Source organism: Mustela putorius, unplaced genomic scaffold, assembly GCF_011764305.1.
Source record: "Mustela putorius furo isolate JIRA1106 unplaced genomic scaffold, ASM1176430v1.1 tig00000759_pilon_pilon_pilon, whole genome shotgun sequence".
In the NCBI taxonomy this organism is placed as follows: Eukaryota; Metazoa; Chordata; class Mammalia; order Carnivora; family Mustelidae; genus Mustela; species Mustela putorius.
The window spans coordinates 2,901,985-3,190,342 of NW_025421467.1; the positions used below are offsets into that span (position 1 = coordinate 2,901,985).

General features: G+C 35.4%; 1 protein-coding gene across 5 annotated transcripts; it reads right to left on the minus strand.

Annotated features, from left to right (window-relative positions):
- Positions 1-59,735: 59,735 nt before the first annotated feature.
- On the minus strand, positions 59,736-231,794 carry EPHA7 (EPH receptor A7). 5 transcript variants are annotated; one of them, XM_045084229.1, is made up of 17 exons: positions 231,452-231,794; positions 226,952-227,016; positions 222,626-223,295; positions 170,461-170,616; positions 169,270-169,605; positions 90,764-90,888; positions 87,981-88,149; positions 82,989-83,097; positions 82,233-82,288; positions 78,220-78,333; positions 77,178-77,363; positions 76,507-76,568; positions 74,461-74,670; positions 73,598-73,747; positions 66,003-66,196; positions 64,796-64,951; positions 59,736-62,746 (listed from the first exon to the last, which is right to left on the minus strand). In XM_045084229.1, the coding sequence occupies exons 1-17, from the start codon at positions 231,546-231,548 to the stop codon at positions 62,632-62,634; spliced, it is 2,970 nt and encodes a 989-aa protein (XP_044940164.1). In that variant the 5' UTR covers positions 231,549-231,794; the 3' UTR covers positions 59,736-62,631. The 5 variants fall into 5 exon arrangements, with proteins under 5 accessions (XP_044940164.1, XP_004766946.1, XP_004766945.1 ...); XM_004766889.3 differs by having other exon boundaries at positions 78,220-78,345; positions 231,452-231,793; XM_004766888.3 differs by having other exon boundaries at positions 87,966-88,149; positions 231,452-231,793.
- Between the last annotated feature and the right edge of the window lie 56,564 nt (positions 231,795-288,358).

Consider the following 288,358-nt stretch of genomic DNA (forward strand, 5'->3'; position numbering starts at 1 on the left):
TTTGACCTTGGGTAATTTACTTAACTGTTCTGTGCTTCGACTTCCTAAATAATTAGGTGATAATACAGTACTTAACTTCTAAGGTTATTGTGAAGAGTAAAGGACACAATGATTCTAAAGTGTTTAACCTGCATGTCATAGTACTGCATAATCTCTATCCATTTTGTCATATTTATTATTATTAGTTATTAAATCCATTCATGTGTAACTTCATAAATTCACTGATAACTATATTCAAGTATATGCAAATTATTTACAAGGAAAATAGCGTTTTGTATAACTACTTACTCTGATTGATAATCAGCTGCAATTTAATTTTATTTAATTTATTTAAATAAATATTTATATTTAAACAAATGCCAATAACAAAAGCCCAAAAGTAAACTATCTCGACCTAAGATTACCATCCCTCTTCCATGACACAGACCAGTGCTTCTCAAATTAGGCATGGTAAAGCATCAGCTTTTATTTTTTTCCTCCAGTCTCTTAGACCAATATAATTCAGCTGCTCAAACTACAAGTGCCTCACAGAGAAGTTAAACAAAATAGGAACTGATCAATCCCTTGGTCAATGAGATGAGTCCTCTGATTTTGTGTGTGTGTGTCATCAGCAATACCAACTGGTCACGAAAGTTTCTAAACTCTCACTCTCAATTTTTGTAACTCTTTCACCAGTCATTAGGGCTCTGCTATTCATCGATCACAATTTGAGTAACCCTGAAATAGGTAATAAGGACAGCTGACCTCCTATGAAAAGGCTTTCTATCTTTTCCATAATGTTAACTAACACACACACTCAGGTAGAAACACTTAGCTCTCATTCAAAATTATGTAAAAATGAATAAATCCTTAAAATTAATAACATAGTATTTATTGCCTGAATATTTTAATTAATTAATTGATTGATTGATTTTAGAGAGGAAGAGAGAAGGGTGGGGGGAGGGAGAGAGAGAGACCCTTAAGCAGGCTCCATGCCCAGCACCAAGTCTGACGTGGGGTCTGATTTCGCGACCCTGCGATCATGACCCCAGCCAAAATCAAGAGTTGGAGGCTCAACCAAATGAGCCACCCAAGTGTTCCTAATGAGTATTTTGTTACCAAAATACTTGTTAACTATTAAAATGAATTCTCTCTTAGTCTTTGAATATCAGTATCCCAGTGTGGTATGAAGTACTAGGTTAAGGAAATTAAGACAGATGACTTTGGGACACTTGCAATCCAAAGCAACAAGTAAACTGAACAATAGTGAATATTTGAGGACTGTGAGCAATGACGTTTTTTATTAAACTAAATGAAGGTTCTTCATGTTCTCACCGTCCATGGCTTGACAGTTCAATTTTGAAGTATTCATTTCATGTGTGTGGATGTGTGTGTGTGTGTGTGTCTGTGTGTGTGTGTACTTCAAAATCTTTTCCAGCTTTTTTGAGATATAATTGCCATATGATACTATGTAAGATGAAGGTGTACAAGGTGATAATTTGAGATATATAAGCTGTGAACAGATTACCACAATAAAATTAGTTAACCCTTTTATTAACTCATATAATTATTCTTTTGGGTGTGTGGTGAGAAGATTTAAGATCTACTCTCAGCAACTTTTAAGGATGTGATACAGTATTAACTATAGTCCCCATTCATCCTATAACTGGAAGTTTATGTTCTTTGATTAACATTTCCTCATTTTCCCCATCCTCTAATTCCTGGTAACTACTAGTCTACTCTGTTTCTTTGAGTTTGGCCTTTATGGATTCTGCATACAGTGAGATGATAGAGTGTTTCTCTATCCCTGACTTATTTCATTCAGAATAATGCCCTCAAATTCTATGCATGTTGTCACAAATTGCAGGAGTTCCTTCTTTTTGGAATGTTCATACTTTAAGATTTTTAAAAATATCTTCTTTAAATTTGTCTTGAAAATTTTAATGTGTATATGGTAAAGCCAGTTTCAAATGAAAAAACATTCAGCATATCTATAATGTCAAGTTATAATTATCAAGTATAATTAACTTATAAGCTATAATAAAGAGCATTTTTTATTTTATTGATACTTATCAATTATATTGTGTTGTAAATTCATATAGTCATAATAAATAATTTCATAAAATGATGGTTTGCATTTATAATTTAAAATGAGAGACCGAATTCTGTGTAGCCACTGAGGCTAGTAATTCTGGCAACAGTGTGCCTACTTATTTGGCAAAGGATGACAAGAGGAATGTGATTAGTGGCCTCAGTACTTTCCACAAATATAGATCTTCAGAATTCTTCGAACAGTCACTGGAGTTCTATGCCAAACACTGTAGGGGTAGTTCCTTACTGTAAGCCCATCATTGACTATTTGCCACTTTCCAAACATTTTAAATGAATGACAACATTTATAAAGCTTAGACCTCTGGGGTGCCTGGGTGGCTCAGTGGGTTAAGCCTCTGCCTTAGGCTCAGGTCATGATCTCAGGATCCTGGGATCGAGCCCCACATGGCTCTCTGCTCGGCAGGGAACCTACTCCCCACACCCCCTCCCGCCGTCTACTTGTGATCTCTCACTCTCTGTCAAATCAATAAAGTCTTAAAAAAAAAAAAAAAAAAAAGCTTAGACCACTGTATTCACTAATTTAAAAAAAAAAAAAAAAGGTAGCTTCCGTACCCCCACCCATCAGGTCCTTTATATACTCTTTGGTTTTAAAGTTTATATCCCTAGGTATAATAATCTGAGTACGAGTAAGAGAGCCCAAGTGAAAAATTGTTTCTTTGTTTAAAAAAATCATCCAAGGAGAGATAGTAACCCTGTGCTGTCATGATACCACAGTATCACTCTATAATACTATGTTCTTAAGAGTTCACTGGACTTATTCACCAGCATATGTACTTGAATTAAATTTATTATATCATTAAAATTATGATTTTCTGTACCTTATAACTTTTAATGATAGCATTTATCCCTAAAATAGTGTATATGTAGATGACCGTTTTTCCCTAATTGAATGAACTTTATCTCTGTTAATTTTGATAAATTAAATTTTCCTAATTCATGAGCACAATTGCCTTGAGTTTAAAACTCTTTCTCTAGTCTTTCAAGATGTGTTTGCTTTCAGATTCTTCTCCTTTCTTTTTCTTCCCTTGTTCATTGAGATGATCTAATTTACCAGGACTTTGTTTTGTCCTGGCATCAGGAGACAACAGTCTTGTCTGGGAGCCACAATATGGCCTTGCCCTTTGATGGCTGGATAAATCAATCAAAATAGATGAGATAATACTGACAGCCCAAAATCTCACTGCTTAAACAGCAGAACTTTCTTTCTTTCTCACATTACATGATCAAAGTGGGTCAACAGATGGCTTTGCCCAAGTGTCTTGCCACTAACTTTATCCCTTAATGACCTAGGTTGATGAAGACTCCATCACCTTATGATGGTGACATTTAAACATGTTTCTGCAACTGCCACAGTAGGGAAGAGAGAGAAGGATTCACACACACTAGCAATAAATGCTTCTTCCATGGTGACACGTATTATCAATTGTTACCTTTCACTGGCTAAAGAGAGCCAACTGCCATGCTTAACTTCAAAATACAGTTTTTTCCAGTGGTCCGAAAGGGGTAGAGATCCAAATATCAGCGAATGATGGGGATGTCTGGCACAAGTGTCTACTGGAGTTGCAGGAGTCATTTCCTTGTCAGCCTTGGCTGAAGCAGAAGCATGTCCCAGCACACGCTGCTGCCCTACACTACACTCTCACCCAGCACTCCTGGGAACTCTCCACATTGTCCCAGAACCCATCTCCCACAAGCTCTGCTACTCTGTCACTTAATCACCTCGTTGGACTTGTCCATGATTTAGTAGTAAGAAGGCTAGATGCATGGGAGCCAAAGAGCAGCTCTTCAGGTTGCCCAAATTTCCCTGGGGTATATGAAATTTCAGTGGACATCATTGGAATTTCAACCCCCAGAGAAAGCAGAATAGGGCCCTCCCAGCACCTATGCTCTATCTTAAAACTTATGTCTCTTCCTCTTTGACTCTACTGTTAGTTGTTCCAAAATGTATTCTTTCTTTTCGCCCTCAATCCTTTTTTCACTTCCTCACAGAACGTTAGTGAAAGGAAGAATACATTAACTTCTCTCCCTCTTCTCTGATTCTTTCCCCTGTCCCCCAGCAAGACCACGAGAATGTCTTCAACCTCTCTTCTCTCACTCATACCCACTTCCAACCCTTAGGTTTTGCCAGAATAATTCTACGATTATTGGAATTGTTTTTGCATTACATCCCTTAAGTTTTAAAAGTCCTCATGTCTTCATTTACTGAATTCACATAATTTAAGTTCATTGTTCACCACTACATCTGCTTCCTACATTCTGTGTTTTCTCTTTTGTCTAATGATTATCTTTTACTATGGTCTTTTCTCAAGTATTTTCCTTTGATAGCATGCTTACGTGGAAAACTGAGTTTTTATATTTACCAGAAAACTAAGTAGGATTCTTTACATGCAGTTTTTTTTTCCTTTTGAAAGTACTAAATAATCTCCTATTGTCTATTAACTTCTGATATCAAAGAATAAGGCCTATGCCTTATTATTGGTTATTTTTCCTTTTTTGGTAACTTGTTCTCTTAAGTTAGAAACATACCTTACTTTTCTTTATCCTTGGAGCTCGCATATTTTGCCAATTATTTACCAAGCTATGTATTTCTTCTTGTTAAATTATCCTGGAGCTTAGTCAGCCCTTTTAATTTCTAGATTCAAATCTTCTCTCAGTTCAGGAAAATTTATTTCTAGAAGGTGTATGGTAATTACTTCACTCCCATCCACTACTTTTCCCTCCTTCCAAATCATCTTTGATTTTGTTGTTTAAAGGCTATTCTCACAATTTCTCTTTTCATTGTGATTTCTCTATCACTTTTTTTTTCTGTAGTTTGAAGAATTTCTTCTCCTTGGATCATCTATTCTCAATAATCACCATTGTCCCCTTTCATTGTATGTTTAATTTTTTAGTTCCCAAATTAGGAATTTGGAGTGTGTGTGTGTGTGTGTGTGTGTGTGTTGTATTTGTGTTTCAACGCTTCCTTCCTTCTCTCCTTTCTTCCTTCTTTCTTTTCCTTAATTTTTTTTTTTAATTTGGTTGTTAATTTGTTCATATGTCACTGATGTATATTCAGTATTTCACCCCGATCCTCTTCTCTCTGGCTGCTATGGCCCCTTAATTGGGCCATATTCGGTTATTTCTCAAGCAGCTCACTGAAGCTCAGTTCTGGGGACTGAATTGTATGTGGGGCAGGGATTCTCTACAGGTTAAAATGACCAAGAGTTTTCTTTTTCCTTTCTTTTTTATCTTCTTGTGTCTTCAATGGAAGGCTCTCAGCCTCTTCCAGAGACACCCAAAGTGACCTGTTTTCTGCTTTCCTTGCATTTCCACAGGTATAGGATCAGGAAAAACCAGCCAAAACTCTAGTTCTGATCTTTGGGTTTCATTTGACCAGGGTCACATAAACCTTTTCTGGTGATAGAGTGCACACATTCCCAAACACTGACATCTTTCATCTGCTGCTCACCTTGCCCACTCCTCTGGGCTTTGATGCCATTCTTTAGTCAACCAAGTAGCCCACATGAGAAGGACCCAAACAGAGCCAGGAATCTAGCTACCCCTGGTCATATATAAGTCTCAGTAACTACCAGACTCACAATGACAAACTGCTTGCCATTGAGAGCAGGAGGAAAGGTGGGGGGTGAGGGGTGGTCTCTCGGTGGCTTCTTTGTTGTTAGTGTTTGACCTGAGGAGATATGAGCTAGTAAATACTACTCTGCAAAATAGTGTATTAAATACAGATAGAACAAGATAGACTAGCGGACACTAGTGATTGTTTGCTCAAGAGGCATCACTTCTTCTTATTGGGGCCAAAGCCCCTAATTTTCTCAAATGATATTCCTCTTATAGGCTCAGCCTAGCAGACCCTTCCTCTTCCAGGATGAAGCACAACCAATATACAGGCTAGTCAAGGTGGTGTCAATCCCTTTGCCAGTGACTGGTTGAGGCTTGCCAATGTGAATCTAGTTGTAGGGGAGGAAATTTTTTTGGTGGCTTCTAGAAGTTCTTCTTATTGATCAAAATAGATTTGAATCTATGAGAAATGGATTGGAATGAGAAATATCCCTCTTACTTGTTAGATATCATTGTGTCTCTAGCAACTGCTTCCTGAATTTATCAGTTTTGGTTTTACTCTTCTTTTGTGAATTATCTGCTGATCATTTGAACATTTGTATGGATCTTCTGACCTTTGAAGATAAAAACAATCTCTCTAACACATATTGTAAAAAAAAATATATATATATGGACTTAGTGTCAGATGTAAATGGATATTCTGCAATGTATTTAATCACATCGTCTGCTCTTTCATTAGTGATTTACCTATTTCATTGGTTTGTTTTAAAGTTACATTTGATAGTTTACATAAAATCTCTACACATTAAATATTACCATCTGGTCACCCAGAGGGGTGACAGGACCAACTCTTCTAATATTTTGTTCAGATATTGAAAGAGATGACACCAAGCATGGACAAAGAAGGTATGAAAATGTTCATTACTCATGCAACGAGAAGTACAGGTGGCTCCGATGCAAGTTCAAAAATGTCTTGAGAGAGGGAGGAGAAGCAATCAACTTGGGGATTGTGTTCTGAGAGCAGGTCTGGGGTGAGGGTTCCCAGGCACCAGCAGGTGGGGTAGTTTGGGAGCTTGAATTTCCTTCCCACTAGCACAAGATATAGAGCTCCAGAGCCTTCTGAGTGACTTTACCAGAAGTGAGACAAGAAAAGGACATACCAAAAATGGAGTCAGAATCCATTAAAAATGTTCATTTAATCCTCCTGCATTGTCATTTGCAGTGACCCATCATGAAACAATGCTTAGGGGATTTGTTTTAGAAAGATAGATTAAATGGGCTCATGATAAGAAAAATAACATATATCCCCATTATTGTAGGTACTTTTTTTTTTTCTTTAAGGAACAGAAAACATATGAACTCGTTTTACACATCTCTAAACACTGATGTTAGACTCCTAACAGATCTCGTTTTAGAATAAGATCTAACATGTGGGCCCTCAAATAGATAGATGAATAAACGAATGAGGGACTGAGTAAATGCTTTCCTGGTTCCATGTAGCTTCTGTGTTTTATTTCTAACCATTTCAAATTATGTTAGGCAAATGTTAAAAGAAAACCCTCCTTTTCATGATGTGCTCTCATTTGAGAACTGTTGAGGCTTCCTCCATATTGATAGCTAACCATAATCTTTTGCAAAATTAAGACTCAAACCCAAACCAAAAAAGAAAACAAACACCAGCATGTTAAGAGTGCTGGTGTTTCCTTCTGCTGTGGGCAAGTTTATCTGGTTACGTGGCAGCTGGACTTGCGGGCTTCCAGCTGACAATGCCACACAGCAGGAACCATGTCCTTGTTGCTGGAGTTCTCACAGAGGCAAGGAGAGACAGCTCTCGTTTGCACATTCCTCTCCATTTGCTTTAAAGATCAAAAAGAAGCAAGCAGCAACATTGTTCATTAATGGCACAGAGATGAGTGATTATGAGCTTTTGGCTTTCTCTTGCCTTTGAGACCACACACCTTAGGTAGTCAATGTTTAAAATATTGGTGACACAATCAGCTATCAGTCCCTCAGTTCAGAAGAGGGGGTGAATCCTCATTATAGCATTCCATCTCTTCCGAAGTTGACTAGGCATGCTGTGCAAAGACTATACTGCATGCTTCCTTCCCCCAGTGATCACACAACCTTGTCAGTGCAATTTTTTATACGTTCTCTGTTTCTTTTCAGTTCATTGCCATGAGCTTTTAGAATACAAAAGCATGTGGAGCCAGCCTATCCAATGCACTATGCTCTTTTTTAAAAAATTAATTTGTTTATTTTCAGCGTAACAGTATTCATTATTTTTTCACCACGCCCAGTGCTCCATGCAATCCGTGCCCTCTATAATACCCACCACCTGGTACCCCAACCTCCCACCCCCCCCACCGCCGCTTCAAACCCCTCAGATTGTTTTTCAGAGTCCATAGTCTCTCATGGTTCACCTCCCCTTCCAATTTACCCCAACTCCCATCTCCTCTCTAACTCCCCATGTCCTCCATGCGATTTGTTATGCTCCACAAATAAGTGAATCCATATGATAATTGACTCTCTCTGCTTGACTTATTTCACTCAGCATAATCTCTTCGAGTCCCATCCATGTTGCTACAAAAGTTGGGTATTGTCTTCCACTATGCTCTTGATCTCAGGCAGGTCTTGGCTGCCAACAAACCCCTCCCCACCCGCACCCCCTAGCCCAGTGCTTTCCCTTGGCTACCTCAAAAACAGATCTAAACACCTGCTCACTGGTCAGGAACAATACACGCACCCACTATAAGGCTATTTACACAACACAACATAGTCTGTTTTCTATTTCATTAGGGATGAACAAACATTAGTTTACTTTCCAAGCCAATCTGCCGTTGCTCAATCGGTTATAAATATTCCATATTTAGCTTGGTAGCCTGTGTTTTTTTTAGGTTATAATAAATTACGGGACTTGACCATTGGGCTGGAGATTTGTCCTCAGCAGTGACAAGAAAAGGCAAAGCTCAGGTTGCTGACAGCAAACATTTTAAAAGCAGAGAAGATGGTCAAACTGTGTGACTTCTCCTCTCCCTCACAATTCACTTGCAGCAGGAAAGACTATTTGATTTGGGGGAAAGGCTTAGAAGTAGGAAATAGGGAAAGGAGATCCAGATCCCTGTCTGCCACTAATTGATTACTTGTGTGAGTATGTTTAAGTTACTTACAGCCTTTGGACCTTGATTTCTTTAGTTGTAGAATCAGGGTATCAGATTTTTAAAGTCCTTTTCCACTCCAACCTACAATCAAGGTAGCAGCATCTTCCTCACCCCATTTTTTCCCTGGTTGCCCCTTGAGCTTCAGAGTCTTTTTTTATCCTTGCTTCCATTCAAGGTTGCTCTTTAACTTGATATCTCCTGCAAATAAACATGGGAGAGATTGGAAAAGGGAACCAGAATCTCCAGAGAAACAGCCCTGTCTCCATACCAGTGTACCAAACACTAATGGGAGATACAAAGAAATGTCTTTGCCTTTGAGATTTCCCTGTTGAAAAACAGGAGGAAAAAAAAAATAAATAAACACAAGCACTTTCACCTTTGCTCTAGAGAACTCTAATATTTTTCACAGATTTAGAGAGGCTTGCAAGATTTACAAAAGGTTTGGACTTCTCTCCTCCAAAAAAAGAATCTAATAAAATCCTAAAGCCAATATTTTTTTTCTCAGCATGCTTTCATAAAACAGAGTCAACACCTCAGATGAATACACGTGCATAAACCAGGGAACAAACTGCAAGTTTACATAGATATCCAGTGATTTCCATGTTTTCCTTAGTTGTTTACTTAGCTCAAACCACAACATGTGGTCATTTGGTTTTGTTTGGCTTTATGATTATTGCAACTCTATAGAACTAGGTATAAACACTTATGACAAAAATCCTCACTCTCTGTAGTCAATGCCAAAATTGTTTTTCTCATTCTTCTTGGTCTAAATATAGTTTTAAAGATCCCTACTCTAATAGTTATGTATTTTTGCATAACACAAAACAGAACTATATCAAATTGCCAAAAATACCTATGGAGAAATACTAAAAATGTGTCTAAGCAGAATTCTTTGTATGATCTCAGGTATCTGTGGCAGCTGGCTTAAATTGGGTAGGCTACAGAAGAAACTATGTATCCTAAACAATTCCACAGTGTCTTTCCAACTACAGCTGTGTAGTCACTTGACCTCTCAGAAAAATAAAAGTTTATGCTTCTTAGGGCCATCTCCTTCAAAGTCCTCTTGTGAACATATGTCATTCTTGAACCCAAGCCCTCAGAGGGTCTCATGGAGCCTACCTTTGGGTAGCTGGCCACTGATCATCAGCTATGATCTCTATCTCAGTACATCTCCAAATATACACTGAGAGCCAGTATCTATGGGCCACACTCTTATATCTCAGTGCTAAGATGATATCAAAGAATAAGGAGACATTTCTACTCTCAAGGAAATCAGAATCTGTTTGGGAAGATAAAATTTACATATATGGGACAACTAAAGACTGATACAAGATAATTTATAGCCAAGTCCTAAATCACGTAGTCTGGACAATAAATATGTTAAGAATTTGGAGGAGTGACAGATCAATAAAAAGCCTTTAATAGTCTTCTCGCTGATCCTGAGGGACCCCAGCTTGAGGTAGAGAAAAATGGCAATGTCAGTAGTTGTGTGTATGATTTGATGGTAACTTCTTTTTTGACTAACCCATTTAGGTCTTGAGGAATAGAATATTCAAATCCTGCAGTTTCCTTTACAGACCCGTCTCTTCTCTTCACCTCTCCTCTCCTTCTCCTCCTCTTCCGTTTTCTCTCCACTTCTCTCTCCCTTCCTCTCTCTCTCTCTCTTCCACATTCTATCAGCAGACAGAGATTTGCCTAAGCGCATTTCCCTGAACTTGGCTAGGTTGAGTCATAAGGATAGCACATTTTTTCAGAAAAATAATTTTAAAACTTTAAATGCTTAATGTTTCTCATATTAAGGTCAGAAGTGTTCTTTCATTTACTTAAGGCTTTACTATCACAGAGACAAATTTCATAGTAAAATCATTTGAGGTGTCACTACTGTGAGGACCATGTGTAAAATGTTAAGCAAACAGCACAGTATCTGAGAACAGGAAGAAGGCAGGGGAATGGTATCAAAAGGAAAACAAAGGTTTTAGATGAGTAGAAAACTCAAAGAAGAGCTCTTTCAGTAGCAGAGTAAGAAAGTTTATGCCAAAAGAACCTAGACTTCTCTTAGAGAAAAGAATCAGAGGAGAGCAAAGCTGGTGATGGAGAGTATAGGTAATACAGGAGAACTATCATTTCAAAACAAATAGACTAATAAAATTGAAGACCATCTCCCAAGTTGCACAAAATAGGACTTTATTGCTCCTTTATGCTTAATTAATTTTATCATATTGTTTTCCATTCCTGTAAAAAAAATATTATCACTAGCAAGCAGGCAAATTATTGTTTTCATTTGTTTACTTTGTATTTTGTTTGGGTTTTGTTTTGTTCTATATTCAGTGAAGGACATTCTATCCACCAGGACTCCGTGACACATGAGATTACTGGTTTTTGTAATAGTAGGAGAAAATTGAATAGATTGAAATGAATAAACACAAACAGACGCACACACACACTTCTTAATGTTACTTAATTTCTGATTTTTGCACATCAAAGCCAAATAAGGCAGCAGACATGGTTATTTCTAAATTCACACTAATACCGACTTCCTGTTCACAACATGATTTATTTGTGGCATTACATAAAGAATGCTTTCACTCTTAGAAAACGTCATTCCATGTATACAGAAGCAAACAATTTGGCAACTTTGCAATGAGTTTGATTACCATAGACCTGGATACAAGTAAAACAAGGGTGAAGGTTCATAGTAGAGTCTGTTGGAACCTCAGGAATTTGAAATCGATATCCAAAAACATGGTTAAATGGAATGAAATAAACAAAATAAAACAGAAACGACAATTTGAAAAAATAATGTGCTCACTGATAAATCCAGAACAAATCACTTGGCTAGTGACTTAATATTTAACTTCAAGGTATATGCTAATAAGTTAGATCTTGCCTAAAATTCAATTTTAAGTAGTTCCTGGAATGGCATGGGTTTTACTAATCCAGATTTTATAAAAATTGTGATCCTTTAGGGGAAGTTAGGAAAGTTTTCTAAATTCACCTTTAGAATACCGTGTAGAAACAAGTCCTTTAAGAGAGGCAGCTTTTATATATGAGGGAATATGATCATTTCATTCTCAACTTAAAATACAGACACCTACCTTACATTTCCATAAAAAAACCAAGGATCCATTTGAGAAGCCACCTACATAAATGCTATACACTGAAATATACCCAGAGGAAAAAGAATTGCAGAAGTTATAAAGTCAGATATTTTTCTTTTCCATCATTTCTGCCATCAGCAATAGCTTAGGGAGAAAGCCTTTAACTAGGATTAAAAATATCAAATGTTCTATTAGGTGACATTAAGTGTAATGGAATCTCAAGGTTGAATTAATTTTGTAGCTTCCCTTATCACTCCAAAGATTACTATCTCAAAAACTGGCATCAACAGTCAACACAAGAAGACTTGAATAATTGGTGATCAATCATGACAATCGGATGGCCTCGTCCTTCCCAACCTTAAAACCTTAGAAACCTTGTTTAGAAACAATAAATAGAAAAACGGCTACAGTTAGGTGTGAGTTTAATTTGCCTGTTTGAAAGCACAGTCTAACCTTGCATTTCCAATTTTCATTATACTATGCTAATAAGCACATGAGAATTTTATGGGTTTGGTAGTTACTCATTTAGGAATGTTTCATATCATGGAAAGTAATACATTTAACTACTAGTCAAACAACCTCATAAAATTCTCAGAGATAAGATTTCATAAAACTTGGACAGCAGTAAGGGATGAAAAAAATTTCATCATAATGAAATTCCAAGACAGGCATCATATTTCTATGTGAAATAGTTCCACAGAGAAGACACTTTACATGGAAGAATCTAAATTAGGATGAGTGCATCTTGGAGCAGAAGCCCACCATTGAGAGGGGTTTCAACAAATTCTCTTCTCAAGACCAGCCCTCTATGAAAATAAAAATATTTACACATCTATTTAGTCAGTGACAAACAGAGAGGAAACCATCTGGCCATTTGAATCAGTGCAAATTGCCCAACCGCTCTTGTGAAAAGAGGAAGCTCGTCAAATTAAATGCTTATTTTGTTTTGGAGCTAAACAATTGTCCTAAACTGTAATCATAAAATCCACATTGGCAGTATCAAATAAACAAAAGCAAATCAGTGAAGAAAACTTGTTTTTGTGTCGTAATTGGCAGGAGGATTAGCATTTCAGTGGATCCGATTTCCTAAACCTCCTCTGTTCCTGATAACAGCTTCAGCCGTGAGGTGACACAGCAAAAAGCATAAATTATCTAAAGCTGGAGATAAGCAGAGGCCATTTGGGGGTTCTGAGTGCAACGTAAATAGATGCAAAACAGTAGGAGAACCAGCCCATCCAAAACCTCTGAAGGATTAGCTGTGTGAGCTCTGACTTCTCTGCTGTTGTTAGCTGTGATTTATCATCAGACAGTAACGGAGACTCGGCCTTATCTGTGATAATTCAATGGCTTAATGGCAGTACCTTTATCTGGAGGTCATAATTAAGCTTGTTTGATCAGGCTGAGAACAAGCACCTATGCTGTGCTGAGCCCTATTGCTTTTGGAGTCAGGGGTATAGCACAATAAGAACAGCACTGGAAATGGCATTAGTAATTTTGTTCAAGGGCTGTGGTGAGTTGTTACTTACCTATCAAGCAGAACCCGCAAACTGGGATGGAAGAGCAATGCGTTCCAAATTTAGAGACTTCTGTATCATTCAGGGTTTAAGAACATAGGAAGCTTTGGTCTCAGGTGCTTGGACTTAAAACCAATTTGAATATAAAACTCAAAAGGAAGAAATATTGTAGCATGAACTTCAGCTAATAAAAGCAAATGCTTATTAAAACGAAAATGAATGTTTATCACATCCTACAACTGGAAGGTCTTAACAAACTCTCGTATCTCTTCAAAAATAATGGGAATTAGAGGCATTGATTCAAATAGACATAATAAAACTTCATTAATCCAAAATTACTGGACAGAAGTTTCGTTTGATTTTGAGAAATATCTGAACTATTAAATATTTTAAACGAGCTATATTTTATTACTTTAAAGTACTTAGAGTAATTTGAGCTAGCTGTTACATATTTCTAAAAGGAGATCATGTCAGGTCTAAATTTAATGGGATGCCCTGAATTTAGCTGTGCCATTTGGTCACAAAGAATGACTGTGTTAAAACATGCAGTAAGAGTTTATTTTTAACTGTGTTAAAAAATACCACTTGTGGTAATTTTGTAAACAATGTTCTTCTCTTAAAAACATGCGCAGGTAGGTTTCATCTAGCTCAGGTATTAATTAATCACAAAGTCTGAATTAAAGCATTATAAATCAATGATGCTTTTCAGCATTTGACTGCAGTTTTATATCACTGCTGAGTTTTATAAAAATTAAGTAAAAACTCCTTTATAAAGTATTTTCGTAAAAACTGAACTGATTTAATGGATACCTGGTCCTATCTCTGTTTATATGTAACATGGGATTTTGTTTTGTTTTCTAATATAGGGTTTTTTATAAAGTCCTCTCCTTCCAATGTTTAAGAAGTTCCCATAGACTAATATACCATGGGCAAAGTCAAATGCACTGGGTTCAAGTCACAGTTCTGCTACACACTGTGTGCTCCTAGAAAAATGATTTAATCTAAGTTTCATTTTGTCCCATGCAAAAGAATGCTAATAGTTATGCCTGAAGAAGACTCCAGTAAAACCATTCTTGTGAAGTATTTTGCACAATGCCCACCACACCCTAACCACACTGAATGCTACCCCTCCAATCAGTGCTCCTTCTCATCTTTGCCCATTCAAGAACTTGAAGGTAATTTCCTTAAAAATGAGGATACAGAGAATTTAAGAAATCTGGATATTAAGAGCAATCAAATAGATGAGGAACTCAAGATGCCAGACTGCAAGTCAAAGTTTCAGTATATAAGTACAGAGAATTTAGTCACTTTTGTTCTTAATAAGCAATTGCAGCATTGAAATCAGGGCTTTTTAAGCTCCATAGTTCTAAACCTCAGGTCCTGTACAAGGATATGCTCCAAAATTCCTGACCCTCTAGACAGTGAAGTGATCACCATAAGCCTGATGTCTGAAGCAGGAGCCCATTAAAATCCACAAAGGTGAAGGAAAATTCCCATGCTCTTCTAAGGTGGGAAATATTTTGTTAAATGTACCATGAGAGGTCTGAGACTCCTATTCTCCATCATGTTCTCTAATTAGAGGGACCAAAAAAAAAAGGACAAAAATGGAAAAGAAACAAACACATAGGAACACAAGAGTTGAGAATGAACAACCACACCTTCTGGGTTATGTCTCCCTCCTAGGGAAAAAACACTTAAGTCAGGAATTCTTGGAGGCAAAAAGAAAAAAAAAAAAAAAAAAAAAAAGGAGGGGGGATGATTCAGGTTGGACTATAACCAGTTTTTCTAGTATCACATTTTTATAGGTCATTTTAAGGTCATTTACTCTATCTATCAATCTCTTTCAACAAGCAGCTTTCCATCTCATAAAATAGATCCTCCTTTCTTTGGAAACTATTACTATAAGTTATTCTAATGCTCTACAACTTCCATCTATTAGTACTTATTCTTCTCATTAGATTCACATTAGTCAATCTCATCTAGGATGTGACATCCCTTAGAATATTTGAAATTAAATAGCACATCCCACATGATATTTCTATGAGACTACATCCTAGGGATGGTTTTGAAAGTCTATATCAAATGGTGTGGTTGTCAGGCAGGAGAACTTTCTAACTAACCTCCCACCGCCAAACACCACCACCACTACTACCACTGAGACGACTCTGATGTGTAGCCATGATTGGGAATCAGTGCCCTGTAGCCCTTGCTCTTAACACATTCATAATGCCAAAATTTATATTTTTTGTGGCTCTGAGATGGGGAAATAGTATTCTGCTGGTGTTTCTAAAATGATATCTCTAATTACTGGTGCAGTTGACCACCGTTTCCTATGCTTATTGGTTATTCTAATGCTGTCCTCTGTGATTACCTCTTCATAGCTCTTGATTGGCTATAATTCTAATGGGTTCCTTTCTCTTACTGATGCATTAGAAATTTCATATTTTGTTGATACTGAGTCTTCTTATTACCTATCTGTATTACAAATTTTTCCTAGCTGTCACTGACCTTTAGATTTTTACTTCATTTTTACCTTTTCAAATATTTTATTTTTAGTTTATCTCTACACTCAACATGGGGCTCAAACTCACAATACTGAGATCAGAAGTCTCATGCTCCACAGACTGAGGTAGTCAAATGCTCCTAGAGTTTTACTTTAAATAGGGCATCTTGTGTGGTGTTGTAAAATAATGCAGATTTTTCATTGCTGGTACTCTTGTGGCTTGTTTTAAAAAGCCTTCCATATTTCCCAAGAAAATTCACTTCTTCCTGATGTTATATTGGCCAATTTACAAACAAAATGTAAATATCCACTTATTCAGAACTTACATGGTATGTTTTAATAGACTTTTGTTAGATTAACTCTCACATATTTATTGTATGCTCTCTGTTATCTTATCTTCTGGGTTCTTGCTGGTGCAGGGGGATGCGGCTAACTTTGGCTACTTTTTTAATCCAACAATCTTGCTGAAGTCGTTCCTTGGTTTTAATAGATTTTCTGGGGCTTTTTTTTTTTCCCTTTGGTTTCTAGGTAAATTATGAAATTATTCATAAATAATGACTTCTTTGTTTTTTTTTTAAATTCCATACAGTTTTTCATACTCCCTTTTCCAGGACCTTCCATAATATATTGTACAATAGAAGTAATACCAAAAATCCATGTTTCCTTCTAAACCTTGAAAATAATATTCTTATAATTCCTTGTCCATTTGTTTTGGGTTTTTGGAAAACAGCCTTTATCAGGTTAGGGAATTTCTTAACTGTTCATGCTTTCTATAAGCCTTTATAGTAAGTGCTGAAATTTCTGAAATGATTTTCTGCATGTATGAAAAAGTATGTGATCCCCCCGTTAATGTGGTGGAAAATACAGGGAGATACTCAGCTATTTAACTACCCTTGCATTTCCAGGATAAAATCTACTCAATTATAATGTATCATTCTGTTGCTATCCTGCTCTTTTTTGACCTGCTAATGTTAATTTAGAATTTTACATCTATATTTGTTTGAGATTTGTCTATAATTCTGTTTTCTTAGATAGTTTTATTTCTAAGTATTACTTTATGTAAGTTACACTTACATAATTAAATTAATTGGACACTTTTCCCAACTTAATATATGGATTTAATTTGCTGAAACATATTGAGAAAGAGAAATACAATCTGTTCATTGACATTCTGATAGTATTTACTTGTAATATTCTCTAGGTCTAGAACTTGAAGAGCATGCCTGTTTATTGCATTCTTATTTCTTTATTGGTTATCAATCTATTCACATTTGTCATCTTTTTTTTTCACCAATTTGAGCATTTTTCTTATTTACCCAAAGTTTATCCATATTTTCAAGTTTATTGACATGTAGCTGTATATAACATTCTTTGTTTTGTATATCTAGTTCACTTAAGGTTATTTCTCTCTTTTATTTCATATTTGGTCTATTAAGTCTGTTTTATAAGGTGCTTAGCATATTAACTCTATTTCATGGGGCATTCCATGGAATTTTTATTGTCTTTTTCATGATATTGACCTTCTTTGTGAAGCTGATGATTCTTCATTATGGGCTAACGTTCTGCAACAGCATTACCTTATCCTGGCCTTTGGCCTACACATAAATGATATACCCATTTTCTAGACTCCCGGAGTTCCTTTGCTCTCATAGTTTTTAGGAAACCTGCAGAAAGTGCTTTATTTGTGGTGCCTCAAATGCCTTTAGAGTACCAGACTGGGACTTGACTTGGTATAGAAGATGTCATTCTGCCCTCCTCAGCAGGGTTTAAGGTGCCACTTATCAAAGCTTGGAGCCACTGACTGACCAGTAGACATGAGGTGTTACATCTCCTCTCCCTCCTTTAATGGCTTCCATAGTCAGAAGAAATTGAGGATGGAAGTCCTTGTATATGGTCAGGAAAAACTTGAGAGCAGAATGGAACTTGATCCAGACCCTGTCGAAACTATTAGAGGTCAACAGAACTAGATTATCTGGTATAAGCATATGGCCTCTGGACCACAGTTTCTAACCTCCAAAAAGTATAGGAACCTTATTAATATTTGTTCTTAATCTTAATTTTCTGAATTTTTTTCTAGGCAATTATTTTGTTTTTGATATGCTCAAAATTATCTTACAATGCAAAATTATTCATCCACAATCATTACATTGTTACCTATTTTATGAGCCCTGTCACTAAGTCTCTACTGCTCAGGTCATATTTAAATATGTGGGAAAGCTTAACATATTTGCTTTGCTGCAGCATCCCTAAAATGCTTACTAACTTCCATATATATCTTTCTGATGTCACGAGGTTCACTTTCAGAATACAGCTTCTATTTCCAAGTTTTATATATATATATATATATATATATATATATATATATGTATGTTTTTTTCCCAAAGGTTCATCATTCCCATTACAGAATTATCCTAACCCAAGTCCTTAGCTGAGATGAAAACCTCAGAGTGTTGGCCCAGGCAATGAGGATGTTTATCTATAATAAACCTCTGACAACATTATCATGTAACATTCCAGAGTCTCCATATAGCTTTCAAGAGGAATTTTGAGTCTGAATTATGGGCCCTAGATTGCTTCACCTGCCACTCCTTTTGGGGGGTACTTCAGGAACAAAAGGAAAGTTTGTTGCAAAATTCTAAAGAGTCTCTATTCAGCCATATTCTTACTACACTATATATGTCCAAGTATTTTAAGACATTTCCTATTCATGTCTGTCCTTATTAGAATCATTATATTTTCAAAATCCATGAGTTCTGACAGTCCGCTGTTATCTCTGCCTTGTGAGTCTTGGGACAATCACAGCCAGTGTCCAGGGATAATAATTGGATTTTAGCAAAACTACGCAGTCAAAGAAGATTGTTAGCAAACTTGATCCCAACGTGTAGCAGGTTGATCCTAAGTCCACAGTCATGTGTATGCACTGGAGTGTCTGCCTCCCCAGGTCGAAGATTTTTTTCTGTTTTCCCTTCAGCTCTGCTCCCAAGCCCTTGAACAGTGCTTAGGACAGAGGAGATACTCAGTAAGTATTTGTTGAATGAATAAAGCATCACTTTATTTTCTGTAACTCCACCTAAATTCTGATTTCAAATGGGATGGCTGAAAATTTAAACTCAGTCATGGTTAGCATTTCTTATTTACTGAGTTGGTGTCAGGGGACCAGAATCCACGCTGATTCAAGGCAGATCTATGCTGAGCCGAGGAATGTTATTTGTTTGTGTTTGTTTTGCTCAACCAAGATAAGAAAACAATTTAGACCCACACATATTCACAATGAGGCTCAGTTACAGATGCATACTTGTCAAGCTCTAAAACTAGACCATTTCTCTTTCCTCTCTTCTGTGTTCATAGAAAAAGTGTTGCAGACTAAGAACACTGGTGGAAGTCTTGTTCCTATCCTTATCCAGTGGGACAGAGAGGCCATCTCCCTGTAGATTGGCATGGATGGCTAGCCAATGACTGTACCAGAATGGGCTCTCCAACCAAACAAATGGTTACAAATGTTTTTTTTTATATTTGTCTATTTCTTTATTATAGGCAGGACAAAATAATCTTTGTGGTAGTAACTGTCTTTTGGAGCTGAAGGATACAGTTCCAACCCAGAGAAAGTCAAAGAAGGTGATTTATGACAGCTCTTTCTCTCCATGGCAAAATTTAGAAGGGAATAAGAACAAAGGGCTCTGACACCTCTGAGAGAATAAAACACCCGCAATTTACAAAATAAGTGCTTTAAATAACCTATGACCAATCTGACAGCCTCTTTAAAAGCAGATATAACTTGCCAAGATAGACAGAAAAGCTATGACCTGTGCAGAAGGATACAGGTCTCTAGCAGGAGGGGATGACATTTTTGACATCAGCAACATCAAAGGCATTGCCCTACGAAAAGACCAATTAGTTCTCTGGAACATATCTAAATTCAAGTGGGATGATTGATTGGCATTGGAACTTTTATTTTATACCCAGCAGTCGCTGAAATCTTAGGGGTCAAAAGTGGAAAAAAGCAAAGGTCAGACTATGTGGTTGAGGTACTGCTGGGAAGACTGAGCTTGAAAACGATCTCTCCAAAGATTTCCTTGAGAAAAATATTTAGAAATATTTTTATTGATGTTGGTTCAACAAATTCCATTTGTTATATTCTGATCTGGTAACTCAATGAGCAAAAGAAGTGCCATTTGACGAGGAAGGAGTAGACAGAGAAGCAGGAGGAAGTAGAAGGAGAGGAAGAGAAGAGAAAATAGGAAAAAGAAGAGCAGCAGGAGGGGGAGGAGGAGAGCATCACAATCACAATCCATGTCAGAGCCTGCATCCCTTTTGTGATTTTCAAAATGGAAAATGCGCTCTTACTCCATTTGGGGGTCAACCTGGACAAGTTAATTAAAATGAAAATATAAAATAAAATCTAGTAAATGAACCTCCCTCTTATATTGTTGGTTTAGGTCTTTTCATGTAATGATTGCAAAAAAGAAAGTATGGTAATTTTATTTGCTTTTATTATTTAGAGAAGACTAATTGCAAATGGAGAAATTGCTTCTTTGTATAACAAATTAGACTTTTAAAGAAAACTGTAATCATGAGAATATTATTTTACTTTTCTATTTAAACAAATAAATCACAGTTTGGATTTGAGACCTTAATTTTTCTCCTGTGCTGTTTGAGAGACAGCTTAAAGAAGAATTCTTCTCTTGACCAATAATTCTGAGCACTTATCAATATTTTACTTTGAATTTAAAAATATGCATGCATTTTTGTCTAAAAGATTTGATCAATATGGAAGTAACAAAAACAAAATATAAATGTCCCATTCACGTTTTCTGTACTGATTCCCTTTTCTTTCATCAAAAGTCACCACTATCAGAGATTAAGTATCATCTTCTAGGGTGTATTCCTATGTATTCACACACACACACACACACACACACACACACACACACATCTTTTGTCCTTTGGCTTGTTATACTATTGAAAATATACTGTATAGTTTCAAGACTTCATTGTTTCTTAATTTTCTTGAAGTCTTTCCATGTCATTATTTATAGGTCTACTTCCTTATCATTTATTGTTGCATATAATTCCACTGTAGAGATGTACTATAACTTACGTGACCACTCCCCTAAAGGCACAATTTTATTTTATTTTTCCAATTTCAAATAATGCTGCGAAAAGCATGCTTATGCATTTATCTTTATGAGGCTGTCATTCAACTGTTAACATTCACAGTAAAGACAAACCAAGGATGTACATTATATTAAGAAAATGGTTAAGTATGCTTTCCATTTTCCTTTTATAAGAAAATGTGCATATTTACGAGGGTGAATTTTTATGTATTCTCAACTCTTATTAAAAAGCACAAATATTAATTATTAAATGTTTCTAGGTTCTTTCTTTTAAGTTTTTATCAAACATTTAAGTGCAAAATCTTGTTTGAATCATAGCATGCATATATTTTCTTTTAGTAATGGTGATATTTAAACATATCACCAGGAATGGGATGAAAAGTAAACTTTATGTTTTGAGCCAAGGAGCAAGGGGTCAGAGTGATATTTACAGAGTTTATTATGTGGCAAGCAAGTGAAGTCATAATCTTGCATAAATTTTATGAGGTAGATGTTTTTATTTCACTTTTTACCTGTGCTTATGGTTCACAATTAAATGTTCTGCTTATTTTTTTTTTCTTTTTGTCAAGAGTCTCTGTTATATTACAGGAAAGCATATTTCTATCAGTTGAAATTCTAAGTCTCCTTCCAACTTGGTATCAATCCATTGAATCTAGAGTCTCAGAGTGTTTATTCAGCCTGCCCATACCCTTCAAACCAACCCTCAACGTGATATGGAGCCGCTATGAAATGTCTTGCTGAAATCGAGATGTGCTGTGTGCATAGAGCTCTCCTGACTTCCCCATCTGATTAAACAATCACAGAGCAAAGAGAAGCTGTTCACATGACAGCGTACTCGGGCACACGGAAGTTCCTTTTCCTTGGGTTAAGGATTCAAATCCGTTCTGTAATCTTACCCAACAATGTCAATGACAGAGTTTCTAAATTCTGTTTCTGTCCTTTCCTTTGAACACGAAAACTAGGAATTTGGCATTCCCTGTCATCTGACACTTTCCTGTTCCCTATGACATTTCACAGAGTGGTGATAACACCTTTGCAATCGCAGTTACAAATCAAAGCTCTTTGAGGACAGGATCTTTTTTTTTTCCCTGCTGCACGAGCGTATACTGGGAATGTAACGGCACTTGGTAGGCACTCACTATTTACTGAATCAATGAAGGAATTGATCCTGAGCTGGGGTTTCATTTGTTTCTGCCTAAAGACATGAATTTAAAATAGTTAATTGCTATCTTACTATCATGCACAATATTTTCTTTTTCCTCTTCTGAATCTAAATTCATGCTTAACACTCTTCTGTTTTGCAGAAGACTTGACACAGATATGAAGACAAGATGAAATCATGTGAGAGGGCTTCCAGGATGACAACCCGTTTGCCTTCCCAGGTGCTCCTCTCAGGAAAAGCTCTCAGCTCCACAGCCACAGGGGATTGCTTATTCGAAGTAGACTTTTATGCCTTCTGAGGTCAGTGTCAGGGACCACGTCAGGGCCATTCATTTCACAGGCTGTCAGGAAAGTGCAGAGTTAAACTGCCCTTCTGACTTTTGTCTTACCTGTAGAGGGTGATGGTGGCTGTGAGCACAGGTGCACCTCTCCCAGGTAAGGATCCTAGGGGCAAATATACAGTGGTCCTTCAGGATCCCTGCCTTCCTCTCATGCCACACAGCAGTACTCTCTGTCACTCAGGTTTTCAATCCCTTAAAAAATGCCTTCAGAACCGCTCAGAAAGATTGGAAGTCATCCAATCTAGGAGGATTCATAAATTTTTTAAAGCTGAAAAAGATCTTAACAGTCAGAAAACTAGGAACGGACACATATGTGATTTGTCTAATTATAAGAGTGATTAATTCAGCCTTTTGCTTTTCTAAGCTTAAGGTATGTGACAAATGCAAAAGAAAAATTAGACGATATATATTCCTAACCCTTCTCTCATACACACAGACGCAAACACAGACCACTTTGTCAAGAGGTTTCCGTTTTTACCTCTCTGGAAGTCAAGCCTTAATCTAAGAGATGGGTAGAAAAGGATTTGAAAGAGGATTGGAAAGTTTGCATTGATCTACATTAGAAAGGCAGATACAAGAAACAATATAGGAGGTCAGAGAAAGAAACACTCCTACTCAGGCTTGGTCAGGAAAGCCTTTCTGGGCAGAATCAGTGCTCAGTTTTGGGGGTCTGGCTAGACTGAAGAAGGGGGATCCTTGGAAGATGGAATGAATGGAATTTTTGTCTGGTACCTCCCCTGTCTTCTGTAGAATGCTCAAAATGGTTTTAAATTCTCTTTTAAACACTGGATGATTTTTAGGTTTATATTTGTTTGCTTTCTTAATCTAAAACAGATGAATGACACTGCCTAAATTAGATAGGAATAGTTGCTATATTCTAATATATAAAGGAAGAAGTTAAGGTTTCCACTATTGACCAAAATAGAACAACAGAGAACAAACTTGTGTTCCTATTGAAGCAAACAAAATAAATGAAAAAAAAAATATATATATATATATAAAGCAATGGACTTCAAGAGTCTGGACAGTGATCTCTGAGGGACAGGGAAGCTATCATGTGAACATACAATTGCTCCAGCTTTCCTCTTTAGAAATTTCCCAGGTTGCAGTTCAGATCAGGGGACCCAGATGGAACATGGTATCCCAGATTCTATGAGTTCAAGAGACAAAGCTGAGAGTCTGGGGAGATCAAGGTGTTAGACTTTGTAGAACAGAGTATTAAATAAGTGAGTGTTGCACAGTGAGAAGATCTAAAGAGAGTCCTTCTTGATTATTCAGCATAGTGTTGATTAGCACGTCAGAGGAAGGAAATTACCCAATGGGGGGGGTCGCTTGAGAAGATTAGAGAGAACAGTACCCAGTACTTATACATACAAGGACAGTATCTGCCTCTATCAACCATACCAGAAATCCTCATTATTCATGGGATGTTGGGTATAGTGCTCAGAAGGGTTATGCTTCAGGAATAGGAAGAGTTTAGACCTGGATCAAATGCAGCCCCAGTCCCTCTAATCAAAACTTAATCGACTATTTCCAAGTAACATATTTTGTCCCAGAACAAAGCTCAGAAATATTAAAATAGAAAAGTACAAAATAGAAATACCAATATACTGAATTAGAAAAGGCATTAAAGATACTGGAATAGGAGTTTTCTACATCTTCTCCAACATACATGCACATGCATTGATTTTGATAATCACTCACAGATAAGAATATCTTGTCTAGGAGTCCAGAAAAAAAGTTCCAACACATGTGGGAGAAGGGGAAAAAAAAAGATCAGGTGCAGTGAAGATGATAAAGGAACAGTTTTACTTTATCCACCTCTCCTCTCCCCCAAGACAGTACACCCCAGTGCCAAGAGAGACTCTCTCAGCCGGTGATTTTCCTACAGAGAAGGTAAGTGTGCCTGAGTGAGTGCTTGACTTCCCCAGCCTTCGCTAACTCTGAGAGATGCTACAAAAAAGGCCCATTTTTTCCCATCCCATCCAGAATACTAAGATGTGCTGCTGAAGTAGGGATGGGAGAGGTTGGGCTCTCAGGAAGCATCAAAGGGATACAGATTCTACTGTCTGCTCTGTAGACTCCCTCAGGAAGCCCACCCAAGAGCCACCTGAGAAACCCAACTTGGTATCAACTTAAGGCTGTTACACTGTTAGCAATAGAGATTGTTATGTGTAAAACTCATGGTACCAACAAAGCAAAAACCTATAGTAAATACACAAAAATAGAGAAAGGAATATAAGTATACTGCAAAAGAAAGTCATGAAATCGTAAAAGAAGAGAAGAAGAGAAGAAAGGAACTGAGAGGAACTACAATTACTGCCAGAAAATAATCAACAAAATGGTAATATGCACATACCTATCAAGAATTACTTTAAATGTAAATGGACTACATTCTCTAATCAAAAAATATAGAGTGGTTGAATGGGAAAAAACAAAAAGGCTGCCTACAAAAGACTCACTTTAATTCCAAAGACACACAGACTGAAAGTGAAGCTGATGGAAAGTTATGTTTCCTGTAAATGGAAACCAAAAGGAAGTTGAAATAGCTATAATTACATAAGAAAAAAATAGACTTAAAAAAAAAAGGCTATGATAGGAGACAAAGAAAGGTGTTACATAAAAATAAAGGAATCAATCTAATGAGAAGATATGACATTTGTAAATATTTATGAACCAAACATAGGAGCACCTTAACAAATAAAGCAAATATTAACAAACCCAAAGAGAGAAATAGACAGCAATATAGTAATAATAGAGAACTTTAATACCCACTTGATCAGTGGATAAATCTTCAAGATAGAAAAATCAATAAGGAAATATTGGCCTTAAATGACACATTAGAACCAAATGGATTTAACAGACGTTTATAGAACATTTCATTCAGAGGCAACCAAATGCTTATTCTTCTCAAGTGCACATGGAACAGTTCCCAAGATAGATTATATATTAGGCTACAAAGCAAGTCAATAAGTTTAAGAGCATTGAAATCATATCAAGCTTCTTTTCCAACCACAATGAAAAGCAGTGTATACTACTTAGACATCAGGGCAAGTATAAATGAATCTTAATCAATGGGCAAAAGACAAAAGCTTGAACACATTTTCTTTAATTCTTTGGTTGCTGTAAAATGTTATCAAAATATTATCATTTAAACAGAGGAAAGTGTTAGCTTATTTGTGTCCATTTCATAGTAACATCTTCTTTAAACCCAAAATTGTGTTTTGTTTCTATGGCAAGTTTATATCATTGTTTTAAAAAAAATATTCTTAAAATCACAAGTTGAGAGAAATTAAAAACCATGATGTGAAGTTACAATAATATATGTAGATATATGCTGAATACTGTGCATTTCACAGATTACTTGGCAATCTTCTGATTGTTAAAGTTTCTTCAGAAATAAATGCAGATGGCCAAATTTTATCAAAGAATTTGTGCATTTCTCTTTTCATACAGAAGTTTGTAAATACTGCTTTAAATCTCACAATAATACTGTATACACTGAAGGCCCGGGAAGACCTAAACTCAGTTCATTTCACCTGATCATCCTTGTGCTATCCTAATGTTTCATCATATTTGGGAGGAATTACAGATAATCAAGTATAGAGTACAGAGCCTCATTTTAACATCTAAGTTTTATTCTTAAAAATTTTAAGTACAATAAAATGTCAATTTGACTTTAAAAGCTAATTTTTATGTTCACTGGGGTAAAACAACATCAGTTTTTCAGCATGGCATTGTGTGGGGCAGACATGTGGGAGGATGTGACCATGAAGTCTATGGAGTGAAAGTTTTGGCAGAAAGATCAAAGAAAGAGTCGCAAACTGTATGTTTGGTTCAGACATGCTCATAACTCTACCGACTGACCCATATGCTCTTCTGCAATGACTCCAGGACATTCCCCCTCAAAAAGTAGAATTTATTTCTCCATTTCATAGAACTTGGTGGATCCTGTGACTTCTTGGGTAAATAGAAATAACCACAGAAATAGCACTGTGCCAGTTCCAAGCTCTCATCTTCTCTGCCCTGGGAGCTTCTACTGCCTTCCCCTTTGAAGCCATATGCTACGTCATAAGTGGCTCTACCAGAAAGCACCATGCTGTAAAAAGCCTGAGTCAGGTAGAGAGGACCTGAAGGGTGAGAAACCGTGTGAGAGAAACAAAGAAGCCAATGAGCATAGAGATACCAGATCTGTGAGTGAAGAAACCATCTTGGAAGTGCATCTTTAATCCCAACTGTCCTGGGTAATATCACAAAGATCAGAGACAAACCTCCCAACCAAGTTATTTCCAAGTTCCTGGAACACAAAATGATGCTAAGTAACATGGTTGTTATAAGCCACTAAGCTTTGTAGCAATGTTTTTTTTTCTTTTTCTCAGCAATAAATAATTGAAAAGAAGCTATATCATTAGATTACATCCTGCTACAGCAAAAACCTGAAACAAAAACATTTGCTTTAGAGCTAGAAGGCAGGTGGAACCTAAAGAAGCCTTGAGAAGACCATTAAGAAAGAAGGAGAATATTGTTATTGGAGCTAAAGAGACACCTTCTGTTATGTTATAAGGGAACATTTGTCAACACTGTCACTTATGATAACGTGGAAGATAGAATGTACCTACCTTGTGTGTTTCACTAAGGAGACCTTTGCGCAGAATGGCGAAAATGACATCTTTTTTTAGTGGCATGGTAAAAAGAAAGAAACAAGTTCAAAATGGACTTACAGAGGGCCTGAGGGTCTGAGACAGTTTTTCCAGCCAAGGAAAAGTTTCTCAAAGTAACAAATGACCTCAGGGTAAAGATTAAGTCAAGGATACAATGATTAGATCTTTCGTTGAGAACTGGGAAAGATTTAAGGGTCTGATCAAAGATCCTAAGAATAAAAGAATGAGACTTCTAAGAATCTTGAAGATATGCCATTTAGATACTTGGCTAGATAAAAGGATATTTATGGATCCTAAGAATGTTATCCTACAGCCATCTTGACTCTCAGAATAGGAGAACCTGTATCTATGAGATCAACGTACTTGGCTTTTGCCTAATAGACTGGACCCCCAATATGATTTATTAAAAACTCATAAAGTTTGTAAGAAAATTTTACTTGCTAGCTTGGATTGAAAAAGACAAAGAGTTCAAAATGAAAAAAAAAAAAAAAAAAGTCCTCTGGACCCCCAATCTTCTGGGGCTGGAAGTAGGCTGGGAAAGATTCCCAACTACATACATAGATCAAAGGTCAAAGCCCAGAGCACAGGGCCTAAATCCACAGAGAATCACTCCCAAGGGAGCAGAATCAGGGTCTGTTTCAAGGAAAAGGCAACATGTGCCTGGCTAGACTTCAAAAATGCCTTTTATCAGTGACTGTTAGATACATCCCATTTTACTATCTCTGCTTTGGGTAGTGGACCAATTCTTACATTGCCCAGTTCTTGGAACAGCATTATATGCTCGATGTGCGGGAGACAGTTCACTCTCAGTCTCAGGGAGACAGTTGTCTCTCAGTTCACAGGTCTCAGATTGAGAATAATTATATTTGAGAAACCTCAGTCATACCTGGACCTTGTTTTGATAGTGAGCTCCTGGACTTTCAGTTAATATCATACTGAAATGAGAACATGAAGGTCTCGAGATGCGACTGAGTGTATTTTGCATGTGGGAGAATAGTCCATCGTAATGGCCAGAGGCAGACTCACAAACTGTCCTGTTCTCTAAACACACACAACTTCTCATATTAAGAAGTAGAATCTAATGTCTTCTCTTTGTGAATATGATAGACTAATCCCAGTGGTTTAACTGACTCCTGAGTTAGGGACTCCTGAGGCTAAATCATAAGAAGGCTTTCAGCTTCAACTTGAGTCTCTTGGAATATGTTTCATAAGACATCATGTGGATAAGAGACAAACCTCCCAACAAAGTTCTTCCCAAGTTCCCAATGCACAAAGTAGTGAGCAAAGCAAAATAGTTGTTATAATATGTTGTATAAAACATGGAATATATAATAACACAATATAGAATATATTAATATAATATAATTATACTACATGTATAGTATATATTTCATTATATATGATGTGATACATTATATATCATATATTATAACTATATGTTATCTAAGGGCTGTTATGATCCCTCTCAAACCTAGGTGCCATGCTGTTGAAAGCTCAACTGTCATATCCAAAGTCTATACATGTGTGTTCCAGTCAACAACCCCAGAACAACTCTCAGCCAACAGCCAGTCCGAATAGCCGGTCATGTGAGTGAGCCATCTTGGATATTCTGTCCAGTTTGAACCTCCCATGGCTCCCGACCATCTGCCTCCAACATGAGAGACTCTAAGTGAGAGGTAAGAATAACTTGTAGTTTTAAACTGTGAAGTTTGGGACGCCTGGGTGGCTCAGGGGGTTGAGCCTCTGCCTTCAGCTCAGGTCATGATCTCAGAGTCCTGGGATCAAGCCCCACATTGGGCTCTCTTCTCGGCGGGGAGCCTGCTTCCCTTTCTCTCTCTCTCTGCCTGCCCTTCTGCCTGCTTGTGATCTCTCTCTGTGTCAAATAAATTTTAAAAAATCTTAAAAATATTAACTTTGAGGTTTGAGATATGTTGTTACACAACAGTAGATGACCTATAACCTATACAAAAGGCTCCTGTTTAGAAGGAAGAAAGGAATTGTTACTTTAGTGATGTTACTTCAGTTGAAACATGTCCATATGTCAAATTGTAACAGACCCAACAGATTACTCTGCATTCCTCCATTTCCTTTGCTAAACATCATTCATTAAGGAGCCAAATCCCTTGCAGTGTGGAGGATAACACCCTCTCCAGTAGCCAAAAAAGAAAAAAAAAAAGAGAGAGAGAGAGAGAAAGAAAAATTGTAAATTTTTCACATGACTTGTGATCTGGGATGTGCAAATATGTGTATACTTAATAGTTCTAAAAATAGCAATAATATATTTTCAGGTGACCTTCCTTGATTTTATTTTAAAGTGAGATATGTATGGAAAACACATGGGGAAAACATTCTCAGTATAATTGTCGGAAGGGCAAATATTTTAATGCACACATTTTAAAAGAAACATTTTCCATTATCTCTTTTTGAAATATGATAGATAAAAGGTTTTAGAATCTGTCCCACTGGATATTTCCAGAATATGAGAACTCTCCCAAGATGATTACACTTCTTTAGGAGTGAACCAATCCAGCCTGAGGTAAAGCATTATTTTTGGTCTTCGGGATTCTTTGCAATCCTCTCGCTCCTTACACCCCTGCTGTATCAGCAGTGCTCACATACACCTCGCATCCCATTATCTTTCCCAGTATTAGTCTTGTGGGCCTGACTATAGTGCTCTTCCTGCAGGCCAATGAATGGTGAGGAACCTGCTTTTTTGTATTCCTCCCAGAACCTGGCCTGGTGATATGCTCAAAATAGCTGCTCAGATAGCTGCTGAACGAGAGCGTATCTTCAAAGTGCAGAGAATGGAAAGCCACGCTGCATTTCATTTCTACCCTGGGCAAGGGTTCTTTAGCTGTGCTCACCATAGACTCTGTTCCCAGAGAAGCATTTCACATTAGCACGCATCATTACTTGGGAAAAAAAAAAAAAAAAATCTGCCATGTTCGTGACATAGTCCCACCTAAAAAACACACATGAAGGTTAGGGAAGGAGACACGACAGGAAGATGGTTGTTTGAGAGAAAGATTGGTTTGATCACTGAACTTTAAAGTCGTGATGTGTCATGGAACGGCTTGGGAGGCCCTGGAGAGTGAAGATCCTGGGAACTCACGTCGGATTATTAGGGAATGGGCAGCCCTGAGACATTAGAGAGAGCAGGAAGCCAGAACCTGTAGAGTGAGCCAGAGCTAGAGGAGACAGCGAACCAATCATGGTGGACAAGGAGAAGCCAGCAAGGGAACTGGCCAGGCAGGCCATGAAAGCCAGGTGAGTGATCACCTTGGTAGGCCTGGAGGCACTCTATTGGGTGAGTAACACAGTCACATAGCTAATTCAAAGAAAAGGCTTTTCTTTCAGCCCATCACTCATCAACTGTCTATGATGAACTCAGGGCCAGGGTGCTGGGGATGTAGACATATAAACACAGACCCATTTGTTCCTTTCAGAGAACTTATGTATTAGAGCAGAAGTACTTAGCCCAGTGCATATCACCAACCCCACTAGCATTACACAAACCCTAGAGGGTGAGCAGAGGGAGTTCTTTTGAGACAGTGATGTATTTCTCACCTCCCTCCCCCTCCCTGATACAGGGGCAGGGGGTCATCCCACCTGTCTTTGTCCTGTCTGGAAATGATTCCAATGGATGGCACTGGAGGCCTCACTCACTTGGCAAGAACATACTGAGGAGCCAGTGGAGTCCAACCAAGGAAGGCTGCTCCATGAGAGCTCTCACTGCACAGCTTTGGGAAGTCACACACATCTCAGCACAAGAGGGTCCTCAACCCCTGGCGGGGAGTCACTTCTGCCCTGGGTTCTGCCAACTAATGAATGCTGGGCCGGTTTTAGATGGCTGTTCTTATTAGGGTGTCAAAGCAGAACCTGCCCCAGGAATTTCTGAACATGGAGCAGGAACATGAACATGGCAATGCTGAGTAATTTTGCCAAGAACAAAGAGAGCAAAGCTTGTTGCCCTCTGTGAAAGGTCAACTATGCCCCCACCTGATTCAGAGGCTCATTCTGTGGACCTGGCACGCTTCCTAAATCTCTTTTAAGCTCTCTGCTCTGGTTCCAACCCACCCAGACACTACCATTGCTCTCGGCATGTTACCATGCAGGCAGAGGCTGCTTCTAAATGATTCCCTTGTTTAAAAAAAAAAAAAAAGACAATAAAAGAAAAGAAAGAAAAGCCTATGAGCAACCAGCATTGACTGGCATTTCTCATAAGCTCAGTTTATAATGACAGCCTTGCCTCCTTCATGTGCATTGTTTGGTAGCTTCCTCTCATTGTCACCTGAATACTAATGAGAAACCTGTTCTCAATATCACAGCAAAAGAGAGTTTTTGAAATATAAATAGGCATAGGAAGGGTAGCTGCCCAAAAGAAACAAGATCTAAAGTGATGAGGAAGAAACAAATCATGAAACAAAGAAAAATAAATGCATATAGCCTCATATTATACTTGAGCCAATAGTGATACTCTTCTTTCTAATTTTTTAAACAGTAATTTAGTGAGCCGTGTAAGTTCTCATTCTGAGAAATCATTAGTGGTTAGAATTTGAAATTTGGAATCAGACCTAGATTTGAATCTCAACTCTGCCACATTCCAGCTGTGTGATTTTGAGTGAGGTATTTGATCACTTATTATGTCTCAATATTACCATCTACAAAATAAAAGAAATAATCTTATTACTCCACAGTCCAAAAAAATAGATAAGAAGCCTCGTGACATATGTTAAGCTCTCAAAAATGATAGTTAAGGGGCCATAGGAAAAGCCACTGGGGCTCGTGTTACAGCCGACTGGGCTGTGGGAATTGTTCCTCATATTAGCAGTTGGCAGGGGTGGTAAGCAAAATCCCTCACAGAATTTTGCCTCCAGAAGGCCTCCAGACCTGTTCACGTCCTTATGCATGATGTCCTCATTGCTCAGAGATGTCAGCGTGTCATAGATTGTTTCTACTCTCCAAATGGGCTTGAATAGATGACTATAAATAAGACAAATATAAAGAAATTCATCTTCACTGATATTAATAGAGACCTAAGCTGGCCCTTTCACTCCACAAGTGAGGAACAACCACAAAGATGGAGATGCTTTGAGAAGGTGGGAAGGAGTAATGGGACCCTAACTGTTCCATTAGCTTTTACCAATTTTCAGTGTTCCCAGTTTACTTGTGGCTAATGGCATGATTTCTTAAATTTAACAAAATCCACACTCACAAAATAGACAGGGGCTTAGAAAGATTTCTACCAAGTAAGTCTGGCTCTTGATAAAACGAATAATACTAACAGAGAATAGGTAGAAGGAGGAGGAAAGTTCAAATGTTTGTTCCCTGGACAGGCACCCACATTGTGAGCACTTCTTTTGTGAGACAGGTAGGTATGAGGTGCCCCTCTCTGAACTTCCACAGAGAAAGAGATTGGGGGGGGGAGGGGGGCGGTTGCAAGGAATAGTTAGCTGGCAGCCTCTGGGTACTCCGGCTGTATCCTTTGTTTCTGTCTACCCTGGCACCCCCCAGCAATGACTGAGCCCTGGGGGAGGGGAGAGCCTGGCCATTTCTTCCCCCTGAAGGACTGCTCTCAGGCCTTCCTTGCCCTAGAGCTTCCTGTTGACGAGTGGTGGAGACACTGTCTGATCTGCAACTCCATCAGAGGCTTTCCCTGTCACCTCCTGCTCCTTCTTACTTCTGTCCTCCAGCCCTGCCCTCCTATCAGCCCTTCTGCCTTGCAGTCTGAAGGCTTTCTTCACTGTCTGGTTTCATTCTTTTTTTTTTTTTTTTTTTTTTAAGATTTTATTTATTTATTTGACAGACAGAGATCACAAGTAGGCAGGGAGGCAGGCAGAGATAGAGGAGGAGGGGAAGCAGGCTCCCTGCTGAGCAGAGCCCGATGAGGGGCTCGATCCCAGGACCCTGAGATCATGACCTGAGCCGAAGGCAGCGGCTTAACCCACTGAGCCACCCAGGCGCCCTGTCTGGTTTCATTCTTATTCTACCCAACAAAACTCTTGGACTAGCCTCTCAGCCTCCCTTCCCAGAGAACCTAAATGACACAGGGAATCAAAAAATTCCCTCTGACCCTGCAATTGCACTCCTGGGTATTTACCCCAAAGATACAGATGTCGTGAAAAGAAGGGCCATCTGTACCCCAATGTTTATTGCAGCAATGGCCATGGTCGCCAAACTGTGGAAAGAACCAAGATGCCCTTCAACAGACGAATGGATAAGGAAGATGTGGTCCATATACTCTATGGAGTATTATGCCTCCATCAGAACGGATGAATACCCAACTTTTGTAGCAACATGGATGGGACTGGACGAGATTATGCTGAGTGAAATAAGTCAAGCAGAGAGAGCCAATTATCATATGGTTTCACTTATTTGTGGAGCATAACAAATAACAGAAAATGTTTAATAACAGAAACTTGGGACCTGGAAATTGGGTTCCCACAGAAAGTGAATTAATAGGAAGTTGTTTCCCTTTTCTTTTGCTTATTCTACTTTGTTTTCTTGTACCTATAATAATCAACATTTCACTCACAATTTTCAGCATATCTCACATTGCTTATATTGGATTTGTTTTCACATCATCGTTCACATGGAGTCTTGGCAGATTTGTTATTAAAACACATTTTCCCACTGCATTTTTACAATTCTCCGTTAACTTACCACCAAACTAATTTTTCAAAAGGCAAGGAATTTTGCAATGAATTAATAAGAGATGTATTGCATTTTTGTGCCAGGCACTGCTGAAGAACTGAGGTAGCAGTAGTTAGCCTGACAGCCAAGATTCTGCATTTGTGTCACCTGATAGAGGCCTTCAGGGGACATTCCAACTCAAATAGCATTTTCCCTTGGTCTTGCTGACTATTTCTTCCTTGTCTGCTTGCTGTATAGACTGTGGTTATTTGTTGATCTCTTTAGGTGTTTTCCCCAGTAGAAGACAATCCTTTTGAAGCCAGGCAAGCTCCGTGAAGCCAGAGCCTTTGTCCAGATCCCCAATTATCTGAGCTCCTCTTCAACCACATAGAGAGGTAAAAACAATGACAGTGTGACTAGAAGTTGCTCCCCTTAAAATTAAATAAACAAGGACACTGCTCCTGAGAAATTAGGTAACGGTATGAAGCTACGACAAAAACAAAACTTTTAAAATGTTCCATCTTCAGGTCATTCTGTAGACTGTCCACATTTGTGTATGTTGTAGATGTCCCAGTTTATAGATAAATAAATGTGTAAATATCGTGGGTATGTATTAAAAATAATTTTTTAAATAAGAAATACACTCAAATACAGTTGATAACCACTGCCCTAGATATGAGTTTTAAATTGTTTAATGTCATAGAAAATGTTATAGCTCAATTGTGCCCCACTCCTCAAATTCTTATCCTGAAGTCTTAACCCTAGTACTTAAGAATGTGACTGTATTTGGAGAAGACATACAGTCTTAAAGAGATAAGTAAGTGAAAATAAGGTCACTAGTGTGGGCCACATCTAGTATGACTGGTGTCCTTTTAAAAAGAAGGAATTTGGACACAGAGAGACACAGAAAAACCCGCCTGAAGACACAGGAAAAAGACAGCTATCCATCCAAGGAAAGAGACAGAAGAAACCAACACTACCAACACCTCGATGGCAGATTTTTAGCCTCTAGGACTGTGAGGAAATCAATTTCTGTTGTTTAAGTCACCAGTCTATGGTATTTGCCTTAGTAGTCATAGAAAACTAATACAAGAGATGATACGTATCTCTCTCTCTCTCTCTTTTTAAGTAGGCTCCATGCACAGCACAGTTGTCAAACTCAAGACCCTGAGATCAAGAGTTGCGTGCTCTACCAACTGAGCCTGCCAGGTGTCCTGAAAATGATATAGATTTCTATAATATTCTACATAAATTTGTCCTTACTCTTTCCCAGTCAGTATTCAGGGGTTTCTTTTTTAATACACATAAGTGTGCTAGTTATAGATATTTAAAATCTGATATTTTAAAATTATTATTCCACATGAATGATACAACCATTTAAATTGCCTATGCCTGCATCTAGAAATCCCCAGAAAGAAATAACAGTTATCATATAGTCTGAGATGACTCTCTCTCTCTCTCTCTCTATATATATATATGTATATACATACATATATATGTCTATGCATGTATATCTATGTTAAGATCCTTATAATTTATAAATTTGTCTATTCTTATTAATTATTCTAAGTGGAAAAATTCAATGCTCAAATGGAATGTTTTAGTAGGAAAAAAATAAATACTCTTCCCCAAATTGCAGGGGATTTGTGTATGTTATTGAAATCCATCTGTTTTTACTGAAGTTGAAACTGAGTAGATTGCTAGGAACCCATTGCCTATAAGAGCCAACCTTTTTTGGTCTGTCTGGTGATACACTGAGCTTGGGATTATGAATGTGTGTTATCAGAAACACTCAACAGTGTCTCAGCCTCTGCCATGACCCAGTATCAGGCATCTAGTAGATGCTATTGAAATACCACCACTGCCAGATGAAACTCTTATCCAGAAACAAAGAAAAAGATTGAGTTTGTTCTACTTTTATGACAAATCAGTCACAAAAATCTGTAAAACAATGCAACTCCAGAACTGATGGATTCCAGACAGAATTTTAAAAGAAACACACACACACACACACACACACACACGTGGTTAGAAATGCTCCAGCTAAAGTATTTGCAAATTCCTGGGTAAAAAGCAATTTACTACAGACATTCAGATGAGCCAAACTGCACTAATACTAAAGAAAAATAAACCAGCTAAGGAATGTTCTTTTTTACCCACTAATATCCCTAGGATCCTGTCCAAGGTACTGGTTGACATTTTGGCTCACAGACTAGAAGGTTATTTAATGGTGTGAATCAAAGAGTAGATTCTCATTCAAAAGGATAACATTATTAATAATTTTATTGCATGCCATACATCTCAATCATCACAGTGGACAAAAAGGCACAGATGTTTTATTAGACGTTAAGAAGGAATTTATTAAATTAATTGCCCTGTAAGTTTTACATTTAGTAAAATGTCTAATAGCAAGTAAATCTTTCCAAAAGATTAAGATATAAACTCCAAGGGGGAAGCTTAATGTCAGTACTCACAATCTTGAACTTCTCTTCCCTCATTCTCCCTCAAAAGGACTCCAGTGAATATTTTGTCCCAGGACTCTGCAAACACTGCTATTATGAAGGTCACCCTGGGTCGGTATCCAGTCCCCATTTTATTTGATTCACCTGTGACATTTGACAGAGTTGTGACCACTCCTTCCTGAGTGAGGCCCTCTTTCCCCTTTCTCCAAGGATAACACTCTTTTCTGGGTTTCTTCCTTTCTCCTTTCTCTCCTTTGGTAGTTCCTTTTCTCCTCTCTGGCCACAAGAGTGTCCCAGATTTGTCCTTGGCCTACTTCTCTATCTACACTCATTCCTGATGATCTCATCCTGTTTCACAGTTTTCCTTGCCATCCACATGCTAATGACTTCTGAATTTATACCCCAGGTTCATGCCTACCCTAAAGCCAGACCTTCTTGTCAAACTACTGTTCACCACCTCCACTTCTTTACCCAATAGACTCTGCTCCAAATCAATACTTCCAAAACCAAACTCATTTCTACTAGCTTCAAATAGACTCTTCTTCCAGGACCCTCATCTGCCTTACTCTTTTTCAGTTGTTCAGTCCTTCCAGTAACCTTTTACTGCTTTGCTTCTTTAGCCCACACCTTACCTTTGATCAGTGTTGATTTGCTCACACCCTCAAAATAGATCCACAGTCTAATTTTTCTTACCAGCTCCAGGTCACAATCTCTCTCCTGGATATTGCTTCATCAAGTGGTCAGGCTGTGTCACAGACTAAAACATGGATGTAACCAAGGTCAAAAGACAGGCAAGTATCACACAGGGAGGAGACCCAAGTATGCCTTGAGGTCACCAAGACAAACAGCATGCACACCAGACCCAAGTGGTACAGCAAGAGAAGAGAGAGCAGACACACAATCCAGCCCCTTCAATATGTTGGTCCCCCATGGTCAGTGGATGCATTTCCCAGCTGAGGTGGGCATGAATTCCAGTTTATAGTGGAAGGACCTCAACCCTGATCCAGTGAGGTCTGAGATACAGAGAGCTGGGAACATGTCTAAGGGTTATTGACATGGGGCCATTGACATGGGCATAGCCAAGGAAAGTCTGCATTCATCCGATCTGTGGAAATAGGGATGTCCTGACTGTGCTCTACACTCTTTGCTTGCAATGTAATATGATTGTGAGCTTGCCAGCTCCTCCTGTAAAAAAACACAAGGTTCTTCTCAGGAACAGAGGTAGGCATTACCTGTTCTAGGATCCTTCCCTCACACTACTCTTGGTGCGCTCTTCTCTGGATTCTGTTCTCCATGAAGTAGCTGGAATAATCCTAAAACAGTAAGCCAGAACATACTTCTCTGTCAAAACTTCCCAGTGTCTTGCTATCTCACTCAAAATGAAAGCTGAAACTGTCCAGAAGGTTCTGCATATTTTCTGCCCCTTATTACCTTTCAGATTTCCTATTACTTTTTAGCATTCCTCAAATTTTCCCAACTTTTTTCTACCCCAGAGCTTTGCACTTGCTCTTCCTGGAATCCCTCTCCCTGTATGTTCTGGCTTCTTCATTAAGAGTGTTTAAACCATGCCTTCTTCCTGGGCCTTCAGCAAAGCCTACGGTCCTTTGCCTCTTTTTGAGGATATTTTTCTTCATAGCATTATCAACATCTAACAATGTATTTTACTTAATCATTTTGTTTGTTCATTACCTTTTTAGAGACTCGAATGTGAAGTATTTAAGTTCCTGTGGACTTTTATTCTCTGCTATAACCCAGACTAGAGGAGTGCTTTCTTGCATACAGTAGGCTTTCAGAAAGTAGGTGTTGAATAAATGTAAATAGTGAGTATAACTATTATTGTACCTAATTCCATCAGATGGAAATTTAGGTTATCCAAAGCCCTCTGTAATATTTTTAAGCTTATTTACCACTACATATATTCCAAGAACATTCTAAGTTATTTATATAAATTAACTCACTTCATTCTTACAAAAGCCCATGAAGACTGGTGCCATTATCATCCCATTTTACAGAGGAGGAGACAGATAACTTGAGTGTGCTAAGTTTCCAAATTACTAAATGACATACACAGGATATCTGAATAATCTAGTTTAGGGTTTATGCTCTTAGACAGTACAACTTATTAACTGTCCTCAGTTAATGATGTTAATGATTGAGAACTCATTTCTAGTAACAGAAATACAAGCCAAATTAGTTTATGGATCAAAACGAACTTACTGCCATGTTTTACCAAAATAGACCTGGTCTTAGTGACTTAAGGTACTCACATTTTATCTTTAGGACTTTCCTTTTTTTTATATAACTTTTGCTTTTCTTTTTTTTTTTTTTAAGATTTTATTTATTTATTTGACAGAAAGAGCACAAGTAGCAGAGAGGCAGGCAGAGAGGAAGGAAGCAGGCTCCCCGCTGAGCAGAAAGCCCGATGTGGGGCTCGATCCCAGGACCCCAGGATCATGACCGGAGCTGAAGGCAGTCGCTTAACTGACTGAGCCACTCAGGTGCCCCAACTTTTGCTTTTCTTAGCACATTTCCTTTCCTTTTTTGTTTTGACCTTTTGTTTGCTTGTTTAGTTTTAGTTTTTTGTTTTTTTCAGATAAATATTCTTCACAAGATTGAAGGCGAGAGGAGATTGGCAAAAGTGTATAAGACCTCCTAAAATCCTCATTTAGCAAATCCTGACACAGGAGAACCTCCCCATCTCTCAGCATTAGTGTGCAACATTCTGATTGTCTCTCTTTGGTGAGATAGCCATCCTTGGCCCACTCACAGCAGCCAAGTGGTTTTCCATGATTGATCAGGCCTGGCATACCCATCCTGTGGCTAGTTAGAGTCTTTGCATTGGCAGACCACCAGAATCGTATGAAGCAGGGAGAGGTGGTTCCCCAGAGAAGGGTTGTGGACAGTGAGGAAAACAAAAACCATTTGTCCATTAGAACCTATTTTAGAAGATGGTCAGAGTATAATACCTCTCTTTATTTGACCTTTAATGAAACCAATACAAGTAATAACAATCAATATTATAACAATATCATAGCTAAACCTTTGAGATGTCAAGTCCATGTGTTCTTATTACAATGTTAAATTCACTATTTAATAAATTAAATAAATATAACAAAGTGGGCCAGGTTTAAACCAGCAAAATAAGTGCATCAGAAGTCAAGGATCATTAATCCAAACTGCATACCGAAAGTTCAAATAATAAAACTAAATTACAAAGTTTCACTCTGTAGGGCCTCAGTCTTGGATATAGAGTAAAAGGAGGATGAAGCAGTGAATGGCCATTCAACAAATACTGACAAATACTTACAATAGCAGCATAGTGTCAAGTGTTCCTCACTAGGGAAAGCACTTATGGATAAAACCTGATGTGTGCTAATGTTGGACACTCCTACCTCCTTGCTCCAAGCCTGCTTATAATCTGTGTCACCTTGCTGTCACCCTGTGCCATCTCTCTGTGAAAAGCTGCTCAGAGAGAGGTCTAATACGAGCCGTAATATGTTTGTGCTTGTTAACTCAATGTTTCACCTTCCCCAAAGTGCTTGGACTCATAACTTTATTTAAAGTTTTAGACTGATTATCTCTACTCTCTTAAGTGAAATGTAAGAAAACTCACAAAAGTATGGGAGGGGGGGTTTTTTAGATGTGGATTTTTTTTCTTAGCACTGTAAAAATTATTTTAAAAACATACATATGTACACATACATGTACACATGTGAGTAGACTTACCTTTTGGCATATATTATTGACTAAAATGTATGAAAATTCTTTAGTCCTTTCTAGAATTTGAGGGGAATCTGAAAAAGTTTTAAAATAGAAGATTCACTCTATTTAGAATTGACATTCTCTACAGCAACCTTTACAATCAAGCCATATAGTGTTTTTTTATAACAAAAAATCTATTTACTGTGCTCTATGCAGATATTTACAAATTTTAACTTTAATTTTAATTTTTGTTTCTCTCAACAATTATGAAGCAGTTGTTATTATCTCCTGTTTTTTTTTTTTTTTTTTTTTTTCCTGAGACGGCTTTGACTCGGAGGGTTAAATAATCTCCCAAAGTTGTAGTGAACAGTAGAGTTGATATTTGAACTGTTCAACTCCACAAACATTATTTAAATGCTTGTAAGAAAAGAACAAAATGGAAGGGGATCTTCACAGGAGGAAGAGAGATGTCCGGGTAAGAAGTAGCATTTGCAGGACCAGAGTGTGCAGGATGCATGTGACGGACATTGAGGAAAGGTTAGAGTCCTGAGGGCTCTTTGCGGTAAACATGGCTACCTGAAGTGTTGGCTGGTTGTGTATCAACGCCACATTGAGCCTGATTGTAGAGGATTTACATCACAAGCCAGTTTATATATCTAATTTGATAATCATGGCAACTTACTGAACACTTTTGCCATACCAGGCAATTAGTGTTTTCTCATGTGATGATAATCTGATGGGACTATATTCTGATACTCAGCAACATGAGTAGAACTGTCGTTGGTCTTGGTTCTTTGCTATTTGTGCCACTATACACAGCTCAGGACGTACTTGTAATTTAGGAACATTTAAAGACCTCTTTCAGGCTTTATCTAAGTGTCTGCAATGACTGTCAATCATATAATTCTTTTATCTTTTCATTATTTATTATAACATTATTTACAATAAGGAGTTATACTAAATAGCCCAGAATGGACAATTTATGACCAAGTCGAGATGAAAAACCCTGGATAACAAACTGTAAGAATGAAGGTCCGAGCTGGTGCTCAGGAGCCACTCTAGAGTTCAGAAATGTCAAATCCAGTACAAGGAGAACATGAAGACTGGCTGGCCAAACAAGGCTTTATTCCTCTCTGACTTCTGGGGTGGAGGGCGCACTTCACCGCTCAGCCTTAATGAGTTGGCCAGCTCAGGATTCAAGACCAGCTGCCTCAGGATGCTGGGAAATAAGAAAAACTCTTGCTCTGCTAAGAATGTGTGTTAATTACACCTGTGTTTTCTATGTACAGAAGACATGGTCTAAATCCAAACACCGATACATTGTGTGGATTGAGCATAAAAGGGATAAAAGGCCATGCAATCTTTTCCTATCAACCTATATAGATGGAAAACTACTTTGGATCTGCTGTGAGGAAACTGACTAAGTCATCCAGAGCCCCGTAGCTGTTATGAAAGAATAGCCCTGTTGGGATAGGAATTTGCCCTTGGATTCCTCCTCACGCTCTGCAAACAATTCTCTGCCAGGCATTGCAGTCACAGCTGGGTGGCAGGAGAGCGCCTGAGAAATCATATAAACTTGACCCAGTCTCATGACTGCTAAAGAGCTCTTGTTGAACTTGTCTCTTTGAAAGGAAAGAAACAAAAAAGCCAAAACCCAGTATGGAACTGATATTTATACCCAGAACTCATATCAAAGCTGATGCATCAGATACACATACAAACTACTATACTGGGCTGTGATAATAATTATTCTGACCATTAGTATCATTGTGCTCACAATATAACCCAGAAAAATTGCACCTTGAGGTTGTCGTGTTGATTCAGATTTGAATCTATTCATGTCTAGAGCATATAGAGATACCAAAATAATTTCAAAATCTTTCCTCTGTGGAAGATATGATATCAGGCACATCTCTATAAAGCAAGATTGAACTAAAGCATAATTTAGTGACCAAGGAGGTAAAAAAAAATTTTGAATTAAACACAGCTTTTTTTTTTTTTAAACTAGCAAGCTTCGGAGGAAGTTAATTCCTCTGTCTTCATATATTATTATTCACATTAATAAGAACAGCAGACAAAAGAAAATTTGTTAGATATCTTACAGGTTTCATTCTCCTAAAACGATGCCAGAAAATACTAATGCCTATCTATGCTTAACCATCCAGCATAAGGATATGGTTGTTCTATTCTTCATGTAATAAAAATGTGAAAAGGCCCATATTACAATATTGTTGGAGGAGAAATTTTTTTGAAATCTTCACACAGAAAAAATCAGAATGCTAGACCCAGGATGGACCTTAGCTGGCATCTAATTCAGTCACTCTCAAAGTGTGTTCCCTCGGCCGGCAGCATCAGCATCATTCAGGAAATTATTAGACATGTAAATTCACCCACCAGACCTCAAAGCCAAAGAATCAGAAACTCTGGGTAAGTGCACTGATGAGGGAACAGAGGCTCAGATGGGTTGCCAGATTCATTATTTTGGGCAAAGTGAGATTAGAAACCAAGTTTCTTTTGCTGGTGCTATTGGTTCTTTCCATAGTTAAGCACTTGCTTACATTTTGAACTTGAGTTATGAATTAACTAATTACTTCCTTTAAAGAAAAGCCATGAGAACTCAGAGGTGAAGAAGTCTGCAAGGTAGAAGCAAGGAAGCAGAACCAAGTGGCAGGATCGTGTGTTTTCTGAGGATTTCAGTCTTGAATTATTAGCAGAGACCCAAGATTCTGCTACAACTTAGGGCACTAGTGTCATTAATTTTAGGTGTTCGTCATTAATGATTCTAGAGTTGCTATAGTCTTTTCTGCTGTTTCCTTTTTAAGTTGCTTAGATTTTTTTCTCATATTTTATGCCACTTTTTCTTCTCCAAATAACATAAATCATCATTCCTCCCAGCACCTGAAAGACTAGGTTTAGGCTTTTTCCAGAATCTACCAGGAAGATGGAGTCATTTTTGTTGATTATTCAGTTTTCAAAATGTTTTCCTGTTGCCTGTTAAAGTTTATTAAAGTATTTCTTTCAACATTTTAAAACCATACTTCTAATTTAGAATCCTCAAGATATCAAATTTTGTTATGCTTCTAATTGGAAATTATTTGAAAGACTAAACCTATCACTAAACAAGTCTGAAATAAAGATCATTTTTAAAAATATTTTATTTATTTATTTGAAACAGAGAGAGAGAGAGATCACAAGTAGGCAGAGAGGCAGGCAAAGTGGGGAGGGGGAAGCAGGCTCCCCGCTGAGCTAAGAGCCTGATGCAGGGCCCCATCCCAAATCCCAGGACCTGAGATCATGACCTGACCAGAAGGTAGAGGCTCAGAGGCTCACTGAGCCACCCAGTTGCCCCAATAAAAAACATTTTTAGTAAAAGCATTTCTTGATTTACATTTTTTGATCATTTAATGGAGAGTGTAAGATATTTACATTCTATGGTTCTTGAAAACTTTTGTGACAAAATTCGAGGGATATATACCTGTATTTCTCTCGTGCTCAGCATGGAAAGCAGACAAAAAATAGTAATTTAAGTTACTGTGGGATGTAGGGAAGAGCACGATGTTTCAGAGACAAATATAGCTATCAAGGCTATTGGATCCCAAATATGTTGCCTAATTGCTCTAGAACAATTTGTGGCCTGAGAATGGTGATAGTACCTGTCTCAGGGAATAATGATAAATAAAAAATGCCAACATATTGAGTCTAACAATGCACTCCCCTACAGATGGCTCTGATGTAATGATGTCAGCCATAAATGCCCATCAACGTTTAATTATTAGATTTATATGCCTCTTTATTCTCTCATCAAGAGACTACATAATCCTACCTGTTCTGAATATGTATGAGTGTGTGTGTGTGTGTGTGTGTGTGTGTGTGTGTGTTTTCAGCAGCCTTTACCACCCCAGCATTATGGATCTCTGAATTACGGATAATTTTTGTTCTTGCAACTCTGTTTATGTTTATCACTACTTCTGATATCATTTTTCTTTTTTTTTTAAAGATTTTATTTATTTATTTGATAGAGATCACAAGTAGGCGGAGAGGCAGGCAGAGAGAGAGGAGGAAGCAGGCTCCCTGCTGAGCAGAGAGCCGACTGTGGGACTCGATCCCAGGACCCTGAGATCATAACCTGAGCCGAAGGCAGAGGCTTGACCCACTGAGCCACCCAGGCGCCCCTGATATCAGTTTTCAATCCATATCCAAAATGAAATGAATTCTTTTTTTTTTTAAAGATTTTATTTATTTGACAGAGAGAGATCACAAGTAGGCAGAGAGGCAGGCAGAGAGAGAGAGGGAAGCAGGCTCCCTGCTGAGCAGAGAGCCGGATGCGGGACTCGATCCCAGGACCCTGAGATCATGACCTGAGCCGAAGGCAGCGGCTAAACCCACTGAGCCACCCAGGCGCCCTAAAATGAATTCATTTTTAAATGGTAACTCTTTTTTTTTTAGAATTTATAGACAATTAGCATATTAGACATTCCATCTAAAATGTATGCCAATTTCTAGTTGCAATTATAGAATGGCAATAATATACAAGAGCAACTGTTGAATTCTAGGCATTGTCTTAGCACATCAGAACACATATCACCTTGTGAATGTACCTACAAGAAAAATCTAACATTGTTTGGCTTTTTTTTAATTGAAAGTCTTTGAAAGTGATCAGTTATGGGTTAAGCTGTTTGAGTTTGATGTTCTAAAGAGCTTGGCCCCTGATAAACTTTGATTGTCAGGTAATAAGAGGGAGAAGGGGGGATGTGAGGTTTAGACCCAAAATGGGCAACAAGTATTCTTCTATTTAATGTATAAGTTTTTGTTTTTTGAATTTCACTAATATATATCCAGATGCTGACTATTCACATAGTGTTTAGTATTTAAAATGTATATGTATTTATTCTGAAAAAAAAAAAACTTTTGGATTTTGTTAGCTATCAATCCATTTATATAAAAATAAAGACCACATGTAAGTGATAGCAAATATTTGATTAAAAAATAAAATCCATGTATATTCATATTTCTAAATATCTGAACAACATATCACTGGGCCAATAAATAGTGACTAGCTTTTAAGTTTTCCATCAGGATGTTTAGATGTTTACACATTTCCTTAAGCTCTTGTGTTAATTGTATTATGTTACAGTGAGCATGGATTCTGGAGTAATTTACCTAGGTTTGAATCCTGGCTCCTATGGTTATTCTGTGTATAACTAGGGAACATCACTTAATCTCCCTAATCTTATTTCCACATCTAGGAAGTAGAGATAATAAAATTCATGCTTTTCTGAACTTTAGAAGACATAATTGAAATAATTTATGTACCATGTTTAGCATATTCCTGGCAAAATGTTAACTATTATTATTGTTAATAGACCACTAACCATTATTATTTTTATTACTGATTATTTAAATATATTTGGAAACTATGCTTGGTTAATACTAGTTAATCCTACTTAAGAAAAGAAGGAAAACATGTAAGCTCCAGAGCTCCTGATATAGTTACTAAATTAAATTTGCCAGAGGGAAGGAGGGAGCAGGATGGGTAAAATGGGTGAAGGAGAAGAGGAGACACAAGGTTCCAATTAAGACAGGAATAAAAAGCACAGCAGAAGGATTAAAGTCTATGATACTGTAACAGCGTTGTATGGTGAACACATGGTAGTCACACTTGTGGTGGGCACAGCATAACGTAGAGAGTTGTTGAATCACTATGTTATACACCTGAAACTAATGTAGCATTGTGTGTCAACTCTACTCAAGTAAATAAATAAAAACAAAAGTTTTAGAGACTGAAAAAAATTTGTCCTATTGATTATATATAGCTAAAGAACACTTCTAATATTTAAAATATCAGAAATCACAAACTAATATCAGTACTATGAAATCTATGGAAATATCTTTGTCATTTTTAGTCCTTCTAAAATTGTTCTAAAGGCATATTTACCTTAAGTGTCTAATAAAAATCAGACAAACTTTATGAGTACTTCTGCATTTTGTAAAGCTATTACAAAGCCCTATTATTACATATCTGAAATTTACCATTTATTTGAAAATTCCACTGATGAGATAGAGCTGAAAATATTTTCCATGAAGAGGCAAAAATCATGATGACTACTATAGAGTTAAATTAGCGTACTTATAGAAAATCACTTAGGATTCTGAAATAATAACATTGGGAATCTTTTCTTTTCTTTTTTTGGTCATAGCCTTTGGTATTCTACATGGTATAGAATGACCCACAGGGAAATACAGTGCTATTTCGTGAATCTTTTACAAACTTGAAGGATGTATTCAAATTGCCTCCAAACAATTTTATGGCAATGATAAACACATTTCTGCTGAACCAGAGGGATGATCTCAACTTCCCATTTCTTGGCTAAGGAGGATTAACATAAATAAGATGAATATCGTTCCCTGTACATTCCCCCATTGTAGACATGTCTAAAGCTTTATGAAAAATCACGAGACAGAGGCAACTGTTTCGTTTTCCCTGAGGTTATGAGGGGTGGGAATGGAAAGGAAACTTGCAAACAATCATCATTTATAGGATTTCTTTTAAGTGAGGAAAGAGCTGAGAGTGCTATTCTGGTCCATCCCAGAGCCTGTAAATCCACATTCCACATCAGCGGTTCCCAAACTTTGCTGCATAATAAAATCACCTGAATCAAAATTAAAAATAATAATAATAATAATAGTAAAAATCCCCATATGTAGATTGCACCCCCAACAAATTATATCAAAATGCTGCTGGTGGGAGCTAGGCACCGATATTTTTAAAAGACCCCCAGGGAATTCTTCTGTGTGTCCAAATTTGGAAATTATGAGCTTTAATGTGAACTGGGAGAACTCAGTCCTAGGCTCTGCTCTCCTTTGATATGTAACACCAGTTTGCAAACTAAAGTTATTCATACTCAAGCAGACATTTAGGTTAAATTATTTGGGGTTGCCTTCTGACTATGAGTTTCGGCATTTGTTTGAAGTAATATCCAAGTGAAGTGGCAAATCAAAATTTAAAATTAAGATATTTCTATCAGGCAAGATTTCAAACTGTGTGAGCAACAGAACCAAGCCTGCTACAGAAGGCATGACTGGGTGCAAGCAGTTATGAGACTGGCAAGAGAATTAGAATGCTTGGGTTTAGGTAATCATAGAAAATATTTAATGCATGGCTTATTAAGCAATGGGAACTCTGTTTCTAAATATAAATGAGAAGGCTATTCTCCTACACTTTTTAAAAGTAAAATTAATTGTTTTTTTTTCTTTGTTTTGTTTTGGTTTGTTCTAATTCCAGGATCCCTCAAGGTTTATGATAAATGATTCCCAATCTGGTGATGGTGTGAGAAGTGCTAGTTATTGGAAGGGCTTTGATCAGTTGTGCTTCATCTCTAAAGACAGTTAAGCAATGTGTAAATGTTTCCTGATAGTTTTATGAAAATTACATGAGGTAAACACAGAAATTGTACTTCTGTCAAGATGATCTTAGGTAACCTAATACCATGTAATTTATTTGTTTACGTGATTATTTTTGGTTATTTAAAAAATAAGGCCAGGAGCACCTAGGTGGCTTAGTCAGTAACGTCTGCCTTCTGCTCAGGTCATGAGATCGAGCCCCACATGGGGCTCCCTGTTCAGCAGGGAGTCTGCTTCTCCCTCTCTCACTCCCCCTGCTTGTGGTCCCTCTCTCAAATAAATAAAATCTTTTTAAAAAATAAAAAATAAGGCCAACTCTGTGTCCTTCTCCTTCTTTAAGAGCCCCACAAGTAAGTTCACAAGGCTTTTCCCTCAGAAATAGTTAAGACACTGAAAGTTTTAAAAAATAAATTATTTCAAGCAAGCCTCAACTACTGTCCGGCAGATGAAAGAAAGAAATTAGAAAACATTCTACACCAAAAAACTTGATAAATAGGTGGAAATGCTTCCAAAAATGCAGGACTTCACCATTGGATTCCTACAATATAGAAATCACGACAACACTTTGATTCATATTTTTGAAGAAAAGCAGAAAAGTTAAAGTACTGAAAGCATTTTTTTAAAAAACTTTTCCCAATATTTCAAATGTAGATTATGTCCACTACCACATTAGCCTGGCCAGAACTTTAAGTTTGATCACCCCCTGCCATCCAACTAGAGGTTTACATGCTCCCATTTTGAAACATTCCTAGAAAGATGAGGTGTAGATACTTTCTTGACTTACATTTTATTGCTTAGCTGAAGCTCTTTGCATAGTTATTCAAATAGATTACCTTTTATATGCTGAACTGTGCATGAAGGCAAGATATTATTTTTCCTGCTGGTGACACAGTATAGAATGCATATCAAGATAAAGTAGAGGGAGATTGTGTTTTTCTGTAATTTTCATGATTCTGCCTACAGCTATTTAGAAAATAGGAAAGAAATGGGTTTTGTAAACCTATGCAGTTTTAGAAAGGCAGGCTGTTGCTATACTTTCTTGAAAATTAACTTTCAATAGGTAGTAGTAGTATTAAAAGGAAAGGGAATTTGGGCAAAAGGGGACATTAAATATAAAAATAGTAATTAAGCACTTCACATTCTTTGCCTTACATTTCATCACCATTAATATCAAGTCCTGATAGAGAATTAAACTCTTATCCACACAACCAGCGGTATTGGATTGCATTATACACACCAGCTTATCCTATGTACTCACAAACACCCTATTCAATGAGCTGATTTCTGTGTGGGTGTGTGCGTGTGTGCATTGCAGCAATATACCTCTGCTTCCACAAATAATTGGCTTTTAATTTCTTTCACCTTGACTTTTTCTCCCCTCTGTGATGTTAGGTGAATTTTAGAAAATGCTAAGCATCAATTCAGAGTAATTAAAATATTTTGCTATCTCGTTAAAAATTGGTAACCTGATTATATTTTTTATGTAAATTGTTTTATTAATTTATTCATCAGAGAGAGAAAGAGCAAGCACAAGCAGGAGGAGAGGCAGGCAGAGGAAGGCGGACTCCCCACTGGGCAAGGAGCCCATCATGGGGCTTGATCCCAGGACTCAAATAGTTTGAGGGGATTCCTCAAAATCACAGTGAGTGAGTGGCCAAGTCCATACCATAAACAAAGTGTGTCTTGCTCCAATATCCTTGCAATTGTCTCATCTGCAACTGATTAGGAAGAGGTTTAAGAAATCTTCAGTTCACATTGTTTACCCTAAGGTAGTGCCTAAACAGGTTTTCTTCCAAAAGTTTAGCTTGACTCTAGAAATCTACATACTCAGGTATAGATCCTTCTTTGAAAAGTTCTCTACAGCTACTTTCTGGGTTCTCTACATCTTTTGTCATTAACTCTTCCATAGACAGAGGGCTATGAGGCCTAATGAAATGCTTACCATTTAAGTTGCTTTCAAAGAAACTTTCTGGATATTTAAAATGTGGCAAACCATCCTCGGATGGATTCCTGTCCCTTAACTTATAAATAATGAAGGGTCTTTAATCACAAAGCTTAATGATTAAAATAGTAACCTCCAGGCATGCTTCTAAGGTCTTCACATACATTCATTTATTTAATTTTAGGAGCAAATTTATAAAACAGGTGTTATTTATCATTTTTATTTTAACAGAAAAGAAAATGAGCCAAATCATGATTCTGTAACCAGCCCAAGGTCACATCACCGTTAGTGGACAGGACCTGAAAGAAGAAACAAAAGAGTTTTTTACCTTCTTCAGTCACAAACAGTACTCACCTTTTCCTCCAGCCAAGTGCAAGTAAGTGCGGGTGTCTACCTTGCTCAGACTTGTTATAATTTGACTGAGAACAGAAGAGACTTAATTGTCCTGTCTTGGAATCCCAGGAAGGTAACAATTTCATACATCTACTTTGGAAACACAAGCAGGGACTACTGCCCCCTTTTGCCATCAGATTCTGAGATGTTAAATTGAGAGAAAGATGCTGCACACTTGATAACCAAAGGTGTGAGTTTTGAGAAACAGAATTGCAGGCAATTTTTAGGAAACTGCAAAATGCAAATCAAGACACAATATGCCATATATTATAAAAAAGTATATGGATCTGCCCATGATAATAATTATAATTTTATAGTCAAAGATGGAGAAACTACCAAGTAAACCGGAGCTTACCTCAATAATTCTTTGAAATGTATTTCTTCGGTCTCAATAACATTTATGGATTCACTTATTCAGTCCAATAGTCTTGAAATGGTTAGCTTTAAAACATTGCTATTTATACCCATGCACACACATTTCTACCTGTCTGAAATACATTAAAATAAAAAAAGCAGCAGTGCAATGTATTTTATTTTAAATAGAATGAGCCGTTTGAAAATTCAAAGAGTAACCAGAAACAAAACAAAGCAAAAAGCAGTCCCCCAAATACCAGTAATCTTCTTACTTGACTTTGAGATCACCTGAAACACAGTGAGAAGGGCCTGAAAAGGCCTGCCATGATGGAGTTCGATGTGCATATTTACATCCAAGTTATGAATCTCGAAAATGAAACAGAACATAGGAGCAATGTTGACCCAACCATAGTCATATGGTTTCAACTCTAGATGTTTGGTTCTAGTCCTGTGGCTGACAGTTCAGGTCGAGCAAACCCGAGATAATAACATTATCTAACATTATCCACACAGTGCTAAGCCAACAAAATTAAAATAGAGAAATCAAAATTTACTATACCCCGGAGCACTGCTGAACAAGGAAACATCCTTTACTCCTGCCAAAGTTACAGTTGTTCAAGTTAGGCAGCTTACATGTGTGTGGGTCCCATAACCTAGGGGCCAACATACAGAATTCTTGATGACTGAGAAACTCCAGGTGGGCTGTAAGCACAGAAAAATGGTATGTAGTTTGGAGAGTAGAGGGTGTGATTTAGAGTTTATGGGATTAGGATACCTTTTAGGTAACATGCTGCAAGATTGTAGGGAGCTTTAGAAGCTACAAAACGAAAAACAGGAAAACACCTTGGATTTGATCCTTTGTTTGACAGGAAGCCACAAAGTGAAAGCAAAGTGGAGGGATTCTTAGATAATGTCCAAGTCAGGACACTTGAAAAGTCATGAGGATATTAGGAACTACCAATCCAGATCAGAAGAAAATATACCAAAATCATGAGTAAATAAGAAACTATCAATATCTTTTGCCATGCACATTTATTTAGAACTTGCTAGGCTAACCGAAAATTGTACAGAAGTTGGCAAGATGATAGCATCTCCAATTCAACTCAAAAAAATAAAATCATCATAATTGGAATTTAAAACTTGCTTTATATTATTTAAATCTCATTTGTCTGCCTAATTTTATATGGTCTTCATAAAACTGCTATTATGGAAAAAGAAGGCAGATATATCCAGTCTGACGAATAAGAAGACGGAGTTTCATAGATTTGAATTGTTCTGTGAAAGTTAAGGAATCAGTAAATGATGAAACCGGGGCTAATATTTCTACAAATGAGAGCTTCTCAATTTCCCCTCCAAACTGGTTCTCAATTTGTCCTCTCCAAGTGTGAAGATTCTCTGTTGATATTACATTTATATGAAGTTACCCATAATAGTAGTTAAAACTTAGTCAAAATTGAGATACTATCAAGCAGGTAAAAGATTGTATTTCAGTTAAACTTCAAATGTATTTTTTTTTTTAGCCCCAATGGCAACTACATCGTTGTTCATTTAGTCAAAATTATTGATTAGTACCTACCATGTGCAAACACTATTTATTCAGCCTCTAGGCAATGCGAGGGAAATATATGGGAAGGAAGCTCCCTTGCAGAAACTCCAGGGCAACAGCTCACACATAGAGAAAATTCGCACCACTATAATAGTAAATTAAGTCTCTATTTATAAAAGAAGGAAAGAAAATAAGAAACGCAATAATATATTAACTCTTAAACGATGGCCAAAGCATGTAATTGAATGCACCTTTCTAGTAGCAGATTTCAGCTCTTATCATTAACGTACTGAATGTGTAAAGGCATCAGATGCAAAGACGTATCAGCCTTCTTCCCAGACTCATGGCTTGGGCAGGTAACAGGGTCTACTGCTGCAGTGGGAGCAGATAACAAAGATAGAGTAAGAATCCTAGAAGCACAGATTTAGCCTATTTAACTGGATTTACACAAACAAGTGATAAAGCATGAAGGTATGCATTTTAAGATTATTAAAGTCAAGAGAACAGGCTAAATACTGAGCATGATATTGTTTTGTGCAAAGGCCACACAGACCTCTTGCTAAGAGAAAGAAGCTATAAGGCCAGGAAAATACGAAAGTGGTTGATTATTTGGTAAAGGATGGGTAGAAAAAATATACAGAAGTTATGGCATTTGCCATATTTTCACTAGCCGGGATGATGATTTGAAATGTTGAAGTTAAAATTGCATATCTGTTTCCCAAGAAAAAAGTTTGTGATCAGTTAATTAAATATAAATATGATGCTTTATCAAATCCAAAATTAAGTGACCCTCCACTGCTGATTTCATTCGGAATTAAGTGTTGGTACAAAGTGTGTGATACTGTGCTCTGGAGGCTCCTGATGGGATTATACATAGTTTTAAGGTCAATAATGATGAAATAAGGTCAATAAAGATGTGTGAGGAATGGCACAGGGCAGCCTCTGGGAAATCTCTGTGACATTGAAAAGAGATACACTTTTGTAGAATGAGAGTGATTAAGGGGCTCAGGTCAGACGATTGGTCTTCATGCCTTAGGTTGGAACCAACTGCTGGAGCATCAGAGCCCCTGGATTGAGGGTCACATGACTTTCAATCACTCAACACAAACGTCTTAACAATCTGAGATGCTGGGGACTGTGCCACGCTTTGCAATAGAAATGTGAGTTGGATAAACTTTCTACTTCCTGTCTGTGAGGAAACATAATTGACAGATAAAGGAACAATGTAAAATACTATATAATATAACTGTGTAAAGAAAAATTAGAGAAGGTTTCCTTTTTCTATTTTTAAGATTCTTTTTTTTTAAGATTTTATTTATTTATTTGACAAAGAGAGATCATAAGCAGACAGAGAGGCAGTCAGAGAGAGAGGAGGAAGCAGGCTCCTTGCTGAGCAGAGAGCCTGATGCAGGGCTCGATCCCAGGACTCTGAGATCATGACCTGAGCCGAAGGCAGCGGCTTAACCCACTGAACCACCCAGTCTCCCCTATTTTTAAGATTCTATTTATTTATTTTCGAGAGAGAGTGAGAGTGAGTGAGCCCAAGCAGGGGGAAGAGGGATAGAAGGTAAAGTAGACTCCCTACTGAGCAGGGAGTCACACTCAGGATTCAGTCCCAGGACCCTGGGATCATGGCCTGATCCAACAGCAGACGGTTAGCCAACTGAGCCACCCGGGTGCCCTAGAGGTGATTTCCAATTCCAGACACGATGGTGGAGCAAAGCCATGCAGGAATCTACCCACAGTTTCTTCAATAAATAGAAGTCAAAGAAAAATTTTTAAATGTATGTTTAGATGAAAGAATATGTAAATGAGCATGTAAACATATAGATATCATCTTCTACTATACCTCAGAATGCAATGTTTATTAACTAAATGATCTGTTTTGTGTTATAGTTTCCAGAGGGGTATTTAAGTCAGTGAAGATGCATAAAAAGTGGAAAAAATGATATCTTGATATCAATTATAAATTGAGGGGGATTATGTGTTTTTCCTCAAACTTAAATTTTTGTTCAGTATTTGTTATTTATTTATTTATTTATTTATTTGTCAGAGAGAGAGAGCATGAGCACAGGCAGACAGAGTGGCAGGCAGAGTCAGAGGGAGAAGCAGGCTCCCTGCGGAGCAAGGAGCCCGATGTGGGACTCGATCCCAGGATGCTGGGATCATGACCTGAGCCAAAGGCAGCTGCTCAACCAACTGAGTCACCCAGGCATCCCTCAGTATTTGTTTTAAAGGCAATTACATATTCTTGCTTTAAGGTATAGGAATAGGAACTATTTTGGCCTGTATATCTGTGTTGGGTTCAGTAGGTACTAGGAGGAATAAGAGATTCACTTTCCCTCCTCAGAAAACTCATAATGACAAGGGCGTGGTAAAGAACTTGGTATGCCAAAGACACAAATTGTTCAGTCCAGCAGGAGGTGATAATGTGAAGATCACACAGGCATGATCCCAACTGATGATGATATGTTACATAATTGAATGCAATTCTCCAATTAGTGAGGGGCCATTAAAGTCTTTTAAACTGGGAGAAAACATGATCAGACACGTGTTAGAGAAATGACTCTGAAAGTTGTAATTAAGAAGGATTAGAGGAAGAGAAACAGAGTAGAGGATGTGACATTAGTCTAGGTGAGAGGTGATGAAAACCTAATTTAGGGCAGTGGCTGGGAGAATGGTGGTAGATTCCAGAAATATCAAAGAGTTAAAATCCGTTGGATGTAGTGAAGGATTGTTTATGGCCAGATGAGTGAAGTTTGACTCTTTCAGTACTGACTTAAGAGATATGGTTAATGAAGATTTAAAGAAGAAAAAACTGAGAAAAGGATAAGGACAAAATTTGGGAAGAAAACATAAAATTTATATTCTAAAATACATTTGTCTTTTAGGTCAGAACTCACAAAAATGTGATAAGTGTTTGTTAGACAGATAATTCGAAAAACAGACAAAAATATCTCCCAAAGAAATGATAAGAGCTTACACGTATTGAGTACTTACTGTATAAGTACTTTCCAAGTATCAATTAACAAATTTAACAACTTTTTTTAAAAGATTTTATTTATTTATTTGACAGACAGAGATCACAAGTAGGCAGAGAGGCAGGCTGAGAGAGGCGGGGGAAAGAGGCGGGGGAAAGAACAGAGAGCCAGATGCTGGACTTGATCCCTGGACCCTAAAATCATGACCTGAGCAGAAGGCAGAGGCTTAGCCCACTGAGCCACCCAGGCGCCCCCAACAACTCTTAGAGTGGGTACTCTTTATATCTATTTTGCAGGTAAGATAGGAAGAGGGAAACAGAGAAATTAACTCATTCACCCTTGTTACACCTGTCGTGACAAGAATTAGTCCCATGTGGTCTGTCTTCCAACCCTCTGCTGTCGCCTACCATGGCTGCCTCTTCATAACGTAAATGGTAAGAAGACTTCCAGGCTGGCTTACGAAGGTCCACTTTATAATATATTTACTTAACTCTAGATTTACGGACGCTGTCTTGAGTTTGAGAGCTGGAGTAAGGGGTGCTTTCATTATAGAAGAAGAAAAATACTCTTTTCTCTTGTCTAAGCCTGATTTTGAATTAGTCATAATCACATCTCATTTATTTTTGCAGATTACTGTTCCTTAACTTTTTTTTTTTTTTTTTTTTTTTTTGGCCATGCCTTTGCCTCATCAAATAAGATATTGGTAAATAGCCTTTCATTGTTTCTCTCATCAAGTCCAATTTCTTGTGCTTGATTTCAAGTCCCTCTTTACTCTTGCTCTGTTATTTATAACCAGTGATACCTCCTCCTTTCCAACAGCGGGAAGAGCCTGCCTTGGGTACCTCCTGGTCTTGCTTACTAATCAGCTTCTTCCGCTCCCCTTCCTCACACGGGTCTGTGTCTCCGTGCTCCTCTGCGGGGTCCCTTGGGCTGTCCCTGCTGCCCTAGCCTATCACAGGAGCAGCCATCCATGCTCTGAAATTAGTTTTCTCCCTCAGCACCTGGTTTACTACCACCTCCACTGCACCCCATTCATCCTTCGGAGCACCTGATCCTCACTACCTTTTAAGAAGAAACCAATTTGAATTAATTTGCACTTCAAGGATTCTAAAATATTTATAGAGTGTCTACTGAGTGCCAGAAACGGCTCAGTCCCAAAGGACGTAAAACAAAGATTTCCATTTGGCTTCTGCCCTCCACGAGTACTTGATCTAGTGGGAGAGACACACATACAAATAATCTGACAGAGCGCAGTGGGAGAACCACAGCACAACAGCATAAGCAAAGCACCAGGAAGGATGATTCTGGCTCCTTGGTGTCAGGAAGTGAAGACCTGGAGAAAGGAACTTTTGAGATGCGTCTTGAAGAGAGGAATATCCCCCACTTGGAAAAGTAAGAGGGAACGTGAAAAAGGAGTAAAGATATGGAGGCAGAGAGGACAGTCTATGGCTCTGATCCAGAAATAAAGAGGAATTAATTCGTAGGTCAGGCACCCCTGCCAGACTGTGGCCCCTCAGACTTCATTTCCACCACATCCTTTTTCTGGTCAGAATTGCCAAGAGCTCTGCATTGCCTCTCCCATCAAACTCCGCTTCTCCTGTCTGCCCCTCGGTTTCCTGTAACTTATCCCTGCCTTTGATACACACTTCCAAATCTGAAGACTAGCATTATAGGGTGTTTGTTGGCTTTGTTGTGTTAGTAGATCAGGGGAGATTTAGTTGCTCCTTGTTTGGCTGGCCCCACACCACACCTGACCTAACAGGTGGCACTTTTTTTTTTGGAAGATTGCTGTCATTGAACTGGCAGAACAGCCCCTGTGGTAATTCCCTTCCTTTGGTCAGGTAGCGCTCACCAGGCCTGTCTGTGGCATCAGGTTCCTGCCAATTTTTTCTGTTAAGTTGAGTTCTGGTGAATACACAAGAAGCTTGGTGGGCAACTCACAAAGATCTAGTGAAAACACAGAATTACAGTAATGCGTGGCCCCAGATGCCATGCCCAGTAGAGACTTGAAAACACTTGTGCAAATGCCAGAGCTGAGGAAATGTGTGGGTCTCTTTCCTTTGGAAAGAACACGTTTTAGCCTCATATTCTGTCCAGTTTTCATTGTTAGCCGTGTGTGCCTCTATGGCAAATTGACAGAGAGACATCAGGTTAAACTTACGACTTTCTCTTTTAATTTTCTTCAGAATCTATCCGAGCAGTGTAGTAAGAGTCTGCAAATTCATATCACTTTTAAAAAGCATTGTGTTTTTTAAAAGATTTTGTTTATTTATTTGACAGAAAGAGAGAGAGCATAAGCAGGGGGAGCGGCAGGTAGAGGCAGAGGGAGAAGCAGGCTCTCTGCTGAGCAGGGAGCCCAACATGGGGCTGGATTCCAGGTCCCTGGGATCATGATTTGAGGCAAAGGCAGGCACTTAACCCACTGAGCCACCCAGGTGCCCCTTAAAAAGCATCCCTGAGTTGTTTGCCTCATTTCTATGCATTGAAAAATATTTTTAAACGCATGTGACTTATCTGAACTCTCATTCTACATATATAGTCTAATTTTCTCCATTTGTTTTACTAGAGTTTGTTGTTCAGTCATGGTCTTTAATTAGCTTTGGTTACATAGCAGAATGGTGAGATTTGAACTGTATAGGTTAGTTCTTTACTAAGCTAGACTCAACATTACTTAAAAAACAAAGGTGCACATGAGTACATTAAATTAAAATCCATGACTAGCCACTCATTTAAAAAATATATATTGTGCATTCTTTATTTTGATATAAAATTCACAAATATACTTAATTAAAGGCTGTGAATTTCAAAAGGGAAACAAGGATAATTTTCAGCAGTAGAAACCCGGGAAATCTGAAATGATGATATACATATCGCAGGTTATATTTGATTGAGCTTTATTTGCTATTTATGGAGACTAGACGACATCTCATTTGCTACTATCTCCAAATCATCAAATGCTGGAAATTTAGAAACCCCTACTACTTTTATGCATGTCAAGAATTCCTCGTGCTGTTACATACCTACAGAACACTACAGCTACTTACTGCTACCTACCAAACTTTGTGCAATAGGTCCAATTAAATTAGATCAATTAATTAAATTTATTTTAACCTCAAGGTCAATCAGAAGAGGTCTTTTATTGTTTAATTATAGATTTAATTACATTCAATCACTGAACTTGAAAAAAATATCCCCTTTACAGCACTTAAATCTGATGAGACTCACAGAAGCACTCCTGTTGAAATATTATATTCTTCTGCCCATATTCTTTAAGCTGAGATGTACTAGCCAGAGCGAAAAGAGGAGGGAGGTAAGCAGTATTGAGGGGACATTAATAATAAACCGAGAGGATGGTGTTCCCCTCAGGGCAGCTTGGATCTTTGCCAGTCACCATGCACTGCCTTTTCTCATTTGTTAGTATCAGGAGTTAGTTAAAGATCTCTTGCACTTAAGAATTTGACCACCTTTTTGCTTTACATGTCTTCTTTCCAGAAGCCTTCCTCAAAACTGAGACTGAGTTTTCATGCAGCTAATAATGTAAAACAAACGGTAAGAGTAGGAGTTAAAACTGTTTCAACAACGAAATTGTTACTGATGATCACCATGAGTTTCAAATCTATTTCTTACCTAGTGATAGACCTTGTGTGTATCTTTAATAGCTTTACACTTGTGCAGGGAAACGCGTGCTGGCAGGATAGAGTATCTTTGTACGGCTTACAAATCCAGTCCTTTAAGAGACCACATGTGACTGCCCATCAGTGTTTTGAGCTACGTAATTATCTCCGTGTGAACTTCACAAGAGCTTTGCCTGTAGACTAGTTAGGGGTAGCCGAGACTTCAAGATTAAACCTTGTGTTTCAGCTCAGCCTAGCCTGAGTACCAGCATCACAAGTAATAAGCAGTGACAGTATCTCAGCTGGTCTTAGTCTATTCTCATTTTTGAAAACATGTTAAAATATTTGTGAAACATTGAAGAGCTTAAGACAGCGATGCTGCAAAATAGGGAGCACTTCATTCTCTGTGTTGCAGGGGCAAGTCAGAAGGATCACTGTCAGGGTCGATGGCAAGCAACCCAATAGGACCACCGGGTTTATCACCTTTTCCATTTGCTCTGGATCCCCTGTTCACACCCTGCAACATCCTAAATGCCAAAACTCCCCAGGCTTCCATTTTATATTAGATGTCTAAAATGTCAGGGTCTGATGACAAAATATTTACTTTCACATACAGATATCCTTATTAGTACCATGTAGTTGCAGTTTCAATGAAAAAAAAAAAAAAGAAGAACAATAAAGGTTTTAACTAAAATGTCTGATAGTAGGGCTCTTTGAAGATACAGTCTTAACTTGTTATTCTATAATAATTAGAGTGGAATTAAGTCACTGTGCAAAAGGATGAAGGGAATCAGTGGCTATTAATTTTCTTCATATTCTAATTGGTCCACTGAAATATTTCAATGAAACCTTTACTCTAGACATCTCCTTTCATGATATTGTGTAAGAAAATAAATGAGTAAGGGACATAAAGGAACCCACCAATGATTGGAGACAGGATTTTCTTTCCATTGTCTAATAGACTTGTTTATTATTTTAAGCTGGTAAAAAGAGACTTATGATTCGTGTTGAAGAAAGAGTTATTTGTGCTTGATACATTGAAGACACTGTTTAAAAGCAGTTTGTCCTTATAAAAGGATGACCCCTGTAGTAATTGTTAGGCAAGGAGGGACAAATTCAACCAACAAAGAGCACATCTCGCCCCAAGTTCCCCATGATTTCTCCACATAGAGCAAAAAAATACACATCAATAATTTATTTGAACATGCACATCAGCGAGTAGCACCGTTCTGGCCACTCAGGAAACGAAAGGGAGAATATCAGCATTACCTAAATTTAAGAAAGAAAAAAAAAAAAGAAAGAAAGAAAAAAAAAGAGGTGAATTACACCATTTTAATTGTCTTAAAAACACGGATAAGAAGAGCAATTAAAATATAGTCCTAAATAGTGCTAGCTAATGTAGATTACATAAGTATACAATATGATTCAACTAATAGTGCTCTGACAAGCATAAACCACCAGTTCGCGTAAACAAGGCCCAGGTCGATTGCTGAGAAAATGTTAGATTCAGATGTAATAAAAGTTACTTTTATTTCAGTCCTGAATGCAAAACACAAGTCAAGTGTGAAGACAGCATTCTAAAAAAGGTGGCTCTGTTAAAGCAAGGAGGCCATTTCCTTTTGCATTTTTATAATTTTTGAGTTCTATTTTTGACGTTCGCTTTCTGTACCTTTCCTCCCCTGAGCACTAATTTATCAAAAAAAAAGATTTCAAGGTGCAAGGTGTACATTCTTATCGTTATACCATGTCATCTCTTTCTGGAAGAGAGTATTACAATCAGCATTACAATGTTAGTTCTTCTTCTCTGAATGTTTGTTTCACATACATGTATTTCAAAATCATAACGTTGATTGGGAAAAGAAACCTACGAACGAGAGAGTGATGTATTCATACACTTCCTATTGTGCTGTGTGTCTTTTCCCATCCCTTCTCCCCTTTCCCTGTAAAGAGCTGTAAAAAATTTAAGGCAGATGAGGTATATTGCTGAAGAAAAAGTTATTTTTGAAAAAAAACTCAAAAAAACTTTTATTCTGCCCTTCTACTCAAGAAAGACTAATCAACTATAAATCTAGTGCTAGAAAAAAGCAGGAAAGACACTGTTTGCATGTACCATACTATGTCTTCTATTTCTAGAATGGCTTTTTGTTAATTTAATTTTAATAGAAAAAATAAGCACCTTAAGCTATGAACAGGAAAAGAACTTCATTATTAGTGAGTTTAGAATCCAAACGGAATTAGGAACACTCACTCAAACTCTTTCACTCATTCTCTCAAAGGCCAATGCTACTGATTAGAATTGTAAAGTGCTGTACTTAGTATAAACACTTGTATACACTGCAGACACTGAAAAATAACCCTCAAGCACATTGTGTTATAGTTCCAAAAATATATTTACAGTCTATTACAAAGATTACAAATGGAAGTGTCTAGGTGACTGTATTATGCTAATTAAAAGTATTTTACAGATTATTTTTCCTTAGGGACAAAAAACATTTTAGTGAAATTAAAATGATTTTTCTAGTCAATCAAAAAATAAATTAAAATATCAAATAACACTGTACAGTGATTTAAAAGAAAAAAAAAAGGGTGGGGAGGGGTTTGGGAAGCAATCCATTTGAGTTTTTCTATAGCCATCTTTGGTCCTAAATGTGGGAAAACACATTATGTAGCACTGAAAATACCTGTTCTTTTGTGATGCTCTGCAAGTAAAATAGAAAAATATAGTGCATTTTCAATGTATTCAGAGCCCACTACAGAGAAATGTGTGTACAAAACAAGACAGTATAAATAAAATTTACAAGTTTTACAAAGGAACATTTACAGGTTTTTGTTTCTGTTATTTGTTTGTTTGTGGATGCCCACATTATCAAACAAGACCAATTATGACCGATCCCTGGGATCTTTCTCTATTAAAATCATTATAAACAGCCCAATTCTCTTTGGAAGTACAACAGTTCAATTCTGGGGTAGTTCATGATTTTCGTAACTTCGAAAGCATTACTCATAATATGCATACATTCCTGAAATATCTATAAAGACACATTTAATTATTGCTTATGAAATTCTAACACAGTAATCAAATAATATGGTTTAATAAATAAAGCTTAAAAAAAAAAAAAAAGCCAGATCCTTCACCTCTTCCTTACTCGGTAAAAAGAGCTCTTTCATTTAATAAGCTTCTGACATCAGTGTTCACAAATAAAAGGCTTTTTAAAAACTGCAGTGGTGATATCCTGTGCAGCCGATTTGTTTCTGAAAGGTGAAAATGTGAACTGCCCCTTTTCTCCTGCTTCAGAGTTCTAATATAAAACTTACTTCTTTCTATTCGTGTTTGGACTGCATTAAACAGAATAGGATATAAAATATACATCAACTATTTCTCCTAAATTTCCTAATGTCTCAATATTGAAAAAAACCTCGATGTGCTCGGATTAAATTTTAGGTAACACTGGATAGTTCTTGCTCTCAGACACTTGCCTTCACCAACACTCTTTAGATGAAGTGCCTCAATTTTTTATAGTCATAAACCTACAATTTGCGTTTTTTTTTAATTAAATTCTGTCTAGTAAAATCACTCTATAAACAATCTGTTAAAAGTGCCTTATAGTATTTATGGATCATTATTGCTTTTTTCATTGAAAAGATAGTGTGTTGTTTGATCTTTACAAAAAAATTTCTTTTTAAAAAATACCAGAACTCTTGGCAACTTACATTTTTGTGATTACCTGCCAATTACCAAATGATATCAAAACAGCACTGATTAAACAAAATAAAATGGCACAAAAAGGATACCAATGTTCTGACAGAGATATATCTTCAATCATGCTATGTGGTTGTTTTTTTGTTTCTTTCTTTTTTTTTTTTTTTTAATTTGAGATTCTTTCAAAGGTACCCAGTGTAGCAATGTGTCATAGATTAACACTAAAAAGGTCCAAAGCTATAAACAACTTTCTAAAACAAAGTCCTTATGAAGAATAAACACAAATGATTTTAAAAAGGAATCGTCTGAAATCACATATTTAAGGAAAATATTTCATTGATTTTAACAATAAGATCATGATTTTATTTGACAAATATATTCTTTCTTAAATTCTTTATGTACATTTTAAAAAGTCTATACGATAAAAAGGAGGTTAGAGAGCTCAAGGTGTTTGGATGTTTTCAGGTAGTACTTTGTTTATTGTCACTGCTGTTTTCCTGGCCACCAGTGGTGGATCCTAAATTCCCTTTTTATATATTCTGGTGGCACTTAGGAGTTCAAGTCTATAGGTGCTTCTTAAATCTTCTCTTCACTGTAGGAAGGACCCAGGACATCAACTGTCTTCTAGCAGCATTCTTATGCATATACCGAAGGCCAGTACTGTTCTCTCTCAATCCATAATCTCCCTGATAAGGGAGAAATGCTTATCACACTTGGATGCCAGTTCCGTGTAAATGTAGCATTTGTGCTCTCATAGTCTGAACGCTGCTCATAATTTTCTTCTGATGGCCAACCAGTGTGATCCCTAAACTCATCACATCTCTGGAAAAGACAAATGCATTTTGTTAGTTATCTTACAAAGAATGTACTTGGTACTCAACTGTCATCAGCTCTTTAATTCAATCTTCTGTTTATCTGAGGCAAACGGATCTTATCTAAGTGGTCTTGGGTATTATGATCACATTCCTACAGTGGGTCAGACTGGCGAGCTGCATCAGCGTGCTCCTTCCCAAGAACCTAACTGCTCAGGCTCTCAATCTGCCGTAAGTTCTTTTTAAACTGATCTGAAATTTTGCAGACAAAAATTAATCAAAGTCTTAAAAGTATTCTTAACTTAAGGTAAGATCAGGAAATGTTATTTGCATGGTATTCTTGAACCTAAGTGAAGTTTAAAATTTTTTTTAATTTAAATTTTTTCCAATGTTCCAAAATTCATTGTTTATGCACTACAACCAGTGCTCCATGCAATATGTGCCCTCCTTAATACCCACCACCAGGCTCACCCAAACCCCCACCTTCCTCTCCCCCAAAACCCTCAGTTTGTTTCTCAGAGTAGAGTCTCTCATGGTCCGTCTGCCTCTCCGATTTCCCCCCACCCACTTCTCTTCATCTTCCAATGTCCTCTGTGTTATTCCTTATGTTCCACAAGTAAGTGAAACCATATGATAATGGTTATAAGGGGAAGTGGTGCAAATGTAAGCATTTGGGGTTCTAGTAAATCAAGAATCTTCGATGATCACCAAAAGATCTATATTGAGTTTCATTATTGTAGGGTAATTCTGAGCACATTATTCGTTGTATACTTGACTCCAATTCAGTTCGATCATTTCACTACATTTTAGAAAAAAAATTACTTTCTAAAATGTGCAATACCTATGTTTAATAGCTTAAATGTGACATCGACTAACTGTGTCTGTATATGTAGTTTTACTTTTCCTAATAGCCAGGAAGATTGAGCTTAGGTATTTGCAAGTGATTAAAAGATGGCAACAGTACAGTAGCGTAGTATTTCATAGTCATGGTCTAAAAAGACTTTGAGGATCCTAGTTTTTCAGTGAAGTAGATTGCTTTGGAGAGATGGGGTATACTTATGCCAGCTCTCCCATGTGGTAACTAGAAGGAAACCAAACAAGACAGCACACACACACTTAAGTTCACATAGATGCTACTTCCTGACATGCCAGGAGAGAGAAGCTGATTTCTGGCTCTCTCAGCTGAAACATGTGAAACCCTTCGCACAACAGTACATAAGATGGATCTGCTCATAGAACCTTGAAGACTGTTTCCCATTTTCAAACACACTGATCGAGAGGAGCTTCATTGCCCGTGAGTTATGTTGCAGCCAAAGAAGCTGATGTTCAGAGATGATAAGTGGATTTCCTAAGATCACATAATCATTGAGGGAGCCAGAGATGAAAATTTAGTTCTTTTGACTTCCAGTTCACAGCAAACTTCAAAAGTTGTTTTAGGAGGTCATTCATCAGGTTAAAAAATAATAATAATGGGTCAATCACACACCTTCCAAAACATAAGCTAAACTCTCAGTTACAGTTAATTGAATTAAGCTGCCTTGGATCTCTTCAGAAAGTAATCCTATTGGATGTCAAAATGCATTTGGTATTGGGAAGGAAGCTTTGAGTTTTTAATGTCATAAAAAAACGTGGTGAGAGAAATCCTCCTTTGCAATGGAGAAAGTTTCTTTCTTTACTGCATAGGCACCCAGATGATACAGTGGTTAAGGAAAGAGGAAGGCTCATGGTGTGGTGTTTAGAACACCGTCTATAGAGACAAACGGATTACCACTTACTAGTTGAGTCAGTTTGGAAAAACATTTACATTCTCTGAGCCTGCGCCTCATTGTGTATAACACTATTGACTTAAAATTATTGCTATGAGAGTTTAAAAATGGACTACAACTTCAAAGGTCTATTTAGCACAATGCCTGGCACATAATAAGCACTTATTAAAGAGATGCTTTTCTCCCTGATTTTGTGGTTTACTTCTCTTTAATATATGGCAGATGACCTGATGTATAAAGCTCAGATTGTACATAATATATGCTTAAATAGAATTCTGAGAGCTTCAACTTACTCGATAGTCATCCTGGCCACTGATTCAAGGGAGTTGTAGCCAGCAGCTGTGAAGTTATCTTTATACCTTTCCATCTTAATAGCTTGTAGCCATTCTCCAACTGAACAAAAGGTAGTGAAGTCGGGAGTGTTTTGATCCAAAAGAGGACTTATTGGCCTAGATACGAATGAAAACAGAAAAGCACATTATTTTTCTTTTCATGAACCAAAAAAGAATGTCTTTGCCTAAACAAACAAAAAAAAAGCTATAAAGAATAAAATTACATATTCCAATGGGTGTTGTAGTAATGGATAAACAGACAAGTTAATACAAATCTAAAGGCTGCCCGGGAACTACAAACTCTGAAATTGACATTGTATTTAGATTTTACGACCTCCGGAAGCATCTTCCACACATTTCTAAAATTCCAGCCAACAGTATTTGTAATCAGTCCATATTTATTTGTTCACTTGCTTCACCAAAAGCAGCTGTGAGGGAAGGAAGCACGTTTGACTGTGGACTAACTCGTTCTATGTGGTGCTACTGAGAACTCCGTGCCTTCGCTGTACTGATGGCACCCTTGAGAGCGCCTAGTGAGTTCCTACGACCTACGCAAGGGCACACTGAGCATCAGGTTCACCTAGTGGCTGGAGCAGAATGATTTCTAGCGCGCCTCACAAAGGGCGGGTGGGGGGGCAAGTGCAGAGAACGGATGCAGTGTTTTGGACTCCTTTTGACGGGTAAGCCCCTTTCATCACTCACTGAGCTACTGTCATAAACTTTAACGTCACAGAGTATTACTAATAATAAATAAATAATAAGTAATAAAATGAAACTAGTTTTAGTTTTACTAAAAGACTCAAAGCAAAGCAAATTGCCTCATGCAAAAAAGTAAGGCGATAGTAATAAAGACCCACGTAACCGGAGTACTGACTTGAAAATGTGAAATGCCCCCTAATCACAAAATTCCAGTTGGAAAGTCTTCTAAAACAGATAGCCAGTGATAGCTCCCATAACTTTTAAGAAAACCAAAAGGCAATAATAATAGGTCTCATTAAACACTAATTTAATTAAGGTAAGCCATCTGAAAAGAAAAACACAATAAATTTCACACCGGTTCTAGTTTAACCCAGGTGTCAGCTTGCCACTGGGTTAGGACTGAGGAGATAAATGGATCAGGTGAATATTCGAATGTCTCCCAGATTCCATCCACTTAGGTATTTCTTACCTACTACAAGTTCCCAGGGGTGTTTTCAGACTATTTGGGTTTCGAATCATTTTGTCTAGAATTCCAACTATCTGCTCAAACTTCGGCCTTTCTGCACGTTCCTTTTGCCAACAGTCCAGCATCAATTGGTGAAGACCAGCTGGGCAGTCCATGGGTGCTGGCAAACGATAACCTTCTTCTATTGCTTTTATAACCTAATAGCCAAAGGGACATTAAAAATATTACTGATTGAGGTTCAGTTATAATAACATGCATTGTCTAGCAGGCGAAGAGATTTATTGAGATAAGACTGAAGCGCCCTTCAAAGCTTTGCAAAAAAACTTTGTTTTTGTTTTCCTGAACACCCATAAACATTCAATGTGTTATTAAGGAGTGTATGAAGAGCACGATATCATGACCCTTCTAGCTGATTTAGGAATTAGGAGCAGCGATTAAGTTCAACCAGGTGCAATAGACAAAAAATTTTCATGTCATCCCAGAGGTTTTTAAAAGGGAATATGTTATGGAAATATTTTACATGTATCTGGCTGTACATGTACATACTTGCCTATGGATGTATGAATTCTTCAAGTTGTAAGAGGAAGATCTGAGTTACCCAGAATCACCCCCTGCAAAGTTTCAGGGTTCAAATGACATTTTCAAACTAAATCTCAAAATATGTGAATGTGCTATGATAGAAAATATTACCAAGCACACTATTACTTTAAATAATATAGAGCCTACCTACTTAGGAAATGTATAAGGTTATAATATAGAGTGGGGTGTTGAACGAGGAGTATACAGGTGGTTCCTGAAGGTGACTGTACCACATTCCAAGTTTAGTGACCTCACACTGGCAGACTGAATGAAATCAGCCTTGCAAAGGGGCAAGGGAATGGATTACACCAGGAAATTGGGAAAAGTTAGAAATTAGGACTTTCCCACTCCAGAGTGCTGGTTGTTCAAGTTTTATCAGCACATCGCTTTCTATTTATATCTAATAACAGCCTGAAACACTGCATCAAGCTTTGAATGTTCATGAAAAATAAGTCTCCAAAGACACAGGTACATAGCAATAAAAAAGTCTGAAAACTACTTATACAGACTTGTTTCTTTTTGTTTATATGGAAAGCAAAAATAGATCTTAAACATTAGAAATTGTTAGAAATTGGAGCAGCACAAGAAAATACTTAAGAAGGCAAGCAACACAAATAAGGACTCGTAAAACATTAACATCATGTCAAGGGGGATTAACAAATCCTTTTTGATACTGACTGACATAATGGCAGTAGAAATGTTTAAAAAAAAAAAAAAAAAGATGGGAAAAAAACCAGAGGTAGCCTTGGGTTTTTGAAGAAAATAAAGCCATAGGTAGGCAGACAGAAAGCTGGTTTTAAGAAATGTTGATTAACTTAATATTTGTAGGGAAACATATCCCTGATGCTTGTTGACATTCAAGAATAGCACATTAAGGGACGCCTGGGTGGCTCAGTTGGTTAAGCAGCTGCCTTCGGCTCAGGTCATGATCCCAGAGTCCTGGGATCGAGTCCCACATCGGGCTCCTTGCTCAGCAGGGAGCCTGCTTCTCCCTCTGCCTCTGCCTGCCATTCTGTCTGCCTGTGCTCGCTCGCTCTCCCTCTCTGACAAATAAATAAAATCTTAAAAAAAAAAAAAAAAAAAAAAAAAAGAATAGCACATTAAAATATAAAAAGTCGCCCTTTGGGATAAATGAAGTAGCTGGCATCAACAGTTGTTTCATAAAGTCCTTCATATAAAAAAGAAAAAAGGAACGTTAAGAAAAATCTATATATGTAAATTGATAAAATTTAAAAGGTAAATAGATTAACTTAATTATAGTGATTTTTGAAAAGTACTGTAAGACAAATCCTCAGCTAAAATTCTTTCCTGATTACTACATTGTACGTCCTGCACATCCGTTTACTTGTACTTTGGAAAGCTAGGTTACGTTATTTAAACAGTGACTAAGTTGTAAATAAGTAAATTGACAACTTCTAATAATTTATATATTCAAAATGAACAATAATGAACAATCAGGAGACATTTTTTTTTTTTCCTAATTGGGAAAAGAATGACTTTCCTTACGTCGGAGGTTGCTTGTATTTGAACCTAAGAAATATCTTCCTGATTTAACAGGACCCCACTCCTATGCTTATAACATTGGGGCAGCCCTTACTATTTTGAATCATCTTCTAACCAATGTCCCTGCTTGTGCAATGCATGTAGAGTGATCTTTCCATTTTTTTTTTTTTGCCTTGAGAATAATCTTTAAAAATGCAAATCTAGGGGTGGCTGGTTGGCTCACTTGGTGGAGCATAAGACTCTTGATCTCAGGGTTGTAAATTCGGGCCCCATGTTGGGTGTAGCAATTACTTAAAAATTAAAATAAAAAATAATAAAATGTTAATCTAAAACTTATCATGATTCTCCAGACATTAATATTTTTCAGCAGCTCTCCAAGCCTTCATAAAAACATTTAGAATTCTTCATCACTGAACCCAATATATTCTTAAGTCTTTGTGCCAATGAACATAGTACCATTAAATGACTCTTACAGGAATGAGTTAATGAACCCTCTGTGGTTTCTCCTATTGCAATATAGGAATTTCATGATTCTTATTATTACAGCAGGGAAACATTAATTTCAGCACAAAATGAAACTTCCGGCTTTCAAAGATACAGTGTTTTACAAATTTTTAAAGGAACAGCAGCTAAGGACAGCACTTAAAATAAGAGATTCTCTGGATTGGGAATGGACTTTGGAACCTTAAGTTTCCCATTAGGACACAGGCACCTATCTCTAGGAGCACTACAGAAAATTGCAGGGAAACTTCAGCTTCAGGGCGCACACATTGGCATAATCCAAGATATATATAACCTTTGAGGGGAAACCTGCTGATGGGGGATGATTCAGGCACAAACTGAATCTAAAGGTTCTACAGTTTTTATTTGGTTAACTGCATTTTATTCCCAGTTGGAAGAGTAAAAGGTACTTTCTGCAAATAGTTATACATTCTTGGAAACAATAAGGCACACAGGTAAAATGGTTGAACCTACGTTTCTTAGAGCATTATGTAATTATTCACAAAATTCATTTAAGACATCTTCTTAAAACGACCAGAAACCTGTTGGACAGGGATTCTCCTGTCCAACAGATGCTTTTCTCCCTGATTTTGTGGTTTACAGGTAGATCTAGCCTTAATATTCTAATAGAAGTCCAAGAAAACAGAAAAATATTAAGCAATTTCTAATTCTAGATAGGTCCGAGATTAATAGGAAGTGACTTTGGTAAATGACATGTATATAGGGAGCACTTCTTTGGTATATACTGTAAAGAAATACTTAGAAATAAAAACAAAAGTTTCTTGCTATAAAGTGTTTCAGTATTATTACAGTATGGTCATTGTAATTAGGAGAAAAAGGAATACAGAAAGACCCTATGATACTGGGCTTGTAATAACTCAAAACGGGATCTAACATGATTGATTTCTGCTCTTTGCTCATGCTCGTTTCCATTCCATTAACTTCACAATAATATATGACCCACATTTTATGCAATTAAATATTCTGGACCACACATATGGGATGCTGGCAAAGTTTTACCAAAAAAGATCAAAATTTTGTTTCTATCATAATATGAAAAATAAAAAGTCATAAATCAGTGGTGACTTTTAAAAGGAAAAGAAAAAAAAAACAGGGCTCACAATTTAACGAGAGTAAGTTTAAAGTGTATTATATTTTTGAAATTCTTAAAAAACGTCTTCTGAGCCTGGGTGGCTCAGTGGGTTAAAGCCTCTTCCTTCAGCTCAGGTCATGATCCCAGAGTCCTGGAATCTAGCCCTGCATTGGGCTCTCTGCTCAGGGGGGAGCCTACTTCCTCCTCTCTCTGCCTACTTGTGATCTCTTGTCTGTCAAATAAATAAATAAAATCTTTAAAAAAAGTAAAAAGTCTTCTAATGAACCATTTTAATAATTTATGGACATGTAATTATTTTTATCATCTTATGACTAACTGCTAGTTAAACTAACAATTTATTGGTTTAACTTAAAGCAAGAAGAAATGACTTTGTTGAGTACTATAAACAGAAAATATGTAATCTATATAATATAATCTATATATATAAAATATAATCTATATGAAGAATTTCAGAATTTCAAAATTTGAGGGTAAAAGTTTTATTTGAACTAATTAACACACATATAATTAAAAATAGCTACTGTGAATGCTAAGAGTATTTTCAATTTCTGTAATATTTATTATCTTTGACTGAATTTACACACAGAAAGATCTTTCTTTGAAAGGCCATTACAGAAAGGGCCAAACATCTTTTTAAGAAAAAAAAAAAAAAGAAATAAAACTAGAAATTTATTTGGGAAGCTCACTCTCAAATTTAATAGCAAATAACTAAATTCTAACTGTTCCCATTGCAGTGAAAATTCAAGAAAATTATAAATACATGAACATACAATAAGAATCCGTTCAAGTGTTAATCAAACAATAACCTGTTTGGATGTGGTCATCATCAAACACATGCATATTATCTTTTACCAAGTTTTTCTTACTCACTGCCCTGCCCAGCATGCAAATAAACCTTTTTGGATACTACCTTACTGACTTCTACAGTACTCCTGGATCAGAGTGATCACAGAAACCTATTTTTATTCAGCATTCAGCCTGGAATTTTGTGGACTTGCTTACAAACATAACCATCAATTGACATATTGTTTCTCACGGTGTCAAAAGTCTTAAATCCAAATTTGAAGTCTTTCTAAAATCCCTGATAAATTCCTGTCAACTAAATTTGAACAATGTAAAGATAATGAATTCATTTGATAAAACAATATAAACTAATTAAAAATAATAATATTTGGTTAGAAAGTAAACTTCCCAGAAAACACAATCTATTTGCAAATACACAAGATTTCCATATGCATCGGTGGTTGTCAGATCTCTTAAGTCTCTCCATGAACTCCTACCGGAGACTTAAAATAAAAAAAATTTTATCTAGAGAATTTTTTGCCAGAATGAGGTTCATTATTTTGATTACTCATTTTTTTTACCATTTGCATTTTGAAACTTATATTTTTTAAAGATTTTATTTATTTATTTGAGAGAGAGAGAGAGAGAGCATGAGATGGGGGAGGGTCAAAGGGAGAAGTAGTCTCCCTGCCAAGCAGAGAGCCCAATGCGGGACTCAATCTCGGGCCTCCAGGATCATGACCCAACCCAAAGGCGGTCACTTAACCAACTGAGCCACCCAGGTGCCCCTGCATTTTGAAACTTAAACATGTAATTGCTCAAATAGCACTTCAACAACGTAAGTATAAATAATGAGCATTATCCTATAAGAGAAATATTAATATAAATTTTACTATAAAAACAACTGTGTAGGTAATCTCTTACTATTATAGAAACATGTGTCTGAATTTAAACTTCAGACTTTCATAATTACAAAAAAAGAAGAAAGGTAGTGCTAAATGTTCTAGGTCAGAAGTAAATGTCCCTGTAGACATAATTTCATTTGATCAGTAAAAATATTTGTTAATTCTTGATACACTAATTATATATTCTTGAAATTTCATTTTTAGGAAAAAAACAAAGAACATTTAAGGAATTCTAAAAATTAAAATTGAAGATTTTTTTTTCTTCTTAACCATTTCTCTTATTTGTTTTTTGGAAGTTAAGTGAACTTTGAATTTAAGTCATCTTCTATTCCTGTCATTCTTTTATGTTTGAATCTAGTATAGAAGGAAGGTGTCAAAAGAAATGAAACTCCACCGAATGTCTAGGGAATGTAAATATTTCTCTTTCTCTGCCCCAAGGATTTGTTTGCCCACATTTTGACAGTCCATGAAATCTTTGACACTGAGTCCTGTCAAATATTAACAACTTTGCCTCTGCCAAACGGACTCATCATTTAGACTTTTATCTTTAAAAAACAGAAACCAAAACCAAAAAAACAAAGAAGTTTCATGTCCTCTCTCAGTTCAAAACACCAAAACATCTAGATGATTTAAAAGTTCCACCTCTTCAGGCTGTGAGCTTTTCAGTTAATTCAGAAACTACTTCAAACTTACCAACAAATGATCTGACTTTATTTGTCAAAAAAGAACCATTTAGAAGTTTTAGGAATTTGACACAGTAAATTCTAAAAATAACCCCCCCAATACTGATTTGATATAACAATGTTTGAGACCTCTTTATGAAAAATAACTCAATTTTATCTTTAGTCAGCTTCTGTTGCTGTCCATGTCTATAATACTTCAAGAATTCACTACTCCAGTTTGCTAGTCACATCCTTCTTTTAAATGGCAATACAGACTTTCCTCAAGCACCACTTACTTCTTTACTCATTGAGAACATGTATTTTTTTTTTAAAGATTTCATTTATTTATTTGACAGACAGAAATCACAGGTAGGCAGAGAGGCAAACAGAGAGGAAGGGAAGCAGGCTTCCTGCTGAGCAGAGAGCCTGATGCGGGCTTGATCCCAGGACCCTAGGATCACAACCTGAGCCTAAGGCAGAGGCTTTAACCCACTGAGCCACTCCTTCATAAAGTCTTTCACCAATTTGCCCCAAGTTAATCTGCATATCAAGTCACTACCAATGTGCACATCTCTGTTCAAGGGTAGGGAGTCTATTTGGTTCATCTCTGCACACTTTGCTAAGCTTTTGATTCTGGTCTATTCAGTACACCTTCTTGGAAAATTCTCTCATTAGCTATGAACCAAAGTCTTCTCAGATTTCCAGTTCAAATCCTAGATTTTACACTTGCTCTACTTCTATCCAAATTTCACTCACATTTTCAGTAAGTTGAACTGTATGAATCTGCTAGTATTTGAACATTTCTGACTTATGTGAATACCAATTTCATAAAATCCAACCTAACAGAAGCAAATATTCATTTGCACTTATGCTATATTATTTTATAAATGGTTTCTTGGTGTGAGATGTATGCCCCCAAGAACTCCATCACCTTCTTTTGTCAAAGGATAACAGCATGTTTTATGCCTTAGTGTATATCACGATGCATATTTAGTTAAGTGCTAGCTTGTTAGGAATTTCCAAGAGCACTCCCATTGTGATTACATTCTAAAATATCACTACGAAACACTTACCAATACTGATCATAACATCGAGTTTGTCTCATGAAATTAAAATTTAATCAGATCAACCAACAATAGATAATTTAAACCCGTTTTCTCAAGACTTTAACAGAAAAAGAAAGATAAGCTTCAAAGACAAAATAAAGCACTGTCTTCCTTCCCCTCCTCTCTGCAAATGATTCTTCCACTCGTGTGACTTTCCCACTAGAGATGGGCAAGCACAGCATCATTATCTTTATTAGGACAACATATCTTTTGTATGCTTCTACTACGGCGAGAGATTTAAAAAAAAAAAAGAAGCAATTCTTCAGAATGAAATTAACTGAACCATTAATTTATGGTAATCTTTATGGAAATAACTGTGACAACTCAGCAATCATATTTTTCTAATTCTATAAAAGTTTCTTCTTAGGAGCCATGACCTACATGTTCCAATAACAATGGACATTAATGTATGAAATCTTTCTCATTTAACGAGTGTAACACCTACATCTTGATTTGACATGTCCCAGTAAGGTCTTTCTCCATAAGACATAACTTCCCACATGACTATTCCATAGCTCCATACATCACTGGCTGATGTGAATTTCCGGTATTGGATGGCTTCGGGTGCTGTCCACCTTACTGGAATTTTTCCACCCTGTTATAAAAAGAAATTGAAATTTTAAATATGCATAATAACTTATAAATCATTTATAGCAGAACTATAAAGCTGCAGTTAAACACTTGTATATTTGGTTAGCAATTCAGCAACATCTCATCTATCCGTCTTGATTCTCTCTAAGTGTATTTAAACGTACTAATCTGTTTTTAAAATGTCATTACAAGTTTTCATTTTTAAGGCAACTCAATTTAATGGCCCCTTAGGCTGTCTTAGGGCAAGAGTCTAGTCAAAGGACAATGACAAATTAGGCAACATAACTATGAAAAGGGAATGAAATATAAGGAATTTAACTAAATCTTCATTTCTTTTCTTTTTTTCCTGATCTCACGAAAGTTGTAAGAATTAGTAGCATATTTAATATTCTTTTAAAATCTTTATTTCAAATAGGATTATATTTCTCTGCTACAATTACAAGAGCTAGCAACTAGATGTTTTTGTATAAAACTGTATATTATGTTCATGAACACCCTGATTATAAGACAAGCATGTTGCCATTCTGATCTTACTTCTCTTAGTCTACATGTAGAGTGGAAAAGCAGCAGTGATTCTTCTAAAAGGAGAAAACAGCATCAACAAAAATCTGAGATAAATTTGCCTCTTTTCTACTGTTGAGTTTCATATTACATCCTGCTTTCTCGGTCGGAAAACCTTAGGAAGACAAAGAAGTGCGGAAAGAGACTTTTTCTTACAGTTGTTGTATAGACAGCTTCTGGATCATCCTCTATAACCCGGGACAGGCCGAAATCGGACACTTTACAAACAAGATTGCTGTTGACAAGAATATTGCGAGCTGCCAGGTCCCTGTGAACGTATCCCATATCGGCCAAATATCTCATTCCAGCAGCAATTCCTCTCAGCATTCCTACTAACTGAATGACGGTAAATTGCCCATCGTGTTTCTACAGGAAGACAAGAATAAAAGTCCTTTACTTTCAAAGGAGGACAATTGTTGTGAAAACTGCATTCTAGTCATTTACTACAGCATAATAGGAATTATTAACCAATTTTCTACATAATACAGACATCTGTGAAAAATAAAGTGGTTGTTGATTCAACTGACCTTCAGATAATACAAAAAAATCTTTGGTAATCGTTTAGTGATTTAATAATCGTTTAGTTACTCTTACTGATTAAAAATAGTTTCAGGTTGTGCAGATCCAAAAGTATACACTGATTTTTGAGTCAAAGTTAGGGAATGGAATATCTGAAAATATTATCCCTGACAAGTAATTATTTTTTGTTATCTGCTAAAAATTATGTAAATAATCTAGAAATACATAAAGCGATGAAGACACATATATTGAGATATGTTTTTCTCCAAATAGTAAAAAAGGGAAAGGAGAAAGTTTTTGATTAAAGATGAAGAAAAACTAAGAAGTAGAAAGTGGTTATGCTGGCTGACTTTGTTTTCATTCTATATTTTTCCTTATTTTGCTGTTGGTGGGAACACTACTTGGAACAAAGATTCTCTAAAACAGATGCACTAGCAAATGGATTTGAGAGCTCTACTGCAACCAGACTGGCCACCATCTATTTCTAAGCCATTATTTTAAGATTTTATTTATTTATTTGACAAAGAGAGAGGGAGGCAGAAAGAGAGGGAGAAGCAGGCTCCCTGCTGAGCAGAGGGCCCTATATGGGGCCAGATCCCAGAACCAGCCCAAGGCAGACACTTAACCAACTGAGCCACCCAGGCACTCCTCCAAGCCTTTTTTAATTCACAGATTTCTCCAACTGAGTTGTAAATATGTTGCATGAGGATATTGGTTTGAGTTGATAAATTTGCTAGGTGATGCTTTATTCCAAAGAAGTGATAGTTATGCATATCATAATGATGCAGAAATAAAAATTTCTCTAAATCTTCAGATTGTTTACAATTTAAGTTGAATGTATCATTCCAGATTATGTATGATAAAACTGCATGTTCTCTTATTCTTTAGACTATTTTCTCCTCGCCATTTAGAAAAATGTTAACATGTGTTTATTCTTAGGTGAAAAGTCTCAAAGCAAAATTGTGTATGTTTATATATTTAGAATTTATTACAAAATAATCACATATTATTAATTTTCAAAATGTTAGTAATTCTATCTTCTACATTCAGTGTTCATATAGCAATAAGATAGAAATGGTTCCGGGACGCCTGGGTGGCTCAGTTGGTTAAGCAGCTGCCTTCGGCTCAGGTCATGATCCCAGCGTCCTGGGATCGAGTCCCACATCGGGCTCCTTGCCCTCCGCAGGGAGCCTGCTTCTCCCTCTGACTCTGCCTTCCACTCTGTCTGCCTATGCTCGCTCTCGCTCACTCTCTCTCTGACAAATAAATAAAAAAAAAAAAAAAAAAAAAAAAAAGATAGAAATGGTTCCACGCAGCAGAACTGGGATCATCGTGCTAATAATGAATGCTCTTCTCTGTATTATCTCTTCCTACTAAAAAAGTAAAATGTTACTCTAGAACATGTATTCAAATTAAAGGGCTTCTGGTAGGTAACCTCTGTACTTGACGGAATGTGTTAATAAGTGCTATTGTTTAAATCACAATGTAGCAATTCCTGGCTCAAAAGGATTCTAGTTCAAACCAGACTAGGATTCTGATTTTTAATCTCATCTGTTTTTCTAAAAGCAATTTTCTGATCTGTTAAAGTTTATAATGTTTATTTTTATACTGTAAAAAAATCAAGTTATTATAGTGGTAGTATGTATAGTATATTTAGAATGAGAGGATAATTTTGGTACCTACCCTGAGAAATGCATCAAGGGCTCCATTTTCCATGAATTCTATTACTATCATGACTGGTTTCCCTAAAATTAAAAAAAAATGCACACACACATATATATACATATATATATATATATCTATAAGAAAAAAAAAAAAAAGCATTGCTTCAGGAACCATAACCTAAACTTCAGGCTTATTCCCATTCTCACCCTTGATAAAAAATGTGGTGCTCTTCTGAAAGGCTGAATGGGTGAGCTGTGAGTGTTTCTAACGTTCCCAGTGCTGCTGTTAAACTCAGAGTCTGGAAGTTTGTTTGGAAGACGGTTATGATTCACAATTAAACAACAAAGTCAGTGTGTTCTTCTGACTTCTGCTCTCTGAACAAAACTCAGAAAAAATGACACGATATAAAATGTAAACACTAAAACGTATCACTTTAATGGCTACTGAAGCTGAATGAAAATATCAGTCACTCCGTCTATCAGATTTATTCTTTAATTCTCATTCTGCTTCATTTAATCCTGAATTTTTTCAGAGGTAGTCACATAAAAGAAGAAGTTAGTCCATAATATACCAAGAAAAAAAATTCATTTAGAATATGCAATATATTCATGACTTGCTTTTTGATTAGGTACAAAATAACACTTTTTTTCTGACAGTCAGGGTGATAAATGAAAGATATCAATATCTACCTCTTGTAACCACCCCTTCCAAATGGACAACATTTGGGTGGTCAAACTGCCCCATGATGCTTGCTTCACATAAAAAGTCTCTCCTTTGTTTTTCTGTGTAACCAACTTTGAGGGTTTTTATGGCTACTGCAACATCTCTTTTCCCTGGAAGTTTCAAACGACCACTGCAGACTTCTCCAAATTCTCCTGAAGTAATAGAACAGGCAAGTGTATTTTAATCTCAAAAATATTTCTTCTAGCAAAGTAAATGCATAATTCTAAAAACACTTTTAAGCTCCCTAAACTATCTGTTATACAAACTGTTTTTTTAACTGGATCAAGGCAAACTTTTTAAGGAAAAAAACACAGATTTGAAATAGTATATTTAATGTACACTGATGATTAAAGCATAAGGGCACATTTGCAAATTCTGAACATTGCTATTTCTTTTGCTGTTTGAAAAGCAAATATTTTTTAAAGATTTAAAAGTCTGGAACTCATATGCACCATGACTGCTAAATCTAAGGGAGTTGGATCCAATACACATAATTACTCTGAAAATATGTTGTATATGTAGGAAATAATATCCCTTTTAAATAATTTATACAAATTAATTTTCTGCATGGAATTAAACAGCTAACTGATAACCTACAAATACATGAAAAAAGAGATAAAAATGAAAGCCCGGCAGGAAGACGGTTGATCAAGTAAGAGGAAATGTATATTCCACCAAAATTCAGGAACATTCTAATTAAAAAAAAAAAAATACTGAGGCATTCCCTAAACAACAGGCCAGAACTATTATGCAGTAGCTTTCAGTAGAACAGTATCTTAAAAATTCAACAGAAGGTAAAAGATACAGAGATTCTCTGTGGCATATGCTTCTTTTTCACTTTTTTTTTCTTGAGCTCTCATAAACAAGTACAGCCTCATTGCTTCCAACAGTTCAGGTAAATGCAAAAGTTCTATACTTGAGGTATAATTATTTGCCTGTCATTATGATATATGACTTTCGATCCTGGCTAAATGGAACAGCTGAACAAGGAAGCTACAACAGCCTTACCTGCACCAATCACACGCTCAATTTTAATACAGGAGGCATCTAGCTCCTTGGCGAATTGATGGACAGCTCTATTTGGATCCTCATAGGTTTCAGGGTCAATGTAGGTTTTGGTGCCTGGAAATTTAACTGTAATGATGTAAGAAAGCATGACTGTGATGAAGCAAAGCACTTATTGTGCAGTCAGCCCAGGAATTTCATTATGCAGAGTGCTCCTTGGAACAGTGAACTTGCTTCCACATCACCTGAGTCACAGCAGTTTCAACAGACTACTTCAGTCTGTTGGCGTATAGGTATTATCTGCAAGCTTCTATAGGTAACATAGGATCCAGCTCATAGGTTACGAACTGAATTGCTTTTCCAGTAAATCAACAAAAGACATCACCAAAATTCTCTGACATGACTCTTATCAGACTGGAGGTTTAATTAAATTCACTGCTATCATGGCATAGTTCAAGCCATATTGAGGTTTGTAATGGACTTGGCAACACATTTGTAAATCTATCAGTCAGTCAATCAATCAAATTAATACACTGGGAAAAGAAGACATTTCATTTACAGGTAGCCTACTACACTGACAGCAATATTAAAAACATTTAGACATCTTACTTATTCTTTTGATTTATTTTCTTAAAGACCAGCCACTGTTGACATATACATAAAATTAGTACAAGATATGAGGGACCGCTATCACAGAATCAGAGAGAAATCTACTAAAGACACAGTTTCATCTTCACCTTGAAGGGCAGTAGAGGCCAGATGTACAAAATGCAGAGTAAAGTTAGAAAATTTACAATATTCCTGGGATCTGCTAACCATGTATGACAGCAATTTGAAAGAGGAATGGTTTATATGAACTTTCAATTATAAGGCTCTGGAAGGAGGTAGCCAATATGCCTCAGAAAAGGTAGTCAAAATTCAAACAACATAGAATCATCTTAAAAGTTAAAATCTTCTTAAAATGCACCCAGAAGCATGCAGGTAACAGATAATGCTAAGTCAACTTTAAATGAAATTCAATTACAATAATGTATTCCAAATCTAATCATTTGGTTAAAGACAAAGATAAGATAGATAGGCATATATTTGGTTATATTAATGCAATAAAAAGAATTACACTATATCCTCAAAAAAACTTTATTGTTTTTAACAAAGCCACTGAACAATCTTTTCATTAAATCTTACTATTTTGAGAACAATATATTTCTTTATGTATTACACTACAGCCTAACTGTGCTTATGTCATCACATTAAATTAAAAGTATATTTTAAAAATAAACACATAACAAACAAAAAGAAGCAGAATGTCTAAAGAAAATGGGTTTAAAAAATCTTGATTTATTCTGCTGTAGTTGATTGTTTATCCAAAATTGATTGTCTTAAACAATTATTGTTGCAGTTTATAAAACTGACAGATGCTCATTTGTTACTAAAGCTGAACATGAAAAAAAAAAACAACACAAGAAGAAAAGAGAGAGGGTATAGAAAGAGAAAAGAGAGAAGAAGGAGTACAGGGAAGAGGGGGGGAAGAGAAAAAGAGAGAAGGGAAGAAAACAATAGGTTAACCTCCTAGATTGGCAGGCACATAGAGAATGAGCCATCTTCTCCCTTTTTATTCTCTTTCTTTCTTTCTTTCTTTGTTTTTTTGGTTTTGTTTTGTGATAAGGGAGCTAGATTGGAGGTAACCTTCTGCATCTCAAATGGGTCTCTGATGGTTCTTTATTCAAGCTGTCATAAAACATTTTGACAGGCCAGAGCAATTTTGGCATAAAAACATGAAATACTGCCCAGCTTGGATTCAAAGACATTGTTAGAAGAAATGGTAGGAGGAAACAAAATGTAAATTGGAATTGCTTCACTAAACTTCTCCATTGTGTTTATGTCTTTAAATGTAGCACTTGGGGCCATGGAGAGTTGAGGGCGCCTGATACAAATGACTGGACATTCTATTAAATTCAGTGCTCTAAAAGCTAGTTAAATGGTTGCTTTCATGTTTCTGTAAAAATTCAATCTGGTGTCTTAGCACCTAAGAAAATTGTCTGTATACTAACGAAATAAAAGGACACCAACTTGTAAATAGCTGGTGACCATAGTTTTGTACTTTACGTATTTAAGATACAGCTATAAAATCAGATAAAATGCCTGGTACTCATCAAATGACAAAAAAAGATATCCTGTAAAAAAGGTGACTAGAAAATATCAAGCATTTACCAGGATAGGATATTGTTAAGTGCACTTTAGTTTTTCATTATTCATTTAAAAATGGATGTTTTAAGAAAAACATTAACATAATTTCTGAATAGGTTGGTTTGTTGTTTCTCTCAATTTAAGTGTATGAGCTTTTTTGTTTTAATATCTCATTTCCATTTCTCATGAGTGTTAAATATCTTAAAACCACCATTGACATTTTGTTCTGGGGATGAAAACTGTTTTTATATATCATTTATCTCATCTATATCAGCAAGGAAGACATGCAGCTCTATTTTTGTCTGATTACAAACTTGATGTCAAATGTAAAAAAAGCAAATGGCATCAAAATATTAAAACTGAGTGATGACAATTTAGCATAAGGCTATACAACATGTTTTAGATAAGCCATGTTTCAATTTACCTTCTGCATTAACCTGAAAGCTAAAAGCAAATAAGCTACAATGTATTTGATAATTTGGGGATGTGTCAGATATATTGAGTAAAGGAAAGAAAAGTGACATACTGATGAAGGTAAAATTAAATGATTCAGCTATCAAATTATTCACAAAATGGGTAGAATTGGGCATTGTAGGAATTATAAGTTACTCTTCTAGATACATATTAAACTAGATATAAAAGTTCAGGCATTCAAGTTTTGATTTACTTTTTCCCCTGGGGGAAGATATTCTCTCATGTTGGGAAAAACAAAAAAATGTAACCTCCATTTTTTCTGTGTATCTCTATAAACTGCCGATGGCAAACTCATCATTGGTAATAATAGTAACGGTAATAACAATGCTCACAATTTATGACTTTAAACCACACATTTTCTTGATTGATGTTTATACATTTTTGTGACCTTAGGATGGGTACACAACAATATCTTCTTAGATACTGACAAAGTAATTTGATAAATAACAAAATGATTGATATAATTCTTAGGCCAGTTAGGAAATTCATCTATTCATGAGAAATTTTAGTAAATATTATGCTACCAAGAAAAATAATAAATACAATTGTCTTTTAATATTTTCAAGGATTAACAATAAAAGAGTGGGTTTGGATAAGAACATCATTAAGTGTCCGAACTCAAATCATAGGACCATGAGATCTTTACTTTGGCTACGTGAAGTAATAATATTTATTTGCATAGCTCTCATTTTTTCCCTGGTCATCCACATTGCAACAGGAATAAGATTAATGCAGAGGGGCATCTACTTCCTTTGGTTTCCAAAGATCTCTTCTAAATATGACTTCTAAAATCAATTTTTAAAAATCAGGTAACCCAAGGCCCCAGAAAAACAGTGGAAGATTGAATCCTATTATTATGAAATTGATATCAAGGGAAATATCTACACAACAGACAATGTATAGTAGCTGAAGAAAAAGAGGCTCCATAGCTTGGCCTTTCATGGTAGCATCGCTCATTGAGTGGGAAAACAAGGTTCTGCCTTTCTACTTCTAAATGAATTCCTTAGCTAGAATACAGGCCATGCAACTTGTAATGGATTCTTGTTAGAATGGTATGAAACACTTGGGCAAAATTTGCAAAACGAAAAATCGTGACATAAAAGCAGCTAAATATCTTGCAGTAATATTAAAATTTCTTGTGAGAGATTATATTTCTCAAGCTATTCCATGTTTTTAAAATTCACATCATATGATTTTCATTCTAAATATCCTGTTCAAATGCTTTAAAGCAACATTTTGAGCTCATTATGTACTTTCAAGCATGAGACATTAGGAATTTTTTTCATGCCAATGCTAACAACCAGGTGTCTGTATTAATTGGGGTACATAATAATAAAGAAAAACCAAACACTTACAATGAAAGTAAAGCTCTTCATCCCCTTCTTGGTCAGCTTTGCTATAACCACAGTGCCTAGAAAAAAATCAGATTTTTGATGATCTCAGCCAATAATCTTACTTTATATATTTAAAATTCAGTACAACTGCTTTAATTCTTTGACAACATGCTAGTTAGAGCAATAAACAAAATACAAAAAAAAATCTTGTCCATAGTTTGAACTCATTGATAATAATATAGTAACTCATATGATTAAAAGAAGTACAAAATATGAAGTACTTGTGTGAGATAATGTAGAGAGAATATACTTTATAAATTTAAATTTATCAGTGAGTGAATATTTGCTTATACTTTTTTCTGAAAAACAATAGCGATAACAAAAGATTTTAAATGGTCTCCACTGACCCAGGAACTAAATGTGTACATCTTTCCTCAGCTATCTCCTATATTTATGGTGAAAACCTAACTAAAAGTAACCAATAAAAACACACCCAATAGAAATTACAATGCTCATTGCACTTAAACTAAAGGCAATGAATGATTAAGCTCATACTGTATTTGACCTTGGGAGAAGGGAATTTATTGACCTTTAATATTTCGTATTTACTTTCAAAGTTCTAATACAAAGTTACTTACTTACCTACAAAGTTACTTACTTATAAAGTTCTAGTATTTCATATATATTTCAATTTGTACACTAAATACTAATAGGCTGACATAATTCTGAAAAGTCAATAAATTTTGTGTTAAAGATTAGAACAAATTTGTGTTCTACCTTCTTCCAATGATGAAGCCAAAGACCATGAACACCAAAATGATGGTCCCTGCTACTGCGACCACGGCAATTATAATAACAGGATTCTGTTCACTGGAGACGGCTGTCGCTGGAAAGAGAGGAAAATAGGCTCAGAAATACTCAACACCATGTAAGAACTTGAGAGGGTAAACAAAATCTTATGAATAAGAGATATCTATGTCTTTTAATTCACCTCTAATTTTAAATAAATGCATTATGTTGTAATAATATTAACTTAAATAAATGCTGTTTTGTGGGGTTTTTCTTTTGCATTTTAAAGGCGTGGTAAGGACAATACTTTCATCTATTTTATATTACTCAGCTATAAAAGATGCCTATAAAATGCCTTATTGAATGGCTAACTCCTGCTTAGTTGCTGAAAACTTAGTTATGAATCAACAGAGAGAAGTCTTTGATCTATAATCATTATTAAAATCTCCATTTTCCATCCCAACAAGGTATGCGATCTTTGTGACTCTTTTTTTGATATATGAAAAAAGAAACAAAACACATACTCTGCATTTTTTCAAAGCATCTTAAGTGGTCTCTCATATTATTAATATAAAATAAAAACCATCATGGAATTATAGTAAATCATCCTGATTTTATAATGTACCATAATTCAGGAAAAAGATGAGTGGAAGTATTTGTACTAATTTGACAAAGTATGCTACACACACATTTGAGAGTTTAAGATTACAGAGGAGGTAGGCTCTTTACAAAAAGAGCAAACTTTTTGGAGGTACTTTAAAGAAACATTTTAGCATTATCTAATTGCAGATACTTCCTGTACAAGCCTAAGTGATTCTTCTATGCTTATTAAGACAAGTCCAGCTGGACCTTCCTGAGAGTCTCCTTGGGAGCAGTGTGTGTTTATGTGTTCTTTAAAGCAAGCCCTGATTCCGATTCCTCATCAAGTCACATGGCCTTCTCACTTCCATTTTTCCAAATTAGTGAAGTTCTACTTATATGATAATTCATAATTGTCATATTTTCCCCAGAGTATTATATTTTCGATGTCAGTACAGACTTCATAAAATAATCAAAGGAGTGTAAAAACAATGAGAAGATGTATTCCAACAAATGATCCAGTTGCAAATATCATTTCATATATAATGTCAAACTAATATAGTTTGTTTATTGCTGAAACAGTCAACAGCTGTAATCTTTAATATAAAGCAGGATGGAAAATACTACTCCTTCTTGGTGGTGGCAAGGGACTGGGTCTCCAGGGCGGTAAATTATACGTAGGAAGAGTATGTCTTGCATAAAGTTTTTCTGATTGACCCTTCTCTATTTATTTATGTTCTCCTCTTGACAACACATTTCTTAATTGTGTATACCTATGCTAAGCTAACTATAGATAGATCTTATATCAAAAAATAGTGAAGTAGCGCCTGTGTAATAGACAGTTTCTGAACAAAGGCATACACACTCTCCCTAATTCAACCCCTGCTGATTTGCTCCCTGAGGGAATTATACAAGGGAGGGAGGCTGAGAAAAAGGAAACTTTTAGGCTTCAATTTCTGAATTACAGCCTATTATTATTCAACAACAAAAAAGATTTCAAATATATTTGTTTTTTTGGCTTAGTTAGATTATTTTAAATTTTCATCTGTCTTTATGTGTGTATATATATGCATAAATCTCTTTCTATATATATTTCTCTCTCTCTCTCTATATATATATACATATATATATATATGTATATATTAGATATCGAGAGAGACAAAAAAGAACAGAGTAGTTTTTTTCCTGAGGGAGGAAAAATTATACACATATGTGTAGAAATTGTTTCCATTCAATCACTGTGTCCCATGGGTCTAATTCTTTGCTTGTCTTAGGCTCAGTTCTGCCTTAGCCTCAAAAACAGAACTGCAGTGAAAAACTGAATTCAGGTGAATGATGATTAGAATTTGTGAATATTTATACATTTTTATAGGTACTCAGGGTCACACTTTAATCTTTCCACAGTCAAATTTATAGTTAATATTTTCATCTCCTTCATGGGTAATGCATTTTAAAAGTAATTTGTAAGTGCCATAATCGTCACATTATGATTTCAAAATTGTAAAACCAGTAGTATTGATTCTGAAGAGATGGGGATTTTAGGATACATGTGCAATGGAATAATCTGTTTAATTTCCCTTTTCAAACACTGCTTAGGGGACCTCTCTTGGGTGGCATGTTCACTTTTTCCCTTCCTCCAAGAGCAGTGAATCATTGTTTCCTGACACTCTGATAGCATTGGGTCATGCACTCCAATGCTTAATTGTACGACAGAATTTGTGTACAAGTCTCTCTCCTTTAAACAGCATAATTGTGTCATGTGTCTCTCCACATCCCTAATTCTTAGCGCAGTACTTTGTGCTAAGCCAGCAGTTCTCAAAGGGTGGACTGGAAACCCAAGGGTCCCTCAAGAACTTTCCAGGTTATCTGCAGGGTCAAAACTATTTAATATGATGTGATGTTATTTGCCTTTTTCACTCTCATATGCTCACAGGTGCACAGCTGAGTTTTCTAGAAGTTACATGACATGTGAAAACACCATTACTCTAATGGCTAATGAAATGTGTGTTTGTGTGTTTTATTTTTTTTTAGTTTTACTTTCTAATAGTGAATATTGATAGATATAATCCAAATAATCAAAATCTCTTTGGATAGCCCTAGCATTTTTTAATAGAACAAAAGCTTGGGGATGGCTATGCTAAATAATAAGTAAAAGCTGACTTGAGACTTTCTGTGTGTACTCCATGTACATTAACTTAGGTAATATTTAGAATACCATTGACTTAGATACTGCTATGCTAGTAATTAAGGTACATGAGGTCATGCAAAGTCTCACAACTAGACATGGAAAACTGAGATGTGAAACCAGAATATGTCTCCTGGCACTGATTGATAGTGGTAATCTGTTCTATGTTGATGACTGTGAGGTCTTCATTCCTTGCTTATTTATTGAGTGCCTTCTATGTGTCAAGCACTGATGGTAGGAACTGGCAAGACAATAGCAAGGAAAAGATAAATGGATTGTTCCTTCATCAACTTGACATTCCCATGGGAGAGAATATTCAGTTGCTAAAACCATAAATTATTTTTAATACAAAAATCTAGTTTTAACATCACTTCATGTGATCTTTTGGGTTTACTACTACATCTTATTCTCTTTGAATATCAGTTGTTTAATTTTTTAAATAATGAAAATAACATCTACGGATCTCAGGAATCAATAAAAAATAGTTTGGCCCAATGTTCTCAATACAAAGTCAGAACAATGCGCAGATTCATTTTTAAAGTTTTCAAACTCAGAGGTTTAACTGATAAGGAATGATTAGGTAATGTGAGATAACTAAGGTATCTAACAAGTTTAAGAAATTCATTATCATATGATAAATCATTCCTTAAGGTGTTTTATTATATGAGAAATCACAAAGTAATATCATGAGATCAGTCTAAATTGAAAACTACTAGAACATATCTGATACAAGGCCACTGAAATCTTCACATGTTGATATCTTAATGTAAAACACTTTAAAATTTTTGTGGCCACTGAATATATTTGAGGTTCTGAGAGTTACTGCTTAACTTAAAAACACAGCAAACCTTACAAGCATTTGCTGATCAAAGAGTATTTGTCAATTTGTCTTTTAAAAGACCTATAAAAATATTTTTCTGAAGTCAAAATAACTGATAAAAATTATACTGATTTAAATTACTTACAAATTTTAATTAAAAATTGAGGAAAGAAGATCACATAATATATTTTTTAATTCATCTGTTTAGAATTTTGTGGGAGGACTATACTGGCAAGATAATGAGGTAGCAGCTGGGTAAACCTCGTGCCTAGCAGTAACATCTGAAGAAATCAAGAACTCCGAAATACAGAAACACACACTGATTCCTCAGGTAATGGAAGAAAAACCAGCATGGCACTCAAGCTGTCCTGAACTTAAGCTCTGACAGTAAACTGGGACATGCATTCCCACATACTTCTGCTTATTTGTGGTACCCTACAGACACATGCATTTTTGTTACGTTCTGTGGAACTATAGAACAACAACAAAAAAATGATAAAGGGGATTCAAGATACTGGGGGTGTTCAATTAATTAATTTAAATATTTTATTTAGTTTTTGACAGAGAGATGGAGAGAGAGCACAAGTAGGCAGTGCTGTAGGCAGAGGGAGAGGGAAAAGTGGGCTCCCCACTGAGCAGGGAGCCTGATGCGGGGCTTGATCCCAGAACCGTGGGATCATGACCTGAGCTGAAGGCAGACGCTTAACATACTGAGCTAGAGCTAGTCACCCCAGTGACTAGCTCAGTCACCCCATGTTGTTCAATGTTTAGGCTGAGTGGTTGATACAGAGATATTCATTTAATTATTATTCTTAATATTTCATGTATACTTTAAATATATTCTCTGGTACGTTTGAAATATTTTATAAAAGAAGAAAATGGGTGATAAAAATAAATATAACTTTTAAGATCTCTCTGAACTGCAATTTTGGAAATCATGGCTAAAAATCAAGAGACTTAAATTAACACAGATTTTTATAGATCATCTTTCCCTGGCCCATCCTGTGTATATCCTGGCTTCATTTTGGGGTTTCCACCTTTGATGGACACAACCGGAGTAATATTGTTTTGGATTCTATAAAAACAGCCTGTGTCAATATACAATTGAATAAGTCCCGTTTCTGTTTCTGACTTCATCTTTTCCAGAAAATCCCCAGTGCATATTAAAAAGACATATAAATTACGAGATTTTAACATTGAAAAACAAAACAGCAAATTTTAAATTGTTATTCTGTATAACAAATACAAAGTACATATTTATGCATATATATTCACCTTTAAATATAAAAATAATCTTGAACCAAATCATCACCCTCAATATTGGGGGGGGGAAATGTGACAGTTATAGAGAATAAGAATCCAAAGCAGAGGTGGTAATTACCTTCAAACATTTTACCTGTAGCTTCCTCTAGTGTAGCAACATCAAGTCTGGGACTGTAATTTCCATACCCAGCAGCAGTAAAAGCCCGAATCTGGAAAACATACACTGTTCCTGGCTTCAGGTTATTAATGGAAGCTGAAGTGGACTTGGTTTTTACTGTCGAATAGGTCCGTTCCCTTTGATCCTAGAAACAATATATTCAGGGAATATTTAATTGTAATTGCAACCAGGCAATCTGACAGCCAATTCTTGCAATTTATTTCAATTTGCTGCATTGTTTTTTATAAAGGGCTACATTGTACCCTGTGGAATATTGTAACATTGAGTTGTTTCTAAGATAATATAAAATGGAAATGTGAACACATGCCTTTGTTCTATAAATTTCAAAGAGAAATAATTTTGTTAAACCATTTATATGTTTTGAGCTTTTGCTTTGTTGGTAGAGGGCACAGTGGCAAGAACTATTTAGCCATAAATATAATCAAATGTCCTGTTAACCAAAACCTGGGTATGCTTGTAAAATCTATGGTTTAATAGAGGTCTTCCCTTCATAATGTAGTCTTTTAATACTTTTCCTGAATGTTATTCAGCAAGCAAAAGGCCATATGCGAAAAATGAGGAAAGGTATTAAATCAAGAAATTTAGCTAATACCACCACCATACTGACATATCAATTGCTTTCATTAAAAACCACATTTCTCACAGAATAGAACCACTTTTACAAAACAATATTTAATGGAATATTTTAAATTAAAACTATCAATATAAAAGTTAAAGCACTGTATAATTTGGCAATATTTTAAACATTGCTTGGTTCAATTTTCCTCATTTTTCATGAAAACTGAGGCCTGTAGAGTTTAAAAATGCATTTATCATAAATGATAAGACTAAGAATGAAATAATTATAAAAACCCAAGAATATAAAAAACCCCATCAAAACAATATCCAAATGAATAAATATTTAAAGCTTAATTGGAATGACTCAAATGGCTTTTTATTTAAAAAGCTATAAAAACTACATATCAAAATATACAATTTTAGATAGTTTCTTACTTGTTCTATAATAAATAATGGTGCTCAACTATGTCTGACAATAAAACTATTCATTGAAATCTGAAAATGTCAGTTGGGTTGTTTGATCTGCCTTCATGCTATTTGCAAAAGTCTGAATAAATTTGTGCTTAAACTGTATTTAGTGAAGTTGATATTTGATTGTCTTAATTATAATCATTCATAAAAATGATTGTTGGTATTATAAATATATATTTATCTCAATATAAGAAGTAGGCATAACTGATATTAGATGACATAATGATATATAGAGACCACATGCTTTCATATGTTAGAATGCAATATATTATTCTAATAATTGCCAACTTTGTAAGTTCAGCAAATGTAGATACATTCTTTTTTGTCATACAAAATAGAAAAGAAACTATCTGAACAAATTTATTCCAGACTAAGGATGTGCAAAATATTTCCTTGCACTGTGAGAAACTATACTGTCATTTACTACTTAACACATTTTTAAAATGTATTTCATTGCTTTAGAAATCTGATGAAATTTCAGAAGGGACCAACTATAAACTCTTAGAGCTCACTGGAAAACAGACATAACAAAACCAATAGTAAAAACAAAGATTCCTCAGAAACACAGTTGACAGGGCAAGAACTGTATTTCCTGGTACACAAATAAGGTATTTAAAATGTAACTTTGGCCATGAAAGTCATGAATTAGTAATGAAAATAGTATGTAAAAATATTATAAATTTAATCTGAACATTGAAACTAATCTTAAACTGTTTTTTCTTCAAAGGGAAAAATGTATTTATTGCCAATGCACTGCATACATTTAAATTGTTCAGTCAAGTAAATTCTGCCCCCAAGATTTTCCAAAGCTTGGGTCCTATTTTGAAATTCTGTCTACATGATTAAAGGCTATGCATATTATAGAACTTCAGCTAACATACTGAAGTCAGTAAGTAACACTTGTATTAATAATAACATTAATATCAATTACCAATATTCATATTAGTAATACTAATCATTTCTGTGTTTCAAACCTTGAACCAAATCTTTCTGTGAAGTGGAGCCTATATAATAATTTGTGAACAGGGTGTCCACGCCCCTCCAAATAGGTCAGAAGTAAACGCACTCATACACTCAATTATATCACTATTTACTAAAACTCAGCCATTATGAAGACTAAAGGGCAGCACTTGGGTTTTAGCCATCCTATTTTTCATGGAGAAAGAAGTGTGAAGAAGTGCTAGATATGATTATTATGCCATATGTAGAACAAATTTGGAGGAATTTAAAGGAGCGGTACCTCATCATCTGATTCTGAATTTTGGAGGAACTACACTATTTATCATGGAAAATGTTTTTATTTGTTCAAATGACTAAACTACTTGAGGCCACCATCATCATTAATGAAACCACATAAATAAAAGAAATCATTAAGGGCCCAAGCAGAGATCCTAAAAGAATCATTCTTCAAAAACGCATTGAGCTGCATGGCTCTACGGTACCAAAAAATCCTACATCTAATTATTATATCAAAAATTGAACAAATATACCCACTAATGGAATAGTCTCCTTTGTATAACCCAGAAACTTAATACACAGAAATCATGATTATAATGATGAACCTGAGATGGTTATTAAAAAGGGCTAAAATTAACTATGAATTTCAAAATAGCTCCAAATAGCTGGCATCATGACCAAGTTTAGTCTACAGTGCAGGAGGATGACACGAGACACCTAGGCTGCACATTTCAGCTGTTCTTAGCACTTACTTTCTCGTAATACTTGATTTCATATTCGGTGATGACTCCATTGGGATGCTCTGGTTCCTGCCAGGAAAGCTCGACACTCCGCTGCAGCACCCTCTCCTTCATCACTCCGCTCACTTGCGAGGGAGCTGTTTGGACAAGACATGTCAATAAACAATGAGAAAATTCACTGGATGCCTCAAATCAAATGTCACAACTGATCAGTCCCATGCTGTGCCAGTTTCATTAAGGTAAAAGAAAGCACCTTTTCATAGCTCACAATTCAGAAGCTAATGAATATTCAAACAGGACCTTATTACTGTTCATAAACCTTAATAGAAATTTAAATTAAAGTGCAAACAGCAGAAGATAGCATTGTTCAAGTTAGTGAAAAATGGAAATGATGGGGCTGAGAATGACAATTAAGCAAATGAATGCTAATTAAGGCTACAAAATATGATTTCAGATTAATCTCCAGTGATAAACTAAGTCCAAATATTTACTTCACATGCGGTGGAGATATACTTTTTAAAAGAAAAAAAACAGTTTAATGCTGTGCAAGAATAAAATATATGGAATGGCTACTTTAGTCTTCAATTAAAGGGAACACACTTTTTAAAAATGTTTTTATGTTTTAACTGTGTGTGTGTGTGTGTGTGCTTGTGTGTGTGTGTGTGTGTGTTTGTATGTATTCGCACACACATAAGTGGTGGCTGCTTTAGCATTCTCGCATCTTGACCTAATGAAGTGTAAAAACTTTTTCCCAAGGTTAATTGGAATTCTTTGAGAATACACACACACACACACACACACACAGCTAGGCTCTTGCACATGTAATTTCTGTCTACGTAACCTAGGTTTCAAGCTTTGATAGAAGCAATTCAAGCTACAATTTTGCTCTCTCTTTCTATATAGATAATAATATGCTCAGAGTCCTTTCATCCTAATTAGTGGCATATACTCTTTTTGGTAGCTAAGACTGTGGAATGTAGCAAACTAATTTGCTCTGTCTAATTTGCTCCGTGATGATTAACTAGTTGTCTTCTCTGTCTAAATGAGTAGCTGCACTGGTTTGGCTGAATTTCAGTGGGGTCATTATGTTTCATGTATCATGCTCTATCTCATTCTGCAAAATATTTTCAGGCTGTTAATTTAATTTTCAGATGTCCAAAATTGTTAATAATCCTGCTGACAGAAAAGCAATTATATGGGGCGAAAGCTGTTTAAGCAAGCTTCTGATGTTTATACCTTTGACTTTATTTTGTTACTTCTACTTCTTAATATTTTCTAGTATCAATGTCTAGGAAAAACATTTTTCGCTGCTTTCTGGCTTGGCGATTTTGCGGGAAGGACATGGAAGATGCATGATTCCCATATTTCCTCTCAGATTACTAACAGAAGCGTAACTAGGGCAGATTAAGTGGAACAACTTTCCCTTTAGGGGGATGCAGCTGAAGTACTCAGCAGACTGTGTTTACAGACTAAATGTGTTTCTGATATGTTTCCAATGAAACAAATTTCTAATAAGAAATCTTATTTTGCCATGACTTTTAAAACCTGAATCTATGCAGCGAAGAAGAATTTGTTTCTAAAGTGATTTGTCTCTCCATCCAGAACATGCTTAGCATATTTCAGCCACCTGGGGTGTTCAAGAGGCTGCGTCCTCAAGCCATAGCCTGGGGAAACAGAAACCCCAACGAATTCTGAGGTGAATCTATTTAGCAAATAATTTCCAGTAGTCCTTCTTCTTCTTCTTCTTTTTTTTTTTTTTTTAAAGATTTTATTCATTTGACAGAGAGAGACACAGCGAGAGAAGGCACACAAGCAGGGGGATTGAGAGAGGGAGAAGCAGGCTTCCTGCTGAGCAGGGAACCCTATGTGGGCACTATCCGAGGACCCCACCCCCGAGAGATCATGACCTGAGCGGCAGGCAGACGCTTAACGACTGAGACACCCAGGTGCCGCAATTTCCAAGCGTCTGATTTACTTAAAATCATTCAGAAAAATCTATATTTAAACTTTAGTAAGAAACAGAATGCAGCACACATAAGAATACTGCAGTAGACAATACCCGGAATTACTCAGTAAAGTTGCTGATCTCTGATCTGGCTTTATGATATGTATGATGTGTGCTATTTGGAAATATATTTGCTGGAAACAGGTAGAGAGGAGGCGCTGTCTAGGTCTCTTTCAAACAACACACGTAGCTTAATGCGATTTTCAGTGTAAAGCAAATTATATGACTTTGCTTAGTCTCTATCCTAAATAGTAAGGTGAAGAGACACTGAATTCTCCAAGGTATGGAGGAGACATGGGGTATAGATGTAACCTCATTTAGTTTCTGACACGTCGCAGCAAAATCTAAGCATAGAACAAGATTTGATTTCTGCAAGTTACACACTAAAATTATATTCATTATTTCATCCTGGAAAAGAACTCTTATCAATAAAATTATGGTAGTTTGGGGGTTGGGAGAAAAAGATGTCAAAAAATACATTTGTAATATATGGCATTTTGAAACCCATATCACACCATTAACAGTGATTTTCCCCTTTTGTACAAGGAGCCACATCTATAAATAGCTATACTCCTGATTTTCTGGAAAATTCCCTTTAAAAATGTGTCCCTTGCTGATACTATCTTGAGTCACACATTTAAGAGGGTCAAAGCTAGAAGTACTAGCACATGGCCCTTGAGAATAGGCAAAACGCAAGATAGGAAATATCTTTGTCTGTCTCATGTCCTTCAGATGCAACATTTTTTTACAGGAGAATTGATGATATTTTCCCTTGAGTTTCAATATCTTAGGCATAAGGATATATACTTTATAAACAAAAATCTGTAAGTGAGTTGGATTCTAGCAGAGTCATTATTTTCAGATAAACTTCTATGTAAAGGTAAAATTGAAGTGGCATGAAGTTCTTTAATCTTAAGACATAATGATTTCTATGCTTAATATAGTCAATCTAAATTAACCACATTGTAATGATTTCACCAATACACTCACTGTTACACCAAAATACCCAATTAACTACAATCTGAAGTCAATTTTGAAAAGAAATGTCTACAACTAAATTACATACACACTTGGGGCGCCTGGGTGGCTCAGTGGGTTAAAGCCTCTGCCTTCGGCTCAGGTCATGATCCTAGAGTCCTGGGATCGAGCCCCACATCGGGCTCTCTGCTCAGCAGGGAGCCTGCTTCCTCCTCCCTCTCTCTCTGCCTGCCTCTCTGCCTACTTGTGATCTCTATCTGTCAAATAAAAAAAAATAAAATCTTAAAAAAAAAAAAAAGAATGGACTTTAAAAAAAAAAAATAAATTACATACACACTTAACAACCAATTAGGTGTTATGATATTTAAATTATATTTTTTATAATTAGCAAAGTGAAACAAAATCTACTGTAATCGGAATTAATGGAAGCTAATAAATAATAATCAATAATAATAAATTTCCTGGGGGTGCATGGGTGGTTCAGAAGATTAAGCATTTGTGTTTGGCATAGGTCACGATCACAGGGTCCTGAGATCAAGCCACACATTGGGCTCCCTACCTGGCTGGGAGCCTGCTTCTCCCTCTCCTTCTACTGCTCCCCCTGCTTGTGCTCTCTCACTCTCTCTGTCAAATAAATAAACAAAATCTTTAAAAAAAATAAATTTCCTAAATTGGAAAATGTAGGAAAACAAATACCACATAGAGAAGAGGTTTTAAATGTAAAATTTTAGTAGGTTTTTAAACAAATGTTTAACAGATTCATTTTTTACCTAACTTTCTAGCAATATTCAAATACAAGAATTGATTTCAACCAAAGAAACATGGAAGATTCTCACAACTTATTGGGGACATATATGGAGTCTCTACAATTGACAGTGAAAGAACATCTTAGAAAATTGAGAAAATGGTTTCTGTGGTTCAAGTAGAAAATCTCAACAGCATAAGAACAAAGTCAATGAAGTTGATGTGAAAGGAAATCAGAAGTCTAATAACAGGTCAAAAGGTAAAAATCTGTGGGCTGCAATTATTAGTTAAAAGGCTTTGAATTTAAAAATAATCAGTAAGAATGGTGGGTTTGTATACAGATGTGAACCAATCAACATTTTATAGATTTTGAGCTTCAAGCACTCGTGTAAGATTTTTTTTATCTTAATCAATTTCTAATTAAAATCTAAATATAGCAGATATATTTAAGTTACAAGATGGAGAATATTCATAAGTTTCCATTTTTCCCTACTAAAATATTAAAGTTACTTACAGGTATGGAAAACAAAAATTCCCTGCATGAAGTGGAGGAAAAAACAACTTAAAAACATTGTATAATAGGTGAAGGGCCCTATACAGATGTCCATACTCTAATTCCTGGAACATGTGAGTATGGAACATTACATGGCAAAACGGACACTGCAGATGTAATTAAGGTTACAGACTTTACAATAAGGATATTATCCTGGATCTTTGCCATTGGGCCCAATCTAATCATATCAGCCCTTAGGAGCAGAGAAATTTCTCCAGCCAAGGTCAAAGAGATGTTATAGAAGGAGGATCCAGGGAGATCTGAAACATGAGAGGAAATTGACCTGCTATTACTGGAGTGGCCACATGGGAAACATGAGAAGATATGGGAGTAGATTTTAAGATCTAAGACTGGCCCCAGTTGACAGAGGAAGGGAAATGGAGGCCATGACTCTACAAGTACAAAAGCCCCACATTCTTACAACAACATGAATGAACTTGGGACATACTTCCCCAGAGCCTCCAGGTAAGAGGCCAACCCTGCTGCACCCAGACTTCTGACCCATAGAACTAGAAGATAATAAATGAGTGTTGCTTTAAGAGTTTTACAGTAGGTGGTTTTTTTTCCTTTTCTTTCTTTCTTTCTTTTCTTTTTTTTTTTTAATGGTAGCAAGAGAAAACTAATACACATGGTAAAAACAAAGCAAAACAAAAAAAAAATGAAAATAGACTTACTGGAATTTTAATGAAATCTATGAAAAAATAGGATACTAGGCTACTCTAGTAATGTGATCTGTCAGACTTAATATTGAAATAGCATGGAATCAAGGAATTTTTATCTTAATTAGGACTCAAACTGCAAAATCTTATAAGAAATAATCTCTAATATACATTTAAAAGAAATATTTTCATGTGTGTGTAATAGAACACAAATAAAGCTCATGAAATTGATTTTGGATTTAAAAAGTGATTTATATATACTAGTTATTATTTTCATAACAGTTAAGTGTTCTCACTGAATTTCAATAAAGAACGGTAGGCAAAAAAAAAAAAAATACTTGTATTTCTAAACAATACAGTGAAGTAAGATGGGTCAACAAGCATGAAATGACTTTTACCATGCATCTCAAGTTGTTAAATCTATATTGATGGTTGTTAGATTTCCATTAGGTAAATACAAAAAGTGAAAATTAAGAAATTTTTAGAACACAGTCAAATGCAGATCTGACACTAATAGAATAATAGTCTTTACTTAATGCTTTATTTGCTATCCAGCATAGAAATCATTCTTTTTAAAGATTTTGTTTATTTATTTGACAGGGAAAGAGGGGGAGCACAAGCAAGCAGAGCTGCAGGAAGTGGGAGAAGGAGAAGCAGGCTTCCCACTGAGCAGAGAGCCCCACATGGGGCTCGATCCCGGGACCCTGGGACTATGACCTAAGCCAAAGGCAGAGATTAACCCACTGAGCTACCCAGGTGCCCTTGGAATTCATTTTTTTTACAATCCTTTGAAATGACAAACGTGTATTCTTAGGAGTTTAGCATTTTATAATGCAAAATTTAACTTTCTTACTCTTCCCCTCAGATGTTTCTTTTCCTTTTTTTTTTTTTAAGATTTTATTTATTTATTTGACAGACAGAGATCACAAGTAGGCAGAGAGGCAGGCAGAGAGAGGAAGGGAAGCAGGATCCCTGCTGAGCAGAGAGCCCAATGTGGGGCTCCATCCCATGACCCTGGGATCATGACCAGAGCCGAAGGCAGAGGCTTTAACCCACTGAGCCACCCAGGTGCCCCCCCCACAGATGTTTCATTTTTACAATACAGGACAAATGTGTAAAAATATATAGAAAATTATTTCAAGAACAAACACTAGGCCATAAGTACACACGATCCAATGGAGTATCATATAATGTATCAATTCCATTTTTAGAGTATGTTAGAATACACAAAAATTCTAACATGTGGGGCACCTGGGTGGCTCATCTGGTTAAGTTTCCAATTCTTGATTTTGGCTCAGGTCATGATCTTAGGGTCCTGAGATTGAGGGCCCCTGTGGGGCTCCACACTCAGCAGAGTGTCCCCATTTTTGGATGCTCTCCCTCTATTCCCTCCCCCCACTTGTATGTGCTCTCTCTCTCTCTCTCTCAAATAAATAAATAAATAAATAAATCTTTCAAAAAAATTGTAACCTATGATTTCACTCAACTTCAACTCCCTGGGTGTGAAAAAAACAGGGTCACTAATAATATTATGAGCAATAAATATAAAATTTCATATGAAAGAAAAAGTGCAGGAACTAAGGGCAATTGAGTCTGAAGCAATTATGAACAATCCATTTGCAATAGAGGTCTATCGAATTCCTTTTGTTGGATAGAAGCATGATCTGTGGCTAAAACATACAAGTCTCATTCTGTAAGTAGTTGAAAAAAACAGTGGAAAATGAATTGATCTTTTTCAAAATTAAATTACATACTTTGCGTTGCTACCTATTTAATGCACCCATTAGGAAGATGATGGTTTACCCAAAATGTAAGATATACAATATAATAAATAAGATACATCAGAATGGATTTCTAAATGAATCTAAAAACAATTATTAAAAATGCAAATTCAGTAAGAGCTAAAAATAAGATCTGAAAGTTCTCTGAAAAAGTGAATATGATCTCGAACTAACAGCACAGGAAAAGAAAACATCCTGGATTGAAATCCAAGTCAAGTATATATGTAAGTCATTTTAATAAATTTCCAGTAGAGTGAAAAAAATGCATAACCGGAACAACAAAAGTCACTTCTTCACTCTTTGAACAACTAAGAATGGCCTTGTCCTTTAAAGCAATAGTCACAGTATCTTTATAAAAATGATCTGACAAAACATTTTGCTGAGATGAGAATTTTCTTCTCTGTTATCATCAGATGATTAAGAGCCAATTGTTTGCATGTTTAATTAATTACCATAGGAGGTAGCACTTCCTGACAAAATCTCTATCTAAAATGCTGTAAGGGGGAAAAACAAACAAACAAACAAACAAAAAAAAAACAAAACAAAAAATAAAATGCTGTAAGGGCAAGGAGGTAAGGGTGGTGGAGAATGCTACTGTGGATATTGGTTCTAAGTATATATTGGGACCCCTGCTAACTTCCAAAATGCTAATTGATGAGGGCTAATTTGTAATGTTCATATAATTACAATATGTAAAAAATGAAATATTATATAAACAGAAGGTATAAAATAGGATCCTTCCCAGAACTAACTATACCATTCACATCAGTCATACCTACAAAGGAGTAACTAATAAATGATCACCTAATGTAACAATTCAGAAAGGTTAAGGACCCTTGATGTGAAGTTGTACATTTTAACTATCTTTTTAATCAATAGGTAACCAATAGGTACTATTTACTATTTAATCAATAAGTACTTTTTACTACAGATCTTTCTCAACTTATGATGGGGTTATGCCCAGATAAACCCATCTAAGTTGAAAATACTTAAGTTGAAAATGCATTAAATACATCTAACTAGCAAACACCATAGCTAAGCTTAGCCACCTTAAACGTGCTCAGAATACTTAAATTAACCTATACTTGAGCAAAATCACCTAACACAAAGCCTATCCTATAACAAAGTATTGAGTATCTCATGCAATTTATTTAATACTATACTGAAAGTGAAAACAGAGTGCTTGTAGGCATATCAGTTGTTCACCCTTGCAACTGTTCAGGGCTGCTGACCAGCTTCACCAGAAAGGATAATACCACATATCACTAGACCAGGAAAACATCAAAATTCAGAATGCAAAGTACCATTTCTAGGAACCATGTATCACTTTTGCAGCCTTGTAAAGTTAAAAAATCGTAAGTCAAAAAATTATAAGTTGAACCATTACAAATTGGGGACTGCCTGCAGTTCAGTTCTATTTAACATGTATGTGTTTGGCATTTATTACATGCAAGGCACTGTAGCATTTCTATAAATCCTTACAGTTGACAATATTCACATAATATTCTTTGTATAATAATACATATGTGTACGATCTTCTTCCTTCCATACTATAGCCCTGTGAAGTAGGTTCTGTTCCATTTTATTGGTGGAAAAGCTGAGGGTTACAGAAATTGAGTAGCATCCACTCAAGGGCAGATTTGAGATCGAATCCCATGTTTTTAAATTCTACTTCCTATCTGTTTTCAGCTGCAGCATGATAATCCCAGGTGAGAGCAGACACTAGGAGGAAAGCCAAGTGGTCATTCATTCATTCATTCATTGAGAATCCATGATGTGTCATAATGATGAGGGGACCCTGAGGGACCTGCTCAGGACAACAATCCTAGAACCTGCAGGTACCAGAAGAGGTCAAACTGAGTAGAATTTTTTTTTTTTTTTCTGAGTAGAGATTTTTTAAATTACTTTTTTTTTTTTTTAAGGGTAAATTCATGTATATGCAGCAAAATTCACAAGGTATAAGGCTCCCTCCTAGTCTGGTCCCATGTCACAGTTACCCTTCTCTAAAGCAATCGCTCTTAGCAGTTTCTTTGAAATATCTTTTTTTTTTTTTAATTTTACTTATTTATTTGACAGAGATCACAGGCTCCCCGCTGAGATTTGCAGGCTCCCCGCTGAGCAGAGAGCCAGATGCAGGGCTCAATCCCAGAACCCAGAGATCATGATGTGAGCTGAAGGCAGGGGATTAACCCACTGAGCCACCCAGGTGCCCCAGTTTCTTTGAAATCTTTTCAGAAATATCTAGGTGTGTGCAAGTATATGCATTTTTTACATGAATGGCATTATTCTCATAGCACAGTTCAAAACCTTGATGTTTTCACTTATACTTCATTTTAAAAATTGCATTATTGAACACATGAGGATCCGCATAGCTCTTTCGTCAACTGTGTTTATAATACGATGAAGTATTTGACCAGACCTTTATCAATAAACATGGGCCTTTCCCATCTGTTTCTCTTGTATATTAGCCACAATGAAACTGCTGGTAAACTAGTATTTAGTATGAATCCTCTAAGGAGAATAAAATATTTTAGAGCAGTCTAGTGCCTGCTGGTTAAAAAAAGGTGGATGAGGTTATCTGGACTGAATAGGCAAAATGTGGCTATTGTTAAAACTCATTTAGAGTCATTGCTTCATAAAAGGGAATGAGTAATAAATAAATTTATTATCACTTAAGTGTTTGAAACAGTACCACTTTAGTGCAGACTACTTCCAAGTGCAGCTACAAGTCAGAGGCCCATGAAGAGGTGAGGAATCTGTGTCAAATGGACATCTATGGCAGCAAGTACTTTTTTGTTATTGTTCAACTGACTTCTTTTTCTGAGTGAAACTTCCCTGATGAAAGAAGCGTTTCTTTTTCTTTGCAGGCTTCTTGATGATTTTCTTTCTGGGGCAAGCTACTTATCATATATTAGCATTCTGAGTAGCAGTGTCTTTTAAAATGCTATCTCTAGCATTAGTCTTAAGTATCCTTCACTGTTACACTAAATGCCCAGAAGGTAAGATCACTCTAACAACAATGGTATTGATTTCTGATGAGAGTTTCATTCATTTATAAATTCAACATAAAATTTTTCATGACCGCATATAGTATAAACAAAGAGTTGAACGGACCGCAAAGATGATGAGGCCGAAGTTCTCAGTTCTCACTTTCATGTAGATTTAAATGTAGAAAATGAGTTAAAATGTGAATATGCACATTTTGAATGCACAAGTAAATGTAATAGCTAGATGAGGTGTGAGCCAAGTGCCAGTAAATTCTTGGGAGGCAGTTGAGAGCAAACCACACAAAAACTTTCCCTGTTTCAAAAAAAAAAGAAAGAAAGAAAGAAAGAAATCATTTCTAATTCAGTGTTTGGTATAACTACATATTTAAGCTAATTGTCAGGAATGTTGCCACCAAGTCTATAATCTGCAAGAGATAATTTTATATCAACTGAATAACTACAGAGCCAGATTCAAGACTGAACCCATGATCTCTCTCTAGTAGCCTCCACCAATAACTCACAACTTACTGAATCATTCTTCCTCTGCTTCAGCTAATACTGATTATTACTTTTTTTTTCCCCCCTAAAATACTATTTCCCTTGTTGGTAGTACTACATGATGTAACATTTAGCTATTTTGTAGTTTTTGAAAATCCTCCTACTCCGATGTTCCTTAAAGGCAGGAAAGTTACAGAAGCAGTTGAGTGTAGGAGTGCAGGGTATGGCCCCCGTGAACTAGTCTACTGGATTTGTTCATGGGTTCCATTGTTTATTTGCAAATTGTGTAACCTTGAACAAGGAACTGAACTTTCTGGTGCCTCAGCTTTCTCAGCTTTAAAATAGCTATTACTGGATCACATGCTTCATAAATAGAGTTGTTCTAGAAATTTCATATATAAATACATATTAAATACTTAAAACCATTCTTGGCACATGCTAAGAGCTCAAAACAATATATTATATATTATTATTTTGTCTGTACTGGATTTATGGGTGCCTGGGACTCATTTCAGAATGCTCTAAGGTCAAAGTCAGGCATACATATTTTTCAAAGGCTTCTCAGTTGAAGCTAATGTACAGCTGAGTTTGAGAACAATTCCTTTGCAGCTTTGGGAGGAACAAAAATCATCATTTTAAGGTAGGGTTCCAGGGCTCTCCATAATAAATGCTGACAACAGTTACTTTTTTAAACATTATATTGAGAATTTTTATTCAATCTTTAAAATTTAGAAATGACCAATTTCTATAAGTTATACTATTTTATATGTACCAGCTAAGCAGAAATACATTAATGTTAAGTCATTTGGAAGTAATATATCCTTGGAAAAAATGAAATAACTACTAAAACAGAAAAGAAACCAATAACATGCATCTTTTTCAAAATATTGAAATATGTATTGAATTGAGAGCAAAGTACAGGTGAACCACCCTCTTCTATTTTGAGTGGTAAGAGAGCAAATATTTTGAAGGATAGTGTTTAAAAACCACTGTTGCATGTGGTCTATCATATAATCTGGCTCCATTTCTACCTTTTCCATGAATCCACAGATAGCTAAAGACTACGTTATTTATAAGGCCAACAAAGTGACTATGGTCTACAACCATACATTCTTAATAATGAAAATGAACCTTTAAATAGAATAAAAGATATGTGTGTATAAATATACACATTTATGTATATATGTATACATTTGTTAATAAATATATACACACACACATTTGTCATTTGTTAATGACCAAAACCTCCCTTATATGTCATCAAAGTAACATTTCAATTTTCTTTGGTCTTGGAACATGTTTTATTATAAATGAAGAAAGAATTGTGTTGTACTTCAATCACAACAATGTTGTAATATCTGTTGACAGTTTTTGAAATATTAATTTAGTCCAAATGCTTATGTTATGAATATCTTTAATTATAATATGCATAGCTATCTAAATTCCTTATAACATGAATATTCTATTAATTGATTTTAAAGAATGTCTAAGTTATTTTGTATTTGATATTCGCATTTAATTACTCTATATTGCCTTACAATATGTACATGACTATAATCCCTTCTTTAGATAAATTTAATTTATACACTATTACATATCATGAAATGACATGAATATTCTTAAATTATGCAATAATATATAATAATATTTCATATACATTCACGTAGGTGTAAATTTGTGGCTAAGAAAACTTAATAGCTCCTCTCCTAAATATCTACACAATGTTTAAAATATTGTTCAGTATATTATAACAATATTCTGGAAACCCCACATATTTGGTTTATTTTTCAGAAGCAGCAAAGCATGTATTTAAACATGTAAGATGTTTACTAATAGGAACAGAATCAATAAGAAGAATATTAAAGAAAGAGGAGATATGAGTTCTACCTTAAAGCAGTGTGTTAGTTATAAACTTTCAGAAAAAAATCACATTTTCCATTAGAATAAAATTGCATTACTGACTGCCACTGTGTTCTTACTATGTGACTCACTGGATTCAGATCTTCCAAACCCTTTTCCAGGATACCATTATTTTTCATTATTGTAAAATCAACATAATGTATTGCTACCAAAATTTTAAGTAAATTAAGAAAAGAGAATATCAAGTGAGTGTTCATCGCATATGACAATACAGTTTCATAGAAATGTTTCATATGTGAGTGTTCATATGTACATGTGAATGTACCAAATTAGAGATATACAATGTGCCTCTGTGAATTACTATCAGTAAATATATTAAATTTTCTGGAAAGTCAATTCATTATATAATATATAATTGAGGGTATATCCACTTACAGAATAATATATATATATATATATATATATTTATTTATTTAAAGTCATACATTACAAAACCTAAGGTGGCAAATATAAGATTGACAGTTCCATATTACACTGTTCTTTTTACTCTATCTCAAGGTTCTTGATAATGATTGAAGAGAATGACCAATTCCAATTTATTCTGGCTGCTATCAATTTCCTACTTTCCTACTTTTTCTTTTTACTCTCTTTCCTCTGCATCTTCTAATCTGGTATGAATTGTTTTTGACTCTATTTTTCTCTAGACCTAAAACTCCTATCTATACAAACCATCCTACTTTCTAGAATACTATCTAACAGTTTAATTTTTTGCAGAAATTGTTCCCCATGTGTGGCTTTGTTCTTTTTATTTTTTACCTTTTTCCCCAAATCATCACTCTTGGTGGTGTTAATAGAGTTAATTTTGATTTTAATTTTAATCCCGTTTTACTATAAGTTGAATTATTCAAGAAAGATAAAAAAGAATGAAAGGGAAAGGAAGGAAGCAGCTCAGGATAAGGAAGAAGAGAACAAAAAGAATCTAATCTAAAGTATCTCAAAACTCACTAAAACTATTTCATTTAAAATGTATAAATGTAAAATATTATCATCTCAATTTCTCTAGGTATTCTGAATATATTTTCTCTCCAACGTGCATAAACTTAAATTCATATTGCTTAATGCTAAGTTCTCAGTAGCAGTCATGATTTATTAGTTGGCTTCAAGAATTTACCATAAGTGAAGCACTTTGTTTAATAGAGCCTGCTAAATACGTTTCAACTATCACTGCAGCTTGTATTTTAAAGTGGCTGTCTCACAGTGTATAAGCTACGCCTAGGAAGTTAGGCATAACTGAAAACTTCATTAAATTCCCTAAACCTGTATGATGCCAGTGGTGCAATGTGGCATTAATTTACTAATTAATATGATGCCAATAGTGCAATGTGGCACTAATTTACTAAGTAATATTTTAGTTTCAAGAGAAAATTAATGCAGTTTACTATAGTGGCCAATTAATACCCAAGGAGTCACTTTTATGCACTGGGAAAATCTAGCTTATAATGAATAGTTCTATGCAGGGAGAGTTACCGATTCATGAATGTTTGGTTCCAAACGTTAATTTGAGGTTTAGTTGTTTGTAATTTGGACTTTATTTCTCTTAGAAACAATACTATATGTAGCATTTTGATTGCCAGGTTGGTGCACAAACTCATATTTGACCCCAAATATTGTATACTGGTTCAGAAAATAAGTTTAACAATCCTGCTTTAATACTAGGAACTCGTATTAAACAGGAAAACCAATACAATGAATAAAAGGTGTTTATAATTACTACTGAACAAGGTGCTCAATACAAGAATTCAGATCTTCCCAAATCCTCCTAAAATCCTGATGTCTCTTAGCCAGACAGAGACTGGTAATTTCTGCTTGCTTTCTGCTTCTCCCCTCTTCTTGCCACATAGGGAGTTTTTACTTCATTGCTACATACTATCCAGCTACCAAGAAATTACCATGTCAGTAACTAACAATAACATAAATACAATTAAGAAAACATGTCCACTCTTCCCTTGGATTAGTTGGAAGATGGGTCAGTGGTCATGATCCAAATCTGGCTAGTCAACTGTTTTTACAAATAAATAATTGGAACGTAACTGCATTTATCTGTGTATATATTGTTTCTGGTTTCTCTCGTGCTAAAATATCAAAGATGAGGAATTGCAACAGAGAAAATATGGCCTGTAAAATGCCAAATATTTATTATCTATCCAGGACTTTTCAGAAAAAGTTTGTGTACCCCTGACTTGGAGTCTGTTTAGCTGCAAGTAGGAATAGTAAATAAATAAATAAACAGTGCTTTAAGGTTTTTGTTTTTGTTTTCCTCCTGAAAAAAAAAAAAAAAATTCCGTAGGTGGGCAGTTGCTATATTTCATTCAGTGGCTCCAGGATTTAAAGATAATGCTTGTCGTCTTTCCCTCATGACTGCAATATGCTGCTGCTGTTGCTACTACAGCTCTCACATTGACAATGCTGGCACATAATAAAAAGGAAATGTGGAATGCTCGTGATCTAAATAAGGAAAGCCAACTTTCCCAGCAAGCTCTAAGAATTTTCTGTTTATATCTCCTTTCTTAGATTGGAAATGAATTTTTAAAATTCAAGTTGGGTGTCCTGTTGCCCTAAAAAATAATAATAGTAATAATAAAGAAAGAAGTGGATATTGAAGAGGAAACTCACAGTGTCTGCCACCATCATCTTCCCCATAGCAGAGGAGAGGGAGAGTATCCCCTTGATTCCCACCCATCCCCCCAACCTCCTCAATGGATTTCTCTTCTGAATATAGAACAGTAAGGACCAAGGGAAGTCATTCAGATTCCTAAATGAAGGCATCAGATCATGTACGAAAAGTAAGGTTATGTAAACTAGGACTTGGAGAGAGATTTACGAAACTACTAAGTCCTTATCCGTTACATTAAAGAGTAAGGTAGGAAAAAATTTTTTCCTTATTTGGCTGCATCAGGGAGTTATTTCAGGTACGTTTTTTTTTCCCTGTAGGACTAGAAAGTTGTAGGAAACATGAATAGAGCAACAGAAGGTCTGAAAAGGTTGTATCAGGTGATTTTAAAACATTTACTAGACAGCATGAATATTTATGTTAACTAACATAAATATAGAAACTTTTATAAAAACATCTTCCAATGACATTATTTCACTTAACCTTTTTATACTTGAGAAATTCCTATGTGAAAAAGAGGGTCTCACACTGATTTATAGTACTAGCTGGAAACACTCCACCATCCCTATTTTAGGCAGTTACTATATGCAAATAAAAAGATAAGTTTATTATGTTACAAATGACCCATTCTTTTTTATATAACCAATCTTTCTCTCCATTAGATTTTTCTAACAGATTTTATATCAACTCAATGTTCTCCCACAAAAATATAATTGTTTCTCAAGCTTATGTTTCCTTTCCATCTGCTGAGGAGTCTCTCTTCTTCCCACTACACACAAACATGTCAAAAAAAAAAAAAAAAAGGTTGTCTAGGTTGTTTTTCTCCATTTCTTCAACTTCAGTTGTTTTTCTCCATTTCTTCAACTTCCATTCATGCTCCAGTCTTCTCCAGACTGGTTTCAGTCTACCTCATTTGATCCAGTGAGCTGCTGATAAGGCCATCTAACCACACTAAAGTACTGTTCTCAGTCCTCATTTTTCTTGGATTCTTGGTAACATTAATATTGCTAATCTTTCTCTCCTTTCTCCTTGGCTTCCATGACATACTCTTTTAGATTCTCTGTGTGGCCAATTCTTTATTTATCCTTTGCAAGCCCCTTCTCCTCAAAAAAGTTCAAATTTCCTCAAGGTTACATAGAATGAAGCTCATTTTCATTAGTCATTATGGAAATGCAAATTAAAACCACATTAAGATATCACTTAATACCAATGGGAATACCTACAGTCAAAAGACAGATGATAACAAGTATTGACAAGGATGTGGGAAAATGAGATCTTATATATTGTTGGTGGAAATGTAAAATGGAGTAGCTACTTTGGAAAAGGAGTTTGGTAATTTTTAGAGTTAAATATAAAGTTACCCTATGGCCCAGTAATTCCACTCTTAGTTGTCTACCCAGGAGAATACATAGGTCTACATGAATTCTTTTTTTTTTTTTTTTAAATTTTGAGTTTTGAGGATAGTTTGATTTTTAAGATTTTACTTATTTATTTGACAGACAGAGGTCACAAGTAGTCAAAGAGGCAGGTATGCAGAGGCGGGGGGGGGCGGGGAAGCAGACTCCCCGCTGAGCAGAGAGCCAGATATGGGGCTTGATCCCAGAACCCTGAGACCATGACCTGAGCTGAAGGTAGAGGCTTAACCCACTGAGCCACCCAGGCACCCCTCTACATCAATTCTTAAACCTAACTGTCCACAACAGCATTATTCATGAAATTAAAAAAAAGAGAGAGAAAAGAAAAAAGGAAACAACCTAAAGGTCCATCAACTGATGAGCAGATAAAATAGAATATATTCAAGAAATTGGTATTGATCTATAAAATTGAAAGGACCTGCCAAATGGGACAACATGGATGAACTTCAAAAAACAATATGCTAATGAAAAAATCCAATTTTCCCAACACCATTTGTTGAAGATGCATAAGATCCATATTGTATCATTCTGTCACATGAAATGTTTAGAACGATGATACTATATAGACAAAAAAAAAAAAAAAACAGTTCAGTATTTGGTTAGGTCTACGGGATAGGAATGGAGAGAGGCTATACATGGGCATGGTGGCTCTTTTTGGGATAACAGAAAAGTTTTAATACTGAATTATGGTGATGGTTACACAACTCCACAAATTTTCTAAAAATCAATGAATGTCATCACTTGAAGTATGTGAATTTTGTTGTATGCAAATTGTATCTAATGAAAGTTGTTAAAAACTGGCTTTTCATGACTTCTAGAATAAGAACCAAAATTCCCAACATGACTTACTCTCCATCTATCTTTCCAGCCTCACCATGTTTAATCTCCCCTCCTTCTCTGCATCTGGTACTGCACTTTATTCCTCAGTTTCTTCAAACTCCTTTTTGCACTGAGTTAAAACATCATTCTGATTGTTCCTCTTAGAGTGCCTTTCCCAACTTCTCCTTTCCTCTCTGATACAACCCAATCTATTATGTGTTCTCCTAGTATTAGGAAATCCCCCATTACAGCACTTTAGAGCTGTAAACTGACATGTTTGTAGTATTATTTGATGAATGTGTTTCCCCCATTAGACTGTAATCCATAAGGTTGGGAGGTCATGGTTGGTTTTGCTAACCAGTATGTCTCCACTATTTATTCCAGTCTTTAGGTATCCATTAAATTTTGGTTTAATGAAGAAACAACTCTAAATTATCTAAAATTTTCCTCTAGGAAGCAAATTATTTTTTTTTAACTTCCAGTTTAGTTCTTTCAAATTATAGTGCTAAAATATCTCAGAGAACTTTGTGGTGTGGTATGTATACCTTAAGATCAGACTTTTTTTTTTTTTTGACTACTGCTTGCAATGTGTATTGCAATTCTTTAAGGAAAAAAATCACAAAATTTCAAATGATTTTTAAAAAGGAATAAATTAGTGATGCCAATCTATGTTAATTAGGATAACTTAAAAGACAGCAATTAATTTTTAGTAATTTTCAGTGTATCACTATGACAAATTTTGATACCAATGAATTCAAACTATTAATTCAAATAGTTAAACAACAGCTTTTAAAATCACTGAGCATAATTTTGCTTATAGTATCTGGGGCTTTATTTTCTTTATTAAAAAAAATTTTCCACATGCAACCAAGTTCTCTTATTTTCTCTTGTTCTATGTGCCTGAATGGGATTTTGGAGATCAAGTAGGACATATAAAATCATTGGTTATATATAATACACTTGTTAATAAAATAAAGCCCATCAAAATGAAACTAACATAACATTGTGTGTCAACTATATGTCAATTTAAAAATTAGTAATAAGGGGACGCCTGAGTGGCTCAGTTGGTTAAGCAGCTGCCTTCAGCTCAGGTCATGATACCAGCATCCTGGGATCGAGTCCCACATAGGGCTCCTTGCTCGGCTGGGAGCCTGCTTCTCCCTCTGCCTCTGCCTGCCATTCTGTCTGCCTGTGCTCGCTCTCTCTCCCTCTCTCGCTGATAAATAAATAAAATAAAAATAAAAATAATTAGTAATAAGGGGCATCTGGATGGCTCAGTTAGTTAAGGATCTGACTTTTGATTTTGGTGCAGTTCATGATTTCAGGGTCCTGAGGTCAATGCCAAGTTGGGCTCCATGTTCAGCGGGAACCTACTTAAGATTCTCTCCTTCTCTCCCTCTGCCCCTTCCCCCACTCTCTTGCTCAAATAATACATAAAATCTTAAAAAAAATAGTAATAAGGGGCGCCTGGGTGGCTCAGTGGGTTAAGGCTCTGCCTTCGGCTCAGGTCATGATCTTAGGGTCCTGGGATTGAGCCCCACATTGGGCTCTCTGCTAGGCAGGGAGCCTGCTGCCCCTCTCTCTGCCTGCCTCTCTGCCCACTTGTGATCTCTGTCAAATAAATTAAAAAATATTAAAAAAATAGTAATAAGAAAAAATGCTAGTTTCAATTCCCTGAATTTTTATTTAAATGGTTATTATAATGATGGATTTTAGTTTATATCTATTCTCTTATTTTTATCAAAAATGATTTTTTATTTATAAAACCGATCTTAATATTTATTCTAAGAATATTCCATGTAATAGGATACTTACAGTCCTTCATTTATAGTTTCTAAACATGAAATCATAAAAATGATTTTTAAATGTTATATACATGAATATGTACAAATATGTACACACACACACACAAAGACATACATATATTGATATTTATATAAACTTTTCTTCATATTTGTAGTTAGCAATTTATGTCCAACATAATACTATGGCTAATTTCCTTCATGTGTGACAGGTATTGTGAAATAAAAATTTATACATTCTTAAAGATATTTCTCATTTGTGTAAGACATTCTCAGAAATTTTATTGGCTGAGATCTTCTAAAAATAACCTCCATATTTAATAAAGGTATGGAATTGATAACACTTCAATTCCCTGTACAAAAAAGAGTTAATACATGAGAAATAGCAGTAGATGTTCCTCAATTCTGTGGGTCAATCTTCCAGGTTTAATTTTAAGGGACTATTGTCACCATGGTTCGATTTTGTTACAAAATTCTGATCTAGAATTTTGCTCTGGAATAGAAAAAAATTTCTCCCCCCTTCCTCTTCTCCTCCTTTTCCTCCTTCTTCCCTCTCTCCCCTCTCAGTTTTATTTTTAGGTTAATTATTCATTTTTATATCTCTTTCACCTTAAATCAGTAGACTATTCACAAACCGCTTTTGTTCTTGAGACATAAACTAGTGAAGGGGCTTGAGCACTTCCCGTTACACATTCACATAACAATATTATCTCACTCAGTGTCACAGCGAGGCTCCTCAGGATCCCCACTGTCCAGGCAGTTTAAAATTAGAGTTTTGGCAGAAAGTTACATGAATGATTCATTAAAGATAATTCTACTTCCTGGTTAATAGAAATCTGATTCATCATTATCATCAAACAAAACAAAACAAAAACTACAACTGCAGGCAATGACTAGGACATTGAAATATATCACAATTGTGTTGCAAATAGTACCCTGCTGATGTTCACTTAATATTTGCAATTCTCTGGACCACAAGTGTTTAATTCCTTTTTAAAATGTGCACATTTTCTATTTTGTCCACTAATGAAATTTGCCCAGTGGTACACTTCTCTGGAAAACTCCATCAGATACATCTCTGAAAACATTACTTATTTTTGTTCTAAATTGCCCTGGGTGGCAAACAGAAGCAGTTGTGTAACACATTTTATGCTACTTATCAATGAAAAATGAAAGGCAGATTCTGTATGGTTTGTACTTACTAAGAAATTACTTTGAATAGAAGTTCCTTCCATAGTATTTTAAGATAAGAATTTTTGATCTGCCTCTCTCTTTAAGAAACGGTGTCCTAACTGTAGAGAACCAAGTTAGTGGTCACCAGAAGGGAGGTGGATGGGGGTAGGGGCGAAATAGGTGATGGGGATTAAGGAGGGCACTTTTTTTTTTTTTTTAAAGATTTTATTTATTTGTTAGAGAGAGAGAGAGAGAGAGAGAGCACAAGCACAGGCAGACAGAGTGGCAGGCTAGAGGCAGAGGGAGAAGCAGGCTCCCTGCCGAGCAAGGAGCCCAATGTGGGACTCAATCCCAGGACACTGGGATCATGACCTGAGCCGAAGGCAGCCGCTTAACCAACTGAGCCACCCAGGCGTCCCATTAAGGAGGGCACTTACTGTGATGAGAACAGGGTGCTGTATGGAGGCGCTGAATACTGTACAGTTATTGCATACTGTACAGTTATTGCATACTGTACACCTGAAACCAATTTTACACTGTATGTTAACTAATAAATTTAAGTAAAAATTTTAAAAAATAAAAATAAAAATTTTTGACTTGAACAGAAGTCTAGTGTTTTTATGGTTTGGGAGTGGTGAGGACACACACACGTGCACACATAAACACACACATACCTATGTCCACATGCATGCAAAAAAATATAACTCCATTATGTCCCAAAGTTAGAAGAAAAACTAGTTTCATATCAGTTTAGGTAAAATTTGATTTCCCATGCTTGAAATTCACTCTACCACCACAACTACAATTGTTTATTTTTTATGTGTATATATGGATACTTAGAGGAAACAGAAGGAAAAAGCATTGCTAATGATGCCACCTCTAATTTCATAAGATTGATGTCACACAGAAAATATTCCGTCCCAGATTTGCCAGTTACTAGTTATACCATCTTGCTCAAGTTGCTAAATTGCTCTGATTCACACACTTTTCATCTGCAAAATGGGAATAGAAAGTATTGCAATGATTTAGAAAGACAATGAATATAAGTCGCTTAGCACAGTACTTAGCAATTAACAATGTTTCAATAAATGTTAGTATTAGTAGGAAAGCAATTAAAGGGGAAATAAACGTTAAATGACGTTTAACAAAGCAACAAATCAAGAAATATTTCTTACTCAGTTCATTTACATTATTTCCATTTGTTTTAATGTAAACTGGCATTTTAAAATTTAACAAATATTTTAAATGCAATATATTTGGAACCCTGAACATTTCAAGTCCACAAGGATATATCATATTTCAGCATCTGCTGAAGTGCAGAGCTGGACTGTCTTATTTAATTATTATGTCCTATCTAATTTATTTTATTTTGAACGTGACTTGGTAAATGCTCTACAAAATTTGAAATCATCCATCCAAATCTATTCTAATGTAAGAATGACATTATGTTAAACTCTGGATATTAATTATAAACTGTAATATTTTCTGATTATAGGGATTTTTTTTTGCTAATGTTGGTTTGTTAATGTAACTGATTTTGAAGTATAACCTTAACACTTCTTTATAACATTATTATAACCTTTTAAAACACATTTTGATATGTTGTTTTGATAATTTGAAGCGCTTTTAATAAATTCCAATTAAGAGTCACAATGTTTAGGGGCACCTGGGTGGCTCAGTGGGTTAAAGCCTCTGCTTTCGGCTCAGGTCATGATCCCAGGGTCCTGGAATCGAGTCCCACATCGGGTTCTCTGCTCAGTGGGGAGCCTGCTTCCCCCTCTCTCTCTGCCTGCCTCTCTGCCTACTTGTGATCTCTGTCTGTCAAATAAAAATCAAATAAAATCTTAAAAAAAAAAAAAGAGTCACAATGTTTGGTACCATAAGCTGTGTCACTGTGGACACATTTCATTACATTGTGCTTCAGTTTTCTCACCTCTCAAATGGAGATAATATGGAGCTTTAAGATAATACTGAGTTACTGAAAGCATAAACTGAGAAAAGATGGGAAGTGCCTCACGTAAGAAGTATAGTCGATGGTAGCTGTCATAACATTAGCACAGCATCCAAGGTCTGTCATGGTTGGCCTCTGTTTACTCCCCCAATATTTCCTTCTCATATGTCAGAATTGGAAAATGCCTCCAAGTTTCTTTAAAAGGAAAAATCTCTCTCTCTCTCTTTTTTGAACAGTTCATGCTATTTCATTCCTCCATAGTTAATGGCTGTCTGATTTCCTCTACATGGAAATCCTCATACCCTAGCCTGTTGCCAGCCTCCTGCTCACAACTTCAAGACAACCAAAGGCTCAGCTTCTCCATACTTGGTGTATACTTCATCTAGTGTAACTACCTGTTCATACGCCTTCCTCCTTTACAGAAAATGAGCTCCCCTGGTGTAGGAACATCCCTGACACCGTACAGTACCAGACATAAAGGACCCACTTCATACATGTTTGTGGAACAAACTGTACGTTTTTTTTCCCCTCACATTTGGACAAGTAAAGTATCTACTTAAAGTAGCTCTAAATCAATTTGTCATGTGAATCAACAATATTCACATCTCTATTTTCAATGCTATTGTTGATATCACCTGAGCATTTTAAGTTATCTGTGTCTAGACTGAACGCACTCATTAGATAACAATAGCAGATATACTTGTTATTGAAAACTGCTGATTTAAGAAAAGGCAGGGGAAAATGCTGGACTCTTGTTTGTACTGAAAGGTTTTTCTTTGTTCTTCAGTTAAGTTGCCAAATGACAAAGCTGACCCTGATAAAGGGTTATGGAGTACAACTGTATTATGTTATAAATGCCTATTGCTTTAGATCAATATCCCAGAAATTCCCTGCTGTGTTTACAAGCCCAGCATACTAAAGTGGGCATAAATAAATCATTTATTTTACACTAACAATAACCTACAGAGAAGCAACTTAACTTCCTCAAACTTTCGTTCTGTAGTGTAAAAATAACAAAATCCTTACAACTTCTGTAAACCCTAAGTAGGCAGGCAAACAGTCCATGCAACCCCAGGTACAGGAGTGGGTTAATAGTGTAGAGGTATTTAAGTAAAATCTATGCTCTTGCCAATGCTCCATTCCTAATCATTCGCTCCCATTTTAGGACAAATATCAGCTCTTCATAATTTGCTGATCTATGGAAGCAAAGAGATTGATGAAGATGTTATCTTTTTGGTTAGAATTATTTGTAAATCATACAGGTGAAGGAATAATCCTGGATCTTGCAAAATTGCAAAAGAATGGTAAATCGTTTTTTTCCTGGGGTGCCTGGGTGGCTCAGTGGGTTAAAGCCTCTGCCTTCGGCTCAGGTCATGATCCCAGGGTCCTGGGATCAAGCCCTGCATCGGGCTCTCTGCTCAGCAGGGGAGCCTTCTCCCCCCACCCCCGCAGCCTCTCTGCCTACTTGTGATCTCTGTCAAATAAATAAATAAAATCTTTTAAAAAATAGTTTTTTCCTAATAAGTTGGAGATTATTAAAATATTGATAAAATAGACACACTTAAGTATTAAATTACTCAAAAATGACATGTAGAAAACACTATGCAAAGCCATACATGATGCACCCACAATGATTTCTGTTCTTCATAATTTAGTTTTAAAAATATTTGATCTGTTTTTAAATTCATTTGCACATGTGGTTTTATTTTTTATTTAAAACACTCAATTTTGCTGTAACTTAAGAAGGATATTTTAGAATACTTTGCTATTTCACTATCATGAGATTATTAAGGCATTCTGAAATATTTTTCTTGTTTTAAAATATGCATGTCTCACAATGTGAAATACGCGTCAGAAGGAAGTATAAAATTAAATAACTCATTTAGGAGAATTAGATATGAAGGTTTATCTGTCATGTGTTTATGGTTAGTGCTTGCTCCCAAGATCATATTTATGAAATCCCTTGTTCCTTTCTTTGACATTTGAAAGGAAACATCATCATTCTTATGTCTTTTTTAAACCAATCTGTTGACACTGGTATTAAACAACTTTGAACTGATGTTGAGTTGTGTAACAAGTGACAATATCAACTCCCAAGACAGGCAAAATGCTTGCTTCATGAATGCGTTTGACAGGTCAGAAACCAACCTGATACTTACAAATGTGCAGTGGCAATAAGAAGGCTTCAAAAATAGGAAAGAAAGCTTCTATGTCTTTGGAAGACATGTTTATATTCCCCGGAAAATATTATATATTAATTATCACTTGATTGTCTGGTGTTTGTTGCGATTCTGCTCCGGCACTGTATTTTTCAATAGCAAAATGTTTGCCACCTGCTCGTGGATAAAAACTCTGGCCCGTAGGTATTGCTGTTTGTAAATGACTCCCAAAGGCAACAAGACATAGTTTTCCCAGGTGGGCTACTCATTTACTTTCTGTTTTCTTTCTCCCCACTATTCATCTGTGGTGACAAGTGTCAATTATGGGCAGGAGATTTATGGGATGGGAAAGATAAAGCCCAATTTACAAATCATTTCCTGCGCAAGCAGACAGGTGCAATGACAGAGCCGGCTTGCTGTAATTGAATTTCTTGCTGCTATCTACTCAGTCACAAGAAGATGTCAACCTCAAGGATGTTAGCTGTGGAAAAAGTCTTGATACACTATGATTTTGAATGTGGAGATGACAATATAGCCAAGTTTAACCCCGGACTCTGAAGAGAATATACCAAATTAATTTTTTTTTTTCATGTAATAAGGATTTTCCTTACCCCTGCAATAGGCCTTGAATCAGGGAAAATGTGTCAAGGCAGTCTAACTTTAAGTTCACTGTCAAGTATTGTTAAAAAAATAAACTCCACTCTGATGTATCAAAAAATTGGTTTATATATAACTACTGATATACTAAAATTGAAGAAGAGTACATGTTGGAGAAATGAACATTTTTTGATGGGTAACTAGTTTGAACCTTATTAAGATGAATGTTTGCTAACATATATAGGTTTTTTAAAAATAAGATTAAGGTGTTATAAAATCATTAAACATTAAACAGTTTTCCCATTTGTTTAAAAAAAGAAGTTTTAAATGTTGCTTTGTACCAAAGAACACATGAATATAATACATATATTCATAGGAAACTATAGCTGCACTAATTACAGTTTACCAGCTCTCAAAAACATCTATACCTCTCTTATTTCTTAATGTTTAGTTTAATCCAACTTTCCAATGCATCTGTTCAGAGGCAAAGATTCACATGGGGCAATGACAATAAGTCAAAGCTTGGGAAGTCTGCAGAAAGTAATACAATTAATACCTTTGTTTTGCTTTTTCATATTTTACTGAATTCATCTGAAATATGTGACACTTCTATTTTAAAATAGATCGGCTTATTTGATAGTCATCTTCTCAAAGTTTCAGATTTAACAGTTTTGGATTAATTTTTTTTTTTCTGAAAAAATCTTCCAAATCATACGAAGTGTGATTACTTTTGAAATAGAGAGGGAGAGAAAAAGAGGAACAAAGAAAGGAGGAGCCTGGAAGGGAGGGAGTTTTTGACAAAATTAGGTTAAGAACATTTAAAAAAATTCCCATATATCTGAAACATAGAAAGAAAATTGTTATCCAACAGACATTGTCTTATAGATAATTAAGTTAATCTCCAATTTTATTTGTAAAGAATTGAATGCAGAAAATACAGTGAATCATTGTGACTGTGTGTGTACTACAGTTTCCTTAGTAATATTCTTTTCAGTTTAACAGATACTGCCACATTAAGCAGTTTTATAAATTCTTAGTATGATCAGGAATTTATAAAATTTTCCATTTTTATGCATTTGACACAACACTGGCTATTTTGTTATGTTTTTAATTAATGTTTTACTCTCTTATACGCTAAGTGATTTTTCACTGCTGTTCATTTTTGCATTTCCCTATTAATTGATTTATTGCCCATTTCTGTTTCTTCAGTTTCATATCAGATTTTCTCCTTCTTTGTATTTTTTAAAAAATATAAACTACCGGATCCTATTCCTTTGTCAGATATATATAACATCTACTGCCCATCATGTAGCTTGTGTTTTCAGTTTCACAGGCAATTTTATCAATGTTTTTTTTATAGACTGTGTTTCCAGTAAATTTCTTCTCTTTTCAAAGGTCATAAAAATAACCTATATTTTCTTCAAAATTGTTTAAGTTACAGTTTTTTTCTTCACAACTGTCTTCTTTCTGTGGAACTAATATTTATTATGCATAGTACAATAAATAGTATTGTAGTACTATTTACTTAAATCTGCCACCTCTGTAATAAATCGTATTTCCATGTGTTTAAGATATTTGTCTTTTTGCATGAGAATACTTACCTGTTTTTTGTTATTAGCTTATTTTCTTAATTATATAGCTTCATACTACATCTTCCTACCATTTTTTTTTTCAAAATTGTTTTAGCTATTCTTAGCCATTTTCCCTTTTCATTCAGCTTAGGAATGGAGTTTTACACAAATGCACACACTGTATTAGAAATCCGATTTCAATCACAGTGAATATATAAATCCCCTTAAGAAGGTTTGATGTATTTATGGTATGAAGAATTCCAAATAATAAATATTGTCTACCTTTCTATATTTTGAGATTTTCATTATGTCATTTAAGAATGTTTTATAGTTTTCTATATAAAATCATGCATATAACATTGTCCCTTATAGATTTTTATCTGTTTATTTTTACAACTGCCAATTTCATTTTTAAAATTATGTTTTCTCTTCGGACAACATTCATTTTCCAACACCGTGTGCTGCACACTTAGGAAGATGCCCTATATAAGCACCTAATTTAATCGTCAAAGCAGTCCTTGGAGAAGATGTTTTCACAATTTTACTGATAGGAAACAGATTAAAAAGATTTATGTAACTTTCCAAGGTCACTAAACCTGTAACACTAAGAACTGACAAGTACAATATAGAGTCTGCATGGAGTAGAACTAACTTATTTTTCTTTTTGAGGAAAGTGAGTTTAATTATTTGCAGGTTATTGCATATGAATCTTAAGAAAAACTTTTTTTTAACTGAAGTTCTCTTTGTTCAGTGTGGCTGTAAAGACCCCAAACCACATTTTATAAGAATAAGGTCTGGTGCTCTGTCGCTACTCCAGAATCTCCTTTTCTTTGTTTCCCACTTAGTCCTGTGTTAATAATTGGTTTAGGATCACTAGTTCAGAGCTGGCTGCAATTCCACGTAGCCATTCTGAACCAAAGAAGGATTTTGAGAAATGCAAGTTTCTTTATAAGTGCAAGTTGCCACTGGTTATTAAAATAAAAGCTTTCTCATATACAACCTTGTCAGCAATAGCACTTAGTGACCTACAGGGCAGCTATTTACTAAAAACAGGAACTCAGTAATTGAGGCTCCTATATACTGTCTCTGCAAGCTTGCACCAAAACATACTACAAAGGCTTGAGCTAAATGCTTTTTAAGCCACTAAAGTTTCTACTTCAGCATATGTCTCTGCCCAAAATACCCCAGGTCACCACGACTTCCATTATATTTCATATGTAATTCCCCATTGATTAGAGTTGGAATTATCCTTAGTTTGGATGAGAACAAAATTAGCCTTCAACTAGACAAGCCCTACCTTCAGATACGTGGCATTTCAGAAATGGCCTTTCCAGGAGGGCTTTGGTAGATCAGTAGCCTGTTAAATGGAGAGGCTGCTGCTGTGTCTTAGGCTTCCTTGATTTCTGACCTATTGTGATCTTTATGTTGACCTCAACCGAATATGACTCACAGGTGAAGAAAAGTTCTAATTTTAGGACTATATCATAGGGCACATTGGACAGGGCTAAAAATTAACATTTATTGAGCAGGGTTTTTTTTTTTTTAAGGCACAGTTTTTTATTAGAATCTTTACATATATTATCTCATTCACTCCACAAAATAAACCAATAAGGTAGCTGTGATTAGAGTCTTTGTACGCAGGCACATTTTGAAGCTGAGAAAGGTAAAGGTAAAGAAGCATGTCCACAGACACGTGCAGAAACTAGCTGAACTGAATTTAAGTAAAAGTACTCCGGTTACAAAGCCTAGAATATTACAGGATACTATTATTTTAGCTTTTGGTTTGGGTATTAGTCACCAATTTACTGTACATGAATTCCAGTGACTGTAACTTTCTTGATTATAACCTAAGGGTTAAGTTCTCCCCCATACTTTATCACAATTTACAATAGGCACAGAGAATGTTAGAACCAGAATAGTTCTTAGTGCACTAGAATCTGATTTCCATGAGGACAGGGACTTTGCCTTATTCACTGTCATATATTCAGCAAGGAGAACAGTTATTAGGAACACAGTGAGAACAAAGTGAATAAAGTAAAATATCTCTCCAATTCAATATCTTGAATTTTATAGCTAGGGCACTGAGATTTCGAAAAACAAAATGACTTGTCAAAGCTAAGTGTTTACTTAGTAGGAGATTGGAATAGAATCCAGTTTTACTTGTATTATGGTCAGTGGGTTTTCCAGTATTTCAAATTGCCCCTAACTGGACAGCACAAGACAACCCTTTTCTGATCCATGTATTAGAAGTACAAAGAACAGAAACAAACAAACAAAAATCCCACTTATGGGTGTCTTTTGTTAAAGACTGCTGAGCATGGCGTGAAGCACTTTCAAGAAATTTTCAGTTGGGTAAATTGGCTGAGAAAGAATACATGATCAATTATTTATAGTAAACCATTTTATGACCTTCAAACTACAGCACATAATTGTAAATTTTATGAATTGGGAAAGTTTTTTTTCTTACTATATAGACTTAGTATTACAGCTCTTGAAGTCAACAGCTACTTTATTTTCTTTCAGATATTAAAACTCTTTAAGAATAATCACCTAGGAATAAACCTAAGAAATTAAGAGAACTTACATAAAGAAAATAATAATTATTTATTCAGTTACAGAAAGACATATGTAATTCAAAAAGGTATAGATTGTGTTCTGAGATAGGAAAACTCAACATTGGACAGATAATCTGCTTTATTCAGATTATTACATAAGTTAACATAAAAATGACAATTCATTGAGAACTTCCAGAGGAATTTTTTTTTTAAACTCAACAAAAAGATAATATAATTTAGCTAGGCAAGTAAATACTTGAGAAGATTCAGTGAAATTAAGAATGATAATTATAATTGAAATATAAAAATCTAAATCTGCATTAAGTTAAATGTCATATTAGGCAAAAAAATAAACAATGAAGAATTAATATTAGAATTTTCAGAAAGAGGCTCCAGTCTCTACATGGCTTGGTAGAAAATTTAAGTCTTTAAAAATACTGTGAGGAGGATATATTTTATAGTAAATAATGTCGAAACAACTGAAAAGATTAGTGGAAATAGAAACACCATGCTGGATATAAAATATATTCTTGATAACTTAAAATTTTAACATAAGCCATTGAATAAAAGAACATGTGAGTAACTATTTTTTATAACATTGTTATGGATAAGGCTTTTCAAAGCATACTATGCTTACAGAACAATAAGCAAATGATAGACAAAAAAATTTAAACTTCTCTGTGTCATGGGATACCATATATAAAATGAAAACACAACAGATTGGAAACATCTGTCATATGTAATTTGAGATATATCTTATTTGTTTAATTCGTTCAGTTAACAAATATTTATTTAGTGCCTAACTTGTCCTAAGCACTCTTTTTAAGTTCTGAGCTGAACAATGTCTAAAACAGACTTAAAAATACATATCTGATTCTAAGATGCTTACATCCTAATAGGGGTAGGAAGGCGATATCTAGGAAGTAACATGAAGTAGAATAAATACTATGCTAACAGCGAAAAGTACTAACGAGGAAAAATTAGGCAGGGAAAAGAGATGGGAAATATTGCTGATGGGTGCAATTTTAGATCAAACATACAGATCACCTTAAGTAGTACAACCTTACCATATATTCCTTTTTGAGACATAAAATGAAATAAATGGAGACAAAAGCATGCACACGATAGGCATAGTTATCTACTCTGCATTTTTAAATTAAATTAAATGGGATTTTACTGGAGATTTTTAATTGTGTAATTTCATCAGTAGATAGGTGATTTAGGATCCTGTAAAAATGGGAGGTGACGTTGTATTTTTGAAGTAGAAGAAAGCAAGGCAAAGGACCGCTCCTTTTATCCTGTGAATGTCCACAGGAACCTCGCCGATCTTTTCTCAGTCACCTTTTTCCATGAATTGTTCCTCCTGATTTTCTTTGATTGAATTGTCAAGCATTATCTGCGGAAACCTTTCTACTATTACCTAACTGCCACTTAATATGCTTCTCACATGCTGCAAGACATAAATGTCTGAGAAATGAATAGGAGAAAGATGATTCTGCATCTGTTGTTAAAGACAGCCGTCATTGCTCTCAAACGAAGAGAACATTGGAAAATATTCTGGTTAAATCACAGGATCTGCTAAAAAAAGAAAAAGTGTAAAGGACTAATAGACATTCTAGGACAGAGGCACGTTTAATGCTTAAGTTCTAAATTCCAGATACTTACTCACACTATGTGTTTTGAAGGGCACTAAAAAGACACCCTTGATTCTTGGTTCTAGATTGCAGACAGAAAAGCAGTGTCTATCGGACTGCTTGTATTTACAAGGTAAACTAATGAATTTGTGTAGAAAAGATGTCTGGAGTTGCTATTGCTGGCTGCTATGTTTGCATTATCTGTTCTGCTCCAGTTTCCCAAACCAAATCAATGATTATTTACTGAATGCCGCCACACCACCAACTTTATTCTCGATGCTCTAGGGGATAGAAAATGATTGATTATACCTTATGTCCTTGACTTAAAGGAGGATATAATCAGGTTAAGAAAGTAAGTTGTAAGTGCAGAAAATAAGACACACACTTTAAAGAATGCCATGGATTTTTACAGGAGGAATCTCTACAACCCAGAGTCAGATTACATCACTCTTCCTCTGACACTCCCATAGACTTCCCAGGTACCTCAGTTAAAAAGTCCAAGTCCTTAGAGTGGTTACCTGACTTCCCTGCCTACTACCATCTTCGCGTTGCATTTTAGTGATCGTCTTGCCACATTATTAGAGCTCACCAGGCCGTCCAGCCTAATGGCTTCACATATGGTGTTCCATCTGTCTAGAACACTCTTCCCTTAGACATGAACATGGTCACTCCCTTTCTTCCTCTCTGTCATTACTGTCACCCTCTTACTGTTAAAATTGTTAAGTCAGCCTCTACCTTACCACTCCATTCCTACTCCCTATTCTTTATTGTTTTCTAAAAACCACATAGTTCATTAATTTATTTTGTGGCTTATCTCCATCATCTCTCTAATATTTCTTTAAAAAATAAATTCTAAAATTTTATTTAAAATTCATTTAAAAGAGGGGCGCCTGGGTGGCTCAGTGGGTTGAGCCTGTGCCTTTAGCTCAGGTCATGATCTCAAGGTCCTGGGATGGAGCCCCACATCGGGCTCTCTGCTCAGTGGGGAGCCTGCTTCCCCCTCTCTCTCTGCCTGCCTCTCTACCTATTTGTGATCTCTGTCTGTCAAAAATAAATAAGTAAATAAATAAATAAATAAAATCCTTAAAAAAATTCATTTAAAAGAATAAGTTGCAGCTCCAATGAGGGCTGCAATTTTTTTGTGTTTTTTTTCCCCACAACAATTCGATGGCTTCTCTACTACCGCCTGATACAAAATACATATATAGAGAGAATTAATGAACAATAGGGAGTTCACAGAAGAAAAGCATGAGCGAACCTTAAATAAGGGGGAAATATGATTAAGCGGGGAGAAAGAAATGTAAAAAGGTGATGATAGTAAAAAGAGAAATTATGCAAGAAAAAGTCCAAGGAATTATATGAAAGGCTGAAGCAGTTCTGCTATACAGAATGTACTAGATTAAAATCTCTTAAGAATCCCCAAATGCCCTTTGCTGGTTACAAATCACTTTTTTAAGGACTCTTTCCTCCTACAATTTTGCTTTCTCCATTGAAAGCCTCATGGGCAATTCTAACTTCAAATGACCGTGTAAGACAGAAGTGCTTGTCTGGTAACAAAAAAACACAATACATATAATTACACAATTAAGTGACCAATAACTACTGATTCCAAAAGTGGCTTTCCTGCTAATTCTTTCTAAGTATTAATGCTAATTTATATTTATTAGACATATTAAGGTTACTCTGAAAAATAACGTAGCCTGGAAACTGCCAAGCAAATGAAAATCACAGTCTTTAACTTAGTGTATTACTTATAGGAATAGATACTAGAAACTGAGTAATTTTTTTTCTTTTGTTGTCAATACTTTCATTAGTGTCATCTTCACAAACTTGTAAGATTAAAAAGAAATTTGCTGCTATGTGCTCTGAATGTTCATGCAGATAAAATGGTATTTAATACGGTCACTCATTTACAGATACTCAGTTAATACCCAGAACTTTTTTGCTTTAAAATAAATCAATTTGTATGAGTGCTACAATAAAATATCAGAATAAAATCTATTTTAGTCTAGGAAGTGAAAATACTTGCTAATATTTTTACATGAAAGAAAAACTAGTGTGAAAATCTCTATTTATGCTAGAATCATACTTATTTGAACTAAAGAAGTCCAAACATGTCTCTAACTTTAAAAGAACTTTCGAAAAATATGATTTGACTGGAGAATTGGGGAAGCAGCCTATAATTCCTTTTCTTCTCTCATAAATAAAGCCTCCCAGGAATCCCAGTTAGATGGCTCTTTATTTGGCTGATGTGCCAGAGATTATATTGAGAACTTTATACTTTATCTCCTTTAATGGGATAAAGGAACCATGATGTTAGCTTCTGTGGGAATGAAAATATAAAGAATGCCCTCAAAGAGTTTATCAAGTATTAGGTTCCTAAGAAGGACTAAAAAGTTGTAGGAATATATTTCTCAATTACTCAAATGGATTTAATTAAATAGTAGTTTCTCTTGATATGGCCAACCCCTTAAATGTGTCTATGACACAGTACTATGGACTTAAAAATTCTAAAATCTGAAGATTTAGAGGAAAATAAAGACCCAAAATTAGGTAGTATTTCACATAGTCTGCTATACTCAACTAAACACAGGTTTGTTTGTTTGTTTTAATGTGACATTAGTTCCAATGTTTAATATAACTCACTATAAATGGGTTTTTTTTTCTTTCCCTAATTTCTAAGCTGAATTCCATGTGCAACTCAAATTAATTCATATATTTATAAAATATATAAGTAATATAGACTCTTTACAGATAACCTAACTAAATTTTCTAAGGCACAAGACCATCAATCCTCAGTATATTTCCAACTAGGTTAAAATTTGAACTGAATTCTATAATCTACAGTAGAAACAATAGATTTTGATTTGTCAGATGAGAGAAATCAACTCTTTCTTGAGAGAGAAAAATCTCTCCATGAACATAAACTGAATAATTTAGTTGTTTTAGCAGAAATTATTTATTTTAACAGAAAATAATATAGTGAATAGGCACATTTAGAATTATTCCTATCTCAATTTAATCTTAATAGGATACTACTATATAAAAGAAGTATAATTATGAATATTATAATTGAAAACATAACTGAAAATAAAATGAAATGACTATAAATTATCAAGCCTATCTAAATTGCATCTATTTACAAAGGAAATGCTTAATGTTGCCATCATTTTATCAACTAAATATTAGGTTCTCTGTGTTTTCCGTGTTAGAAAACCAACCAGTGTGATAATATGAGGTCTGAAAAAAATTCACCATGATGACAAACATAAAATTCTAGTTGAGAAGATATTGTGTATACAATATAGCAGAAACAAATCAAAGATAACAAACCTTTAAATCTATTCAGCTAATGAACTGAGTTGTTTTGACTCTGATAACACATCTTGAATAAACTTTTCTGCTATAATCTTCAGATTTCTCTAGATTAAATTATACCCACAAGACTTCATCAATTCATATTATGGAAAAGAAAATTATTTATCCTCACTGCCTTTTTCCTTCTGACACAGAAAACTTCCAGGGCACTGAATCTATTCAATCAAAGCTATATATTCCATTCAATACCTATTCAATAAAATACATATATATTGTTTTAATTTTAAATTTTATACTGAAGAGTATACAGTTTTCAAGTCAAGTTTATTTATATTCACCTTATGCTGATTAATACAGATTGAATTTCATGGCATTGAGATCAAACCATTAGCAGATGGTGGAAAAATAAAAACAATTATGTTAAAATATGTATGCACTTGTGATAGATATTAATATAGACCAATCATTATGACGGCGTTCCTTATCCCCTGACAATTGTGTGATTATATCCCGTCCCTTTCATTCTGGGGAGAGCACTCATCCATGCTTTAGACCTGGATAAAACCAGGACTAGTAACTAACAACAAAAGTACCTTGCCTGGTTATGTGAAACTAGTGAAAGTAGTAAACAATCTCTACTCAGTGTTCTCAAATATCAATATTTCTTTACAGCGAATATGAATGTGGGCATTTTTGTTCAGATGTCATCACTATCAGAATAAAGGAAGAACATTATCCCAATGCTTCCATTTGCAGTGTTCCTGGTAGAGGGTATCACGTGGGAGAGACGTGGGGGAACAGAGTAAGTGAACAGTAGCAGACGAACAGTATCAGTCCCAGAAACCTGACACTGACCAAAGAGAAAGTATACTCTTTGTTATCTCATGAAATGCTGGCTGTTTTTAATCTTTTGAGGTTTAATCACTATTGAGTGATATGCTATATGATAACTCAAATGCTGTCTCAGGCACTAGCCATCACCTTTCCCTCCTGCTCAGGATATTAGAAAGTTTTCTCTGTGGCTCACTGAGCTGAGCACACAGGCCCTTCCATACCTGCTCTGGCACAAAAGGCAAGAATATTCTATTATTTCTGTTGTTATAATTAGTACAATCAAGGCACTACTAATTCTGATAATAGTTAAAAGTTCATAGGTGAACCTCTGCATGTAGATTTCATATAATTTTTTTATGAACAATTCAAATATTTTTAACCCATTTCAGAGATCTCTTCCCCTTGAAAAGGTAATATACAGTTATCTTAAGTTTTGAAATTTCATGATATGATAGCTACTTTAAAAATGTTCTGTATTAAAGACTTTACCATCGGAAATGCTAAAAGTAAGAAGTCACTGTAGTTACCAACGTTCTAAATTTTTCCAAAATATACATTTTTTCCAGCATTTACCAAAATAATACTTTAATTGAAATGCTGATCTTGATTTAAAAACAATGGCTCATAAGGCAAATATCACTTTATTTTTAATTATTTTTTTATTAATTATGTGTTATTAATTTATGTTTTTTAATTAATTAATTAATTTTATTATTCTGCTACGTAGTCACCATACAGTACACCATTAATTTTTGATGTAATGTTCCATGATTCATTGTTTGTGTATAACACCCAGTGCTCCATGCAATATGTGCTCTTCTTAATACCTATCACCAGGCTCACCCATCCCCTCACCCCACCTCCCTTCTAAAACCCTTAGTGTGTTTCCTGGAGTCCAGAGTCTCTAATGGTTCCTCTCCCACTCCAATTTCCCCTCCAAATATCACTTTAATTGAAATAATGCAAAAAACCCTTGGTGCCCAATATGGTTAATCGAAGATATCTCTATTACATACACCATTCAAATGAAAACTGTTTTTCAAGTTTCATTAAATTAATTTCAATAAATTAAATTTCATTAAATTATAGTCATATGTAATTTATATAATTAAACATAAGTATATGAAATGAATACATAGCTACATAAATATAATACTATTAAAATATTTTATCATAAGACATTTTACTCTTCAATTCAATTTAAGTAAAGAACAAAATAAATGTTCATGTGGAGATCAGCAATTAAAAGCATTAACATAGCTTCTCTTACTAGTGGACTTGAGTAGTTGCACAATTAAATGTACAATGTAGATAAATGTTCTGTTGGCCTCACTAACATCAGAAAATAACATTTTCCAGTTTTTGCCTTATAAAAGGCAAACCAGAAGAGGGAGATCAGAGCGTGGAGAACAAAGTTGTAAGAGGTGGATTTTAACCACTTCAGTCCCTTTATATCTGGTTCACAGTGCTCAATTCCCTAACAGCTTTACTGCATTATCAGGTACCTAACAAGTTGATTTAAGAAGACTAAAACGGGGGAGTATGTTTCTGAACAGCCTTCAATAAAGATGAATTATAATTCATTTATGTTTGCATGGTGCTGAGTTTTGGAATAAATTACTTAGCCTATGACATGAGTCAGGTTCATATAAATTTTGGTTATGGTCTCAGTGAAGAAAATTGTAACCCCCAACCCCCACATACTTTTTCAGTTTCATTGTAGGAAGACATCAAAAATTGAGTGAAATTAAACAATGGAAAATTCTCCAAATAGAGGACATCAATTTTTTTCTGGACATAGTGTTTCAGTTTACAGTCTCAAAAAAGTTCAAAACTCACAGCAAGTTCTCTCCTATACTGTTTGATATAGTGTAAACTGAAATAACCTCTTTACAAAGCACCAATTGTTATTTACCTAACAATAAGCACCAAGTCTTGGGAAATTCTTTTCTGCAAATGTATCCCAAATAGATTTTTAAAAAGTCTTCCTTTAGAGAAACAGGAAGCGATTATCAATAATGGTGGAGAATGGAAAACAACAAAAATATCCTACATGTTATTATAAAACCACCTAAAGTGAGTAACTTACATCATGTTCCATAAGTAACATAAGTAACATGATGTAAGTAACATGAACTTACACAGTAACATTTCTCACAAATGAAGAAATACTTCATTTGTGAGAAAATGATACTATACGATATTGAGAAAAAAGTAACATGTAGAATATATGTTATTAATAAAAATTTAGGAGGATCTTAACAGTTGTTGAATATCTTCCTTGTTTGTACCTTGTACATATCTGAATTTCCTCTTTTATAGCAAACACATTTATTTTATAGCTGAAAACAATAAATAAATGTTGTAAGAGATCCTCATATAGTAAAACATTATTTTATATTCTGACTCCCAACATCTCTTTTTCTCTCTTTTCATTCCTTCCAATTCTGTGTTAAAGTTTATACTTTTTTCTCCATTATTTGTCTATTCCATCAACTGTCTTACCCTCTCTTTATCCATTTATTCCATGGTCTGGCTTCTATAAGATCTTATTTAATTTACCAACAGTGGCCTCAACATGCACGATATAGACTATTTAGAATGTTTTGAAAAATAGTGATATTGAAACAATCTTAATGTGTTCACATCTTTTGCCTCGTGACTACACAACCAAATTCCATAGGAAATACTGCTTTTTATTTAGGAAGATAGCCAACATAATTTGATTTTCAAAATACAATATGCCAAAATATATTACATCAGAAAATAAATTTTGAGAAGTTTCATTTTGGTTACATTGTTTGTTTTTTAAAAAGTGTTATATGAAGAAATAATCCTACACAACCTACCCATTACCACAACTTGTATCATCTGACATTAATTATTATTTAACTGGCATGGTAATCAACCTAATAACAATTATTGTGATTCTAATTTCAGAGATAAAGAACTTCAGACTTGGATGAGCATTTAACAAAGTAGCATAAGAACATCCAACTGCAAAGCGGCAGAGGCACTTTCCCAGACCCTCTCTGGCCCCCACATAGCTCCTGACTTGCTTCACCATCATTAAGGAGAACATTCATCTACTGAGCATTGACGGATACCTTAGTTTAACCAATGGAGTGGCAAGTACACCTTGCGTACATGACCCACAACCATGACCAACTATTAGAACCACACCTGAAAACCATGTTAATGGACATTATTCTGAAGAACACACATGCCAATCTCTGAACTCTAAAATAAACACCTCCACTATCTGCCCACCTTCCTTGTTCAACTTTTTACCTGTGGTGTTCCATGCTTTTGCCTTACCAATTTCATGGCCAGGGAAGCTGTTTAAGCTTTTCACAATGTGTTCTTTTACTCATGATTAAAATGCTATTAATTCACTCTCAGTTTTAATCCTTTCCTTAAAGAGACCATTTGTTTTATGAGAGCCCTATTGCAGGAGAAGGCCTCCTGGATATAGATAACCTAAAATATATCTTTAATGGTTTATGAAAAAGTAAATTTCATTGGTCCTGTTATAGAACTTAAAGTTCATCAGGGTCAAAGAGAAATGGCTGAGCTAAGCTACTAACTAAAAAAAAAAATGGTTAGAGGTTATGATGAGAACACTAGATTTAAAAGGAAGCATGTGATTTGTTTATGCTATCATTAGAAGGTTCTAACCTGCCCTAGTTATGATCCTAATAGAGTGAAGTCAACAAATAATTAGATGAGCCTACTTTACTCTCTCAGATCACAACTGGTAACACAGGCAGGAATTGATTTCTAATTTTTTTTTTCCTATTTAACCATAAATATGTAACAGATTATCTATGTTTAAGAATAAGAGTATGACATTCCCTTTCCAACTTCCTAAGTAATTTAATGTTGAAAACTAAATCCTTAAAAGTTTGCAACCGCTGAACTGAACATATCAAGCAGCTTATAACATTAAAATTAACTCATATAAAATCAACCTGAAAATATTTAAGGTTTCTTCCTCTGGAGCTACAGATATTTTTAGAGATCTTGAAAGCTTTCATTTTGATATAGTTTTTATTTGATTATACACTGCATTTATAGGATTTCTAGGTTGTGCATAATACAACTTCATTGCAGACATCTACACTTTTTAGGCAATATCTGTTCTTCTAAATTACTAACAATCAGGTCTCAGGTTGCTTATTTTATATGTAATAAATCATTTACACATAAAATATCAATTGAATAAAGTAATTACTTTCTATGCCAGTTGCTAAAAATGACTAAGTAAACCTAAGGCACAAATTTTTAGAGAAGAATGATGTATTTTCAAGAACTTCCTGTTGATTATTGAGTTTCTATATTACATAAATTAAAGGGTTCATTTCAAGATTCTCTGGATATATATCCTATATGTATGGCTTCTAAATGGATAAGTGATGTAGACATAAAAACAAATATTGAAAACACTTAGAAGTTGGATGGAAAATAACAATTAGCCTTGACAAGAGAAAACTGAACCACAGCCTTAAGATGGAATGTAGTAATTTCATATTGCACATTTAGTAAAGCTACCTGCTGTGTTTACTAGGGTCATTCCTCCCTAGCTGCTCTTTGCCAAACAAATAATAACATGTGGGACATTTTGGATTTCCTCTCATCTCTCTGCTAGGATGAAAGGAAGCTTAAGGGCAGATGATCTTGAGGGCTTTATTCTCTACTGTATATGTGGTATGTTTGCCTGGGTAGATACAAAACAATGTTACAGAAACCCCATAACCTTCTGGCTTTGGAATTTATCAGAGGAATTTTAAAGACTTACTATTTTAATTATGTTTCAAATAAGCTAATGTGAAAATAAATTCACATGCTCCTGCATGGTAGGTAGAAGTGTGTCCTAGGAATGCTCAGTATGACCCACCATAGAGGTTACCTTGGAAAAAAAGTTTAGAACAGAAAGGTGCTAAAATTTGGGAGACACATTTATATAAGACCCCGTTTTGTGTTGCTTTTGGTCCTTTATATGTGAATTATGGGCCATGATTGATTTTCTGACACATTTTTCGGGGTATTCCATTTTAAGACTAGCGAAGTGATTAATCCGACTATGAACCTTCTTGTAATAACGCCTTGCCAAATGAAGAACCAGTCTTAAGCAGCCTTTATACTTGATCACAGAGTTATACATAATTACAAGTTTAAATATCAACTGCTTGGGCAGAACCAATTTTCCCGGAATAAAAACAGCTCAGTTGTGTACTCCCCCACATCAATCCTACCCATCCCCAATCCCTTCAGCTGTTATAAAAGCAGAAATCCTTGACCTCGTCTAGCACCTCCAATATGTGAAACTGGCTCCTGCTGCCATCACAGCTGGCTTAAGAATCCCTTGGAGAGTCATTAGCTACAGAAAGAGATGAAATAGCTTATCTAATGAGGTTACAATATGAGCTGGAACTCTTCATCCTCCTTCAAGCCAGCCATCCAATAATCATAGCTCTCATTCTCACCTCCATATCTTCTTCAGTACCATTTTCTGTACCTGGAATGCTCTATCATTTCTTTTTGATCAAAATACTACACTGCATGAAGCTTGAAGAGCTAATCCAATTATGGCATTATCTTCAGAAGAAAAATGTTGTACTTATAAGACATACTGCATTCCTATGTGTTAACATCTCTCTCTCTTGTTAATTCATGGATTTCTTAAATGAAATAATATATATGAAAACACTAACACAGTGCTTGGTATATAATATGGCTCTCAAAACTGTGAGTTTCTTTCTCTTGCCTTTATTTTGCCTACAAATTCTCACACAGTTTTTAGTGCATGGCAGAATAAATTGGCCTGCATGTCTCCATAGCTCGCCACGATGCTGCCATCTGCTTGGTGAGAAAGTGAAAGAAACGTGTGGAAAGAAACTACTTGGAATCCGACATTCTGAAGCCAATGAGTTCACTGATTTATGGTATCTAAGTGCAGGTTCGTGGACTAGTGAGTCTCCTTAATGTAGTTTTCACTAGAAAGGAGAAAAACAATGCTATAAATTAGTGCATATTTAATAAAGGTAAATATATTTTATTTTCTGTCCATACAGTTTTTATGTTTATTTTATTTTTTAAAAGATTTTATTTATTTATTTGACAGAGAGAGAGATCACAAGTAGGCAGAGCAGCAGGCAGAGAGAGAGGGGGAAGCAGGCTCCCTGCTGAGCAGAGAGCCCGATCTGGGGCTCAATCCCAGAACCCTGGGATCATGACCCAAGCCGGAGGCAGAGGCTTATGCCACTGAACCACCCAGGTGTCCCTGCCCATACAGTTTTTAAACAACAATTGCTTTTACTAAATAGTGGAGATAAAAGTGTACTGTCATTTGGGGGTATTTTGGGGTTTTTGCTTTGTTGGCTTTATTATTACCCCCGTGGCAGGGGATCATAATAGGATTAGTTGTTCAAGCTTCATGCAGTTTTCCTCATTTATCATGCTTTCCTTTTTTTTTTTTTTCTAAATTTTATTTTAAAATCACCTAAAATTCTAGAACCAGAAAATTATTGCTGCGGCTAACCAAAAACAAACAAACAAACAAAAAAAGGTGGACTTTTCTGATAAGTATTATAACTATTTTTTCAGATGTTTCAACTTTTCAATCTTTGCTGTTAACTAAATTTAACTTAAATTCTAAATTAAACATATATATATATTCAATATTTTATATATATATATATATATTCATTCATTCCTAATATCACAATTTGATTTTACAAATATTTATTAAGGGTTTACTATGTTCACACTATTCTTGCAAAGTTTTCAGAAATAAGATCAAGGAAAAGAAAGATCTCTATTCTAATGAAGCTTACATTCTTCAGAAGAAAGATAGACAATAATCTTAAAAACTAAGAAAGGTGTATGGTATGGAAAGTGAAAAGTGATCTGGAAAAAAAGAAATAGTAAGGCAGGGTCAGGGTGTCAAGATGTTGAGAAGTTACAAGCTGCCGTATTAGGTTGGTTGTCAGGATAGATCTAACTGAAAACAGAGGGGTTGAAGGATGGTTTGAAGGAGATGACTTAGCCAAAGGAATATCCAGATGAAGATAATTCTAAAATAGTAAGATTAGCCAGAAAAAAGGTACAAAATTAGGCACATTTCTGCTGTGTTTTCGGGACCATGTAAGAGACTGATCTGGTTGGAATAAAGGGGGACAGGGGACAATGGTAGGACATGAGGCCACAGGGGTTAAGGAGGTGGGGCATGAGGCAGAGGACTTAAGGCTTGGTAGAATTTTCTTCCTGCTCTGAGTGAGATGAGAGGCCAAAGCAGCCTTCTGAGCAAAAGATAAAGTGGTCTATACTTTAAAAGGTTCTAGTTGTTGTGTTGAAAACAGACTGTAAGGGGAAAAGTATAGGACAACAGAAACTTACACTAAAGTTTTGCAGTCATCCAGGTATAAAATGCTGGTGGCCTGGAATAGTGAGACAGCCATGGATGTGGAAAAGTAGTCAGATCCTCTCTCTATATATTTTATAAATATATAAATGTTGAGAGTAGAGTCAACAGAATTTCCTGAAAAACTGCATATATTAATAATCAAGTATTATAGTAATCTTTACTTAGTAACCAATAACTGATAATTAATTATAAACTCACATGGAAAATAATACCTATACATCAGTGACAGTTCATTATAGGTTTTTTGTTTTTGTTTTTTGTTTTTTCATTTCTGTAGGAAACCAAAAGATAAATTTTCTCTCCTGAAGATCTCTCTTACTACTATATATATTTACTAGATATTTAGAAGATGGACTATGTATTAATTTGGATACGATGTTGCCATAAGAAAATTTGGTAAATAATGAAAGCTGTGACTCAGCGTCAAAATCTGTAGCAAGCACTGTGTGCTATTATTAGTGGGTTACTCGTTTAAGGAAAAGAAATCACTGATCCATTTCATTGATTAATTAATGTCCTTTAGAAACTGTAGAAATTTGAACCCATACCATATTTTCATGCCTGGTTCTATTTTATCCAGAAGTGCTTTGGTAAATGTCATATTTTAATCCTAAGAAGCTGCTGCATGTTGGAATATTCTGCAGGTTTAACAAAAGCTTAACAAAGCATTTTGATATATAAGTAAAATCCATGTAAAGATTCAGTATATTAGTTCTTTCATTCCAAAAGAGAATTCTTTAAAATTAACATTATATTACAGTGATAGGCAGGGTGATTATATACTGAATATGCTTGGCCATTTTAAAAGAATACAATCATTAGCACAAAATGATTTGTAGTGCAATTTTACCTCAATTGGGAGGAAAACAATTCCCTTTCATATTTAGTAAATATATTTAAGAATGTAGCTAGAAAAAAAGAAATGGAGCTAGAAAACCCAGGTTCTGATAATGCTTTTCTCTCACATGGTTTTAAAAAAGATGTCATTAGGTCAGATGAACAATTAAAACTGAGGAAAATAGATCTATTTTATAATAAAGAAATATACTGCATTTTGAAATTTCATAAGCATTAGTCAGAAAACGTAATTTGGAAAATTATATTTAAAGCTTACACAGCTTTACTAGTATTTAATGCTTTAGAGACAAGATGGCCCAACACAATTAGCCAAATCCTGAGGCAGCATTAAAATGCTGAAATACAAGATTGTAGAAGCCTCTCAAGTCAGAAGTTTTCCAAAATAATTTTGATTAGTTAAAATATAATTTCACTTATAAAATGACCCATGGTTTACTCAAGAGTCTGTATATTTTTATATATTTTATTCTTACATAAAACTGCTAAAGAAAAATAGCAGTGTTCTACTTATCATAAATGCTATGGAGAAGACTTAAAAAAAAAAAAAAAAAAGATCTGTAATACACAACCCATGACCTGAAGAAGATACATGTCTTTGTACTTTTTTTTTTTTTAAAGATTTTATTTATTTATTTGACAGACAGAGATCACAAGTACATAGAGAGGTAGGCAGAAAGAGAGAGAGAGGGAAGCAGGCTCCCCCACTGAGCAGAGCTCCCCATGCGGGCGGGGCTCAATCCCAGGACTCTGAGATCATGACCTGAGCCAAAGGCAGAGGCTTTAACCCACTAAGCCATCCAGGCGCCCCTGAATTTGTACTTTAATGTATGTCTTTAAAATCAACATATCACAAAGGGCTATGTAAACATTTGGCATTGGTATTAAAATCTTACGACTCACCTGCATATATATATAAACAATGCACTGAACAAGGTCCCACCCCAGTTAGGTACAGCATCAGGACTTCTTGACTGTGCGTCCCAGGATTTGCATTTGTAACGTGCATCTGACATGAATTTGAAGGACATAAAATTTTGAGGCTCAAAGAATGGGCGACAGTAGTACATGATTAATTGATGGTATATATATATATATATATATATATATATATATATATCAATCACAGTGGCTGAGAATATGGTCTATAAAGATCAGTAGAAAAGGGAGACTGCAGCAGATCTTTAAAAATGGATAGAATTTGAATGCACAGAGGTCGGAGGAAGGCATTTCTGGTGAGGGAACTGGATTGTTAGGGAATTGTCAGAAAACAGTTAGTGGGTGGTATGACTCAGGCAGTTAAAGTGCTTTGGGTTGTGGATATCAAGCTGCTGTACCAAGCAGATCTCCTAGTACCTCCTCTTTGGTACTGACTGTTTTGGAGACTGACAGCATATAGTTGAGTATCCCTTTGACAAATCTTCTAGGCTAAGAGCAACCGGGTCCAGGTTCACACCCTCAGGCAGGGGCATATCCAAAGGCTACAAAATGGCAGGAGTGGGGATGGCATAAAGACCTGGGTTCTTACCCCAATCAGGATAAAGTGTAGAGTGCCCTCCCAGCTCCAAAGAACTCCGTGCTATTACTCAGATCATTGTTGTGGATGTATCTTCAAGTTCAAGGATTTCCTCTGCCCAATCCTGCCCCCATTGTACACATAAGAGGTTTTAATCTCAAAAGCAGTCCCCAATAAATTTCCTGCATCTCTGTCTCAGAATCTGTTTAACCTTGGAATTCAACCAACAATGCCTGGCTATAGCTGAGCTTGCAAATTAACACTTCTCTAGTTCTTTCCTATATATCTGTTTTGTTTGACACAATGAAGGCGTTGTTTGCTTTAAAATTGAATTATTAAACAGAAAATGCGCAATCTGAGGATTTGACTGAAAAATCCTGATTTCTGGAATTGCCATATCTGGCTCCACTGTATATGAACGCATGCATTTTCAGCAAGAATTGGGAGGCCACGGTTTCCCTTGAGAAGAGTCATTGTCTCTCCTCGTCCCTTTAGTTCACACAACCCCACACTGGCTTCAGTATCGATAGGTCCATGTTTAAGAATTTGTTTTAAATGAATTGGTCAGTTACTCAGGTAAATATCAAAGCTCCAGCTTTTAAGTCTTAATCTTGGCTTTTAAAAACGCTAGAAAATTAGGAAAATCCATAAGGCATAATGAATAAGAGCATGATTTGGGGTTTGATTTCTGTGTAGCCTTGGCTTACTCAAGCCTTCCCTATACCTTTATTTCCTCATCTGTAAAATAGGTATGTTAACATCACTTATACGTGAGGATTCATTGAAATAATGAAGGCAAAGAACCTAATACAGAAACCCGCATAAAGTAAATTAAGCAATCAGTTTTTCACACCACACAGATGCATACACTCACACATTTTATATATGTAATACATATATACATATATATAGTTTGTACTCCATGTAATTTATCTATCTATAATAGTTCGTATGTAATTTTATACTGTAGGAAGGTGAAGTAAACAAGTAAATTTAAGATGGATATTTGAAAAAAGGAAATAAAATATTTATTAACATTCTTTTCACAATTTAGGTAAAAATATTCCAATAAAATTGTACATTTATCAGAACAAGTATCTTTTATAGTCTTTGCATAACAGTTCTTTTGTCTTGTTTTATAAAACCATGAAGCTCCCTGGAGAAGGAAAAATATTTTTATTTTATAGAGGGATACTTTTCTGATAGACTTTTGTAAAAAGATACTCTTCCTTAAAGAGTTTCTGAATTTGAACTCACTAGTTCATCCTAAGAATCATGCTTTTTCCAGCGCAAGTTTTTGGTAAGAGGATAAAGCAGTGCAGTTAGCTATGGTTCTATCACTGACTGAATCAAGGAGGCATCTTAGTGACTATCTGATCCTGACTTTATACCTGTAAACTTGAGGTCCCAAATTCATGAGGTCATTGGATCATCAGTATAAAAAAATTATCTTGGTTTCAGTGGTTCATATAAATCTCTAAGGCAAGACTTCCAAAGGTCACCTGCAGATACTTTTATTCATTATAATAAGCAGTTCTAAGCACTTAGAGGGACATTCCATCCCCTACTCTGTGTGTGCATGTATGTGGGTATGTGTGAGTGCACGTGTGTGTGTGTGTATGTGTGTGTGAGAGTTTTAACAGTTATATGAATAAATATATTAATTAATGCTATTTATGGCTCAAATAAAACAGTAGTCAACCAATTTGGTCATTTTCAGTGAAATTAGTTTATAAGTTTGAATTTAGATTTTATTAATGCAGTATCCAAAGAGGAAGCCAACAGAAAATATGATGTGAGAATTTTTATTAACCACAATTATAGCTTTTGTTCATTGTTTTCAATTTCAAATGTGTAATATAGAACTTTTTGAGTACATGTAGTAACAAGCATTTTAACAGTTTATTTCTAAATATTCATCTCTCTAGTAGATGAATGAGTAGGTAGACTAGACTATATTAAGCACAAATATTTGTGCTTTAAAACTTAGTGCTAAATGTATTATTCCTCCTTCCTAAACTGGCCTCTTGCCCCCTCAGTGTGGGCTCCACTAGGGCAAAATGTCTTCATATATATTTAGGAGTCCTGTCATTCTTCCCCAAATGCTCTCCTTTCTCTCACAATCCCACTCATCATCCCCATTCCTTAAAGTTTAGCTCCTGAAACAAAATAATGATTTAAAGTCTATAGAATATAAAGTTCTGAGAAACGTGCATGATTTTGTATGCTTACAGATATATACCATTCATTAGGTACTAAATTTCAATACACAAAGTAGCATGTGTTTCCTGGGCTAGTGTAATCAAGATTGGGGAAAGGCAGCTGTTTGACAATTTTATTTACATTTTCTCAGATTTTATTTTTGAAATTGAAAATTCCATCTGGATTAAAACATATCCCTACAAGGTTAGGAAATCAGAAGCGAAAGAACGCTACCCCTAACTGATCCCACTGGCTCTCACACAGGGCTGCTCCTTAGCATCCTTCAGCTTGATATCATTTTTGGATGTAGCTAAATGCCAGATACCCTGACAAACATACACTCTACCAGCTGGATCTCCATCTGCTCAACTAAACATTTTCACACCAAATCTGTATAAAAAGCTATGTTTTCAAAGACAGTTATCTACAACTGAAATATTAAAATCTTAACTCCAGGAGTCCTTCCACTCACATATTTCACATGCGTTTAAGCATGAATACAAAACTACCTCCAAGGATTATCGGTGGTGTCCTTGTTCTCTGTTGTCAATAGTTATCTTAAACCATCCACGAAGGGGCAGACAGACTTCTGGGCACAAGAAATATTTTTAAGGTTTTTCACAGAAGTTTTGCTTGCATCTTTGGATGGGTTTGCTTAGAGAAAAATAACCTGTTTAACCTGTTAACCTGAAAAATAAAATGTTTATGGACAGGATGATTTTTTAGAAATACGCATTAAGTTTATCCTGAGATACCTTTCTTTGCCTACATATGAACTTATTATCAATAAATATGTTTATAATTAAATTCTTATAATAGTTATCAGTCTTTTTAGTTAGGCCTCCATTGTACAACATGGCCAATAAAATCTCAAGTAATTTTTAAAGGTTTCTACCTGAAAACCTAATAAATTAAATTAAGACGGTTCTAAAGAACACTCCAAAAGCCTCAGTGGCTATTAGATTTTCTAGCTTGGGGAAGAATCATCTATAAAATATTATTAGATTTTAGGAGACCCAAGAGCAGATGAAAGGTATGAAGTAAAAAAAATATAGTGATATTGTCATTGAGGCAAAATGGGATCACAGAACTCATACAACATATAATTGAATACTAGGAAAAGTTTGGAAACAGGAAACTACATACTCTCAAAACTGTATACATTACCTTTAGAATATATCGATGGCCATGCTTTAAAAAACATGTGTGCAGGTATGTTAGGGCAAGTAGGAGGAGTCCATTCTTTCAGAGTTGAAAACCATAGTCAAGAAAACAAAGAATTAAGAATGACTTCAAGATATAGACAGAGAAACACAAATCTGCATTTCTTAGCACCTTGGCAAACAAACATAAAGTATTCAGAACTTTGCAATTTCTTACACATCAAGTCCTTGGCCAGGAAGCAGAGGGAAATGATTGTGTTTTCACGCAAGAATAGAAGAGAGGTTCTTTTTCTAAGAGGGAGAAGGGGTGTGCATAAGCCCTTCATCCATATGTTTTCCATCCACTATTTGATTCTCTACATGTTAATAACATTTCAGAAAGAAAGGCATTCTCTCAGGTGAATATACCTTTTTCAGGATGGAGGTTATAGAGGATAAAAAATGGGTGTGGATGGGAGGAGGGTGATTTGAGAGGAAGGGAGTGCACATTGAGAGGTTTTGTTCAGGTAAGTATCTTATAAGAAAATAACTTTCAGCCTTCAACTTTACACTTCCCCTAGGGAGACAAAGAAAAGATCCAAATCACAATGCATAAAAATACCTATGGTGGAGGCCAAAATTTCTTTTTAAGAGTCTACCAGCAGAAAAAAATTATAAATGCAAAGAATAATGTATGTACATAGGGAAATTCTTATAAAAACACAACTCAATTCTAATGCTAAATTCAAAGCAAGAGACCAGTGAATTTGGAAATAATTGGTTCTAAATGATTTTTACTTCATAGAAATTTCAGCATTACCTCGCTTCTTCTATATCCTCTTCTATATTCTCTTAAGAATCAAAACTCTTTAAGAAAACAAAACAAAACCCTTTTCACTTTAATAACCTTCCAGAAGAGGTAACATTCCCCTTTATCAGAACAAATGTCAGGGCTTTTCAATTGCATGATAACACTGGCCAAACCAGAGATGGGTAACGGACTCAGAATAAACATTTGCTAAGATCAATTGGTCTAAAATTCCCCATAATTGCAAGCTTTGTTTCAAATGGTAAAAGTTAGGATATAACATCTTACTGTACCACACTGCTTCTCACCCTCCATACCTACTCCTCATCTTGCCAAAATACATCCACTTAGAGCACCCGGGTGACAAATAAAAGATAAAATAAGAAAGGGAACTTAAAAACTATTCCAAGTAAATGAACTGCCACTTTTCTTAATATTGAAAACAGGTGTACACTTAACCAACATTGATTGCAGTAAAAAAAAAATTGTTTTGAACACATTGGTAATGCTTAATATTTTATATTTACTCAGACACACTTTGCAGAATCTAAGTCTATTTAATTGGCTGAAGAAAGGACTTTGAATCATAGAAATATCAATGAAGAAAACTTGCTTAATTCAAGCATTTGCCAAGAAAAAATGGTTATCATCAAACACAAGATTAAATAATTATGTTTTCTTTGCTGGCTCAAGATAGTTGTAGTGCTGATGCATACGCTTACTGAAAACAATGACATAACATCCGTCTTTGCCATCAGTGAGATCCATCAAAGATTCAAGAACATGGGGCGCCTGGGTGGCTCAGTGGGTTAAAGCCTCTGCCTTCGGCTCAGGTCGTGATCCCAGAGTCCTGGGATTGAGCCACACATCGGGCTCTCTGCTCAGCGGGGAGCCTGCTTTCTCCTCTCTCTCTCTGCCTGCCTCTCTGCCTACTTGTGATCTCTGTCTGTCAAATAAATAAATAAAATCTTTAAAAAAAAATTCAAGAACAATAATTGTAGATTTATATACTGTCTGATGCCTTCACCAAAAATTAGCCATATAGCAGATGATTTTATCCATAGGCTAATGTTCATTCGTGAAAACCTCCTAAGAACACTCAAGAATAGCACCATAGTGATAGTGGAAGCAAAAAGAAAAGAGATTGATATCTATTTCCCCCAATAATCTGGTTCCATGAGACACTATGACTTTTGTTTTTTTAAAGATTTTTTTTTATGTATTTGACAGACAGAGATCACAAGTAGGCAGAGAGGCAAGCAGTGAGAGAGAGAGAGGAGAATGCAGGCTCCCCGCTGATCAGAGAGTCCCATGCGGGGCTCGATCGCAGGACCCTGAGATCATGACCTGACCCCAAGGCAGAGGCTCAACCCACTGAGCCACCAGGTGCCCCAACACTATGACTTTTTTAACACTGAGTCCCCAGGCCTCAGCAAAATTATTTGAGTGTTAAATATCTAATGAAAAGCATAACTAGAACTCACTTAGAAGAAATGTTGACTAGCCAGTGATCTAAAAACCTCTATATGTGATGATTTCTAGTAATACATGAAAGTTATAAGCAGAAACAAGCATAGAAAGCAATTTTTAAAACAGAAATTATTTGTCCTTGGAATTTTTAAGGTAAAATTATATTCTCCCTTTCTTCTTCACCCATTTTAATGGGTGAGTTTCCTGCTAATGTGGGAATATCCAGAGACGTCAGATCTCATCATTGCATAGCACAGTTTTGGACTAAAATTCTTCAGAAAATGTACTCCATGAACACAGGAATCTTGTCTCCTTTGCATACTACTTGATTTTTAGTGGCTAGCAGAGGGTTTGACCCATCATAGGCATTTCATATGTATTGAATAAATGAGTGAATAGGCAGAAACAACTTAGATTGTAAATGTAAGAAAGAGCTTCCTAAGATATAAAGCTTTAAGTTTCTTCAAAGATTACTGTCATTTCTTCCTCAGTTTTCTCCAAGTTAGCCAAACCCATTCTTTCAACTGGGACTTGGAGTTCATAATTGGACACAACAGTCCCAGTTGGAGGTGACAAGTGTAGAGCAGAGCTGAATGTCAGCCACCCTTTGTCTATGGATTAGTGCAATCTAAGACACATAAGATGTTATGATGGCCATCAGACCCATACTGGGTTGATTTTATCAGAAGTTCAGCTTTTACTCCTCACCTTGAAGGGCTATTAACATTTGACACAGATCTCTTGAAACATTTCTTTGCACTTCGAGGCATTGAACTCTGAATTTTCCTCTTATTTCACTGCCCATTCATTGTCTGTCACTTTTCTAATTGTTCTTCATCATCCAGTCTCATGTCACTCAGATCTAAACTTTTCAAAATTTTTATTGATATGCACTCTCCTTAATATATTGATTTTCATTACTTTAAATTCCATGTCTACACTGATAACTCCAGATTTATATCACAGACTCAAATCTCACACATAAAATGCCAGACTTATGTATACAACTGGAAGTCAACTACAGGGATTTTAAACTTACCATGAACAAAACTGAGTTCCTAAACTTCAAACCTGTCCTCTTTTGTCTGTTAACACAGCACCCAAATGTTATTGTTAAAAATGGAAGAAGATTGATGTCTCTTCTGTTCAAATTCCAATGGCTTTCCATCTCCACCTAAAGCTAGTGGTTAGGCAGTAGCCCCTCCTTGTCAGTGGGAATAATGTTCTAAGACTCCCAGTGGATGCCTGGAGCCACAAATTACACCAAACTATCTATACTGTTTCTTCCCATACCTACATACTCACAATGAAGTTTAACTTATAAATTAGGTATAGTAAGAGGTTAACAAGAATAACTAATAATAAACTAGAAAAAATGTAATATAATAGAAGTTATGTGAATGTGGTCTCTCTCACAAAATATCTTACTGTACTATACTCAGCATTCTTCTTATGATATTGTGGGATGATACGATGCCTATGTGATGAACTGAAGTCTGGTGAATGAGGTAGGCATTGTAACACAGTGTTAGGCTACTACTGACATTTTGGCCATATGTCAGGAATCTCACCTATTTCCAGACCATGGCTGACCGTGGGTAAGTGAAACCACTGATAAGAGAGGGAATACTTTCATAACCTGCAAGGACCAACACAACATCCTCCAACTCCATTAATGTTCTGACATTCACTTCTATTTTCCTCTTTCTCCACATGAGTTATGCCCACCTGCGAGCTGAACATGTCAAGCATGCTTTTTGCTCAGGACTTTGCACATGTTATTCTCTCTGACTGGAACCTTATTCCTTGTTTTGGTTTTGCTCTCCTATCTTATTCAGGCTTTTATTCAAAGTCATCTTCTCTATGAAGTCTTTCCTGACAACATTTTAAAAACTGCAACCTTTCTGCTACTCTATCATGCCTTTCCTATGCTATACGGACATCATCTAATGTTTAAAAATCTCCCACATTTAATATTTTTTTTTTCTGTTGCACCCTGCACTCCACTCCTACTAGGAGCTTCTTAAGGGCAAATTTGTGTGTGTATGTCTGTGCGTGTCTACTGTTTTTTCCTAGTATCTAGAATAACGTGTGAATGTTATCACCTGTTGAATAAAGACTTTTAAATGATAAAAGAATAAGTGAGTGTCTCAAGGAGAAAACATTTCACTAGTGAATTTTCAAGTATCAGCCATTTGGGGAGAGTTTTGGTGTAACAGAATCCATACGTTCTTAGAAGTGCACCATGTGTCATACTCTATTGATTCCCGCCCCCAACTCAAAATAGAGGAAAGCTGGTCTTCCCCAATTTTATTATCTTTGGGTACCAAGATTTCTCCTAGGACATTGGTTCCTGAGTTACAGCAGTTCTAAAGCATGATATGATTACCATACACTCTGCGAAATTATACATTCTCATTACAGAATTCCCATGGAAGCCCTACATAATCAATGTGACACCTCAAAGAACATAACTTAAATAACTGCTGGGGGAATGATAGGTGAAAGATGGCATAGCCTCTTAAGCAAACCATATACAACCATGGGGTCAAAATAATACTTTGATTAAATAATAAAATAAGCAAAATAAAATAAATAATAAAATAAGAAATGTTCTAAGTTACTAATTTAATAATAAGAGCATTAAGAAAGAGAAAAAAGTGGGACGCCTGGGTGGCTCAGTTGGTTAAGCAGCTGCCTTCGGCTCAGGTCATGATCCCAGCGTCCTGGGATCGAGTCCCACATCAGGCTCCTTGCTCAGCAGGGAGTCTGTTTCTCCCTCTGCCTCTGCCTGCCATTCTGTCTGCCTGTGCTCGCTCTCCCTCCCCTCTGATAAATAAATAAAACCTTTAAAAAAAAAAGAAAGAGAAAAAAGTGCATATATTATAGAATAAATTAATCAAAACTATATTCTAAAATTCCATGTTCTTCTTCCATGATCAAAACCAACTTGCAGGGGCACCTGGGTGTTTCAGTGGTTTAAAGCCTCTGCCTTTGGCTCAGGTCATGATCCCAGGGTCCTGGCATCAAGCTCGCATTGGGCTCTGGGCTTAGCAGGGAGCCTGCTTTTACCCCCAAACCACCACGCCTGCCTCTCTGCCTGCTTGTGGTCTCTGTCTGTCAAATAAATAAATAAAATCTTTAAAAAAAAAAAAAACTTGCAACGATGACACCATTATTTTAAGTCCCATTAACTTCACACACACAATTAACTAACTTCTCATGGAATTGCTGTTAATGAAATAATGCAGTTTTATTACCATTAACTTTTAGCTATTGTCTCCTTTAGAAATTTTATATTTTAGCATCAGTTAGACTGAATGAATACCTTTTTTCTTCAGAAAGGTATTCATTGTAATGATATAAGTAAAATGCTTGAGATAAATGATTTCCAAGCATGTTCCTCAGGTTCTGAATGAGACATTGGCCATTGAACACCTCCGTATCTTTTAAGCAGAAAAAAACTAAAGTTTTTGATTGCTAATAATCAGCAATTTTAATTTCAGGCATGAAAATATGAAAGCTTTTCTTAATTAACATCTAAGCCAGACCATAAGCAATATTAACAGAAATATGGAAGTGAAATTTTCATTTTTAGACATAAAACCCAGTAACAGCATGTGGTAGAAGAGGTCTTCCAAGAATTTCACTCTACACAATAGAGAATAAGTGTGCATTACTACAAACTATGAATCTTGATATATTTGAATTTGAAAGCAGTTTCCCAGCATAGGTCTTCTTTGTGTACTTTTGAAAATAAGGGGATATCCATTCGAAAGTATGGTTGAGGTTCAATAAATTTAGGACATTCTGAAGATTCTCAAATATTCTTTCCATTTTCTCAAATATTTTTGATAATGTTATGTGTAAAATAACCTTTTTCTATGCATGGTCTACTTCCCACAATAAAAATATGGCAGAAGTAGTAAGCAAAACCATGTCTCTCTTGCTCAAGGGCCCGTCTTCTTTCCACTATACTAACTGAAGTGAAACCAGGAACAAAGATCAGGCTTGGAATAGAAGACACCGAACAAGGATACTGATAATTAAATTATTAGCACTGTAAACTCTAACCTAAATTCTAATCAGACTTATTATTTTACACTGGTTAAAATAAACTACATTTTGGGGGGAATGAAGAAAATGTCATAGTCAGTGGGATGAGGGGAGGGCATCACTATGGGAAATTGGAATGATCTTTATTATACAATTATTAAACATAGTAACTAAATTCTTTTTTAAACAGGGCATAAAGTGGTAATCATAGAATGAAAATGACTCTTCATCTAAGGTAATCAACAGCATTTTCTCTAAGGACAAAAAATGTTGTATTCTCTCTCTTTATTGTTAGCTTAGGCATCAGCCAAGAAGGCATTTCAAAAGGTGATAAGCATTTATTGGAGTCCTTACTCTGGAACTGATCTTAGGACTTGGCTTTATGGAGAACACACACATTTGACCACAATATTGAACTCTGAGCAATTCTCAAGTGGCTTTACATTAGAAGATCTGCTGATCAAGTTCACATTCAGGAGTGGGCAGATAGATCACACATCTCATTAAAGCAATGGCTATTTGAAGGAAAAGTGTTGGAATATAAATTAGCAACATGGAAATGCAATAAAGGTATATGTTTGGGTACAAGTTTTGGCAAAGAATGTATAAATGAGAATAAATACGGTGTGCCATTATATTTTAGGAAAAGAAGTAAAGAGAGATGGTCTATTAGTTTTTTCTCTAGTTGTATTATATTCCAAATAATATAGTCACATTACTATAATAAAGCTGTGTTTCTTCCAAGGTCTCTATTGATTTTCCTCCAGCTAAGTCCAACTGTATTCTCTCATTTTCTTCACCCTTTCAAATCAGTAACTCTTGAATACATCCATGCCTTCCTGAAATATCCAGATTATATCTTTAGCAGAAAACAAATATGAAAAGCACGTATTGGAGCTCCTTCAAATCAAACATAGATGTAGTTCTTTTGTTTTTCTTTTAGAACTTAGAAAAAGAGATTCCTTCTAGAATGTATATTAGTTTATTATGTATACACATTATGTTCTCAAAGACATGATCAAGGAGAGTTAAAGAAATAATCTGCATAACTGAGGACAAAAATTTTTTTCATTTTAAATATGCAAACAGTTGAGGTGCTAATGCTCTCTTATCCAATGAGTCTCCAATGTAATCTGTGTGTGTGGCAAACAGCAACAACTGCATTATACATTGTCTGGTTTATCAGTGATTTCTTTAATGGTATGTATTTTTCACATTTTAGCTGGTAGGGTAAACCACTACATTGTTTTATCTGTTCTATAGTATCCACAAGCCAATATTGAGTGAATAGGCTTTCATTACATCAACTCTGCCTTAAGGGGAACACAGACAACTCTAAGTCACATTCACTCACATAGTTCAATTCAATAGAAATAATGTATTAACCTATTTTCTCAAAAAATATGTATTATGCACCTGCTATGCACCTGACATTTTTAGGTGCTTGGCTTTAGAAAACATGTTTAATAAGAGCACTTATTTAAGAATATTCTCACAGAATTGGATTTAAAGTATGTTTACAGCAGAGCTCAGTGAACCTAGTGGGAGCTGAGGAGTGGAAATGAATCAAGCAAAAAATTAAATTAAATAAAGAGTCTTCTTGTAAAATTAATAAATGAATAATAATATTCATAAAATACAATACAATAATGGAAATTTTAACTCCCCTCACCCTCACTCTGGCAAGTTACATCTCTGCTAACTCTGGCAATAACTCGAAAGAGAACATACTCTAAACAATGAGTTACTTACAGAATGTGGACTTACGGAATATGTGCCATCTTTAATGTGACACGAACTTTTATAAAAATTGCAATTTCTATTTCTCTCTGCTAAGTGGCTTGCGTTTTTATTACATGCAGTTTCTACATAGGAACCCAATCATAAATTTAATCATGTTTAATTTCTGTGCTACACTTTAATGTATTTGCTCATGGCAAAGTTAGCAAATTTGTAGTAACATTAGTATTGGTTTTGTGCACATCTTATTTTTTTAAAGATTTTATTTATTTATTTGACAGATAGAGATCACAAGTAGGCAGAGAGGCAGGCAGAGAGAGAGGAGGAAGCAGGCTCCCTACTGAGCAGAGAGCCAATGTGGGGCTCAATCCCAGGACCCTGGGATCATGACCTGAGCTGAAGGCAGAAGCTTTAACCAACTGAGCCACCAAGGAGCCCAGTGCACATCTTATTAATACACCTTAAATTCTGAAAGCAAAAGCAAGAGATGTTTTAGAAAAATGTTTTAAGTTTTCAAAACAAATAAAAAATATTCAGAATATTTTGAATTTCAAATTTTCAAATAAACTGATATGATCAACAACATGATCTGGCAAAGATTTAAGCAATTAAATTGTGCAAAGAGTTAATTTAAATGTGAAAAACGCTGTTCAAATTATTAAAATAACAGAAATTAATTTTACATTTCTAGCAATAATTCTCTAACCTGAATATACAATACCTACAATTTGAAATACTTTCCAATTACTAGAGAGTAAATTTAACCTATGATGTTAGAAAAAATGTCCAAAGGAGCATGTTAGATGTTATCATGGCTGCTACTCTGGAAATCTTTATCCTTGTGTGTTTTTCCATGCATTGTAACTAGGATATATTATGAATCAAATCCACAAATACCAAGGTTAAAAGTGTGATGCAAATCCATTTAATTCCCTGATAACCATGAATATATTCGATGTTTCACTTTTACACTTAATCCAAAAGTAGCATAGATTGTGGTATGTCGACCATATTTAGAAATTTTCCAGTATGAGTATGCGTCACATGTTTATTAGAATTGACATTTTCTCCAGAAATAGGACAACACAGCTATAAAAATCAAGAGCAGAAAGAGATAGTATAGCATAGGGAATAAGAGGATTGGCCACAGGGACTGTCTGATGTCACTGGTCTCTTCACCCAGCCACTTTACAGCCTTATCACCTTGGGCCATTTGTTAACTTCCTCCCACTTTCTGGATAATAACATATTCTTCATAAAATTGTTGAGAATTTGATACCTAAAGAGTCAATAAATTGTTAACAGGCAGGGCTGAATCCCTAAATATCTTTTATGTAACTTCAGTCTTGCTTTTTCTGCTTCCAAATAGTATGGGGGCAGGGAACTCAAGAAATATTATAAAAATTCTCTCCACTTCTGTTTTTAGAATTAGAATGAAATGGGACTTTTCATCCAGTGTAAAGCATAATCATCTACATATGTGTTATATTATCTGTCTAGGGTTGTAATATAAGCTTTTTGCCCTGACCAAACCTGGGACATAAATTCTATTTAAAATTTTACAACTACATTGGTATTTACATTATAATTCCAAAGGATTAGTTAAAGTTCTGGGTGTCATTAGAGACATAAGGAATTACTTTTTTTTTTTAAAGCAGTGAAATAATTATATTTTTTAAAAAGCACCTGTGTTTTGTGAGTAAGACCACCAGAAAAGATTTAGAGGATAAGAAAAAAGAAAGAGGCAAGAGGGAAAAACCTATTGGACCCTAAATTAACCTGTAATATGGTAACCCTGCAGTAATCAACTACAGTTTTTGTTTTTTATTTTTAAATCCCATGCTATCTATACCAATTAAAATGGAGACCTGGAAACAATGCATAGTTCTGAATTCTCCTAACAATAATTTCTTACTAGCATATGAATAGCCATAAATTGCATCATTTTCCTTTGCATTTCGTGAAAACTTAGAGAGAAATGGCTTAGCAATATAATAATGAAAAAAGGATTATTAAGATTCAAATCGTTCCTGGGGAAACTCCCTTATTTATCTCTTTTAAGATTCTAAAGAAACAAGGAGCTAGAGATCTGAGGACTTAGGATATGAGAGATGGTTAATGCATCTTTTTCTCCGTAACCTGGGAAAGAGGTACAAATATCAGTATCCTTGTTACCCAATAGAAATTGGATGATATTTAATTATAATTTCTAACTTCTATAAAGCACATGTAGTGTCATAAAAGGGAAAAAACTTAAATAGTTCATGCAGTGTGTTGAATACCAAAGACTTTGGAGCCTTCAATTACTATGGCTTTTTAATATAAAAGAGAAAAATAATATAAAATATTGCATAAGTGTATCTATGGCATGGTTGTTGATTTTTAAGATTGCCCAGACGGAAATTCTTTATACTCTCTTCAATGAGTGTACATCAGTAAACCAAGCAAGTGCATGGTGTACATGAAAGTTTCAGATTCTATTCACATGCCATATGTTACAAACTGCTTTGATATAGTGTGCCCATCGCTTTGAAAGCCTAGTGGGCAGTCACATGTACCAATGTACAAAGCCTTTTAAACAGCTTGTAAGAGCAGAGGGAGACAGCTCTTCCCCAACACCAACTCCAATAGCAGCTACTGAGCAGGCAGCCAAGGTAACCTCTTGCTTCCAATGGCATCTTTCTTCCAATATAACAATTTCACTATAAATTGGAAGAATGTTTAAAGTGATATAAGTTGGATACCCTTCATAAAACAGTGTAGAAGAGAAAAAAAAGCACAAAGAAGTTTGTACGGCCAACCTGTTCCTTTGTTTGGCATCTATGGGGATGGGGGTTGGGAATGGTCAGGAAAGAGGCATGAGTGAAATACAAACGAGTAATTAAAAGTGATTGATGGTGTTGTTTTAGGGTATTTGGCAAAGGCACATTCACTGCAGTGAGAATCTTTACAGAAAGTACCTTAAACAACAGAAGAGTGTATTAGTGCTTTGTTTTCAAATCCACAATTCAAAACCTCACTTTTCTCCCATGGGAGACTGACCCAGAACACTAGAGAAAGATCCTCAAGGATAAGGTTGCTCAATAATGTCAAAGATTACCAGTGATCAAAAGCAAGGTTCCAGTGACCGCACACCATTTCCAAAAGGTCAGAATCACAAGATCTTGTGGTAAGTGACTGTATTTACAGACTGGTTGAGTAAGACTTTAACAAAAGACTCCATTTTTATTCTTTGGAATACAAATTAGAAATGAGACCTACTTTTCTGTGGGAAGTTCTTTGACAAATTCTACCCTTAGAAAAAGCTACTCTTACAAATATAAAATCTGTTTGGTCATAGTGGTGCTTTTTATTTAGGAGAGTTCTTAAGTATGTGAGGGAAAGAAAATGTTTCCAAAGGGCCTCAAACAACTACTTTTTTAAAAACACTCATTCTGATTTATATAAATGTTTTTGGTAGAAATTGAAAGATTTATCTTAAAGAAAGCTAGCAGGAAAAGAAAAAATTCCAATTTTTTTCTATATCCAACAGTACAGCATCTCAGACAAGTCTGTTGTTATTCTCACTACTGATCTCAAACCTGCAGCCTTCAAGTTAGACGTACCTCCGAAAGAGAAGTAAATATCACAGGATGTAAAAATCTGCAGCAACCTGGAGGCAAAGAAATGAATTCTTAGGTAACAACCTGTTCTTTGTTCACCATTTATGTGACTTTTGTGACACTGGAATAGTGGTTTCCTATTGTTTCATGGTTTTTCCTGTACCTGGCTTCTCACCACCAAAACAAATGGGAGGGCAAGAAAGGCTGGAAGGAGAGAAAAATAGAGATGGGGGGGGCATAGGGAAGGAGCGAGGAAGTTAAAAGAAAGGAAGAAAGGGAGCAGGGAAGAAAAGGAAAAAAGAAAGAAGAGAGAAGACAGAGAGGACAAGTAAAACCACATAAAGGTCTAGGACAAGAAGTCCAAGAATACTGTCATGTTTCCAAAACTGCCCATCAACAGTCCCTAGGTGTAGAAATGTAAAAAGCAAAGAAAACAACTTTTTGAGGTAAAGGCTGGTCTGGAAACTGCCGCCATGTATCATTTCACCCCAAATGGGAACTCAGGTCAAAATTATGTTCTTCTTTGTCCTTGCCTTTTTTTTTTTTAATTTATTTTACATCTTTTGGCTTCCCAATTTTTGCTCCCCAACCCCAACAGTATGAAGTAATCTAAGCAGGGTCTGTGTATGAGAATGTGTATTCAAGGGCTCAATTTCTATCCAAGAGAAAGAACCAGTGGAAAAGTAGAAACCAATCAAATATATTAAATGAGAGAACAATTTTCAGGTATTAGTAAGCTCTTACTGAGTTATAAAAGGGTAATCTTATACCACATCTGAAACACTGATATTCAACTTTCTTTCAAAATTTGTATTTCAATAAATCATATTTCTCTTGCTCCCAGTCTGCCAAAAGTGGGCTTATGTTTTAAATGTACATGTTTCCAACATTTAAAATTTCCTAAGTTTGTATATCTGAATATTAAATCGTAATTTAAAAAGTCATTTAGGGATGCCTGGGTGGCTCAGCTGATTAAGCCTCTAACCTTGGCTCAGGGCATGATCCAGTCCCCTATCAGGCTCCTTACTCTGCGGGGGCCTGCTTCTCCCTCTGCCTGCAGTTGCCTCTGCTTGTGCATGCTCTTTCTCTCTCTCCCTATCTGTGACAAATAAATAAATAAAACCTTAAAAAGTCATTTAAATTTTTTCTTCTTATGTAATAAAGGTGGATAGCATAATACCTTTTAAAATGTAATTAAAGTCTTTAGAATTTTTCAATGTGTTTATATAAAATCATTCTCTTCCAACTTTATACTATCTTACCCTCAAAATGTAATATAAATTGGGTTCAGTAGTGGAAGTGGCGCTGTATTCTGATACAGCAGTAAAGAAAATTATAAGATCTATCTATATAAGTTATAAGAGCTATCTATATACCTAGAGAATTAAATTTTCTTAAACATTAAACTTTATATAATACATGGACTTACACATATAGTACCATAATGTATCAAATATTTTGACACTACTTAATTTTCTTAATTTTTAGAAAAATAGGGATTAAAATATAACATTGATACTTAGCATCATTTTCTAAACATGTAACAGTATAAAAATTGGCAATAGAAATATGTTTTAAATTTCTTGTGTCTTAAGAATTCAGGGTTCACTTTAAGAAATTGATTATATCTAACATACCTCTTATTAATTCCCAGAATTCTAAGAATTACGATGGTTTTGACCAGAAATAAGCTTTCATAAATGCCTTCACTTTTGTCTGTCTATTGAGAGGGCTACATATTGTGAGAATGAAGAGAACATTAATTTGTATTAAAATCAGCATGGTTTTGCTAACTTTTCCAAGACTGTGCTTTGCCACAGCTAAATTTATGGCACAGCTCCTCAAAACTGCGTTCTTTTATATCAATACCACCAATAGTCAACAACAAAGTGTTCTTATTTAATAAACCCCTTTTCATGTATTATTTCATGTAATACTAAAATTAGCTAGATATAAAGATTGCATTAATTGTCCAAAGTCAAAAAACAAACTGTTCAAGTTGGATTCAAATATTCTGGTTTTAAATCCAGTGTTCTAAATAGTGATTCAAGGGGCACATATACCCCAATGTTAATAATAACAATGTCCACAATAACCAAAACATGGAAAGAGCCCAGATGTCCACTAAAAGATGAATGGATAAAGATGTGATATATATACACGATGGAGTATTACTCAACCATCAAAAGGAATAAAATCGTGCCATGTGCAACAATGTGGATGGAACTAGAGTCTATTAGTCCAAGGAAAATAATTTGGTCAGAGAAAGACAAATACTGTATGATTTCACTCATATGTGGAATTTAAGATACAAAATAGATGAACATAGGGGAAGGGAAGGGAAAATAAAATAAGATAAAAAACAGAGGCAAACCATAAGAGACTTATAGGGGAAAAACAGGTTTCTGGAGGAGCAATGGGTGGCAGATGGGTTAATTGGGTGATGGGCATTAGGAGGCACTTGAAATAATGAGCACTCGGTGTTATATGCTACTGATGAATCACTAAATTCTACCCCTAAAGCCAATAATTCGCTATATATTAACTAACTTGAATTTAAATTTTTTAAAAAGGTTAAATAATTAATTAATTAAAAAACAAATCTAGTGTTCTGAGCCTAACTTGTCTAATATACTTCTGAAGCCTATTCTTTCTATACATGCACTATTATATATATAAAAAAAAGATTTTATTTTGATAGAGGTAAATAATCTGCTCATCTCAGTCTATGTATTGACTAAGTAGCTTAAGCAGTGCCTACTTTTGGCAAGTCAATACACAGAAAAATCTCCACATCTAAAAATATATAGGAGAAAAGCAAAATAACTCAAATGGAACGTTTCTGGTTAACAAGCCATTTGACCTTATTGGCTCACTATATGATGCTACACAAATAGTCTTTTTTTTTTAAGCCTCAATTCCTTGATCTGAAAACCTTAATTATATTTATTAAAAAATAAATACATAAATTACATTTGTTATATTCACAATTCAAATGGCATTACAGCAAAAATTAAGAATTACTGAAAATAAGAACTCTTATGATTCAGAAGTGCCAAAGAGAAACTAAATGTAGAGAGAGATATTAAAACACCATAAACTGCTTGGCTATTAATATCTAAAGGGAAATATATTTAACTACTTAAGAGATAAAACATACCTAATTATTAGAGGCAGTATATGTCAGTAGTATAGTCATAAATGAAAGAATTCCTTTAAATATGAATTTATATTCATACAAAATAAATATACATTCTGAATATGCATATGTGTGTGTGTGTGTATGTGTGTGCATACGCACTTTACTGAGGCATTCAAAATAGTGAACCATTCAGTAATGAATATTCCTGGCCAATTTAAATTCTGAGTTAAGCTATACTATAGCTTAAGGCAATTATTATGAACATGTCTATCAAATAGTTTTAAATTATTGTATCTTCATTTGAGAAAAATTATGGATGGTAAAATATTTCTGTATATTCTGGTAATTAAGCCACTATGAAAAAAATTAATAGTAGATTCATTCCTGTATGACAAGAGAAACTCATCCTTGGATAAAGAAATATGCAATTCTTACAAAGTAATGCACACATTTCAGGAATCTGTTTTTAATATGTACTACATTGAAATGAGTTTAATTATTTGCATAAAAACAAAGGGTCAAATTAAAGTTACATGAAAGAGATTTTTTTTTCTAAAGATAAAGTTAGATTTTATTTGTGTAGAGTTTGGTTTAATGGTGAAATACTTATAAATTCAACCATAATCTATAGCCTTATAAAAATACAAGGCAGGAATTTGTAAGTGAGGCGAGAGTTAGAGGTACAGATTTATAGTTTTAACTGTATAGAGGTGAGAGCAGAAGCTGGAGGAGTACTCATCCTTTTCCCCAGTAGTATCGGTCCAAATTTTCCAAAATTATTTTTTGTTTACTATGTAAACATTATGACCTATTCAGTCTACTAAAGATTGGACACCTTCTCTTCTGTTAATCCGGCAATATATGGTTTAAAATATTGTCAGATATTTAGATCACTTTCAAACAGTTAATCTATTTATCCTTTTTTTCAACTGGATTTTCAAGGAGCTCCCAGAGTTCTTTTTAAAATGTCTTCAGAGAAGAGAAGTAAAACACCTTATACATAATAAACATCCTCTTCAGTGATTATAAAACACTATGCATTTATGCACTAGGTTATTAAACAAGACTATAACAAAAAGGCAAATTATATACTTCAGGATTATTGCATTTGTATGTGTGTAAACTAAGTTGGTAAGATCATTGAACTTTGGCACTAGTCGGTATAAGTATCAAGGAATGAGAATCATCAAAATCAAGAGATAGTTAAAACATAAAAGGCAAGTTGTCTATTAAAGCAGAATAAGGAAAACTGTGGAAAATGGAGTATATGACTGAATATAAAGCAGGATAATTATAATTCTAATTTTGATCTAGCCATCTTTTAACCCAAATATTCACCTAAATTCACACAAACAAATCCTGAAGTCAAGCAACATGCTTAGGTTTAGGTGGTAACTGTGGCAAATTTGTATCAGCGGATTGATACAGATGTTAGCTACAGTTAACAATTTAACACATACATCCACAAACAAAATGACATGCAGATTGGCTACACCTAGAAATGAAACCTTTCATGATTACAATTACCTATAGACTTCATTGACATTGAAGTGTGGTTGTGATGTCAAATATAATTTAATTACAATATCTAAGAATAAAAAAAATCTTCTGAGACACAGTTCCAGGATTTTGAAGGCCCTAGATCTTTTTCAGGGTCTGCCTGGTTAAAAGGGCCTAAGACCCATTCAAGCACACATAATTCAGGAGGCCTGCCTGCCAGCAATAAAGGCCGAAATTGGATACTTGGTGAGATTAATTACCTAGATAGGGCTTGATAATGCAAGTCAAATGGGAATGTAATTAAAGTGCACCTTCCATGAAAATTATTCATTGCTGATGGATCAGGTGACAGATAAATCAAAAGGCATTTTAAAAAAAGACTACAGGTTAACTTGAAGCAGGTCTTTCCTCTTTATGAAACTCTGTAATTGCAGGTGTGGAATTCACTCTTGCTGTCCTATCCTCATCAAGATACCATGGGACAAAAAAAAGGAGATTGTAATGTAACCTGTTAGAAACAGAAGCCAATAGAATAACCATTAGGATCACAGTTACAAACAAAAGGTCAGTTAGACTGGAATCAGTTGGCTGGCAGCTTTCAGAAGAGAATATCACTCTATGTTCATACTATAATGGGGATTGCAACCATAAAAGAACAAGTGATGAATTAATAAGTTGACTAGTCCCCAGGGTGCAATCCTTATAGATGAAAGTCATGCTGGGGTAATCAAACAGAGTTATAAATTAGATAAATCGAATGCCATAAGAAGTATTTTACATCATCATTATTAAATAAAGTCTTCCTGGATGTCTTGTTAATTCTTTACTGTTAATACATTTATTTACAGTCTTAGAACAATAAAAAACAGTGTTTTATAACAACGGCAGGGTAATTTCAGTTACCCAGAGGGACACTAAATCTAATTTCCACCTTGAGTTCTTTTAGATGTGTTTATTATACACCTAAGAGAAGATAGATGAAACAAAATGTCCAATTAAATGACAGTTATTGGAAAATGTGGCTTTATATGTTACTCATTTTCTTGCTCTAACTAATGAATATATCTTGCTTTTATTGACCTGTATAAAGAAAACACATAGCAGTTTTCTTTTCTGTAAGAATAAACTTATTGCTAAATGGAATACTATGTCATCTAGTAGACAGCATATGAAATTCACAAAAGAGGACAATCCCTGTTAGAAAAAACATAATAGCATAAAACTTGAAAAATCTTTGTTCTATGGAAGTCTTTAATAACAATATAGATACTGACTGACTACACGTCTTTGAAAAATTCCCACTTCGTATTTTATTTAAACTTGAAAAAAGACAAAATTTGGGTTGAAATTCCCCTCAATAATCCATTCATTCCAAAATCACATAAAAATCCTTCAAATTAAAAGACAATCAAAATAATAAAAACTGATCTTGCACTATTACCTATAGGCAATTAGGAGGCTCATTGCAAATACTCAAACCTTATAATAAAGTAGTATATCTAAAATTTTTTTCAATAAAAATAAACTTTACATAGCAGCTCTTTCCACATGGTCAAAACTCAGAAGTAAGAAAATTCATAAGCAAATACACAATAAGATTTTAGGTATGTAAATTTGACACACAGAGTCTGCTTGTGTTTGAAGTGCTATAGGTAAATGTATAAAAAATACATCTGTCAAAGAACTGTTTACAGTTCTCCATTCCTAAAGGTTACTGATTAAATTTGAAAATAGACATGGCAAACACCCAAGATATTTTATCAGAAGACACTGCTTTTTATGTTCCCTGCAGGTTCCAGTAAGTAACTTAATCCTAAGCAAACTATAAAGTAAACTGTTCATGATTTGTCAGATTGGCTGATGCTTGTCCAGAAAAATGGTCTGAAAAAAGAGTCACCAGGACACTATAATTAAGATCCATTCATCCATTGCATCCCTGTATTGAAGAAAATAATGAAACATCAAAGTAGTCAGACAGCAATCTAAAGAAGTTCGGTTAGTATCTTTTCAAACATAACACCAGCATTTAATGCAGCAGGTGCACCAGAAGTAACTTACAAATCATATTACTATCCAAGGTTGGCTGAAATAGCCTTATGACTTTCTCTTCTTCGTTTATGTCATTTTCAAAGATAAAGGAAATGTGGTTAAAAATAAAAGGTAAAGTATTAGTATTAACATACTGACTGAAGATAGCAAGAATAAAGTTTCAAAATTTTAGGTGGGTCTCCAACTTTTCCATAGGTAAGTACATGATGGGGGTATATTTTAAAAAGTCTGGCAGAAAGAAAAGAAACTAGGAAGAGAAAGAAATGTGAAAACAGAAACATAACATAAAATGTAACTATAAATAGAACCATTTATATATTTTATATTAACAGACATAGTCTTTATGAGTCAGTGCAGTCACTTGATTTTATAACAATATTTCAAATTAAGAATGACAATAAAGATATTAGAGGAGACAGTGTTATAAATGCATAGTTTATCTTTATGGAATTAACATCTTTCCTTTTATGACCTCTACTGAGATTACCAGGTTCTCAACAGTAAAATTTATGTGAGGCTAAATTTGGGTTCTTAGTGATGTCAGAGACGTGCGAAAATAGGATGAGATGTCAAAACAAGGAGAAAACAAGGTTATGATAATGTATTAGAAAAGAACAAAGGCAGTAATTTTTTTCCAAACAAAATTCCGACTCATAACTTATCTTAGAGCTTTTACCAGTCTGATGAATGTTGTATGAAATCAGCATAAAAAGTAATCTATTACAATTCAATTCAGCCAACACTGTGCACTTACACCACATATGCCATAGTGTTACACTTTGTTTTCAACCATGACAAATATGATTATGACATTTTTTGCTCCAACCTGTCTTTCAAAATTGTTTCTCATGGCTCAAAATTGTCAAATCCAATGGACTTTCTTCCCTCTTCATTCAATTGACCTCCTGTGACATTTCATTCTATGATTAACTGACTTGGAAACTATCCCTTCCTTTGGTTACTATGTCAGCCCACCCATCCAACTGGACTGGGTACTGTTTTTTGGTCTTCTTCACTTTGTTTTTATATTCAGTCAGCTCTTGTTGGTATGCTCAAAACTCCTCTCTCAAACTTTTAACTTATAGCTCTGCCTCCTCTTATCTTGCAAAAGGCCATTCATTAACTTGTCATCTATAGGTTCATGATACCCAAACCTGCAACATTTAGGCTCCTCTACCATTTTAATGCTTGTTCTCCTAGGAATATTTATGTGTATAAAACACATGAGGTTAAAAAGTACACATAGTTAAAACTGTCTATATACAAGCCTATACACATAAATATATCACATCCCAGGTGATGTCACAGGAGGTAAATTTGTTATGTTTAAGGGTATTAGTAACATTTGAATAAACTGTACAATAATGATATGGCTTAGCCAGGGTCTCTGCATTTTAATACCATATATGGTTGCCATTATGAGTGCTATGCTCAGACAATGCTAAATTTAATGATTTCTTTCTATATGCTAAAGTTAATGATTAAATATTATTAAAAATTGGGACACTAATTATCTGATGTCAACACGTCATGGATAATTAATAACTGTGTGTCCTTAGCTATGATAATTGTTTTTCACAGATCTTTTTTAGCGCCTGTGTCTTAAACAAGTCAAGCAGCTACAGGACTACAAGTACATCTCTGCCCCTACTTTGTCAGAGGACATACATCATCTCCTCTGCCTTCTCCCTGATTAATTTTGTTCAGTTGCAGCAATTATCTCTCCCTATGTGACAGACCTCTTTGTAAATGAAATCCAAGAAATTTGGATAATTTTTCTTAGTTTTTACTTCTTAACTGATCCTTGTTTCTTGCTTACCATAGTATAAAGGAAGTGAAGTCATAAAGCAGCTGGAATTGACACAAGTACCAACAGGCTTCTGCAGTGGTAATGGACACATCTGAAAGGCAAGACCTCGATAGTGTTCTTTCCTTTACCCTATTACTTAGATCATTTGGTTAAAACTGTTAATGATCCTCCTGGATCAATGTCTTTTGCTTGTAGCTCTAATTTACTGCATTGGATGATTAGTACAGATGTTTTTGTGGATGGCTCTGCATCATTCCGCCAAATTGCTTGTCTGAATCAAATTTGCTTCAATTCATCACCAATGAAGCAAGGAATAAAATAATCAACATCTACGTTCTCTTAACACGGGTACCAAAAATAGAACAACGAGATGCTTGTAAATTTAAGAACTCTTTTTTACCTTTTTCAAAGCAGCTATGTCCCTTAGTTTATCCAAGGGCTCAAAATGATATGTGTGGTTGGGTGTAGCGGCATGTAGGAAATGGAACTGAGAGGAACCAAAATATGTACTTCAAATTTATTTTTTTTAATTGAGGTATAATTGACATACAACATTATATTAGTTTATCATCAAATTTTTATCACCATCATCATCACCCTCCTCCTCATCACCCCTTCACATTATGTGTATTCATCTATCTATGAATAATGTATGAAATTACCATCCACTGGCTTTTCATTCTCTGAAATGCAGCTTATTGATTTCTTGCTCTTAAGTTGTTTTTTTTCTGAAACTGTGTCTATCTTCACAATACTATTCTTTTAATAATACTTCAGGGAAATAATTGTGATAGTCTGCTCTGTATGAACTAAGCAAACAACCCAGAGATCAAAACCTTTCTGTACTATGGAACAGGAGCATCAAGGAAATCAGGTCCAGTTTTGGTCAACTAACAATTCAGCAGGAATCACTTCCTGGTTCAATTCATATTGACAATCTTTTACAAATGTGTTAATTTATATTCTTAGCATAGTAATCCTCCTATGTATATATTTTGCTCTTTCATTATTTATAATTGTGTAATACTTCCAGAAAAAGGACTGAATTCAATATATATTGACCTGGGTTTGTACTGTGAAAAATTCTTGCATATTTTATTTAAATCTCTGGTATTAACTTGCTTTTTGCCTTATTTCTTGCTAAAATTAAATAATAGGTGGTCTTGTTAGTCACATTTTTGTTAAAACAGATTTTCTATATCTCACTTGACCAAACTTCTTGACTTCAAAAGTAAAGTAGCTATTTCTTTATAAGTAATACTCTAGTGCATACATTTTCAATTCACTACAATCACCACTCAATAAACTTAACAGTAGCAAAATGAAGGACCTCCTATTAAGGGCAAGACATATAATAAGAATTACTTTACATAATTCCACCATTATCTACTATTCCAGGACAATGATCCTAAGGGGCAGTCATATATTTTGTTGAAGAGCCTATTTAGAGGAAGCTTAAATTTAACAAGTTTCAAATTCAAATCTCCAAAATACAGTTATAAAAACTTTTTCACTAGAAATTCCTAAAACAGCATTCATTTCTTAATCATGTTGAAATTGCTAGTTTAAAATTGCCAAGAATTTGACAAACTTGCTCAAGCTTGAAAATTCAGAGACCAGCTACATAACTTACTTTATATAGAACGTTCTGCTACCATCAAAGTAGCACCTTCTATAATTTATGAGATAATAAATTGGCTCTGTTTAAAAAAAAAAAAACTGTCTTTGGAGTCAAAGCAAAATATTACTATTGGTCTTTCTGGCACTTACCAATGCATTGCACTAAATAAGTTTGGTACCTTTTTGAAAGGGAGAAATCATAGAAATGCTTAACATTCCTTTAACTCCCACCAGTTTGCACCCATAAAAGTGTTTATGTCTGTCCTATGCATAGGGAAAATACTTTCCTTCAACATAATAGGACGGAATTTAATTATCTGAGGGATGGATATATGTATTAGCCCATTCAGAAAGCTGTAACACCACAGACTGGATGCCGTAAAAGGAAACAAAACAAAACAAAACAAAAACAAAAACAGAAATTTCATATCTCATAATTCTGGAGGCTAGAGGTCCCAGATCAAGACCCAGCAAGATTCACATTTTGATGAGACCTCTCTTCCTGGCTTGCAGATAGCCACCTTCTCTCTCCTCACATGATCTTCTTTTAGTGAATGTACATGGAGAGAGAGCAAGCTCTCTGGTGTCTCTTTTTGTAAGGACACTAAACCTGACAGGATCAGGGCCCCAACCACATGATCTCATTTACCCTTAATTACCTTAATTATCTCCCTATAGGGGTGCCTGGGTGGCTCAGTGGGTTAAGCCTTTGCCTTTGGCTTAGGTCATGATCTAAGGGTCCTGGAATCGAGCCCCACATTGGGCTCTCTGCTCAGCAGGGAGCCTGCTTTCCCCCTCTCTTTCTAGGCCTGCCTCTCTGCCTGCTTGTGATCTCTCTCTCTGTGTCAAATAAATAAATAAAATGTTTTTTTAAAAAAAGGAATTTTAAATACCTCCCTATAGTCCCTGTCTTCAAATACAGTCACACTGGGGGTCAGGGTTTCAATGTATGAATTTAGAGGAGGACACAATTCAATCCATAGCAATGTTATAACTGAATTATTACAAAAATTAACTCTTTCTTCTCAGCTCTTTAAATACAATTATTCACAAAATAGCAAAGCTGAGAACAAAGACCTTAATATTAAAATATATTAAATTGAAAATATGAAAGGCTACTTAAAACACCTAGCGTTCTTTCAAATGTTCAGAGTCCTTCCATTCCAAAGCGTGCAGATTGACTTGTTAATAATCTCAACTTAACTTCAACATAAGCAAAATAGTTCATTACAAATATTTATAAAAGCAGAAAAGGGTGGATGTGGCAACTCACATAGAGACTGGGACTGGAAAACATGGAGGTCACATGAAGGTGAAGATGAGCGGTTGAGAACACAGGTTGCTTAGGGACATTTCTTTACATGTATTTTAATTGAGAGAATTCATAGAATAGCTATGTGATATAGTCTTAACAAGTCACAAAACTACAAAAAGGAAAATACTAAAATAAGTTATAAAAATTATATATACATATATTTTAAGCTGGGTGTAGAGCCCAACAGTTGGCTCAAACTCACAACCCAGAGATCAAACCTGAGCTGAGATCAAGAGGCAGATGCCCAACCAACTGAGCCACCCAGACTGCCCCTCTATTCAGTGTTATATTAAAAGAAAACAAAATAATTTTATTTTTAGTAGATTTTCAAAATCTTAAATATCAAATTATGGTGAAAACTCACTTTAAAATTCTAAATATATCTACAGTTTTAAGACCAAATAACAAAATGTTTATACTTGAAATCATTTTCTTATATATTTATGGCATAATATAAGTAAAATTACATTGAATTCTAATTAAACTAATCCTTTATATTAATCTTGATAATCTTAGAAAGTCTCTTTTCATATTACAATATACAAAGAATTTATGTATTTAATATAAAAAATTTACTAATAAGCATGGCCCTGGCCCCAGCTGGTTTCAGAGGCTAGAGAATAAGACCAAAGAGGTCACTGTTTGTTTACGCTGTGAAGTCTAATGGGAAAAGCAGGTATTTCATAGATAATATGTCACCAGTGTTATAAAAAAATCCACAAGATATTTACTGTAAGACCATATCACAGAAAGATATAATTTTCTACCAAATTTCCATGGTAAGTTCGGGATGTGAAGATACTATGTAGACATCCCGGTCTTTACATGTCAAGTGGTCAGCACATACTAAATACTCAGTAAGTCCTAATTGTCAGTAATCAATGCCAACACAGTGGCCAATTTTATTAAAATAGTATCCAAAAAAAATCTTCCTTTACATATATGTTTTAATTACTGATAGCCACTAAAGAAAAACTGGTAATGTATCTATATGTTTATTTTTAAATTAATGGTGTCACAAATACTTAAACTTTAAAGAATTAAATTTCACTAAGAGAGTCTAAGACTCTTACTTGCTAAACAAAACTATATGTATAAATTTCTAAAATATCATGCCCTAAGGCATGAATTAGCATGACTGTATCCTGTTCTGCCTTTCAGATACATCAGGCTTATAAAATAACTAGAAACATGACAGAAATGTGTGTTTTGAATGGCTTACTGTTAAAGGAATTTTACTCAGTTGATTTTTCTGCTGTAGCATACATGTGTGTTTATGTACATATGTTTTAATAAAACTAATACTATTTCTGCAAAATGTTTTTTTGCTGGAAGTGGGTGGAGGATTTTTTTTCACATTAATCTTATTTCACTTTATGGAAATTGCTGGGTTTCTTATTAATCAATATAATCAGTAAATGCTCTCAAACAAGAAAATATATTTTCTTAACATCATGTTCCCTTAAAATATAAATCAAGCTTATAAATTCCAAAGAAATATCAAAATTTATAAGCTTAAATAGGAATAATGTATTTTAGTTACAGGACACATAACTTGATGGCCTACCATTTTAAATCACTGAGATGAGATGATCTGAGTTAATTTATGAGAAAAATAGTCACAGTTGAGTCACACTAATAAATGTGAGTGAAGTTATTTCTGACTAATACAGGAAATGACTTTTGTTACTATTTCCTTTTTGTATAAATTTGTTTATGTATAATATTTTATCATATAACTCAATCGTTATATTTCATTTGGAACATTATAAACATTACAAATCTAGATAGAAAGAACGGAGAAGCAAATGTTAATTTGGACGGAGAAATAAGGTCTCGACATTGTAAAACATAAGAGAAATTAGTCAAATTAAGATATGCAGGGGTACTTTTGAAGTTTCTCATAAAAGGGCAATAAAATCATAGCCAACAGGCAAATGCTACAGTAAACAACATTCTGTCCAAGATATTTTATTTGTTATTAATATCCTCCAGAAATAACTCTTCTTAGTAGTTCCCTTTTTCATTGAGGAGGAATTTATCACCAGACCATTGAATCAATCATCAAATTCCCATGTAAAGGACAGTAGAGCGAAAATCTTAAAAGACAGCAGTCCATGATAAGATTACACAACACTGAATAATTGTAGGTAAGCAGTGTATTTTACTGATTTTACTGCAATAATCTGGGATGCTGTGCCATCACATTCTCCTCAGTGAAGGACTAAAGAATTTATTTGCCCAGATGCCAAGATGGCTGCTAAAAAAGCAGACCTCTGTTCCCTGCCCCACTTCAGAATTTCCTTGTCTAAAAAATGACACCTTGCTCCTTCCTCGATTCTTTCTTGCAGCCGAGTCTGGACAACACAGAGGTATGAAAGCCTCACACTCTTTCTTCAGCTCTGGGCAATATGGAGGTCCCTTACAGGTGGAGAGTTCCCCATGGAGTTGGCTAAGAATTCCAAGGAGACTGCACCAGAGCTCAGCTTCCCCTTTGCTCCAGTCTTGGCCCCTTCCTTTCTCTTCCTGTGGCACTGATCCCAAGTGCATGTCCAAATACTCATCTAAATATCTGCTTCCTGAAGAGCTCAACTTGGGAAATCACGTCTTCTTTCAAGTGGTTATAGTTTTCATCTTTAATTCCTACCCAATGCTTTCTAGAGAATTCTAAGCATTATCAATCCCATTAAAATTATAGTATTTGTACACGTTTTATTCAATTATAAATTACTTCAAATTCCAATCAATAATGCAATGCACAATGTATAGTTTGCATTGTATTAAAATTTCCCATTTTACTATGGGCATTAAGAAGGCTCTTAGAGGTCTTCTGTCCAAAACCTCTTCTTTACTTAGGAGGGCTACATGAATTCAAATAAGTTAAATATTCAATTTTGACACTCTTTCTTTTTTAAGATTTTACTTACTTATTTGACAGAGTGAGAGAAAGAGCACAAGCAGACAGAGCAGTAGGCAGAGGGGAGAGGGAGAAGCAAGCTCTCCACGGAGAAGAGAGCCCGACATGGGGATTGATCCCAGGACTCTAGGGCTGTGACCTGAGCCGAAGGCATTCCCCCAACCCACTGAACCACCCAGGTACCCCTTTACACTCTTTTCGTGTTCATTTTACATTTGAAAAATACCGAGAGCATAGTGAGTGTTCAGTAACTACTCACTCTATTATTTCTACTATTATAATTGTTGTAGTACTATAACACACTCTTCTATTCTAATAAATGTAACTGGTATTAAGCTAAAAGCTCAATTTCTATAATATGAGGAGTCAAGTAGCATGATACCATTTCAGAAGAAAATTCAAGTTCAAAGAGCTGAAATAACTTATCTAAAATTAAGTAATTATGTCATCGAATATCAAATCCTTTGCCTTTTCCATTCATGTCTCAATGTTTCCACTCTTGTAAAATCATTTAACTTTTCCTGTGTATGACTAGTTTCCTCATTGGAATTAATTGCACAACATTCATTTCAGCTTGATTATAGAAAGAACTGTGTTATACGAGAAAGGCACAGATGAACATAACATACTCACTGACCTGAAGAATAATTGCTGAGTCATTTAAATTTCTTTGGGGTAAGACCACATATTTTGATTCTGTATGCTTTAAAAATGACCTGAATTTTTTGAGAGATCCCACAGTGAACAGAGGTATTGTAAAGAGACAATAATTTTAGGGTAACCTGTTTTTATGAACTTTCATACTCCTGCAGATCATTTTTGTGTTAATGCACTTAATCTGGAGAAGGAATGTAGTGGCACTTACAATGTCTTAATGAGTGAGCTCCTCTTGAGGGTGTACAATATGATTCCCTTGTTCTCCTGGCAAAATCAAATCTAATCAAATCTCATGTTCAACACTAACGGGTATCTTTTCTGTGAGGACCTCCCTTTTCCCACAGATAGAATGGATCATTCCTTCTTGGGGTTTCTGTATTTTGTTCCTGAAAGTCTACAACATGCCTCACCTTATATTCAAGTGCTCTGTCATATTAGATGTGTAAATAAATTTATCTGCTACAGTATGGGCTCTTCATTAGGGTAGGTACAAACTTTTACCTGCCTTGAGGATAGGAACATTGTCTTCAACAGTGTTTGATACACACTACTCAGTACAGTTGGCTGGGTTAATATTATAATTGTTATATATTAAATTGTTATAATTGTTAATATATAAATTGTTATTAATAACATTTAAATAATCAGCTTTTAAGAACACTTACGTGATTCATTTTTTTTTTTTCACTTACGTGATTCTTAAGATCATTTTTGTTCAAGATAACCTTCCAATGTAAAGGAAAGTTAGGATCATAATGTCATAAATTAAATGCATGTGCTTTCCTCCTCACTTATATATTTTTAAAGTACCTCTGACATACATATGTTTGACATGTGTGACTTCGCCCTTAATAGGTCAAATCATTCCTAACAAAATAAAACAACAATGAAAAGTGTGTGTGTATATATATATATATATATATATATCAGCCAGTTTATGTAGATCATATGTTCCTGACAAATACAAAAATTATTGAAATATGAATATCACATATTATTCTCTGTACACTTTTCATCTTAAAGATGATTATTGGTTTAAAGTAGAATCTCAGTATTAAGATAACTTGTGACTAGATTACAGTCATATTTTGCACAGGCAAAACAAAATTAAACTCCTCCCCCTCTTAAGATTATAAAACTAATTGCCAATTCCAAGTCCCCATTAATGTCTCCCCCACACACACACTGGGAAAGATTAAGATTTTACTCTGTTTTGCCTTGACAGGTTCACAGCTAGTTATATAAAGAGAGGATTAATTCAGCATTCATTTTGCTACTGGCCACAGTAATATTTTTATGACACTAAAGAGTTTTTAAGTTTTTTCCAATATCTATCATCCAACATTTTATCTCCATTTTAGTCACGTAGAACTCCAGTGATCTAGTGAAAAGCACATAGCTCCTAACCAGCAGGGTTGGGGCTGGAGCATAGGTCCTTTAACACAAAAACCTTATGCTTACCCCGAACAAAGCATAAGGGGTAGTCAGTGTACTTCCATTTCCACAAGCACTGGTGGGGAAGGGGTGTTGTGTTCCAAACTGCAAAGCTAACAGAAAAGATACAAAGTGTATACACTACTTTTCAAACACTGGCTGATTATTTTCCATCTTCACTCTATTCTTATCCAGACACAGGGCAGATTCTCCTAATAAATCTCCTTATAGTAGGCATCGATAGATTGCTGATGAGGGGAATAACTGACCAGAGATCCTGATTTCAACTCATCGTTGAAATGACTGTAGCATAAACTAGGTGGGAGGTGATGCTGTTTAGTTAATAGAGAAGGAGAATTTCAAGGACCACTGCCGGTTTCCATAGATAGTAATGAACACAGGCAAAATTTCAAAGCATTCCTCCTTTAGAAAGAACAAAAATACAGGTGGCGGGAAGCAGCGGGAAGTGGGTATGGTATACAAATTCAATAGAATAGTCACTTATATATTCTAAATTTCCTCCATTAAATAAAATAAAGGAAAACTTCTGCCCCGCATTGGGGTTCCCTGATCAGCAGGGAGTCTGTTTCTCCCTCTGCCTCTCTGCACTGTCCCACACCCACCACTGCTCTCCCTTGAACTTGCACCCGTGTTCTCTCTCAAATAAATAAATAAAATCTTAAATAATAAAAAATAAGAAAACTTCTATAAACTTCTTTAATTACCACAGATTCCTGTCTTATTTAGATGCATTTCTTTCTGAAAGTAAAAATTTAAAAAAACTAACTCAAAATTCATGGGGTTTTAGCATTTGAGATGCAATAGAGACTAAGCAGTTCTGAATCAGTATTTTAGTATAAAAATATAAACATTGTTTCTTAACTTGCTTATATTTATTCTTCTTAAAATTTTTAAAATCTTTATTGAGGTATATTTACATGCCAAATTTACTCATTTTAAGTGTATAATTCAATATTTTCTTTATTATAGGAGCAAACAAAACAAAACAAAACAAAACAAAACAAAATCAAGAACCAAAACAAAAACTAAAACAAAACAGATCCCCAAAGCAGTCTGTTTGGTGAACTCTATTTGTGGCATCAGTTCAGCAACTTTGGGTCATTTAAAAATAAATACAAATGTCCCTTCCATACTTGATATCACAGGGATAAAATAACAATGCTAGCGCAGTAGACCTAAGAGTTTCTACTAACAGCGATAGTGTCACAATCATGATCCTAAAATGTTTTGAACTCACTCACTGTAAAGTTAATGGTGACAAATTTCAATATAAAGCAACACAAGCAAATAAATCTGACCAAATGATTTGAAGAGAACAGTAAATAGGGTCAAGGCAAATACAAGGAATCAAACCAAATAAGTTCAACTAGTTATTTCTTTTGTCCAATTTTTGAAAATTTAACATTTTCTAAGTTGCTTTTCCTCCAGACTTCTGCTTTTACACAAGAGATCTGATTTGCAATTGGCTTTCAAATAAACATCAAAATGAAACCTTTAGAATAAGAGCCCACTAATCTTTTCAAAAAGGTAAGCATGAGACCAAATGCATGGATTTCATTCTGCAGATAAAATTTAATAGGTAACATTTTGTTAAAATTCAAATGGAAGTGAAGAATAGATTATTTTATGTCCAGAAATTTGGGATAATACTGGTTTCTGACAGACAACCAAAGATCAAGAAGACTTTGCTATAAGCTTATTATGATGCTCACACAACTCAGTACTCCAGGGCAGGTCCTATTTCATTAATGATGATGACATGGCACTTGGCTACATCTACTACATAGCATCTTCTTTCAGCAGCAAGACGTTGAGAAAGCCCTCAATTTCTGAAACTTCTTTCAGTAGTAAGATTTTCTGAAGATCTAGATTGTCTCCAATTTCTGAAACTTCCTTTCCAATTTGTATTTTCCAAAACATACCACAACAAAGAATGACTGAGCAGGGCACCTCGCATGCCAAGAAAAAAGTAAATGAAAACTGCTTTGACGCTAAGTTACGAGTTCACAATCATCATGGCTATTATTGCTTAATTCTATTTATTTTGAAATCCTCATGAGACCTCCCAAGTCTGTGCTCTAATATTATGAACAGTAATGGGATCACCAATCTACTACTGATGAACTTAAAATTCCCTCATGCAAATTTTGACACCAACCTGTTATATGTTACGAATATCCCATTCTATGTGGTAAAATATTGGCTAACAGAAAGTGAGACAGGGCGTTCAACTCTTTCATCATTCTTAATTATCATGGAGATTTTGATCATAAGCGCATACCACACAAAAAAGTAAAACTGCAAGAACCAGCCTACATCTCATTTTGTCCAGAATTTTCACTCCCTTCCTCAAGATCTTTCCGCAGACCTGCTTGTCGTAGAACAGTCTTAACTGCCTTACAATTTATCCCTTTTTAGTTCTCCTGTCAGATCTCTGGAGATGTTAATGAGTCTAGCAATGGTTTAATAGGCAACAGGAGAAATAACAAAGAAAAGTTAAAGGTGTGAATAATCAACAGGCTAGAATAATCTAATCGAGTTCTGTGTAGCCAAGTTAACTAAATGCTAGAATAATCGAGTTCTGTGTAGCCAAGTTAACTAAATGCCCAAGCAAGACACCTCACTTATGTAGTCGCATTATTCACTTAGTGAAGACAAACACAAAAACATACCTGCTTGGCCAGTGGTGATGCTGACAGCCGCGAAGAGCCTCTGGGATCGGCTTAAGTCAGAAACTCCATTTACAGCTTCCACTTCAAAAGTATAGTTGGCATGGGCTAGCAGGTCCATGACAGTGACATAGTTGTCCTCTAATCCAGTCTGCTGCGGCATGTATCCAATGTTACTCCCACAGGGAACACATTCTCCCTGCTCCCAACTGCACCGCTTACACAATATTCTGTAGGTTACATCATTTCTTCCCCCATTGTCTGCAGGAGGACTCCATTCCAAACTCACTGTAGTTTGGTTGATGTTGAAAATGAGGTTCTGTGGTGCAGATGGAGGCCCTGTGGAAACCAACAATAAACAAACAAATAAACAAAAATAGAAAAAAACAAACCCAAGACATGAATGAAAGGATCAGAATGGGCCATTAAGCTAGTGGCTCAATTACCATACAGAAAACTAGTTGAAATGCTTTCTTTTACATAAACATTTCATTACCTTTCCTAGAGAAGCTGCATAAAAGCCTCCTTGAATTCACTTGGCAAGAGGCTTTATTTATTTTCCATTTAATATGTCAAAATGAAAACAGGATAACAACTGTCTTTGTACTTTTGCCACAGTCTTTAGCTATTTTTCTTCCAAGCAATTAAAAAGAACAGTTAATGCACCTAAAAAAAACAGTTGTGCAGTTGTTTAAAAATAGTCTCCCTTTTAACCATATAACAGAGAATACATCTATTCATTCTTAATGTGCTCAAGAATGATTTACAGGAAGTCTGGGATTGGCTTTGGATTTGGGTCGCTCCAACATTCATTAACTGAAGCACCAAGATGTGAGATTTGCTCTATTTAGTGATGGAATGTTAATTTGTAAACCATGACATTTAATCACATTTCGCATCTAAGTAAGACTCAAATAATTCTTACATTTATTTGTGATTCTTATTGGATGCAAGTGAAAAATATCATTAAGATGCATCTTGATTTTGCAGATGTGAAAGTCTCACTAAAGATGACATAAGATGTATCTATTTTCTATTATTATTTAGCCTTATCAGCACATGAAAAAATGTAAACATTTACTAATAACGAAGAAGGCACTCACAGATCCGAAGCCTATCTCAACAATGTCACAATAATATAAACGAGTTGAAGGCTTCTGAAAGTCCTTCCCTACTTTACTAATATGAACTTACTTGTGCAGGCAACATACGGCGGATCAGATGGAGCCCTGTAATACCCATCCTCACATTCGCATCTTGAGGAGCCTTCTTTATCAGAAAAACTGTGAGTTGGACAACGAGAGCACTGAAGATCTTGAGAGGAAGATTTGTAGAACCCACGGCCACAGGCTGGGTATGCAAAAGAAAGTGAAAATAGAAACATGAGAGCAAATAGATGTTCTTAATTTCAGTAATATTTAGCAAAGAATAAAATAGGAAATTTAATTTCCGAAAAACAAGCTCTCTATGGTAAAATTTTGTTCCCATGTATGTCAATAACCCAGTTTTATTAATACTGCATTTTAAAGTGAAATAATAAAAATCAAATGATATGTCAACTTGCACCTATAATTGGCATCAGTTAAAGATCTAGAGCCCAAAACTGAACAGAAACATAACTTAATTGGACAGAAATATAGGATATTTAATTCAGATGAGTTCATTTTCAATATAATTTATATTTGTTGATACAAATTAACATACTTCAAAGTTATGTTCTCTTAATATAATGTGGCAGTAAATTGACTTTATGTGTTTACTTGGTTCATTTTGAAAAATATTAAAATGGTTTTAATTACCTGACTAGAAATATCAATGATACAAAAATTTCATCGGAAAATGGTAGAAATGTATATCCTCCCAAATTTTCAGAAAACGTCAAGATATCATTTCAACCAATTTTAAGTTATAAGGCAGGCTGCATTCCATTAAGTGAAGTTTCCTGTTACTAAAAATAACAAAATCCTATGAAAAGGAGAAACCTATTCCACCAGAAATAAGGAGAACGCCTTCAACTGTAAACAGATGATGACTGTTTCTCCTCTGCAAAGAGAGGTTAACAATAGTCACACTAACCTAGCAACTGCTCTCAGGAATGAATAGACGTGTACAAAGAATGTCTCTATCACCTCCTAGTGAGGCTGCTTTTACTAATTTATATCCTATTTTCTACTAAGTCCAAGCAGTCTTGAACAATTTTTTATCATTGATCATTTTATATATTTATCTTTAATTAAAATTAAGCAAATTAAATTTTCATTATTTCAACAAATTTTTTTAATTAATGGTTTCATACATTGAGTATATTAAATAAGTTTAATTTACCCTTCACTTTATCAAATGAATATATGCTTAGGTTTTAGTGACTTCAAATTTAATAGAAATTAATCATTATCTATAAGGAAAAATTAGTGAATAACATAAATTCAATTATGACTTTTAACTTATTATATTCACATTTATGTAATGTCCTCAACTCGGGCATCAGGAACGTAAGTGCATTTTCATTTTCAAGTGGGATAAACAATTCTATCTTATCAAAATGGTATACTGAGTCTTTCTCTACTTTTGTCCACATGCTCAGTATTTAATACATAATACGATCAATTGAGAGTTCAAAATCATCTTTTGAGCTTCAAGAAATAACGCTATTTCACACAAATGAGACAAGTGTTTTAGATACTTAAAAACTTAAAGGCGTGTTATATTGCAAAAGGTAATTGATAGATATGTAAACAGAACTACAACCATCTCCTTGTAAATATACGATCCACTACTATCTTCAGAAGCCAGTCTGCCTTTATGGCTACCGCAATTCATAGAAGAGGAAGCATTCACAAACATCTTAGGAAAAGAAGCTTAATACAACTTCACATGTAGCAATTACTACAAATCTAAGGCACAGAGAAAATGAGATTGATTGCAAAATAGTATAACAAAAATATAACTCTTTAAAATGTTTCTAGGAGCGCCTGGGTGGCTCAGTGGGTTAGGTTAAAGCCTCTGCTTTTAGCTCAGGTCGTGATCCCAGGGTTATGGGATCGAGCCCCACATCAGGCTCTCTGCTCTGCGGGGAGCCTGCTTCCTCCTCTCTTTCTCTCTCTGCCTGCCTCTCTGCCTATTTGTGATCTCTGTCTGTCAAATAAATAAATAAAATCTTAAAAAAATAAATAAAATAAAATAAAATAAAATGTTTCTAAAGATATGATCTTGCCACATAAAAATGGTTAACTAGTAAAATAAAGGATTTGACAAGGGTTTCTTTGGATAGAAATTCCTCTCTTTTAAGTATTCACTGTACCTTGCTTTATGTATCGTCTATAATTAAGTGATCACATATGATATCCGTAAGATAGAGAAGATCATGTTTTACTCACAACCTGCACTTTGATAACATTAAGGACCAGAGAATTTAAAAAGAAAAAGAAAGAGCCAGTTAGAAGAGACATGTGCTGACCATCTTTAATGACCCGTGTGTTAGTTTTTACAAGGAGTGGAGGCTAGGGAGCAGGGAAATGGGAAGCACAATGGTAACGTAATTTACCATCTACTAGGGAAAGCTTCCAGAATTAGTAGGCAGCACACTACCTAGTGGAATCCCGCAGAATCCTCATTCTCCCATTGCAAATAAAAGCTTCTAATAAAGGCGTAGTTTATTTTTCTTACAAATAAGGAGGGACATTTCTTGCTCAACTTGCATGGTTTCTAGAATATATATGGATCCTAATGTGGAGAAATTTAAAATCCTTATCACTCAACTTTCAAAGTTACATTAAATTCCGTTGCCACTTTAACAGATGGGAAAGCAGATTTGAAGCAAAAGTAACCTGAGTTCTTCAAATAATTGTTTGTCTAGGTTAAAACTGGATTTAGAACACAGGACTGCTGATACTCAACCATATGCTATCCACCAGCCTTGACTGCTCAATGAGCCAAAGTCTGGCACTTATTCACTGGGTCTCCAGGGCTCTAGTTACCCTAAAAATTAATTTTTGATGGGTCCTTGTTGTCTTTCATTATACCCTTTTACTAATTTAAAGCTATTATTTTAATTTAGAAAGCTATGAAATAATAGCCAAACACACCTCATAGAAGAGATACTAAATAGGTATTCTCAATTGCACTGTGAATTTTGGCATCGAAGATGCCTGAAAAATTGTGGCCTACATGCATGGGTATCATTAAATAGATAATGATAGAGGCAGTACCGGAAAAATGTGGTCATCAAAGTCTTAACATTTTTTCTTTGAAGTAATATTCTGTTTCAGTTCAGTTAATATTGAAAATAATAAGTTGTGACAAGACAGTTTTCACCTAATCTCTAGGAAGACTATTAATTTAGAGTTATTAAAAATAAGTACAAAATCTTTGGAGCAATGGTGTTAAGAGCAAAGCCAAGAACATGCAAAGGCATAAGCTGTATCTCTTAGGATAATAGTGAGCAACTGGGTGGTAAAAAAGTTTGGGGAGGAAGTTAACAGATGCTCTTAAAATTACAATTTTAGATGAGATATCTATACAAAATAGCTTGAGTAAAATACTCAATGCAAGAAATGGGGGGAAGTGGCACCCCACAATCAGCCACATAGGGAAGAACAAGGGGACCCCTGCAAAGGCTCCCGAAAAGGCTATGTGGAAATCAAGGCAGTCTCTCCTCTCTATAAATGTAGCTGGCTTTCCAAAAATTACTAGTACAAAAGTTTTTAGAGGTAAATGTCTTCTGAAACCTCAAGGATACATTCCCTTTATACACAGCTATGAAGTATGCAAGAATAACTTGCTAGATATTGTCCAAATGTGGCTTTGAAACTTTTCTTTCTTCGCTTTGTTTCTCAATTTGTTCAATAGCATTTGAACTCTCAGGGTAAACTTTAATTCATATAATATGAGTGCTATGGTAAAGTTAGTTACAACAAGAAACATACAATTTTAATTTCCTGCCTCTTGATGTTTTTGCTTTTTTAAATTAAAGATTATTTTTAGGTAATGTTCACTAGACTGATGAAGACTGGGAATATGTATAAAATTTGTGTTCCATATTTAATTATTTTTGTAAAAATAATCTTTCACCTATTATTTGAGTAATAGTATTTTTTCAGTGTTACCATGAAGACCTGGATTGATTCTTTTGATTGCTGTTGTTGTTGTTGTTTTTGTTTTTGGTCCTTTGGGGCCCTAATGAATAAAATAATGTAAGTTCATTACCCCAGAGCTGAGAACCATAATCTTGTCAGATTTCATACACCAAGCAAGTTTTCACTTAGTCCATTCTAATGAAAAGCCATCAAAGAAAAAGGGAATCTAAGAAGCAAGTGAAACTTGTTTACCATGCACTAAAAATACAGTGCAATACATCCACTAAATTATGGTACAATACACTCTACTACAAGACCTGTTATACTATTTACTGTGATGAAATAAATATAATCTATTATGCTCAATTTCATCTATATTTCAATAAGAATAGCGCCCTTATGTAACTACATTTGTTCAAATAATGTTTGAGATTTCAATTCTTTTAAAAAAGAACACAAAAGGCAATAGGGTTTCCCATTTATAAAAGAATTACTTAAAAGTAATAATACTGCAACAAATTTGGAACATGAGGACATTTAAATACATGAGAGTTGTTACTAAAGTCTTGTATTCTGATTTCGCAGCTAAACTCTCCTCACAATCAGATTCCGAACTTGCGTTCAACGGATGTCAAGTGTTTAAGCAACAGGGGGCCAGGACTTTGAGCATATACTTGCGTGATGCACACAGTCTGTGGAACAATCAGCGTACTGGTAGAACAAATCTGTGCTCAACACAGATCAACAATTCTAAAGGTCATCCTAGAAGCCGTAGACAAATTTCTGGGTAGGTTAAGCAATTAGGTGAAATGGAATATGTCTTCCTTCTGAATGAGTACGCAGATACTCAGACTCTTTGGTTCTTTAGGTTTATGACCTTTAAGGGTAACCTTGTGTGTGTGTGGGGGGGGTAGATATCCTATTGGTTATATTTCTAAAGACCCTTTCCCATAAACTGGTTATCCCAGAAAATCCACATACTTGTAGAGTTATTCTCTAGAAGAAGATTCTTCTGGTCCTTAATGGACTCTTTGGAAATCTTAAACTCGACTTCTAATCTCAGACACAACTGACAGCAACCGGGACTTTCAGGCACTGATGATCTATATCTTGGTCACCTGTCCTCCATGACTGCACATTAGGGATGCTTTGAAAAAACCCTAATGACTTGGCCTTATCAAAATAATTGAATCATTACTAGGGTCTGGACTTTTCTGTATTTTAAAAGCTTTCCATGTTTAGAACCATCTTCCAGCAAGTCCCCGGATGCTCCAACTATCAAAATTTTCTCCAACTATCAAAATTTCTAAAGAATGCATGACAAGATATCTTCACCATAAAATTGATGAGGGAGGAAAAATAAGATACTATTAAGAAATCTAATAAAACAGAATTTTAGGAAAAGTAAAAGGAAGAATGAAAATTCATTAATAAGCCAATCAAAAATAGGCATAGAATGTGAATAGATAGTTCTATATGGAAGACATACAACAGCCAATGAAAACACACAAAAATGATCAACATGATTTTCCAGCACAGAAATAGAAATCAAAACCATAACGAGATACTACCTATACCCAGTAGGATGGTTATAAGAGAAAAAAAAAAAGGGGGGGGTTAGCTAAAACAAGTGTTAGCAAGAACATGGAAGAGTTAGAAGCCTCATACCTTGCTGTTAGGGATGTAAAATTGTACAGCCACTTAAACAAAAACTGGCAATTTCTAAAGAAGTTAAAAGTGCTTAGCTACCAGATTAGCCAACAATTCCACTCCTATGTATATACCCAAGAGAAATAAAAATGTGTATCGACACAAAAACTTACACATAAATGTTCTCAGTGAAATTATTCATAATAGCCCCAAAAGGAGAAACCCAGATGTGCGTCATCTAATGAATAAACACAATAGCATATTATTCAGTGATCAAACATGGATGGATGAACCTTGAAAACATGAGGCTACGTGAAAGAATACAATCACAAAAACATTTCCCTTATATGAAATGCCCAGAATAGATAAACCTATAGAGACAAAGCATAGATTAGCGGCTTTGAGGAGCTGAGGCAGTGAGGGGAAATGGAGAGTGACTATTAATGGGTGTAAGGTTTCTTTTTGAGGTGACGGAAATGCTCTAAATGTGATTTATAATGACGGTCATACAACTCATGTCTATACTGAAAAACCACTGAATTGTTCACTTTAATGGATGAATTGTACAGTATGTGAATTATGTTTCAGTAAAGCTGATATATACAATGAAATCCAGGGGCGCCTGGGTGGCTCAGTGGGTTAAAGCCTCTGCCTTCGGCTCAGGTCATGATCCCAGGGTCCTGGGATAGAGCCTCACATCGGGCTCTCTGCTCAGCAGGGAGCCTGCTTCCTCCTCTCTCTCTCTGCCTGTCTCTCTGCCTACTTGTAACCTCTGTCTTTCAAATAAATAAATAAATACATCTTAAAAAAAAAAAGAAATACATTAATAATATAACTTCAAATTGAACATATGAGTAAGCAAACATTAAGAAAAAATGCCAAATTACATCTGTTGATAGTGTGCTAGTTTGTCTTTCTAACACTTACACTCTATATTCATCTATTTTTATAAAGCCATAGTTAGGAGGCATCTGGGTGACTTAGTTGGTTAAGTGCCTGACTCTTGATTGGAGCTAAAGTCATGATCTCAGGGGTCATGAGATCAAGCCCTACAAGAGGGCTCCATGCTCAGTGGGGAATCTGCTTCTCTCCCTCTCCTGCGTCTTCCCCACTTGCAGGCTTTCACCTTCTCTCTTTCTCTCTCTCTTCCCAAATAAATAAATAAATTTTAAGAAAAAATTAAAGCTGTAGTGAGGCATAACAAATTAAATATGAATTATAAAAATATTAGAAAATTTTAAACCTATAATCTAGGTTATAATCTATAATCAATATATTTGTTTACCCATGTGTTAATTTTAGTTTCATAAATAACAATTTTTCTTTTATCTGAAGAGTAGCAATTTTATTTGAACAATTTTTTAACAATAGAAAAAGAGTCTTATCAAAATCACACTTATAATTAGGAGAGATTTTTAATTATACAGAGTTAGTTTTATGTGAATATCTGAATAGACCTTAAAAATTATTTTGATTTACCCTCATCTCTTTGTCAGACAAGGGAAGCCCCAGCCCCCCCCACCTTTCTCCTACCATAAGCTAAGCAAATACCACAGATTCAGCTTCTTCAGGTCTCACACTCTGTTTCCAGACCTGCGATTTGAAGCACAATTGAACTTTTTCTGAAGGAATTATGTGTATATGTCTGTGTGTAAAATATGAGGCTTTGCAGATGTTTCCGGCCGCAGTTACGCAGCTGCAAAGAGTTTATTAATTATGAACTATAAGAGGATTGTTCTGTAACTGGAACTTTCTGGGCCTTAATATTGTTGTAGAACCTACACACACACTTAGTTAGGGATTCTAATGACTGTTGTTATTTTATTTATTGCAGATGGACACTGTACTTAATCCAGGGCCTAATTCAGAGCAAAGCTAGTCTGTTTCCATAGGCTCTTTCAAATACTTGTGTCATATTAATGTCTATGCTCTGTAATGCAAAGGGGAAAGCACAGCTTGCAGAAATAGTACTCCCACTGCTCAAAGTGCTGACCTCATCTGGGATGGACAGATCCAGAATCTGTTTTTTAATCCTATTGACAGGGCCTCAGTGGGAATAATTACAAAAGTCTGCCTGAAAGCCAGACCTCCTGTCACTGATATGCTATGATTTTTCACATTGAGAATGAACAGCGGGCAGAGAGGATAAAAACAACATGATGTAACGAGTGTATTACAGCTATCCAGGCACCATCCATATTACCCCACAGCTAACTTGTAGGAGTTTAGAGAAGAAATGATGAGGAATATAAAGTTCGTGATAACAGGTGCTCAAGTGCTGAAAATACTGGGGGATTTTTGAAACTAACAAAAGAAAAATTAATTTCAGGGCATTATAAATATATATGTGTGTTATTTAATTGAGTACTTAATGTTTTGTTAATACCATACAGTGGAAAAGAAACAGGTAAAATAAGAACCTTTTAAAATTTTACATTAAAACTTTTTAAAAAGGCTGTAAGAGAAAAGAAAACAACGCATTATGTAAAGACTGCGTTTTTGTCCTTTATTATCAGTTTGGAATACGTTAGGAATTTTACTGAGGTTTGACATTGAAATGCTTGTTATTTTATCAGAAAATTGCTGTAATGATGTCACCACCAAAATGATAAAAAAGAGTAAAAAATATCAAATTAGGACACTGAGATCTCTTTGGTCTTATCTTCTTATTCTATTTTACAAATATGAGTTATGTTAAACAGGCAATGTGATAGAACAAAGGAGAACTGGGTTTTAACTAAAAAAAAATCTGTGTTCAAATCTACCCCACCATTTACTCACATGCACTTTGGATGAAATCACTTCACATTCCTGGAGTTCAGTGCCTTTGTTTCCTTGTTATTATTTACTAAGTATTATAGACATACTAATTCTATATATTTACATAAAACTATAGAAAATCGTTTTCTATTTTATACATACTTACAATATATAAAACTATATAAAGTAGTTTTATATTTATATATAGCTTATGTATATATAAATATATTTCTATTTATAAAAACATCTTCACAATAACACAGTAATCAGTTATCTAGCTATTAAACCTCCCTACAATGTTTTTTGTTGAAATGTTATATTTAAAAACATGTATACTTCAGCCCCCATCACCAAATCCCCAAAACCCCACATATAATTACACTCACTTCGTCTTTGAGTGGTGCCTCAGCAAGAGTATGAAAGACCTGGCCTGCCTCTGTATTCCATGCCTGATAGGCAATGGCACATATTGTGTCAAGATGCATCTGCCTAGCAGTTCACCTCCGGCCCTCCTGGTGCCATTGTGGTCAAACATGGCCTGTGTTCCCAGACATGTGCACATTCACTTCGGTTCATGCAGGTAAGAATCCAGAAGTGGAGTTCTTAAATTATATGAATAACTTAAAAACTGACTCCCATTAAAAGGGAATACACATAATGAAATCAGACCCTTCTGGATCTCGCTCAATATTGTTCTCATAGGTTCATTCTGAGAGATCAACCCACAGATAGAACAACTGAATTACCTAAACAAACGTAGGATTTATTAACCTACTGGAAAAGGACTGAAACAGAGTAATTTTAACCCTAATTCAAGTCTATAGCAAAACAAGTGTAACTATTGGGTCCTCAGGGATGACTGAAAACACTTAAATTAGGGGAAGCTAAGGGTGACCAAAAAAAAAAAAAAGGCTTATTTGTGATGCAGAATTATTTTATTTTACTAAAAGATTTCCTTGAGGGCATTATGATTATGAGCAAGAGGCTGCAAAGAGAAGCGCTCTTAAACACTGGCTGGTGTTGGGAAGATTTTAGGTGAAGGCACAATTTACTATAGCATTTAGGCCACTGTTAAGTTTACACTCAAATATCTCTCTTATATTTATTATAAGACTGTAAGTTTTATAATTTCAGTTTTATTATTCATTCTCATTACACTAAGCCATTCCTCACTGTTTTGAAAACATACCAAGAAAGTTCAGACAATGGAGGCTTTATAGACAAAAAGTGATGCAAAATATATGAGTGAGGATTCTTCTTTTAAAAGATCAATACTCTAGTTTTAACATAATCATTTTAAAACAACACCTCTTCAAGGATGAAATTCACATTCTGAATGACATATTGTTAATTTCACCACAGAAAGTCTCACTTCAACAATCCTGAAAAGACAATACAACATGCCCGTTATACAAATTGTGACACTGGCTTCCCCTCAAGCTTGTCCTAGCTGTGTAAACTTCGCAAATCTGCTTAAGTTCTCTGCGCCCAGTTTTTCCATATCAGAAGTAGAGAAACCTAATAATAAGACTATCTCATGAGACTACTGTGAATTAAAGTGCATAATTCATGTGAAAAATCTAGCACAGTGCCTGGTGGAGAATAAGCACTCAATAAATAACCATTATAATTATTTCTTAATGCCAATCTCCATGCTGTTTTGATTTCACCCTAGTTTCTACCTGTGATAAACAACAAGCCGATTCTCCATTATCAGATGTGTGTGCAAACAAAAAACACAAATTATTAGACAAATTACTCATTCCTGCCCTGACTTAATAATTATTGTTTGCCTACTCTTTGCATCATGCAAGGCAGTGGACCAAAGTTATGTACACCAAAAAGCAAATATTATGATCTCCAAATACATATTACCTTTGATCTGGCATTAAATGGTATGGATAATCAGTTGCTTATGTGCTTAAGCTAATTAAATTTCTGGTATTTCATAAGAAATCATTATGTAAATTATATATATTGTGCCTTAACTTGTATCTTTTGCAATGTGTTTAATTATCTCCTATTTCAGTGGTGAATACAGACTCTAAAGTCACCTTTCCTGCCAGAGCTGTAGCATTTCATCAATGTGAAGAGAGAAAACTACTCGGCACAGGTAGACATGCAGGAAATGTGGGAAGGGACATTATTGACCAATTATATTTAAACTGGAGAGTTATTTGTGGCAGCTATTGCTTTGTCTTTCAGTGAAGCTAATAGTGGATCTGGCAACATTAGAATATTTCATAAAAGCAGGTTACTTCAGGTTCAAAAAATTTAGCAGGGTATGAAATGTGTATATAAATACAAATGTTTGAAATTTAATCATATTTAATAAAGTGAGCACTTTTAGTTCAATTCAAAGAATGAAAATTAAAGTATCACGTTAGTGATTCATCAATAATTGGTTTCTCTCCCACAATACACTTAAATCTGTCTATCCGTAGAAAAAGTTTTCAAGATCTATAGCCAAAATGAAAAGAAATAATTCCACTTTAATTTCTTAAAACAAAGAAGCATCCTTCCATTTCAACCAGTCTTTTAAAACATCAAATTTTTACCATTAGTTTTCAGCAAAAATTTCAAAAATGATTAAAACAAAAATCATCAGTTAAAACAATTTTTCTAGCTATATTATGAAGACCAGTATTTTTTTCCTTATTTAGTCAGTTATGTAATGTAGATCAATACTAAGTCTTGTGAAGCAAATAACCCTAAAGCAGTTTAAGGCAGTTTGAACATGTGGGGAGATAAATAATCATCTCTGTTATGTCAGTGGAAAATTTTCTGAAGATCATAAAGAAATCAGTTTGCCCTGAAGCATGACATTTTAAAAAGATGCAGCAGGACAATGAGGATATTCACTCAATCCTTAATTCTTAGAAACAAAAGAAAGTAACAGGCAGAATAAATCCTCACAACAAATGATGTTGTCGAGCGCAATCCTTTCTTCAAAAAATGGAGCTCACTACATGTACAAACACACACACACACATACACCCCCAAGCAAACAGACTTATACATACATACACACATTATGTATGTATGTATGTAGAGTTCTGAGATAATCAGAACTGTTAGAAATAAAACAATAAGAATTCTGTAACTGGATTCCCATACTTCCTACTACTTAATAACAGAAAACCAATTTTTCATTTTTAATCTTCACACAAAGCAAATAATTGGACACAGCTCTATCTGTACCTGATCTACTTTGCACTCATAGCATTTTACAAAAAGTGAATGTAGGTACGATTAGGTTATTGTTTAATACATTTTTAATAAAAAATATTTTTGGTAACGGTAGCTACGTTAGACATGTAAAAAGACATCTAGTTCAGTTCCTGTTCTTATGAATAACTAATTCATCTTTCATGAACCAGTTAAAAGCTTTACTTCCTCCTAAAGCTACCAAGGAGGACGGTACAATGCTGTCTGCACAACACACCACAATTATCGCATTAACGGTGTCATGATTATTTCTCCATGTGTGTCTCTTCCACCTCCCCGTGAGACCCTCATGGGCAGAGATTTTATGTGTCTGTAGATTCCAGAGCCTCACACAATGTCTAGCACATAGCAGGAAGTTAACCTGCATTTACTGAATGAAAGAATCATTATTCATCTTGCAATATTAGGCATCTGGTAATAACTATCCTACTTACCAGAGGCTAATTCACCAACACAACTTAGTAAACTTTTTATAGTAATCAGATCAATGGAAACAGCATGGCACATTCTTAAGTACATTGTAGTAGAGTCCTGACTACATCAGCTAAGGAAAGACATTTCATGGCCTCTCACTCTTGAGGAGCCTTGTTAGGCTGTGCAAGAAGACAACTGCGCGGCCATGTTTAGATTAATGCTTTAGATAACTTCTAACATGATTCTACGAGCATTCTTAACATGGTGATATGAATAAGTACATGAATGAGATGTGAAATATTTTATAAGCACATAATTAGAGCATCTTTCTTTGAACCTGGGAAAGAAAACTTCCAAGAAAGGGAAAACTACTAGTTGTGAATTGTAAATCATAATAACACTGTCAGTGTAAGGCTCTTTTCTAAGACAAAAAAGATCAAGTGATAGCTCTACATTCTTAAAAAGAAGACCATTTTTTCCTTAAATATATGACCTATCCAGACTCAAAAACAAGAATATTCTAGTCCTGGGTAGTCCAGAATTGCCATATCGAAAAAGTAAACATATACTTTCATTTCTGTTAGTAATTTGGAACTAGACAGGCCACTATTAAAATAAATTCTTATAATTAACATTTCTATTGGAAAACACAGAAACATCACTGATGCCTTACATTATGAAAAATGATTTCAATTTATTTCTTACTGGCTCTCTTCTAACTTTTAAAAACAATTATTGTAAACAAAAAACTAATTTAAATACAATGGGCTGTTACATCTTTTCTTTTATAATGAGCATAAACACACATATATCCACACACCCTTCTATACCTTTATGTTTTTGCATTCGATTTCTAAGATAAATTCATTTTATCTTATCTAAGATGTATCTAATATAAATCCATTTTGTATACAACCTATGGGAAGGGGCATAGCAAAATTAAGGGTTAAAGCCCATTTATACGTAGCTATAATATTTTACTTTCTTCAGGTTAAAAACTGAAACCTAAAAGAACGGGAAAACTGGATAAGAACATAAAGTACCCTACCATGAAGAATGGAAGGCATTAAGAGAGGGAAGGGAAAAATGAAGGGGGGATATCAGAGGGGGAGACGAACCATGAGACACTATGGACTCCAGGAAACAAACTGAAGTTTTAGAGGGAAAGGAGGTGGGGGAATAAGTTAGCCTGGTGATTGGTATTATGGAAGGCAAGTACGGTATGTAGCACTGGGTGTTACACGTGAATAATGAATCATGGAACACAGCACCAAAAACTAATGATGTACTGTACGGTGACTAACATACCATAATACTTAAAAAGAAAAAAGAAAGAAAGAAAGAGCTCAGAGAAAGTAATGCAAGTACTACAAAATATATTTAGTATATGTGCTGCCAAAGCAAGCACTACAAAATATATTTAAATCTGAAAAAAATGAAAACGTTATAAGTGAAATATTGTTTTCTCATGGTAAAGGATAATAATGTAAATGTGTAAATTTCCAAATGAAAAATGTGTTGGAAGTTCTTAGAAAGAAAAGGACAAACTAGAATATAATGGTACTATAATACAGTATTATGCACAGAAAGCTAGCAGTGCATTAAATATTCCTAATTAATCAGAATCAAATCATCTCAAAACCCACCTAAACTTTTGAAAATATCAATTTACACAAGAATACAGATAATAATGAAGGAAAAAAGCAGTTCCAAGATTGCATGTAAAATTAATGGTAAAGAACATATAGGAGAAAAACAGAAAATGCATTGTGAAGATACAGTCACAGATGGAAACCCGTTGGGATAGGCCAGACAATACTTTTAGAGTAAATTTTTTCATCATTTTAGTTGAATTACTCTTTTGTAAATGTTCAGCAAAAGAGTAATTAGAATACCAGTGTGTATATATCTAAACAAACGGAACGTCTACAAGCCACAGTGTAATCGACTTTTAGGGATAATCAAGCACTGGATAAGACTTTGTGAAACCCCTTTGTAAGTGGATGTATACCAATGACAAAATTAGGAATCTGATGATTGATAATTTCATATGCTTTTAATTACACCATAATGAAAACAGAAACAATACCTATGGCAAGACAAGACTAATGACAACAATGGTAAGAGGAGACAATCCTAACTTTTCAAGAATATGACTTTTGCCACTCTTTTCCTTTTGCAGTTTTTCAATATGATTATTCTGTAGTTTAAATTAGTAGTCTTTTAAGAAGGAGCCTAAAGAGTGGATCTTTTCAAGCTACAGATGTTAAAAGAGTATGCGTAGCCACAATGTCAGTAAAGGTTTGTGAAGTTCTTGTATTTTCCCAAAATGAAATCCTTCTTTTACCAAAGAAATAGAAAATTATTGATTCTATAAGATATTTTCCAAAATTACAACTGGAGGGGCTCCTGGGTGGCTCAGTGGGTTAAGCCTCTGCTTTCAGCTCAGGTCATGATCTCAGGGTTCTGGGATAGAGTCCTACATCAGGCTCTCTGCTCAGTGGGAAGCCTGCTTCCCCCTCTCCCCCTCTGCCTACTTGTGATCTCTGTCTTTGTGTCAAATAAATAAATCAATAAAATCTTTCAAAAAATTTAAAAAAATACAATTTGGAGGGAACATTTTTTTATCAAAATTAGGTGTACCACTCTTTACCTATTATCTTCATTATATCTGTTTTATGAAATTTTCCATCTAAGTTATATCTTCAAAAGGCATGCAGTTTGTCTAAATTTTATAATTCTCTGTTCATGAAATGCATTAAATACCTATTTGTACAATGTACAATGCTTGCAAAAACCTAACAACCTAAGTGTAATTTAATATGGTTAAACATTCTACTTTTCACATGGACTATATTAGAGTTGAGTAGGTTCATATGTTGGTATTGTCTTAATGTCTATATCACAAAATCATTTTTTATTAAACGAATTCTTCTATTATTCTTTGGAAACAGCTACATTGCAAAGGGAGTAGAAAATTCTCAAAACATACTACTCTCTTTATATTAGTGTATACAGACTTAAATATTTCTTAAAAGAATCGTCACAATAGCTAAGAGTTTGTATATTTTCTATTTAAATATTTGGTTGTGTTACATAATACAATAAAGATCTAAATATTTTGACATAATCAAAACTTATACTTAGAATGACTGATAGCACATTCTCTCTACAGTTTATAGTACATTTAATTTTATTAACATAACCTAAAATTATACTTTGTTGCTTTAACATCCAAAATCAAAAATAAATTCAGCAGGAAACTCTATCAGCAAAAAATGTTTATCTTTTTTTAAAATCCAAATGCTCCATATAACTAGCTCTTCAAGAATTTGTATGATTTGTAAGAATTTGTATGAAGTATGAAACAGAAGCCCCAATTTTTTAGAAATAGAGGATCCTATAGTTAAATTGTTTCAATCAATACTCTGGTTGAACAGGAAACCCAAGCAAAATATTTTAAAATCATATTTCCCTTATTCAGTATAACTTCTGGAAATACTATGGAATAGTTTTTCAATCTGACAATCAATATATATTCTTGATTCTCTGGAATTTGATATATGACTAGTTTGTTGGCTGTTTACCACATAAGATTATTATATTGTGTTATGGAGGTAATTTAATTAGTGAGTTTGATGATAGTATCAAAATTAGCAGTATTTTTAGTATTCAGGAAAGATTCACCAACATCACCCAAGTTATATCTCTAGAAAGACAAAGGTTTAAGTTATATTCATTACCCTTTCTTTTCCTCAAATGCATTCCCTTCTGAAGGATCATGAACTCAACATAAGCATGTCATTTACTAATGGATAAATATATTGCATGCTTTCCTGCTAAAGGAAAAAATAAATTGTACTTCAAATCCCATTTTACATATTTGATTAATATATGAAAGAATAAATCCTTTCACAGTGCACCTCAGTGTTTCATAAATACTCCTATTAACTTTCAGGGAGAAAAGCATAACAATAAATAAAAATTAATTTATCAGATGTTAGAAGAAATAATAAGAAAATAGTAGAATATTGAATTTCCAGCTAACAGAAAGTACCAAAATAACATACAGTCTCACAAAAGGTATTTAACTAGAGCATTTTTTTTTTTAGAGTCAGGCTCGAATTCAGAGCTATTTATATCAAGAAGTAAGCTATGGAGTGCTAAACCTTCTGAAGAAGATTCATTACAAATGCATTTGCTACAATTCCAAATCACATCTTCTTTGAAGCCGTATCTGACCTCTGGTTTAAGCAACTGAGTCCCTCCTGTCTCTTGCCCTGCCTATAATTAAACACTATAGCTAAGATTTACATCTCTATCTCTAGCTAGCTAGTTCACGCAGGGTACTTACGCTCTCACTATAGTCTTCCAAGAGAGTTATCGTATTCTTTCAATCAAATGTAAAGGTGTTAATTATGTTTCCTTTATATTTCACCAGAGTTTGTTCCTTTGATGTCTTCTTTCTGAGTGTTATGCCTCAGTAAGCTAATCTTTAATAGTGCCCAGGATGTTAATGTTTCATGTAAACATATGTAGATTATAATTTTACTTGCCAAAATAGAAGAAACATGTATATATGAATACATATTGATAGTTAAGAAAAAGTTATTAGATTAGTAGAGGACAGTCTGTAAGAATGCAGGCTATGGAATCAAACACCTTGAGTTCAAACCCTAGGTTCAAATGCTAGATGTATCACTAGACCATTCGATAGGAAACTGCCTAGGAAAAGTAAGTTTTTTCCAAATAGGATTGTTTTGTGGACTAAAGAACTTATAAAAGTGCCTAGAACATACTAAGTACCTTATACATATCATTAATATTATAATTCTTTATTATGTTAACACAGTAAAGAACATTATTTTTAATTAACATATTTTGCTTCCTTTAAAATGTAAAAAAAAAAAAAAGAAACCTTCTGAAATATTCTCCAACATTTTTACAAGCAATCTGTTTAATTGCTTCATTATATAAATTATGTAGCCTAAATGTCTGGAAGTTTTGATTTTGGAATTCATTTAATAGTTTTGACAGCTAAAGAAATCATGTATAAAGAATTCTTTGAAATACATCATTTAAAAAAAAATCTTCATTTGAAATGTAACCTATTTTCCTTTCTGTTGTTTTGGTCTGGATAAATCTACTTTCTTTAGTATATTATTTAGGTAGAGGTACAACTTTTTCCTCTATTCTACAATGAAAGGAAATATGCCAAACACACATTTCAAGCTGCGTACGTTGCCATGAAACACCAAAATAAAACAACATAAGACAGACTGATAAAAACTCAGAGAACTGAAAGGGTCAAGAAAAGCTCCAGTTCACTGGAGACAGCGATTACAGCTAAAACAGTCACTAAAAAGGGAGGGAGAGAGAGAGAAAGAGAGGGAAGGAAAAGTAATGAAGAAAGAATAGATTTCTTTGATTTCTAGTCAATTCATGAGTTTTCTTTGCTACCCTTAACAGTGATGTAAGCACCCGTAAACCACTTGATATCAATCTGCTTTCCATCCATATCTCTAAAGTCTGACAATTTTTTTTTTCTAAAGACAACTAAAAAAATGAAAGCGACCATTCTCTTTCTTCATGACAACTAAAGAAGAAAAATCGCAGTATTATAGGGCTTCTGTCATTATTTCTCTTATCAGGTATGCCCACAAAACCTTCATTATAAGAGATTTATGATATGAGGATGTGAGAGAAGTTAGGCAGCGGGAGGCGGGTCCTACTCCTAATTAAAAACAAGTCTGGCGGTAATAATCAAGAGGGAGAGAGAATGCACTCCAGAAAGCATGGCATACTGTCATGAACAGTGACCACGTGACATGTTGTGGTTTCATTTTCACAAACTAATACAACACTGGTGGTCTACAGCCAAACTGACATAAAAACAATTGATCGTAATGTATGAGAGCAGAAGCCCAAAGATGTTTCTCCTATGTTCAGGGATATACATGCAGTTGATTTTCTGGAAATCGTATCCATCCATTATAAGAAACATTCACTGTCTTCCATTCAAGTGCATTTGAACAAAAATAAAGACTATAGATATAAGTGCACACGCTGTAACTGAAGCTTTGCCTTTGCGGGGGAAAGTAAGCCCTCTTTAGTTCTTCAGTCCTGGGTCCCAAAATCAGAGTGACACAGACTCAGGCGTTCAATCTTTATACCTTTGAGGCAGATCTTCAAAACACAAATTCACTGCCCTTTCTTATCTTATATTTCTATCATCCATTCTATTCCTTAGATGTCTTTGTTTTCTGAGACACCGTGTCCAGAGTCCTCACCACTTTCACATTCCTCACAAAATCTCAAAGTAGTCACATTGATCTTTTACATTTTGCCAATAATCAGCAAATACAGATCCAGGGGCAATTAATGTGGGAATTACAAGGCTCCAGTACATTATAAAATTTTCCTATCCATATGGCATAGGGATATAATTTTTAATTTTCCAGTATAATACTTCTCAAGTGAGGGTGATTTTTGTCCCCAGGAGACATTTTGCAATGCCTACAGACACTTGTGATTATTTTCACGGGGGTGATTTTACTGGCATCTGGTAGGTAAACATCAGAGGTGCTGTTAAACATCCTACAGGACTTGCCATGACAAAAACTATCTGGCACAACTGTCAATAGTGCTATTGTTGAGAAACCTTGCTTTACTAACAAACAGGTATCTGTCAGTTTTACTCCTGAGACCTAGATATCTCTTTGTTAATGAAGTCCTGTCCTAACTAGGGAAGAAGAAAAAAAAAAAAAAAGTACAGCTAGGTTTTTTTCATATTCAACAGAGTAGAACATGATTTTGTAACAGAACTTAGTTTTAGCTTTTATAGACTTAGTTTTTCTCTGAATTTCTGCAGCTAAAGCTCTAGATGATTTGCTTAGAAATTAACTTCACTTGAAGCTTCTTCATAAAAAAGTCTGAAGGGCGCCTGGGTGGCTTGGTGGGTTGAGTGTCTGCTTTCAGCTCAGATCATGATCCCAGAGTTCTGGGATCAACTCCCTCTTTGGTCTCTTTACTCAGCAGGGAGCCTGATTCTCTCTCTGCCTGCAGCTTCCTCTGCTTGTTTTCTCTTTCCCTCTCTCTGATAAATAAATAAATAAAATCTTTTTAAAAAAAGGTCTGAGAAAATTTTTAAAAATGTTATATAAAGTTGACAGGAACATGCTTATTATCCCTATCCCTTCTCTCCTATCAGTGCCACTATTTTAAATTTCCATCTACATGTAAGGTATGTCTCCAGAGTTATAAAATCCATCCTAACCTAGAATTAAAACGAACAAACTAAAACTGAACTTGTTATTCCTTCAGTAGCAGAAAACATGGTGGTTCTACTTCTCTCTACCTCTCATATCAAGTTAATTCTCATCCATTATTCTTTTGACACTCTCAATACAGTAACCTGTGACAAAGTTAATCTTAGTTACTGTACTATTTTCCTATACAGTTGTTCACTTATTCATCATCCAGGAAATATTATGAATGCTTCTTATGTACTCACTATGCAAAGAACTAGAGACACTGTGGGAAGAAAGATACACATAGTCCTTGCCCTCACAGAGCTCGGTCTCATAGAAGGCCAATAATTAAACAAGAAGTTCTAAAAAGCATGATGTGTCATGAACAGGATCTGCTCAGGAACACAGATAAGTGGCATCTCTTCTGGTATAAGTGAAACTTGCAGAATAAGTAAGAAATATGCAAAAGAGAATGGAAAGAGATTACTCACAGGCAAAGAAAAAGCAGAGAGGAAAAAGGTCATGGCAATCGGAAGCAAGGGCAGAAGTCGGTGTGCCCGAATGTAGGCGACAGATAGAAGAGGAGTTAGTGATGGTGCTGGAAAGAGGCAAGGGCGAGTGTTAAGGAATTTTTATGTCATTCTAAGAGGAATAGGAAGCCATGGAAGGATTTTCAGAAGACAGTATTTTGATAAGACTCATATTTAGAAACATCACTGTAGCTGTAAGGGACTAGCAGGAGACAGAAAAAGAGAACAGGGAAAGGTGGGGCTGTGATGACAGGTGGAAGATGATGGTCGACTGGGACAGGACACATAGGTTCGTGTGTAGAGAGCTGGACATTCAGTAGATCTTTAGGAAGTAGAATCAAGAATTTTTATTAGATATTCCCCAGGCTCTACTCTCACATTTTCTCATTATCCAGCTCACGCCAGCAGTTTTGGTTTTAAAATACTGGAAATTAAAATGCAGTTTGATTTACAAGAGCTGAGAGGGTCCTCACAGCATCACATGAGATAGGCCAGGCAAGAGAATTTCCCTCATTCAACAGATAAAGTGGAACCTTAGAGACATTAAGCAACTGACACCAATTTATAATGTTACTAGGTGGTAAAAATGGGTTTAGAACCCAGCCAGCAGTTTCTGAATCCAGTCTGGTTTCTAGTAGTGCATTTCTTCTGCATCTACAGAGCTTTGCCAAAGTTCTGGGCTATTTGGTGTATACTATGCACTGTTACACCTGATTACTGTCAAGTATAATTTTCTAATCACTTCATAAATGTGTTTGCATATTCAGTAACCATTCCACAAAGAAATGGGGGGAAAAGGCACAAACTCTGATTATACTGATTATAACTGAATGAATAAAATCACAAGTAGACATTTTTATCAATATAAGTAATACAGGAAAAAGAGACCTATTAGCATTGTCCAAGCTAAAACTATGTTTCACATGGATTAGTTGGCAGTATGATCAGAACATAAATATTTAATAAATTATGGAAATCAAATTTGCCTTCATGCAAGTTCACTCTAAATGCACATTAATTCCAGACAAGCAAAGAAGTTGAATTGCTTCTCCTCTAAAACACAATTTTTCTTTCCATCTAGTTGCATTTGACAAGTAATTCTATAAGGTGCTTTACCTTTTCAGCTCTAAATTTGACTCCAAAAAAACCCTATAATTAATTTGCTATTCTGGGGGCGCCTGGGTGGCTCAGTGGATTAAGCCGCTACCTTCGCTCAGGTCATGATCTCGGGGTCCTGGGATCGAGTCCCGCATCGGGCTCTCTGCTCAGCAGGGAGCCTGCTTCCCTCTCTCTCTCTCTCTGCCTGCCTCTCCGTCTACTTGTGATTTCTCTCTGTCAAATAAATAAATAAAATCTTTAAAAAAAATAAAAAAAAATAAAAAAATAATTTGCTATTCTGAAATATGAATACCTAAATTTAATAAGTTTAGGGTAAAATAATTACTTCTGTTAGTGGATCGACTTACCAGTCACACAAACATAAATTTTATTTTGGATATGGTAGATAACAACTTTCTATTTTAAAGAGTTAAAACATACTAGAATGCAATTTAGAAAGTGATTATTTGGAAATATATAAAAAGTGGGTGGTAAGGAGACCAAATGCTTTATATGGAAGATAACTATATAATTCATCTCCCCAGCCAGAACCCTTTCAAAACTGAAAGGAGAGCCATTAATAACAACAGAATGAGTGTCACCTTAATCACTAGAATGAGATAACAACAAGGGGAAATGGCTTTTCTAAGAGTTCCTGAAATTCCAATGATGAGCCCCTGAAAAAAAAATTTACTTTAGTATACATCTATAGTAACTAAATAACCTGGATATACACCAAAATTCTGAAACTTAAAGATTTAGGATGTTTTAGCAGCCAGCTCCTCTACGAATGTTTTTAGAAGTTAAAACCAATATACTTCACAATAACTACTGGCTTAAAACTGAGTTTAAAACTGTGAGAAGGTTTTGTGGCTGTTTGCTTTTAACCCCCCCCCCCAACTGAAGTACCTTGTTTAGTGCTAGACCTTGAGTGCCTTGCCCCAGTCACAAACCAGATATCAATCTCCAATAGCATTTTAAAAATTTATTATCATTTCCACTTAACTCTATTATATCTATAAGAGTAATACCCAATTAACTTTGAAAAGTAAAGCACGAACACCAAACAAGGCAAATCCTATTATTGCTCCACAATTCTTGTATGTCAGGTCTAAACTGTCACAGGACAAAGTAAATGTTTTGGTAGGGGCAAAGAAAAATGCTTTAACTCAGAACCATTACGGTGTGAGCTGTGACAAGAGCCACTTACAATATATAATACAAAAGCAATATGCTGCCACAGAAGCATTCCTTCATGGATACGAGACATTTTAATCCGTTTTTGTACAGAATGGGAGGAATTAAGGAGTTGAAACAGAAACAGAACTTTTTAAGATGCCTGGAGAAAGAAATATCCATTAGTAAGCAGCATTCTCACTGGGATTGCATTTCTTGAATATTCTCCATCAAGGAGATGAGAATATCAGTTTTTACACGTTAGTCCAGGAAAGTGATAGTCTGAAATTAGAGCTGCTAAAAACAGGCAGGTACTGTGAAATTCAAGGAAATGCTGCATCAAGAAGCTAGAGGAACGAAAAAAGGATAAAATTCTCTTTATCCTTACAAAATTGGCACATTATTCCAAGTGAGGTAACAGGCAGAACCTCACAGCAGATTAAAAAGAATTTGAGGACAAATGTTTCATTCAGTAGGGCTTTCTATATAGCAGATAACTTTCCACCCAGTAAAGAAAAGCCTTGTCTTTTATTAACTCCATTTGAAGGTTTGTGTTACTATATAAAACTCCTTTTTTCACATAGTCATGAATGTATTGGCAAGTACCTCGACATCATTCATACTTATAAAATTCAACATGGCAGGTGGTCCTTAATTTTTCACTGTAACTATTAAAAGCTCTGCAGAAGGTGACTGTTTCCATTTGCTTTTCATTTGCTTCACTTACCATTAAAAAAATTGCCTACTGAACATTTTCAAAGAGCATCTTCTTTAAAAATAATGAAGCCTTCTTTAGAAAAAGTACAGAATAGATTTTTCTGAAAATTTTTGCTATTCTAGAATCAGGTAGATTCATTTCAAAGGATCACATTTGCTATTTACAAATTCATCAACTTTGAGAGCTCCCTGCACATATGTCCTCCACAACACAATTATTAAGCACAGAGAAAATTCTAAGGCGATAAATTTTAAGTTAAAAGGAAAATAAGCTGTAAAAGCAAGCCATTATTTTAAGTTAGTAGATTTTGAAGTGATAAATATTTTCATAAATTGAGAACTGAAGAAGCACAAGAAAGATCTAATGCAATATGCCTTTAAAAGATCATACTGTGTTTTACTGCCTTCCCCAAAACTAAGTAAAGATTTCTGTTAAAAAAAAAATCATTTTCGTTTCAACCTATGTCCTTAAAAAACAGAAGCTTTCTGGTTTTTGATTGAGTCTGTTGGGCAAATAAGCTGCTTCTTTTAATATTGTGATTATTAACACATGTAGTTAATAATTCCAAAAACTGGATAATTAATAAACATTATCAAATTAATCATAAATTAAGTCAAATTAATCACAAATTATTTCACAAATTAAAAAGCTTAAAAACGGTATCAAAGATTGTTGGAACCAATGAGCTAATAAGCTAGGATAAAAAATTATTACAGTCTGGAATTCTATGAGAGTCCTCCCCTCCCCCCAGCCCCAATGCCTTTATCTCACACCCTAAGATCCCTTCATCCCAATTCTTTAGCTTCATCTTTTGGAGAGATGAATTGATATCATCCCCATCTGTCAACAAGCCCAGCCATACTTAAGCCATCATCATCAATCAGAGTTTTTTTTGTTTTTTTTTTCTTTCACTCACAAGCTGAAATGCCTCACTTTGATCTCGGTCCTGAATCTTGTTCCTTTCTCACTATAATCTTGGTTTCTCTGCCCTTCTCTTTCAAGGACCCTAGATGATCATTTCCCCAACTGTGTTTGCAAACACCGCTCCAAATCTTATTAAGAACTACATCAAAAGGATTTATCTTAAAGTTAACTATCCACATTCTATCAATCAAGTAAGTTTAGCAAACTCTGGACAGAAAAAATCTTTTCTAATACAACCTCGCAGAGCTTTGTTCTTATTATGAACTCTCCAAATGGGAACGGATCCCATTTGTGCACCACCCAAATAATTAAACTCTTAGCCACTCTGCTACAAGTTTACTTTGTTACTGCCCTCTTTTCTTCATGACAACTGTTTATTCTCACCCCAGTCACTTTCTCAAGTTACCATTCATTCTTGGTTCATATGAATTTGGTTTCTGCCCTCACCACTGTCTAGGTGATGGAATGAGAACCCCCCTGAAAACTCTCCAGCTTTCCCCACTACTCTCTACTACTACTATTTTCACAGATACCTCTGCAACCCACCGTCTACATAAAGCCACCAGCTGCAGCCACAATCATTTTGAAAGGAAAAGCCCACCCTGTCAGGTTTTCTGACCTGCGTGAGAATGAGACTAACAAATGCAGGTATTTGAAACTACTCTCCCTTTCTTTGTTCAATGCACAAAATCAAAGTCGTTATCTTATTTTAAGAGCCCAGCTTTCAGAGTTCAATTTGACTGGCCCATTCTTTGATAGGAGAGTCTCATTCCCCATTGCCTCAAATCTTTGAGGTAATTTACATCATCTTACACATAACCTAAACAGTTAAACTAACATTTACCATGCACTTTCTGTTCCTGAGATGTCACTTGGTAATACACATGCATTATATAATGTTAATAACAATAGCAGATACCACTCAGAATCCATAGATTCTGTCATGATACTCAATTTAAAATGGAGATTCTGAGATTATATGAGATTAAGTAATTTGCATAAAATCAATCACAATTAGTAAGTAAAATAAAAATTTGATGCCAACTAAATTGTAGTATCTTAGGAAATAACTTACTTTTCATAAGAACTTGAAAAATCAAATATTCTGGGACTTCTAGAACAAGGAAGATTAATTTTGACCTTGAAATTCAGAGAGGAGTACCTGAAGGAAATAATACTTGAGCTTCTGAAGGACATACAATGTATGAATATTTTGTGAGCATATGGAAGAAAAGCCATGCCAAGAATGTGAAACAAGCACAATAGAAATCATTGAAACCAAAAAGTAAGGGATACGCTTAGAAACTACTGACAAACCAAATCAGTCTGGCTTAAGTAAAATGGGCTTTAAAAGGATAGTAGTAGGGGTGCCTTGGGGGCTCAGTCAGTTAAGTAGCTGCCTTTGGCTCAGGTCATGATCCCACGGTCCTAGGTTTAAGCCCCGGATCGGGCTCCCTGCTCAGTGGAGAGACTGCTTCTCCTTCTCCCTCTACCTGCCTCTCTGCCTACTTGTGCTTTACCTCTGTCAAATGAATAAATAAAATCTTAAAAAAAAAAGGATAGTAGTAATGGCACGTAGGTGGTATAGTCAGTTAAGCCTCAGACTTCTCAGACTTTTGATTTTGGCTTATGTCAGATCAGATCATCTTCACGAGATCGACCCCAGTGGGAGTCTTCACACTGGGCAGGGGGACTTCATGCTGGGCATGGAGTCTGCTTAAGATTCTCACTATCTCCCCCACTGCTGCTTCCCTCTTCTTCTCCCATTCCATTCACCCTCTGCTAGTCCCCCAGCTCTCTCTCAAGTAAATAATTTTTTTTTTAAAGGATAGTAGTGGGGCGCCTGGGTGGCTCAGTGGGTTGAGCCTCTGCCTTCAGCTCAGGTCATGATCCCAGGGTCCTGGGATCGAGCCCTGCGTCGGGCTCTCTGTTGGGCAGGGAGTCTGCTTCCCCCTCACTCTCTGCCTGCCTCTCTGCCTGCTTGTGATCTCTATCTGTTAAATAGATAGATCAAAAAAAAGGATAGTAGTAAAAGATAAGCTCAAAATTTTAATGTCATGCGTCCCCCTTTAGATGTTGTTTTTCTAAGCATTAGTTCTACCTCTGTAATAGGTCCCTACTACATCCTTTCTTTCCCATTCTCCAAAAGAGGGTCTAAGCTCATAATCATTGCCTAGAGTCACTCCAAAAGGAGTTGTTGCTTTCAGCTTCTCCCACCTCTAATCCAGTCTCCGACTTCCATATCAGTTATTACCATAGCACAACTTTCATTATATGTCCTCCCTAAAAGTTATTGATGATTTCCTCATAACTACAAAAAGTACTACAAATCTCTTCATTCAACATAGAAAGACACCTCTCCTCAGGATTTCATCCAATTTATCTTCTATTTTTCCAGCTTTACTACTGTAGTTCTTTTCACACAAACCCAACTATCTGATCACCAAATATGACCTACAATTTCACACATCCCTCACATTTGCTCATAGCGTTCACTGGGGCTTAAGTACCTTTGCATGATCTCACATCTAATAATACTCAATGTGCAAACCATTTCCTGCAAGACTTTATCTTCTCTCCAGTTGACAATTATTTACTCACTTAATCAGAATTTGTATGCAATTAGCACTTCCTGGCTTGTATTGTAACTAATTACTTAAACATTTAGTCTTTGATGAAAATATTGTCTACTTAAGGTGCACAGAATAGATGCTCAATACAATTTTATTTTTCTGGTTTATTTTTCAACAAATGGATGGGGAGATAAATTTGAGAAGAAACTGTCAGCAGAAGCACGTTTTCCTGATGCAAGACTTAAACTGGGCAACAGCTCTTAGAATGGGAGAACACAAGCATGGACAGCCTTTCCATCCACTTTACTAATCACAAGGTTCCTGGTGCTAAAGAAGCTTCGGAGTTTGAGATCCTGAAGTGATATCTATCTCCTGAACATCGGCGTAGAGAAGGGAGTGATCTATCAAAAATTACATAGAACTAAGCAGAGCTAAAGGCCATAAGTTTGTGTAACTTAAAAAACAAACAAACAAACAAACAGGGATTTGGGAGGTTTAGCCTAGTGGCAGGTATTTTGGAGGGCACATATTGCATGGAGCACTGGGTGTGTTGCAGACACAATGAATGTTGGAATACTGAAAAGAAATAAAATAAAATAAAATGAAAAAAAGTGAATAAATGAAAAATAAAGTGAATAAGATGAAAAAAATATAATAAACCACAAAAAACAAAAACAAAAACACTTGCTAAATTATACACTATCACATGATTCACAGATGTTGTATCTCCCAAAAATATTTTCTGTAGTCTAACAGGAAAAAGAGTGTCAAGTCCTTAAAAGAAACCTATTGAATGGCATGAAGTTTAAAAACTTTATTTTTGAGGAGTGACTCAGGAGCTCAGTTGGTTGATTGGCCAACTCTTTATTTCAGCTCAGGACACGATCTCAGGGTCCTGGGATCAAAACCCACATCAAGCTCCACGCCCAACAGGGTCTGCTTCAGAATTTCTCTCCTTTTTCCTCTCCCTCTGCCCCTACCCAGTTCATGCTCTCCCTCTCAAATAAATAAATAAATCTTTTTTAAAAAAATCTGTATTTTGGCAGAACTAAGAAACCCAGAGAATTTGAATATGCTTTATCAGACAATAAAAAATTATTTGCACTACAAATACAAATGTGTATGTCATACATATAATACAGCAAGATTCAGTATGTGTTGAAGAAAATTATTATAATACATTTACTTCCTTTTAGTAGTTAGGTTTTTATTTTGGTTTCTTTTCTAGGATTAATATGCAAGTATATACCAATTTCTTCCTCACACAAAAAGACACCTTTGGGGAATTAATATATAAAACATATTACAGCTGATGCTACCCATTTGCAGCTTATTCTAAAAGTGATATTCATTGCCAGAAAACAATGCAATTGACTGCAAAAGCATAACTGCTTAAGAGTAACAGCAACAGCCCAAGAGCTACGCATCTATAAGAGCTTTAAAAAATATACACATAATTCATTTTGATGAATTTTATATATCACAATGTGTTTAGCCTGTGTCATCCAGCAATTAGAAATAAATCATAAAAATTAAAACATTTCATAATTTTTTAAACTTCATGAAGTCCCTGTTTTCCTACTTTGTTTATAATGGTACAGTCACTAAATTGGTCTAGATTGTATATTAAATTAATAATAAAATATTCCTGAAAATAAGGAACCCTGTATTGGTTAAATAGAATGCTAGCCCATATTTTTAAACAACAATCAAAAATAGTACTTCCTCCCTACACATTAATGAAAGTGAAGAACAAAGCAAGGATGGGTTAATACTGTCATGTTCTACTTCTATGCTCCTTTTTTTCATTGTAAAGTTAGAGATAGATCTGATAGCTAGATTCATGTGTGTATACATATGCATAGACACACGTAACATCATAAGTGATTAATGCAGAAAACATAAAAATTACAGAATAACCCAAAGAAAACTGAATATAGCTTATATCTCACTGACCATCTCAATAGTTTCATGCACATTTTTGCATTCTTTTCCTAAAAATTAAATGACACTACTTGTGCTCTGCTTTTTTATTGGCCTAATATTGTGAACATTTTCCCATGGAAACATACATAATTTAATGACATGAGTTCAGAGTCTGTATGACATCTCATCTTACGGAGTTTCATGATAATCTTAATCTCCTATTCTCGGCGATTTAGGGTGATACCTCCTTTTCAAGAGTCAACAGTCTTTCTCTTTCCCTAGAAAAGAATCCCAATTATAATCATCATCATCACCCTCAAAATACTTGTTGGCAATTAAATGAATATTAGACATTTATAATCTTTGTATTTTGCCTTTGGAGTTAACCAAATAACTTCATTTATATGGTTAATCATTCCTCACCTATTTACTGGTAGGAAAGGTGAGCTATGTAGGGTGCTAGTTGTAATATGAAGGTGCTAACAGGCCATAACGAAATGCCATTGTTCTGTAGTAAACTATAATCTAATGGAGGCTATTACAGTAAAGCTGATGCACACTGATATCTGCCTGACCAACATGGCTGTGGCCTGGTAAGGAAGGGGCAGCAATGGGAAGACAAGATGAAGAGATTGTAAGTCTTCCCCCAAAAGATGGAAATTTAGACAGAAAATTATAATACATGAAAATCATACGGGGGAATTCAGCAGTTAGAATACTTCAAATTATTCAGTATGGTTGCGTAACAGGTAAAAGGATAAGTAGAGGCAAGTTAGAAGGATTTTGAATAAGATGTTAAAATAGATCTTGGACAGTGCCTGGGTCACTTAGTTAAATGTCTGTCTTCAGCTTAGGTCCTGATCTCAGGGTCCTGGGATAGAGCCTCATATAAGGCTCCCTGCTCATGGGGAGCCTGCCACTCCCTTTCCCTCTTCCCACTCTCTCTCTTTCAAATAAATAAATAAAATTTTAAAAAATATATGTATCTTGGAAACTACATGAAGAAATTATGTATTTTAAAGAAGCCATGGAGGGCGCCTGGGTGGCTCAGTGGGTTAAGCCATTGCCTTCGGCTCAGGTCATGATCTCAGGGTCCTGGGATCGAGTCCCGCATCGGGCTCTCTGCTCAGCAGGGAGCCTGCTTCCCTTTCTCTCTGCCTGCCTCTCTGCCTACTTGTGATCTCTATCAAATAAATAAATAAAATCTTTAAAAAAAAAAAAAAAAAAGAAGCCATGGCATGACTGAATGTGCATTTTAAAAACGACTCCAGAGGATGAGTAAACAAAAAAATGGAAAGGAGTAAGAACAAACTCAAACAGATAAATTGGGAGGCTACCCACATTCTCCTCTAAGGTAGGTATGACACAGACTTAAACGAAGATGGTGTCAGTAAGATGGGAAAAATCGTTGGGATATATTGGAGAGATTTTATGGAAGTAGAATCAATAAGATTTCTGGATCTTTTCCAGCCACATTTACAAAAATAGAAACACAGAGAGCAATTCTTAGAATAGTAACAAATGCAGCAAACATTTATTGATTACTTACCATGTGTTAGACAGTATGCTAAATGCTCTACGAGCCCCATCCCATTTTTATGCATATTTATTATCCACTTTCCATGCGCAAAGTGCTTTCTGTATATTAGCTCATTCGGTCCACAAACAAACTCTGGAGTTAGATACTGTTAATATTTCCCACTTTGAATGTAAGGAACCGAGATCTAGAGAGATTAAGTAGCTTGCCCATACACACAGCTAATCGATCATATGTATATGTAGTCAGAAGAGATATTTTTAACCATTATTTAATTACTTTAATAAGATAAAGCTGCCGATCTGAAAGATGTCTCAAAAAAGTCTCCTGAAAATAAAGTGCTCATTCACTCATTACAAAGGATACATTACAAAAAAGACCATTAAACTTATCTTCAGAGGCTTAAGAATAAAAAAGTAAAAAATAGTAGAACAAACGTTGGAAGAATTGGATTAGGATTTAAACCCTAAAAATTATAACCTGACTTCAAAGTAAATACAATTAATATTCAATTTTAATTGAATATTCTTCTTAAGTAAAAATTATTCTTCTTAAGTAAAAACTCAGTAGATATGAGGTTTTTTTTTTTTTAAATGCTATTTTATTAGAATCTGAGTCTATAGAATTATACAAACAAATTGGGACTAGAAAAAGGAAACTTTTTCTTTTTTTTTCTTTTTTAAGATTTTATTTATTTATTTGACAGAGATCACAAGTAGGCAGAGAGGCAGGCAGAGAGAGAGAGAAAAGGAATCAGGCTCCCTGCAGAGCGGACAGCCCGATGTGGGGCTCGATCCCAGGACCCTGGGATCATGACCTGAGCTGAAGTCAGCGGCTTTACCCACTGAGCCACCCAGGCATCCCAAGGAAACTTTTTCTTACAGAATAAAACTACTAAATGTAAAAGGAAATTAAAAATTTAAAAATCAACACTTTGCAATGACCAAGGTTAATAAATGATTCCATTTGACACCATCAATGTTTACTCGGTGAATGACTGTCAGGGAACTGGAAATTACAATGGAATTACAATGATTCCGGGTATCATTGCATATTTGCTAATTGACTACAAATAGAAAGCAGTAATTTACAATAGAAGAATCTGGCATACATAACCTTAACCAAGCCATCAAACTTGGCCTTACAAAAGGGGACCAAAGTGACATGATGTGATGCAACGGAAAGTAAATCACATCAATGATATTGTATCCCCACCAAAAATTTAACTTGAATCAAATAATGAGGAGATAGACAGGCAAACATAGAATGTGGCAACATTCTAAGAGGTAATTGTTTGGATTCTTAAAAAAAAAAAAAAAAAAAAGAAGAAAAGAAAAAGAAAGCCAGTAAAACAAAAGTTAAGGGAAATTTCTAGATTAAAAGAGAAGAGAAGACATATGAAACCAAATAAATATAGGATCCTTAATCAGCTTGTGGATTTAAAAAAAAATCAACAATAAAGAACTGTTTGAGGCAACTGGAAAATTGGAATATGTATTATTTATTAGATAAACTTTTTAATGAATATTAAATTTCTTGGGTTTGAAATATAGTATTATGTTTATGTAGCAGAATGTCTTTGTTTTGGGGAAATAGGCTAGAGTAATTTACTAGGAGTTAAGTATAATGATGTCAGCAACTTATTTACAAATGGTTCAGCCAGGAAAAAAAAAAAAATCACACAACGTACATACACACACACACAAGGGTGGGGAGAGGTAAATACTACACACGTTTGGTAGTATTTTAAAAACTGGAGCACCTGAAAACAACTAGGGTGTTTATTGTTCTATTCTTTCCACTTTTCTATTAAACAATTGAAAAGGGAAAAATTTTAAGGTAAAAATTTCTCAAATAGAGTTAAAAATCCATCACTGGATTGTTACCATTATTAATTTTAACTGTTTTTAGCCATCTATACACTCCTGTAATTTTCTCTCTCCCTGACAAAATTTATCATAGTTATCTATAAACAAAATCACTCAAGAAATGTTTGTGGGACTAAAGTGAATTGGTTTCATATCCCAAACGTCTTTCCCCAAAAGTCTTCTTTGTACTGAATTTTTGTTAACTTCGATATTTTCATTTTGTTTGATCTTCTACTCGCCAAGCAACACTGAAGAATCCCTACTCCCCCTGTATATTACATGCCTGTCAGTTTCATAATTTTCTCAGTAAAATGCATTAGATTTTGCCAACAATTAAAATTGTCAACAAATATTTAAATCTAGCTTAATATGTAGCCTTGCTTTGAGTATACTCTAATGAGAGCAGTCCCTCTGGAATTTTATACCAGATACTAACCCTCCAGAGGTTCATAGAGATTCCAAAACACACATCTCCGCCTCAAGGGCAAGAAAGGTCATTACAGGTCTAAAAGTGTAAATGGAAACTTCAGTGTCACCTTCACTGGATAAACTAATATGATACCACTGTCCAAGAAATAAACAGAAACAAAGGGCAGTAGAGGAAAAGAAAACTAGAAAATCGTTATAACATACCAATGACGAAGCATAATTATTTGGTTTGACCAAGAACAAAATAGAGCATCTTGACGTCCTCATGTCGATGTTTATGCCCTGGTGGAACAGGACCGAGATGGGCCTAAGAGAAGTGACATGAACAGGAGTAATTTCCTCAGTCACAAAGGAAAGGATGCAGATAAGCAAGGAAATACTGCAGAGCCTCTTGACCTCAGAAAAGTATGAAATGTCTAATAGGTATGAGTTATCTGTATTATACTTATGAACATAAATGGCAGAAAGGAAGGAAGAAGGATGAGAGGGAAAGAATGGAGGGAGAGGGGCGCCTGGATGGTTCATCTGGTTAAGCCACTGCCTTCATCTCAGGTCCTGATCCCGAGCACTGGGATCGAGTCCCGTATCAGGCTTCCCCTGCTCTACAAGAGGCCTGTTTCTCCCTCTCCCTCTGCGTCTCCCCCTGCTTGTGTGCTCTCTTTCTCTCTCTCTTTCTCTCTCTCTACAAATAAATAAATTAAATTTAAAAAAAAAATGGAGGGAGAGAAGCTGGTTATTTAATCAACTAAGAGATAAAGGGGACAGTATAAAATAATTGACTTTTCTAAACAATTACTTCTTCCTGTAACTTCCAGGTATTTAAAAATAGAACAGAGGTTAAACTCTTCATGGTTTAGGAGAAAGAAAATCTACAACTGAAAACCTAACACCTGAATTGTAGTTGGATGTCATCTCATTTTAATGTTTATACTTTGGAGTAATCTATCGGTCAGCATGCAGCATGATTTCCTGAAATATGAAATGGCACAACCTAAAATTAAAAAAAAAAAAGTTATGGTACAATCTAAAATTTGAAAAATTATATAGAATTCTCCTGCTTTACAAAGGAAAGCAATTTTTAGACTCAATTCCTTCCATCGCAAGATTCTTTTACAACTGTCAAAAAATAAATAAATAAATAAATAAATAAAAACGACCACAGCTCTGCTGACAAAGCAGTGTGGAGTAAACTCCAATCTACACATAACTTCAGAGACCTGCAGGCATAGAAAGTGAAAATCACCCATTTTTCCTGACAGCAAACATAGGTCATGTTTCTCCAGAAATCCTTGACCCCTATAGCGCAGTAAGAATCAGAAGTAAAATCAACCATGTCCTCCAAGGGAAGGTTACCTTTTCAGTCATAGTGTGTGCTTTTGCCTGGCTGCCTCAATAGGAAAAGATGGGAAATGTCAGACCAGGTATTGGAACTGCCGGTTTATTTTTCCTTCCAGAATGACACAAAGGAATTAAAACAACTTCCATGGCTCTCGGTCAGAGATGTCACTATTCATCTAATGATTCTCCTCCAGTGATTAGACTGCAAATAACCAGTCTCATTTTTTTCTTTACATTTTTAAACGGGAAAAACAAAAAGGCATTTAAAACTAAATACTACTATTCATTTACCCGATTTTTCCATAAATTGCTCCTTGAAGATATGAAAGCAACATTTAGCGCACTGTAACACAGTATGTAAAGTTACTACCAAGGAAAAGACTGACTTTTGGGGAAGGGCACTTAAATGCAAAGTGATTTCTTCCACATTAAAAAAATAATAATAGGGCGCCTGGGTGGCTCAGTGGGTTAAGCCGCTGCCTTCGGCTCAGGTCATGATCTCGGGGTCCTGGGATCGAGGCCCGCATCGGGCTCTCTGCTCAGCGGGGAGCCTGCTTCCCTCTCTCTCTCTGCCTGCCTCTCTGTCTACTTGTGATCTCTCTCTGTCAAATAAATAAATAAAATCTTTAAAAAAAAAAAATAATAATAATAATAATAATAAGTATGTGAAGTCTGTTGTTCACACAATAAAGCACCACTTATTATTTAAAAATAAACCTAATGCCTATTTCAATATCAAGTATCTCCCAGGCAAGATCTTAAAAATGAAGCATAAAATACAAAATTAAGAATTTTACTTGAAGGGAGCCTAGGTGGCTCAGTCACTTAAGCATCTGCTTTTGGCTAAGGCCATTCATGATCCCAGAACCTTAGGATCTAGCTCCTTGTGGGGCTCCCTGCTCAGCTGGGAGTCTGCTTCACCCTCTCCCTCTGCCTCTACGTGTTCTTGCAAGGCAAGCTCAGGCACGCATGCGCTCTCTCTCTCTCTAATGAATAAATAAAATCTTAAAAATATTTTTTGAGGTATTTCATCTTTTTAAATAAATAGAAACAAAATTTTGTTGGGAATGATTGTTTAATACACTTGTGAACTTATTAAGTAAATTATAGCAATGCCTAACTTTAAAGAACATCATTAGTTGAGGCAAAATACCTCATTTCATTTAATAATAAATGGTAATAATTACAAAACAAAAACAAAAAAAAACCTCTGGAAAAGGATGCTTTGATATTGCAGATTGATTGAAAGTAAAACTCTCTGAAATTCATTTACAACCTGTTCTAACAAATCACAATTCATAAGATGTGCCATGATTAATTTAGCATCACTAATAACCCTCTACTGGTATCTCTTCTCAAACCATACCCCACAGCCATTATGGCTTTCAAACCAAAATCTAGGAAGTCCAATTATTTCAGGCATTATTCCATGCCTAGAAATCTGAAATATAAACCAATATTGTATGTGAATACAGAATCCAATATAATGTTGAATGTGATATCTCAATGAGTGATTGCTATATACATACATGAAAGATGTTCAGTAACTTCCTAGTCTCAAAATTTCTAATCCAAAGCAATGTCTCTAAGAATTAGCCAAGAAGTACTGTGAGATGACTCCACTGGTTCAAATGATTCAACAAGGAATGATTTTGGAAAGTTACCAGAAACCTTTATGACACCATAACACACTGATTCGCATATAAAACACCCTCTGCTGGGCTTGCAGAACTGAACTGAACTGAACTCTGTAAGCTCTCAGGGCAAAGGGGCTGATACTTAGCAGCATAAAATGACACAGGCTTCTAAACTTCAGTGTTACTAATCCAAACTGACTTCTGCAGATCATAAAGTACAATTGGCCTTTCAATTTAGATTCAAACACCTGGCTAACTCCATTAGCCAGTGATCCCATGAAGCAAAATCTACTGCCATTTAACCAGTTCTTCCATTTTGGAAGTTCTTTGTTTTTGAAGAAATCAAGAAAATTTACAACCAACGTTAAAAAAAACAAAAATAAACAACCTTGAGCAAAATTGCATCTGTATTCCAGACAGCTTTTCACAAATTTTTAAGAGAACAGACTATCAAGATCACTAAGAGCAAACTTATATCCAGGATAGGAGGCTCCTGTCATTTCTGGAATACATTTGTGTGTATTTATGTCACTGGATTCAATTCAAAGACCCTTTGGACAAACTAAGGTAATTCAACAGATGTGAATCAGTCCAATTGAGTCCACCACCCTTACAACCACCACTGTCTCCACTACCATTAAGCACAAGAACATAACTAAGGAAGCAGCTTTGTCAGAGTACTGCTTGGAAAATCATCTATTCACTGACTGAATTTAACACCTGGGGGCGCCTGGGTGGCTCAGTGGCTTAGGCCTCTGCCTTCAGCTCTGGTCATGATCTCAGGGTTTTGGGATCGAGTCCCGCATCGGGCTCTCTGCTCAGCGGGGAGCCTGCTTTCCCCTCTCTCTCTCTCTGCTTGCCTCTCTGCCTACTTGTGATCTCTCTCTGTCAAATAAATAAAATCTTAAAGAAAAAAAAAATTAACACTGTACGTGCAGATACGGCATATAATTCATAAACAAAGCAACAAAGCAGCACTTTTCATGTACATCATTGTTAAATCCTACAGAAGATAACCAACTAATAGGAGAGAGCTGTCAGAAGAGAAGATACTATCAACACGATAAATTCTCTTCAGTGTTGGAACATCACTTTACGTAGACGGGCGCTCAGATTCAGACAAATGTGGGGAAAAATAAGAATTGACAAAACACATGTTTAGTGTCTTTGTATGATTAGGTTCAGGAATATTGCCAGGAGAAAACTTTGTGTATGATCTCATCTGAGCTTAGTTACTTGTCAAAAAAGAAGAAGAAAATATCTTAATCATCAGATGATGTCTTTTTGAGTTTGGTGGAACAAAAAACATGCTCATTCCTTTAATAAGTCCAAATAAACAAGACTGATGTGGTGAACAAAAATCAATACACAGATTCCAAAAATTTTACAACTGTTTATTTTCAGTTCAAACATGATTGATGTCAATTAGATGCAGATCTGTCCTGGTGATTCTCATGAATCCACCATGTCAGATAATCACCTTCCATGGAACTCTTTTTGAAAAGTCAATGTTGTACTTTAAGTTATCTTTTCCCTAAATCCTTAAATTCCAGAATTTAAAAAAAAATTCTTTTATAAATTTTCCCAGCTATTTTTTCGTTTTTGTCAGTGGTAATATTTTACTTACAGAGTACAGAGGATACTTTGTGTTGTTGATGTGTTGGACATTTATGATCACTGGTACATGTTAACCATTTTCGTGAGAGGTTTTTTTTTTTTTTTAAGGTATGATGAAAAACCCTTCAGAGTGAGAAATGCACAATATACAATTTAAAGTGTAATCCTCAGTAAGCAAAATATATGAAATCTTGAATTATAGACAAAGGAGGCTACTAGGTTGTAACATACATCGCTAACTAGAAAGAAAAGTACTTTTAGACAATGCTGTAAAAATTGGTAAATAAAATATAGCCTTTCTGACTTTGTCTTTAATGAGACCATTCCACTTTTTATAATCACAAAGAAATCTATTGTTTCATGATGTTTTGAATGCAAACTAGTAACTCGGAATTTTCTTGAAACTTAGATCTTTTATTAGTGAGAAGTCAATCTTCTCTTCCTGTGACGAGGCACTGTTATAAAGATTAACAGAAGCCAAATGGGAGCCTGTTCTACAACACAGGCAAGCTCTTCATGTAAAATGTCATGACATGTACAGGAAAATAATTCAAAGCTAAATTGGTGTCTACATGGTAAATCTGTGGCTATTATGAAAATCAACTAAAAATACGGAGTGGCTAAAAGATCTATATTTGCTTACTTGGCCAACACACACGCACGCACACACACACACATACATTCTGTCCATCATTCACTTTTTGAAGTGTCAGAAAACATTATTTCTCAAATGACACACAGGGCTTCATTTGCTATGCATAAGGTCAGTGAATATTAGCTTCATTTACACTTGGCTGAGAATCCGTTGGTGTCAACAGGAGAGGCTTAGTTCCTCTACTGAGCAGGGTTAGAATCTGACAGAAAGCTGCCACTGAAGAAGATGGATGATCTTCTCTGCTGACCCTGCTCCCCTAAAGTGTCATAGTTTGGATCTCTTTCTATCTCCACAACAAAAGACCCTCTCTGAGCTTCCCAGTGGCCTTAAGCTTTATTAGTGCTAACAGGTCCAGACATTTTCATCGATTGGATTCTCTACCTTTTAAACACAAGAGTTTGCCCTTTTTGGCTAGCTAAACCTTGGCACAGATGTCTTTTTTTGTAATTGCCTCTCTGCTGTCTATTGGAAAGGACACAGTCAGACAGGCAAACACCATGTCAGCATAGAAAATGTTGAGCTATTTATCCCAGTTGCCCAATGTCATTTTAATGACAGTGGTATGTCATCTGTCTGTAGAAATTAACCCTTAGATAATCTCATAGTATCCTTCTAAATGGAAAGTCAAAATCTCATGTCTATTTAATGACTAATATATGTAAAATACATTACGCAGAACTATTCAGTAGGTAGGAAAAAGTACTTCTCATTTTATATAAGCAGTTACTGACAACCATACTATAAAACAAATGTACCTGAGAGTGTTCTATATAATTTTTATTCTATAAAATTCTAGTCTATATTCATTTTTCCATTTTGCTTTATACTACTGGCTGACACTGTGAAATATGGCCTTCTCTGACTAAAAAAAAAATACATGAAAATATTTAATACATAACAAAGATGTTATAACAATGGAATAAATTACATGTGACTTTGAGATCCTAGCTGTGAACTATTTTAATATGTTGGAGATTTGTTATTGATATTTGAATAATCTGAAAAAAATTACCTAAACTCAAATTTAAATGTTTAAAAACACATATGCTAAAATGATAAAAAGGTCTTACAAACAGATTTACAGGTAACACATTTTATGAGAAATGACAATTTTGAGTATGTATGGATTTCTAATTCAGACAGTCTATAATATTATAATATGTAACTGTCAACATTATTTATTCTATGCAAAATACAATTTAACATATTGGCATATCTGGATTTGCAGAGTTAGCTACTAAATATATATGTATGTAAAATATACTGATCTCCATAAAAAAAAGAGAGAAAAATAAAAATAAATTATACAAAATGAAGATAAGGATATATCAATTCTAACTCACGTTAACCCTTGTGTTAAACTGCAGACAAAATATAATGCAATAATCTTCTTGCACTCTGAAATAAAACTATTAAGCCTCTATTAAAACATTCTGAAATTCTGTGTATTATTTTTTAGTGTTAATGCTTTCATCCAAGTTGAGAAAATTAGCAAATTTTTGTTGAAAATAACTATTAATTAAAATCTCAATAGCCAAAATTTCATTCTAGGTATAGTATTAACAACTCGCAGTAAAATAAGTATATTTATTAAGGCTGAGGAATCCATTTAAAAATATACAGTGCCGAGACCATTCAAGGAAAAATTTCAAGAATACAGTTCCCTTTTATTTTTAAAATCTCATGGACTGTACATCAATGACTTTTAACTGTTATTCTCCAACTAAATAGTATTTTCTTCAATACAATGTCAGTAACTTCAGGTATGTATGTACAAGGCAACGATCACCCTTTTTTCCCCTCTTTCTATAAGACAGGGTAACTAAAATCAACATTCTGACTCTAGGATCTGAGCCAGAAATATCAGGAACCTGATATTTTTAAAAAATCAAATTGGTTACTACTTTAATTTGATAATTATGGCATTAAAGATCTAAAATTATTCTTAAGATCAAATGAGTTCTTAGGGCTATGCAATGCTTTTAAAAATAAAAATACCAGTAAGATTCCTCATGCTCAATCTGGGTCCAGAATGGTTTTATATGTTCAACTGACCTAAGCATTCTGTCTATGCAGATTCTCAGGAGCATGTCCGTCAATCACTGTCAGCTTTTTGTCAGACACCACTCTGATTGCAAGTGACAGTCGGTTATCTATTGACATTAATGAATAATAAATAAGCATGCCCTTTAGGTTTATGCGAATACAATGTATATTTTTGTCAGTATAGATTAGTCTATATGCAAAGCAGATTTGTTTTTTGGGGGGGTGCTTGGTTGTTTTTCATCTCATACATTAGGATATGATAAAAAAAAAAAAAAGCAAAGGCAAAAACAAAAGCAAGTGGATGCAATAAAAGATGTGCTTAATGTGAACTCTGGTATACATTATTGTTTTGCTTTTCCACAAGTCAACCTTGTCTCAGCTTGTGTCATATAAACTTAAATGAGTTGTATTCACAGCCCCCTGAATATTTATGCTGTCTTTTACGGACCTAACACATAGTTTGTTGTCTCTGCAATAGAGTATACAATGACAGAAAATCCTTAAAAAACTAAAGATCAGAAGTTGTGGCAGTATTCTAACCTTGCCTCTCTTTTATAGTCACCCTTAATCTGCCTTCCTGGTGGGAAAAAAAAAAAAAAAACTATTTAAATTATTATTACACTCTTCTTTGTAGTTAAGTCCCCATCTCCCCTTCTCATACCATAACAAAACTGTTAGTTTTTTGAAAAATAAGAATTTAAGAACCTCAACTACTTAAGCATTTACATATGCATCTTGAAAAGTCCCTTTATGATACTGACTGACAGTGGTAATTCTAGAATTATATAGTCACAATCCAACCATTACAAAAGGGACTATAACCTCCAGTATTGATCAAAGTATGGTTTATTTTCTTAACTCAAGAAAAACAAGTTAGGATTCAAATTATAAAAGTTTTGCCCATATCATGTGTTGTGATTTTTATTTTTAAATTTACCATTTTACCTTCTAATTATGAAAGTCTCTTCTCAATTTTATATTAAAAGTTTAATTTTATAAACTATTGTAAAAAGTTAATATTATCAATGACTTGAAGAAGTAAAAACTAGATTTCCTGTTAGATCTAATTAAGACTTCTACCAAAAACATAAAAAGATGGAGAGTAGTTCAAAACACAAAGATATGCCATCAAATTTTGCAATAATAATGAGTAATAGTTATTAATAAGGTTCAATCTTTTTTAATTGATATGCATAGCCCCAAATTATAAACATGAAATCACTGTCATGTTAGGAAGGCAAAAAGACACAATGTTGCCAACTATATACTTAGATTTCAATAAGTGAAAACACAGAGTGAGTAAGGAAGATGTATTCTCACTATTTTAATCCACTTAGTAGATGGGAAGGTATGTTCTGAAAAGTTTCAAACCAGGGAATAACGTAGAATTTTCTGAAAAGTAAATGAAAGCCTACAACACTATAGGAAAGATGGGGGTTGGGGGAGAAGGAACTAGAGGCCGTGGGGATGGAAGAGAACACCCACTTTACCACACTGAAGGATGAAAGATGTTAGAAGAAAGGTTGGCTATACATTCAGTGACGGCCTGGTGAATAAGCTTGAAAATCAACGAGAGAGCTGCTTGAAATGAAGTGAATAGCAATGTTGTTATATTGGAAAAAGTTAAAAAGCAGCAAATGATTGAACCGTTATGTTTAGCCTTGAAAAAGCACAGTACTCTTCTACATAATGTTTGTGCAGAATAAACATCAGAAACAGCAAGAAGCATGGCTGAAATAGCCAACTTTAAAAAGTTTCTCTCAGGATTCCTTTGCAAACTAAAATACTGTCTTAACATATTAAACTTGGAGCCACATGTTTTCCCAGCTCCAGCTCCCAATCTGAAGAGCTAAGCTTACCATGTGTTAATGTTAAAGATCAGTTTGAGAAATACATTTTGCAGAAGACTGTCCCTCTGCCCTTGTAAGGTCCGAGGGGGCCAAGGTCTGAAGGGTTTCTCGTAGGAAAGCCAGCCAGAAATCACAAGGTTAAACAGCAGAGTTGCTGTGCCCTTCCAAATTCTAGGTTTCTGATAATGTAAGAGGTGTCCACTATCTTCATTTTAAAGCATACTTACATACAACTGTCACAATATCCAAAACACACTAATTGCTAAAATTTACCTTCCTAGGAGCTGGTAAAATACTACAAGAATTGCAAATTAAATGACAAAAAAAGGAAAGAAAGAAAGAAAGAGAAGGAAACAGAAAAAGAAGGGGAAAAGGGACTTTACTTTCTTCTAGGGTAGAGGAAACCTAAAACAATCTACTTGAAAGTAAAGAAGTAAAAGTTAGTTTACAATGTTTTGCTTCATGAAGAAAAATTTAATGACATTGCTGAAGTAGCTTTTATTTTTTTTTCTTTTTTAAATATGCAATAATCCAAGAATATCCTTTAAGAGTTTTCAGCCTCCTTGTAAAAGTCAATTGAGATTTCTACAGAGAAAGAAGTCTTAACTATTCAGCACTTACAAATTAAAATATTAGTGCAGAGCAATTTAGAAATCTAAAAATGGGTCAAGGAAAAAATAAAGTTAATTTTTTTTTACCCCTGGGGCAGGTTAGAGGTGGGCAGTGAATGTGTGTGTGTGCTTATACATGTATGTGTGTGTGTCTATAGATATATATGTGTGTTATATTGTGTATGTAATGTTAAAATGGAAAAAAAAAACTGGAAAGAGTAAGTTCTGATTTTACTTTGGGATTTGTTATGAATGAACTCTTAGAACTATAAATGAGGTCTTTAGCTGTTCCACTTACTGAAAAGAGACCCCCTCCAAAAAAACACTCTATTTTTTATAATATTTAAGGTACATTCAAACTCCAAGAATTTATTTTTCTAATTGTCTTGGAAGGGACTATATTATACCCTCGAGGAGTACAAGAATGTCCATGGAATAGTTTTATTATAATTAGTTTATGTATTTAGGTAGGTAAGGATAAAAGGATAAAACTACTTTACAGGAAAAGGTCAACTTAAATAAGAACACTGTGTAGTATAAGTGATTTTGCCTGTTAAAAATAGATATGAAGAATGTTTTTTAAATCAATCAAGTTTATTTATTTAAGCCATCTACTAGTTTAAATTAAGGCCATTAATTAATGTCATTAGGTAAGTTAATGTCATTAGATGTCATTGACTATATAGGAACTGGTATAGCTATTAATAGTAAACTACCAAATAAAAGAAGATATAAATCACTGGGAAATACACAGTAGTATAGTAAAGTCACTAATACTCAGTTTATTTTTCTTAGACTAAACTTTTATTATACCTAGTGATTCTGTAGATCTATTCTACCCCTCCACACCTACCACTCGCATCCTTAATCTCTCTCTTATCCTACTTTCTTTTTGAAAGAATGTTCTTCTTAAAAAGTAAAGTAGGTAATACTAACATAATAGATTGTTAACCAGCTTTAGCAAATGACAGATGGAAGATATACAGGTAATAATTACATCTGATTTGATCATCTATTTTATTGATAAAAGCATCATGGTGCTCCCTTTACCAAATCAAGATTTTCTATAAAATGTTCTAATTTAACATTAATAGCTTCAGTGCAGGCCAGAGGCTAACATCACCATAGATGAGAAACTAAACTAGGTATTACTTGGGTAACACATGAAACAAAATATAAGACACAGTATGTGTCCTTTCAAAGCCTCCTGGTTTTCTCTTAGAAACAAAAGATTGTATCATCATTAACAGTAAGTAATTTTTTCATTTCAAATGGAAAAATTCAAAACCCAGAGGACAAAAATTATAACTTTGAAACAACTTACAAATTCCTCTACTCCAGAATGTATTTTGCCTGGTTTTCTATATCATTCATTGACCTCAGACTAAACAAAGTAAACTGAATAATAAACTTTCCATACTTTTTCATAAAACCACAGAATCTGAGAGAAATAAAAACACATTTACTTCAACTAAGGTGTATCTTTTTCTGTGTTCCTATTAAATGCTGTTACATGGGAAAAATAATATGATATATATTCATAGATTCTATCATCTTTAGCAAAGTTGGTGTTATAATCAAAGCCAAAAATAATGTCTATAACTCATCAATTTGACCTAAACTCAAAGCTGAACTGCTTTACCAGATTCTTTAAAAACTCATATTATACATTCATGTAGCCTTCTACTTTTCACATAATAACATGACATGAATATCCTAATAAAGATGTGCCTCCATAAACTTAATTAGGAAGATATTTTGCAGAGGATGGGATAACTTAAATTCTCTTAAATGTGAGGAAAATTAGAATACGGAGACTTTCTGAAATTTTCCTCTCTGAATCAGTATCAGATTTTTCTACACATAGAGGAAAACAGCAAATGTATAGCTGGTTCTAATTTCTCCCATAAGAATAATGTTGTTATTTGTATAAAACAACGATATTGTGGATAATATCATCATAAATAAAATCTTTTGTGGATTATCATTATAATGTGTCTTCTTAGAGGAAATGTCTAGAAGTTTGATACAGAAACCAAAGGCAAAATTAGCAGGTATCATTGATTTGTATTACGACACTGCCTACTAGAAATTAATGACAATTTTAGCTGTCACTAGAAATATATGTTTGACCATATCTTTGCCAAAGTTAGGATAATTAGAAATGTTCTGAAGTCATATAAATCGTAGCAAGGTTAAGTCCTATACATCAATTTCATATTTCCTTGCTTCCTTATTCTTTCCTCACTTCTCTTTCTTCTTCCTGTCCTTTTTGTACTGTATAGTTACCATGTTCATTGCGCTGCGGGCACATACAAAGATGATTGAAGATGAGTGAAAAGCAGTCTAATGTTATGTGAAGTCTATGGTGTCCTAGTAGGATATTGTAATATGATTCTAATTTAAGTTTGACCATGATATTATCCATGTTTTTAAAGAATTGTGAGCAGATATCTCTGTAAAGGACAGAAGAAACTGGTAACACTATAGTTGCACTATAAAAAGGCCCTGTGGGACAGGAGCATAAGGATGGCACTAATTCCAGATCTATGCACATTACCTATTCAAAGATGCCTTGTGCAAGTTTATGAAAGTGAATAATTGAAGAGTATAAAAATGTGTAATTAGCTATAACTCAAATAGAAATATTTTTGGACATGATACTGAATTTACATAATTTCTGATTTATAGACTAAAATACAGCTCATGTTTGTTTCTTTCTATTATTTCATTTTGTTTTGCAATTCAAGTTAGTATTTACAATATATAATTTGGAAGCAAAATATCTTATAAAAATCACTTTCCCATGTAAGATCAACATAAATATACTCCAAGGCTTTCTTTTTTTAAGTTTATTTATTTTCTTTTAGTGATCTCTATACCCAACATGGGTCTCAAACTCACAACTTTGAGATCAAGTGTGGCATGATCTGACTGAGCCAGCCAGGCACCCCAAGACCTTCTTATTTTAGAAAATGTTACCAGGCTCTTGGAACTCTCTCTTTGTCAAGACATAGGTATTGGTAACAAAGGTGAAATGGCTTTCATTTCATTAGAGGAGGGAGACATAGAAATTAAAAGAAAGACACAAAGACAGTGACAGAGAATGGAAATATGACAATGAATAAATATAGTTACATTGTTTTCATAGGAATAAATTCCATATCTGGAGCAGATTCCTGTCCGGGTTTTCTAATGATCAGCATATCATCTTGCTATATGCTATGAGGACAAGAAAATATAATGAAAGGTTCTCATACTTATCAGGTTTAAGGCTAATCATAGAGGATAGCCATATACATAAGAAATTAAGTAGTGATACGAATATGAAATAAAAAATATTTGCCTTGGCAGTGGGCAGTGTATGAATAAGTCTTTAAGAAAGTTCAAAAACATTTATTGGAAGATGAAAGTAATAACAAGAACTGTGCTAGGTGGGTACCATGATCTGTAGTAGAGAAACTATAGGTTGTATAAGCTGTAAAAGGAATTACAAATAAAGATTAAAATCTGATTGCAGGGTGCCTGGGTGGCTCAGTTGGTTAAGCCTCTGTCTTAAGTCATGATCCCAGGGTCTTGGGATGGAATCCAAGTCCTCATCAGGCTCCTTGCTCAGAAGGGAGTCCATTTCTCCCTCTCCCTCTGCCTGCCACTCCCACTGCTTGTGCTCTCTCTCACTCTGACAAATAAATAAAAAATTAAGTTAAATTAAAAAATCAAATTGCATGTGATGATTCCCACTGGGAAAGAGCAAAGTATAAGTATCCACAAGAACAGATAATCTAACAGAGAGTAAGAGGCTTTTAACTTGAAATTGTAAGGAAAGACACAAGTTCAATCAGCTGACACAGGCTAGCTGGCACTGTAGGTTGAAAAAAGCAAGGCATGGTAAGTACCAAGAGAATCTGGAAGAGAGAGCTCATTGAAGAGCTCAGGAATGTGCAGGATTAAGATACAATAGGTAACAGTGAGAGGCAGTGATGTTTGCTTGTTTTCTGTTTATCTGGGGCCAAATGTTAAGTAAAAAGGCATCATAAAAATATCTATGGGTATATTTAACAGTAGAATGACAGATCAGTACCAGGCTGAGGAACAGGGACCTTGAGTATGATAAATAATGCGATGGAATGTAAGAAAAGAAGATTAGGATCAAGTTGGAGAGACTTAAATGCCAGCCTAGAAAACAGGGAATTTTTTTATTAGTAATGAGGATCCTGAAACTTCCTGATTAATGAAGTAATGTTGTGTTTGACAAAAACTGCATTCTGATTGCCACATGAAAAAAAGAACCAGGATAGGAAAGATAATGGCAAAGCAGACGAAATACTTCGGATATAGGAAAAGACAGAGAAGTATTTTGAAATTATTATAAATAAGAAAAATGTTCAGATTTGTAGCACCTTTCAAGATCCTGAAAGAACATTTCCTTTTATAAAAAGACTGTGATAGATAAAATGCTTATTGTAAAGATTTGGGCACTGTATTGGTTAGGGGCCAGGATTCCCGGCCAGACCACCTTGACTAAACAACAGTCTACCATTCTATGCAATTGTAGGTACTTCACCCACTTCTCACTGTGCTTTGGTTTCCTATATAACTGTGTGTGTGTGTGTGTGTGTGTGCATGCGTGCGTGTGCGCATGTGTGTGTATTTGCATCTATGTATCATATGTATATGTAAATGTATATATACATATATTATGTGTGTATATATATCACATACATGATTTAATATAGGTAAATAATGTAATATTTTAGTTGGAGTACTTTTTGTCCTTCAAACAGTATGATGATAGTGTCTACCTATTAGATTAAGTAAGTTAGTAACATTCCTCTTTGAGAATTTAAATGAATTAATACATATAAAACACTTAAAATAAGCTCTTGCCCTGTATGAATAACTAGAAAGCAAACAAAATCAATGACCTGTTTTTGTTGAAGGCCTCGAATCTCTCCCTTTTTAATTTTTTAAACTATGTCTTCTACTTACTACTGCTCTATAACCTGAGCCCCATATTTTACACTGATGCTAACTTACTTGAGAAGCCGTATATATTCAAGATACAACTCAAGCTGTTGTTGTTTTATGAAATAGCAGATTACACATAACTTAAAATTGTTTAAGAAAAAAAAGTCAATGCTCAAGGTAATTTAAAAACTCAGAGAACAAAAGATCACCCACGATCCCAGTAGTCTGACGCGTCGATTTTGTTATTTATGCTTTACATCTATTCGTTTCCCTATGTATATCCTGCATATTCTAAATATTGGTGTATGCATATTTAATTCTTAATTTTTCATTCAAAATTATTAGTAGAGACAATTTATAATTCCTATATCACATTGCTGATATTTTAAGGCCAAATTTGAACCATGATGTTGCACTTAACTTTGGACATTTAGGTTATTTCCAATATTTAAATTGTGTATATCACTGGGGAAAGAAAAGGTTATGTAAAAAAAAATTTTTTTTATCTTCTCCAATAAGTTACCAGGGATAAAATTACAGGCTTAAAAGATATTTAACTATTTGTGGCCTATGAGATCTATCCTCATTCACTCATTACCATGAGATTTCTTTACTTGGCAAATTCCATGTTACATTATAAATAACAAGATAATAGCAAGCATTCATTGATTATTTGCTATGTCCCAGATACTACTCTTAGGGTTTTTACATGCATTGTTTCATTCAATTCGAACAAGAACTCTATGCGGGAGGTACTATCTTATTAGTCCCATTTTATACTTAAGAAAATTAAGGCTTAGAGAAATTTCCCAAGTTTATTTTACACTCCTGGTATGTTGTAGAGCCAGAATTTGAGAACTCTGTGACTCTACATCTGAGCTTTAAACCCTGCAGTGTATTTTACTTTTCAGTTTATGTTTGATTATAAACAAATACATTATGAAGACCCATTTGTTTTCATAAAATGTGGTGGTACAAATTACATACTACTTTACTGCAAAAATCAACAACATGGTTTTCAAAAAAATCTAATCAACACAGGTTTTAATATTATCAATGCTTTCAAATTGAATAAATATTTTTATTTAATTGAATATGTTATATGTCTATTAATTATATGTTAATAAAATAATGACAAGGCTGTTAACATATTAATATAAAATATTAAGAAGCAACTATTACAAAATTCCTTATGATAAAAATTAGAAATCTGAAATTATTGGAATTCCCTTTTACATTAAAATTATCAAAAAAGGAATTCCTAAATTTTTGTTTTAATTCAAAAAATCAAAATTAAGCAATATAAATAAAGCAAGTAGAGCCCATCTCTACGGTCTAAGTACATGTAAACTGCATAACATCCTTGGATTTTTTACAATTAAGGAGACCATATATTTTATCATCTAAACCGGAACACTTTGGAAAGCAAAAAGAGACAGTGTTGAAAGAACAATTATCCCAGATAAAGGAGGCATATGGTCACCTTACTTAGAATAAAGTTTCACCATTTCTTCAGTAACTAGAATCCATTGGTTGAAGTCCAGAACATATTTTAGGATGCAGTGTAGTGCAGTGGGGAAAAAAGACTTGTTTTCGTAAACAGTATACTGAATTCCTACCCAGTTTTCTTACATATTAATATCCCTGAGCTTCAGTTTCTTCATATGTTTAAGAGAGAAAAAATACTTTCAATCTCTTAGTGATGTGGTAAGGACTACGCACTAAAATTAACACGATTGTCTAGTGTAAACTGCAAATTTCCCATACAAATCTGTTATAATACTAAGCTCCACACTTTGACAAATACTATTCTACTTTTTAAATGAAGCCAAATTATACAGAAATTCCAAAAATTACAAAAATATATTTCAGAATATAATTTTATTAGTCTTCTGAGTGTATATATATATATACATATAAATAGAAAATAATCTGCTGGCTTGCACAGAAGCTGTGACAACTCATGGCTAATTTTTTTTTTTAAATGACCTTTTGACAATAAAAGCTTACTAACCAACTGGAATTACATACTTTTAAATGACTGAAGAGTTATCTTCATTAATGCATTATAATTAAGAAAGTTTCCATATATTAGTAAACTAATTTAGTTCTCAAAATTGAGTTGTTGTTGTTTTGTTTCAGAATTATGGAGAAAAAAAAAAGCTCTTACATGAATTAATCAAAACTGTGATCAGTTTTCTCAGTTGTTCATATTTCAAATTATACTCTAACAGATATTACCGTGGACTTCACTCTATAAAGTGCTCTGATAAACTTGCCTTTAAGTGGCTAACCGCCTTCATTTGGCTAGGGACTCACTAGCCTCCTCTCCCAAACACTTCAGTTTTCCTCAATATGGGACTGGAATTTGTTTTCAAACTCTTAAAAGGATCATTGGAAGGAAACAGGAGAAATACTATAAAGGCAGGCCTGGATTGATTCCAGAGGCAAGTACTCTCACAGCAATGCATTGGAATTATGCCAGGGAGAGAAATGTTTTTGTAAATGAACATAGTGCCATAGTTAAGTATAAGGTCTTTAATTCCTTTGTCAACATCACCAAGGTTAAAAATTAAGAAAGTTATGTGATAAACATTTACTTGACTTAAAACAGTGCGCACACACTCCTTCAACTGAACATCAGGAGGCATCTTGACTAATCACATTTTTTTTAATGAACACTTTCTGATACTTAATTCCACCTATTTCAATGCAGGATTCATGTAGATGACAGTGAAGTCATTTTACTTTATTTTTAACTACCTAAGTGTGGTTTATAGGTGACAATAATTTTGGTACTCAAATGTGGTTCTAATTCTTGAAACTAAAACAAGTAAATGTGGATAATTTTAATAGTATCACATTTAATGAGATTATTTTGCTGATTTGGGAGAAATTGGGAGTGTTTTCTTCACAGTAAATGTCTTTATTGCAGTTAAAGACTTTTTCTGACTAAGTTCTACTCTTGTAAGTATAAAAGGCAAACAGTTCCTGTTTGTTTTTAACAAATAAATGCAGAGATCATTTAGGTTAAATTACACAAAATGACACTAAAAATACAATAATTTTCTTAAAAATCTTTAGGCCTTCAAAGAGCAGAAACTTTAATGTTACTTCCTAGACTTTCCTTAGACATTTAATTGGGCACTTTTGTAAATCCTCCTGCTTTATTTACTATGTTTCCCACTTTTAATTGTGCAAAAGCCTAAATTCCACTTTCACATCAACCAAAATTCTACTCAAATTGGCTGTTTTTACAGCCAAAGTGTAATAGTACGTTCTTAAATTTTCCTATTATAGTTATTTTCAAGTAAATGTTGTTAACTTCCAATCAATAAGAACATTGCCTTTCACTGAATTGATTAGCTCAGTAAGACTATTTCTACACTTCCCCAGTGATATAGCATTCTGCCTACTAGTACTGATAATAAATTTTCATCAGTGTTTTATTTCCACATGTATGGAACCTGCAGGATGATTCACCTAGTAAGAAATTCTACCAGTGGAAGGGATAGGGAAGGAGGACAGGGGTAAGACAGGTTTGACTCCTTCAGGAGAGTGTCAAAGAAAGCTGCTAAACTGCTCTATAGAACCCAAACCGATAGCATCTGTTTTGCCCAGAGTTGAACTCACAACATTCGCTGTAGCATGGCTGTCAACTGAGTGCTGGGTCCTTGGTATTTTATATGCTAGTACCCATCCAAATGAAGTATTTAACTCTTTAATCGGGATAGAAAAATATATTTGCTCAATTACTTCATCTAAATAGTTTTTCCAATAGAAATATAGAACAAGCTATATAATTTTTAAATTTCCAGTAACCACATTAAAAGAGAAACAATAAAAATTAATTTTAACATTATACTTTATTTAACTCAATATAACTAAAGTATGATTCTCTCAATATATAAGCAGCATAAAAACACTATTGACGATATATTACATATTTTTGTGTGGGTGAATCCGTTGAAATCCAGTATACAAAATATACTTATAGCACATATCAATTTAGAATAGCCAATTTTTATATCCTAAGAAACACATGTGGCTCCTGGTTACTGTGTGCGACAACACAGATCTAAATATCTTTTAAGCTATTATTACTTTAAAAATGAGAATTTTATGGGGAAGTAACATTACTTATACACCAAATTACTAAGAGCAAGACATTTGAATTCAGCAATGAAACAGAACGATATTTGCTAAGATTCTCCTTGCTTTGTGCAGAAACCAGGCCAATATTGTTGCTAAAAGCCCAGGCTCAGGAGTCAAAGTGCCCCGAATCTGATTCTAAGCTAAGACAGATATTACCTCCCTAAAGTAACTACAAGCAAGCAGTTTAACCTTGATAGCACCAATTTTTTTTTTTTTCTGTACAAGAGACATGATAATTTCATTAAATGAACTAGTATATATAAAACATATGGAAGAGTACCTGCATATAGTAAGTTACTACTGTTAACTCCAGTCCCTTCTAAAGTAATTAGGATTTGCAGTTATTAAAATTACATTGCTGGCTTTAAAGTACAAAGAATATATAAAAGTTATTTTTCAGAATGCATTATGTGTTATAAATTAAATTAAAAATATATAAATAATATAACCTTATTATAGAATTTTTGGGATATCCACAAATAGAAAAATATCTACAGTTTTGAAGATCCATGTGACATAGCTTTAAACAGAAAAATAATGGCCAATTATAATGACTACAAAACACTATATAAGAGAAAATCCGTTTTACAAAACAGGAAAAGGTTCACTAATTTGTATGCTATTATTGTTTCAAAAAATAGACAACATCTAACTGATGTATTACAATAACTAAAGCTTTGCTTTGGCCCACTTCCACAAAAAACGTGGTCCACTATAATAATATGGCTTATCAGAAAAGCATTTGTTTTATTATTTAGTCCAGAAAAGAAATATGGCTTTGGTAGAAGTCACTTCAGAGATTTATCAAGTAACATTTGATGATTTTCATATTGAAGTTTTATTATTTGTAAAAAACAATTCTAAAAGTTTAGAAATATATTTTTATGTGTCCTGTCAGTTGAGTTCTTGTTAGCAGCCCCTTTAACCTCCTTTTTTCCACTACTTATAAGTCCAAACAATACAGATTTCACAGTCGGAGGAATCCCCTGTCATGGAATCTTGGTTAATGTCACACCTCACTCTGCTCACTCTCCTCTCTTAAATCTCATAGACCAATGTGCAACTGTTGACTTCTAGGTCAAACAGAGGGCAAATTAAATCTTAGTAACAAATGTCATTGGCCAATATTTATTACCTACCATTAGTGTAGATACCACTGTGGGGAATCATTGATAGCTCAACAGTGACTTCACTTAAGATCGGCCGAATCAGAAATGCTGGTGTAGCACAGACTCACTTGTTTAAATAACTATTACCACACAAAATCTCTGATACTGAAATAGAAAAGAAATACAAAGTGGAATTTTAAGAGCACATATTACTTACGTTCACAAGTGTCCCCTTTTTGCTGGTAGCCTGCTTTGCAGATACACTTTCCAATGGGCACTAACCATTCTCCTTCTGCACTGCAGTGCATCCTGGGGGAGTTTTCCGCCTCTTCCTCTGCACTGCTGACACATGTCCCTCGAACCTCGACTAAAGAGGAAAATTCTGAACCAGTCACTGTATCTGGAAAGATAGCTAAATTCTCAATAATGGACCAGCACTTCTTGTAGTATACTTTGACAGAAACCAAAGCTATGCAAGCCCCTACATCCTGAAAGGCAAGATAGAATCCCTTTTTGGACAAAGGTCCAATCTCTCTCACCTCAGTGTTAAGCTTCATCTTTCTTTCACCAAGGTCACCTTGGGTAAAACTTTCATCTGCAGCAATGGTGTCTATTTTTACATAGAGGTTTTCTCTTATATTCCTGCCAGTGTCGTAGTCTGTTTCATAATAGTACAAATTAAAGGTTTCCTTGCAAGTTCCCAGTACTCCAGGAAGACTGTTACAATCCCTCAGGGTAAATTTCAATTCTACAAAAATCCTTTGTGCATTGCCTTTCGAAATCCAGTTAGTCCGCAGCCAGTTGTTTTGGTTGGGCTCCATGACCTGGCACACCTGGTAGGTTCGGATCGGGGTGTAGTTCTCATCCAAACCACTGATCTCTTCCCACTGTAAAATGTTTTAAAAGGCTATCAGTCATACAGCAAAAATAAATAAATAAATAACATTTTTACTTTGGAAGTGCATGAGGCATCTTTAGCGTAGTACAAATGATGATCTGTGAAAGAGCTGGGTAGATTCCTACCCTGGCAAAAACTCTGTAATCTAAGAATTTAGGACTCTTAGTTCAGCTTCGTCCTGGTAACGCAACATCATTCATGTTGCCTGCATCGTTTGTACATACAATAAATATTTCATTTTGTTTAATATCTGTTTGCTAGGGTATTAGTGTTTCTTCTTACATGTTTGCTTATGTCTATAGTCTCCACTGAGACTGTAATTTTTATAGACTGAGCGCACAACACAATCACTTAAATTACCATTTAATGCATATGCATATGGATATATGGCAGAATTTCTGATAACTCGGTTGACATTTTAAGTGTTGATGTTAAACTTGGAGCACCTAAAAAACACAGGGAAGAAAATGCCAAGAGTGCTCTGAAATGTAAAAGCAGTCCACAACATGTTGATATTCACAATACGAAATCTTTTATATTCTTTCCAAAATAAGATATAACAGAGTAACATTTTACAGAGCAATTTATTTCTTGCAGCATTATATATAATACTGTACATAAGCCACATAACTATAAATAAGTAGTTATAAAAGCATGATTCATCTTTATAAATAAATTGCTTTCAATAGACAATCAAATGTACATGGCAAATCAGCACGCTGGATCATATTTCAGTAATAAGCTTTTTTACTTGAAAAATATCACATGTTTAAAAATGTCTATTAATATGCTGATGCAATACATATTACAGCAAACACATATTTTCATGAAAAGGGAAAATAATAAGTTTAGCAGAATTTGTGACATCTTAAGGACTATTAAGCCATGTATGATAATATCTACATTGCCCATTAGCAAATAATTTCAATTCACCTGAAATAATCCTTGAAGTCTAATGTAACAGTTGATTATGTCCTTTTTTTACTATTATAACAAAATTTCCCACTTCATATTTAGGCTGCCTTAATAGTGAAATCATCATCTATGTGTTTTTATTTCCCCAATAGTGCCGAATATGAAAATATGTTAGTATTTCTCAATTTCCCCAAAGTGCCGAATATGAAAATATGTTAGTATTCAAATCCAAAATCTTACAGCATGCAATATTTAAGCCACTGTTTCAATAAAAGCAGAAAAGAAAGTAAACTAATAAGCATGTGGTAAAGAGTCCTATTTGTAAAACTTGATTAGAGAATTAATTTGTTAAAATATTTTAAAACATTAATATCTACTTTTAAAACTATTTTTCAGAAAATTGACAAATTAGCAAAATACTCTTATTCAGAAATTTCTTGTGTGACTTTATATTTTTGCTGTAATTTTATCAGACATACGAAAACTCCTCAATGCAGCAAAGAACCCATTATCATGTGCAGGTTTTATTCAACACAACTTGAGTTTGTGACTAGTTAATGGTATGTATATTTCTCTTTGTTTCAGTTAGCTGTTTATCATCTGTCTGAATGGCATTTAACCAAATATACCCAAATTCATCCATTTGGATAAGGATATTTTAGTCTCTTAATTAGATTGAAATTACTAAAAGAAGTAAAACTATTAATGATATCTACACCAAGAAATCAAAAGATCTAAAGATAAATGTGCTCTTTTTAACAATTCCCCAGCGTGAAGAAACCAACGCTAATTATTATAAAGGTATATCTCAATATTTCTTTTTTCTAACTTTAAGAAAAATCACATTTGTTTTATGTACGAAAAATCAATTTCACTACTTATGAAACCCAGTTAATTTTAATTTTTATTTAAAAATTCATTCCTGTGGGGAAAATTTCAAGACAACGATTGTATAGATCACAAATAGTGAGACTACATAAATGCATTTAACACAAATCTTGTTTTATTTCACTTTCTCAAGAGATCATGATCATTTCTACAAATGACACCATTAGGAAAGAAGTCTTAATTCAGATACTGAGCTTTTATACTATACTTATAAAAATATTTTCTAAAAATATATCTTAATAACACTTTATTTCCTGTAAGATATTTAATCACATGCAAGCCAATCCATTTCATATATTAAAAAAATATTGTCAATCACCATTTCCTAACATTATCTGTTGATTCCTCAAGATTCTTAAGGTTAACTCATGATATCTGGACTGATAAAATGCCCATTTGAGTCAAGGGTAACATAGACAGGCATAATTTATCCTTTTGTGTATTACATTGATGAAATACTGTAATCACTACAATCCTGTATCAGTTTACTTCTCCTTAAAGATAAAAACTATCCTCCATCTCTATTTGTTTTAATTGATGGATGGTAGAAAATGGGCTATATCTGTCATTGGTAAGAAAGGTTTCTTTTTAATTGTAAATGACTTCCTAAAATGTATATTTCTACTCATGGAAACTATTTCATTTACGAGAAAAGTAGGACATTCTTACCTTAAGTCCATTTAAATTCAGTGCACTTTTTATAATCTGTAAAATACTTGTCATTTTTTCATAATTTAATCTGACCTATACAGATAACTACAATATGATCTTAAACAATCTTTCAAATATTAATTGAATAAAAAATCTGACTATTTAAAGGAGATTTGCATTGTTCACATTCTGCATTATTAAGCTGACTTTCAGTTCATGACATATTGATTTTATGCTGTTCTTAAACTCAGAAGTCCTTTTCAGATTTTTATTCTTCTCTTTGTTAAATTTGTTACACTTTTTATAATCTCACTTAGGCTTCTTACTGTAAGGAAGATTAACTTAAATAACAATGAGAGATATATTCTCCCTTCTTGGAGCCCCTTTCTTCATAAGGGATGAAGTATGTGCCCTCTCTCACAATTAAAATAAGACCTAAAGACAAAGATGTTGAACTAAATTAACTAAATCAAAGTAAATAATATACCTTTCAGACATGTGAAATGTAATGGTTAGACTATTTTTAGGGTTACTTATATTCATCGGTTTTTATTGGACAGCTTTTACTCATATTTATTATAGCAGATTTTTAGTATAATATATACATGCTCTGCCATGGTTTCTGATTAATAACAGCAGATAGCACATGATCAAAATTTGGAGAATCCAAATAATATTTTATAGCAAATTCCATGCTAAAATATGGAGTATATTATATTTTTAACTACCTTTTAAAGCGTATTTTGAATGATGCTAAAACTGTTTTTAAAAGAAGAAACACATCACATACTGTTTTAAAGAACTACATTCAACCTACCTAGTGATTATACTAAGCAGTATAAAGCAACTAAAGAGGTTTAAGTGAGTTTGTGAAGGAAATGTTCCCTGTAATTAGTTAGCATTTATAGCCTGAAACCTGAGGTATGATTCCTCTCACAATAAGAACTCAAAAGATTATGGTTATAGAGTTTTGTTTTGTTTTTTTAAATCCATTTTTCCAAGTTCTAAAGTATACCTTCTCTTACTCAAAGAACTCAATGTCTCATTATAACACAACAAAATTTTGAATGAGACATTTGGAATTAAAATAGTTTAAATATGAAGAATGTGAATAATTCCAGGGGTTTGGGGAAGGTTGTGCTTCTTACTTTAAAAAATAAAAGGTGATATTTTATGAGGAGAAGTACTTACCCCATTGGGTGGAGAGGAAATCCATTCCAACTCTGTTTGTTGTGCTTTAGAATCCAGCAGTAGTACTGAAAAACAAAGTTTCATTTTCAAATCTTACATGAAAAATGTAACGACATCTGTAAAAGTTATTAATATGGATCGAATTTCTATGTAATTATCATGATCTAAGATATGATCTAAGATATATAAAGTTATTTATGTATATGGATGATGAAATAAGCACCTACCTGATATAAGCATATTCCCCTTTCTTAAGGAGAAAAGATGCTAAAATACCATATTATATTTGGTATTATTTAATTGAAACATTAAATAGATTTAAAAACTTAAAAATATCATGAAAGGGTAAAAATTGTATGTGGTATCTTAATTCTATAGTAGTTTATATTTTAAAGAATTTTATAAGCCATTGAGCACTCCAAATTTTGTCAGATATAATAGCATGAACATAATAAAATATAATTCCATATTCATCTTCCTCTAGTCATTAATTTGTAATATTGCACCAAAAGTATCTCCTAGTTTCTTTTGAGAATCAGAGTTTATTTTTTAAAAAACTTTTTCATAGAGTGTCTTCTCTTAAGCCAAAATGAATACAGTAGAAAACTATATCAAGCAATGTCATCATGAGAAAAATAAATTGCCCATTATTTCCAAGATATATTTCTGGGTTAGTCAAACATCTGTTTTCAATATTTCTATTTTTTTTTAATTTCCAAATATTTCAAGGCATTAGCTAATTCTCAAAATAATATATTTAAACTCTGACTTGACTTTGTTCCTGACTTGACTTTTAAAAACAGTTGTATCCACTTTGATATTATCAAAAAGCATAAACAATTCATTTACATGTATATAAATGTACCAAATGCTCTTGATAGTATTAATATAAGACAATGTATTCAAATGTTATACATTAATATATATCATACCTCCAATTCAATATATAGTATTGCTTTTTAAGACAATTGCTCTCCTAAAGCATTTACCCTGCTAGAACTGATTCAGTTACGAGTTTTTATTCTTTGAAAATATGTCTGACTCTATAGCATTTTAACAAATGCATCTGTTTGTCCAGAAATAATACTGAATATATTTCCAAGCTTGTAAATATGCATAACATCAACCTCAGCAAAATGTTGAAATTTGGACTTAAATAAAATATATGCTTATATGAACGTTAAAATAATCACTAGAGAAAAAAAGGTGTATTTAAAAGGTAATGAAATTTTGTTACGCTAAGAAAACAAAGGAACACATTTATTATGTGTTCAACTCCTTCGCTCTAGTCAAGGTTATTCCCTGCAACTGAAAACACATAGATAAAGAGACACTTTTTTGCAGAAATGTTTTACACTTAAGACTCTTGGGAAGACCATGAAAGCACAAACCTCGGTCACAAACACTTGATTCTCTTGCAGACTTATGGGGGGGTGGGGAATGCACACTTTCAAAATACCAAGTTGTATTTCGCACTGGGAACATCATTAAATCGTTGGACTAGTGAATTTATATAAAGTAATGTTTAAAGTTTGTTTTGGTTTTGTCCTCAACAATAGAAAGTAAGCACAAAGAAACAACATGAGTTCCTGGTTCCTTTTGAGATGATTTATTATTACTATCATTTTTGTCTTCTGCACTGACAAGAGACAAGTAGATTTTAAATCTAGGTGACCTGCGAATCATTTTGGAGAGTGAAACAAGCAATGTGATGATTGTTTACTGCCTTGTTACCCCTTAGCACTGCCTACGGTGGGAACCGGGTATCGCGGAGGGGTGGTGATGGCAAACAAGTTAAGAGAGAAACAAACTAACAAAAAAACAGTAACCAGTTCCTGGGCTTTAATCAGAAGCAGCTCTAAAGTGATCACTGTGTCTCCTTGTCCGCTCTCCGGATAAACCCCCAAGTGCGCGCTTTTGCCTTCCCGCTCAGAGCGCGGAGCGCCATCCTCCCTTCACAACCACCGAGGCGTAGCCCGAGGCCAACTAGGACCAGGGGCGCACAGGCCGGGGTTCCGGGACTCCGCGCCCTGCCGCGCGGGGGTAAAGGCCAGGGGCAAGATGCCGGGCGCTCCCGGGCCAAGCCAGCCAAAGGCCGCAGGAGCAGCGGCAGCGGCGGGGGCCGGGGCGGGGCCCTCGGCGGGGAGGGGCGGGGCAGGGGCTGCCAGACGGGCGCGCCCGCCGCGCGGAGCATCCATTACGCACTCCGCCAGACCTGGACACTCTAGGGAGCCAGTGGCGCCCTAGCTTCAGAAGGAGCCGGGAGGAGGAGAGAGGCTTTCGGGAAGCGTCTCCTTTGAGGGAGAGGCGGTGGCGGCATTTAGGAAGAGGAAAAACAGCAGCTGTACTTCGCCTCCAAGCGTCAGACTCTGACTTATACAGGCGCTCCCCGCAGCGGGAACTGGCCTCCCGAGAGAACACGTATGAGGAAAGTGGGGGAAGAAGGTCCCTCATTTCCCTCCATCCACTCCGGGCCACCCCGGGAGGCCTGGCACCTGCGAAAGGTGGTACCCAGCGCTCGCTCCTGGGTGCCGGGGTGCCCCTCGGGGCTTGCTAGCTCCTAGAACCGAGCTCTTGATCGCCGCTGCGCGCTGGGAGCGTCGCCGCTGAGAAGCGGGGCTCATTCGCCCTCCCGCCCACCTTTTAAACATCTCACTTCTGCATTTATAGAATTCAGCCTCCTAGAATCAGAATCCTCTTCACGTATCTTGCACCCAGAAGAGAAAAGCAAGCGAGCGAGACATTCTGGCTGCAGGAACCTCTCCCCCTAGTGATGCAGTTATTTATAGCTCAAACTCCTGCCGGGTCTGCGTGAGCTTGCGCGCCCGGCTTCTCCGCAGCAGTGCAAACTTTTCCTCGGGTCCCGCTATTCCGGAGCCATCAGTACAAGGTTCCAGGATTGAATGTTCCTAATCGCTAGTGTCATGCGCGTAGAAATGTGCATTTTGGTGTGTATGGGTGTGTGTTTCTGGCCGACGTTGGTTCATATGCTAACGCGTAACCGACAGCTCGGAGTCATGGTTTTCTCTGAAAATTTCTCTGAATGGGTTCAGCGTCAATACGGGTTGCAGATGTGGAAACTGGGGTCAGAAGGTCAGGCTGGCTCAAGAAGTAGGACGTGGCGTTGGGGTAGGGGGGTGTGGTTTGAGTGAAAGACTCAAAGGGTGCACGAAGAGAATGGAAAAAAACAAAACAAAACACTAAATCACTTAAGTTTTCAGGGCGACATGAAGCGAGAATCAGTATCGAACACAACCCCTCCCCCCCCCCGCCCCACATCACCATCATGACCTAAATCTGATAACAGATTCCTCCGTTCTCCATACTTCAGGAACAATTAATTATTGGTATTCTGCTTTTAAGTATCGGGAAATCAACGTTAGATTTACAGTCTGGAAGACAACGGGGGGAGAGAGATTGTGACATTGCTCAAGAAGCAGGACATTTCCATTGAGAGGATTTATTTTTCCCCAGCTCCAACTACAGGCACCGAAAGGTATTTTACCTTGTCAGTGGTTCAAAGGAGAAGAAATAATAATAATGATAACCATATACAGGCGTATCTGGCCGCCCAAATGAAACCTCTTCTCTTCATCCAGAGGTAGCCTTCCGGATCCAGGTCCTTTCGCAAGGTCTGACCACTCGGACTCAACTGCCGGGCAGATGTTTGGGGACTTGTACTCGCCCAGGCGGCGTCTCCTTACCACTTCCACAGCCCCAGCCCGCCCCCTGCCTCCCCGGCCGGCCAAGCCAGCTGGACTCCCGCTGTCCGCGCGGCCCGCGGGACCCACGCGCGGCCCGCGGGACCCACGCGCGGCGCGCGCTGAATGGAGACGTCCCCGCCGCGGGGCGCGCACCGCTTCCTCGCTTCACCTCCGCGGCGTTATTGTTCCGCGCTGGCGGCCGAGCGCCAGCCGCAGGCCCGCGCCTCCTCCTCCGACGCAGTGAGCACTTCATTAGTAACCCGAGCGTTTGGAGCTCACACATGTCACGGCCCCTCTGGGAAGGCTCGGGACACCAGCCGCTCGCCGACGGGCTGGCCAGGACACTAGAAGCTGCACTCCCCAGTCTCGGACTAACTCCGGCCGCAGCTTACCCCACCAGAGGCGAACACCGAGAGGAGGAGGAGAGGGCTGGAGGAAGAGATCTGACCCGCCTGCTATCCTAGAGAAAGAGCTCGCTGGTCATCACCCCCCCGCCCACCACCCCACTCCGCCCCGCCGCTCTCCGTTGCTGCTCACGCCCTCCGGACTGGCCGCGCCAGAAACCCCGCTCCCGTCGGGCGGACGGCCCCGGGCACCAGGCTGAAGGCGGTTCGGAGTAGCCCAGCTTGCCGCCAGCCTGCCGGGAGCAGCGAGAGCGGTGAGGGGGCGGGGAGCCGACGGGGGAGGGTCGCCCCGCGCCGGAGGCGCGGCCGGCAGCCCCGCGGACGAGCCGGCTTGTGCAGGTAGACCGCTAAATAAATAACTCAGAACAAACTTTGCGTTCCCATCACCTTACCTTCCTTTGCAGCCTGTGCCTCCCCGGTGTGTGCAAAGCGGAGCAGCCAGATGTAGCATAAAATAATCCATGAAGGGTGCCGAGTTTGAAAAACCATGGTGCATGAGCAGGTTTTATTTTAGGTTTCAGTGGAGTCGTAGCTTTTTAAATGCTGTTTGCTCCGAAGTGGGTTCTTTTTTATTGCGCTTTTCGCATCGATTCCCCTGCTCGACCTCCGGCCGGCTGCTCCACGTTTAGCTTTTTTATTTTTTCCCCCTCCTGTTCGTTCGCACCGTGTTTGCTGCCTGCAAGTCTCCGACTGCAGACCGGCCGCTTGCTCCACACTCCAATAATATCAATTAGGGTGGAGGGGGCGGGGCTCCGAGCAGAGAGCCTCCGCCACTCGAGCTGACTGGCAGGCACAGCCGGCCTGCCAGGCGGCGATTCCCAGGGCCGAGGGGCGGGTCCCGGTGAAAAGGCCGCCCCGGCCGCGGGGGCGGGCTTCGGGGCGCGGGCCAATCGGCGGCGAGCGGAGTCAGGTTGCGGGTCCAGGATTCCCTCCAGGTTCCGAGCTCCCAGCTTTCGCTAGATGCTCAGAAAGGCAGGACGCGGATGGTAGCCGAGGTGCGTGCTGCTGTGGACACTCGGCTTTTAGCAACCGCAGCTTTCGTGGAGCAGAATCAATCCGAGAATAACGCTCCCAACTTAGAGTATTGTGTATATATAGTGGTACTCCTCGTGGTCTTTTAGAAACCAGAGGCAATGCAAGCCATCTCTCAGCTACCGAACACGGAGCCAGGAAAGTGAAATAAGCTATCTTTAAGTAAAGTGCCTTTTACTTTTTTGTTACTCAAAACCTCCGCGGGTCGGGTAACTTTGTTCTTTTCATTTCTTGAAAGATTTCTACTTTTCTTTTTTTTCTATTACTCAACAGAAGTCAGCTCTAGGCACCACCCAGCGCAGTCTCTGGAAGAATAAAAGTATCCAAATGTATTATGTTCAAACAATGTTTCCAAGAGTTTGCAACAAGCTCTGGCAAAAGAAACAGAGGAAAAGGGAGTGGAGAAAGGAAGTCTTTTGTTTTAGGTGCCCTCCTCACCCCCGCCCTATCATCTCACAATAGTTTGTTGGGAGAAGTAGGACACGAAGAAAGAACGTTTAGAAGGTTCCGTATCACTTTTCTTCTATGTTTTAATATTTTTTGAGGTTTTCCTTGGATTGCCCCAATTTGAACGTTTCCCATTTCGCTGCATGAATTACACTTAATTTTAAAGAATGTTACCGCGCCTTAAATTCATAAAGCAAGACCTTTTTCGCAAACTGATATATTCCAATAATTACTCAATTGTATAATTATTATTATTCAGGCTTTTAAAGGAAACGGAGAATAAAAAGTATAACTAATATCTCCAGTTGAATTCATCCAACTAAAATAGCAAGAACGACTGCGTAGAGAAATCCGTTTACCGTTAGGCAGTTTTGGACACTTTGCAATTCAAGAGGAGGGTAATGTAATAAGAGGAAGAACTTTAAAACCTTAATTGCGAAATCACCAATTTCAAAGGTTAGGGCAGAGTAACTTAATCACATGTTTAAGATGAGCTCCGTGTTCTTCTTGTCCTATATTTCTCCCTTAAAAAAATAAAATCTGTCATTTGATTTGTCTTTATTTATAATAGGCACAAAGTTTGATCTCACCTGAAACTCCAAACTTTTTCCCTATCATTTCTGTATAGAAATAAAAATTGAGTTGCTTCTGGTATTTGTAGTAAAGACTTCTCAGAGATGACAGATTCCGAGATATTTAAGTTTTATTTTATGATAAATTGTCTCTTGTAGTTTTAACTTGCTTAACACAATTACAAAGAAGAAAGAAATGGAATCTTTCTCTAATCTCTCTTTGCTACTGTAGTTTATTTTTTTTAATGTTACTTGTTCCTAGACATTATGCCTATTAAATATTTTAGAAATTATATCTAAAAGCATTTTAAGTGCCCTTTACAGCATGCATAGAAAATGTAAACTGCTTAATAGATTAACCTTGAAAAGAAACAAAAAAATGTAGAGAGCACTTGTTCAGAGAAAAGCTAGTGGTATTTACACAAACAGATGTTTTAGAGTAAAAATTGTAAGGTAAAACATAATTAAAAACATAAATCTCCACACATATACTATAAAACTATTAATCTCAGAACCACAAACTCACAAATATTAAACCACTTCTAATAGTTAAAATAATTCTACAGGATTTCAGCACTTTCTCCAGGGTCTCATCCCCACTACTTACAATGACACCAAGGTAGCCTTTAAAGTTTAAAATATTCCTTTCATCTATTGAATGACTAATACTCAGTGATGTGAATAGGAATAACTTTCCATTAAACCAGGAAACCAAAGAAGTAACATCCTTCACTCTGATGAGTGTAGGTGGTATAGGGAGTCCCCTTATTGTGTCCCTTCTGTCTGTCAGACACAGGGGCATGTGCAGCCTTGCTTTTATTTTTAGAGACAAGAGGCTTCACATTAAATGCACATGTGCCAGGCTGCTGACAGTTTTCCCAGCAGAACTGCATAGTGATACTCATTTTTAGATTTACCAACCTTCTTTCTTTTGTATCTAGGTATATTGGTAAAGAAGTCAACATTTAAATCAAAGTGAATGATTTAGTCAACAAAAGAACATTCATTGTGCAGTATTATATGGCACGTATTTTAGTATATAAATTGTTAAGGTATTTGGCTAACAGACAAACACATAAACCTATTTACATGAAGCCCTTGAAATAAAAAAAAATAACCAGTTCACAAAACTTTCATATTTTAAAATAACATTTAATAATGAATTTCATTCTATAACCTTAAAAATAGTTTATTTTAGCTTCATGTCTCCATTTTTATATCTATGATTTTTGAATCATATATATGATTATCGGTATAACAATTTCTAGAAAAGTAAATGTGTGTGCGTGTGTGTGTGTGTATAAAATTAGTTAGAAAAGAAATGATTTTCCAGAGCTATATCAAATGGTGTATACAACCGACATGTGTGAGCCAAAGCAGAAATTCTGAAAACTATTTTTAATTGTTATGTATTCATTGTGCAGTGCAGTTGATAGAGTAACTTACATATATTTAGCTAATTTTAAATAAATGAAAATAATAGAGATAAACTTTAACATTTCCAACTAGGCTCAAATCCCCTCTTTTGAAACATCTTTTATAAAGGTATAGTAGAAAGATGGAAAATACCTAGGATCAGATGAAAAGAAGATATACCCAACTTTCCTGCACCATGTTATTTTTATTTAATTATTAATAATCACACATAACTTTACATATATGAAAATAAATGTAAAAATTCAAGACACATTCCAAATGAGGGTACAGCTGTCATCTCCCGTTAACATCCTTCAGTAATAATATTCACCTCACTGTTTATCTTTGGGAGATATTCTATAATTTTAAGGAAGAAATAGTAACTGAGGAGTAAATTATGACTTCAGGGAATAAATTCCATGAATTTTCAAGTTCCATTATGTGTGTGTGTGCGTGTGTGCATGCGTACACGCGTATAGTAAACAGGCCTTCAGAGGATAAAGTACAATCTGAGACTGCAGTATGTTACCAATCCAAGGCTGCCAAACTAGTTAACAACAATGAAATCAAAGGGCGTTTCTGAACCTACTACTTTTGCACTTACTGTCTAAATGCATTCACAGCTGGTAAATGTGAAAATGCAAGTTCATCACAGAAAAAGGGGTAATTTAAACTGAATTAGAAAAGGTACTGTGCAGAAGAAACTGATTATAAACAGAAAAGAAACATTATGTCTCAGTTAATAGATATTACAGAAAATTGGGTTCTCTATTTGTGATTTCAGTCAAAATGTAAACAATCTTTCCACTGTGCAAGAAAATCATTTACATATTTACATTAGCATGGTTTATGTGGTGTACATAAAATATTTATTTGCAGTCCAGTGTAAAAAATGTACATAAACTAGGCTCATAAAATACATAGTTATAATTTCACCTATTCTAAGTCTCAGATTTAGTCGACAGTATATAGGAAGTCAAAGGTCAAGAATCAAATTATAAGTCAAGATTGTATTTTGTGACTATGAAAGTTTACCTATTTTTGTAAGCAGATAAATTGATACTGTTATGAAAACAACAAATTAATTCTCTAATTGCAATTACTGAGTTAATTTAAGACCTCTTAACAGATAGAAAAAAATTATATCAAAATTGTAAGAGTCCATTTGAATGTTGCTAAAGTGTCATTGGAAATTTTCTAATCATTTATAATATTCAAAAGTGTTGAGTCAAATAACTTTTATTATGTGACTAATATTGAAAGAACTGCTAAATATAGCAGAGAAAATGGCACATTATCCTCATAATCACATAACACTTGTACAATACTCTCAAGAAGAATTTATTATTTTTAAATTTGATTTTGCCTGCAGAGGTTCTTCCTGTCCATTAGTTATATTTCATTTTGCCATAAGTCACTAGCACTGATAGGAAGAACTAGCTTAAATTATGCAAAGTACTTCTGCATGCTTTCATTGTTTCTTATCTTGCAGTGTTTTAGCTCTTAAAACCCTTGGATTTTAGATGTCAAGGAGCGCTGTGATGATTCAGTGACCACCAGGGGGCACCAGGATCTCTGGGTGTTGGGCCAATCAAGTCTACACTGAATAAAGATGAGGTAATTATGAAATTAAAAATATAATTATATGTACTTTTATCTCTATAACTATATAGAAGTATATAATTAATATATATTTGCCCCACTGGCGCTTTTAAGTTCCTTACTCTCTATGTACCTGTGCCAGCCTACTAAAGGCCTTCGTAAAAATTTGTGAGATGGTCTGACCTATTTCAGTCTATAGAGACCAAGTTAACTGAAGGGGCTCCAAAAGTACCTTAGAAAGTGAATTATATTGCAGGAAGGTTCTGCCCAGTTTTTTTAAATATCTGAGGAACTCTGAGTCTCTAGATCAACCTCAGATATTCTTTCTTATATTCCATCCACTTAACTCCCCAGAGTTCTTTACCTAGGAAATAGGACCAGGCCGGGATTGAGTATCCTCTCAAACTTGATGGTACTGAAGTTTTTAGAACTCTCTATCTTGAGGAGAATTTTAGAGACTACTTCTTACCTTAGCCTTCTGCCATGGTTAATACTAAAATGAAATTCTATCAAAATTTGCCTGGCTACTCTCAAGGAGGTCTAAGAAAAGGTCCAAACAGTAGGAATTTTTATGTATCAAAGTAATTTAGAAATAGGAGTTTTTATGTTAAGAGAGAAAAAATACATGAATAGTATCCCCGACCTATTAAATCATGCAACTGTGGGACTCTCCACACTAAAGTTGAAATTCTGTAGTCTGCCAAATGTGGTGCCTTATACTAACCCCTTGACTTGAAATGCAATTTTGTTCTGTGGAGAAAGTGGACAGATTTGTATGAGACAATGATCCTCCTAGGAGGAGAGGTTTCATAAGTCCCTAACCCAATCCCAATTGTTGAGTTTCAACAATATTAGAAGCTCTTAAATATTGGGATGGTTCTAACTAAAAACGAAATGATCTGAGTACCTCAAACAAGCACTTATTGTGAGGGAAAGAGAATTCTAGGCTTAATATTTGCTAGGTGAAGACATATTCCTGATGCTCAAAAGCCCTCTGAACCCAGTAACCCAGATACGGTGTTTATTCTAATTATGTAAGTATGAACTAAAATTACTATATCACTGTAGCTCAAATGTGGGATAACAAGCTGAGAAGGGATCTATAGAGTAAGGTATCACTAGCTATTCTCTGTAAAGTCAGATTTCAAAAGTTATACAGTATAGCAGTGATGAAAATAAAAAACAAAATGTACCGAACATACTATTCATTTAGAAAAAATCCGATCCCTTTGAACTGAGTGCACCTCTAGGGGTTCTTAGACAGTTCTGGAGATGAGAAAGCCTCAAGAAAGAGGTGCTAGATTTCCTCTTCAGTTGGATAAGCCAACTTAAAAGGGATATGTGACTATATTTCTTCCTAACGACGTGGATTGAACTGATTACAGATTCATAATCTAAGTAGCATAATATCTCAGAAAGAGAATACTAACAAAAAACCTCAATTAAAAAAAGTGGGATTTGGGGGCACCTGGCTGGCCTGTTGGTGGAGCATGGAACTCCTGATCTTGGGGTTGTGAACTCAAGCTCCACATTGGGCCTCTTGCTTGCTTAAATAATAGGATTTTCAAATATTTATTAAATATTTAGAAAAGCACAAAGGAGCACATGCAGGTGAATAAGGCTTAGTCCTGTACTGAAGAGACCAAGTATCATCAGCAGGATTCCTTTGTGACTGATATTTCCTTTTAGAATCAAGAAAATATGTTTAGAGAAATAGATAACTAGCCAGTTTTTCTCAGTGTTTATTTCAGCCATGTCAACAGTGATGATGTCTTCATAATCACATTATTGGCCATAAACTGTAAGATGATTCAATGTACAGTACAATATTATCATCTGACTTATCCAAGGTTGTTTCATTTTCCCCTCTCTGCACTCAGATTAGATAGAAAATTTTCATGAAAATTTACACTCCATCTCAGATTCTGTGGGGTTATGATTAGCAGTGTTTGGTTTTATAGATGCATTGCTTTAGCTAAAGCTATAGAGTTAACCTGGCACATTCTCCGGTTGATTTTAGATTGATGAAATGACTGAGGTCAATCTCAGTTTAATTAAGTATTTTAATATCTGATAGTCACTCTCTTGTCAGTCTTTTAACAGTCAGGCTCTGGTGGCAAAGTCTGTAAAACTAAGTATGGCAGAAGGTTCCCTCATTTAAGGTTAGATTAGAACCACAAAAGACAAAACCTCCTTTATCTACCTCACAAGTACAAACACAGAATAAATTATCCTGCATTCCAATAAAGAGGACAGGACTCCTTATGAGAGTACTTTCAGATCTCAACTTGGATTTAATGTTTCTATACTACCACATCTCTGTCTTTATTTTAACAATTTATATTTACTAACATTTTTGAATTAAACTTTTGAGGAAATAATTACCTTCTAAATTTGAATAAAGATATACTACATTAATAGGCATGTCCCCAGGTACTTTTGGGAAACTGTCCAGTAGATCATCACCTTTTAGATAAAAAGTAGTTGTATCCATTTTACAAAATAACAGCTATGACTCAATTGGTTATACTTGTTCCCAAGGCTATACAACAAGATGGTAAAGATACTGAATGAAAAAGAAAAAAAAAATGCAGTTACGAACTTAGGATTGATGTTAGAGTTCTATGTATTCAAATATCTCAAAATATAATGAATATTTTTAAATTCACCCATTTAAATTTTTTTAATTTAATTTTATTTGTTATTATGGGGGGTGGTGAATGGAGAAGAGAGAGAGAATCTTAAGCAGGCTCTACGCTCAGCACAGAGCCCACCACAGGGCTGGATCTCACAACCCTGAGATCATGACCTAAGCAGAAATCAAGAGTTGGATGCTTAACTGACTGAACCACCCAGGTGCCCCACTCATTTAAATGTCTTTAATAAAGTTTAAGGCTTAAAAAAATAAGATCTATTTTTGACCAGATAATGAAAGAATAAATTTTATATAAATTTTACTGTTAGAGATATGTATATAAAGATCTTCAAAGTTATATATGAAATCTGACTACGATGGTATATATTTTTGTACAGTTGTGAAAATATGTAATTTTGATTATCTCATATTTTATACTTTAGCATGGCATATATTCTCTAGCAGTATCTGTTATTCAAATTAAAATGCTTCCAAAGTTTATTTTTATAAGGCATATATCCCTATTGTTAAAAGTAAATGCTTTTCCTATCACATTTACTTATTTAAAGATAACTGATGGGAATATGAACACAGATTCAGAAATACTTACCTATTAAGACATACATATGATGTATCATTTCTAAGATCTACTTGGCTCATAGACTTTGTATATTTCTCTATACCTAGTAGAAGCCAGTAGGCTTTCACCTTAGTCTCTATTCAAACTAAGTCTAGCCTTAGGAAGGCAGAATTCAAGGAGAATGAATTATATACTCAGAGAACCAGTGTTTCATTTTTGAATCAAGGCCTATATCTGATTTTCTAAATCTGGTATTCAAATCCCTGTCTTGGCCCATAAATGTGAGTCTCTTAAGTAAAGCTCCCACTATCTACCCTTCTAATGGGATTCCTGTTCTGGAACCTAGCGCTATACCTTAGGCCTTTTCCTTAATTATCATAATGTGAACTACCTGCTATTTGCCTCTATACTGACCACTTTTTAGTGTGTTTTTGTGTGTGCATGTGTGTGTGTGTTTTGTTTTTGCCTGCCATCTGCTATAGTTTTCTGAATCTGCCTGATCTCAACTATTTATATGTAGATTTTTCCCATCAAATGAAATATTTATTGATTGTCCAATAAATACCACCTGCCTTTCTAGACCCCTTGATCACATGCGGATCTCAGTATTTTTTAGACCTCTTCATCACATGCAGATCTGGGTATTTTCATTAGCAAACCTGGGTGTACCTTATCCTAACCCTGACCTAGTCTACTATTTTCTTCCACATTTAGCCAGCAATGTCTTTGCCACATCATGAGATACCATAGAATGTGCTATCCCTCAGATTATAAAACATCATATTGTAACGACTATATTTAGAAGAATAAGGCCTGGTTTTTAGAGTTACCTCTTCCTTTTGCTATCTCCTCCTTTTGTCTTTTCTTAACCCCTCCTTAGCTCCTTCCTTCTTTAATTTGTCTCTTCCCTTCATTCATCACACTTTACAAAGCACATTCTATTCATCAGCCTTTGGCTAGTTACTGGTATGCAAAATAAATAGGAAATGGTCTTCCTGGTGGTACATGACAGAAATATACACTATTAACAGATAGTGCATTTTAATGACAGAAGTGGTCTGTGAGATGTATGCAGAGCAGTAAATCAGACTGGCAGAGCATTCTAGAAGGGACTGGCATTTTAGATTGATTTGAGGTTGCACAGAAGACTTGGTCAGATAAACAAAGGTGATATGGGAAAGGAAATTTCACACAGTGGAGATATGTAAAGAGCAGGATGTGTATAAGTTATAGTTTACTGAGGAAACAGAAACTACTCTAAACATTTTAAGCTGAAGAAATTTGATTTAAATGATCTTGAAGATAGATCTCATGATGCCAAAAAATAGCTTTGTGTGTGAGTTAGGCAACGCATTCTTCCTAATTGTGACTTAAGATGACCAGAGTCCCAGCTGACACTTGGGCTGCAGCCCGTGAGAGACCCCAGCCAGAGGATCTAAACAAGTGGCACTGGATTCCTAACCCATAGGAACTGGGGTAATAAATATTGGTTGTGGTAAGCAGATGACTTTCACGCTAACTTATTATGCAATTATATAAAACTAATGCAAGAACTTTCACAAATTGTGGTAGGCACCTAATTTCCAAATTAATTTTCTTCAACTTAAAATGCTTAGGGTAATTTCTCTTTCTACAGTACATCTATCAGATCACCTAGGGAATAGGGTTCAGTTGCTCCACGTAATTACCTACACTTAGTATTTTCCAGATTTTTATTTTTATTTTTATTTTTTTATTTTTTAAAGATTTTATTTATTTATTTATTTATTTGTCAGAGAGAGAGAGCGAGAGAGAGCAAGCGAGTGCACAAGCAGGCAGAGTGGCAGACAGAGGCAGAGAAAGAAGCAGGCTCCCTGCTGAGTAAGGAGCCGGATGTGGGACTTGATCCTAGGACCCTGGGATCATGACCTGGACTGAAGGCAGTAGCTTAGCTGACTGAGCCACCCAGGCCTCCCTCCATATTTTCTATGTAGTGATATCATCTGTGCTTTTAATATTAATTTATCTGATGACTAATGAAGTTGAGTACACCTTTATATGTTCAGTGCCCTTCAGAATATCGTAATTAGTGAAGGGTCTGTTAAAAACTGTCCTTTTATTCTGAGTTATCTTTTTGTAAGAGATTGTAGGAATTTTTCACATATATAGATAGGCCTCCTTTGTCAGATATATAAGCCTTGTCACACTTTGTGGTTTGCCTTCCATTCAGTTCAGGATATCTTTTGATAAAATGTTTTTCATTTTACTTTTTTTTTAAATTATGTTCGGTTAGCCAACATAAAGTACACCATTAGTTTTTGATGTGTTTAGCAATTCATTAGTTACATATAATACCCAATGCTCTTCTCAATATGTGCCCTCCTCAATACCCATCACCTGGTTACCCCACCCTCCCTTCTGAAACCCTCAGTCTCTTTCCCGGAGTCCAGAGTCTCTCATGGATTGTCTCCCTCTCTGATTTCTTCCCATTCAGTTTTCCCTCCTTTCCCCTGTGGTCCTCTGTGCTATTCCTTATGTTCCACATATGAGTGAGATCATATGATAATTGTCTGTCTCTGCTTGACTTATTTCACTTATCATAATCCCCTCCAGTTCCATTCTTGTCAGTGCAAATGGTAGGTATTCATCCTTTCTGATGGCTGAGTAATATTCCATTGTATATATGAACAATTGCACTACTAGGTATTTATCCCCAAGATACAGATGTAGTGAAAAGAAGGGGCACCTGCACCCCAATATTCATAGCAGCAATGTCCACAACAGCCAAACTGTGGAAGGAGATGACATGGCCTTCAACAGATGAATGAATAAAGAAGATGTGGTTCATACATACAATGGTATATTATTCAGCAATCAGAAAGGAAGAATACTTTTTTTTTTTTTTAAGTTAGCTCTACACCCAACGTTGGGCTTGAACTCATAACCCCAATACCAAGAGTCACATAATCTACCAACTGAGTCAAATACGCATCCCCCGAAATTCTTTATTTTAATGGTCTAATTACTCATTATTTTCTTCTGTGATTGGTAATCTTACATTCTGTTCAAGAACTCTTTGCCTAATCCAAGGTCACAAAGATTTATTTCTGTTTTCCTCTAAAATAAGTATTGTTTTACTTTTTACATTTGCATCTTCAATCCATCTGGAATTGATTTTGTTTATGGTGGGAGGTAAGGATCAGGATGCATTTTTTTTTTGTTCCCCCGGTAAACTGTCCAGTGAACCCAGCATCATTTTTCAGAAGACCCACTTTTCTGCATTGCATTGCAGTAGAGCTTTGGTCATAAATCCGGTCTATAACTATATGTGTAGAAGATCCTGTTAAGTTTTAAAGGAAATTGTATTGTCGAAGAAATCATGCTAGTATGGAATCTGCATATTTATCTGTTTTTGTGCAAGAAAGGAAATGTGCTATTTAAAATCTGATGCCATCACATATAGCTCTATGAAGATCCCAATTTTATTAATAGGAATTCAAAAATCTTACTCTCTCTATATTTTGAGACAATAGTTATTATCCATTTTAAGTTTACCCTGATTCTTGGAAAATATATTGCTTATTTTGGACAAGCCCACAAATGTTTCTTCTGCCCAAACTCTTCTTCCTATTTCACTGGCTAAGAAGTAGCAAGCAGTGCCATGAATGATATTATGAATCATGAGAAAGATTGAAAACCTTTTAAAGGCATGTCCATCAGCTTTTTCCAAAAGAAAAAGGATCCAGGAGCCATGCACTCCATCTGCTTTTAGTTCTTCCCTTTCCTGTGTTAGCCAGCCTGGGACATAGCACAGGTGTAAAGTGATTATAAATGAAGTGATTAAGGTAACTTGGAAATTCATTTATTTATTTATTTATTTAAATTTTTTATTTTTTATAAACATATATTTTTATCCCCAGGGGTACAGGTCTGTGAATCACCAGGTTTACACACTTCACAGCACTCACCAAAGCACATACCCTCCCCAATGTCCATAATCCCACCCCCTTCTCCCAAACCCCCTCCCCCCGGCAACCCTCAGTTTGTTTTGTGAGATTAAGAGTCACTTATGGTTTGTCTCCCTCCCAATCCCATCTTGTTTCATTTATTCTTCTTCTACCCACTTAAGCCTCCATGTTGCATCACCACTTCCTCATATCAGGGAGATCATATGATAGTTGTCTTTCTCTGCTTGACTTATTTCGCTAAGCATGATACGCTCTAGTTCCATCCATGTTGTTGCAAATGGCAAGATTTCATTTGGAAATTTAGATATAAAATACAGCATTTAAGTTTAAAATGCATTACCTGTCCCCTATAATTTTGTATTATTCTTTTAACTGAGCTCTGTGCTTCTGGTTTTGCTCATACCCTCAGTCCGTTCACTGAAAGAACACCTGCCAGAGGATCCTTTTACTTTATTATTTATTTGTCTGTCTATTTGTTTACTATTGCTCTTTAATGAGATCAAAGTCTTCTGTGTATGTTTTGGGGGGTAGACTTAGCATAGTCCCCCAAACCTGCCACTCTCCTCAGGACTTCACTCCTTTCAGGCAGATTCTAGGATGGCAAGGAGAGGCCAAGGAGAACTCCAGGAGTTGGCACCAGGACTGTTTTTGGTGGGCAAGTAATCAACCCACTGTTCCAAAACTGTTTGTGGATCCTTTTGTTTATTTATTTAAAATTTTTATTTTATTTTATCCTATTCTATTCTATCCTATTCTATTCTATTCATTTTATTTTGAGAGACAGAGAGCATGAGCAGGGAAGGGACAGAGGGAGAGAGAGAATCTGAAGCAGACTCCACACAGATCATGCCGGTGGGGCTCTATCTCACGACTCTGAGCTTATGACCTCAGCTGAAATCTAAGAGTGGGAGGCTTAACCACTGAACTACCCAGGTGCCCTGTGGGATCCTCTTAAAAACATGTATCAGAACAAACCACTCCTCCACTGGAGACTCTCCACTGGCTCCCATGTCACTTAGTGGTAAAAATCAAGTTCATTAATGGCCTTAACGGTCCCACCAAACTAGGACCCATCTGATTCCCCTGTCTTGCCCTTTTCCCCTCTTCTCATTTTTTCCATGAAACTGAATTTTTGCTTTTCTAATAGGTCAGACAGTCTTCAACATCTGGACATTCAAATTCCCTATGTCCTCTTCCTGGAATGTATGTAATATCTCCAGACATTTACATAAATCATTCCTTCACTTCCTACAGTTTTACTCCATTGTCTCTTCTCACAAAGATTTCCCTTGGGTTTCTCTATCCCTTTACTCCTATCTCCAGATTTTATCATGTCTCAATATATCATAGCTTTACTTACCTTGTACATTGTCCTTCTCTCTAAACTAGAATAAGGATTCATAAAGAGAGTGGATTTTAAAATTCCATTTCCCTGGTGCCTAGAACAGTGCCTATACATTTATGCCAGGCATTTAATTGTTCAATAAATGAATGGTTTTCAGTTAGTTTGACCATGTGTTTTATAATTAGCTTTATAAAGCTATGTGTTTTATGAGGACATTTCTTACAGTTTAGATTACTTGGAGACAAGATATTTGGCAATGCCACTGGAAGTAACAATTCAAATCTGTGAAGAGCATTAGAGTAGCTTATATATAAAATTCAAGAGAGGGAACAACATATCAGAGGATATATATTCATTTTTAAAGAGAGCTATAACTATTAAACTACAGCAAACCATTATTAGGAAAATAAGGCAGAATTAGGCAAAATAAACTTTCTTTATACATGCTTAGTATATACAAAAAATCATCTCTGAGAGTTCAGGAAGATCTAAAAAATCCTCCGGTTTACCTACTTAGAAATGAAATATGATGACAAAGAACATCAAAAAGCATTATTCCCTAAAACACAAGTTTCTTAAAAGGAAGTTATATAAGAGCTATAAAGCAATTCTGTATGTGATGACCAGAAATACCTTGAAGATGTATGCAAACTGTGTGTAAATATTTACTTTCTTGGGGCGGGAGAGGGTGGTTAGTTTCCCAAATCTAATTGTTGAAGGAATCCAATTAAAAAAAAATCAGAAGCCAAATTTAGATCAATGATTTTTATACCTTCATCCAAAAAGCTTCATCTAGGAAGGTTTTGTTTTTTTTTTTCCCCCCCAAAATCATCAACACCAGGGCCCTATTGTAAGGAATTTGATCTAATCTAGTGTAAGGTATAGACACTAGTATTTTTTTTAAGCTTTTTGGGTGATTCTATTATATATCTGGAGCTAAAAAATAATTGTTCTAGAGCAGTGCTATTGAATAGACATATAATGTAAGCCATATGTAATTTAAAATTTTGTAGTAGCCACATTAAAAGTATTAAAAGGAAATAGGCTAGCGAAGATGTTGCTCAAAGGTTAATAAAGTTCCAGTTATAAGATGAATATGTTCTGGGGAGCTAATGTATAGCATAATGACTATAGTTAACAATACTATACTGTATACCTGGAAGTTGTTAAGAAAGTACATCTTATAAGATACTTTTTTTTTTTAAGATTTTATTTATTTGACAGAGGGAGATCACAAGTATGCAGAGAGGCAGGCAGAGAGAGAGGGGGAAGCAGGCTCCCTGCTGAGCAGAGAGCCCAACGTGGGGCTTAATCAGAGGACCCTGAGATCATGACCTGAGTAGAAGGCAGAGGCTTAACCCACTGAGCCACTGAGGTGCCCCAAGAGAGTACATCTTAAGTGATCTCAACACAAAGCAAAATAATAATAATAATAATAATTTTGTGAAGTGATGAATATGTTAACTAAACCTATGGTAATCCTTTTGCAATAAGTATATCAAATCATCTTTATACCTTAAACTTATACAATGTTATATGTCAGATACACCTCAATAGAGCTGGAAAGAATTTTAAATACTGAAATTTATTTTATTAATACCTTTTATTTCATGTAATATATCAAAAATATTATCATTTCAACATGTGTCACTAACCACATTTCAAGTGTTTGATAGCTGTATGTGGCTTGTGGGTATCCTATTGGGTACAGTGTAAGTCAGAATGGCCTAGAAGTTTTGTTAAAATAGCTTGGGCAGAATTTCTGAACCAGTAGGTGTAGGCCTGGACCTGAGAATTTAAATAACTAACAAATTTTCAAGTAAGGTTTTGCTTCTGACTTTGGGATCACACCTTGAAAGCCACTGCTTTGAAATGGTGGTTTTTAATGTTAGCTGTTTATTGCAATCCCTTAGGCTATTTTAATGTACTACTGGATTCCACACCTAGAGATTCTGACTTAGTTGATCTGAGATAAGGCCTGGTCTTGGGTTCTAAAAAGATTCTTAGGTGATTTTCTTAAACTTTTTATTTTTTAATAACTGTAACTTCACAGATGTATTTCATTCATCCAGTTTCCTTCAGTAATAACACTTTGCACAACTACTGTATAAGATCAAAGCCATGAAGTTGACACTAGTACAATACATGGAGCATATTCAGGCATCACCCATGGTACACACACTCATTTATGTGTGTATGTATGTGTGTATGTGTATGTGTGTGGTTGTATGCAGTTTTAGCTCATGTGTAGATTTCCCATAGCCACCACTATAATCCACATACAATTCTGTATGATCCCCTTTTATATTCATAATCATCCCCTCCCCGCAGCATTTCTAACCCCGGCAAGCACAGATATCTCCCCCATCTCTATCATTTTGTTATATCAATAACTGTACAAATGGAATCTTACAGTCTGGGACATTCTGAAATTGGTTCTTTTCACTCAGCATGTGTGAAGTTCATTCAAGTTGTCTAATGTCTCAATGGTTCATTCTCTTTTTGATGAGTATCTTTCAATTATATGAAGGTATCACAGTTTAATTACCCATTCATCTACTAGAGGACATTTGGATTATTTCCAGGTTTGGATCACTACAAATAAGGCTATGAATGTTCATGTATAGGCTTTTGTATGATCATAAATTTCCATTTCTCTGGAATAAATACCCAAAAGTACAACTACTGGATCATATGGTGAGCACAAGTTTCCTAAGAAACTGAACTGCTATGATCCTTTTCAGAGTAGTTCTACATTTTACATTTTGATTAACATGTGTGAATGGTCAGATTTTCTATATCACTGCCAGCATTTGGTATTATCATTTCAAAAAAATAGTTATTCATTGAGATATGTAGTGTTAGCTGACTATGGTTTTAATTTGCATTTCACTAACAGATAATGACACTGAATATTCTCCCATGTGCTTTTTTGCCATCTGTATAACCTCTTTGAAGTGACTTTATGTCTTTTGCCTATTTTACAATTATACTGGTTTTTTTTTGTTTTTGTTTTTATCTTTATATTGTTAGGTTTTTAGAGTTTTTTTTTTTTATATATATTCTAGATACCAAACTTTTTATGGATATGTGCTTTACCACTATTATCTCTCAGTCTGTGGCTTGTTTTTCCATCCTCTTTACAAGGTCTTTAATAGGGAAAAGGTTTTAAATTTGGTGAGGTCTAATCTATTGATTTTTGTTCTTTTATGAATTGTGTGTTTGTTTTCAAGGCTAAATTCTCTTTGCTTGCCCTAGAGACTTAAGACTTCCCCCTATTTTTTTTAACTAAAAATTTGATAGTTTTACCTATTATGTTTAAAACTGTGATCCTTTGGACTTAATGCTCTTTTTTAAGGTGTAAGGTTTAGGTAAATGTTCATTTTAGGGGCCTATGCTCCAATTGCTGCAACACCATTTGTTGATAACACTTGCCCAAAAAGTCTGAAAACTATTGTAAACTGGCAGATTAATACCCCTGCATCTCTCACTCCTGTTCTGGTGCATCCTGTAAGTTATTTAGAAGTATGTTTCAAATGTCTCAGGTTCCAAATTTACAAATACATCTTGAGTTTGGCTAATTCCTAGTTGAGGTTCAGTTTTATTAATACAATGTACTAAGAAATTAATAAAACTGAACCTCAACTAAGTTTCTTCACTTTCTCCTCCACTTCTTCCCCCATCCCTCTTATACTCTTCTTCTGCCCTTCCTTTTTATTCTTCTTCCATTTTTCCTCCTCTTTCTCCTTCTTATAGAAAATTAGGTTTCAGATACCAGGAATTTAGCCATGAACAGATCATATTTGTCTTTATGGAACTTATACTGTCCACCAAGGAGACAAAATGTGAACAAGTAAAAAGAATGCAATTTCAGAGTACTCTCTAAGTATTTAGAGACTAGTAAATGTTAGTAATATAATAAAGTTTATTAGAAGAAAAGACTACTGTAAATCAAGATGTAAGCAAAATCCTTTTTCAATAAGTGATATTTAAGCCGAATCTTGAATTAATGACATGAAAGAAGGCAGTTGGGCTAAAATCTGGGGAAAGGATTTTTCAGGTTGAAGGAACAGTTGTAGCAAAGGCCTTAAATTGTCATTGAGATCGATCCCTTTTAAAGACACAGAAGGTCAGTGTGGCTCAAGTTGGAGAGGATGGTTTCATTCTTTTTTGGAGTTGGTTGGTAGATCTTATGTGTCCTTCTAGGCAGAGGTAAGAAGTTTTTAATTTATTGTCATTCCATGGTTCAGTGTTGGTGTGTTCTAAAAAAGGAAGTAATGTGATTTACATTTTAAAATGATCATCTTGACTTATATGTGCAAACAGTCGTTATTGGGAAAACCAAAACAAAACGGGCCAAAATAGTTAGAAGACTCTTGGAGAATTCTCAGTGAGAGATGGTGGTGTTGTGGACCAGGGTAATACCAGTGGACGTGGAGTACTTGGATTCCAACTACATTTTGGACTTGTACATGTAGTAGATGTACGGAGTGAACATAAGGGAGGAGTCAAAGATAAATTCACTGATATGAAAGATGAAATAATGTTATAATTTACCTACATGGATAAAACTAGCAGAAAATGGATTTGTGAATTGGTAAATATCCTGGGTCTGTTTTGTACTTGGTTAGTTCTGAAATGATTAAAATATATCCAAGTTGAGATGTTAAGTAGTAAAATGGACATACAAATTTGGAGATCAAGGGAAAGGTCAGATACAAACACATGCATTTGTCATACAGTAATTAAAGCCTCAGATCTTTTGAAATCACACAAAGTGAGAATGTAAATAGACAAGAGGACATACAACGATCCCAACATATAGGGCTTGTCAAGGAGTAGAAGAGAAAGTGAGGACTGTTGTAGTTAAGTGCATTGGTGAAGAAGGAATTCTTGAGATGTTTTACAGTGCAACTTAGTAAGTTTATTTAAATAGCACAGGGACAAGACCCCTGTGCAGAAAGAGCTGCATTTTTGCTTTATGAAGCTGGTGGTTATATGCTTAGTGTTCGAGGGGGAGGGAACAAGCAGGAAGTATTAAATCATAAATGTTTTCTTCTAATTTCTACTCCTAAAACTACGAGATTTCTATGATGCTTATTCAGTTTGATATTAACTATCAGTGAGATTTACAGGCAGTCATGAGATCCTTTAAGAAAGTAACAACTGCACCTATTTAATCCTTATTGAAACTATGCAGGCTATGGGTCAGCCTTATGAGCTAAAGGTGAACCATTTTCTGCTTCTATCCCTCATCAAAGAAAGCAAAGGAAAGTGTTTAAATTAGAACACAATATGGAAATGTTTTCCAAGGAATGGTCAGCTCTGCCAAATACTGACAAGAGGTCAAGCATAATGAGGATTTGAATAAGACAGAGAAGTGATCATAGGCTGTATGCATATGTTCTTTATGGTGATGGAAATATGATGGCAGAATTTTCTATTTCTCTGGTCCTACAGTCTAAAGAAAGGATAGAAGCAAAGTTTAAGACATGGTAAGTTTTTGCAATATTGTGGCACATACAGGATTGAAAAGGGTTAGCAAAATGAACTAGCTGAAAACTTACTGATTCATATAAGGAATTGAAGAGTTCAGGCTGGTTTTAGGACTAACCAAAGCCAGGGAATCAATAATTTCCCAGGATCTCTTTCTGCCTGTGCCTTTAATTCTCCACTACCCACTGCCCCCCCCCCCCGCCACCCCCGGCTTTATTGGATGAAGCTGTTTCTGAGAGGGGTAGATTCTCTGGAGGTTCTAGGACATAGGATTGGGAGAGGACACTGCAGGGAAGTAGGTGCTCTCTAGGAGGCGTAGATGGGGACACTAGTTAGGATTATGTAGGTTGCAATTAATTCAACAAACACATGTTTTCAACTATTTCCCCACTTCCATCTATGAAAAAGTGTTTTGAGGAGTTTACTGTATCCTTATCATGTACATAAAAACGTTCATATGTAGGTTCACACATTATTTGTGACATATGAATACATATCTCTGTGTGTGTATGTGTGTATAATACATATTTATATACATGCACACACAAATAAATGACTTATGTTTTCCCCTTTTTTTTTTTAATTGAAATATGGTGTTTCTGAAAAGCAGGTAGTCATATTGTTCCAGTAGTTTCCCGTACTGCCTCTGAAAAGGACTGGGCAATGATTTTTTTTTTTAATATGAAGTAATTATGGACATATATCCAAGTCCATAATCTGGACCTGTTTAAGGAGAGTGCATATCTTTGTGATATAAATCTTGCTTTAATCTTTAATGCTCAAACTAACCTCAAATAAACTGTATTATGTACAGCATGTACTTGATCACTATTTTCAATATATAGAACAAATTAAAAAACAAAAGACGTCAAAAGATAACCCTCTAAAAGAAAAGTAGATTAAAAAGGGAAAACATATTATTACTTTAAATTGCATTAAGCCCAACTCCTAGGTCCTATTTCAGCCATTCTTGAGATGTAAAATGATCAATGTCACTGGCACACTTCCTTTGCATCCGCTGTAACAAGGCAGAAGTTCCTTGCAAGGAAAACATCTTAAAAGGAAGAATATGAAACTGGAGTTCCCAACAGAGTTCCCTGTCAGAGCTTGATGGAATAAGATCCTTTTAGCTTAGTACAGAGGCCTATGCCCTGACAGAAGCCGTGTGTGTGTGTGTGTGTGTGTGTGTGTGTGTGTACACATGTATATGCACACACACACACGTGTTTGTGTGTATCAGTTGATCAGAGAAACATACTCTACATGCCTGTAACAGGTTAACTTGTTCTTTATATCCAAAGAGCTGCCCATAAACAAATTCCCTCTGCACCTTGCAGATCCTACAATTGATTAGTCATTTTTAATGACATCATCAACTCAGTTGGGAAGAGGAAATATAGTTGCAAAATCTATCCATATATCATTGTCTTTCAAAGACAAAACTACTTTTATTTGGGAGAAGAGGAATTATTAAAACAACTTATGATCTACCAGGTGTGCTATATAGGAATAGACTGGAGAAACAAGTACGTTATCAGTGTAAATTTCTTGGTATTATGTGTGATGGTTTTCTCAATTCAAAGGTTTCCATATAAGAGCTCTCTTTTTGTCTCTTCTTGAGGTATAAGCTCTAGCATCACATAACCTCAAATAGTGCTCATTAAATTTTCTGAGCACCTGCTCTATTCCCTGTGTTTCCATCATACAAAAGTTGATAATGAATTCTCTATTCCATCTCACCATTTGCTTTCATCCATTTTTCTCAAAGGTTTTCAATAACTATAGCTTCAATAACTCAGGCATGACTAAGTTCTAAGACTGCACTGTTAGAAAAATTGTATGAAAGGAAAAGAATTGATGGTACCTATTCACTAATTGAATGTGATTTTTGTAATAAGTCCAGCTCTTAGTTCCAGACATATATCTTGGAAATAAATACTATCCAGAGAACACTATCAAAAAGGCTATTACGGTCTTACTCTGGGGTGCATTGTTAAATTATACATAATGATACACACATGTACATCTAGGGTCAAATCCCAGTCCGTATTCTTTATTTTTTTTTTAAGATTTTATTTATTTATTTGACAGAGATACAGCGAGAGAGGGAACACAAGCAGGGGAAGTGGAAGAGGGAGAAGCAGGCTTCCCGCCAAGCAGGGAGTTTGAAGAGGGGCTGGATCCCAGGACCCTGGAATCATGACCTGAGCCAAAGGCAGAGGCTTAAGGACTGAGCTACCCAAGTGCCCCTCCCCACCAAGTCCCTATTCTTATTTGTTTTGTGATTTAGGGTAGGTCTTTTCAAGCTGTTGCATATCAATTTTCTCATCTGTCTAACAGAGATGAAAATACATATCACCCAGAGCAATTTTAAGAACTCAAAATTAGGAATGTAACTCACTTAACACAGTGCTTTGCAGTCAAATTTTACAAAAGCTACCTTTTAAGCAAAGACACTATTACTAGTCTTTAACTATATATATAATTTATTGTGGACTACTTAGCTGCCTAAATGACATGGAGAAAGTTGCTAAATGGCCCTGGTTCCTTTGCACATTCTGACTCCATCCCAACATTCCTACTGAATGCTTCATTCTCTCCAGTCTACTCTGTCTCTTACTTGGAACAAGTTACAGATCTCTGCCATAGTGGAGCCGTCATGTATCTGGAGTAGGTTTGAAGAGCCCCAATCCCTGAGCGCTTCTGCAGAATGGACACAGTGTTGATCTGTGCCACTCTGTCCCAGTCTCCTGGCAACCTGGTACTGCAAATTAAAAACACTAAGTTACCTCCCACTTCTGCATGAGTAATTCTCCCTCTGCTTAATTGCCTCTTTTGCATGAAGGAAAAAACGTCCTGCTCCATGAGGCAAGACTTGACTAGAAGAAGAGAGGATACCTCCAATTGTATGTGAATACAGACAGAAGGAGATGTTACCCCTGAGGGTGCTTGAAAAATTCTATGATTTACCCTTTCTCATCAGAAGAGTAATTTTCATGCTATACTTATTTTCATTATGGTCGGGAAGTTAGTACAAAAATTTATTTTGCTTCAAATCCTTGTTCTTTGACTCTTCCCACTTCTAGCTTACTTTTATCCTGTTTCTTTTTTTTTTAAAGATTTTATTTATTTTATTTGACAGACAGAGATCACAAGTAAGCAGAGAGGCAGGCAGAGAGAGAGAGAGAGAGAGAGAGGAGGAAGCAGGCTCCCCGCTGAGCAGAGAGCCTGATGCGGGACTCGATCCCAGGACCCTGAGATCATGACCTGAGCCGAAGGCAGCGGCTTTATCCACTGAGCCACCCAGGCGCCCCTTTTATCCTGTTTCTTAAAGGGATTTATTTCTTCCTTTCAGAATTCACATCTTAAAATGCAGTTCAACTGAATATATATGTATTTGTATATGTATATGTAGGTATATATAGTTTTTACTTTTTTTTTACTTTTTGTGATTTTATTTTCTTTTTTAAATTTTTTAAAATTTAATTTAATTTAATTTTTTTTTCATTGTTTCAAGATTCATTATTTATGCATCACACCCAGTGCTCCATGCAATATATGCCCTCCATAATACCCAACACCAGGCTCACCCCACCCCCCTCCAAAATCCTCAGTTTGTTTCTCAGAGTCCACAGTCTCTCATGGTTTCTCTTCCCTTCCAATTTCCCCCAACTTACTTCTCTTTTCCATCTCCCAATGTCTTCCGTGTTATTTCTTATGCTCCACAAGTAAGTGAAACCATATAATAATTGACTCTCTCTGCTTGACTTATTTCACTCAGCATAATCTCTTCTAGTAACCATCCATGTTAATAAAAAGGTTGGATATTCATCCTTTCTGATGGAGTCATAATACTCCATTATATATATGGACCATATCTTCTTTATCCATTTGTCTGCTGAAGGGCATCTTGGTTCTTTCCAGTTTGGCGACTGTGATCATTGCTGCTATGAACATTGGGGTACAGATGGCCCTTCTTTTTACTACATCAGTATCTTTGGGTTAAATACCCAGTAGTGCAATTGCAGAGCCATAGGATAGCTCTACTTTTAATTTCTTAAGGATCTCCACACTGTTTTCCAAAGTGGCTGCACAAACTTGCATTCCCACCAATAGTGTAAGAGGGTTCCCCTTTCTCCACATCCTCTCCAACACTTGTTGTCTACTGTCTTGTTAATTTTGGCCATTATAACTGGTATAAACTGGTATCTTAATGTGGTTTTGATTTGAATCTCCCTGATGGCTAATGATGATGAACATTTTTTCATGTGTCTGTTGCCATTTCTTTGTCGTTGGAGAAGTGTCTGTTCCTGTCTTTTGCCCATGTTTTGACATGATTATCGTTTTGTGTGTGTTGAGTTTGAGGAGTTCTTTATAGATATTGGATATCAGACCTTTGTCTGTAGTGTCATTTGCTAATATCTTCTCCCATTCCATGAGTTGCCTCTGTTTTGTTGACTGTTTCCTTTGCTATGCAGAAGCTTTTGATCTTGATGAAGTCCCTAAAGTTCATTTTTGCTTTTTTTTTTTTTTTTTTTTTTTTTTTTTTTTTGCCTTTGGAGACACATCTTGAAAGAAGTTTCTGTGGCCGATGTTGAAGAGGTTACTGCCTATGTTCTCCTCTAGGATTTCTGAGATTCCTGCCTCACGTTGAGGTTGTTTATGCATTTTTTTTAAATTTTTTACTTTTTATAAAGATATATTTTTATCCCCAGGGGTACAGGTCTGTGAATCACCAGGTTTACACACTTCACAGCACTCACCAAAGCACACACCCTCCCCAATGTCCATAATCCCACCCCCTTCTCCCAACCCCCCCCCCCCCCAGCAACCCTCAGTTTGTTTTGTGAGATTAAGAGTCACTTATGGTTTGTCTCCCTCCCAATCCCATCTTGTTTCATTGATTCTTCTTCTACCCACTTAAGCCCCCATGTTGCATCACCACTTCCTCATATCAGGGAGATCATATCATAGTTGTCTTTCTCTGCTTGACTTATTTTGCTAAGCATGATACGCTCTAGTTCCATCCATGTTGTTGCAAATGGCAAGATTTCATTTCTTTTGATGGCTGCATAGTATTCCATTGTGTATATATACCACATCTTCTTGATCCATTCATCTGTTGATGGACATCTAGGTTCTTTCCATAGTTTGGCTATTGTGGACATTGCTGCTTTAAACATTCGGGTGCATGTGCCCCTTTGGATCACTACGTTTGTATCTTTAGGGTAAATACCTAGTAGTGCAATTGCTGGGTCATAGGGCAGTTCTATTTTCAACATTTTGAGGAACCTCCATGCTGTTTTCCAAAGTGGCTGCACCAGCTTGCATTCCCACCAACAGTGGAGGAGGGTTCCCCTTTCTCCGCATCCTCGCCAGTATCTGTCATTTCCTGACTTGTTGATTTTAGCCATTCTGACTGGTGTGAGGTGATATCGCATTGTGGTTTTGATTTGTATTTCCCTGATGCCGAGTGATATGGAGCACTTTTTCATGTGTCTGTTGGCCATCTGGATGTCTTCTTTGCAGAAATGTCTGATCATGTCCTCTGCCCATTTCTTCATTGGATTATTTGTTCTTTGGGTGTTCAGTTTGCTAAGTTCTTTATAGATTTCGGACACTAGTCCTTTACCTGATATGTCATTTGCAAATATCTTCTCCCATTCTGTCAGTTGTCTTTTGATTTTGTTAACTGTTTCCTTTGCTGTGCAAAAGCTTTTGATCTTGATGAAATCCCAAGAGTTCATTTTTGCCCTTGCTTCCCTTGCCTTTGACAGTGTTCCTAGGAAGATGTTGCTGTGGCTGAGGTCGAAGAGGTTGCTGCCTGTGTTCTCCTCAAGGATTTTGATGGATTCCTTTCGCACATTCATTCTTTAGAAGGAAGCTGTTTAGTCTCCATGTATTTGGGTTCTTTCCAAACTTCCACTTGTGGTTGAGTTCTAGCTTTAGAGCATTGTGGTCTAAAAATATGCAGGGAATGATCCCAATCTTTTGATACCGGTTGAGTCCTGATTTAGGACCGAGAATGTGATCTATTCTGGAGAATGTTCCATGTGCACTAGAGAAGAATGTGTATTCTGTTGCTTTGGGATGAAATGTTCTGAATATATCTGTGATGTCGATCTGGTCCAGTGTGTTGTTTAAGGCCTTTATTTCCTTGCTGATCTTTTGCTTGGATGATCTGTCCATTTCATTGAGGGGAGTGTTAAAGTCCCCTACTATTATTGTATTATTGTTGATGTGTTTCTTTGATTTTGTTATTAATTGGTTTATATAGTTGACTGCTCCCATGTTGGGGGCATAGATATTTAAAATTGTTAGATCTTCTTGTTGGACAGACCCTTTGAGTATGATATAGTGTCCTTCCTCATCTCTTATTATAGTCTTTGGCTTAAACTCTAATTGATCTGATATAAGGATTGCCACTCCTGCTTTCTTCTGATGTCCATTAGCATGGTAAATTCTTTTCCACCCCCTCACTTTAAATCTGGAGGTGTCTTTGGGCTTAAAATGAGTTTCTTGGAGGCAACATATAGATGGGTTTTGTTTTTTTATCCATTCTGATACCCTGTATCTTTTCACAGGGGCATTTAGCCCATTCACATTCAGGGTAATTATTGAGAGATATGAATTTAGTGCCATTGTATTGCCTGTAAGGTGACTGTTACTGTATATGGTCTCTGTTCCTTTCTGATCTACCACTTGTAGGCTCTCTCTTTGCTTAGAGGACCCCTTTCAATATTTCCTGTAGAGCTGATTCGGTGTTTGAAAATTCTTTCAGTTTTTGTTTGTCCTGGAAGCTTTTAATCTCTCTTTCTATTTTCAATGATAGCCTAGCTGGATATAGTATTTTTGGCTGCATGTTTTTCTCGTTTAGTGCTCTGAAAATATCATGCCAGCTCTTTCTGGCCTGCCAGGTCTCTGTGGATAAGTCAGCTGTCAATCTAATATTTTTACCATTGTATGTTACAGACTTCTTTTCCCGGGCTGCTTTCAGGATTTTCTCTTTGTCCCTGAGACTTGTAAATTTTACTATTAGGTGACGGGGTGTGGGCCTATTCTTATTGATTTTGAGGGGCATTCTCTGAACCTCCTGAATTTTGATGCTCGCTCCCTTTGCCATATTGGGAAAATTCTCCCCAATAAATCTCTCCAGTATACCTTCTGCTCCCCTCTCTCTTTCTTCTTCTTCTGGAATCCCAATTATTCCAATGTTGTTTCATCTTATGGTGTCACTTATCTCTCAAATTCTCCCCTCATGTTCCAGTAGCTGTTTGTTCCTCTTTTGCTCAGCTTCTTTATTCTCTGTCATTTGGTCTTCTATATCACTAATTCTTTCTTCTTCCTCATTTATCCTAGCAGTGAGAGCCTCCATTTTTTATTTTACCTCATTAATAGCTTTTTTTAATTTCAACTTGGTTAGCTTTTAGTTCTTTTATTTCTCCAGAAAGGGCTTTTATATCTCCCGAGAGGGTTTCTCTAATATCTTCCATGCCTTTTTCGAGCCCGGCTAGAACTTTGAGAATTGTCATTCTGAACTCTAGATCTGACATATTACCAATGTCTGTATTGATTAGGTCCCTAGCCTTCGGTACTGCTTCTTGTTCTTTTTTTTGTGGTGAATTTTTCCGTCTTGTCATTTTGTCCAGATAAGAGTATATGAAGGAGCTGGATTTCTTGTTGATCTTCTGGGGGAGGGTCCTGGTGTAATGATTCTCAAGTGTCTTTGCCCCAGGCGGAATTGCACCGCCTTTACCAGGGGCCGGGCTGAGTAATCCGCTCGGGATTGCTTTCAGGAGCTTTTGTTCCCTGAGCGCTTTCTGTAGAGTTCTGGAGGACGGGAATACAAATGGCGGCCTCCTGGTCTCCAGCCCGGAGGAGCCGAGAGCCCGGGGCCCCACTCTTCAGTGCGCCCTCAGAGAACAGTGCCCAGTTACTCCCGTCTGCCTGACCTCCGGCCGCGCTCCAAGCTCACCCAGCCTGTGGCTGGTTCAAGATAACACCGAGCTGTGAGCTTACTGTCTCTGCAGCCGCAAGCTCTGCGAGACTCAGACACCCCCAATCCGCAAACTCTGCGAGACTCAGACACCCCTGATCCTTCTGTGACCCTGCGGGACCTGAGACCATGCTGACCCCGCGTAGGCTTCCTTCCGATTTAGCCTCTGGAGCGATGTCCCTCAGCGGAACAGACTTTTTTTTTTTTTAAAGATTTTATTTATTTATTTGACAGACAGAGATCACAAGTAGGCAGAGAGGCAGGCAGAGAGAAGGGGGGAAGCAGGCTCCCCACCGAGCAGAGAGCCCGATGCGGGGCTCGATCCCAGGACACTGAGATCATGACCTGAGCCAAAGGCAGAGGCTTAACCACTGAGCCACCCAGGCGCCCCAGCAGAACAGACTTTTAAAAGTCCTGATTTTGTGCTCCGTTGCTCCGCCACTGCCGGGAGCTGGCCCCTCCCCCCCGGGGTCTATCTTCCCATTGCTTTGGATTCACGTTTCCGCCAGTCCTACCTTTCAGAAAGTGGTTGTTTCTCTGTTTCCAGAATTGTTGTTCTTCTTCTCTTCGATCTGCTGATGGATTTGCAGGTGTTTGCAATCTTTAGATAAGCTATCCAGCTGATCTCCTGCTAGCTGAAGTAGTCTCAGTCTGCTACTTCTTCGCCATCTTGACTCCTCCCCTGTTTATGCATTTTGATAAAAATACACCGTTTATCTTTGTGTGTGGTGTAAGAGAATGTTTGAGTTTCATTCTTCTACACATAGAAGCCCCCAATATGGGAGCAGCCAACTACACTAGACAACTGTTAATCAAGATAAAGAGTCATATTGATATGAATACAATAATAGTTGGGGATCTCAATACACTACTTTCAGTAATAGATGGGTCATCGAAGCAGAAAATCAATTAAAAAAAAAAGAGCATTGAATGACAAATTGGACCAGATGGACCTCATATATCTATACAGAACATTCTACCCTAAAACAACAGAATACTCATTCTTTTTGAGCGCACATGGAACTTTCTCTGGAATAGACCACAAACTGGGTCACAAATCAGGACTCAACTGATACCAAAAGATTGAGATTATTCCCTGCATATTCTCAGACCAAAATGCTTTGAAACTGGAACTCAACTACAAGAAAAAGTTTGGAAGGAATTGAAACACTTGGAAGCTAAAGACCACCCTGCTTAAGAATGTTTGGATCAACCAGGAAATCAAAGAAGAACTTAAACAATTCATGGAAACCAATGAGAATGAGGACACTTCAATCCAAAACGTATGGGATATGGCAAAGGCGGTTCTAAGGGGGGAAACACATAGCCATCCAAGCATCCCTCAAAAAAAAAAAAAAGTCTAAAATGCATCAGCTCTGTTTACACCTTAAAGAACAGGAAAATCAACAAATCAACAACAACTTAAGCCAACCTCACACATAAGAAGAGAAGTAATCAAGATTAGAGCAGAGATCAATGAGATAGAAACTAGGGATACAGTAGAACACATCAACAAAACTAGAAGCTGGTTTTTTGAAAGAATCAATAAGCTCAATAAACCATTGGCGAAACTAATCCAAAAGAAAAGAGAGAGGACCCAAATTAATAAAATACGAATGAAAGGGGAGAGATCATACTAACACTAAGGAAATAGAAATAATTATTAGAAATTATTATCAACAGTTATATGCCAGTAAGTTAAGCAACCTAGATGAAATAGATGCATTCCTAGAAACCTATAAACTTCCAAAACTGAATCAGGAAAAATTGACAACCTGAATAGACCAATATCTAGTAATGAGATTGAAGCAGTGATCAAAAACCTCCCAAAAAACAAGAGCCCAGGACCTGACAGATTCCTTGGAGAATTCTACCAAACATTCAAAGAAGAAATAATACCTATTCGCTTGAAGCTGTTTCAAAAGATAGAAACAGAAAGGAAAACCTCCAGACCCTTTTTATGAAGCCAGCATCACCCTGATCCCCAAACCAGGCAAAGAACCCACCAAAAAGGAGAATTTCAGACCAATATCCCTGATGAATATGGATGCCAAGATTCTCAACAAGATCCTAGCTAATAGGATCCATCAGTACAATAAAAAGATTAATCACCATGACCAGGTGGGATTTATCCATGGGATGCAAGGGTGGTTCAATATTTGCAAATCAATCAATGTGATAAAACAAATCAATAGGAGAAGAGAGAAGAATCACATGGTCCTCTCAATTGATGCAGCAAAAGCATTTGACAAGGTACAGCATCCATTCCTGATTAAAACAGTTCAATATAAATATAGAGATAGAGGGAACATTCCTCAAGTTCATAAAATCTATCTTTAAAAAACCCACAGTGAATATCATCCTCAATGGAGAAAAGCTGAATCCTTCCCTTTGAGATCAGGAACATGACAAGGATGTCCACTCTCACCACTGTTGTTCAACATAGTCCTAGAAGCCCTAGAATAGCAATCAGACAACAAAAAGAAATAAGAGGTATTCAGATTGGCAAAGAAGAAGTCAAACTCTCTTCACAGATGAGATGATACTTTATATGGAAAACCCAAAAGACTCCACCCCTAAACTACTAGAACTCATATAGCAATTCAGTAATTTAGCAGGATACAAAATCAATGTACAGAAATCAGTTGCTTTCTTATACACTAACAATGAAAATACAGAAAGGGAAGTTAGAGAATTGATTCCACTTACTATAAGCACCGAGAACCATAAGATACCTGGGAATAAACCTAACCAAAGAGATAAAGGATCTCTACCTGAGAAACTACAGGACACTCATGCAAGAAATTGAAGAAGACACAAAAAGATGGAAGAGCATCACATGCTCATGGATCGGAAGAATAAACATTGTTAAAATGTCTGTACTCCCTAGAGCCATCTATATTTTCAATGCCATTCTGATCAAAATTCCACCAGTATTTTTCAAAGAGCTGGAACAAACAATCCTGAAATTTGTATGGAACCAGAAGAGAATTGCAAAGGAAATGTTGAGAAAGAAAAACAAAACTGAGGGCATCACGCTGCCTGATTTCAAGCTTTACCACAAAGCTGTGATCACCAAGACAGCGTGGTACTGGCACAAAAACAGACACATAGACCAGGGGATCAGAGTAGAGAGCCCAGATATGGACCCTCAACTCTATGGTCAACTAATCTTCAACGAAGCAGGAAAAAATACCCAGTGGAAAAAAAGACAGTCTCTTCAATAAATGATAAATGGCTATAGTGTTTTTTTTTTAAAGATTTTATTTATTTATTTGACAGAGAGAGATTACAAGTAGGCAGAGAGGCAGGCAGAGAGAGAGAGGAGGAAGCAGGATCCCCGCTGAGCAGAGAGCCCGATGCGGGACTCGATCCCAGGACCCTGAGATCATGACCTGAGCCGAAGGCAGCGGCTTAACCCACTGAGCCACCCAGGCGCCCTGATATATATAGTTTTTAAATTAAGATATAGTTAACACACTATGTTACATTAGTTTCAAGCATACAACACAGTGATTTGACTGTTGTTATGTCTATTGCTATGCTATGCTCACCACAAATGTAACTGCCATCTGAGAGTTATAGAGATTTTAAGGACAATAATATCGTAATTTTCTTAAATAATATCTTATTTAAACCTTCAGTAGGTATCTCATACTTCTAATTCTTTTTCTTCAAAACAGCATTACATTTTAAATTCAGATTTAGATTGCCCTCTTCCCATTCTCTCACTCTCCCAATTGGTGGTAATTGAAAGAACATTTACTGTAATATGTGCCACCAACTAAAGTTCATATCTGAACAACTGTATGCCCCAGGTTCCAAAGAAGGTTAGATTTAAAATAAAAAAAAATATATTTATGAGTCTTAAACATTGTACAATGCTAGTTTTTGATGTGCTTGTGACATGCATTTGTATCTATCTCCTATGAGTTAACAGAAAGTTTCACATGTAATTCTGCATAGTAAAAGACAGGTTTGGAGAAGGAAGGCTGATCCAGTAGTGCTTTGCTGAGCTGGAGCAAGTTGCTCTTCTAAACGTAATAATCCAATTGAAATTAAAATTATCCTACTTTTCGTGTTAGGTGAAATTAAATATATAATAAGAGTTGAATCAGTGTAAACTTGCAAACAGTATAAGAGATGAGCTTTAAATGAACTATTTAATGCAGTCCAGAAAGGCAAATCCCAAACCATTATCAGACATGAAGAGAAATAAATGAAGGAAAACTGAATGATTAAATGCTTTCATCTGGAAATTTGATTTCAATATTCAGAAACTCTACAATTCTCCTAATTCATCATGGTCTTTGTTTATTACTAATAAATTAGTGTGCTGATGGAAACAATTCATTACCCTTTCTGCACACTTCACTAGTTGCAGGTCATTTATTAATCTGTGTTATCTGGTGGGACTAAAACAGCTGTAATTACATTGTTAAACATTGATTAATAAGCAACTCTCATCACTAATAAAAGAAACATGTAAAATGTGTATTCTTTCAAGTATTCAGCTTAAAGTTTTACTCTTCTCTTGGGAATCAGGAATTTCAGAGTGCCATTAATATTCTTTCTGAGCAAACTTGATTTGCTTTTGCAGCTGCTTCCGGTCACACCTATGAAACCCAATTACCAAAATGAATTCAAATACACTGAAGAAACTCATCTTGGCCACAAAATAATATTAACTCCCTAAAATTAACATTCAAAATGAAGTCTATTTTTTATGATTTTCAGTTATTCTTTAAAAATTAATGTTAAAAGGCTAGTCAATCAAAGCTTTGTTTTTATTTCCTCTATTTTGATTATGCTATTGAATACACATCCATTTGCGGTTTGGAATTCAAATATTTTACAGGTTGGCAGTACTTCAGCAGCCAGAAGCATATTAAAAACTCTGTAGTTACTGTTTACTAGGTTTCCAGGATAATCAGGTTGATTTAAGTGTTACCAGAACATTATTACATGTCAGATACTTTGATTATCATTAACAGTAAACAAGCAGACTATCTCTGACACATGAGCAAATTATACAGTTTCCTTTCTGTCAGTATTATAAAAAAATAAAATGTCAATTTAAAAAATGGTTTTCCAGTAGATGGTTTACGTATAACCCAATCAAATTCATGACTTCTTAATAAAATGCCTCCCGTGCTGTCAAAAATTCTTCTCAAAATTTAAGGTACTATATAGGCTATTGCACCTTTATCACTAAACTGACTGCTGCCACTGATTTTCTCACACTCCTATTTGAGTGCCAGGATCTTCCAAGAGGGAGCTGTCATTTTTCGGCAGAGCGGTAGTGTAGCAAGAGCTAAGGGTGGGCGTTATAGGTTCCAAGCCCAGCAGTGCCACTCGAGAGCTGTGAGTCGGGAAGTTACTTAAACTTCCTTATTGTAAAATTAAAGGAGGTAATGATTTTTAAAAGTACAGTGTAGTTGGCTGACAGGGGCAAGTACAAAATGGTATTTTCCCTCATGTCCTTGCATCTAGGTTTCTAGGCAGAGAGGTCAGCATTCTAAATGCTGAAATTTCTTAAGACTAATAGGATGATCTTCCTGTTCTCCCAACATCTCAACTGTGTGCCTCTGACACCTAACAATTTACTGGCTATCTTATCAAGCTTCTATCAGTGATACACACCTAAGTGAATTCAAATATTGGAATTACAGCATGTCCAAAGATGATATTGAGATGAAAAAATACCAAAAATTTAATACGATAGGTAGAGATGGGAAGAGAAAGGGCCCAGATGAGGACAGAGTCAACATGAAGAGAGGACTTGGTAAGACACTAAGAAGGGGACTCTGACTGAATACAGATGATGGGACAAATATGGTCAGATTCGGTTACAGATGCAAAGGATAAACTCCACTGGTTCCATGGGAAAACTGGTGTCATCCAAGAGGCGACTCAACACTACAAAGAGGAATCATACATCTTAAATGATCTTGGGCACTCATAACAGAAGCCAACAAAAGCAGTTGTTGAGGGGGATCTGCCTTCAGCTCAGGTCACGATCTCAGGGTCCTGGGATCGAGTCCCACACTGGGCTCTCCCCTCAGTGGGGAGTCTGCTTCTCCCTCTCATTTTATCTTCCTCCCTCTCTCTCTCAAGCAAAACCTTAAAACAACAACAACAACAACAGAATAAAAAGATTTATAAAAGCATTTATAGGAAGAATTTTTGGAGTTTATAAAGTTGCAGAGAAGTTGGAAGACTAGGTTAGTAGAATGGATTGAACTAAGTGCTTCCAGTAGTAATGTACAGAAGGTACTACAAGTGTTAATTAGGAGGAATGACTTGGCCAGGCTGCTACAGCTGCTGCTAAGGAAATGAACAGATCTTCTTCTGCTTGGAATATAACCTAATTCCTTGGGTAATACTTTTTACTTCCTTCAAATTTAGAATCTTGGGAGGATGCATCTTATCCAATGCTCTTATCTCCAAAGACTCACCTTTGTGGGCAAGAGGAAAGAACTGTCTGTGTAGCTTTCACAGTCCAAGGCAGGAGCACTTTTCCCAACTTGCCCATGGAAACAATGAACAGTGACAAATTCCCTCAAAATAAGAAATGGGGTTGGATGTTGTTGAAAGTAAACAAAGAAAAAAACAGTACAGTATAGTACCTTCCATATGTGTGAGTCTTCCAAACAATGGGAGAGAAATTGAAACTTCGCTACTCTTGGAAAGGGGGTTCCATTTCATTTTTGCTTGAAGAAAATGATATAATACAGGGTCTGGGCAACTTCCTGAAGGAAAACATATATATATATATATATATATATATATATATATATATATATATATTTATTTATCTATTTATCCTGTAGCATGTGATTGATAGATATCAGATAGACAGATAAATAGATGATAGAGAAAAAGAAAGAGAGAGTAAGAGAGAAAGAAAGAAGGAAGGAAGGATGGATGAATGGATGGGGGGTTACTTCTCTATTCTGCTCTAGTAAAGGCTAGCTTTTATGGACATATCAACTGGTCTCCCTTACCTTCTGATTAGGTTTAGAATGGTAGACAAAGCCAGAAATCAGGAGGACAATGAGCTTGAGATATTCATTCCCCAGCTCCTTTCCTGTCAGACTGAATTCAAGTGGGCTGTAGCTGTTGCTCTGTTGAAGGCCGCAGTTCCTGTTCTCCTTTTCCTACAGTTACATGTTTACTTGGGTTCTAGTAAAAGTATTCTCTCTGTATTCAGGTCTGGGGCTAAGCCCCCTTCCCCCTATCTTGAATATCCAAGGATGCTATATCATTCTTTATTGTTTTCCTTTCACTGGTTTGAAAACTCGGTAGAATACTCCCTTCTGTGAATTCTCTTCAATCGCATACTCCTTTTGGGTATGTCTGGTTTCCTTCCAAACCTGGCTGAGACAGGTGAGCTATGGGATATATTATGAGCTGTGAATGGACTTACTCTGCTCTGGAAATGTGTTGTTACTATTTGGGTGAAAGAATAATCTGTATAAATCTTGGACATAATACATGCTTTTATTAGTATTCTTTCATCCTCTAAAAAATAAGGATGAATCAGTATCAAGTTCAATTCAAAAAAATCACCACAGCTTTATCTTGAAGTCAAATTATTTTAAGTCCTCCTCATCAAGCAGTGTTCTAGAATAAAATAGGAATCATTGTTCTCCTTACTGATCTCTTTTGTGATCAGTGTATCCTGAAAATAAATTTATTTAAATTTAAGTTTAAGAAAAATTTATAATTTCTAATCTGTCTCACAAACTTTTAAATATAATTCAAAAACTAATTTTAGAATACATTTATGCTCTATGAAATGTATTAAATTTTTCCCAGAACACACACCAAAAAATCACTTACTAAAAGACTGTTTTAGACTACTTGTATCTCTTCTATCTCTTCCTATTCTGTTAAAAGGTACTGCAATCTGACCCCTGTTGAAACAATAATCTACAAAATTCCAAATTCATTTGGACTGAACTTCTTCACTGCATGGGATTCCCATCTCTTCATTGGAAACTGTCCCTCTTTTGAATTTCATGACAGCAAATCTCAGTTTTCTTACTGCCTTGGCCATTCTGACAGTTGTTTTCTTGGTGCTTCTTTTGCCAAATTATCAATTGTTTCTCAAGGAAAACTTTCTTCTCCTTTCCCCCGCATCTCTCCCCTCTTCTTCCCCCCTTTTCTCTCTTTCTCTCTCTCTCTCATGTCTTTTACTCTCCTCCTTTCTCTTATAAGTGATTTCATTAAAGCTATCAGCTTTAGCTTTGACCTAGATGAGAGACCACAAACATCTTCATGGTCTCATAATTAGTGAGGCAGATGGAGGTAAGTGTTTGTGCTTCCTTAAAGAGTAATGAAGTAGAGGATGTTGTGTACCCCTTCTGAAGGGCTAGACTTGATTTAGTAAGTGGGAGAATTATCATGTAGTAGTTTAGTTCAGCGATCCCTGAACTTGTAGTATTTTAAGAGCTGAAATTAGTCTCTAAATGTTTTCATGTTATTTCAGAAACATATTTCAACACTATCCTTGTATAGACAAGCAAAATCCTTGTATAGACTAGATTTGATTTAAGGGTGGCTAATTTTTGATGTTTGATCCCAATTTTATTTTTAGAACTCTAGACCTGATTTTACATCATTCCTCTGGAAAGCTCTACCTATCTACATGGCTTCCTCTTGAAACTCAGGCAATATGTTCCCAAGCTGTGGTCAACTATGTTTATTCACAAACGTTCCTCTCTTTATAAGTGATTCTCAAAAATATCATCCCCACTGAGACCAACTACCCAAGAAGGAAACCTTATCTCCTTCTTTATCTCTCAATTTTCCTAGACACTAGTTCTGCATTTCTCAAATTAGTTCTCTTTTCTCTGTTATCACTCTATTATGACTCTGTACATTTTCAACACCATTTACAAATCCACTCTAACATCAAAGTACTTCCTCTTCTGGTATACACACACACACATACATATATATGTGTGTGTACATACATACATACATGTATATGTATGTGTACATATATACATACATGTATATGTATGTGTACATATATACATACATACCTCCATTGCCTTTCCACTGCCTTGTGAGGTTTTCCAAATCTGCTTTTTAAACTCCCAGAGAGGGTGCTTTTTCAGATTTTATGCATGGAATTTTAGAGGCCCTCCCCAAACTGACCATGGTTGTGCTTATTGTAGTACCAATTTTATGTATTTGTAAGTAGGTCAAAATATCCCTTTCATGTTATTACAAACAAAAGAGTAGAATGCAAAATTCTGATTAGTTTTCACAGTAAGTTATAAGACTTATTATTAGTATTATTTTTGCTTGTAGTAGAAAACTCCTATAGATGTTGCCAACAGACCTGTGAGTGTATAAGTTCAGTGCTTTCTGTCTGTATTATTATGACAAAAAGTTTGAAAAAGTTATCTTAAGGACACAATTTGAGCTATTTTCATAGCATAGCATAGAACCAATAGTTTGGTTCTAATTCATCTTTTTAAATTCATCTTATCTCTATTTTTCACCCTCACTCATTCTTCATGTCATTGAATTTTTGTGACTCTGAAAACATACCAGATCCTCTCATGCTTTTGTATAAACTCTATTCTCTGTCTAGAGTCAGTATCTCTTCAAGTCTTAGGTCAAAAGTTAGCTTTTTATGAAGGCTTTCCTGTTCTGAGGTCTTTAACCACTTAAACTTACTTTGTCTATTAATTGCTTGCTAAATTCGTCTCTTTCACTACAGTGTGATTTTCTGGAAAACAGAGATCTCCTTTTTTTTTTTTTTAAGATTTTATTTATTTATTTGACAGAGAGAGATTACAAGTAGATAGAGAGGCAGGCAGAGAGAGAGAGGGAAGCAGGCTCTCCGCCGAGCAGAGAGCCCGATGCGGGACTCGATCCCAGGACTCTGAGATCATGATCTGAGCCGAAGGCAGCGGCCCAACCCACTGAGCCACCCAGGCGCCCCAGAGATCTCCTTTTTAATCCCTAGTGCCTAGCATAGTGCACGATAATGATAGAAAGAATGGATGATGAACTTTGCTGTTGAATATGTTTGTGTGTGTGTGTGTGTGTGTGTGTGTTTGAACAAAATCTCAGAACGTTGTTTCCTCTAATTCATTTAGTAATGAGATTTGTGTTAGGCCAGATTTTGAACTCTATCAATAACAGTAATAGAAATCAAAAGTAATTCAAATACTTCTTGGTTGTAATTACTAATTCTGTTGAACAATTGTTATAATTTAAACACCTTACATATTAATTTAGGAGAAAATCTTTTGCTCTGGCTGTGGTCTTTGGCTTTGAGATTGCTGGATTGCTCTTCTAGATCCTCTGTTCACCTTTCTCTATCCTGTTCTCTGAGGAAACTAAACAACTTGGCCTACAGGCTTCTTGTGCCCAGAAGCTTCTAGATTGGGTCTGGCCTTTGCGGAGCCTTGTGGAAGATCTGAAAGAAGGAAAGAGAATGAACTCAGATATTTATTCTTTTGGCTCTCTTTCTCCGGTGGCCCAGTACCTGCTCCCTCTCCTGTCCCTTGGGTCAAGGTGCAGCAGCTACGCAGTTACTGCAAAGTCCACATTGCTCTTTGTGTTGCCTTGCACCCCCATCTCTGCAAACAGGTCCATATTTGGGTAGTTTGTTGAGTTATCCTGATTTGAGTGTGACATCTGTTTCTTATTGGGAACCTGACTGATATAATTCTCTTCTAGTTTCATGATTGCTTTTTCCGTAGACAAAATTCAAAACGAATAAGGATGGTTTTTTCTGTGTGTGTGTGTGTGTGTGTGTGTGTTTTATTTTACTACTTTATACAGCCATAAATTTTGATCACCCTTAGGCAGCTGTACCTGTGTGCAAGACTAACTTAAAAATGAACAATGGCATGTTTTAGCAAAATGTATCCTTATTACAGAACAATGGTTCAAAATTATACAGATTGAAGTTGAATAGCATGTGCATTTTAAGAAAATTTCTGACCAGGCAGAATTATTTATTAAAGAGCATAAATCAAATTAAGATACTTTAGATTATTTCTCAGGGTAAGTAAAGCCTTCATGAAAGTGTTGTGCTTAGAACAAATAAAACCTAATTTTTAACTTTCTGTAGATAATAATTAAAATCAAGGAAGATAAGTCATAATTTAAATAATTTTCAAACATTTTAATATATTTTAAAAGGTGAAAATTAAAGATGTCACCAATAGCATAATTATAAGGTATTAATAAATTAATTTTAAGACAATGAAATGGAAAATTTTTAACATTCTTGTCATAGATTCTTAGTATAGTTTGTTTTAATTTCTAAGCAAATTGTAGTTTTTATTCTAAAGTGTTAAAATACAAAAATATCCTGGACTTTGCTAAAACACTGTACTCAGGGCTCTTGTTATGAAACTGTCTTTAGAGAAAGCATTATAAGATCTTCCTGGTATGCTATTTTATTATTTTATTTGGTCTTTTAAAAAGATTTTACTTATTTATTTGACAGAGAGAGATACAGCAAGAGAGGGAACACAAGCAGGGGGAGTGGGAGAGGGAGAAGCAGGCTTCCCATAGAGCTGGGAGCCCAGTGTGGGGCTTGATCCCAGCACCCAAGGATCATGACCTGAGCCAAAGGTGGACGTTTCACGACTTAGCCACCCAGGCATCCCTCTTCCTGGTATTTTAATGAATACCCTTCCTCCAGGTGATGACCAAATAGACTTGCTTCTTCTATGTGTTGTATAGTGAAGAACATTGCTTCTACCACAGAGTTTGCACACACAGCTGTTTAAGAGTCAATCCTTCATACTTCATACTTAAAAATCCTAAATCCTTCATACTTAAAAAGATAACTTTAAAATACCTTTTAACAAGGAAAATTTTCTTAAGTGAAAATACACCTTCAAACTCTCTATTTTATATGAATATTGTCCCTGTGTTTCTGTAGCCTTATTTCTTCTATTTTTCACACATCATATCTTTTTTCAGAACTTGTACTCCTCCCCTGCCCCCTTTTTTGAACCTTCCGAAACAAGAGACCACATTCCATAATCAAGGTTGGTGACTCTGACTTGTTATTTTTCAAAATGTGGCCAATAGGTGAAATTGATTGAGCTGTTCATGAAGTCAGGTGTGTGCTTTTTGTTTTGTTTTGTTTTTGTTTTTGCTGTTTTTTTTGTTGTTGTTATTTGTTTTTGTGGGGTTTTTTTGTTTGGTTGTTTGTTTTTGTGACACTTTCATATACTATAGAAGTTTTGACAGCACTGGTACTCATGTGTTTTGGGTAATACTTCAACCTTCCTAAGAATAACATGAGTCTGAAAACACTAACCCTTGATCTGACATTCTGATGAATGTGATCTTGAAGTCCATCTATAAGAAGGAACAAAGGTGACTATAAATCATTTGATATAGTCTGGGTAGAGATATGAACAAATAGAAAAACTGAAGACAACCAACATATTGAATTAGTCACAACTAGAGAATTTCATTGGCTGCTGGACCCAATCAGGTCTCCGAGACCTGATGTTAATCTTTTTTTTTTTTTTTCACTTAAACCATTTTTTTTTTTTAACAAGTCAGTTTTCTTGACTCTATTGGTTCAGTGGAGTCTCTTGACTCTACTACTGAACTGGTGAACAGCTTAAAGCACCAATCTGAAGAGAATTAGTGACTTACTGACTCTTCTAGCCAGAGGCTCTGGAATGTAAACCTTAAAGTCACTCTCACTCTTATCCCTAGGGGATCCAGTTCCCAGAAAAAAAGACTAATAAATAAACCAGCTTCCTTTTCTGCCCCTTCTAGATGTAAAAAATTGTTGCTTCTAAATACCCACCTACTAATTGGGCCCTTATTTTCCACCTACAGTCCTGTTTCTGAATAATGACTTTTTTTTTTTCTTCTCACTAAATTTCCTGGGCCATCAACCAGATTATAGCCCTGCTCTGCCTTCCTGCTGGGATCTAACACCTGCTCTTGCAAACCCCTTTTTGACTTTTGTCTGAATCCAAATTGAGTTTATTACATTCTTTTTACATTGTTCATGGTTCATACTACCTCCTACACCCCTTCCCTTTTCAACTGCACTTTGTAGTTAGTCTCACAGTAAATCTAACTATTGAATCCTAAGCATAATCTCCACACCTGTTCTGTCCCAGTGGATTTAGATTAAGGTCCAAATGGCTTCATCCTTTCCACTCTTTTGTTTGCCTGATTGGAGCTCCACATCTCATCCCCCAGACCAATGTATGACATGTCCCAACACCCTGTGCTTCCCCACTCCCTCAGTCAATTCCACGGCATATTCAATGGTATTCTCAGCTTTCTGAGCTCTCTACTGCAGCAGCCAGCTTGTTTATCATTGCTTAAAAAAAGAAAAAGGTCCTAAGACTACCAATATAATCAACTGCAGACTCACTGTTATGCCTCAGATAAACTTTACTGGCAATTTCTGTATCCCTTAGAAGCTGTTTTACGCTCACTCATTTCCTTCCAGCTCCTAAGAACATTTCTGCCATCCCCATCACTTCCACCCCCCATCCCTCCCTTGCCACCTCTTGCCCTTACTCTCAGAGAAAATAAAGAACAAGCTTCTTTGTGAAGAGAACCGTGGGCACCCTAGGGGTACTCCCTACAATGTCTTTGCTCCTAATACTTCTCACCATGAACTCTTTGCCATTTTTCTTTTGTCTAACAGAAAGAAATGCCTGCCACCATTCTTTAACACAGCTTCTTTAACATTCTCCAATTTCCATAATTACATCTATTAATATAGTCCTATGCTCTTAATTTTCAATCTATTTCACCTTGGTCACCAGAAAACTTGAAATATTTCCTTTCTTTGTCCCTGATACTTCTTGAACTTTTCCAGATCTCCTTTCTTCCTTTTACCATGGGAAGGACTGCAGTTTTCACTTACTCTTATTCTCTTTATCTCTCAGTTGCTTACAGTATTTTATATTTTATTTACAAAGAGGTACATATAATTATTTTTAAAAATGGTACAATGAGCACACACATACCCGTCCAGCTGAGAAATACTCATACTAATACAGCTGAACAGGCTTCTGGTAATTGCCTCCTTTCATTTCATCTTAAAGGTAATTGCTATCCTAAATTTTGTGATAACCATGTCTTTGTTTTTCTTTATGGTTTTGTGTGTATGTGTGTGAGTGTCCCTAATTAATATATTGTGTGTATTAATGCAATGTTTGTCACCACTTTTTCCCATCCAGCAGACACCCCTTGGTTATGGTTTCAGAGACCTATGCTTTCATCTCTCATAACATTTATCACATTTACTTTCTGTCAGTTCCTTAGCCTCTGAGCTCTTTGTCCTTTTTTTTTTTTTGTAAATTCTCAGAACTTAAGCAGTGCCCAGTAAGCATTCAATAAATATTTTTTAAATAAATTAATAAAAGAAGAAATTGTGGGCACAACCTCTTTATAGGTTCAGATTTCCTATATTTTCTTATTAAAACATTTAATTAGATGAACACATCCCGGAGTAGAAAATTTTTGAATCGCAACGACTGAAACAAAAAAAGCATGTTCCAGTTAAATTTCTCTTATAATCCCAGGTCTGTCACTAATTGACTGCCACCTTGGGCCATTTACTTAACCTCTTGGTCCTCTGTTGCCTAATCTATAAAATGAGGTTGGACTAAATGATCCCCAAGGTCCTTTCCAGCTGTGAAATTCTATGATTGTCATCGATGATTGTATAAATAAAAAATTCAATTAACAAGAACATCTTAATCCCTAAGCATTATGACTAAATTGAGATTTTACTTTTTCAAAGAGCAATTATTTTATATACACAGAAGGAAAAGAAAGTGCTCACCAACTTCCTTTCCAGCCACAATTGAACTTCATCAACAGAGTTTTTTTAAACACAATGTGCATAATATTCTTCCTACTCAAATATGGGGATTTCTGTTCCTTCGAAGGGGCATCACTGAGAGATCTCTTCTTCATTTAATTAGCAAATTCATTACTGATCTTAGAATAAATGTGTCACTTCTCTTTCTCTAGTCCAGTGAAGTATGCTATGCTCTCCAAATCTAATTAGACATTTTGGACTATACCTGTTAGGCAACCAGCCTGAGCAAATTTCTTGTGTCTTTAACTACTGACCCTGGCCTACGTATGCCCCTGGATCTTTCAAAACCCATTTTCTCCCACTAACCCATGTTCACCTTTCTTATTCCTCTGGTCTTTCCTTCCTATTGCTTCTCTCTCTTCTCTCCTATGTGTAGATTCTATGGAGAGACTTCTGTGTAACATTCTCTGCCCAAAAGTCCTGTGTGACTTCCTTCCCTCCATAAACCTTCCCCTTGAGGGAAATTCTTCACCCACTAGGTCTGAATCGGGCCACAAAATTATGTAATCACAGAATAATGAAGATAAGTTAAATGTAAAAGATAACACATGGTCATTGTGAATTTTTAACAGCTTTATTGTGATATAAATGACATACACCAAATTTACATATATAAAATGTACATTTCAATAAGTTTTAATTTGTGTCTACACCTGTGATTCCATCAATAGGACATGATAACTTACCTTTCCTTCCCTAAACTAATCTCATAACCCTTTATAATTCCTGTTTTCCACCCCCTCCACACTCCTCCCACTTTCTCCCAGTCCTTAGGTACCTTTCTCTATAGATTATCTTGCATTTTCTATAATCCCATATAAGTGGAAAAATAGAATAAGAATGCATTTTGTGTAGCTTTTTTTCACTCAGCATATTGTTTTTTTACTTTATCCATATTGTTGCATGTATCTGTAAGTTCACTCCTGGTATTGACAGGATAGTATTCTGTTAAATGAAAGTACCACTATTAGTATTTCTCTTGATCTATTGAACACATTTTTTTTTTTTCCCGTTTTGGGCTATAACAAATAAAGTTGCTATGAACATTTGTATTCAAGTCTTTGTTTGGACATATTCTTTAATTTATTTTGGGTAAATACTAGCAGTGGTATGGCTGGATCATGTAGTAAATATTTTAAGAAATTGTCAAACTGTTTTCCAAAGTGATTGTACCATTTTAGCAGCAGCAGGGTATGAGAGTTCCATTTCCTTCACAACATTCCAATAGTTGGTATAGTCAATTATCCTAATAGATGAAGAGTAGTATATCACTCTGTAGTTACTATTCAAAATTATTGAACATTTATTTTAGTTATTATTTATTATATATAAAACATTCAAACTTCAGTAATAAAAAGGCAACCAAAAATATGTAGAAAAGATATTTAAAATTATGGAAAAGGAAAAAAAAATAAAATTATGGAAAAAGTTTGAATAGATGTTTCATTAAAGAAAATATACTGGTGCCAAATAAGCATATGAAATGATGCTCAGCACCATTAATCATTAGGGAAATGCAAATTATTACAGATACTTTGATTAATATAAGAATCGATTAACATGAAGTACAATTGACAAAACTTCCTACTATTTTCCTGTCTGGTTGAACATAGTTAATATCATATTACATATGCAATTTAATCCTGTTTTTATTCTAATGCAGTGTGGAAGAATTTAGTGTATAAATATTGTGTTTCAGATTATGTCTTTGTTATGCTTTGGATTAATAAGAATGAAATTACTAGGTATATCAATACATTTTTCATATCACTTTCCATAAGCATTGTACTGTGGACACAACTTCCACCAATGACTGAGACTTTTTCTCTTCACAAAATTATTTTGGCAAAATTATAACAAATATTTTTTTGCATAACTATTTATTGAAGAATTGATTTTTATCTTAATTAAAATGTCTTTTATTGTCTTTTGATTTTGTTAACTGTTTCCTTAGCGAAATAAGTCAAGCAGAGAAAGACAACTATCATATGATCTCCCTGATATGAGGAAGTGGTGATGCAACATGGGGGCTTAAGTGGGTAGAAGAAGAATCAATGAAACAAGATGGGATTGGGAAGGAGACAAACCATAAGTGACTCTTAATCTCACAAAACAAACTGAGGGTTGCTGGGGGGAGGGGATTGGGAGAAGAGGGGTGGGGTTATGGACATTGGGGAGGGTATATGCTTTGGTGAGTGCTGTGAAGTGTGTAAACCTGGCGATTCACAGACCTGTACCCCTGGGGATAAAAATATATGTTTATAAAAAATAAAAAATTTTAAAAAAATGTCTTTTATTACTCTTGATAGTAAACTTTTTTATACAGTTATACATTTTATACATTTACATGAAATTCTTTTTCAATAGATTATCTGTTATATTCTTTATATTTTGTCTCAATATTGTCTCAAACTTTAGTTTATCTTTTAATAATGTTTATGATACCATCAACTTTCAGTTTTATATTTCATATTGCCAATATATTCATTTTATCCTCCCTGTTTTTTTCCAATAACTTTAAACATATGAAGTTTTATTTATATATTTTTTGTTTTATATGTCTTGATATTTTATATTTAAATTTTTAATTAATCTATAATATATTTGGTAAGCCATATAAATAAGGGATTTTAGTTGATATTTTTCTCTTACCTGACCATTTATTCAAGACAACTGGTTAATTAATCTATTCTTCTCTAATTGTTTTCCATGTTTTCTTTCTCAGGTATTCCTTTATGTAAACCAATCACTTTATGTAAATTTCCAAAAAATTGTTTGATTTCTGCTTGTCTGTTCATGAATGTTTATATATTTTTTTAAATTAAGGTAAGATCTCTTTGGAGTTTTTTGTTATGTTTATTTATTTATTTATTTATTTGACAGAGAGAGAGATCACAAGTAGGCAGAGAGGCAGGCAGAGAGAGAGGAGGAAGCAGGCTCCCCGCTGAGCAGAGAGCCCGATGCGGGACTCGATCCCAGGACTCCGAGATCATGACCTGAGCCGAAGGCAGCGGCTTAACCCACTGAGCCACCCAGGCGCCCCATGTCATGTTTTGTTTTTTTAAATACATGCATTTTTTAAAAAGATTTTATTTATTTATTTGACAGACAGAGAGAGAAATCACAAGTAGGCAGAGAGAGGGGAGTAAGCAGGCTCTCTGATGAGCAAATAGCCTGATTCGGGACTCGATCCCAGGACCCTGAGATCATGACCTGAGAAGGCGGCAGAGGCTTAACCCACTGAGCCACCCAGGTGCCCAATCTCTTTGGAGTTTTAATTAAAATAGTCTTACCAGTTTGAAGTAGTTTGGAAACAATTAGATATTTATAGATTTTGCATTTATATCCACAAGTAACTCATGACTTTTAATTTATTCAAATATTATTTTATAGTTTTCAGGAACTTTGTAGTTTATTTGATATAAATCTCAGGTATTTCTTGTCCATTTCTTACTGAGTACCTTATACTTAATAGTAGCATATATTTTTTAATTATACTTTTAATTATTTAATACTGATATAAAAGAAGCTATGTCATTTTGTTTATTTTGTTTTCAGCTACCTATTGAATTCTTTTAGTTTTATAATGTTCTTTTTCATTCTTTTGAATTTCCTTGCTAAATAATCATATTGCCCATAAAAATGATAATTTTGTTTCTCTCCCCATATTTTCACTTTTATTCTTTTTTAAGTACTATTTTTAAAGCTTTTATTTTAATTCCAGGTAGTTAACATATAGTGTTATGTTAATTTCAGATGTATGATATGGTCATTCAACAATTCTACATACCAGCTAGTACTCATCACAAGTGCCCTCCTTAATCCCTGTCACCTGTTTTACCCATCCTCCCCCTACCATTCCTCTGATCACCATCAGTTTGTTCTTTATAGTTGAGTCTCTTTCTTGGTTTCTCTCTCTCTCTCTCTCTTTCCCTTTGTTCATTTGTTTTGTTTCTTAAATTCCACATGTGAGTGAAATTATATGAAATTAGTCTTTCTCTGATGGATTTATGACTACTAGTTTTGATTAGTTGTATTGGATAGAACTTCCAAAGGCATTAAAAATTATAGCAATTTTACTGGAGACTCTTGTCCCTCCCTCCTTGATTTTATTAGTGTTTTATATTTAGTATGAAGTTAGCTATGCTTTGGCTAACTTTTATATTTTAAAGCCAGTAGTAAGGTTTACTCAAAATTGCCTCAAATATCAGAATTATTCCTCATTTTATCAGGTAGTGATTTTCTAATTATGTGAGCATAAGAATAGAACCATAGCATTTCAAAATATCAAATATGTTCCCCCAGATTACTGTTACCATCAGAAATTGATATCTTATTTCTAATCAAGACTATAACATGGTCAGAAAATTCAATTGATGGATATATTCAGTTAACAAAAATTTATCAATTTCCTCTCTATTCCTCTCTAGGCAGAATTTTGAGACTTACTCTGTCTTACAATACTTACAACACATATTTGATAATGATAAGAAACATCTCAACCTTTGAGTATTTCATGTTTGGGAAGTCACTTTACCTTTCTGCATCAGTGGAATTCTTAATTGGCAATCAATACTGTTGTGAATTTGAGCAAATTAGTTCATTTTCCCCAATTTTGTTGCCTTATTAATTTGTAAATGGGTAAGTTAGGTTATCTTACTATCTTTTTCTTTGACACATTCTGTCACTTCCAACAATCTCTATTAGAAATAAGACATATATATATGGAAATCTATATAATAAAAAACTCAAGAGTCTATGTAGTATAGTAGAAATATCAGGGGTTTTGGCTCAGATTATTCCATATCAAAATTTTGGTGCTACTTACTATCTGTGTCATATTAGGTAACTTATTTAAATGCTACAAGCCCAAGTTTCATGGTCAATAGGAAATACTAAAATTTGTATCTGTCATCTCTGGGGTGAGAACTAGGTACATAGTCTTGTACCATGTGGGTCTGTGTCTGTTAGAGTACCAGCAGGAAACAGATGGCACCCTTGCACTAGGTTAATTCTAGAATAATGTATTTATAGAGATACTAATTATAAAGGTATAGGTGTATGATAACCACAATGGATATTGCAATAATCTAAAGCATACCAGGGGACAAACTATCACCACACTTAGGTCCAGGAGCAATTGTGAAGGAAGAAGTTTTGGGAGCCTAGAGGGACACAGCCACGTATAATCATGGTTTTGAGAGAAGCAATGACCTTGGTGAAGGAACATTGTCAGCCAAGGAAACTTCATTCAGAAAGGTATAAACTGGGTTAGCTAATTAAATAAAATCTAGGCTTCTAAATTTCAACTCTAAGAAGATCTGTGTTGTTTAGCTATCTTCATATAAATGGATATTCAGAGAAGTCCTTCATATTAGAACTCAATGAAGTTAGTAATTTTATTTGTCCAGAATAACTGAGTCAATAAACCAAAGGAAGACCTTATAAAATTTACAGTATAATCAGGTAAGCTTTGTAATGGGCATAATGTAAGCTCTGATATTTCCAAATTACCCTCACATAAAACTTGTAATACTCATTTAACCACATGATATGTACAATCTGGGTTCTGATCTCTCTGTCTTAAGTTTCTCTTGCCGAAATCTGTCTGACGTAACTCCAGGATCCTTAATTCCAAGATTGTCAGTCTTTCCCTATCTTCCTTCCTCAATGTATAATCTTTAAGAACTAGATCTTTATCAATTGATTTCTACAGAAAGCTGTGCTTCACTTCAACCCTTCAATATGTTCTGGAAACTGCTGTCTGGGAGTGGTTTCCAGCTGTTCTATTCGGAGAGCTCTGTCTACTGGCAGTTGTTTTCTCTTTGTAGAATTAGAATTCTCTTCTTTACTTTGGTGATGCAAAAAGGGTTTTTAGTTCTTTGCTTCTAAAGCTCACTTCCTGCTTGGAAATCAGAACTGGCTCTGCTGTCGCAGAGAAACATGGATGTCATGACTCTTCCTTGGGTAGCAATAGCTTAAGGCACCATTCCTTAATTACTTCGTGTCCTACCTGTCAGGAAATTAGCAGAGGTGGATAGTATGATGCAAAGCGTGCTGGGACAGAAATTTCAACCTTGGGCTGTATTTGGTTTAGTTGTCCATTTTCTACCCATTCAATTTGAAAAAAATTACTTAAATCTCTAATCCTTATTTTTTTCTTGTCTGTGAAAATAAAATAACACACTGTTATACTTACTTCACATGATTGCTATAAGACTCAAATGAATTAATGTATATGGTGTGATTTACAAACTACAAAGTGGAAGGGATTTTTACTGTGTGGAAAAATTCATATTCTTGAGCAAGCAAAACTTGAGGAAACAGCATGTTATGTAAATTAATATTGACTTTGTGTTCATATTTTCCCACCTGACTAGCCAAATGAAAAAGACATGTATTTCTCATGGAAATCTCAAGGGATATTAACCAATCTTCCTTCAGTATATTTAATATAATTCTAAGAATTAATAGGCAACACTTAGAGTAATCACAGATACAAGACTGCACAAATCAAATCATAATCATGTTCATTTTACACTAATAAAATTTCCAAGACTAGCATGTACCTTTGCTATTCATGACTTACTTGAATAATTTTCAAGCCTCCATATAGTTTTTCCTTGAGTTATAAAACTTCAAAATTATTATATTAACTTGAAGAAGAAAATTGATTGACCTTCATTAAAGGCAATGACTATTATTAATTTATTAAGCCTGGAATTACTGTATACTGTTCACATGAATCAGCCTACTGCATGGTTGTTTGGATCTTTAAATGTTTATGTGAGTTAAAATTTTATTAGGGGATGTTATTTTCCTTATATTTCTTCTTTTATAAACCAAATCATAATAATTGCATTATTATTGCCTAATATTATATCTTTATTATTAGTAATTATGTTCTGTACTATTTTTCAATGTGCAGCAAGGACGATTTTAAGAAGGAAGATAAGATAAGATATTAATCAAGAATATTAAGATAAGATATTAAATCAATACTTCAAAACACTTCAAAACACAAACATTTCCTCCACTCTTTAAGAATTTTAAAGTAATCATTTCACTTTAGTTTCTGTTTCAGTCAGAATACTTAAATATATTTGTGATCATTTGAGCATTTTACCATGATCTTCACAAATTTTTGCTGTTTTATTGCTGTCATCTGCTTTTTCAAAGTATTTAATGGCCTTTCTTGAGTGCTTATCTGATCACTGACACTGGGTACTGTGGGAAGTCAAAAAAAGGTGATTTCTCTTATAGGAATTACCTTCTAATAGACAGAACAGATGTAAACACATCCCCAAATACTTAAACAAGACATTTTTACATAGTAATAAGTACTATAATGATAAAACTGGAATTTGGGATCAGGAATGGCTGAAGTAAGTAAGGAAGACAGGGCTGCTTCAAATACAATGACCAGGGAAGATCTCTTCCAGGAGGTGACCTTTGAGCTGAGACCTGAATAGTTAGAATAAACCAATATTTTGAAGTACAAGGGAAAGGATATTTTATTCTAATTACAATGAGAAGCCATTGGAAGATTTCATCAGAGGAGTGATTTGATTTCCATTTTTGAAAGTTTGCTCTGATTACCATGTAAAAAATGAGCAATGTGAAAGCCAGTGATGGAGGCTGGGAAGCAGGTTAGGCAGCTGTTACAATATTCTAGGTGAGAGAAGATGGTAACAAACAAGGTGGTCAGTGTTCAATGGAAATGGTCAGATTTGGGATGTACTTAAGAAGACTAGTGGGACACCTGGGTGGCTCCATTGTTAAGCAGATGCCTTTGGCTCAGGTCATGATCCCAGGGTCATGGGATCAAGCCCCACATCAGGCTTCCTGCTCAGAGGGAAGCCTGCTTCTCCCTCTCCCACTCCCCCTGCTTGTGCTCCCTCTCTCGCTGTGTCTCTCTCTGTCAAATAAACAAATAAAATCTAAAAAAAAAAAAAAAAGAAGAAGACTAGTGACTAGATCTCTGGTGGATTGCATGTGGGAGATGATGAAAGGGATTAATCAATTTTACCTTTTATATTTGAGGTGTGATCATCTAGGTATCACTGACCATGAGTGAAGGAATCTAAAAGCAAAAGCAGTTTTGGGGTAGGTAATTTGAGGCTAAGGTGGGGTCAAGGTTTTTGATTTACACTTGTTAATTTTGAAATGCCAACTGAGTACCCAAATAGAGAGGCTGAATGACCATTTAGGTATATTACTCTAGAATGTGGATTTTTCATCTTCATAGAAGAGACCATTAAGTGTAACCAATTAATCACTAGAAAGAGATTAAACATTCTTGAGCAACTATTATATGCTAAGATCTTAGGTCTGATAATTCAGAAGATATTCACAACAGTACTGTCAAGTGCTCATTTTTTTCTCAAAAATTTAAAGTGAGAGAAGACTATCTCTTAGATAACTTACATAGTGATAAAGTAGATTTAAATTCAGATATATTAGATTTCAAACTTCGTGTTCTTTCTATTGAAATCCACAGCCTTCCAGGTATTAGTATTATTGCAATTTACATTCCTACCACCTGTTAGACAAAAATTGGAAATATTAAAACCAGTTGGGTTTTTGCATAATGGATCTACTACCCCGGGATAAAACTACTCTTACTACTGTTTCCACAAATTAACTGAAAGAACATTCTTGCAGGTACTCCAGTGTTGTTTCTTTCTTTCTTTTCTTTTTTTTTTTAAAGATAAATTTATTTATTTATTTGTCAGAGAGAGAGAAAAAGAGCACAAAAGCAAGGGGGGTGGCAGGCAGAGGGAGAGGGAAAAGCATGTGCCCCTCTGAGAAAGGAACCCAATGTGGGACTTGATTCCAGGACACTGTGATCATGACCTTAGCTGAAGGCATTTAACCCAGGTGCCCCTGGTTTCTTTCCTTAAATGAATTCTATCCTGGGTCAATGTACATCTGTGTTTAGGATGCTATTTTGTTTAAAAAATGTTGTCAAGTGACCCCAAATTGTATGGAAATCACACAATACCTATGTTAAATTTTATAAAATCTGGTATCCAGAAATAGTTTTTAACCAAGTTTTTAACTTTGTGGCAACTGTCCCTGTCAATGGAATAGAGCACACTTTCCGAGCAGAGTTGTCACATGTGCTGTTTGGGTTAACTTGCATATTTTCTGTTAGAGCTGTACCACTTTGGGGGCAGTAAGGAAGGGAAGGTGGGAACTATAAAAAAGGGAGGCTGTTTTTATTAGAGATGCATTTATTTTAAAACTTGCATGGGTTATTCTGATATTTTACTTGGAATCTGTAGTTTAAACTTACTCTATTGCTTTAAATCATTAATAGATTAAAATCTGTTCACTCTGTTTATTTTAAAAAATAACATAAGTTTTTATGGGCAGTATATAAACTTGATATCAAACTTGTTGCAATTAAAAAATACTTATTTTTTCTCGTTAATTTTATGTCATGAATTCATAAATCTGTATTTTGTTGAAATACCAAACATTATTTGTTAAACAGTTTTAAAATGACTTATCATGTGCATTAATACATTGTTAGTATGATAATTTTGCTTTCATCTTACATTACCTTCTTTATGTTTGTGAGAAAACCCCAAAGAAACTTGTTGGCATTGAAGAGCAAAATGTCTAATCGGCATGCACAATGAAAGTTTTCCTAGCTTTTCCCCTTGTTTCTTTTCTTTTTCCCTTGAGTTTTTCATTGTTAATAAAATGTTGTTAGCCCTTTTGTCTAGGGTCTCTTACCTTAAAGCAGTCTCACAGGAAATCCTTTCATATATATATTTATATACTTTTTTTTTTTTTGCTGTAGATTCACTTGCTCAGTAAATATAGTTGATGAAAGAGTTCCTGGCAATCCATAAAAGAACAGGCTGTGGGGATGCTCATTAATCTTCTAATAGTTTCTGCTGTCTCCGTCTCTAAAGTTCTTTGCCTTGTAAAGTATTTGTGGTGAGCAACAGTGCTTTTGCTCTCCCCGAAGCAATGTCATCCAGCCAGATCCCAACAAAAGCCCCATCACCCTTTCAAATAGTTTCAGCCCTCAGTTGTATTATTGGTTGGGGTTCTGAGCCCTGAAAGGGAGACACTGTTTGTTTAACTGTGCTTCACAATACAAACAAGCCGAGAAAATACAACTCCTCTGGCCTTCTTTTGTGTCTCCTGATAGTAATATAGTTTTACTCTTAGTGACTGCAAAATTACTTTGCAAACAGATGTTGGGCTTTTTTTTTTTTTTTAAGTTTGTAAGCATTTCTTTAAATACTGTACCTTAATAACATAGTTGTGTTTTGAGGTATCAGATAAAGAGAATATCTCATAGATTGCATTAAAAATAACATGACAACAATCTATAAAATGAATTCCATGTTAAGCCACAAATGTGAGTGACTATAAATTGGAATTCAGTAAGTTACTTAAGAAAACTAATTTCTGGCCAAATTTTAACATGTTTTCTTTTTATAATATCCATCAATCTTTAATTTCAAGATGAGGTTTATAGGGTAAAGTTATTGAAAAGAGGAGGCAGGGGCGCCTGGGTGGCTCAGTGGGTTAAGCCGCTGCCTTCGGCTCAGGTCATGATCTCAGGGTCCTGGGATCGAGTCCCACATCGGGCTCTCTGCTCAGCAGGAAGCCTGCTTCCTCCTCTCTCTCTCTCTCTGCCTGCCTCTCTGCCTACTTGTGATCTCTGTCTGTCAAATAAATAAAATCTATAAAAAAAAAAAAAAAAAAAAAAAAAAAAAAAAAAAAAGAAAAGAGGAGGCATATATAAATAATACCAAAAATTTTTTTTTCAAAACCTGATAGGAATTGTGCTAGACAAAGTTTTATTTATGCTATTCTAATCCTATTAAAATAAGTGATTTTCTCTGTAAAGGAGAAAATAATGGGACTCATCTAACACAAAACCTCACTTACATTGTATGGTCTCTATGTGCTCTGGAAAGCTGCAGATGGTAATTTTTTGTAATATTATCTATTTAGAAAGATCAACTTGAACCATATTACCATTTTCTTATTTTAAAAAATCCTTTCATTTAAGCAACATTGCCACCTAAAATTGGTAGTAATGTAGGAAGGAAAATTTACATATGTGAATGTATCCCTTCACAAAATTTTACATTTCTACTTTTTGTTTTTTTAAATTTAGGATCTAAGTGCCCAGAAGAGAAGCATATATAGGGCAAACATCCTTGAAAAAAGGAAGATATGAAATTTAAACACACACACACACACACACACACACATACACAATAAGCGTAACATTTTAAATTATATCAATTAGCTCCAAAAGCATAATCACAGTCATTAAAAATCATATGCAGCTCAAAATGGTTAATGCTTGGTTTTAAGACTCACATAGCATGCACTGCATTGAGATTCTCAAAGTGTGATCTCTCAACTAGCAGTATCAACATCACTTGGGAACTTGTTAGAGTTACAAATTCTTTAGCCTCATTCTACGCCTAATGAGTCCACAACTCTGGGGGTGGTATCCCAAATAAACTGAATTTTAACAAGTCTCCAGGTGATTCTGATATACAATGATGTTTGAGAACCACTGCTTTATACACATACAGTGTTGGCAAGAACTAATTCTGAGCTTACATTGATGCAGTCTTCCTAAATTGTAGATCCAGGGGAAATGCAAGCCAACACTTGATTGCTTGATAAACTGGATCTTTTGTTTCATTAGCCATCTTGTACTTCTCAAGAAAGGACGATCTTTGGAGGTTGCATTAAGAAAATATTTACTCTTCAAAGACAGGATGTCATTTTGGAAAATCTTCCTAAAAGAAGGTGTGACTCAAGAGCACCAAAGTTTATTTTATTCAGTCATTTTGGTAGTATTTGTGGTTTATTACAGTATCAGACCTGGATCATTATTTTACATAGAGAGAGAAAGAAAGAGCGAGCGAAAGCATGTGTGCAGTTCCCTCATCCCCAAGCAGAGATCTCACAGCAAGGTATCTCCACTATAAAGGTGCATCTGCCTTTCCTAACCTCTGCATTCTGTTTATTATTCCAATAAGATAGCTATGATATATGAAGCAGAATATGAAATTTTAAACACAATTTCAGGGTTTGGAGATGTTGTTGGAGTACATTGAGCTAATGGTATACTTGGAGAAAACTTACTCATTGCTATCTATATTTCTGATAGATACAGATTATACTGTAATCTAGTAGTAAGTACATTCAAAAATCAACACACTTTTTTATGCTGTAGTTATGCATTTAAATATTTTCTATTCTTCTATCAATCAAGTGTTACTATTAATTGCGATCAACAGAGTATGGTATTTATAAATTTTGGGAAGGTAAAATACTTAATTTCTTTGTAGGTTAGTTTTCTCATCTATGGTTTGGGGATTAATTTCTATCTGAAAATGTATTTGCAAAAATTGAAGTAATCTTGAGCAAAAAGTGAGATTTAAAAATGAACAGAACTTAATATAATGCCTGGCAAGTAGTAACCAATCACTTGATATTAGCTATTGCTACTATTATTTTTATCTTATCATTGCATAATTAATTTCTGAAATCAGAAATATAAAGATATTTCATTGTGATGATCATTTTGCATTACATACATGTATTGAATCATTATGTTGTACATTTGAAGTTAATATAATGTTATATATCAATTAGAACTCAACAAAAATTAATTAAAATCAAATTAAAAAATAAAAAATATCCTATTGTGGTATGATTCTGAATGTTGTAAAATTCTGTCTAAATATTGGAGAATAGACTTTTTGTTTTAAAGAGAGACACAAGTCACCTGGGTGGCTGAGTCAGTTAAGTGTCTGCCTTTGACTCAGTCCCAGGGTCCTGGGATCAAGTCCCACATTGGGATCCTTGCTCAGTTGGGAGCCTGCTTCTCCTCTTCCTGCCACTCCTCCTCCTGTTCTCTCTGAAAAATAAATAAATAAAATCTTTAAAAAATTTTAAAAAGAGATTCAAATATTAAAATTCATTTATGGGTTATAAAATATTTGTTGGGTTGAGCATTTCAGCACTAGATATACATTTGCTTTTATTATTATTTTTTTAATCTAAAGTTTTCCCCTTACTTCTGAAACAGAGCTAGGGATAGCAATAGTTAAAGGAATACTGCACGAAATAGTCATTTCTCAAGAGACACAATCCACACACCTACTGTACATTTTTGGAATGTGCTTTAAGTCACTCTTTGAAAGTAGTATAATAAAGTGCACATCAGGAATGGGAATGAGTCCATTCTCACCATCTGTTCCTAATTTTTTTTTTAAGGTGAAGACTCTGTATTATTAAACCACTGTGTAAAATGTTAAAATGGTATTAGAAATCTGAGTTAAATCCAGAAGACTTCAGAGAACTTGAGGTTATTTGAAAAATTGTTGATAGCTGCATTACAGTGATGGGTAAAATAAAGCTAGCCCCTTATTCTCAAGTAACCCTGAACTTTGTTTTCTAAACTTCCTACAAATTTAAAGTTCTCCCAAGTATATTGTTATCTAAATTGCATATATATTTAATTTCTACGTAAACATGAACAGTTTTGTACGCAGCTTCCCTTACTCTCATTTTAACTAATAAGAATTTTAATATATCCTCTAGCTCTCAAATCACAAAATTTTAAGAGCTTACATGGTCCTATGACAGAACTTTTGTGACTTTCTGAAGACCAATTTCAGATTGTTTTCAACACAAATGGTAAGTCATTTGTCTTACTTTACTCTAAGGAATGTGGACAACATATTACTTCTTTGTGGCATCCTTGACAATTCCCAGAACAATCTATAAAAATTGCCTGAGTTAAGATTGGATCTAGGTATATATGGGTTTCAGAGGGGATTTGAAAAGGTGCAGGGGTGCCTGGTTGGTTCAGTTGGTTGAACAGCAGCTCTGGATCTTGCCTCAGATTATGATCTCAATCAAGGTGCTGGGATCGAGCCCTGTGTCAGGCTCCATATGGGGCTCTGTGCTCAGTGGAAAGTCTGCCTGAGGATTCATTCTCTCCCATTGTTCCTCCCACTGCTTGTGCTCTTTCTCTCTAAAATAAGTAAATAATTTTTTTTTTAAAGAAGGAAAGATGCAAAAGTCTTCTTGTCTACAAAATATCTGTAGTCCTACCAATGTCCTAGAAAGTCCCCTATACTGTGATTAAAAGATAGGGTTGAACACTACATCAAAAACTAATGTTTTTGTAGCGACTATATGTTGGCTAACTGAACATAATAAAAAAAAAAGATATGGTTAAAATGTAAATGTATCTAGATATAGTTAACATTTTTTCAGCCTTTGTATTGAGACAAACATTGTAGTAAGTTGGTTTACATAAATGTGACTCCTTTAGCATGGGAGAAGATCTTGCACTATCCTTGCCCCAATCAAGTGTGTCAGGTGGGCCTTTGAGTATGTGGAGGATGCCCTGCTCATTTTCTAGGAGATAAAAGCCTAGTTAATTAATTTACTCTTAAGATATTCTTGGAAATATCTCACTACCTGATTGGTGGCAACAGTTTGTCTCAAAAACTCTCCCTGGGAGATTAGGCTAATTACTTGATCCCATTCTTTTATAAGCTCATATCATATTGGTTCCTAGAGAATATTGATGTCTGAGCCCCTCTTTGACTGAGGTTATGCTTCTCCCTAATTTATCTTGATTCATTTCCAATGGACAAAACTCTGAATGCTTTTCTGTTCATAATCTCTTTCAATTTTCTGATGCGTCTCCTGGGATGACCTGAATTTCTTCTGATAAATTCATTGTCTTTGCTTTGCCCTCAAGTTGCTGCTCTGCCATGACATTCCGGTCAGAGAAGAACTATTTTTTTTTTTTAAATACCATTTTCCTATCCAATCTTAGGAGCTTGGTTTGGAACTGTCTTAATTATTTGTGCCCCCATTTCTAGGGTCATCCTCCATGAGTATCCATCCACCATCTGACTTTCCTACTTACTGATTCCACTTCCACCCTGGCACAATCCCCCTTTTTGCCCTCTCACCACTTTACGGTCTGTGCATTTTTTTACTCCCAGACTGGAATCAGAAACTGAACATATATATCCCTGTGTTTATGGATATGGGACCTCCCCTTTCCTCTTAGTAGGGTGATTTTTCATTTGTGTGTGTGTGTTCTGCATTCATCTGCAAACCTCTATCACAGTACAAGAAGCATTGTCTTCTCTCCTTCCTATCTTACATGCATCACACAGTCCATCTGGTATTTTATTCTGCTTAGTATCACTCTAGGGTAGGACCAACAGTAGAAGCTGAAATAATGAAAATAATAATGACCAACACCATTGAATTCTTTCATGTGCAATCTATCATTTCTAGTGTTTTGCATTTATTGCCCTGTTTAATTCTCACACAACTTTATG

What these genes read in the sequence shown, in the direction of transcription:
- EPHA7 (XM_004766887.3), bottom strand. Translation starts at nt 231,548, where the DNA reads ATGGTTTTTCAAACTCGGCACCCTTCATGGATTATTTTATGCTACATC. An exon ending in GCCGTATGTTGCCTGCACAA is followed by an intron (nt 169,606 to 170,460) that starts GTAAGTTCATAT and finishes TGGTTTCCACAG; the next exon opens with GGCCTCCATCTGCACCACAG. An exon ending in TGAGCGTGTGATTGGTGCAG is followed by an intron (nt 77,364 to 78,219) that starts GTAAGGCTGTTG and finishes CTATTACTTCAG; the next exon opens with GAGAATTTGGAGAAGTCTGC.